Source organism: Thunnus maccoyii, chromosome 17 (assembly GCF_910596095.1).
Source record: "Thunnus maccoyii chromosome 17, fThuMac1.1, whole genome shotgun sequence".
NCBI lineage: Eukaryota > Metazoa > Chordata > Actinopteri > Scombriformes > Scombridae > Thunnus > Thunnus maccoyii.
The window spans coordinates 21,326,555-21,609,259 of NC_056549.1; the positions used below are offsets into that span (position 1 = coordinate 21,326,555).

General features: G+C 39.5%; 12 protein-coding genes across 37 annotated transcripts; 8 read left to right on the forward strand and 4 right to left on the reverse strand.

Annotated features, from left to right (window-relative positions):
* Positions 1-2,349: 2,349 nt before the first annotated feature.
* On the reverse strand, positions 2,350-11,676 carry cpsf2 (cleavage and polyadenylation specific factor 2). Of its 2 annotated transcripts, none has more exons than XM_042390666.1 (15): positions 11,593-11,676; positions 10,684-10,861; positions 10,429-10,588; positions 9,466-9,571; positions 9,256-9,385; positions 9,051-9,166; positions 8,455-8,642; positions 8,016-8,306; positions 7,732-7,832; positions 7,199-7,402; positions 6,925-7,077; positions 5,784-6,006; positions 5,168-5,482; positions 4,357-4,491; positions 2,350-2,853 (listed from the first exon to the last, which is right to left on the reverse strand). In XM_042390666.1, the coding sequence occupies exons 2-15, from the start codon at positions 10,830-10,832 to the stop codon at positions 2,761-2,763; spliced, it is 2,364 nt and encodes a 787-aa protein (XP_042246600.1). In that variant the 5' UTR covers positions 10,833-10,861; positions 11,593-11,676; the 3' UTR covers positions 2,350-2,760. The 2 variants fall into 2 exon arrangements, with proteins under 2 accessions (XP_042246600.1, XP_042246599.1); XM_042390665.1 differs by lacking the exon at positions 11,593-11,676 and adding an exon at positions 11,274-11,362 and having other exon boundaries at positions 10,684-10,849.
* Positions 11,596-14,176, forward strand: LOC121882414 (NADH dehydrogenase [ubiquinone] 1 beta subcomplex subunit 1-like). Of its 2 annotated transcripts, none has more exons than XM_042390669.1 (3): positions 11,596-11,683; positions 13,301-13,445; positions 13,999-14,176. In XM_042390669.1, the coding sequence occupies exons 2-3, from the start codon at positions 13,306-13,308 to the stop codon at positions 14,033-14,035; spliced, it is 177 nt and encodes a 58-aa protein (XP_042246603.1). In that variant the 5' UTR covers positions 11,596-11,683; positions 13,301-13,305; the 3' UTR covers positions 14,036-14,176. The 2 variants fall into 2 exon arrangements, with proteins under 2 accessions (XP_042246603.1, XP_042246604.1); XM_042390670.1 differs by lacking the exon at positions 11,596-11,683 and adding an exon at positions 11,802-11,889.
* Positions 14,177-14,221: 45 nt separating this feature from the next.
* riox1 (ribosomal oxygenase 1) lies at positions 14,222-19,360 on the reverse strand. The gene is made up of 15 exons (XM_042390667.1): positions 19,233-19,360; positions 18,894-19,046; positions 18,577-18,725; positions 17,998-18,097; positions 17,755-17,868; positions 17,227-17,333; positions 17,024-17,131; positions 16,736-16,770; positions 16,374-16,552; positions 15,569-15,673; positions 15,317-15,458; positions 15,048-15,168; positions 14,769-14,868; positions 14,598-14,684; positions 14,222-14,478 (listed from the first exon to the last, which is right to left on the reverse strand). The coding sequence occupies exons 1-15, from the start codon at positions 19,317-19,319 to the stop codon at positions 14,419-14,421; spliced, it is 1,647 nt and encodes a 548-aa protein (XP_042246601.1). The 5' UTR covers positions 19,320-19,360; the 3' UTR covers positions 14,222-14,418.
* A 2,224-nt stretch (positions 19,361-21,584) lies between these two features.
* extl3 (exostosin-like glycosyltransferase 3) lies at positions 21,585-51,717 on the forward strand. 2 transcript variants are annotated; one of them, XM_042390478.1, is made up of 7 exons: positions 21,585-21,799; positions 40,867-40,964; positions 43,042-45,684; positions 46,439-46,566; positions 47,837-47,981; positions 48,097-48,225; positions 48,938-51,717. In XM_042390478.1, the coding sequence occupies exons 3-7, from the start codon at positions 43,546-43,548 to the stop codon at positions 49,145-49,147; spliced, it is 2,751 nt and encodes a 916-aa protein (XP_042246412.1). In that variant the 5' UTR covers positions 21,585-21,799; positions 40,867-40,964; positions 43,042-43,545; the 3' UTR covers positions 49,148-51,717. The 2 variants fall into 2 exon arrangements, with proteins under 2 accessions (XP_042246412.1, XP_042246411.1); XM_042390477.1 differs by lacking the exon at positions 40,867-40,964.
* syt14b (synaptotagmin XIVb) lies at positions 50,793-69,891 on the reverse strand. 10 transcript variants are annotated; one of them, XM_042390480.1, is made up of 11 exons: positions 66,267-66,309; positions 65,435-65,482; positions 61,233-61,300; positions 58,792-59,799; positions 58,409-58,546; positions 57,178-57,440; positions 55,865-56,302; positions 54,873-55,053; positions 54,440-54,496; positions 53,486-53,769; positions 50,793-53,335 (listed from the first exon to the last, which is right to left on the reverse strand). In XM_042390480.1, the coding sequence occupies exons 4-11, from the start codon at positions 59,741-59,743 to the stop codon at positions 53,240-53,242; spliced, it is 2,409 nt and encodes an 802-aa protein (XP_042246414.1). In that variant the 5' UTR covers positions 59,744-59,799; positions 61,233-61,300; positions 65,435-65,482; positions 66,267-66,309; the 3' UTR covers positions 50,793-53,239. The 10 variants fall into 10 exon arrangements, with proteins under 10 accessions (XP_042246414.1, XP_042246416.1, XP_042246420.1 ...); XM_042390482.1 differs by lacking the exon at positions 66,267-66,309 and adding an exon at positions 66,083-66,113 and having other exon boundaries at positions 57,178-57,437; XM_042390486.1 differs by lacking the exon at positions 66,267-66,309 and adding an exon at positions 66,083-66,113 and having other exon boundaries at positions 50,793-52,527.
* Positions 69,892-72,388: 2,497 nt separating this feature from the next.
* LOC121882940 (cytosolic 5'-nucleotidase 1A-like) lies at positions 72,389-79,448 on the forward strand. 2 transcript variants are annotated; one of them, XM_042391478.1, is made up of 6 exons: positions 72,389-72,637; positions 72,760-72,927; positions 75,273-75,402; positions 75,593-75,715; positions 76,686-76,870; positions 77,956-79,448. In XM_042391478.1, the coding sequence occupies exons 1-6, from the start codon at positions 72,524-72,526 to the stop codon at positions 78,319-78,321; spliced, it is 1,086 nt and encodes a 361-aa protein (XP_042247412.1). In that variant the 5' UTR covers positions 72,389-72,523; the 3' UTR covers positions 78,322-79,448. The 2 variants fall into 2 exon arrangements, with proteins under 2 accessions (XP_042247412.1, XP_042247413.1); XM_042391479.1 differs by having other exon boundaries at positions 72,556-72,647.
* Positions 79,449-83,772: 4,324 nt separating this feature from the next.
* On the forward strand, positions 83,773-113,295 carry si:dkey-174m14.3 (uncharacterized protein LOC563117 homolog). 6 transcript variants are annotated; one of them, XM_042389623.1, is made up of 7 exons: positions 83,773-83,824; positions 90,719-90,756; positions 103,658-103,819; positions 105,638-105,704; positions 107,249-107,356; positions 108,043-108,123; positions 110,969-113,295. In XM_042389623.1, the coding sequence occupies exons 1-7, from the start codon at positions 83,801-83,803 to the stop codon at positions 112,379-112,381; spliced, it is 1,893 nt and encodes a 630-aa protein (XP_042245557.1). In that variant the 5' UTR covers positions 83,773-83,800; the 3' UTR covers positions 112,382-113,295. The 6 variants fall into 6 exon arrangements, with proteins under 6 accessions (XP_042245557.1, XP_042245556.1, XP_042245559.1 ...); XM_042389622.1 differs by lacking the exons at positions 83,773-83,824; positions 90,719-90,756 and adding exons at positions 91,179-91,243; positions 100,639-100,843; XM_042389620.1 differs by lacking the exons at positions 83,773-83,824; positions 90,719-90,756 and adding exons at positions 99,206-99,507; positions 100,639-100,649.
* A 1,483-nt stretch (positions 113,296-114,778) lies between these two features.
* rdh14b (retinol dehydrogenase 14b) lies at positions 114,779-117,474 on the reverse strand. The gene is given in 3 exon segments (XM_042390814.1): positions 114,779-115,662; positions 116,902-117,114; positions 117,116-117,474. Coding segments are annotated over 3 exon segments (972 nt in total). The 5' UTR covers positions 117,257-117,474; the 3' UTR covers positions 114,779-115,044.
* Positions 117,475-118,616: 1,142 nt separating this feature from the next.
* Positions 118,617-133,800, forward strand: LOC121882508 (interleukin-6 receptor subunit beta-like). Of its 3 annotated transcripts, XM_042390811.1 has the most exons (16): positions 118,657-118,734; positions 118,923-119,170; positions 122,108-122,377; positions 122,468-122,603; positions 122,705-122,868; positions 122,972-123,090; positions 127,666-127,825; positions 129,279-129,361; positions 129,515-129,731; positions 129,856-130,020; positions 130,484-130,585; positions 130,669-130,812; positions 130,892-131,032; positions 132,198-132,282; positions 132,443-132,524; positions 133,035-133,800. In XM_042390811.1, exons 2-16 carry the CDS (start codon positions 119,119-119,121, stop codon positions 133,452-133,454), a joined length of 2,340 nt encoding a protein of 779 aa, XP_042246745.1. In that variant the 5' UTR covers positions 118,657-118,734; positions 118,923-119,118; the 3' UTR covers positions 133,455-133,800. The 3 variants fall into 3 exon arrangements, with proteins under 3 accessions (XP_042246746.1, XP_042246745.1, XP_042246747.1); XM_042390812.1 differs by having other exon boundaries at positions 118,617-119,170; positions 122,279-122,377; XM_042390813.1 differs by lacking the exons at positions 118,657-118,734; positions 118,923-119,170 and adding an exon at positions 118,854-118,899.
* A 2,348-nt stretch (positions 133,801-136,148) lies between these two features.
* rngtt (RNA guanylyltransferase and 5'-phosphatase) lies at positions 136,149-227,677 on the forward strand. 2 transcript variants are annotated; one of them, XM_042390237.1, is made up of 16 exons: positions 136,149-136,264; positions 138,413-138,522; positions 138,620-138,723; positions 138,832-138,920; positions 143,105-143,180; positions 145,900-146,149; positions 149,135-149,244; positions 151,063-151,164; positions 163,508-163,643; positions 167,444-167,515; positions 179,206-179,370; positions 194,438-194,506; positions 208,260-208,360; positions 214,005-214,071; positions 223,652-223,775; positions 227,257-227,677. In XM_042390237.1, exons 1-16 carry the CDS (start codon positions 136,252-136,254, stop codon positions 227,421-227,423), a joined length of 1,755 nt encoding a protein of 584 aa, XP_042246171.1. In that variant the 5' UTR covers positions 136,149-136,251; the 3' UTR covers positions 227,424-227,677. The 2 variants fall into 2 exon arrangements, with proteins under 2 accessions (XP_042246171.1, XP_042246170.1); XM_042390236.1 differs by having other exon boundaries at positions 136,164-136,568.
* A 34,327-nt stretch (positions 227,678-262,004) lies between these two features.
* Positions 262,005-274,264, forward strand: cnr1 (cannabinoid receptor 1). Of its 5 annotated transcripts, none has more exons than XM_042391361.1 (4): positions 262,005-262,055; positions 265,088-265,182; positions 269,893-269,980; positions 270,856-274,264. In XM_042391361.1, exon 4 carries the CDS (start codon positions 270,901-270,903, stop codon positions 272,308-272,310), a length of 1,410 nt encoding a protein of 469 aa, XP_042247295.1. In that variant the 5' UTR covers positions 262,005-262,055; positions 265,088-265,182; positions 269,893-269,980; positions 270,856-270,900; the 3' UTR covers positions 272,311-274,264. The 5 variants fall into 5 exon arrangements, with proteins under 5 accessions (XP_042247295.1, XP_042247294.1, XP_042247297.1 ...); XM_042391360.1 differs by lacking the exon at positions 262,005-262,055 and adding an exon at positions 264,537-264,774; XM_042391363.1 differs by lacking the exons at positions 262,005-262,055; positions 265,088-265,182 and adding an exon at positions 266,776-266,867.
* A 2,290-nt stretch (positions 274,265-276,554) lies between these two features.
* Positions 276,555-282,445, forward strand: akirin2 (akirin 2). The gene is made up of 5 exons (XM_042391365.1): positions 276,555-277,084; positions 278,222-278,356; positions 279,435-279,584; positions 279,678-279,749; positions 281,468-282,445. The coding sequence occupies exons 1-5, from the start codon at positions 276,913-276,915 to the stop codon at positions 281,476-281,478; spliced, it is 540 nt and encodes a 179-aa protein (XP_042247299.1). The 5' UTR covers positions 276,555-276,912; the 3' UTR covers positions 281,479-282,445.
* The last annotated feature ends 260 nt before the right edge of the window (positions 282,446-282,705 follow it).

Here is a 282,705-nt window from a genome sequence, read left to right on the forward strand (position 1 = left end):
AGTACAGTGTGAAAAGCAGAGGGATGATCACCCTGGAGCCAGGTGATAGATCTGTGATTTGTCATCGTCTGACAGATCGGCGGGGCACTTGTTGAGTTGAGAGCAGGTCTCTCACTGGCCTCCAGAGGGCAGAGTGGCCTCGGTGCCCCAGGGCGACTCTGCCCTGTGCTCTGGGCTTAGCTGCTCGTTACATTAAAACAGGGGCTTCTGTGACAGAGTCAGCATTATGAAAGCTAAGAGGATTAGCTGATGGACATTTCTGGCGTTGCCGGTCAATTATCAAAATGAAAAGCAGTGACTGGCCAGGGCTGGCATGCTCTGTGGCACAGAAGAGCTTCTCCCTCTCCTCCCCATCATCTCCACTCTAGCTCTCTATCTCTCACTCAGCCTCAGTCTGTCACAGGTTACCGAGGTTCGGGGTGGAGGGGGGGCGGGAGGGGTGGAGGGGGGAAGAAATAAATAAAAGGCATCACTGGTGCGTTTCTGAAGTTTTTTTTTGTGTGTGTGTGTGTGTGTCTGTGTGAGCCATGGATTAAAAAAGAGCATTTAAATTTTAATGTTTCTAAAGTGCAAAACTGTATGTTATGCAACTGTATAAAAACAGGCCTGCACGACAGCCACCCATCCGTGCTCAAGTCTAACTCCTCCAACCATGTGCATGTTCACCCACACACACACACACTCCTTAACACTGCTCTCTTTCACTGTCCTACTTGTGTGTGTGTGTGTGTGTGTGTGTGTGCCCCCCTGTGATTGCTTAACAGGCTATCAGTGTAGGAGTCTCCACTGCCCTGGGCACATGTGAGATGGGAGAGTTGGGGGTGATGAAAAGGAGTGTGGAGGCAGGGGAGGGGGGAGCTGTTTTGTTTTGGTATCTCCATATAAGTGGCATTCCGCAGCTGCCTGTGTTAAGGATCTACCCCAGGGATTCACACAGTGGTGCAAATGTAATCAACCGAGTCAATGTGCCACCACGGCACACTGGAACACACTGCTCTGGCAATGACACCCTCCATCCTCACGCCAGCAACACTCCCTCCTCCCTCCTTATCGCCTAACTTTTCTAATACACTGGTTCCACCTCACTGGGGCACAGCAGAGGTGAGGCTGTATATCCATGTGCCTGAAAAAGATAAGAAAACAAACTGCTGGACCATTTCATTATTTTTTTTTCACCCCGTCACAAACAGCTGAGGAAGTAAACACAGTTTTTACTGCGAGAGACAGTTGCCTGAAATATAAAGAGAGCGTTAATCCTAGCTCACCACGTAGCAGGTTGAGTTATATTCAATCCCAGTTATCACTTCAGGGACAATGTCATCTCACCACTGCATTACAGATGGTCCTGCTGCATGGGCAGATTTGATATGGGTATTCAGAGGCTGGTTAGATACAGCTGAAAAATGTCTCCATCTGGTGTTACTGCAGTAACTAGTTGACCTAGTAGGCGGTAATGTGCTGTTATAGTACAGATAGCAAATGAAATACACCACATCCGCTGTGGAAAGACCTGGGTGTGGTTTGAAATGTTTCCATAATGATGCCAATATGATACCCAAATTTCATTACAGATACCAAAATTATATTTTTCAATATCTTAAATTGAGCAATATACTAATAACATTTTTTCACATAACAAATATGTCAAACTTCTCAATACATCATTGTTTAAAAGGGGAATTCAATTAATTTTACTGATGAAAATCTTTTTATTTGTCTTGAGTGCTACTACACGACCTCCTCTGCTGCTCTGAAGGAGGTTATTTAAGTTTGAGAAAATGACTCTGATGATGTAATCGGGTTATTTTCAGTTTGGGCTTGCCACTTCAAATCTATAACAGAATTTTTGCAATTACAAATGTTAGCTGGAAGTATTTACCAGGCAAAGTCTAATGAAAGTCTATAAAGTCTATCAATCTATCAAGTTGCATTTTGGGAAGTGTAGGATTCAGCTTCTGTGAAACTTTGTTTATACAAAGGAGTAAAGTTCAGGATATCTCAGCCTCCACAGATTCGATTTTGACCATTATTTCTTTTTTGTCTACCTCTTGCAAGTCTCCATCTTTATGGAAGTGCAATAATAAATTGCTTTAATGCTGTTTTAAGACAAGTGGCCACAAGAAATTGCCTGAATTAACTTTTGTCTAAAATTTGCAAATTTTTCTGATCAAACAATATTTGATCAAAGCATATGAAAACAAGACTAAGAATATGGGACAGCATTCAATGCCATCTATCAATACTTGACAGGCTTTGAGTGCTTGTCAGTATTCTAAAAGTATTGAGGTTGAACACCCAGTGCTAACTATCACATGAACATCTGAGATAAACCTTTCACAGCAACGCATATTTGAAAAAAATGACTGTTTTTAATGAATAAGAGGAGGGAAGCATCCTTTTGTCCATCCAGTGCATGGGGATGTTACTGTACAGAGGGAGGGGGGGGGGGGGGGGGGGGGTTTAGGAATATAAGAACCTCAGAGTTGTAGAGTCCATTCACATAGAAAGGTCAGTCCGGGTAAAGCATCTGCCTCTCACATTGCAGTGGTAAACTAACAATAAAAAAAAAAAAAAGTTATCTGGAAAAAAAATATAAAAGGGAAACTGTACAACGATGTTTACAGTCAAACAGCTGGAGCCGCCCATGGGGCAGAGGTAGTCTGAGCGTGTCACGCTCTTCTCCTCTGGGTAAAGTCCTCATAAAGGATTGTCTCTGTATTGCCATGGTGTGCTCTGTTGCAGCGTTTACTGCGGCTGCTGTTATACTACGGCGTACTGCTGATACAGAAGCTCCCGGATCTTATAGTAGTCGTCACACAGGCAGCCTTCCAGGCCAATGCGTCCGGCCTCCGTCTGGACAAAGAGAGCACAAAGACACACAGGTCATCAAGGTCCTGGTGTAATATTCGTTAACACTTTGTACAACACGGTCACGTTGCCTATTCGTTGCTTCTTACTTGGGATTAAAGTGTCTAATGAATCAAGTTTTCCCAGTTAAATAGCACACACACACACAGACACACACACACACACACAGACACACACAGACACACACACTCCTTTCACTGTCTCAGTTCTCTTTGATTTCATTTTCTGGGTTACATCTATTTTAAGTTCTTGTCAATTATGCATTTTGTTGTTGGTATCCTGGCTCACTCCTATTTTTCCCTTTAATTGAATTGTTAAATTCTACTTGTGACTTTTTTTTTTAAGCTTTTTTCTGAGGTGAGATCTTTTCAAATGCCTTTCATTTTTTTTCTCTCTTTAATGTTTATCCTACTTAGGCAGGCTGTATTTGTTTCTCTGTGTTTAATGTTCCATATTGTGTTAATTGCTGGTATTTTATTTAATAGTGTGTAAACCACAAACCACACTCAGACACTATTTAATGTTTTGTGAAATTCTGACCAATTGCGTTTCATCCCTAAAACAAAATCATATCTTTTCAGATTATATCATCTCTGATTTTGTTGATAAATACCTATCAAGGATAATTTTGCTGGTCAAAATAAAAGGTTTTAATATTTTTAACTACAACATATCTCTGCAGACACAACTGTCTGACTTTGGTTCACTGCCATCACCTGATAACACACACAGACTGACATTTATATATATATACACACACACAAACAGTATATACAGCCGACTGCTCTTGCCCGTGTTTCTCTAGACTCCAGGCTAAGCTGCTGTATTTCCTGCAGCATCGAAAACAACCTCCCCACTGCACTGAAAAGCACGCCTTGCTCGAGATGCGCAATCCATCATCAAACAAAGGGAGAAGCTGAACGTATCATACTCTTTTACAACGATATTAGTATGTCTTATGGGGACAATTTTCAGCTGTGCATTGCTACTTCTGATGGCTCACAGTCGACAGACTCTATGGCAATAAATACTGGTGTCAGTGGAAATGTGTTCACTCTTGTCTAGTTGTTGCAGTGATAAATTACTGTCCTAAAGAAATCTCTGCAAGTTGGTTTTAATGCCTTGAAGGGAACAATATAAGAGCCTTAAGTCTATAAACAGGAGATATGAAAGGATGTATTGTTTTTAACCCACTAGTGTGAATTTGTCTGGTTTGTATCTGATGTGTAGTTCTTATAATTCTTGATTGGCTAAACAGTGTATCAATACTCAGTAAATTATAAGCTATGCAACACTAAGCCAAAATATGAATCAATATGGAATAAAACCAAAAGCTCAACATTTTATCTGTGTGTTTCTGGCGAAAAAACAAGCCAGTGCCATATGTCTTCCGTGCTGGCCGCTTTCCTTGTCGAGGGCGAGTGTTGCCTTGCGTTGCGGGGAGCTGATGGATAGCGCGCTCACTGAGCCAGTGGGAAGGACACTCACCCTGCGGACGGCCACCATGTTGTTGCATACCAGCACTCCTCCCACAAACTCGGCCTGGATGCCCTCTCTCAGCAGGACCTGCTTGAAGTCAGACAGGCGAGGCTCGTTGATGAACACCGACTGATGCCCTGGAATCTGGAGGGAGCATGGAAGACAGTTTCTCAAAAAAAAAGGGCTGCCGGAGCTGCTCATACGCTGTTGTGGACACAGACTACCAGAATCGTATTACAACCATCCCGAGAAAGTTTGTACCACCTGCAGTTGTGAGTCCTGTGGTTATCTGCTCTAGGATAAACTCTTATCTGTAACTCACCTTGGGCAAATTGTCTCTGAGCCACTTTTTAGGGCATGAAAATAAGAGTTTTGGTTCACCGGCTCCAAAAAGCCCTCTGCTACTTCTGTTTATTCCACCAGCTGAAGTAATTTGCATGAATGCAAAAAGCCTTGAAATGAAGTTACCTTCCAATATGAGTGGAAAAGGCTGCAACGCTTCCACTGGAAATCTCTCATGGCTCAATTAAAGCAAAGCACCATCATTGGCTTTCTTCCAACTTTTTTTTTATGATCCCATCAGTCAGAGGTGGGACACTTCACTAATTCGATACTACTGATTTACAGTATGTCCCAGTTAATAGCATGAGTATTTAACAGCGCGATAACAGAGTGTTAAACTTGTTCTAAAGTGATTGTTTTAAGCTTAATGACTACAAATTTATTTTCCACACGTTTCCCCAAACTCATATCAAGAAATACTCGTATGTCGATGCGACATCTCTGCTGGACTGTGAATAGTCGGTATATGTTCCCTCACCTCATGTGGAGGCAGTGGCTCCAGCGTGGGGATGACATCACTCTCCTCAGACAGCTCCTTGTCATCCTCTCCAAACAGGTTCTTAATGGCCCGCTGGGCCGCCGCCGCCGTGGTGCTGTGGTCTATGCCAAGATCGGGGGCGATGTCCATGGCCAGCTCGCCGTCCTCCGCCTCCTCTTTCACACCCTCCTCCAGCATCACGCCCGTGTCCACCTTCACCACGCGCATGTCCAGCACGCCGTCGATCCACGCCAGCTCCGTGTCTTTGGCCTTGCAGAACTGCAGGGAGCTCACCAAGGAGTCTTTCAACCGTACCTTTACCGTGAGAAGACAATATAGGGTGAAGACGTTGGACTGTCATGGAAGGTTGCTTTTATGCTTCAGCGTGGGCGTTGCTAAAGAAATCAACCTTGTAGCAGTTCACCAGGGATTTTAAAACTCAAATAGCAAACGCAAAGACCTGACAATGACAGATTTATAAGGTTTTATCATTTCAAAGCAGAATACGTTGTATTTATGAATCTAATAAACACATTTACAAAATAAGACAATTCTGTACAGCCAATCACAAAAGAAGGTACTGAATTCAAATGGAAACCAAGCAGGGCTGGCTGACCTGGTAGATGTGTGTCTCACTGGTGGCGTCTATAGTTTCCTGCAGTTTGGGCGTGTAGACTTTGATGTCCTTGCTGAAAGCCTTGCAGGACTCAGCCAGGTCCAGGCTGGCTTCTGGCGGGCCATGAACGATCACCAGCTGTCTGGGCTTCATCTGATTAATAATCTTCTTTATGGAGTCGCCGTCAGAGCGACCTTCATAGTCTATATATGTTACTCTGGCTCTGTCGGGGGGGAATGAAGACAGAATAAAGACTTTGAATATTGCTGATTTGTTGAGCATTACTTAACACGGGCCGAGACAGGATTTCTTGACAGAGTTGTAATTCATCCGGGGGAAGTTTGCTGACTTGACATCATCCTTTCTCAGCAACACACTCAAACATTTACACTCATTCATACCTGGAGGCCATCCAGCACAGTGCAACACTGTGCTGTTGGCCACTGATCAGCACTAACAGGTATTTTATGAGGAAGAGGAGAGCATTTTATTAGAGATGCACCGATTGCAATTTTCTAGGCCGATTCCAATTTCCGATTTGCGTAAAAGTCTGACCTGCCGATTCTGATTTCTGCCAATAGCTTTCTTTCTAATTACTATAATTGACAGTATACACAAACATTTTTGAAACTTTTCTTTAATGGAATATTGTAATTTAATTGTATGTTCATGTACTATTTAAATAACTTACATTTTTCTTCTTGAAATTGGGCATGTTCACTGGGATGATGGTTTTTTTATTGTTCCAAATGCTTTCAAGGTTGTTCCTCTACAGCTTATTTTGGACTTAAAAAGGTATAACAAATTGTGAGCTTTGTGTCTTCTTCAGTTATGCTGAAGAACTTCCACACCAACGACGTGTGTGTGTGTTTGTGTCTGTACTGTTTAAGCTACAGCTGCCGTTGTGTATGTGACATGAGCCATAATGTGGCTATCTGTGGAAAATTTGACCGGCAAAAAAATCGGCTATATGAGACTGATTGGCCGGTCACCGGTAATGGATGATCAGTTGAAAACCGGCCATTTTCCATCGGTGGCCAACTGATCGGTGCATCCCTACATTTCATATTTGGTAATTTAAACCTGCAGAGTACTAGCCATGAGCTAAATTCTCTTGACTACGAGCCAGATGATCACTGACCTAATTTCAAGATTTTCTACACTGGAGATGCATTTGGTGGGGACGACAGAGAGGTCCTGGTCCATGGGCTCATCACCGTTGGTCAACCCAGACTCCAATTTGCTTTTCTCCTCCTCTGTGGCTTGCAGTTCGGGAACAAGAAAGTCTTCTAGCCTGTAAATAAACATCATGACAGTTTACTTACAATGGCTACTAATTCACATACGGTAGGTGTAGGTTTTCCATGTCTACATCCATCTCTCTTTGATCTTCACATGGATCAATATTGCAGTACCTGATGATTTCTCCGTACTCGTCCCATTTGATTCTCTCCTCATGTGTGGGGAACATTGGGTAAGACTTTTTGGCTTGTTTGAAGAAACTGCCTTTACGGCTCCCCTCGCCCTTCATCATCAAGTCGTGGTGTTTGGTTTTCACAGTAGCTGGTTGATCCAGGTCATCGTCCATATCGCTCTCGTCACTGGAGTCCACATCCACCCTGCAAGTGCATCAAAATAAACATTAACTGTGTACATATTTAAAGTTTTCCAAACACATTTTTGCTCAGTTTCAGACTGATGTTGCTGCAAGCAGACTTGGCGTGTCATGACTCTGGTTCCATTAACAGCTTTTCATTTAAATTAACTGTTTTAGATGTGCAATCTAGATCACAATTTGCATTTTTGTTGGCAAATCATGTTGTTAGCCACGATCATTTGCTTAAAATGATATAAATCAAGTGCATAAAGCAAACATAAGCATCAACAATAAGAGACATGGACCCCTTAAGCACCCAGTTGACCCGTGTGTATCTCTTTGTGGACTTACTCTTTTGCTTGTTCAAGTTTTTTAGCCGCTTCCTTCTTTATTTTATCATTTTCAAGGTATTCTTCCAGCTCCTTGCCTTCGAGCTTCACTCTCTTCCTCACCTGTCATAATGAGAAGAGTGAAAGATGGATATGGCGCAAATGACAGAATGACACATTTTGTTGTTTCCTCAGCTAGGTCTGAATGTGAGAGACAGAAGCTTCCCCCTCGGGCAAAACGCTGCATGAAGAGATTAATCTATCCCCTCTGTCATAGCAAATCAACATCATGACTGCTGGTGTCACCTCAAGATCCAGCATCTTCTCTCCGGGGTTGTCGATGAGGTAGCGGGCCAGGGTTCCAGGTGTAGTACGGTAGGTCAGGATGATGGAGTTTTTGGTGTCTTGGCACCACTGGATAAAGAGTTCTCTAGAAAAGCCAGATTCCAGGTCTGGCTGGCTGCACAGCACCACCTTGGGGCTGGGCACCCGGGCCAGGTCTGCCAGACTGTGACACAGGGTCAAGTGACGGAACTGGAAAGGGTTGTTTCTCTTGTCCTCAAAACACCTCATGAGCTTGTCACTCATCCACTCCACCTACACACAGCAGGCAAAAACCATGACTTGTAAAGATATTCTTTAAATGTACTATGAAATTATAATCTACTTTCACGTTTATCATGGAAAATTGACACATAAGCGACAATACAAACATTTCCGAAGCGTAAATCTCTGTGAATGATACCTGGGACTTGGAGAACTCCACCACATTGTAGCTGACGTTGTTAAGCAGGGCGAGTGGGTAAGCTCCCAGTCCAGCATCCTTTGTCCTCCAAATCTGGTCCAGGAGCTGAGCCAGCTCCAACACGCGCCCAGCCGTATCCACGGCAATAAGGACATTACCGTCACCACGAAGGGTCTCCATTACATTGGCTTTGAGGAGAGAAAAAGAAGAATATGAATATGATGTATTATTCATCCATTATATTACATTTCTCAGTTAACAGAAATAGGAGGAGGTCTGGGAGGAATTTTTAAAAAATATTAGGTGTCATAAACTATGAGTACAGTTCATTTCTTGACCAACAGAAGTAAAAAGAGTTTAAGTACCAGTTACAATTTTGCTTTTGTCACACAATATAAAACAAGACACAAAACGCTTTGTGACAGAGAAGACTTAAACTGAGAATATGGTCCTTTGACTCTCATTCAGAAACATCACAATTACAAGGCACACGTCTTAGACCATTGGTCTCTTCTGATGATTGTTTTTTATTTTAATGAATACTTTAATATGCAATTTAATTATTACTACTACAGAATCCTGTGAAGATTACTTACTAAGGAGCTGCTCATCCCTTTGTTTGCGACGTGGTTGTACATATGTAGCATTGAAGGAGTCTGTAATAAGTAAGGAAGGACGACTGATGCTCTCCAACGTGCAGCCGTTCAAGTGGCTAGAATTGTAAAAGTAAAACAGAGCATGAACCCACAGCCAAACTAAAACCAATATTCTACTTGATATGCAAGTTTTCTTTGTTCTCACATCTCTCTCTTGTGGTTGAAGTCCACAGCATAAACGATCTCCTCCTCCCCGTCCTTCACGATTTTCCAAATAGTCCCTCCAATCATGTGACCAGCGGGGAGCGGTGTGATTGAAAGACCATGCCCTTTCCCTGTGAGGTACAAAGCATGATATAAAAACACTGATGTGCCTGTGATACATGAACAAGGCAAACTTCTGACTGTAACTCACCTTTCAGATTGACAATCTGAGAGTATTTCAGTTGCTGGATTTTGTCAAATGCACAATCCACATCGTCAAGGGTGAAGAGTGTGAAATCTTCACTGTTGTTTCGAGACTATGCGGAAAAAAGAACATAAGAAAATAGTGTAATAGTGTAAGTGACTGTACATGCATACAGCAACATATTAGGGATGTGCCGGTTTCCTGAAATCTGACTATTAGTGCTAAAATATAGTTAAATTACATCTGGATTTTATTCACTGAACAGTTGTCTGCGTATTGTAGCTTTATTGAACTCTGCACGAGAAAAAACATCAAAAACAGTTTAAATTCTGTAAACAACAGCAAGTTTAAGACAGTTGACTGGAAATCACTTTAAATGCAGCTCAGTGTCTGTGTCTCTTAGATTCTACACACCCATTCATACTTTGAAAATTCATGAATTTTTCCCAGTGAAATTGATCGATTGATTTCTGGAGTGTACAGACTGTGTAATAAGTGTTATCTGCTGGGTGTTAACAGTTAACATCATTTTTAATATACCGTAATAACAGCTAAACTGGGCTCTTAAAGGCCACTAGTGCTGACTGTCGCTCTACACGCCTTCTCTACATCACTACTAACAAACGCCAGCAGAGGTGAAGCTAATCTGAGAGGAAAAATGTGATGTCTGCAATCTTTTGACGCACAGAGTGTCAGTCAGGTGAAATGCAGCTCTCTCTCACTGAACGTTATGACTAATACCCGTAAGCCAGCCACACTGCAGTAGGTTCATGGCTAATGTTAATAAAGACAGCCATGCCCAGAGAAGCTAGATCTGGAAAGACAGAAGCCTGATCCTCTGCTGTGTTTACGGTGTCCTTTGAAAACTACGATAATCACAGTAATGGAAATGGTTGGCAGTATTGATGTTTGACCACAGTATATAGTAAAAACAGTATACTGGCACATCTCCACACAGCACTTTCTTACCTGATATAGATCATACATGAACATTTGCCCCATCTTGTAGACAGGTATTGTGGCATATATAGTGCAGTTTAAGCCCATTTTCCCCACAGCATATGGCAGGGCTCCCAGGTGTATGGGGTCAGGATGGGAGAGAAGCACAGCATCAACCTGATGAACATATCTGAGGAAGGGGGGACAAATGAAACATCAAACATTCATTTTTTTCAATTCACAGAACAGAAGGGGGTGTAATCAGCAGATGGATACCATAATTACCGTTTCATAGCATCAATAATGTCCATTGAGAAGTTCTCATCCCAGCCACAGTCCAGGAGGAAGCGGAATTCATCCACCTGCAGCAGGTAACAGAGGGCAGACTCCTCCTGGACCCCCGACACGGCTGTCAGCTTGATAATGGACGTCATTGTCTTCAGTTGTCACGCTGCAAGTACAATTAAGAGTTTTAAAATAAAGTACTATTTAGTTAGCATTGGATTATGCTGACTATAACGTGAAACCATCCTAATAAACAAAACAATATAAGCGACGACCGAACACAAAAAATATCTCATTCAAACATGTTACGGGTAAAGAAACAAGGGAAAACTGTGGTCTTTTTGTTCATTTAAACTGGTACGATACAGCAATACAATTTAACAAGCGTCCAGCTTGTGAAATATGAGGCTGTCTAATCGAGCAGTGAGTAAATTAAATTAAAAGTAAACATAGTTCTTTGCCAAGTCGCACAATCGAATAACAAGAAAATCACCCGGCAAAGTCTGACCATTTAGCATGCTAGCTACATTTTAGCTTGTAGATTTAAACCGCTTGAATCGACAAAAGGACAAACAAACGCACAAACATACCAATAAATATGAGATAGCATAAATGTATGCTTGTTGGGAATAGAAACACAATTAACGTAGATATTCTATACTTCCAGCATTAAGACATTTTGGCTAGCGTTTATGAACACACACTTGACGAGCTGCATCATGGGCAAAGGAGCGTACCAAGTATGGCGGTGACAATACAAAATAATTTTATGTGCAATCACCGAATTCTAATTTTATCTCACCAGAAATTAATAATATTACTTAAATATTACAATTTAATACTTTCTAATTTAGGTTGTAACCTATTAAAGGGGCTGTTACACTAATAATAGTGTTTTTATTGTTTCAGTGACGACGTCATTTTTGCCCAGTTGGTAGAATCCAATGTCCTCTGCCTGCCGAGTGAAGAGCTGAAGGCCACGGCTTGGTGTAAACAAAAGGTAATATTTTACATATTCCAGTGTTGTATCTGCTTACTGGCTGTATTAAATACTATAAAGCGTTTACCATGGTAAACACACTGTTCGTTTTCATACGTAGAAACAGTTTCCAAAGGACAACTGATACTTATTGCTAACTCTAGCTTGCTAATTGATTAGCCAGCCAGGTGCTGCTGGCTCTGGTGATATTACTTGGTGCCTGAAAAGTAAGGAAGATAGCTATATTTTCAGGGTTTTAGCTCCACTTGTTTGGTAGTTAGAATATCAGGACATTGCAAATGATGAAATAACACCTAGTGCATTTATAGTTTTCAAGTGAGCGTTGTGACACAGTTGCTGTTGATTGACATAGATGTGTTATGAATGGACCTTGAGGTTTAGAAATGACTCTCATCTTGCACAAATTAGCTCAAAGCTCTGCATGACAAACGTTAGCAACATTGAAATGTCTAAGGTGTAACTCGTTACCACTGATTATTTTCTGGCATTATATAAGTTGGTCGAAAAGGTGCCCCGATGCTAGAAATAAGGGTATGAGGTGAGTCATCACTCATGATTTGTCAGGTGTGTAACGGTTAATGCTGTTAATTTCCAACGATAAATACAATGAACCAGCTCTGTTTGTGTAGCAGCCTCCAGGTTTGTTTAGGCTCTGTCTCACAATAGTAAATTTAGATGGACTGTCCTAAAATAATCGATAGCACAGTGTTTAAGTCCGCAGTGTTAATGAAAAGGAGGCTTTTTGTGGACATTTCAAGAAATTGTTTCATGCAGATCCAGTACAGTACACCTTTTTGATTTTTATTTGTTTACACATATGCAAAAGATACAAATTAATATACACATAAACAACAGAAAAATATGATGGAGAGATGCAAAAAAAATCCTCAAAGGGGCTTGATCAGGGCATTCTCCAGTGCATGCCTTACTCAATTAGAAAAGATTAAAAAATACAAGTACACAAAGTAGTTAAAATAAAATTATACCAACTAATTAATTGTGGGCAGTTTAATCCATAACAATAACATTGCAGAGATAAAAAACAAACCTTTTACAGCTTGGCATGGGGTTCCATATCATTGAACCTGTGTAAATTAAACCAAACTGTAGTTGAGATGTTGGGCAGATAGGAGGCCTGAGTTTAAAGTTATTTCGAGTGGAATAATTGTGGAATTGATTATTGTAGGAATACAATTCATAAAACTATGGGGGAAGGGTCCTGCACCTTTTGCTAAGGATTATAGTCACTTTAAACAGATTGATGTATCATCCAGACATTTAACCAGCTCTGGCTCACTTTTTCAGCAAATTAGCAGTAAAATAAATCTTTTCTTGGCCTCATGATATGCAAGCTCATGCATGTATTCAGTTATCTTAACCATGCAATAGTTGCACTGGTTTGTTATGGCTGTGATAACCAGATGTGCACTGCAGAAATGCCACTAGTTGGTGTGTTGACTATTGTAGATGAAACTGTAGTGATTCCATCCGTTCTAAGTGTGGGAACTAGATATGTGATAGCATCTGTCCCTTTTTAAATGTGACTGTTTTTGACCAGAGAATATAATCAACACCTCAGAATTAATGTTGCAATGTGTCTTCTGCTTACATTTGTAGGAACCATGGTCAACTTCGTATCATTTGCACGTGAGCATTGGGTGAACATTTTGGTGCCCATGGGTTTTGTGATTGGATGGTACCTTGACAAACAACAGGACCAGAAGCTGACAGCTTTCAGGAACAAAAGTGCTTTATACAGCAGGTAAGACTCAAAAATAAAAACAGGTCAGTCAATAAATGAAGGATCTAGTAAGTCATGTGAAGATGTCGTTTGCTATTGTATACCCACAGATTGCACTTGAAATTACCATGCATATAGTGTATGGGTGTTTCAGATAGTTTATTGACTCAGGGAATACATATAGTTGCAGATGCGGTCACCCTACTCTTCTGTCCCTAACCCAACCAAATATTCAAAACATGATTTAAGATTACACTAATTTCTCAGATTAATCCCAAAAAGTTGAATACAGCTTCTAGTCTGGTGTTTTTAACTTGTCCCTTTGATGTGTCTGAGACAGAACAGAACTCAGTGCAATTTAAATGTAAAACTGAATACATTATACACTTTTGTGTATTTGATTGTCAGTAAGCAGCATTCTGTTTACTAGACTAGGACATTTTCACATCAGAATCTTTTCACTACTAGATAAAGCAGAAGTTTTATTCCTGAACTGAACGACACAAAGGTCATCTAATTACAACTGAGGTCTGGAAACAATGTTATGAATCTTTGTGATTTCTCTTCTCTGTAGGGAGCTGAAGCCTGGTGAGGAGGTGACCTGGAAGTAGACAAACCAGCCCTGGAATTTGTCATCTGTGGTGTGAATGACTGATGGGTGCCCCTCAAATTAGAATATTTAAGAAGACTCCCTTTACTTGTTTTTGAGTTGTATAATTCAATAATTAAAATGCGCTTTCTCATCAAAATCACTTGGTACTTGTCGGTGATTTTGGTTGCATAACAAATAACATCAGTTTCATTTTTTAAAAAACAGGTTTATTTTGATGCTGAACGGGAAGAAAATTCATAAATGACTCATTCAGCATGATCACTTCAGTACAGCTAATGAAGACAACTTGGGACAAGAAGTGTTTAGCAGAAAGATCTTATTTTGTACAAAGACAGTTTGAATCCATTCATGCAGTCAGGACAACTGAAGAGTGCGTGGCCACTACAGAGGCGTTGCAGTGTGGATAATCCCCCTCTCAAAAAGCAGCTCAGCCAAAGAGATCTGAGGGGACAAAAAGGGCAGCATATGAGGAAACCACTAATTTCACACAGTCTTTAATGTAAATCATTTAGAATAAGAAAGTGTGGGTGTTAAGATATATATATATAAAAAAAACATACCCTGTCCTCTGAAAAATCACAGGGGAAGCTTCCTACACTCACAAATTTGGGATATGAATTGATAAGGAACTCTATGGCATCTGTATGCTGAAAGAAAAACAAATATTAGGTGGTGACATTATTAGGACACTGTACAGAACGCAAGATGTGTGCAGATCCTCCCATCTCTACCTCTGGCTTTATTTCGAAACTCTTGAGCTCCTCTTTGTGGAAAACTCTGGAGTTGTCTGTGGTGTAGTAAAGATGAACAGTGTCTCCATCACTGCATAACCTAAAAGAAAGAACAGCTTATGGAGTTAAAAAAAAACAAATGGATATCTTTTTACATTTCTGTTTTTATGGATCATTAAAGCCAGTGTTCTTCACCACACACAGTCAAATACATTGTGCTCTGCATGTTGAAAACCTGGTTGTGAATGTGCTGTGAAAAGCAGTAAAAAGCTGCGTTACCTGGCACAACCAGCGCGGAGGAGTCTGACTCGGGTCTGGCTTGTGATATGTGCACCTACATCCATAATCTTCCCACGCTCCCACCTAGCAGGTGCTCCTTGCACGCTGCTGGCTAATTCCTCTGTGGGGGATGGCATGAATAAGTTACACGCACAAGTGTTTTGTATCTCAGAGCTGGGATCAGTGCATACTCAGATTCTGCTTACCAGTCTCATTATAACATGAATTCAAAGTGTGGTAATTCCCAACCCTGATGTATCATCATATACCTGGAGTGAGCACTGGAGGCAGGCAGTCATGAAGGAAGTCTCTGGCTTTCTGATCCACAGCAGCGTCTATCGGGGCGTAATTTGTAAGCTTCTTCATCAGGTTCTCAATTTTTGAGAAGAACTTTGTCCTGCGTGGATCATCCTACACAATGGAGGGTTTGATCATTAAGTGAATTAAGTAAATTGTGAGAAGCCAAGGATGGTAATGGTGGCAGGAAGCGGCAAGAAAATACAAAATTATGGATGAATTACCTTGTCAGAATTCTGTACTCCCATGTATGTCAGGTAATCCAGAGGTAAACCCTGTCTGAACTCCACATTCTCCTCCATTGCTATTTCCAGTGCTGCTGGAACCACCTGAAAAGAGGAAATGAAAAGGTGAAGATGTCTTGAAAACATAACCTGGTTATTGATATGTTGAACTATTTTTTTTCTAGAATCCACACTTGCGTAATTTACACCAGTATTCATTTCAACTACCTACTATGTTCCTGCAATTGTACATATTCTTTCAACATAATGATTAGTAAACTGAAATTTAAGGTTCTTGTACTTGCAGACATCTCATTGCTGTGGTTGTTTACATTACACAACCTGCAGATTATTAATTAGTAACACAGTGGGAGTGGTACTCAATCATTTTCCCCTTAGATAATCTTAAAATTTTCATTGATTGTGAAACCATGTGTTCCCACTGCTCAACCAGTAAAAAAAACTTCAGTTCTTCTTCTGTATTCCTAAAAAACTGCAGTTGCAGCAGGTGCAAACATAAAAGTACATTATTTTATGTGCACCAAAGTATTTTACAAGGAAGAACTGAATGCATTTAGATCAGCAAATGTAAAAGCTGTCAAAAAGCAGCTGTTAATGAAATCACTGTTACTTCATATTAATCACAACTGATTGTGCAACTGGTTATTACTTGTAATGCTTATTCAGTACATTTCTGATATAAGAAATGACTAACGTACCCATGCCCTGATGCTGCCTTTTGTTAAACACAAAAGGTTTCTGATTAGAGCCTTTGCCTTCATGTGTAATGATCAGACTGTATTACCTTCTGTAGCAGATCTCCCCAGCTGTTCTTCTGGTAAGAGGAGATGGTGATGTGCAGGGAGTGACAGTCTGGGAGGCAGTCGCCCTGATGGATGAATCCTCTGGGAAAGTAGAGGAGATCACCTGCTTCCAGCACCACTTCCAGGATGGGCTTCCCGATCTCTGCCTGATCATAGTTCGCTGGAGGGGAAATGTAAAACAGTTAGCTACATCTGTGCAACGTGTTACCTTTCTCTGAGTATGTGTGTTTAAAGCCAAGAGCGTAAATAATTAACTATAAACCTGTTTCCAATAAAACGGAGACAAATTGCTCTCACTGTAAGAAGCAAACTATAAAATGAATGAATTATTTTTTTCACTTACGACTTGAAAACACGGGCAAGACTTCATCTTCTGTCCTGAAAAAAAGTTTCAAAACAATATCACAATGTGCTTCTTGAATCAATATATTCTTAAACTAAGACTGGTGTGCATTAGACATGAAATCAAACTATATGGAAAACAATGCTCGGTGAATTATGACCCACATATGATAAATACAGTACAGAAAAAGCTCACTAGTACATCGGCTACATGTACATGATTCATCCTGAATCTGTGGTTTTAACTTGGTGCTGCTCTTTTAAAAAAAGGTTCCTCACTGTATCTCACCTGGGGTTGTACACTCTCCAATGTTTCTTTCCCTCCAACTGAACCACAAATGCCTCAATGTCGTCATAATGTGGAGCAAATCCCTGTGTTCCAGGAGGTGTCAGGTATCTGATTGAATAAAACATTCATTTAATACCGAAACAATAACCGACACATTACACCACAAGGTTTTGTTAATTTTTTTTTGTGTCCCCAATACTTACACATTGGCCCCAGCCATGCTGCCAAACTGCTCTTGAAGGATGGACAGCACGTTCCACACGGTGGAGGAGAAAGCCTGAGGATTCAGCATGCGGAGGGAGCAGCCACTCTGGGATATGGAGATAACGATGAAAGTTACTAATCTAAAGTGAGAGTGCTGGGCAGGTGGTGCACTGATGCGGTTAATGCACCCAAGACAAAATGCCTACTAGCTTGCAGCGTAGAAAATATTAAAAGATAATATCCTGCTTGATAGATAAACATATACATCTAACTGCATTTTAATGAAGTTAGTAAGAAGAAACTTTAATGACTCCCATGCTGAAAGCTGGTGCAGCTAATTTGCGGCAAAGGGCCTAATTATTAAGAATATCATCAGGACCATAAAACGGTAATTTCGCATTAGAAATAATCACATATGGACCTCCCTGGTAGCGTGATGCTTACAGTGCATACTACACAACACACAGTCCTTGGTTTAATAAAAATAACAGGAAAAAATATACAAAACGGTTGTGTTTTGGTCATACCTCATAGAAGTCCCATACAGTGAAGGGCAGAGCTCTCCCTGGAGGATTGTGCGTCTCCCTCTTGCCGTTAGTGTAGCTTGTGACATCCAGGTTGACTCCATACTGAACATCCTCCTTAAATCAGCCCCACAAACATGTAGTTCAACATGACAGATCTTCTTCTTATTGGTGATGACATACCAAATAATTATCACACAGGTGGATAAGACGGGTGAGTGTATCGGTCATGTTTCAGATGATTACCTGTCTAAGAATGCGATCAAACTCCGCTGTGGAGAACAGTCCCTTGTAGTAATGTGGATTTTTACGTTGAACAAGAATGGGCTTCTTTTCCCAAGTTTCCCTTAAAAGGAAAAAAAAAATCAGCTGGTGAATGTTTCAAGAAAAAAAAAAGTGATGATGTTAAAATGTCATTTTGGATTAAAAATCTATAGAGATTCATTATAGGAAGCACTGTGCGGAGTGGATTTGAATTCCAGAGGCATCAAACAATGTGAACACACTCTTCCATCAACACCTTGACACTTGAGCCCCTTTAACCTTTTGGCACAATGTTGATTGCTGCACTACTTTCTTGTTGTTTATGTTATTTATTATGTACTCATCTACTTCCAGTTGTTCCTTACTTTAAGAAAAAAAAAAGTTAAAAGTGCTCTCTCTCGTTGCAATTATACCTTGTCAGCTACTTGAGAATTTTTAATCACGGCTCTTTCTGAGTCACTGTCCTCTAACGCTTTATTGTCTCTCCTCGCTTGTAAATCGCTTCTGATAAACCCTTCTGCCAAATGACTAAAATGTAAATGTGAACACACAGTTCAGTACCTGAAGAAGACCTTGGCAGGAACCGGAGCGATGAGCCACTGGAAAAGTTGGCTCGCTCTCTCCCTGCTGTTGTTGACTCCTGCCAATTGGACCAGTAAAGCGTCTAGTGCCTCACCGTCTCCATTTACACACTCTTCTTCCTCCTGTGGCTGAAACAAATAGACTCAGTGAACCTTAACTGCAACTGCACAATCATTTCAGGGTCTAAGACGATGGTGTCGCATGGTAATTTTCATGGATGTGATCAGAAACATTGCACCCTGTGGTGTTTAAATGACTGCGGACACACATTTTGTTTGCAGCAGGTACACACTTACTTCTGTAACTCTCTTAAGGCTCTCCTCTTTTTTTACACACTTTAGGGCCTTCTTTTTCATTTTCTTCCTGTCAGCCTTCATTTGAGATTTAACTGTGTTGACCTTAGTGGCTGCAACCCCATTCTCCTTTTTCTTTTTCTTCTTGGCTGCCACCTAGAAAAAATATACAAGTTAACATGTGGCTAAACACAGTGAACATACATGTTTAGACTTAAGAAATGAGAAGGATGTTTGAAGATAGCAGGAGGACTGTGCTGGTGTCAGTACTGTTCCTCCTGCAGCTGTTACAGAGCAGCGGGCACTGAGCCACTATCTACCACAGTATTTAACACCGTATACCTGCAGGGACGACTTCTCAACAGGAGGAGGCAAGTCTACTGACAACGTTTGATACAAAGCAAACGCAGACATGTGTTTTCTCTCCATTTTCCAGTCGGTACGTCATCACCCTGCGCCTGCTAGATCGTCTTCTTCTACAGCTATTTATGTAGAAACGCTCTCTAATCGACTCACTACTGCCGCCTATAGAGGTGCATCACCATGGCAGTGGTGCTCAAACTTTTTCACATCAAGGACCCCTGAAGTGACACAAATCATACCATGGACCCCCATTTGATAAGATTTTGTACCAGGATCCCCCATCTGATAAGATGTTTGCTTTTAGATGTTTTATTACAGAAAGTATATGAAACCCATGACCAAAATAGTCATACACTCTGTCATTGTGTTACGTATGGATGTAACTATAGTGAGAACAAATTATTCCCCTTGTTGCTGGGGACCACCTGGAACCCCCTCAAGGACCCCTGGAGGTCCCGAGCCTCACTTTGAGAATCACTATACTTCACAATGTGCACTACAAGAGTTCAAATACAGAATAAGATGAACACAAGAACACAGTCTACAATATTCAGTGTCTAGTGGGGCAGCCTATATATTGTTTTACATGAATACCGGTATTTTATTTTACCTTTTAATTATCTTAATCTATCAAAATTATTAATGGCTTTTTTATGAGTTAATTGTGGTATTGACTTTTCTCTGTTAGTATATTTCATTGTTGTTGTTGTTTTCCTTTTTCTTTGTTTTTGTAGTTGATTCGATATCATTCACTCAATGATCTCTCCAGTATACATAAAAGTGTAATGAATAAATATAAGATTTAAACAAAAAAAGAAGAAAGCAGACACAAAGCAAACCATAAAAAAATGTAGTATTTTACTTTAATCATAGATGTATGTGTTTTAAGAACAAGAGAGAGGTGTAGTTTGCTTGTAATAAGTTTTCTTATTTATGTATCTACACTATATATATGATGCTGTATTTCACTATTTTTATATTTATTTTGTGTCAGAATTATAAACATGGCTACCTTTTTAAATAAAATGTCCACTAGTTTCATGCTGACTGTGTTATGTACAGTTTAAGTGTATTACTTCAGTATTAGATTTAATAGGCTGTTTCTTCGAGTTCTTCTGATGTTATTTTCCACATCCTCTAATGATAAAATTAATTTGTTTTTCATGCTTTTCATCAAAGCATCTCTGCAAAAATATTTGGGTATGCATGTTTCCCATTTATAGCATCTTTGTTTATGGTCTTTGTTGTAGTGATTTGCTTTTTTTTAATTTCAGAAGAAGGCAAAGAAATATGTTTTGTAATTCAGTGATGAATACATAACAACAGCGAGCACAAATGAAACAAATAAAAACACAAAACATACAGAGTTACTGGAAATAATTTGTCCTTTGCCATCCATAAGCATTATTGAATTTTTCTTTTCACATGATGCAAAACTACAAAAAATAAATAAAAACAACAACAACAGCAACAACAACAGCAACATAATAATAATAATTATGACAATAATAACCAATTGTCACTGGAAGATTGTGAAGTTTGGAATTGGTCTTAAAAATGTTTTCAAAAAAAATTCCCCAGCAACAAAAAAACAACAACAAACAAACAACATTTTCATCATTGAGTACAGTATTTAAAAATAACTCATTAAATTAAGCTGAATCAAACATTTCAGTTTCTAACTAATCATGTAAAATCACCTTCAAAGGGAAGAAAACTTCTTCTATTTCTTCTTTCTTGCCATAATCATTCCTCCTGTTCTTTTAAAATGTAAGTGATGGAACCTCCTTCTGCACAAAAATGTATTTAAAGGTTTATCTGAAGCTAATATGAAGCTTCAGCCGTCCGAATGAGTCAAATCAAATAGATATCTTTCAACATTACAGTCTTTTTAGTGCCGAAGTCCCTCTTTTTGTTACTATACTTCCTCCGCAGCTCAACAGGGAAACACTGTCTGAGGAAACACAAAGAGGGAATTTGATGCTAAAGACTGTAAATGTGGCAGATATCCACTTAATATGACCAACTCAGACTGCTGAAGCCTCATATAAGTTTCACATCAACTTTTAAATGCATTTTTGCACAAAATGACTGTGTGGACACACTGTGGATTGAATTGGATCTTTTAATAGCCAGTATGAATAGGAGGAATGATTACAGCGAGGAAACCTATTTCAGTGTTCATATGGGCACCTGACTGTTATTTTAAGACAGATTTAAAAAATAGTGAACCTGTCCTTTAAATGTGTCACTTTGTAGTACCCACACTGACCACTAGGCGGAGCTTTTCACCAATCTTTCCCGTTGTCGAATAACTCCGTTAATCAACACTGTTTCCCACAATGCTTTGCAGCGTCCTGTCGCTCCAACAATGCAGCTTTTAATGGTACCGTGAGCGGTACGAAATGAAAACGCAGCGACACCGCAGGCTTGTCCGGAGTCTGTAGTCGTGAAATTTCTGCACAACGAGGTTTTTACGGTTTGACAAACCTGCTAGGCGGCTGTGACTCCGTTTTTTTCAGGACATCCTGGACTCTTTCCACTGGGTGAGTAGCTGCTGAAGCTAACATTGGTCCGCCAGTGGAGTAGATAGCAAATTCATTTTGTTGTGGCCACTGCTGGCTAAGCAGGCTAGCTAATTGGCCAGATGAGATATATGGCCCCTTGTGTCTTTCCCCCTGCTAGTCCATCTTTAATATAATAGCCACATGTCCTTTCTTTCGCATCGTGTCTATTCTGCGGGGTTTCTACCTGATCCAAATGTAAAAGGGTGGTAGTTTTTGTAAAGACTTTGACTCGTTTTCTGTAGCCGCTGCAAGTCGTGAGTCTGTTTTGCTTTGATGTCCGCTGAGGCACACGTCAACCAAGCCGGTGTAGTCTGCATATATTGCAAGAGCTTGTCCAAAACTGTTGTGGTTATCAATATATTTTAATATTCGGGCCCCCGTTTGATTATCAAACTCACAGCCCCCAAAACGTGCCGCTCTTTTTAGTGCGAGTGTAATGTCACGCCAAAGTCCATTTAAAAAACTGTCAATTTAGTGCTGACCTGTTTACTGGCCAGCATACATACAAGAATGATTCATGCTGATTAACAAATCCATTATAATCTTCTTGTTTATACACCGACGATTGTTTCTGCATCGCATTAGCCATCATATACACCTTAATGCATTTAAACTGTTATCGCTGATATTTCTATGGAGATCCGATAATAAAACTAAAGATTTGTAAAATGAAGCTCTGTTTGTTTTGTTCAGATAAGGTTCAGGGCTTAACTACCTCTCATAAATGAATAACACGTTTGCAATCTTGCTCTGTCAGTCATGCTGTGCATTTGCCATGGAGCATGACGGCATTAAAAGTAATATAAAATAATTTCTTTGCTATGAGATTCAGAGGAGATCAGCAGTTATTGTTGGTAAGAACCATTGATTTTACTCCTGAGACTGTTTCACTCCATCCTGCAGTATCCTTCCTGTATTGATTCCCTCTAATATTGTTTAAAATGTCATGCTAATAAGTTGCTACAGGTTTTATGTCTCTTTTGACTAAACTCACCATCGATTAAACTCTGTTGGCAATCCCAATAATACAGTTGGAGGGTAGATTAAATATTAGAAATGCCTCTCAGTACAAGGCAATGTAATTCAACTGCAGCACAAACAGCCTGCAGGATAATGGTAAGGTGAATCAACACCTTTCTAAAACAGTTTCAACAGTAACTAAACATTATAACCTTCACAGAGGCAGGACTGATTGCAGGGCCGTTATATTAGACTGCATTAGTTTTCAGTAGGTGTTCCTAATAAACTGGCAACTGAGTGCAGATGTTGTGTAATTTGCAATGTGGTAAACAGCCAATGACTGATGGGACAGAGGAGCTTAGCAGTCTCCTCTACACTGAGAATGTGAGGAGGAGGGGAGCTGCTCCCTTGTAGTTTTTAGAAATATACCCAAGTATCCACTAATAAAACTGGGCCTACGATGTTTGTGGGAACGCTGAGGTTACTGCCAGGGGCATTGCTCTTTAAAACATGTTTCAGTTACCAGTAAATCACTTTTCACTGTGATTTCTAAGCCCAGCGTTAATCACGTAATAGCTACCGTGCCAGAGTTGTTGGCTCAAAGCTGTGTGGTCAGTTCATTTGTGGCTGTAAGGGCTTGCATGCATCATTAGAGAATGCCTTTGAGACAATAATAAAACCCTTCTGTTAACATTTTTTACTCGACAGGAAGATGGTTTTACGAATCCTAGTGAACGAGTTGAAGATATGTCAAAGATCATTGAAACCACAGTTTGATGGGAAGACAATGTTGTGGAGCATGTGCTGTACAGTGTCCTGGTTGTATGAATGCAGAATATTCACATGATGTACAGTATGTAGGCAGCAAAAGTGCAAGTGTTAAAGTATTTAGATTTTTATACCGGGGTCTGGTTTGTATGTTTCTTCCAGTATTCATCAATTAATAGTTATATATGTCATAAAATGGTGAGTTATCTGAGCGTTTGCTGGAAACGTTGGGCTGATTTGACCTCAGACAGAGATGTAGATGGTAGTTTTTGTAGATCAGTTGCCTTTCACTGTGCCTGGTCAATCCCACAGTCTCTGAATGCATGTAAAAAATTCTACTAAACTAATAGCTGACTGTTTGTTTTGAAGCAATACTCCCAGCATGGCTTTAGGGGTGGCTGTGTTGGTCGGTCAGTCGGTCGGTTGGTCCATCGCTTTGATACAGACAGAAATATCTCAACATCTATTTTATGGATTAACCATGTAATGTATGACCTGTATTCAAGTTACTTAGGGGATACATTCAAAAAACGATGGTGAGCCTCTGACTTTTCCTCTAGCAGCACCATCAGGTTGACTTTTTAGCTCCTCATTGAAATATCTCAACAACTATTGGATGAATTGCTGTGAGATTTGGTACTCGTAGACATTCTCCAGAGGATGAAATGCAATAACTATCCTGACTTTTCATCTAGTCAAGATTAAAATTTGATTTGATTGTTCTGTTTGTAAAAAGCTTGTTATAATGAAACACAAACTCTGTTGGAACAAATATCAATAGAGGTCAATAAAACTAAGATGCTGATATAGATTTTATCTTCAGCCATCTAGTTAATATAAGAAGAAAACACCAAGTAGCTGTTTGTATGATTTGAACTCCCCCTCTGCTATGCTTGTGTTGGACCACAACATGCATTAATATGGACTGAGAGGGGCAGCGTGTATTCCTCTGTGGACGAGGATATTGATCTTTTTCTCATGAAGTCGTGATTGCCACACGGTCTTTGAATGATTTTTTTTCTCGTGGTCTCAAAGCAATCAACAGCTGTCACAATTCCGAATAACGACAACATCAGCATTTTTGATGATTTTGTAATTGCAAATGTGCCCTTATTAAACACTTGGACACCTGCCTGATGCCGCAATTTGCTGAATTTTTATGTGTAGAGGCTCTTGTAGTGGCATAATTAGTATGGTGAGAATATTTTAGCCAGACATAGATGTTGATAATTGGGAATTCAAATTTTTTGAAAGAGGTTCGATTTGAAATGAAAACATGTGATCTGCACATACCTATAAATTTAACAGTGTATGTCGTTAGTACAGTTGATAAACCATCGATGGGGTCTAGTTTTTCAGGAATCATAACACAAAAAAAACAAGGAGTGCACAGTTTGAAGATCTGGCAGCGAACAAAGTCATTGCACTGACAGAAGTTCATGTTACATCTTGTTACTTGCTCCCTTGTGATATGAATTTGTCTTAAAGTTTGTAGACTCTTCTGACTCAATGACAAAACCCTTTTCACATGACATTTTGACATATCATGGCAGGAAAAAGACAGACATAAGTAATGTCATTAATAACGGTTGTATTCCACAGACCTGGTATTGTGCACGCTGTCTCCGTGGCATGGCTTACTGAGCCACTTATATGAAGTGCAGCCATTATTAATGTTGTTAGTTTCACCTGTTCTCCGTCTAATATGTTCACGAGGTCTAAACTGTCATCTGACAAAATGCCACTAAATGTCTGCTTGGCCTATAACTCATGAAGAATACAATCTTACATTTTGAAGACATCTCAACTGTTTGTTGCAGGAAAGGCACAGGTTACGAATAAAATTAATGATGCTCTTCTCCATTCGATTATCTCAGTGACTCACGCCGGTGACATTGTCTGCTGTGAAAAAGGTCTATTGTGGGAATAGCCAGTGAAACTTTAAAGGTGGCCTCTGTGGAGTTTTGTTGTAAACAAACAAAAGTTATGTTTTCATTAAGTGTTATTCGCCTAGAGGTGTAACAGACCTGTTGAACGGATTTCCTTCCTCATAAAACATTTGCAAAGCTGATTTTCTTTTTAGTATTCTGAATCCTGCGTTGTTTACATCCATGTTTGTTTACTAGCTTGCAGTCTTCTTCTTCTTCTCTGCATGTATTGGTGCATCACAGCCACCTGTAGACCTTTGTTATAGTGTGAAAACGTTGGCGGAACTGTTTATCGCGTCATGTGTCCTCGTCTGCCTGCAAAAAAACTGTTCCATAGCATGACTGAAGGTCAGAAACTTTAAGTACTTTTAAGCTAAATATGATCAAAGTGCACACTCGTTCCATCTGTTGTCAAAGGTAACTGTTGGAGGTCGCCAGTATATGCCCACTTAATAGTAGTGTCAACCCAGTATGGTTAACAGTCGACCTGACTGTTTTTGTTGCTTGTTCAAAATAATGTAGTGCAAATTTGTTTTATTACATAAGTGTAAATATGTGTCAGAAAAAACAGCTGTATTGTGAAGGACAGTCAGGGCACCTTGGTCGGCCAATGGGGTGCTGTAAAGCAACTAGCTCCGCCCAAAAATTCCTTTCTCATGTAGGTCTCTGCTCTGCTGCAGAACAGACAGTTTGAAGAGCTTTATGCTGAACCTTCGGGCTGGGATGTTTTGTGGCCGGGATGTGGTTTGACAGCGCTCCATAATCACTACAGTGGAAAAGGGCTTATATCAGGAATGGAATACACTTCCTTATTGCAGCCATGATTTGTGATTGTAGTCTGATAAAGAAGTCACAGGCAGTGAGTGAGTGAGGGAGTTTAGCTGTGAACATGTTGAACAGTGAGGCTTGGCAGGATGAGCAAATCATAGTTCAAATCCCCTCACTATAAGCCTTGTCTTACTGATGTTATGTGGTGCTTATCGGTGCAATCACTCACAAAAATGTAAAGGATTACTTCAGGCCATAGCACTTAAACTAAATATTGTAATGATAATAGTCCAGAAATATGTGAAAATGCATAGTTTTCAGTCAAATTGCATCAAATTTTCTTGCGGGATGCGCTTTAGTTGTGTAAAACATGCCGGGTAACTGTGGACGAAGCAGATGGAAATATCATTTTCTACATGTTTCCGCTGTTTAAACAGGTGTTTTGATAGATTACTCTTATTAGCTTTTATCGCAGGCCGAGTTTTCGTCGCCTCAAGTAAAACTTTGTCTTTCACTTCACCTGGTTCACTATCTCCACCGCTGTGTGTGTGTGTGTGTTTGTTTGTGTGTGTGTGGAACAGCTGAGCCCCGCCCTCGGTGAAACTCGGACACAGAGCAGAGGACAGAAGCAGCGCCGCAAACGACACCGAAACGCGGCAGAGAGACTCTCAGCATAGTTATCTTTCTGTTCATTCAGCTGAGGCGCTGTGAATAAACGCGTAGGCGCTGCGTCTAAGTCTTTATAATGTTAGGGAATACCCTGCCATCTACTTGTAATGAGGGTCTGTGTGAATCACCAAATGGAGCCGCAGCCTCTCGACTTGCATTCTGTCAAACTGTCCCGCTCTCGTCTGAGTCAGCGCAGAGGTTTAGCTCTCCTTGAATAGCTGAGTGCTGGCTGGTATGCAGCGAGCTCCTCTACTGTAATGAACATCTGCTTTAAGAGGCAGGAGAAGTTAGGCTACATTAACCTAGGACAGCTTGTTCTGTATGTTTATTGAATAAGAGCAGAATGGTTTTTTTTTTTTGTAGTAGGCTACAGAGATAAATGGCATGAATAAAAATTCTGACAAGAACAGATGCAGCAGCTTGTAGCTGTGTGAGAGGAGAAACGCTGGGAAAAGAAAGTGATTGCAGGACTAGTTTTTCTTTTGGTAAAGTAAGCAAACAGCAGCTCTCTGAGCCATGACTGCTAGTCAAGCAGTATGATCTCTCAGCTAATTCATTTTCCAAGATGTAGAAGTATTTCCTCATCGAGAAGCACCGTTTGCTTCAACCAGCAGTGCACCTTAGTTCGTCAATGACACTGTCAAGCTCAAGGTAAGTGCCTTGTGTGACCAAAGTGGTTAAAAATAAACTCTTTGTTGCGAGGCAAGAGTGAATATTTCATCGTCAGGTCTTTCTGTTCAACAAATTGCAGAACAGAACATGGTGGCATATAAAAAAAGAGTGCGGCTCCTGATTTAATTTTCCCTCTAGATAGTGCAGAGATGGATCAATACCCTCGCACAATCCTGCCACTTGTAGTTATTGACATACCGAGTTAAAGGCCGGTACATTTGTAAAGTCCAATAGGCATTAACAACATGAGTTAAGGTAGTATGAATGCCTACATTGACACTCAGGTGCAATCTCTTTTGGGGTGGTATACAGCAATAATTCTCCCATGTCAAGGGGCTAATCACCCTGGCTCCCCTCCCACAATCCATCAGTGTCTGGAGGACGAGGCTTCAGGGTTCTGGCAGCTGTTGTCAGGCTGAGTCAATCTGTTATGGTCTACGCCAGCCTGCGCAGGAGGGGGAAGAGGAAGAGCTCTCTGGAGGCCACAGCAAGCGCCGCCGCTGCCACTGCCATGGCAAGATAACAAGAGGATTTATTTGTTAGGAGGGCAGGATTTCAGGGCTTGTGTGTTAATTTCACTGTGTTACCCACTAACTGTCTCCTCCCTCAGATATTTGCCGGAGAAAGCTAAAGGAGGAAGGATTTTATTAATACAACTAATGAAAGGAGACCTAAAGCAATAAATCAATTTGTTGATCAATAGAAAATTAGTTGCCAACAATTTAGCTGATTCCTAATTAGGGCTGCAACTAACGATTGTTTTCATAATGGATTAATCGGTCGATTATTTTCTCAGTTGATCAATTAGTTGGTCTTTAAAATGTCAAAAAATGATGAGAAATGTCAATCGATGTTCCCCAAAACCCAAGATAAAACCTAAAATGTCTTGTTTTGTCCCAACAAACAGTCCACAAGAAACCAGGAAATATTCACATTTAAGAAGCAGGAACGAGAGAATTTTAGCAATTAGTTACTCAAAACGATTAATCGATTATCAAAATAGTTAACAAGTTAATTTTCTGTTGATTGACCAATCATTGCAGCTCTGTCCTTAAGCTTTTTCATAACCGTTGAAATGATTTATCAAGTAAAAACAGCCGATATTCTCATGTGAGGTTCGGCTGCTGTTCTCTGTTTTAATCATTGAACATTAGACAGACAACACAAGACATTTGAAGATGTCAACTTCTGTCTCCGGGAACGTTTTCTTAAAACTATTTTCACACATTTCATAGACTAAACGATTAATAGACTCATTGAAAAACTAATCTGTAAATGAATAAGATAATGTCAATAATTTAGTAGCAGCCATTAATGATAGAAACAATACTGTTTAGTGCAATATGCCAAAAAAAGAACCAAAACTGACTTAACTGACATTATTGTCTTGACATGACAGCTGTGTTTACAGTCTCAGAGTGTTAACTACATGTTTATATAGAGCCAGTCATTTTTAGTTTGAAACTCACTGTCATAGTCAGTCTTTTCAAACAGCTTCATATCTAGAATGGAAATGCCTTTTAAGATATTTATGCAAACAGCATCAAAGGGTTATATGTTTAAATTAGTCTTTTTTTTTTTTTTTTTTAATGGAACGAGGACAGTACTCAGTGGATTTGAATCACTTTTGAGTTTTAGCCAGACATAGGCTATTTTTCTATGTGATTATCATGGCTTACAAACTAGTCCTATTTATGGATTTAGCCAAAATGTTGATATTGCAGGGCTGGCAGAGAGCGCTGTTGATGCTGGGAGAGGGAATTGGCAGAGACCTCACAATTAGATTCAGTCGTCAAAGCAAATATTTATTGCGTTTGTGGACTATTCTGAATGCACAGCTGTTTGCAGCTTTTTGAGGGCAGACAGAGGAGAAAGGCACACATAATTTATTATTTTTTGGGGGGGGGGGAGTATCCTTCCCGTGAGAGGTAGATGTCACACTGTACCGTGAAAATGTTCAAACTCGAGTAGTCGAGAGAGACGGGGAGCCGGACCTGCAGACCAGCCGGTGTGCTCGTGTGGGTTTCTGCACAAAATAAGCCTTTTTTTCACAGTAGATGTTTGAATAGGCATTCCAGCATAAGCACAGGTGTAACTTATAACGTTATTGATGATCCATGTGAGCCAGTATACACAATACCGGGGCCTTTACACATAAGTGGGACATCATTAATATTACCTCTTTACACCTGTGTTTGACAAGCAGGAATGTCTGCTGTGAGAAAGGCCTCCAAACATTTATTTAATTTGGCATTTTATTAATGAGAAATCACACAAAGCGCGAGTGTGTGTGTGTGTGATCACAGGTGACAGCAGCTGTTGTCATCAAAGACTTCAGCGTCACCAGCGTCGCCAGTGTCTTTCATACGGAGACGGTTGTTCACTACCGCATGGGGTTCCCCCGGAATAAAGTTATCTGTCCACGGTGGACTAATGTGTTCATAGTTGGGGGTCCATGACATGAAAGCATTTCAGAATCAGCGCTTTAAATAACTTCATGTCCCGGCGGTTATCGTAAAAGGATTGTTTTGGCCGTGGGACAACTCTGAAGATTTAATGCGTGTAGCGAAAGTGGTTTTCGAGTTCTGGCTGATGTTCAGTTGTGACATCCTTGATTTTTTTTCCACTTCACATGTACTCTCCATATACTACATACTACATATAGACAGTCAGGGTCTAGTGGACGCTTGTGCCTTCAGCTTTTGACGTTACTACAGTGAGAGAGAAAAAAAAAAAAGAGAGGTTTCTTTTGACACACGAGAGGCTCTGCCGCGGGGAACTTGACATGTATTAAATCACTGAAGCAAGCGTCCACTCTGTAATACAAAAAGACTCTTCATTCTTTTCCTGCCCCCGTTCCTCTTCCTGTCTCGGACAAACTGTTGGAAGTGCTCACAGTTTTGACTGCTCGATTCACTTTGCTCCAGATAAAGCATGATTACAGCCCGGGCCACTCATTAAGTTTGGCCTTACCCTTCAAAATCATGACATTTGGCGCAAATGTCCCAAGCTCTTGATTAATGGGAGGAATGGACTTAAATTTAACTCTGTGTAGCTGCAGCAAGACTTATCTGACATGCACCTGGTAGGAAAAATGAGGCTTATCATCGCAACATTTCTCACATTGTAAAGAAACAAGTGACCCAAGTGGGGGAATCATGGAAGAAAGTGGCTACAAAATGAGTAAAAGAATGTTTTCACTGCGGAGGAGAGCCTGGAAATATCAGATATAACAATGGAACATATGAAAGGATTATTTAAAAGGATTTACAAGGCATTTAAGTGAAGGGGGGAGGTAAAGTCGTGTATATACTGTATGGAAACAGTGAAATGAAGCTGCTTTTGTTTCCGTTTTGATTGCCTCAGAGTGGACGGTGCATGACAGGCATGTTTTGAGCTTTCTTGTAGCCTCAGACTCCTTTTTCCTGTTTCATCTCTGCCTAAAGTAATTATGCAGTCACAAACGGTTAAATGAATACCATGCGACTGCCTATAATTAGATTTTTGGTAATGAATGGGTCAAATACCAATTGCAGGCATTCAAGCACAAAAACTCCCTCTGAAAACAGGACAGGACAATATAGTTGGCGCGTCGCATGCGACACGTGTCACAGGACATGTTACTTAGTGGATGAGAAGCTTGTTTGAACTTCCAAACCCTTCACGTTTTGGTTTCCAGAAATGTGTTAGTTTTGCACATTGCTGCTCATCAGTGATATGATAGGATTGAGGATCAGATTTTATTAAAAAAAGCTGTGAATGCGTCAGTCTGAAAAAATGTATAAATTGAGCTTTCTTCACCCTGTGTAAAGCAGCTGTTAACCCAGTTGCTATTTCAAAGGTTTTTACACTCTGCAAAGAAACAAGACTGGACAAGTCTAGTTAAAACAGGCCGCAGTTTGAACCTTTGACTCAGTACTAAGTGACCATAAATGGTCCTGGAGCATTTTTCTGTAGGTTCCCAGGTGATTTTTTTCCTCCATCCCGAAACTAAATGTTGCTCAATATTTTCTTAACGGTGTTATAATCTGTGGCTACATGTTATTGTAGTTTCTTCTCAGATCCATCAACAGTGTCAGCTCCAGCACGGCTGATTAATTCAGGAAGCTCCTCAGCACCGACTTTGTAGACTAATCAAGGAAGCTGGCTCGGCTAATTTATTTGCAGTATCAGAAAGCAAACTGCGACACATCAACAACACGCGCAGACGCAAATATGATGGCAGCATAATGTTTGTGACCACAAATTAGATAAGTGCAAATTATAGTTTGACTCTTATTTCTCCAGATTTAATTTTCTCCCTTCTTTTCCTCCACTCTGCTCTTGAGAGTTATGTTTCATATTGCATGTCAGTGGACTAACAGACCTGCCAACCTGGATGCATTTTGCGTAGCGGGTACGCATTTTGACGTCACAGTACGCAGCTATGATATGTCACTCTAAACTACACAAAAAGCTGGCGACGCCTGTGTGTTCAATTCATACATCCATGGTTCAGTCGTGCATGTGCAGTACTCAAGTCTAACAGCAGGGGGGCAGCAGCTTGTAGCCTCAAGTTAGCCGGAGGGCTAAACCGGAAGTAAACTGAAAGTCATTAGTGTGCTTGCTCTATGGGCCCAATGATCCCGGAAGATCCGGGTAATTTTATACCCGGAAGTCGGAACTTTTTTGGCTTCATGCGCCACTGAGCGACTTTCATAGCAATGAACGGGGCCCCGCCTCCGACGCTGTATCCAGTTCTCTTTATACATCCATGGGATGATCATGATTGACAAATGCATAATGTCATTTCAAGAGACGACAAATAGACAGCAACATGACACCGATTTTATCCCTCTCGTTCCCCGTCTTCACTCTGGCTGGCTATTTCAAGTGAGGACGGTTCTTATAACTCCTTTGCAAACATCAACAGACTAGGGTGGATGTGGAAAGTTGAAATTGTGAATTGAGTTAAGTTAACGCAGACCTTCCAATCTTGGGAAAATATTTAACATTAATAACGTTAGCCTAATGTTATGAAATTTGCAAGCTAGCTTGCTTGTTCACCGGGCATTTAAGGTGGCAAAGTAACATTAGGATATTTTGTCCGTATGTCGCAGCTTGTAAAACGTGACTTTTCGTAGTGTGTATTCATAAATTTGTTGCAGCCAAACCCGTAACCGTAATGAGAGGAGCAGTGCCACAGAAATAACGTTACTTAGAGAGTTATCAGGGGGGGTGTGTGTGTGCACACGTGTGTGTAAAAGACAGAATGGGCCTGTGGCCTGCTAGGTGTGTCTATGTGTGTGTGTGTGTGTGTTGGCACTGTAGTCTATAACTTTGCCGACTCCAGGAAATTTCAAGAGAACACCATTTGCATCTGATATATCTAGGTCATGGGAGTGTTTCTCAAAAAATCCATCCAGGGTTGGCAGGTCTGGACTAAGGACCGTGTTAATATTTTCTTCTCTTTTAACTAAACATAGAAAGTCAGGACTCTCTCTGATGATGTCACAATCCTGTATGAATATATTATAACCACCAGTTTCAATCATTTCAACTTTGTTTCTGAGAAATTGCATTTTGCCCATGATTTTGGCATGGCGAACAACTGAGAATATCACAGTACCCATGAGCCTCTGCTGCCGTTGCCATGGAGAAGAGGCATGAATCAGAGCCGTAATGATAAAACGCTTCATCACTGAAGTTCCAAACAAAACACGACGCCATAACTGATAAAATCACTCAAAAGTGACTCACGCTGCAGATTATAAAATCACTTTTCTCAACACTGTAATCTTAACCTTCCACCAGCTGTTAGCGGCGCACATGACTGAATTTGAAACTTGGCTTTTTCTTGCCTGAAATGCACCATGGGAGTCTTAATTAACCCCCCCCCCCCCCCCCCCAAAAAAAATCTTCATGAACACAGTCTTGTACCTTCAACTTTTCTTCAGAGAACCAGATATTTTCACACGCAGTTGTTATCTTTTTGTTCTGATGATTTAAAAATAGCTTCTCCCACTTCACAACTCTATTAATAATCCACCTCATAAATAAGTCAAGTTAATGTATAACCAGGCCTGTTCAGGACTCAGCTCCAGAAGAAACGTACAAGAAAAATGGCGAAATGTTTCTTTTCTCACCACATCAAGAACAATTAGTCATTTATTTGGAGTCCACTCACTGAATGACTCATCTCATCTGTATTTCAACAACGCAGATTCAGTTGATAACCGAAACTATTTCAGTCCTATGATTCTGAGAGAAAGACTCGATTTATGTGATGTTTTTACATGAAGGAAGTTCAATTTTGACTGTGAAGTAAATCATTGCAAAAAGATTCAGTCCTAAATCAAAGATGTTGACCTTCGGAAACCGATGGCAGCGGAACCGTCATATAAAGAAAGATGCAAAACCTGCTGAGAGTTCTCATCTCGCTCTGTCCTTTTTGTTTTTACAGAGCAGCAAAGTAACAATGCTAACTCACCATTTTTTGGGGACACCGAAGGATATACACAGTAATTAATTTTTTTTTTTCCTCCCGCTGTGTGAGTTTCTGGCAAAGAAAAAGCCAAGTTAAAAAATTAAAAATGTCAAAGTGTCCCTTTAGAGGATTTTTGGAGGTTGAAGCTCATTATAAAAAATGTGCGAGCTGTTGTGTGCCGAAAAAAAAAAAAAAAAAATTGGGCAGTCCTGCGTGTCTGTTTGTCTGCTCCGACTCTAATTGGCTGTCACATTCTCAATTCTCACCGACACAGTGAAAGTCTCTCCTCGCCTCAGCCCTACGGGGAAGCTCGTGCCACAGCAGTTTTACAGCAGAGGCTTCACTGACAGATTAGCGCTAGCTGCTGCAAAGCCACACTGCGATGCATGTTGTTGTTGTTGTTGTTGTTGTTGTTTATCACTCTCCCAGCCTTCACAAACACATCTTCTCACCGCAGATGTTGACAGATTGGATGGACAGATGCGGTGAAGTTTTTTTTTTTTAGATACTCCCAAGTCTTATTTGAATACATTTGATTTGTTTTACACTTGATTGTCTTTTAAAGGACGTGAGCACCTTATTTTTGAATTACTCTCCTGTGTAATCTTTGTCACGTTGCGGGAGCTTTGGAAGTTGGAAGACACCCAGGCCCATCTGTCATTATGAACTCATTCCTTCCTCTCGCCCTCTCTCCCTCCCGCCACCCCGGTTATCTCTCTTTGTCTCTCCCTCTCTCTGTTTATCTGCATCTCGCTCTCTCTCTCTCTCTCTCTCTGCCTGTCCAAAACAGTATCCAGCAAATTTCAAAATGTGCATCACTAAGACGAGCCGCGTGTGACGTTTACTTGACAGACGACGAGACAGTCGAGGGTGGGTTTTCTGTCTGCTTCCGCTTGTTGTCGTCTCTCTCTCTCTCTCTCTCTCTCTCGTCTCTCCATTTTTTTTAATGCGCACACAGATATAAAGGTCATCACGCTCATATATTTTGTACTGAGTGGGAGGTGGTCCACATGGAGGGTGATCTTGATTGCTCATGCTGGGTCATCATCACACCGATACTCCTGATGTTCATAACGGCCTCGTTGTCATCTCGTCAGCGTTATAAGGTAATAAAAGGAGAGCAGCAGAGAGCATCGGTGGAAAGTTTTCAGTGCTGATACATGCTGGTGTTTAAATGATACGGCCATTAAAACCTGACTTAACAAAACCTCTTTAATTAGGCTTACATGGTTAAGTACTTGATTTTCAATAAACTACATTAGGGTTGGACAATATGATGACATAAACCGATGTGATTAAGTACCTTGATTTGTCAGCCAATTACAGTTATTTTAAAAAGTCATCTTTGAATATATTTATATGCACACTAGTATCCTGGTTTTGATCTTATTGGGGACATAATGTTTACATGGAACATTGGAAACATAGCTGTTAGTATGTTTATAAGATTTTAGTAGATTTCCAGTTTTCTGTATCATCGCAAACATGTCTTTCTTCTCTCTCTGTCATTTCTGTACCGACTGACTTACCTCAGCAGTCAAGGATGAACCCAGTTTGGTTTCTGTGTGGACTGTGTCGGATTTAATGCTCTGCTGGATTTGGCTTTTCCATCTGATCACCAGTAATGGAAGACGAAAGTCACAATACAGCTTATTTTCTGCATTACTGGTCATCCAAGTGTGTTGTTCATCATTACATCTTCATCTATCTTTTTTTTTTTTTATCAATTTTACTCACTAACTAGTACATAACTGGTTTGTTGACACACCTGTGCACATGATCAGAAACTTGGATAAGGAGTTTGCATGCCACACTATCCCGGTTTCAGTTTAAGTACTTAATAGCTTCTTAACTCTTCAGGTTTCTCAAAACTGGGACAAGGGCTTATCCAGGATTCTGAAACCATCGTCTTAACTCACTTTGGCTACAAAATAAGGAAATACTTAAAAATGCCTGTTAAACTTTACTGGAACCCAGGATGACCTCTTGAAAAGTGTTTATTTCCAACTCAATAACACATTTGTTGTGTCCACAAGCAAGAGGTTAAAAAAAACCCATAAAAGACACACAGATTCATGAAGGTATTAAATGTAAAAAGCCTTTATTATAGTGGCTCCATGATTTAAAAACAAGATCAACATTTATCAACTGCACATTGGTTTTTATCAGGGTCAAATATCACAAACAGACAAGTGATTTAAACACACGCTTTAATCACACTATATCTCAGCTGTATGCAGCTCCATGTGCTCAATACTTAATGACAGAAAATAGCAATGAAAATATGAAAACATGAAACTATATATAACCAATACCAGTAAATGAACCCCTACAAAAAAAACCCCAAAAGAAAATTACATTAAAAGAAAAAATTGAAGTAGAAATTCACATTTGATAACGTGAGTTTGATAATTGTTGTTGATTCATTTTCTGATTAAATCTTCTGCCAAATGACTGATCAAGTTATTGACTAATTGATTCCTCACTTAATTATATCACATGAGTTGTTTTGCTTCATGAAGCACTCAGCTTATTTCTTGAAGTACACATTTAGGAACTGTCCTTCTTCGGTCTTAAGATCTGCGGACAACTTTTAAAAGCAGCTCCAGACCCGTTTGTTTGGACTCGGCCTTTATGTAATTTATCTGTTTTCTATTTATTATGTTTTTATTGTGTTTTCTGTCCGTAGGCATGTTTGTGATTTATTTCCTTCTGCGATGCACTTTGTGTAACGTCTCCGTTCTGGAACGGTGCCATATAAATAAAGTTACTTACTTACATACTTACACAGCCCTACAGTCCACTCGGTAGTTTAGCCGTGAAAAAGGTCCTTGAGATGGCTCAGTCAGCCGTCTGCAGATGAGCTGTGATGCATGGCTTCAACAGCTGCTCCCCTCTCCCTGCAGCTGCCTCCATCTTTTTCTTTCTTTTTTTTTTTTTTTTTTTTTTTTTACCCCGCACCTCCACAGGGAATGCCCTACCTCGATCTCTTCCATGAAATCACAATTAATTATGGGAAGGGCAGTCTGCGAGCACAATGAGCCAAAGCCCCTTAAGGAGAGAAATGCATCAGAGGAACTTGGGAGTCCCAGCAGGCAGGCGAGGATGATTTTCTGAAGTGCAGAAGCAGCATCACCTCTAGAGGCCTTTGCTCTCTGCTGCAGTAAGCTGCTTTTACACCACTTACACAGCATACTTCAGTTTACGCTAAGGCTTTATTGCTTTTCTGACAGATTAAAAAAAAATTAGTTTCCTAGTTCACATCAACTGACCAGCTAAGAAAATCCATAAGAAAAGGTAAAAAAACACTCAATGCTCTCAGCACCTACTGTCATTTAATATGTATGCAGAACATTTATTTATGAGGAGAAAAAAAACCAGTAAGTTATTTATCTTTATTGATTTCAACGTGTTTATGATAAGTAGTCCCAGCCCTGCGGTACATGTAAACCCTCCCCGCTGCTGCAGTGGAAGCGCTAAGTGGCTGACAGTAGAGAAACACTCGAGTATTAATGTAACACCTCTTTTGTCCTTGGGCAGTTTTCTTGCAGACCTTTTGTGGTTTGAATATACAGTACATTGTGGCAGATAAAGGGCACAGCTATGTCTGTGTGTAACAGATACATGAAGAAAATAGTTATTTGCCTTTTAAGCAGAATGAAGACTGTGTGTTTTGCACTTGTGACCAGAACTACAAACCGGATAAATTGATCACGGAGTCTGACAAATTAGAGATTCCTTGATTATAGTGTTTGTTTATTATTTATTTTCAGATTGATTTTAGCTGTGAGTCATGCATAAAGCAGTGGAAGAGAGGGTGGAAAATCAATGTCATTCTTATCTTAAGAAGTTAGCTGTTTTTTTTTTTTGTGTTTTTTTTTCTTCTTGAGACATTAAAGGAAAAATCAAAGATCTGTCTTCTTGATATTTCAGACTTGCAGTCGCTACCTCTTGGAGCCTTGCTACCCGGGGCCTTATTAAAAATACAAGCTGTGTGATCTTTCTGTTGGCCCCTCAAATCCCTCAGTTCATCTTGATATCTGTCAAAAGCTCAGTCAGACGCCTCAGAGGCAGGCAGAAAAATGCCAAACACCCTCACAATCAAGTTTGTTGCAGGATATGTCATTCCTCCACAACGTTCACTCATTCACTCGCTGCTCCTGCTGCCTTTCCCCATCACCCCCCCCCCCCCCCCTTCCCCCATTAAACGGTAACCTTGAGTTAACATTATTATGGTCAAGTTAAAACCTGTTACATTTCAGTTGTGTTAATGCTTCCTGTTCTTTCATAAGAAGAATTTTCAGGATCGTCTCAGAAAGCAGCGCCAGTGTGCACAGAGACTGTTCAAACATTTATACAAGGAACTTGGAAGCAGCGCCCCCATTTCTGCATTCAGGCTCTGAGAGCTCAGCACCTGCTGCTGTTATTCTTTTCACTTCAGATGAAAACATTATGCCCAGACCTGTTTGGTTTTAATCACTTCAGGATGCATCTCTCGAGTACAAAACATTCTTTTGACACTTTTGACTTGGCCCAAACTACCAATTTGATCTTTATTGATAGTGAAGTCTGCGTTCTAAATCTTAATTCAACGCAGCTCGTCAGTTTATGTACCTCCTAAATCAAAAAACAGACTGCTAGACTAATGCAGCCTGCGTTATTCATAGGGCCTGACCAGTAATTTGCTGACTAAGTCATTGTTAGCTCAGTGCTCACCATGTGGAGCAAAAGGGTTTTTTATCTGGGTCATCAGCTAGGCGGCTGTGCTCCAGCTTCTCCTCTCCTCTGAGAAGACTACAGAGCACTTCATTTGAAAGTGTTGCAGGATTTTGCAGTCTGAAATAGGGCTGGATTCTATATCAAATTTGTATTGATTTTCAATGTGAGTAATGGAATATTTATTCTGTAATGCACACAGATTGCTCATAAGTAGGAATCATTCCCAGTACCATCAACTTGCATCAGAATATGAAGAAGAATTTCTGTTTCTGCTTGTTTTATAATAGCAAAATCTATCAAATTAATTATAATATGATGCTTGGTCCCTTCAGCCATGCAGTGACAAGTGCCCAGTGGCTTCATGTAATAGTGTATCATCAGGCTGCACTGTATAAGGTGAAGGCAAGGATGGGCATCTCTCTCTGAGTGCAAATAAATACCCTTACACCTGTGCCATGGCTGACTAATGCATATAAGCGCAAACGGCTACAGCATCAGTCTCATAGGTGCTTATTACCAAACCGCCGCGCAGCTCAGTGGTAGGTAATGACAGCATTATCATCGATCCCCACAAAGTAAGTCCAGAGCGATCAATGTTTCCCTTTGTGTTTTCCACGCAGACAGCATCCCGATGAAACCGGCTGTAGCGAAGAGAAGACCTTCTGCAGATTAGAGAGCTACAACTGAAGAGATTGAGATTTTGCTCCTATCTGTGCACGTTTTCCAGAAGAAGCCAAGAGCAGAGCTTTAAACCAGCATGTTTTTTGGCTCCAGATTAGGCTGACCGACAGCGTTTGCCAACATCTGTCTGCCATTACCCCTGTGACACTGCAGTCATGCAGCAATTAATCAGACTGTTGTGATAGTTGCCTCACGGTCACTCTGCACCTCAGGCACATCACTGAGCAGCAGGATGGGGGTCAGCAGTCACAGGGTCATATGTCCCGGGAGTTTTTACTGTGCATGTACCTTCCTCCATTCCAACAGAAACCACTGGCCTGAAGTTATCGTGTAGGATCAGAGCATCGTGTCTAAAGTTAACCTGAGTTGCTCTGTTTCCTTATTTAACTGTGGCTGCAGCTGAACTCAGGGAGGCAGTAGCCTTTTGTGGACAATAATACACATCCATTACTGTATAATGATGCATTCAAATCAGCCAGGTGGCTGTAGTATTTGTAAAGATGGAAGTATCAGGGTGGCAGGTGGCCTCGTGCTTACTGCTGCGGGATAATACAGTTCTATTAGACAAGGCTTATTGTGATCGAGGATGAAAACCAGAAGGCAATATGTTTAAAGATGAGATGTTGTGTAGCAACAAATCTTTTGAAATTCAGATCAATATTAATGTCAAATTCAGATCTATAATGTTGAAGACAATCTTATATTGTACACTAGAGTGGCAGTGATTAATCAGTGAGGTGATGGACAAGGAGTTGCTGTCCATCCAGCTGCTTTGAGAGTTGATTATTAATCATTTTAGGAGCAGAAATGTCAAGCCCTCGCTGTAGAGCTGCAACAATTAGTCAATTAATTAGTGAAGTAAATCGTCAGTTAATTAATCGCCAACTATTTTGACAATCGATTGATAGTTTTCTTTTCTTTTCAGCTTCTCAAATTTGAGGATGTGAAACTTTTCCGTGTCAAACATGACAGTAAACAGAATATCTTTGGATTTTTGACTGTTGATCGGACGAAACATGAGCTGTAAGAAATTATAACAGGCATTTTTCAGAACGATTAATCGAGAAAAGAATCAGCAGATTTATCGATAATGGAAGTAATTGTTAGTGGCAGCTCTAATTCGCTGATTTCTCCTCAAAATGTGAGAATTCTCTGCTTTTCTTTGTTTCATGTGATAGTAAAACGGACTACCTTTGGGTTTTGGAGGGTTGGTTGGACAAAACAAGAAATGTAGCGTCCCTTGTTTTGTCCTCAGGCTCGGGGGAAATTACATGTGTGCATTTTTCAAATTCTGTTGTTATTTTCTCGATTAATTGAAATTAACCAGCAGGATGTTGGTAGTTTTAGGCAAGATGAAATCATGTGCATGTCATGTGACTGCTGTTACAGCCTTTCCTCATTCTTCTCTCTGTCAGGCAGCACACAAACAAAGCAGCCGTATTGCAAGATGGTCTTCTAGGGACTGAGCAGTAATCTCTACATATCAGAAATGCCAGTCACATGGAGACAGCAGGTAGAAATGATTACTCGATATAGACAGAATGAAAAGCTGGCTTTTTTTTTCCCTCCTGTGTTTGTTTTTAAGATGATATCTTTCAAGGCTGGAGTCTAACTAGATAGTAATGAAAGCTACACACCTACAGAGGTTTGAATTCACCAGTAGCCTGGGGAATAACATCTTTATCAAGACAGAGGATTTCTAGCTTATCAAAAGGAGATGTTATGTTGGTAAAAGGTAAACACAATCCGCATTCCAGCTCGCCTCTGGTCTCACCGACTGTGTCAGTCTGAACTGAACAGCTTTATCAAGGCTCGCTCTTGCTGTTGTGAGTTCAGTAATGTATTTGATAAGAACTGTTTGGTACTTTGCCTATCTGTGAACATCCTCTGGCCTTGTGTTGTAGTGTGATGTAGCTAGAGCTCAGGAATCCAACTGTTGCTCGAGGAAAGAAAGCAATCTGTAGCGAAGTGACATTATACTCATGATGTAAGAATCTTTAGAGATGTTTACACCTGCTTAAGGGGAGGTAGTGTAACCTCCAGTTTTACAGTGGATTTTAGCTTAGAGCTATCTGCATACTGGAAATACAGCTCCTGAGGTTCTACATAATCACATTCTTAGTGTTTGCTGACACTACAGTTCCTGACAGGGTGAAAGTGAGCTGAAGAGTAAGATGTGTTTTAGGTTTTTCTTGCTTTTAGAGCTGCAACAATTAATCAGTCGATTGATAGAAAATTAATTGTTTTTTGATTATCGATAAATTGTGTTATCTTTTAAGAAAAAATGCCCAAATTCTCTGCCCCCAGCTTCTTAAATGTGAGTATATTCTGGTTTCTTTACTCTTCTATGATAGTAAACAAACCAAAACAACATTTTAGGTTACATCAACATTCATCAACATTTTATAGACCAAACAACTAATCGAATAATCAAGAAAATAATTGACAGATTAGTCGCTGATGAAAATCATTAGTTGCAGGCCTATCTGCATTGATCAAAGTAGGAATTTGTTTGGATTTGAAGTAGGAATGCACCAATCTGATCCACTGGAAAGGTATCTGTGCTGATGCAGATCATTTTAGCAGATCAGGTGTCTGCCAGACAGACAGGACAATCCCCAATATATACAGTTTCTTTGTTGATTTCTTTATAAAATTCAATGTTTCTGCTATTACTTACCTTCACTGAGTCATGATTTGCTGTCAGTTCTTTAGCACCACAGTAATGTGTGGCCTCATGTTCCTGCACCATACATAAAGATGATCCAAATGAAATCTACACCGCGTTGTATACAGCTTTGAAATTTGGGATAAGGAGAGCACTGGTATCAGATCACTTCAGATACCCTGAATTAAGGTATTGAATTTATACTGGGAGAAAAAACGTGGATTAAAGCTTATGAGAAGAAGAAACATGAGCCATTATATTCTCAAAGCGCACCACCACTGGAACATGTTGAAAACTGAAATAAGACTGATGAGTAGAGTTGGTTTCCATCGCCCTTTTTCTCTTCTGGACTAGTGGAGATAATTCCACATCATTTTCTGAGATGGACCATTATCAGGGATGCTCAGTAATTTGAGTCAGTGATGAGGTCGGGAAAAGGACTTTAATGATATTTGCTGGAGGGTGCTGTTGGCGTTAGCTTGCCTACTGTGTGTCGTTTACTAGTGATGGCTCTCCCCTGTTTTGTGCTCATCCAATGTGTCTTGGAAAGAGAGGAAATTGAAAGAAATAGAAACCCCCCCTGGTATTCTGAAGCACACCGAGGATTGTTTTTCCTGGAGAAGGCAGTCATGCACAGAATGCAGGCTTCTGAGTGAAAAATGAGCTGCAGAGTCTTGCTTTAAAAGAAACATTTGCAGTGACCGATAGTGGGAAGACAATTTATGAATATAAGTTAATGCGTTACTTACCTTGGGGCCCTGCAGCTCTTCACCTATTGTGTCTCTGTAATGACAAACAAGACCATCCCAAGACCAAAAACTATGTAACTCGTGTTTTCTTTTAAACAGTTCTCACTTAGATTTTTCTACAAATTAACCATTGTCACTCATCTATTCTTTTTTTCTGTTATCCTCTCTACCAGGTCACTGTATTGAGAAGGAGGAGGAGGTTTCGGAGGCCCCATCTTTAGAGGAATTCCCTATGAGGGGTCAGAAAATGGGTACATCCAACATAGAAGAAACTGGCCCACCCAGCTATCTCACTGATCTGTGAGCAGCCATGCCCTCCCTGCATCACCCGTCGAGGGGCACCCCTCCCCAGATGCGGGACTGTTTTCTGACATAGATTTGGAGAAGAAGAACCGCTGCACCTCACAATAGAAATGGCATTAGGTTGTGTTGGCTATGACGCATCAGATTACATATTAGAATACAGGTGAGGCTGAATCCCGAGCCAATACCCACAGGACCCTGAAGAGGAGATAAACAGCCTCAGATGACCTTTACAGAAGGACAGAGCTACACTCCAGCTTTGATGATTTAGTATCCACCCTTCTGCCTTGCTGACAAGGTCGTACCATGGCTGCTGCTGATCCCCATAGCAACGGTTCCTTGGTGGGGCGAGGAGCAGACTGAGAAAGTCAACAATGCAGCGTAACGGTGGTGGAGTGGGTGCCGGTGGACAGCCATGGGTGTTACGGCGTGTGCGTCTCACATGGCTCAGTTTCATGCTCTTCTTCATACTGGTCTTCTTCCCACTCATTGCCCACTACTACCTCACTACCATTGATGAAGCTGGGGGTCCTGATAAGCGCATCTTTGGGCCGCGGCCCGGCGGCGAATTGTGCGAGGCCAAACATGTGCAGGATCTGTGCCGCATCCGTGAGTCGGTCAGCGAGGAGCTGCTGCAGCTGGAGGCCAAGAGGCAGGAGCTCAACGGGGAGATCGCCCGACTCAACCTGCGCATCGAGGCCTGCAAGCGTAGCATTGACAGTGCCAAGCAGGATCTGCTTCAGCTGAAGAATGTTATCAGCCAGACAGAGCATTCCTATAAAGAACTGATGGCCCAGAACCAGCCCAAGCTGTCTTTGCCTGTCAGGTTGCTGCCAGACAAGGAGGACCCTGGCCTGCCACCACCCAAATCTGCGCGCTCCTGCCGCCTGCGCTCCTGCTTCGACTATGCTCGCTGTCCTCTTACTTCTGGGTTTCCTGTTTATGTCTACGACACAGGCTCCTATCCGTGGGGGGAATATCTTGACCCACTTGTAAAGCAGGCTTTTGCAGCATCAGTTAAGAGCAACATTTATATAACTGATAACCCCAGCATTGCCTGTCTGTATCTGGTGCTGGTAGGGGAGCTACAGGAGTCCCCCTCCTCCCCACCACCATCTCCTTCAGAGCTGGAGAAGCAACTAAAAGCTCTTCCTTACTGGAGATCTGATGGACACAACCATGCGCTCGTGCATCTCTCTAGAAAGTCTATGACACAGAACTTCCTGTATAATGTGAGCACAGGACGAGCAGCAGTCGCACAGTCCACCTTCTTGGAGCAGCAGTACCGCGAAGGCTTTGACTTGGTGGTGTCCCCACTGGTCCACGCCCTCTCTGAACCCAACTTTTTGGAAGTGCCCCCTCAGGTTCCTGTGAAGAGGAAATACCTCTTCACCTTCCAGGGGGAGAGGGTGGAGTCACTGAGGAGCAGCTTGCAGGAGACCCCCCCTCAATCATTTGAGGAGGAGATGGAAGGAGATCCACCAGCCGACTACGATGATCGCATTATTGGCACCTTAAAGGCAGTGCAGGACAGCCACTTGGATCAGGTGCTGGTGGAGTTCACCTGCAAGAACCCGCAGCCTAGTTTGCCGACTGAGTGGGCTCTTTGTGGAGAAAGGGAGGACAGGCTGGAGGTGCTCAAGGCTTCTACTTTTGCCTTGGTGATTGCTCCAGGGGATGGGCAGCTGGTGGCCTCAGCAGGCTGTGGAATGAGGCTCTTTGAGGCCCTAGAGGTAGGGGCCATCCCAGTCGTGCTAGGGGACCACTCCAGACTACCATACCACCAGTTTATTCGATGGAGTGAAGCTGCCATTATAGTCCCCAAGCCTCGTGTGACAGAGCTACACTTCTTGCTGCGCAGCCTATCAGACAATGACATGTTAGCTATGAGGCGGCAGGGCCGCTTTCTATGGGAGACGTACTTCTCCACGTCAGAGAACGTTCTTAATACTATCCTGGCCAGCATCCGGACCAGCATCCAGGTTCCTGCTGCACCCATCAAAGAAGAGCCCGCACAAGAGATTCCTCACAAAGCAGGGAAGCTAGCAGGAACTGACGCCAACCTGGCGGACAATGGCGATCTTGATTTGGGTCCTGTTGAGACAGAGCCCCCCTACGCCTCTCCACGCTTTCTCCGCAACTTCACATACACAGCTGCAGACACCTACAGAACATGGAACCGTGCTCCAGGACCTTTCCATCTGTTTCCACACACCCCTCTGGACCCTGTTCTGCCCTCTGAAGCCAAATTCCTTGGTTCAGGTACTGGTTTCAGGCCTATCGGTGGAGGTACGGGAGGCTCAGGGAAGGAGTTCCAGGCAGCTCTGGGAGGAAACGTGCCCAGAGAGCAGTTCACCGTGGTCATGCTGACATATGAGAGGGAAGAAGTGCTGATGAACTCGCTTGAGAGGTTAAATGGACTGCCGTACCTCAACAAGGTAGTGGTGGTGTGGAATTCACCCAAGCCACCTTCAGATGACCTGCTGTGGCCAGACATCGGTCTGCCCATTGTTGTGAGTGCTCCTGCAGAAAATTAATTTTACGAGAACCCAAGAGAATCAGAGTAGATTAATCCTCTAATTCAACAAATGTAGACATCCATTTAGTTAATGTGTTCAATAAGGAATAAGGAATACTTCATCATCTCATCCTGTCTCTCTCTCAAATGCAGTAAAGTAACTTTTCTAATGTATGAGAGGTGGCGCAAAGTTTGCTTAAGTACATTACATTGAGCTGTTTGGATCAGTGCTCTCTTTGAAACTCTGCAGGACTCCATACAAATTACCAGCAGCTCCACTAAAAGGATTTATAGAAGTCTGACGTCCATGAATAATAAAATTTGTGCTTCTGAATTAGGCTGGAAAAATAAAATATTCATTCACACCATTAGTTTGTGACAGAAACTTTGTGGACGAGTGGTGAGCTGTGAGAAGAACTGAAGAAATGGACTCTGTGTTTTTGTCATTGCTAGCTGAGTCATAGGTGTTATTAGATTGTAGGAGTTTGTATGTATGCCACTTTGGTAATGTATAACAATTAAACATACAGTATATGAAGTACAGTCATACAGTTTCAGGAGTAGCGATGGTTCCAAAATTCGTGAAGTAGAATTGCTGAGATCAAAGCATCACTCTAAATCACTCTAAAAATATAGTATTACAACCAGAATTGCCTTTACTAATTATACGCCTCTTCAAAAGTACTTCTATTCCCAAAATGCCAGTCAGAATTGCTGTTGCTAAGCAAAGTCTAATCTCATCCCTGCAGGTGGTCCGCACAGAGAAGAACAGCCTCAACAACCGCTTCCTCCCCTGGGATGCAGTTGAAACCGAGGCCATACTTTCGATCGATGATGACGCCCATCTCCGCCACGACGAGATCATGTTTGGGTTCAGGTCAGTAGCAGTGACAGGATGCATGAGGCTCAGGGGATTCATATTTACCAGAGAAACAAACTGTTAAATATAGTTGCAATTGTTTGTGTTCAGATGTTGTTTGATAGGAAATGCTTGTACCTACCTTGGAGGGTTTTATTGTCTTACAACATTAAATCAAAGTGGATTTAATGTGGCTTTTTTCACTGATCAACAGACAAAGACTAAATATTGTATCGTACTGGCTAGGCAATTTAATCATTAATTGAAAAGAATGCATAGATCATTGATAATGAAGATAAGTTGCAACCTATAATTGTTTTTTTCTCAGAAGAGCTGTGAAGAAAGTGAAGCTGAACACAAAAATGCAGGAAATTAAAGGAAAGCCTCGTCTCCCATGAGACATGAAATTGTCCCAAAAAAATGCAGAAGCATCACATTCCTGAAATCAGACAGAGAAACTGAACCAACCACCACATACTGATCTAGAGGAAATAAAAGGCAAACATGTGGTCAACATCCTGTATTTATGATTAATTTGCTCACACTATACTTAAATAAGTTCAAATTGAAGACCATGTTTAAACCAATTAAATGATAAGTGTTAAATTATTATTGTACACCCCCACCCCTTTTTTCCCCAGACACGTCTACAACCCAGTGCTGTAGCAGCTTGTCCAGACAGGCAAAAAATTGGCAGTGAGAGTGTGTGTACGGGGCAATTTGTCATGAATTATTTCAAACCCCCAGCCCCCCCCCCCCCCCCCCCCCCCCCGAATTACCTGGGAATGTTTCCTCACCTCCACTCTCGCCTAAGAGGGAAATTATGTAGCATCTGACTGTGAAGTGGTCTCGTCACATGTGCTCATTTGAGGCGGTTAGATTACTGGTTGAGATTTCTTGGCTCCTCTGTTTCTGTGGTAAGAATTCCAGGTATCTCACACCTTTTTTTTTTATTCCCCCCTCCAAGATGTTCTTGCAGTGCCAAGACAACTGTATGTGTAAATATCAGTATCCACCCTTCGCCTAATATCAGATTTTGTTTTTTAAATGTCTAAAAAAACAGTTAAGTATGACAGAATACTTGCCTAATTAGTCCCAAGAGAAAATTGGTCAGTGGATTGGACACAAATTGGTTGCGTGTGCACAGACAGACACTTGGAATCAAAACTAATTACCATAAAAAGTAACAAATAACCACAATTTTAAAAAAGCAATCTATAATCCACTTTTCAATTTGGTTTAGTCAGTCTGAATTAATTGACTTTCTCTGTTCGGTGTCATCTCACAGAGTGTGGCGGGAGGCCAGAGATCGCATCGTGGGTTTCCCTGGGAGGTATCATGCGTGGGACGTCAACCATCAGTCCTGGCTTTACAACTCCAACTACTCCTGTGAGCTCTCCATGGTCCTGACAGGAGCTGCTTTCTTCCACAAGGTCGGACCCTGAAATCCTCTTAGAAAAAAAAAAAAAAAAGAAAAAAACAACCACAACCAGCCATATGCATCTTTTTGCTGCCTCATTCTCACGCTCCCCTTGTGTGTTCTTGTAGTACTACGCCTACTTGTACTCCTACGTGATGCCCCAGGCCATCAGGGACATGGTGGACGAGTATATAAACTGCGAGGACATCGCCATGAACTTCCTGGTCTCTCACATCACCCGCAAACCACCCATCAAGGTCAGTGAGGGGAGCGCACAGTCCGGCTGTGCTCAGCATCAGTGAGCTTCGTATCTCCCACAGGCCCTGTGTATTTATATTTCTGCCCACTTAGCCCTGCCATTACTCAAAGTGACATATCCAATATTCCACACAAATGATAAATCAAAACACAAGATCGAATTGGTGCGTTATGCCCGATTTTTCTCCTGGATTTTTATTGGAAGGACATTTATTACCGGAGCGCATATTTATGGCTAGACGAATAATTATAGCAATCAAGCCGGGGAAGCAGTTAGAACAGAAATGTCATTGCAGCTCGCAGTTTAAGTTCTTTTTGATTTAGTGGGGTGTTAATATTCAGGGGTGTTTCAGAGGGGAATTAAGGACGGCTTTGATGGAGTGTGTTGCATGACAGCAATTCGCTGCTAGGAATAAACCTTGTGAATAATGAATTTGGGCCAAGTTTTTAATGTGGAGTCCTAAATGATGAAAGACTATATTTTTCTTTTTGTCCAAATAAGACAAATAAAACGGAAAATAAATTGCATTGCTTCATGCTTCACTGACGCTGAATTGACAGCTTTCAAACTCGGTTTTAAAACTTCCGTAAGTTGAATTTCTTCATTCTTGAAACAAACTTTTGGAGCATTGTGCTATTTTTATTTCAAAGTATATATCAGACTCTCTATCTCTCTCTCTCTCTGTCTCTCTCTCTCTATCTCTACCTTAGGTAACATCTCGTTGGACTTTCCGCTGTCCCGGCTGCCCTCAGGCACTTTCACACGATGACTCGCATTTCCACGAGCGCCACAAGTGCATCAACTTCTTCGTCAAGGTGTATGGTTACATGCCACTGCTCTACACACAGTTCCGTGTGGACTCGGTGCTGTTTAAGACTCGTTTGCCCCACGATAAGACCAAGTGCTTCAAGTTCATCTAGCATCGGGCTGAGTGACCCAGCAAAGACCCAGAGCCAAAAGCAGAGTAGATTTGAAGGACCGGCTGTATTTAAAGAAAACACTGCGAGCAGTGATGAAGATGGGTGGATGGATGGATGGACTGCCAGATAAACGCACAGAAGAAAAGTTTGGGGGTTAGGATTTTGCCCAGAGGGGAAAGACAAGTTACCCTTAAAAGCTGTTTGTGGCTGGTGGTCTGATCCACAACTCTACTGGAAGTTTGAAGAGCTAAAAAGGGACCACTGCCAACAAAATAAGCCTTTTTGGTGGATGTCACTTCCCCCTTTTTTCATGTTCTCTAATCATGCGCCATCATCAACCACTACAGATGTTATTTGCACCTCTTTAACGGCCTCCTGAGGAAAGAGGGTGGTTGTACACAGTGTACAGAAACTCTCCCAGGATAAACTCTACCTGACAACGGAGCGATCAGTTACTGATTCACTGACAGACTGATGTCAAGCTGCGAGAGCAGAAGTGGCACATGGTTGCTACTGCGCTTTTTTCCCCCCGTTTTACAGTTACAAACTGTACTTCTTGTACATGTATGTGAGAGAAGCACTGATGGTCAGAAATATTTTATTGAACAAACTTTTTTTTTTTTTAATTATGTCGTTTAAATGTGTAAATCTATGTTGGATGAACATTTTTCAGAACCTCTGCCTGTGGGAGATCAGACACAGACTACTTAGTCGGAGAACAAGACAGAACCTCGACTGAAGAGTAAAACAGGTTGGCCCAATCATGTTTAGTTACGTGGTCAAGAAGGAATTCACTTCAACAGTCACCATAATGCCTCAAATTTGTCATGAAAACCAGCCACCATTGTGTCATTTTGTTATGCTTACAGGCGCAGCACTCTTGGAGTGTTTAAAAAGGCCTGTTTTTTATGCTATAGGGTGTTTACTAATGTTTGTAAAATTGGTCAGAAGTCGAAGTAGTCATGTTTAAGTGTAATAATATCTACCAATCAATGGTTACAATGTCCCTTACTGAAGTGCAACAAGCTGCCAAAAATGACAAAAATTGGGTTTCGATGTCTCATTGAGGTTGTAATCATGCAGAAAGTCTCCAGTAAAGTTGAGCATACTATTAGGACTCTGGTTAAAAATGTAGGTTTAATATATGGCCACTTCTGGCTTTGGAGCATAAGTATTAAATAATGTCCCGCTACGTTCATGTGACCCTTCTGTACAGAACTTTGCCACCTCAAACAGAAACGTCACTTTACAGTGTCGCCATATTGGTTTCACTTTGTTTTTTTTTTTGTTTTTTTTACCATTGCTTGATGAATGTTTGCCAAATAGGTACGATGTCTGCTGCTTTGCAGCATCATTTGCAGGGTGAACAATGCAAAGGCTTGTTAAAGAGATGCAGTCTGTTACATCCATTCTGCATGGTACTTTACCAGGAGTCAATCCATTGGAGCCCAACCCATCATGTATTATAATTCCAAAGTCCTGTATTTGACCTTGTTAAACTTAATTCCTGTAATCTGAACAAAAGATCCACCTAAGAAACAAAAAAAGTTCCCCTTAAAAAAGATAGTAGGATAATGCTAGGACGTTTTTCCCAAATGATGTTTAACTATGATGATGCTTTTATGAAACAAAAACTCTCATTAAGTCCATGGTTCCTGTATATTTATTGAATATATTATTAAAAAAAGATTTTTTAAACTGATGACACATGCAATAAAATGACAGGACATTGTAGTTTATTATCTCTGATTGCAAAGAGGTCCCAACCTGATGGAGCCGACAGCTTATTTCCATGAAAACTAGCTTGTGCCACTGAATGCTTGAAGGGGGATTTTACTGACCCGAGAGCAGCACTGAGGCAGACATATGTGTTTTTATAGCGACCAAGATGACCTAGTTATTAGAAAGGTCAACCTGTAACTAGAATGTCATAAGTTGAGCTTCTGTAACATTTACCCCAACCTGCTCCAGGTGGCTGCTGCTGCTGCTGCGTTCTCACCTCTCCAGTGAAGTATAGAAATGTTTAAATCGACATGTGCATTCAAGAGGGAGCCAGATTTCTAATTACACTGGTGTGAAATAGCAACATGGGTTTTAAAAAAATCCCACATTTATACTTGGTGTTTCTGCACCAGTCTGGCTCCTCAGCCCTCACTTACATCTCAACACTTTTATTGGAGCTCCAGGGGCCTCATAATTACCTGTCTGACTCTAAGCCTGTCCTCAGGGCACAGATTGGGTAAGCTGGTATTTTGGAAGTTAAAAACCTCCCGTTCCTCCAGTCCCTGATCACACCCCCATCCCCTTCCCCCACCCCACCCCCCTCTAGGATCTGTGGCACAGCTGGTTTTCCGTGGCTCAGAACAGGAACATTTTTGGAAGGCTGCAGTCTTTTCTGTGAGGTGAAAGGAGTTGTGAAAGTATGCGCTCCCGGGTCAGATCCTCAACTGTGGGCGAGGCTCCAGCCACCTGCAACGCTGCTTGCGCTGTACTTGACTGATGACAGCATCAGACAATACCATTGAAGGCCAGATGAATGGAAATAAAAACTCTCAACATTGTTAAAAACATTATCTGACTCATGTCTTCATTACCTTTTTAAGAGCATTGTTTCAAAACTTTCAAATTAACAATGAAACATAACTTTGACGTACAGGTTGCGATTCATAGCACCACATATATAAATGCTGGTTATAACAAAGAACATGCCAAACTTGTAATGAAAGCACTCCTAGTGGCTGTTACTCCCTTTTCTGCAATCAAAAGCAAATTGCTTATCTGGCAGGAACACTAGACATCTGGTTTTCATTACATCCTGTGAAATAATCATTTTAATGAATACGTTTCTGCTTTAAAAGAAATTGGTTCCCAGGATCACATGCAGGAGAACTGAAGCTAACCCAGATGAGAGATTCAGCTCTGACGTCACTGGGACGAGGAGAAATACAAAATGTGTCCCACACCCCTTGTTGTCTCTCTTCAGCCAGAAAGAGAGAGGGGAGAGAGTTTCTTTCTGTTTACTGAAACATGGGTGTGGCTGTGAAGTCTTCAGTATTCATCGGGGATTTTTCTTGACTCTTAGATTTTCTGATTGGGGTTTAAAAATTGGCTTTGTTCCAGATGAAGACAGCGCAGGTGTAATCAGTTTTCTCAGAGGATGTCTTTTATTTATTTTAGTCTTTAATAATACACTTTCCATTCACTTGTAATGAGAAAATATGATTTGACCTTTATTTCCTGCAATTTCATTTCGCCACTCCAACTCCCCTCACAGCAAACGCAGCCGAGGCTGGCGTCGGCACTGCCTCAGAGAAACAGCCGGGGTTTATTGGACTGCGCAGGCTTTTGCATATTCCTCCTCAGCGGGAAGCACCGTGTTTCTACATGAATGAACATGGCTGAGTTGTCAGAAGGCTGAATGGTGAAACAGGCTCAGTCTGTATTACACAGGAAAGGAAGCTGCTCTTTGATACCAGTGGCATGCAGAGAGCGGTGTCCAATTCTGTAAGAGCACAAAACAGTTTCATTCCTCTCGTTTAAAGTGGCGTCAGATGCATAGTGTACTGAGTTATGTAACACCACAATAAAAAAAAAAAAAAAGATTCTCTTTGTGTAACAGAGACACCCAAAAAACTGGTAAACCATTTGACTGATAATCAAAAAAAAACAAACATTAAAGGGGGCACCGATGAATGGAACTTGCATAATGTTATGTGCATGTAAACAAACTGTACAAAGCATAGCTCGTAAGCATAGTTGCAGCATGTTGTAGGCCCTTTTTTTAACAGTCTTTTTCGTTGCATTCTCTTTTGTCAATGGCTATGACGCATAGAGAAATGTCTGGTATGCTGGTGGCAGCTGAAATCCAGGGAAGCCCAGAAGAAACAAGGAGGAGTCTGCTAGTCCTGGACCGAGCTCTTTGGTCCAAGATTCAGAGACAGAAAATCTTTCATAATATGCAACATGGAAGTCTCTTCACATTGTAAACAGTTACTGTACATGCATGTGTTGCTGTAGGCGTAATCACTGGAAAACAAATCTAACTGTTTCCTTCTGTTCTCGGTTGCTTCAGTTGTTGTAATTTCATTATTTTCAGCCTGCCGTTGCCTTTTTCTCTGTCAGTGACGGAGCTTTAGCACCTCCACCAAGTAAAGGGTATTCATGCAGTCTATGGCAGTGAACCCACACCTGCATCCAACACACACACACACACATCATCTCACAAGGGGGCCCTCCTGCTCCCTTAAAACTCTGAATGTCCGGGGAATGTAACTGTAGGTAGCTGAGTCTTTCTAAATCTTCCTCCTATGTGTCGGTGAGTGTGTGCCAGTGGCAGACCTGCTGTCCCTCCGCCTCTTTCATCTCCGTCCAGTGGGCCTGCTGCTCTTCGCTGGTGCTGTTGAGGCCCAGGGAGACCCAGCCCAGCTTCTCCCTGGGCCTCATGCTGCTCCGGCGGCAGAACACCGACACCACCAGTGACACCTCGGACAGCTGGAATAGCGCCACCTGGAACACGAAGGTCTCCTTGTAGGTGGGGTTGGGCTGGCCGCGGCACACGGCTGTCTTACACTTGGACATCTCCTTCCCCTTGGAGTCCAGCATGGTCAGCTTCACGTAGGTATCTGGAGGAGGGATGGGAGAGCGGTGAGAGAGTGCCATCAAGTGGAGGGATATGAGTATTGCGACCAATGTTACATACGGTGCATTAGAGGTTTTTAATAGGTGTACTCAAGGCCCATCACCTCAGACATTTTCATTTTTGTGCACTAATCAAAGAATAATTTAAACCGAGGAAGCCAAATCAAAGTATGAAGAAACTCTATCTCTCTATCTAACCATGACGTTTTTGTTTTATTTGCCCATGTTTTAAGATATCGGTCTCTCTGCATTCCCTGATTCATTTGTGATGCTTACAACATGAAAAATGACATTCAACAGAAATAGATCTTTCCAGAATTAGTGTCCTCGTTACTCAGGATAATGCAAAGCCCTCACTGTTTTCATTGGAAATACTTTCTACTGAAGATTTTACACTTTGATTTGTACAGATTAAATAACCAGATATTGCACTTTAACTAGAGGCACTGATTTTTTTTCTTACTTGAACAGGGCCAGGCTAGCTGTTTCCCTCTGTTTCCAGTCTTTATGTTAAGCTAAGCTAGCGTCTCCAATTATCAATATATGAGGTATTTTGGACTAAGACTTTCAAAAGTAGCACAAAACACATAATTCAAATATTTCTAACACAATTATACAAATAAAAACATTACAAGTAATATGCTGCTGTCTTACCTCTCATGATATAAAGCTGTCCCCCTACAAAGTGTTTTATACAACAAAACAGACCATCTGTGACACACACACACACCCCACAGCACACAAGGTTGGAAAGAAGAAAGAGAGGTAGCAGTCAGAAAATATTGAGAGACTGTGATACATACCAGGTCAGCTTTCATGGGAAACCTAACAAACAGCATTATACCTTTCATCACATCAGTGATTAAAAAGTTGGTCCTGTTGCCAGGAAACGTTTAAATGTAATGATGCACAATTTGTTTTTGTTACATGCCACTGGGAGTGTTGCCCATCTGCTTTGCCAAAACAAATTTTTGGTCTACCAGCACCTTTTTTTCACTGAACAGATAATTTATAGCGTCACTCAGCACCTCACCTCTGGCATGAAACCTCAAGAATGAAACATAACATGCCAGCTTTTTATACTTACTGACGGGTTTATCAGATGCTGTGGTTTTGAAGTGGCTTCCCTGGATAACCTCAGCAGATAATCGTCCCGTGGCAGAGTTGTATATGAGACCCAGGAGGATCTCTGGCGTTGACGAGTCTTCGGTAGACCGATAGGAGACAGCTCCTGCACTGCGAGACACACTTACCAGAGAGCCGCAACCCTGGAAAGATGAAACACACAAGGGGAAGTTACTCAAATGAGAGAGAATAAAGAAGCAACAGAAGGATTTTTACAGCATGTATGAAAATGTTGGATGAAAATCTTCTTTGGTTTAGAGTCATAACCTAAAAAGAAGGTGTTCCAAGGCATTTTTTGGCCACCAAATGACATAAAAATGTTTTTTGTTGGTCGATCCAGCACTTTGATCCAAACTGAGATATCTCAACAACTATTGAACAGATTGCCATGAAATTTTTGACAGACATTCATGGTCCTCAGAGGATCAATCCTAATGACTTTTGTGATCCCCTGACTTTCACTCTAGTGCTACCATGAGATTGGTATTTTTGTTTTTTAGTAAATATATCTACAACTATTGGATGAATTGTTATGAAATTGGGTTCAGATGTTCCTGTTCCCCACAGGAAAAAATGAAATAACTTAATCAGCAACAATTTTAATAATTTATTGATTGTTAACCTATTTCTCAAGTAAAAATGACAAATATTTGTTGGCTCCAGCTTCTCCAATATGAGAATTTGCTGCATTTTCTTGTCTTACATGATAGTAAATTGAATATTGTTGGGCTTTGGACTGTTGGTTGGACATCACTTTGGACTCTAGGACTCTTTCTCTGTTTTCTGATGTTTTATAGACCAACAATCAATCTATAGATCAACAAAATAATTAGTTAGTTACAACCCTTATTAATTTGCAATTCTACAGATGATATGTTCATTGCAATTCGACATCCCATTGCTTCAGACAAAATAGTGCACAGTGTGAGATAAAAATTCACAAAGTGTTCTCACTGTAAGTTCAGAGCCAGGCTCCAGGGTGACAGGTAGAGCGATCTTGCCCTGCAGGTTGAGCTTAGTCAGGTAGAACACCTTCTCTCCCAGGACCTTCTCTTTTTTCATCCGCCTGATGCTGTACAGGCGGAAACGAACAGCGTAGTCTCCAAGGGCGTCCTGTTCCACCCTGGAAAACTTGAATGTTTCCGTGAAGACAGGACATGGACCCCTCTGGACGCCGGTCTTGGCCCGTTGCTTCTTTGTGGGCAGCAGGACCAGGTGGACCTGCCACGAGATGTTCCCTGTCTGTTTGAGAGCGGGGATGTCTGTTGCCGCAGTGACCGTGACGGCCAACCACTGCTCACCGGAGTCGTACTCGAAGGCGACGTCCAACGTGCCGTATTTGGCAAGTGGCTCTGGCTCGTAGGCTGTGGGGAGGTGAGGACCAGAACCATCCTGAGTGAAAAAACAAGAAAATATCAAGATAATAATTCACATAATATCAGATAAGTATACAGTAAATAATGATGCTATCAGCCTTTGTATTAAGTTAAACTACACCACTTACTTTACTTACTTTCTAACACTTAACTGTCTTAGCTTGTCTTTTTTTTAATATTATTTAATATCCCAATGCATCCAAATGATCTTGTATTTCTGTAGGCTGTTCACTACAGTTTACAATAAAGAATGTCCTCAAGTGACACAGTCAGTCCAGAAAATGCTTGTGGTGGTAGAAAACAAAAAAAAACTGGGAAGAATCTAACTAAGTGGCTAAATATCCCTCAAATTAATTGTTTAAATAATAAATCATTAAGCTACAGAGCATCATACTGCAAATAGTATTTATACATGTTTTTTCCATCAGATTTTCTTCAGTTTTCTAATATTTCAAATAGTCACAAGTAAATTCTGAGGTTTGTTATTGAAAAATAAACACTATAATTTTATGTACTATATTTCTGGGAGCTGAGTCAGCCTAAGTATTAAGAAAATCTGCAGGACCAGTGGAAGATTTGTTTTCCTCTTAAATAAATTACAACCACCAGGTCACCCTGTCCTGTCTCCTTAAGGTGAGGTGACTGTAACTGACACTGTAACTGAAGTAACATTTTTACAGTTAACTAATTACAGTAGTGATCTCATATGAATGTCTGATTAAAAACACTGTAATATTAATACAAAGTTTGTGTTGTCATAATTATCCTGTCAAGAGTTTGACTTTTTTTATTATGTACAATGTGAACTAAAAAGTATAAAAATATTCTGCTGACTCTGTTATATACTGCTTGAAGACACAAAAGGGGAACATACAGTAACTTTCCTCTCACCTCTGGTCCCAGCACCGCAGTGCTATCACTGGGTATGTCCTCCTCACAGCCCTTGTTGAGGTAGCTCTCAGTGTCTTGGTCCACACTGGGCTCACTGGAGCAGTGGGGGCTGTCGCAGCGCTGTGGGGACGACCCCCTCCTAACCCCACGCTCCGAACGAGAGCGAGAGGATGCGCATGCAGCTGAGCCCTCGTCCTGGTACGGAGGAGGCTGGAGCTCATTGAGGGAAGACTCCTTCTTTATCCTCTGGATGCTGTTGGCTGCTTTCACGACAGGGACAGAGACAGATAAAGAACCAGTAATGTGATATGGAGGGAGTGTTAGTGGAGACATACTGTGCTTTGCAGAGATACTCATTTGGTATGCAACATACAGTCTACCATGGGGTCAAGCTGTCCTCAAACTGTGAAGGACCCACAAATCTCTCTAGTCCATCTTTTCACACCAATGTTTTTTTTAGCTTATCTTTTTTTTTTTTTTACTGTATTTCACGATAAAATATGTAGATTTTTCAAAGAAGTAAATTTTCACCCATATTTTTCATGCCAATACATCCAAATGATTGATTTTTCCAAGCAGATACTGTTCATTTCAGTTTACAGTAAACAAGGTTACTTGTACCAAGGTAACCCACTGTAAAACTACAATTAGTCATTCTTACAATTTGGTTTTTATACAAATTAAACAAACAAGATATAATTTGTTAATAAATGAGTTTTAGAGGTACTGGTGGATGAATGTTGTTACTTTTGGCCAGAGCCAAAGCTAACTGTTTTCCCTTGTTTCCAGTCTTAGTGCTAAGCTAAGCTAACCAGCTGCTGGTTGTAGCTTCATATTTAATTCATCTTAATATGTATTTTCAAAGAGGAGAAAGGTATGAATCTACTCATGTAACTATCGCCAAGAAATTGAATCATATTTCCCCAAACGTCAAACTATTACTTTAAAGGGAAATTTAGGGGGGGAATCAAGTGTTTTAGAGGTTGAAATAAAAGCAAACATACTAGAAACTCCCCACAGGAGACAAAATGACTATAAAGTGATATGAGGGCTCAATTGAGACAGTTAAAGGACCAGTGTGTAAGATTTAGTGACATCAAATTTTGTATGCAGAGCTTTTAGATATAACTAAGTATTATTACAGTTTGGTATTTCTACTTTTACTGAAGTAAATGATGTGAATACATGACTGAAAGCCAAACATGAGTACAGTATGCGTGGACACACTCACCCCGTTCACTGGAGGCCTCACTGCTGTATCCTCCCTGCTCCGTGGACTGTTTGCGTTTGCTGCTCCACGCTGAGGTTGTGTTCTGCTGTGCCGCTGCCTCGGGGCCTCTGTCCTCCTCGCTGTCTGATAAAACTCCCTCTGGACAGAACACATGAACACTCTAGTTCACACATTTATCTCATTAAACCATAATATGTGAAGTGTTTAAAAGAAAAGCGAGGATCCCAAGAGTCAAGAAGCAACTGAAACCCGCACACAACACTCCAGCAAGGTGAATTTAAGGGTAAGAATGTAAAGTTTCTGAGAAGCGAAGAGTTTGAAAACGAGACAAGCAGAAGAAATCTAAAGAGTTGTGGTGAAAAGGAAGCAGCACATCCTCTAACCTTGGTTGCCTTTCTTTTTCTTCTTGCTCTTCTTGCCTTTATCCTTCTTTTTCTCCCCATCCGAGGCTTTTTCGGATTTCTTTGAGCCTTCCTTTGCACCTTTCTCCTTCTTCTTGTCTGACTTTTTCTTTTTTCTTTTTGAGGTAGATCTAGAAAGCTCAATCTCTTCCTCATCATCTCCGTCTCTCTCGAGGCTGTTCTTCCTCTCTTCCTCTTCTCCTTCCTCATCCTTTTGCTTTTTCTGTTTTGATAATAATTCAGTTTCAGTACCAGGTGACTGAGGAGATTCGTCGCATTCGTTACTTTTCTGCTGACCAGTGGATGGGTCTCCACTGTCATTTACTTTTCTGTCTTTTGAGCTTGTGTCGTCAGTTTTCTCTAAAATATCAGCTTCTTCTTCTTTGGTCTCTTCTTTTCCCTCTTGGTGTTCCTCTTTGTTTTTCTTGGCTTCTTTCTCCAGCTGCTTCTCCCTCTTTTCTTTTCTCCTCAGCTCTCTCTTCTCCTGCATCTCTTTTTCCTCTTTCTTCCTCTTTTCTTCCTCTGCTATCTCAGCCTCTGTCTTTTTAACTCGCCAGCATCCGTCCCTCCACTCCCACTCCAGCTGACTTTGACTGTACTCTGCCTCTGTTGTATCACTGGTTTGGTTGTTTTTGGAGCCTGTATTGCCTGTTTCTGAGTCTCTAGTCATTTGCCACATGCTTTTATTGCTGGCCTTCCCTTCTTGCGCTGTGGCAGTCTGACCGGACTCCTGGCCGCTGGCGTTCTCCCCATCTTCCTCCTCTTGAACCTTATGGATGATAGTGGTGACCCCCTCAGTCAGCTGGTCACTGACAGCATAAGTGACATCACTGACAGCATTGGCCAGGTCATCCACGCGGCTGCTGACCGTGTCCAAGAGGGAGGAAATGTTGACAGATGGTAGGTTCTGCTGGAAGCTTTTGAAGAAGGCCATCTCTCAGCCGGGGATCCCGTTACCACGCCGACCACTAGATTAGCTCATCAGAGGCACTGTCACGGACATGTGGTTGTTAGTAGGGTGTGGTGCCAGCGTCACAGTGTGTGCTGAGACCAAAATTTACATACACACAAATATGGGTATGATAAGGATTATAATACACATCTTGTAACAAGGTTCCCCCCTCACGGGTTTAAATACAGGTTTAAAAAGTGACCACGATTATATGCATAATATTAATTTTATATAGCTTTAAAGGTGTTACATGGATCATATAAGTCTGATGATATTCTATATTTTCATGCTCAACTAATCCCAGAAGTTGAATTGACCCTATTAACAAGTATTGTCTGTGTAGCCAAAGCCTGACACAGTTTATTCCTTCTCTTCCTCTGTCAAAAACACATCAGTGAACCACGCTGTTGCACTGGGTGACATGTTCCTTCATTACTGTGAACATGGGCACTGAAGTCTATTTTGAGTGAAACCCATATACACAGTCCTGCTGCTGTAAATACTCACTAGAGCACCAAATGTGTATTAATTCACCAAATAACTATTTACTCCTGTTTATATAACATTCCCTAAGGACTACAGTGCTCAGATGTTTTAGGCAATGACTGAACCTTTTTTAAAGATTGTGACCCCTTTATAAAGATTTATGTCTTCAGTAGGAACAAATGAGCTCGAGTTGAGTGGCACAGACAGGCTGGGGAAGTCAGAGAGTCTGCTGGTTTTTTTTAAGTGATATTGACATTGAGAAAAAATGGAAGATAATGCCAGCCGTATCATTTAAAGCCTCAGTATGGTTCAAAGAAAGTGCTTCACAGTTTTACTGTTGTACAAAACAATCTTATAACCCCACTCACTTACCAGGTGTGCAGAGGTGTGAAAGTAGTCAGTGTTTGAACCTCTCTTTAAAATTCTCTTTATATATTCTTCATACAACTACTTATATTACTTTTTGTACATATAACTAATTGTGATTCACCAATTCATCCATTAACAGTTTTTGAGGGAGCAGTGGGGCACTAAACCGACAGACTTCTTTGAGTGCGGCCAATCAGAAAAGGTATAAACACATTTGCAATTAGACCTTCTGTTACTGGACCACATGTTGTTCGACCTAGTTTGTCAGAAGCATACTTATGCCTTTAGTCTTATGTCATTTTATGCTTATAAGATTTGGAATCTTGATACTGAAGTGGTATTATCAAATTTGTTAGTATGTCTCCAATAATCTGCTAATCTGTTTAAGTCTACAAGACCAGCATGTTTACAGAAGGTGCAACTGTAAGATGAGTTTTGTTTTGTTTTGTTTTTGTTTTTTTCTTTTTAGGATGGTTTCAATCAAGGCAGATGTCTGACCTTTTTATAGTTTCAGGGTGTTATTGTAAAACCACAACAGATCCAATGATCCAAATGTCTGTACTGTATGTAAATGCAGCTGCTGTGATAAAACTGTGAGTGTGTTGTTTTTTTTTACCTGGCTGGCTGTTCTTATAGCCACTGAGATGTGACAGATCGTCAGGACTCTCCACTGACAGTTTGTTGCTGAGGTAAAGAAAAAACAGAGCCATCAACGCCATGAAGGCTGCAATGGAAGACAGGACACCCAGAAGCTCAGGAGAGACTGGGGAGAAAAACAGAAATAAAGGAGGGAAAAGGGGATATGGGGAAGGAAAAGGAAAGAAAGACAACAGAGAAAGAGAAAACCAAAATTAAAACATAGAAGAACATGAGTAATACTCATAATGATGGTATGTAACAGCTTCATTTCAAAACCAAATTGCTTAATATTTGACAAAATGTCTGTCAGGCTATGAATATGAAACCCAGATGTGTCCACACTATTTTCAACTGAATGATTTTGAGTCTGTAAACAACCCTACTTTGATACCACAAATAATTTCATTTGATGATAGGCTTCTTATTTTGGGAATGAAACTCTTCAAATGTTGCTTTGTCAGTGGAGCATTAGCTATTGTACTTAAAAACAGTCAGTGGTTTTTCCACTTCAAAGGCACAACAGATACAATCTACAGCACTGTATGTAGGCCAACCGTACTGCATGTAACCATGCAGCCCAGTGCTGCAGATGTGCTATTTTTATGAGAGCCTCAAAGGGACTGTATCTAACTGAACGAAGACTCAGTAAACTCAGCAAAACCACACTGAGTCTGCACTTAATAGGTTATAACACACACACCACAATAACTGAAGAAAAGGGGAAGTCTGTGGACAACGAAGCATTAACTGTATTTTGCCCTGAGGCCTTTGCTTCAATGGAAAGGGCAGCTTGTAAAATGAAGCATACTGTAAGTGAGGTTTGGTGATATGACTGCATTTTCAGTTCAAGTACTCGAAGCACATAATGCACCCATAAAAGTTTTTGATCCCAGAACTGTGTGTGCGTTCAAAAATTAATCCCTTAGTATTTTTATGAGTGACACCAGTCTTATAGGCTTTTGTTGCGTTCACATCATATGGGATGGATGGGAAAGATTCCCATGTTTACAACTTGCGAGTGTTCACGCCATGTCAGCAGAATGGGAAGAATGAGAGTTGTTCCCATAGTAACTAGTCAGGACTGTTACATACACTCAACACACAATCAGTGTGTAAATTGTGTGGTTACAGATTTGTTTACGTTGCCCACACTGTGAGGTGTCATACCCAATAATCTTAAGTTATTAAATGACAAAGTAGCCTTATTTAGCCATTTTTCTGGCTGTGTTGAACTAAAAAAGCAGGTGTGAACACTGTCTAAACCATTTCAGTCTATTTTCAATTCTGTTTGTGTACTTGTGTATATATCAGGATTAATGAACTTGAACTGTTGATAATGGTCCTTTTGGAGACATTTTCCAAGTCAGAATTATAGGTCGGAGGTTGACGTGAACAGCTTTTCCCACTCGGCTGCTCGTAATTACGGTTTGGACGACATGACGTGAACACACCCTTAAGCGCACCACTCAGATGTTTTCACATACTCTTACTAATTAGACCTCTGCTCAGGTTGAAGCTGTGTGGAGCTATGATAGTAATTATGTGACGTCAGGAATGTCTGGGAGATACTGTACACGTCCACACAGTCTGGTGAGGAAGTTTAATAAGCCAAAATAATTAAAATCACCTCTGTGAATTTACCATGAGTGTGCACATTAGTGAGTGCTTCACTGATTTAGCATTGCACTCCTATAACACTGTCAGACTCACGATGGACAGAAATATCATCTTTTTATGACATAATAAAATTCTGGTGCTTATATTACCCACAATGCAACTCAACCACCAACAGTTCAGTCAGAGATTTGGGCGTGTTATGCTAATGTAACGGCTAACGTAGCCTCGAGTCGCTTGCCTTAAGCAGATATGAGGAGCAAGCTAAATAAGTCTGGTAACCTCACTTCATTCTAACTCCACAAACTAACTTTTTTCACTTTCAAACTTTTAGTCTTTAGCCCTGACCGACGCTCACTGAAGACCTTAAGTTGAAATTACATGCCGTAAAATCAAGACAATGAGCTGAAAGATGCTAAAATGCTCTGTAGAGCTGAAGGGAACACAGAGTCATTTGATAATTCTCTGACTATGTGTGACCCTCTCACTATACACATATTCATTTGATCCATTGTTAATATAAAAATATTGATTAGTGCAGCTTTAAAGTGCCACATTAGGCCCTTTTTAATGATGTGATATTTTATGATATAACCATGGCAATTACCATGGCAATTTATTCATGAATTTATAATTGCACTTTTGTCTAATTCTGTTGTTTTAGCTTTTGATCTTGACCAAAACAGTCTGGAAAAATATTTTTTAATCTCAGTGTAGCTTTTCCGGTTACATAAATGAAATAAATAAATTACATGGTGGTGCAGTACAGGCAAATGTGTCTGATGAAGCAGACACAGCCCAAATGTAGTAGCATGTGGTTTGTAGCAGGTGCTCATTTCAACCATCAGCAGCCGCTACTTAACAATGTGATATCTCCCTGAGAATATAAATGAGATAAGGAAGAGAGAAAGATGGATGCATACTTTCCCTAACCTCCTGACTACAGACTGAACTTTCTATAGACAGACTTGTTTCACCATAGCAACAGGCAGAGACCACTGCAGCTGACAACTAGTGCTGCTGCCTGCTGCAGACTGCCAAAATGATGAATGCTAAATTCCCAAGAATAGCAAGAGAAGCAGGAGAGAGATATGTAGCGGCAGAGGCTTACCTTCTCTACATAAATATCCTCTTTAAAGCCAGCTGTTCCCAAAAAGCACTAACAGTACTTCTGCTGCTATAGATAGTTAATGATCTAAGAAGAGGAAAAAACAAAGTTGTCCTGCTCTGAAGTAATCCGACATGTAATAAATCCTTTACTCTTAGTCCAGTCCAGCACCAGCCAGGGTTACGCATCAACTCCAACTGCTGACAGTTCTGTTTATTGAGCCAGAACGACCTCTGCAGCCACAGGCACATCAGCCGTCTGTCGAAATGAACAGCTTATGGCCCTGTGCCCCGGCCTGTGATGACACTTCATACATGGCCCTGCTCTGTAAATGTCAACAACAGCTGAATAATTTAGACACCTGAGGTAACCTGATCCCTCCGTCAATGTACACTGGAAAGTGGAGCGGTGGCAAGCCAGCATTCGAAACAGCTCACCTGGCTATCAGTTATTTTTTATATAATACCCATCATTCACAGGAGAGTCTGATATTTCTATTAACAGTAGAGCAGATTAAAGTAGATTTTTTTCCTTCTCTGTCTCTTCCTTCTCTCTCTCTCTGCCTTAATAACTCCCCTCCTTTTTCACCCTATCCCACCCTCTCTGAGTGTGCATGTACAATTTGTGTGTCTGAACAGAATAAACAAGAAAAAATTTCTGATTAAATCTGTTTTTTACTGCATGTGACTTGAGGCTGAACTCGGGACTCTGAACTGAGCCTAAGGACTCAATCTGCTTTTTTTCCCCCTAAGGTAATGACTCCAAAAAACATGAAAAAGCTTTCAACCATTCAATGTGAAAACCACAAATGAATAATAGCCTCAGAGAAACATGTGCTAATTTCAACTAAATTTTTTTGTCAAATAAAAACAAGGGAAACAAATGATTCTGTCATGTTTCCAACTAAACGGGGACACAGATGGAGATTAACTTCCTCATTGAGAATTATCATCTTCATTCATTTATTCATGCGGTGACTTATCACATTTTTAGGTTTTTAGGCCAGTGCATACTTAACTCTGCTGTCGTTTATAGGGCACGCTTGTTTAAAAAGTAGGTGGGCAATCTGGAAATGTTGCTTACACATGGACCTCTGATACGAAACAAAACCTCCACGATGAATAAATCATGAACACACAGCTGCCTTCTTTTGCTGAAGTGAACTAAAACTTGATATGCCATGCATAATTTAAACACAGACACTATGTTTTCTGTAGTCTATATAGAGACACTCTCTATACACCAAACTTCAGCAGACATGTCATGGTAAAAATGCAGGTGGAGTGCTTCTGCTAAATATTTGGAGATAGTAATCCTTGTACTTTTAAAATGATGTGGTGGAGAAAGTAGACATGCAGCCAAACAAGCTGAAAACAAACAAACACACACTCAAAAATGCACTCTTATGCTTATGCAGACAAGTGAAGAGACATGCATGGTTGTTAACATGGCCTTACTTCTTCTGGCACAGATGAGCTCATGAACACCACAGTTCCTCCCCCCTCCTGGGAAAAGACAGAGAGATGAAAAGATGGGAGTCAAGGGGTTAAAATATGATTCCATGTGCTGTAGAAACATATGCTCAGGCTTCAGGTTTGCAGAGCTGGCAGATGTTCATGCCAGCATGCATGAAACTGATGAACTAGATCAAACAAAAGAAAAATCAAATGGTTAATACTAAAAAACTGACATTAGTGGACCAGAGTGTGTAGAATATCTGTGAATACAAGGTCAAGGAGACTGGCTTGAAGGAATACTTTGATATTTCGAGAAATATGCTTATTCACTTTGTTGCTGTGAGTTACTGCAGATGAGAAGGTTAAGTTAATATTCATGTCTATAAGGTAAATATAAAGCTGGAGCCAAGAGATGGTTAGCATAGCATAAAGACTGGAAACAGCTAGCATGGATCCGTCTAAAGGTAACAAAATCAAGCTACCAGCACCTGTAGAGCTCATTAATTAACACGTTATATCTCATTTGTTTAATATGTAGAAAAACAAAGCATAAAAATCACAAGTTGTGGTTTTATTGGGGGTTACAGGCCAAAATATTTGGATGTTTTAATTAATTAGCTTTATTGTTGGTGCTAGGCAGATATTTACCTTTGGACAGAGCCAGGCTAGCTGGTTCCCCGTTACCAGTCTTTAAGCTAAACTCAGCTAAGCTAATCAGCTGCTGGCTCCAGCTTTAACAGACAGGGGCACATTTCATAAAAGAGATTTACGAGCACTGTTTACACACAGGTTGCAAATGATGCCAGTGCCCTGTTTAACAAATGATTGTTACCTGAAAATTGCAGATACATTTGTGAGTCCTACAGTCTTCTTGCATTAGTTAAACATGTCAATAACTGGTAGAAATTATCTCATGTTGCAAGTTGCAGCTTGCATGTTGCAAATTTGGTGAAACTGGCCCCAGATATGAGAGTGATATCAGTCTTCACATCTAACTGTTGGCAAAAAAGTGGATAAGTGTATTTCCCAAAATGTCCAACTATTGCTTAAAAGTACTGTGCACATTCAGACATTTAAGTATCCTTAAATAAAGACAAACTTTACTGTGTAGATCATCTTTAACCATATCTATAGCAGCAGTAACTGTCATTACAATGAAACTTTTTAAAAAATGTAAACATCTTTCTTTATACAGGTCAAAATAGTACTAAAGTACATTACTATAATAAATTATACATATTAAATGCAGTGATTAGGGTTAGGGTTAGAGTTACTTCAGTGTTAGGGTTAGAGTTATGGTTAACCTTAACCCTATTACTTCAGTGCATCTTTTATAAGTTTTGAAATAAGAGCTAAATTTGTTACAGTCAGTATTTTTGAAACACTGAGGTGATACAAGCTGATGAGAAAATACTGAATCCTTTATCTACTTATTATTTATTGGCCTAATAGTAGTCAAATGTATTGTAAAGAGTCTGAAAATGGTGAAATCAAACTTTAGAAACGCCCACCATGGTTAAGTATTAAATATATAAGAATATGAATTCTGTCCATGTGGCTAAAACCACCAAATTCTGTGTCCTCATTCATAGTCACAGCCCTGGTTACAGGTGTCTTATTAGTATCTGCGGCAACCTTGTTGACATGATTGTATCATCAGTTAAAGGCACATGTCACCCAATTATCATCAATAATGTGATCTTTTGTTTAAGGTCTTACTCTTTCCATTCATTTACTGTGACATTTTATTATATGACATTACATTACCTGGTGGTTATTACCATCAGTTTCTATAATCCCTCTGAGGCTTAAGGTAATTAGGTATAATGACACTTGTATCACTCTCACACAGATTCACACACTCACAGGCTTACGCACTTACACATTATCTCTCTTGGCTCAACACTTCGGTATTAATAATTCAGGTGTCTCCAGTTGAGAGCATGACAGGAGCAGATCTTGGCTGTGTGCCAGTCTAAGTAGGAGAATTTGGGGGAAAGATGGTGGCAGAATCTTTTAAACCTGTACCACTTATCCTGAATATTTCACTCCTGCAGAACTTTCCTGGTAAAATATGAACAGATTCTATATGGACTAGTATCGTATCACTGCCCTCGCATCAAGGATTGGACGCTGGAAGTGGTCTGAGGCGATGACTCAAAGCCAGAACAAAGAGAAAACACTGAGGCTGACTTTTCTTCTGTCAGACAGGCAGACAGGCAGACAGACGCTCTCTGGACCAATTCACTTAATACGGAAACTCTCTTCTGGCCATTCACGCAGAGACAAAAAGCTTGCCAAAATGTAACAATCGGCAATACACTAAACACTCCTTTTCTTATAATTGCAGGTAACCTTGGACAGTAGTCAAGTCAATTTTATATAGATATTTTCATGCGATACAAAAAACATAGCTATGTTGTTGTTACGGCAGTGGATTTGATAAACTCCAAATGGAAAATGTCTAATGTTATAAATAAAAGGTAAAATGATAATGATCAGATATGAAAATACTTCCCTTTTTCCTGTATGTTTGTTTTTCTTAATGTTTTTTTCTGTTTTGTTTTACTTTTTCTGTTTTTATTTTATACGTAAAAATGTGATAAAACATCCCATGTTCACAGCTCGAGGAAAACTGCAGCAATTTTGGCATATTGCATTAGGAAAAGCACAGGTGTTAATAATAAAAAGAACGATGGCTGAATAAATTCCATTTAGCTGCTTGAGTTTCAGGGTCTCGGTGTTCTGTATGCTGGCTCACTGTAATGACTCACTGGGGCAGTTGAACAGAACGGAGGCATTGTTAATGTTTTAGTACAACCTGTGCGTTTCCTACTATGAGAAGTCAGAATGTCTGCTGTGAAAAAGGTCAGTTATAAGAAGAAGCCATATAACAAATTGGTTTAGAGGAAAATGTATTCTGACATGACCTGATGTGAATCTTGTCATTTACTTTCTACTTATTCAATGATAAAAAAACAACAAATTTGATTATGTTCCATTACAAAGTGCAACACCATTACAGTATGTTAAGCCCTTTTGACATTTAATAGGTCACCAGGAGTCACATCTATCCACAAAGCACTTAGAATTAGTTAAAACTTTCATTGAAAAATTCTCTCATTACATTTTGACTGGTCGAAATACAAATTTAAAGGTGTAATCCAGTAATTTAAATATAAATAGAGACATTAAAAGATGAAAACAGAGTCAAAATCGGAGCAGAAGAGGCTAACATATCCTGACTTTTGATCCCTGTAGTTTTGGTCAAGTTCCAAAAATGCTGGATCCTACAATCCCCATTGTACAACTTAGAATCACCCTTCAGATAGCTCCTCTGCCTGTTATTAAATCGAGTTTTGCTCTCAAATATTTGAAGTCTCCAGATAACCCTTATGACATTATCAGAGTTACTTTCTCAGACTTTAGAAAGCTGGCATTATATGTAAAAAAATGGTGGAGTGCCCCTTTAATGAAAGATAACAATAATATCATATTTAGTCCCTCTTTATGAAGTGCAACATTGCTGTGGCAAGCCAATAGGTCGACAGCGTTCACATTTAAGATAGATTGTATGGAGACAATTCAGTTTTACGAACATGATATTTCCATTTTCATCCTCTGTACCACCGGTGCCTATCGCGAGGCACCGCTGCTGCTATGTCTTTATGAAACCGTGCTTCCTCTCAAGTGTCACCGTGTATCAGCCGTATGCACGCATGGCTGCACGTGACACAGTAAGGATTCTTGTCCATTACGGGACAGGGTGGCAATGCACGCGCCGACTCTTGCCAGCATGCCTCTCGGTGATGTGTTCCGGTCACTTTCACTAAAACCTTAAAGAGACACTCCTCCATCGGCATGTAGGCTGTTATATTCCTTATACGCAGCCACGGAGTAAACAATTGAACAGTTGATTGATAATATGACACTATATTCATCCGCCAACTAATGTAGTTCTTTAACTGTCGCAAAACAAAGTGGTTGCCATGTGATACGCGAGTAGAAGCGCGTGATTTTCGGTTAAAGTGAAAAAATATCCATCGCTACGGTACATATGGTCACAGGTGTGTCTCAGACAGTTATTTTACTAATGTCTTCAAAAGTGACTCGGCCGATTAAAAGCACCGGGACTGTCCACGTCGCTGTCCACTTCAGCACCACTTCAGCACGCACGCATCCCATGAAGGGATCACAACATTCCCGCATCAGTGCGGCTGTCCGCGCTCCAGCATCAGCCCCGGAGCACTGCGGTACTCACGGTGTGGTTTAAAAAAAAACACTGGATAAAACGATAACATGCTCGTTGAATATATACATGTGACTTTTAAACGGCGTTTCTTATTCTGTCCCGGGCAAAGTTTCACACGAGTCACCGCAGGACACCTGAGAGCGAGTACTTACCGTCTATCGCCATGATGCTCCGTCCCGGACTCTACCAACTCTGGGGGGGTGTGATGGAGGAGGGAGGTCATTCATGTGCCGGTGGACGGTGTGTGTGTGTGTGTGTGTGTGTGTGTGTGTGTGTGTGTGTGTGTGTGTGTGTGTGTGTGTGTGTGTGTGTGAGAGAGAGAGAGAGAGAGAGAAAGAGAGAGAGAGACAGACAGAAAAAGTGATTGTGTAAGCATTTGTTATGTGTACACTATAGGCCTATTAGATACTGACGATATTTAAAATCATGAAAGTTAACATTTATATAAAAATGCACAAGTGTACAGTTCATTCCCACGTGGTAGTTGAGGCAACATAACAATAAAGACACGTCTTTTTTTATCATGTCATTCATCTGTGAATGTATTATGCAATATCTTATATATAAATTTTCAATAAGTTCTATGCGATATTCGTATGGATGAGAAAGAGATAAAGGCACACAAACACTGTGAAAGGACTGTGACAGATTTGTGGATACTTTATGCTTTACATAAATCTAGTGGGGTGCACAGGTCTGACGGTTTAATGCTTTTTTCCAAAGATGCATCAAATATGATAAATTCTGCCTTTCTGAACATTTGAAAAAGATGTGGTGGCAATTCTGTTTGTTCTACAGAATGACAGTTCATGTCTAAATCAATTTTTATTCCCACTTTTATTCCCAAGATTTACTTGAATGGGGTTTTATGTCTATATAATCTTAAATGTGACCTCTCTGATCCAAAACTGGATTTGCAGACAAGGGTACCAGACCGTTAGGGGTCTCAAAGGTCCCAAATTCACTGTGTAGCAAGTCTGTGGTAGCCTATCAAGTTTAATGCTAAATGTTTTTTTGAAAATATGCACTTCTAAAGCACATTTTACACTGATGAAGGCCTAAGGGTTACCCTTTCTTTTTACCTAATCTGGAGGGCCTGTCTTGAAGAAGGACTTGGAGTCAAAATCTAGTTTTAAATACATTTATTATTTCTGTAAGTATTATGTTTACAGGGTGCATATTCCTACTGTAAATGTGGGTTTAATCAACAAGCTGATAAACAGCAAACCTGGAGCAGGATTACAGAGAAAGAGTACAGATTAATTCAAGTTCAAGCTTATTTAATTGTCATTCCAACCACATATATATAAATTTACTCAAAGGGCAGAATGAGATGTCGCTCCTCACAGGACCAGGTCACAAAAATAAATAAATAAATGAATAAAACATAGGACACAAAACATAAAACATCTAAAGTGTGTAGTATAAGTGCAGTAAAAGAGACTTGATCATAACAGAGTTGTGTTCACTACAAACATTGTTTTCTTGTGATCAGAAAACAGTTATCATTAAGTCTGGACATGAGACAAAATATTTTTGCATGATGTGAGATTCTGATACAGTAATCATCCTTAATCACCAGACTTGTGAAGGTAAAGCTATGCAATTTGTGTCACTGTCATTATAACATAGTTTCTGTATCTTTCAGCAGTTGCAGTTGAAAGTCCCTGTGTTGTATACCCAATGACAGTGTGTCTGTGGTTATCAACAGTCAGTCTACAATATTATGGCATAAATTCGATAAAAGCTGTTTCAAGCAGAAACTGCCTCATGTCAAATCCTCGATGGCCTTCCATATTTATCTGAAAAGTTGTTATACTACATTTTCCCAGCAGGTGTAATAAATAATGCTTTTCTGAAAACTGAACTCACCTTTCTATTGGATTGTTGGCAGTTTACACCAGTATGGTGACCGACTGGAGGTCATAGTGTTATTGAGCTGTACATCAGCGATTCAAAGCTCTTATAAACTACATAGCCGAAAGTATGTGGACACCTGAACAACTAGAAAAAAGTATGTGGATACCAGAATATGAAACCTTGCACAAAGTGACTGTTGATGAATATGTACTCTACTGTGAAGGCTTTTCATGAGATTTAGGAACCTCCCTGCTCCCTCTATTTGCTCCCATTCAACCACAAGATCAAGATTGACCACAGATGTTGGGCAATAAGACCTGGTTAGCTGTCGCCATTCCTGTTCATCCCAAAGGTGCTCTGTGCAGGCCAGTCAAGATCTTCCAAACCAAACTCAGAAACATTTTTTTTACCTGCCTGGCTTTGTGCATGGGGAGATGATCATATTACCAAAATGTTGCCACAAAGTTACAAACAAACAAACAAACAAACAAAAAAATACAAAAGTATGTAAACATGGGTGTCCAAATACTTCTGGTAACATGCTCTCTCTCTCTCTCTCTCTCTCTCTCTCTCTCTCTCTCTCTCTCTCTCTCTCTCTCTCTCTCTCTCAAATTCAAATTCAAATAAGCTTTATTGGCATGACAGATCAGAAACCTGTATTATATATAAACATTGACAGATGATTAATAATTATACAATATTATACAATAGTATGCAAATATCAACAATAATATTAAATACAGTGTAATATAAGGCATTCTCTCTCTCTCTCTCTCTCTCTCTTTCTCTCTCTCTCTCTCTTTCACCAAACAACCAGTTGCTTGTGGTGTCCGGGCCTGCTTACGTCACAGCTTGAAGATACGCCCACCAAGCTTTTCCTTAAACTACATACATTTCCGGAAAGTTTTTTTTGCTGCTACTGCTTCACCGTCTTCGTGCTGTGTTAAGGTTGTAAAGACAGATAAAAATTCACAATAATGAGCGAAATAAAGCCAAACGATTCTGCTGCCACTGCAGACACCGGGGAGGAAACAGACTGGGCCGCCGCCAAAGCTTTCTTTGACAACCTCAAAACAAACAAACCGAGACCTGTGAGTACCGGTATGTTTTTTAAAAATGTTTTTAACCTTAGACTTGTGTGTTAGCTGCACATAATTCTCTGCATAGCTTTTTGGGGTACATTTCCTTTCTACCTTTCCCGCCCCTCTCACAGCCCAAACCCAGGAATGCTGTCACCATCGCAGTTTCCTCTCGCACCCTCTTCAACATGGTGGCAGAGAGGAAGATCTATGAGGATGAGGGAATGGAGAAATACGTGGCTTATCAGGTGGAGCATGAAAATGAGCCTCTAAAGCCAGGAGCTGCTTATCCCTTCGTTAAGGTAGGCTGGAGACCTGGATTGCCAAACCGGTGCAAGTCTATATGGGGTGTGTGCAGGGTGTGGTCTCTGAAGTGCATTAATTACACACAAAGCAGGCTGTGTAAACAGGACATACCAGGGAAAAGTTCAATAGAGAAAGAACAGATAGGTGCATTAAATATATCTGATGATGGATTTCTGCTTTCATATCTACAGTCTTTCTGTACTGAGACTTTCAAAGCACACCTCAGTAGGTCATGTGAAAGCAGGTATTTTGGCTTTTGACACTGCCAGGGTCCTATAAAATAAAGATACCTTACTTCCTTTAAAGCGGTGATTCTCAAAACAGGGTCAAGGACCCCTAGGCGTCCTTGAAGGGGTTTCAGGGGGTCCGCAGCAAAAAGGGGGATAATTTATTTTCACTATAATTCCATCCATAAGTAACACAGTGACAATGTATGACTGTTTTGGTCATGGGTTTCATATACTTCCTGTAATAAATCATCTAAAAGCAAACATCTTATCAGATGAGGGACCCTGGGACAAAATCTAACCAAATGGGGGTCTGTGGTCTAATTTGTGTCAGTTTAAGGGTTTTGATGTGAAAAAGTTTGAGAAGGCAAGGCAAGTTTTTAAAGGACCAACTATTTATTCATTGAATAAAAATGTGCTATATCGGGATATGAAATGACCTATATCAGCATATGACATTTTGGTCATATCGCTCAGCCCTAGATGCAATTCATTACACATTTTTGTTTATGTGCTCTTCAAATATCAGATGTTAGCGAGGACATGATATCCACCGACAAAATGATTCTTCATACAACAATTACTTCCTCATATAAAGACAGTATATCTTTGAACTTCCCCTACAAATAAATAGCTACAGAGCCCGGACAAAATAAGGGAAACACATAACAATGTATTGATATCAATGACTTGATATTAAAGCCCCTCTTTGCCTTTAAAACTCCTTCAGTCCATCTTGGAATGATGTCATACATAATGAAATCACACCACATGTCAACAAGAAAAACTGACATTTCTTTAAACAGTTCTGATTCTGCATTTATACATAAATCGATGTTAACAGCTGTTATCGAGCAGGCCTGGTGTTGATCCGTTGTTTAGCAGAGTATTCATGGGTATTATCATCCTGGAATATGGGAGCATCATAGGCAGAGTGATTGCATTGTTACTGTAAAATAGCTGGCTGTTGTACAACTATTCAGGCTGTAATTGGATCTAATGAGTGTACACAGACCTGCCACCTCAGTTGGCAACAGACATTATGTGCACCCTGCGTCTGTCTCCATTTGTAAACATGTCTGAATAAATGTTTGCAATGTTTTTGTTGTATGAGTGACACAGGTGTCGATTCAGGTTCACTTTGATTAATATACGTTATTGTTTTCTATTTTATACATACTAATATGTGATTTTGACATAGGAAGATCATCCTTATGATTATCCTAAAGGGATGAAGATTGAGCATATCATCCTCTTTTATCATGACACGTTTTGTTTAATCATCATCTATAAATACACTGATGCTCACTTTTTCACCGTCACCTGATGAAAACCATTTTGGGTTCAAACATCATCAGTCAAGCTCCAAGTATGAAATAAGAAAGAATTAACTTTTGGGAATATAGCAGCTTTGGGTGGGCACTTTTTTTTTTTCTCTCTCTAATTTTGTTTGTTGCATACTTCAAATGATTTGAATGACGTTTAAGTAATTCAATTTGTCAGATTTTTGGAGTTTTTGTGTCACATTATGGTGAAATAGAGACTATTTCAGAAAGAACACAATTCTGGAAGAAACTTTAAGTCATTGCAATGATTTGGCATGAAAGTGATCAACCTAAATGATATTTAACATTTAACATCATGGTCTATACAGTATATTTTGCCAAATATGTTCGTTATCAACATGTGATTCTGCAACACCTCTTAGGAATGTACAGTATATTGATTTTCCATAATTGCACAATACTGTACTTTTTTAGGGAACTATGTATGTTTTCAAGCATTTCCAGATATTTGAGGCTATAATGTGTATTTAATAGGTCATAAAATCTGATAGACATATCTCCCAGTTGTTAATTGGCCAACATATACAGAGATAACAATATATCTGTGATAAGCTAACACACAGTTTATTGACTGTAGTCAGCAGTAAAACACCCTCACAAAGCACATTCATTAATTTCTGTGTAGTTTTAATAAAATCAGGAATCCATTTATTGTGTGAATTAACTTAGAAAAAAAAGGTGTGGTTAAAAAAATTGCAATATAGGTGTTGTAACATCCTGTTAAACGCTATGAGACAATATCCTGCCTTTTTGTGTCCTCTCACTCAGGCTCTGATGAACGTCAACTCTCGCCTGAGGGAGCTCTACCCAGACAGTGAGGAGTTGTTTGACATCGTCTTAATGACTAACAACCATGCCCAAGTTGGAGTGCGCCTCATAAACAGCATTAATCACTATGGTATGCTGAGTCCTAAACCGAACACTGTTGATTGTTTAGCGCGGTGGCAACTCGCCTGCTGCAGCATCAGACGTAATCAAGAACAGCACTCAGTCTAATAATTACACACTAGAAATGAAGAGCTGTTACAGTTTAATTAGAAAAAGGTTTATTTCCTCACACATCTCCAACTTTCCTTTTCTTCTTTCAGATTTGACCATAGAGAGATTCTGCATGACGGGAGGGAAAAGTCCTACAGGCTACCTGAAGGCCTATTTGACAAATCTTTACCTGTCCAAGGACTCAGAGAAAGTCACAGAAGCCATAGAAGAAGGTACGTGATGCTGCTGTTTACTTTCAGCAGCAGCAGCCTGATAATGTTTTTGTACTCCACTAATATTTCCACACTTGCATGTTAACTTGTGCGAGTGTGTGTGACTCATTCACACTGTTGAGAGATATCTCGACCCCACACTGTTCAGCAGGAAGCAGTTGGTTGAACACAGCTTGTGATTTATGGCTCCCCAAGTTGGATTAATGAATTTAAAAAGTTGTATATCAAGAAAAAAATGCTAAATATTTTGCATTTGCTTCTTCTCAGAGATGTTGTTTTCTATAATTGGTATATATATATACCATAAATGGTAATGGGATATTTTGGAGTTTTAGAGTGTAAACAGACAGGCAGAATGATGATGTCATCTTGATCACTGGGGAATTGTTATGGGAATGGGAAAGTCAGTTAATCCAAAAAAAAAAAATCTACACATAAATCAACTCTAAAAATAATCATTAATTGCTGTCATACTCAGATGTTTCATCTCAGAATTGGAGTTCCCCGTGTCCACATTTGTCCTTATACATGTGATACGTTGTCGTTAACGCTGCCTCAAGCACGCCAGGCTGATCTGAAACTGTTGGTGGACAAATGCAAAAATCTTCAGACCAGGCAATACTTCACCAGCAAATTTGTTTGTAACACATTTTGTTAACAGCCTGTCATCACAGGAGATGTGTGACATTCTGTTTTGCCACTTACAAATCTCTAAATTGTAATTGCACACATGTCCTTGCTTGTGAACGACCATATACATAGACTGTGCACTTATACAGTAGTTTATTATGCTCCCACTGGAGTCAGATTGTCTTCATGTTTAGGGGTTCTCTGATACCGCCAAGTATTTCTTGTCATATGGAGGTAACAAGGAGAATGTCTCTGATTTGATTTAGTTAACGTGACATAAAGTGATGCATGAATTTCTACAAGCATCATTTTTAACCATTGCTCATCTCCCCTCTTTCAGGCATTGCTGCTGCCACAATGTTTATGCCCGAAACGGAGACTGAGCTGAGCGAAACTCAGCTGAGAGTGGCGTTTGATGGAGACGCCGTCCTCTTCTCAGACGAGTCAGAGATCATTGTGAAGAAACACGGCCTGGACACTTTCTTTGAGCACGAGAAGGAGTTTGAGAACAAACCTCTCGCTCAGGTAACCAATGCTTGTTTCTATGTACTTAAAAGCCACAGACATCTCACAGAGAGAGACATAATGTGCAGTATATCCAGGATATACAGTATATCTTCATAATTCCCAGTAGATACAAGGATTAAGATTAATGTGTTATCCACTGCTGATGTGACTATGGTTCCTCTCTAACCACAGCTACGTAGAAAACTTCCGCAAAAACGCTGTAAACTTTCTGCATAGTTACATCCATCCATCCATTTTCTTTACGGCTTGTCCTCTAGAGGGTTGAGGGTGAGCTGGAGCCAGTCTCAACTGACACTGGGCAAGAGGTGGGGTACAACCTGGACAGGTCGCACGTCAACATAGAATATAGAGACAGACAACCATTCACACTCACATTCACACCTGCGAGCAATTTTTGAGTCACCAATTAACTGCATGTTTTTGGTCCGTGGGAAAGAACCCATGCAGTCACAGGGAAAACGTGCAAACTTCACATAGAAGGGTCCAGGCCGGCTGGTGGGTTTGTACCCAGAACCCTCTTGCTGTGAGGCGACAGTGCTGACCACTGCACCACCGTGCTGCCCAATTTTTAATTCAATACTTGAAATGTAATATTGCACCCTGCCATTTACCCCCCTCAAAAAATGCCTCAGTCTGGGTTTCTGTGGACTGTTTTTATGTGACCATAGAGCCCTTTTTTAGCCTTGAAAAGCATGAAGTTCTTTAGTGTTTGGTAAGAAAGAGGTGGTCACACAAAGATACTATTGACTTGCATCCAAATGTTTCTTCCTTCAGTTAAACCCTATTTGATTCGTCAGGGTTTAAGTCTTATCTATCAACAACGTTCTGCTGGCTCTAAAGAGGCTATGTGTTTTTACCAAGATGAGTTCAAGGCACTGTTGTTCGATTCACATTAGGATAGAAATTACAAAGTACTTTATGATGCAGAGATGCTGTCTTGATAATGATACCTTCCTTGACTTTCAAACACATGCGAGCCTTATGATTTGCCATCCCACATTGCATCTATCTGTCTGTGATTGTGTTTCTCATTGCTTGCGTTGAAAACCTTTTGAATGAACTTCATCCTTTGATGCTTTCAGGGTCCCTTAAAGTGTTTCCTGGAGGCTTTGGGGAAGCTCCAGAGAAAATTCTATGCCAAGAACGAGCGTATGAACTGTCCCATCCGAACCTTCCTGGTCACAGCCCGCAGCGCTGCCAGCTCAGGAGCCCGTGTCCTGAAGACCCTCCGCAGCTGGGGCCTGGAAATCGACGAGGCCCTCTTCCTGGCTGGAGCTCCTAAAGGACCCCTCCTGCAGAAAATCAAACCACACATCTTCTTCGACGACCAGATGTTCCACATTGAGGGGGCCAAGGAACTGGGAACCATATCTGCACACGTCCCCTATGGGATCGGACAGAAGTACCACAAGGGGAAACTCATCGAGCAGCCTGCAAAAAAGGAGTGATCTTATAACGAAGGGAGGGTTAAAATATTAAATATGCACTACGTTGTCATCTGCATATGGAAAGATTTTGCTCTAAAATGCTGTGTTCTGGCTAAATGATTGATAAAAAAACAAGAATTTTTAGAGTATTGTTAATAAATTGGAGTTTTGTAAAGCATTTTCTACTATTTCCTTTATGATCTGGTATAATTGCGTATTGAGAGAATATATTTCAAAGCAAGAGTTTAGTTTTACACTAGTAGTTGTTCACTCTTTCACTTAAATACTAGTTTGAAGAAAAATACCAGATTCTTTGCCCATCTGTGCCTTTTAGCCTTATCTGTGTGCATGTTTACCTTTCGGAAAGGTTTACTCTCATTTGCATAGTATTCATTTTTATACCATAGACATGTTTATTTTATTCATCAAGGTTTTTAGCTAATGGTCCTTGGTATATTAAGTATCATGAGGGCCAAAAAATGTTTCTGCTGCTTTTTTTAATGCACAAGATCGTTCATAAACTCACAAAACGGCAACAAAAATGTTCTAAACTTTTGGTGTTTCTGCAATAATCTCACTCAATAATGGGGCCCATAAATATTTGGGCTGTAAGTTTAAAAGGGATGTTTATCAGGGTAGGATCTCATGCTTATGCTGTCTGTCTCGGTTACTGTTTTTGCTGTTGATGCGCACAAACTATATAAATGTTACACACTATATTTTTCCTCAAACTTTCACTGTCATGTTCTGTGAGCTGTTTACGCTTTGAGACTGTATCTGCACATCAGGCAACACACTGTAACTACACTTTTCTGTCATGTTATCCTGTTTTTTATATGAGTACACATGTATGTTGTGTGATTGCATTTTTATGTATCTCAGTGTAAGAATATCATTGAAATGTGTGAAAGGCCATCTAGTTACACTTGTTTTTAAATACTCATACTCAATACAATATAATAACTGGTAACATTTCTCTGTATTTTGCATTGATTGTATTCATGTTGTAACAGTAACTTGATTTTTGCACCATTCCAATGCTCTGATTTCGTATTTCTGTCAAGCCTTTCACCTTATCATGCCTAGTACTGACTGTACTGAATACAGAGGATGTGTTTTGATGAATAAAGGAATGTGGAGGAACCCCAGTGGCTGGATTTTTTTGTATTTGTACATCTCAGCAGTAGATGGTGCTCTTGATGCTTTAACCACAGCTTGTTTGCACTTCAGCCTCTTGTTTGGGGAAGAGTCACTTCCCTGTGAAAGTAAAATGGTTGCGGTCAAAGGCCAGCAGTGTATCTCTGACTAGATCTGTCCTGTCATTAAATCTTTTGTTCCTCTTTGTCAAGTCTCAGCTGATGGAGAGTGACTCTCATCTTATGTGTACATACCAGGAGAAGCCACAAGGGGGCGCTCCTGCTTAACAGAGTGAGAATAACTTCAGAGGAGGAAAAATCTAAGTATATAAGAGCAATAAAAAGGGTAAAATATCACCAGAAAACAGCATACAGACTCTAATGTATAGATGGCAATTAAGTATTTAAATCTAAAATCTAAATCTAATCTAAATTTAGATCTAAAAAAAGAAGAAAGACAAAAAGAATAAATAAATAAATACATAAAACTGCAATCTTACACAGTGTACAAATGCTTTGAAGTACTTTCTTCTTTTGATATAACTGTGCTCCCACTCGGCCCACATTTCCAGGTACCAAAATATCACTGCCAAGCACAGCAAGAACAACAAAATGCAAATCACCCTTCTCTCAGTGAACCAACATTAGGCCTAATGGGTTGTTAATGAGATATTGCCTGCTGTTCCAGATATATTAAAAACATCTGAGGTTCACCCTTCTTGGACTAAAACAACATCTCACTAGAGCTACAACTAACAATTATTTTCGTTTTTGATTAATCTGTTGATTATTTTCTCGATTAACTGATGAGTTATTTGGTCTACAAAATGTCAGAAAACAGTGAAAAATGTCAATCACTGTTTCCCAAATGCAAACTAAAATGTCTTGTTTTGTCCCAACCAACAGTCTACAACCCAGAGATATTCAGTTTATTGTTGTAGAGGACCAAAGAAATCAGAAAATATTCACATTTAAGAAGCTGGAACAAGATCATTTTAGCATTTTTTTCCCTTAAAAAATTACTCAAATGATTAATTGATTATCAAAATAGCTGGCAATTAATTTACTAATTGATTAATTGACTAATAGTTGCAGCCCTACATGTCATACAAGGTATATGCAGCAGAAAAATTATAAAAGTATTAAGTATATCTATGTTTTATACTCACAAAGTATAAATTCAGTGTGGACTTTTAGTGATTGTCTTGATTTGTTCATCTTATTGCAGCTGGTGAAACTGTTCAATGATTTGCATAAATTTGTACTTTGTGAAAATACAAGTTAAGTCTCGTCTATGGTGTTTGAGTTTAGCAACAGGCATCTGCACCAATTTGGTCACCATGGTAATGTTATGAGTATTGTTCCCTTAAACTTAAAGCTCAACACTCAAAAAGGGGGCCGGATTTACTTTAATTTTATTATAAGATTTCTACAGTTGAGTTATTTGTCTTGTCAGAAGAGCATCTTTGCAGAGAGGCACGGTTTTGGCAGGCAGCAGAGTGTGTGCATCCCTGAGAGCTGGGACCAACCGGCTGTTGCCATGGATACTCGGTGCTGACACCACAAGAACTGTGTAGGCTTGTTGAAGATATAATTAATAACAAAGGATTAGAGGCAAAGGTAGCATGGGGCTCAGTATGAGAAACCTCATCACACAGTTACTATAATTGGCACCATTTCTCTGTGTGTGTTTGTGTGTGTGTTTGTGTGTGCGTGCGTGCGTGTGTATGTGTGTGTGCGGGCATGCCACAAGAAAAGTTAGCAAAGAATAACCGTGGAAACAGTCCTCTCACACTCTGCTGCTGCATTTATCTTCTTGACAAGCAATTTGCTCTAAATATGTTTTGGTTGGTGGCCAGAAACTTGTAGGTAGATGCTTTCTGAAAGTAATTTATTTGGACCAACATCACCTTGGTGGGTGCCTTTGATGCTTACATACTGGATATTCTGGAAACATTTATCAAACATAATGAGATAATTGATGTTTATTTAATAAAGTGTAGCTTCAACATGGACATACAATGGTTCTGTCTAGTGTTTACATGGAATAAATAGGAAGAAGGAAACTGCTTCTATAGACTACTACTATAGATTATGGGTTCATTTAAACAAGGCAAAGAGTCTACAGCCATGGCAGTGTCACTCAGAGACTGTACTTTAAGCTAAAATGCTAAAAGTAGTGCTAACATGCTCACAATGCTTGCTAATGTTACACAGGAAATGTTTGCCATGTTCAGTAACTTAGTTTAGCATGCTGGCATACCAACATTTATTAGCATGAACCACAAACTACGGCTGAGGCAAATGGAATTGTTATTAGCTGTCTGTAAACCAAAGTACTGGACAAATTCAGATTTTGACCTGATGATGTCATAGGAGAAAAAGTCAGGATATCACTAAAGTTATAATGGCACCATGAATATTTCTGCCAAACTGAATGGCAATCCTTTTTATTTATTTATTTATTTATTATTTTAGTCCAAAGTAGTGGACCAAATGCTTTAAACCTATGTATGTTTATTGCAAAAGAGCACTTTAATGTCTTATTTTTAATGTATTTTATGTTTTGTTGTCTTATTTTTTAATGTATTTTAATATTTTTTTTCTTATTTTTAATGTATATAAATGCTTTTCTAATGTGTGCAAAACCTTGAGTTACAACCACTGTATGAAAAGTGCTATACAAATAAATGAACTTAATAACTTAAAAAGAGAGCGGCATCTCCAACATGTATATCCTGGAATAATGGGTATGAATGGTAAATGGACTGCATTTATATAGCACTTTTCTAGTCTACCGACCACTCAAGGCGCTTTACAACACACCGATATTCACCCATCCATTCACACACACTGATGGCAGAGGCTGCCATGCATCAAGAGTGTTATAGAGCTTTTTTATCCTAAGCGCTTTACAAATGTTACTAATGCTCACTCACCCATATACTCACACACTCACAGGTTCAGTATCGTGCCCAAGGACACTAGGCTGGAGGAGCCGGGGATCAAACCACCGACCTTCTGATTAGTGGATGACCAGCTCTACCTCCTGAGCCACAGCCACCCCATTTCTTATGCAGGTAATAGAAATCTTACAGTTTACCTTAGCATTTTTTTAAATTGTATTTTTATTAAACTTTGTAAGGGAGACGTGGCAGCGTTCAATAGGTGTCTCAATGTTACATAAAAACACATTTACTTACAACAATCACATCCAACACAACAAAACAGGATCGGAGAAATATGAGTGAGATAAAACTTGACTATTTAAAACAATTACATTCCTCCTTCATGGAGCATTTTTAAATATGATACTTGAATGCATGATATGAGGGTAAGTGTTTCCAAATGAAGTTTATTTTGTACATTTTTCCAAACTGCATTATGTGAAAATGCAGTTTCAGCTAGTTCAGAGCAGACTCTAGGGATACTGTAGATTATCTATTCAGATGGCTTTAAATATGAAAAGCTACACCTTTCATTACATTTGAAAGCACAGTAATCCAAAAGTGAACACAAATTACCAGAATACACATTACTGATTCAAATTTAAGGTCTTGCACTGCACTTCCCAGAAACCACAGAGAAGCTACTACAACCATCCTCACCCATAATGAAGACTGTCAACACTCCTGACAACAGCTCGGTGAATCTGCTGCACGATGCCACAGTCACCATTTGCTGTGTGACTGAGTTGGTGGAGCACACACAGTGATATGACAGGCTCTGTTGACAGAAAACTGTGGTATGATAATGACATGTATTGAGGTCAGCTGGTCCCCCTCCCCAGCAGTGCATCCTTATAGAAATATCATCATAGGTACATCCAGTACAAGCCCACCAGATTTAAAGCTATACTGTAAATCTACAGTTTTCATATGAAGACAGTATATTTACTTTCTTTAAGCCTTTGATTTCGCGCAGAGCTGTCGGTGGATACTTTGTAAAGATTAAACTATAGACTGCCTTTGCCTGTGTTAACATACTTCCTGTTTGAAACAGATGCTCATCACCCTTGTGGTATGCATTATGCGCTTCTGTAATTGCTGTCTGACTGATGTTACTGCAGACCTAACTGTGTGTTCTGCAGGGATCCCAGGAAACCTATCTCTACACCTCCAGAATGAGCTGGCCCTTATTCAATTTAGCCCATTCTCATTTGATTGCACAGTGTGGTTCTCTGAAAGCGACCCCACAGGTCCGGAGGCATTGACAAGTGACTCTGCATGAGATGGATTACTGATGCCACATCGACATGCTGTTTCCTCATCTTGGCTTTTCACAAGTGCACCTGTTAGCCGTTATTGACAGCCTCGGATAAGATACAAGACACAGTTAGTAAGCTTCATACCCGGAGATCCAATATGCAGAAGAATAGATGGGAACAGGTTAAGTGATTCACTGAAAATGCTTCTAACAATCTGGAATCAATCGTTGCTTTGCCTGTTGCTTTTAAAAGACGAGCAGGAGAGGGAGGCAGTGATCTTGCTGATAGCACACTGCTTTAAGTTTTAGGTTGGGGCTCCTGGTGCTCTCACACAAGCTATTAATTCACTGACACATTTTTATCAGTTTATAGGGTAAAAAACATTAAATGGTGGAGTGGAAATAGCAGATTCCTTTTTCTTCCAGTTTTTTAGATTTATCTGCTCTGTGTGAAAGGGATCGGCCTGCTCTTTGTCACTGTCATCTCTAATATATGTTCCATGCTGGTTTTTGCTGTAATTTGGCAACAAATTAAACTGACTTTTGTCATTTTTAGAGAGCATGAGGCTGTGTGGACAGATGGGAGAGAGCAGCACACTGATCTGATGGGAAGGGCAGACTTAGCAGAGACAAGACACAGTGCCATAGTAACAGCTGAGAAGCACAAGACCATGTCTTCATGGCCAGAGCTGATCAGCTGTGGCATTTAGTCTGCTCTGCAGGCTTAGTAAGGGACACAGAGCGGGGCCCCTGCAGACGCTCATCCCAGCCAGGCAGCGACACAACTAGCCAGCTAGGGAAAGCAGAGTGCAACCACGGAGCAAGCAAGCATCACCAATTATCTCCACCTCTGCGCTTGTAGCAGGAATCCATTTCAGCACCATTACCTCTGGGCAGCCATGGCCTGACAGTCTCTCCCGTCAGGGTGATAGTTCTAAATTGGCTCCCACCCCTTTCCTCCTCCTGAGATTGAAAAGAGATTATTAAAGACATTCATCATAGAAGAGGCTTGAGCCTGTCTGGAAAGTCTGAAAATGGTGAGAAATGGCGGCACAATGGAGAGGCCCTGAAGAAAGAGCATAAAGGAGGACAAGGTGGAGAGAAAATGATAGAGAGATATGTCTGTGCACTAAAGGCTTTGGTGCTCCCTGATACCAGACAGGGTGGTCCCTCGGGTGTCCTGTGAGCTGGTGGGCTGTAGCAGCAGGCAGGGTGTGGGGCCCAAGTCTGGAAGAACGCATGCGCACAGTGGGACACCCAGTCATGGCTGAAACCCTACATATCGGATGCGCACTAATGACACCCCTGGAGACCAAAACAGTCTGGCTCCTGCATGACAAGATGCACCGTATAGTATTTTGTCACTGTCTGATCCAAGCTGATTTTTTGGGGGAAAGATTGTATAGGTAGGACAAGTTGAAGGTCTCGTCTGTGGTCTTGGGATGATAATGACTTCGGATATTAAAAGATTTATGGTTAAAAAGCTTTGCAGCCAGGTTTGAACATTGTTAAACACTGCACACCAGTGAGGAAGACCAGGAGTTGAAATGTGGGATGCAACACCGGGTGGTTTCTCCTGTTGCATATTCTACAGGACAAATGAGCCTATATTTTCAGTCCAGACTTTGTACATTTTTAACCCATGCTTTGGATTAAGGTCTCACCTTAAGGAGACTCAACCTAACCCTGCATGCTATATTGCATTTTATGTCTATGAAACTGCTTCCACTCACTTGCCAATCAAGATCTCTTACACTCCTCCCATGCACAGACCAACTGAGGTGGTATTGATGCAGTTATGTAACCACCTGAATATTGATGAACAGTACAGCTACAGTATGCTCATATGAATATGCGTTTTAGTATGTGAAAGCTGTCTTCATGATACAGATTGCATGCACATTGGTACAGTATAGCTTGCTTTAAATAGAGAGTTTGGAGAAGATGGCATCATGAAATGTGAAACTGTTACTGTACTTAACAGTAGTCATGTCCAATTACATTAAGTTAGAAAACTACAAATTTTGTAGCACCTGAAAAACATAAAGACAGACAGTGTGTGTAAGTGCACAGTATGTGTGTAGAAAATCTCTAAGTTACATAGGGAGTAAGAGAAAAAAGAAAAGAGATATATCACAGTAATACTGTACTAAAACAAATTAAGTGAACTTTGACTTTTTGCCTCTATATTCAATAGTACATACTTTAAAGGAACAGTTCTAAATTTTGGGAAATTACCTTATTCACCTTCTCACCTACAGTTAGTTGAGAACAATGGAAACAGGGAAAAACACCTACTGACAACTCTAAAACAAAAAAAAATTAACAAGTTGTATCTCTTTTGTTTAATCTATACAAAAAAAGACATTAAAAAACAACAACAACGGAGCACCCCGGTAGCCATTACTCAACAAGCCTGTCCATTAGTCTGTGTGTCTGTGTGTCAGCTGCTGTGTGCTCTGTTGGATCAATGCTCTTCTACTGCCACTGACCTGGAAAAAACTGAAAAAGCTTTGCCTGCTCTGCTATCAATAGACGGTATAATTAAGAACAGCACCCTCAGAGTAAGCTGTGCTCAACTAGCAAAGACACTTGCTGGGATTGTGCAAAAATGTCTCTCTCATTAAACTCAGAACCTGAAGGTTTTACAGATTAACAGCAGAGGAGCTGTGATATTCACTGTCTTTGACTTTGCCCTCAGAACGTCTGAGCGTAAGAAGATATTATGGTGTTTGTGGGCAAGCATGAAGTAATGAGCAAAAGCTTTGTTAGACTGACCTACTGTAATAGGACAGTCTTATTCTGTGCATTAAATTTTAAGTCATGGATGTCTTTGCGTGACATAGTAGGGGGTTATCCTGGCATTGAAGGAGACCATCTGTTCAGCCTAAAGTGAAAAGTATTGGATCTCTTCTAGGTCAGGCACATTGCACAATAATGAGACAGGATTGGGGTAGAACTCTTTAAAATCGGAGCTGTCCACTGGACCATGGATTAACAGCCAGTTCTAACAAGAGCGATGCAGACAAGACTCAAACCGATGGATGGGACAAGCAGCACAGCCTGCTTTCTCTCACAGAGAGACGCAGCCAAGCAGGGCCAACCGTCATGGGCCTCCTCTGCTGCCCTCTGCCCCATGATCAACGGTGACCAGGTCTGGCTGGAGGAGCTGATAGGCCCCTCATCTAACTGGTCTTCCCCCAGCCTCAGCTTCCCCAGCAGCAGCCCAGGAGGCAGCAGGAGCAGCAGCGAGGGCACCGGAAGCCTAAACAGCTGGAGCTCTGGAGTGACCTGCCTCCTGCACAGCTCTATCAGGAAGCAAAGTCAGGAAGCGTTTCAAACTCGACGGAGAGAAGAGAGAAGGCGGCCAGCCTGTCCAGCCAGAGGGCCTCATGGCAGAGCTCATCCACAGGCGGAGCAGGGAGGAGGCAGCGACCATAACAAACCCCATGCATGGCCAGAGAGGGGTGGAGAGTGTCAGGGGAGGAGCTCTGCACAGACCCGTGCCAGCACTAAAAGTGTGAAACTACAGTGGCTGCTGGAGGAAAAGATTGAAGCCAAAGTGAAGTTTTCACAGTTTCTGGATGAGGTAACATCCAACATATTTGACCCAAACAGCCTGCAGGCATTTGGGAAACCAGTCTCTCCCTCCAGCTTCACCACTACAACCCTTGCTCAGCCTGAAGACCAGATCCAAGTGGTGACCCAGTGGAGCCCCAGGCTGCCCTACTCAATGGCCCAGCAGCAGGGCCCTTTACTGAAGCAGAAGACCCAAGAAGAACAGCCTCCCACTGACCTGACACAAAAAACCTATCTGGAGACGGACATTGACACAGTGAGGAGGGATGACGAGCCAGAGGACCTGGAGATAAAAGCGGATACACCGCCACCACCACTGGAGATAGACGAGTCAAATGTGATTCCACCTCCTCCACAGTTCTGTCAAGGGTTTGAGATGAAGAGACCCTTTTTGGAGTTTCAGTACGACTTCCCTAAATACCCCCACAGATCTGCCTCTCTGCCCAAGGGCATCAACATGGTGAGTGATGAAAGTCAGCCCAGGCCTCTGAACATATGTTATGATTGGAGCGGAAGTTGTTTCTCTGAGAACTTGAAGTGATGTCTGAATAAATCAAGTTATTTGGATGATTTGAGTGAGCAGGGGTGCAGAAAAATGGGCCTATATAATCTATAAAGTTCTTTGACTATTGCAAAGGGCTTTTATCAACCCATAAAATGTCAATAACATAAAGGAAATAATCCAAGCAGCAGTAACCCATAAAATTAATACAAGAAAAATAAAAAAATAAAAATGAAACAAAAATAAATTAAGATTTATTGTTTAGATAAACATTTTTTTAAATGGCGTGGTCTGTAAACTGCTGTCTGATTGAACAATTTTTTGGCCACTTGGGGGCAGTGTGAACACAACATTGACATGTCATCACATACATCCAGCTGACATGTAGCACCTTTAATGTAGCATTAATCTGGAATCATGTTTCTATCCACCTGATGAATGTAAATCCTTTTAGCTCTGGTTTCTTCTCCACCGACTCCTGAGGGAAGTATCGGCTCTTTAGTGACTAAATGCTGCACATATGTTCACCAGCTTGTCGCTAACTGTGTCTGTTTGCCATTTGGTGCTTGGCAGGAATTGTCTCTCTAACAAGTGTGCTGGTGGTCATTTGGATTATTGCTCCGTTAATAAGATTTGAAGACTTATAGTAGCTTTGATGGGAGTTGATTGAAAGCTGTGATTGACAGTTCGCTCACCTGCTGCTCTCCCGGACTCCATGTGAGGTGAACCAAATCAGTAAAGTTGTGGGCCGTAAAACCAAAACAATGAGCTGAAAGACACTAAAACGCTCAGTAGATGGGATCTGAGGGGAACTGCGGAGTGACCTCTCTCACATTACATGAGCTGAAAGGTTTGGAGTAAACTTTAAAAATCAAAATATATATACAGTATATAGATTTTAGCTTATAATCACACTGCTGTTTCAAAACAATTCCAATTCTTTGTTCTGCATGAAAAAAAAAAAATTAGATCTGTGACTTGTGCCACTGATCCACACAGACATGCTACCACTCAGCTGATCCACAAGTTCAGATAGATGATGATGCGTCTCTGAGTCTACACAGGAGCGGTGCTTCACGCTGACCGCTGAACGGGCTTTTATGGTTGTGCTCATTAGCATTCTACCCATCACCAGCTCCTCCACACAAACAATCTGAACTGAACAATGCAGTCATTTACTGACTCAGCCCACTCACCAAGCATTTATTGTGTGACATCCATCATTTACTCAGTTTGAGACATAACCTAGCTAAAATGGCTGTGGATGCAGAGAACCTTTTTTTAACAGCTGTTTTCTTCAAGAATAGCAACTGGTAGTTTCCCCAGTCTTATAACAGCAGTGTGCATGTCACAGGGAGATAGGCCTGAAGGCTCCATTAACAATTACAGCATCAAAAGTGAATGTTTTTTGCAGTCTCAGCATTCAGCAGACAGTCACCTCAGTGGGAGAAGGAAATCCACCTGGATATGGCTATCTTATTTTAAATTGGACATTATTTCAGGTACTAAAAAGGATAAAAATGTATGATTTAACTCAAATATCTTCAAATGTAATTTAATTTCTGTGCTTCTTTGCATCCTCTGGACAATGTGAAGCATCTCTGAACAAGTGATGTTCACAAAGATTTGCAGTCTGTCAGTGTCCCCCCCCCACCCCGACTCCAAAACGTACTTGACGGATCTCAGAAATCAGCAGCACTGCCATTTAATAATAAAGGAGAAGATCACACTGTCTTAATTTATTGTCTGATTAAAATTCAGCCTTTGCCGTCACCTTAGCAACTGCTTGAGAAAAAGGTGGGCGGTGTGGGGGCTGAGAGGCAGGCATGTGAGCCTGTTGGTGTTCATCACAGTGTAGTGTAGTATAGTGTAGCGTGTGTGTGTGTGTCGCTTACAAAGTTTCATCTCCTCACACAAGTCCTTGTACTTGTGTGAGTGCGGTAACAAAACATTCTTCACAAGCACATGACCTTCTGCCATGTACCAACCCAATTCGTCAAGCATCCCCCAACTTAGAAGTGTTTTCTATTTTTTTTCATTAGTATTCTGACTCTTGCTATGTTTCCTACTGACCCTGGAGATCAAATAATCTGGAACAGTTACTTCCTTCATTAATTACACTCTGTGAACATGCACGATCCCAAATCATGAAGCATGATGACATAGCAGCAGCAGGATGCCACACTCGATCGGGCCTGCACGCTAAATCTGAATGAAGATGAGGATTCTGGGGGAATATTCTCAAGATGATGCATAATTCATTGCCTTCAAAAAAAAAAAGGGGCCAGCAAGACTTGTATAAAACGTATTCTCCCCCTAACAGTCTGGGACTTGAGATGTAAGATTCAACAGATTGAACCACCTGTTCCCCTTCACCTCCCCCTCTTCTCTCCCCCCTCGTCTCTATCTTTTTCCTCATCCCCCCCCCCCCCCCCCCCCCCCACCTCTCTCTCTCTATCTGTCTTTGCTCCTTCTCTCTGCTCTCTCCGATTCAGCACCTCGACAGGGATATTGAGTTGCTGCCAGTATCTCTCATGGGGGGGCTTGCCATGTATCTGCAGTCTGGCTGCAATTGAGGCTTCCGCTCCCCTCTCTCCTTCCCTCCCCTCTTCCCCTACTTTTCACACTCTCTCCTCTCCCACTATTGGTATGATATGATTGTTCTCTTCTCACCTTGAGTAAGCGCAGATGTAGACAGCCGGGGCGCAGTCTGATGAGCGTCGCGTTGGCTTGCTCACGAGCAGAGATGGTGGAGTGGGAAGGGAAGAGAAAGGAAGGGAAGCAGCAAATGAGGGAGCAGGGAGGAGAAGAGGGAGAGGAACATAAACAAAAACAGAGAAGGGAACAAAGAGCGTGCCTGCTGAATATGTATGTTTCATTTCTTTTTTTTTCCGGATGAGTGTGTGTGTGTGTGTGCTGTAGCGATGCTCTACTTGGCAGCTCCCAGGCCAGTTTGATGGGTCCCCTCCATTAACATGCTGTCATTTCCTTTTAGGTGCCTGACGAAGAGATGAACAACATAGACACTATCAGGTGAGATTCTCCCTCTCTCTCTCTCTCTCTCTCTCTCTCTCTCTCTGCACATATCTTTCAGTGCTCCATCATCACACCCACGCGTTCTCCCTGTCTTCTTCCTTTAAGCTCCTTCCCTCCCACTCTTCCTCTCTGTCTTTTTCTTTCACTCTTGCTCTCTCTCCCTCACTCCCTCTGTCTTCCCTCCTGACTGGGCTTCTGCTGCTGCTGCTGCTGCTGCTGCTGCTGTTGCTGCTGCTGTTGCTGTTGGAGTGGTGTGGTGGTGGTGGCGGTGGAGGAGGAGGCGGCGTCGGCGTCAGTGGTGGTGGGGTGTGCATGTGGTGGGGTTTCTCTGAGCTTAAGGGAGAGCTGGGTAAGCCAATCCAGATAGCACATATAGAGGTGGTGGTGAAGGGGGGGGCGGGGGGGTTTCTCCATTCCCCGGCGAGGCTCAGGCAGCAGGATTTTATCTCTCCGTCTCCAGGATGAAGCTCTGCGTGAGTGGAAGGTACTGCTTCACCGTTTGCATCTTTGATTTGGATTACAAAGCTTGGCTTGGTTGTGTCTGTGTTTGTGTGTTTGTGTGTGTGTGTGTGTGTGTGCGTGTGTGTGTGTGCTCATCTGTATGTGATGTGGCTGTGTCAGCTCGTGCTCTCTGTGTACTGATGCAGTGCTTTTCTGATACTTTGTCAAAGATAAAAAAGGGTGTTGATGGTTGTATGCAGGAAAATCTCTTGGCTGGAAATTTCACCGCAGCGTTTGTGGCGTTACTGTAAAAGCTTTTTCTCTCTGGGATCAATCAAGAGAGGCTTTTTTAAAAAATTAGTCTCGAATGCATTAAGGTAGCGAGGATGTTCATCCATGACTTGTTTATATCAGCTTCTGCATGATTTTGGGCAGTCACCTGTCGGAATGCACCTACAACACTGATTAATTACTCTGCATGATAGCGCTGCTCCACCAGTATGAAGAACTGTGCAATAGTAGTGCTGATGAATGACTTTTATGCATTGAAACAAGCCTGACAAGCTCAGATGCTCACATAAACCCTAGGTGATGACTGAACTGATGCTTTTACATGCCTGCATAAACAGACTTTAATGGGCTCATTAGAAAATTACAAGTGCTCACCCACTTTTCTGATTAAACTAACATTACACGGTCGGAAATTAAAGCAGTAGACCAAACATGACGAGATGCGGGAAAGGATCTCTCCCTCTTTCTTGGTTTTACCTCTTTGTCCTACAGTAGACACGTTTTTAATTAATACTATTACTAATGAACCATTATTAATCCGGCGCAGATGGAAATAGATCCCGAGCCTTTCCTTTTGTGTTCGATTACCGATGGTATTATTACGATTTCAGGCAGATTAGAGTTTAAAAGCCGTTTAACCAGCCAATGAGGGGTAATTAATCTGACGGGGTGTTCCTCCAATATGAGGCATCAATTGTCCTCACCTCTGTGTCACAGCTTTAATTGAATTATAGCAGCTCTGCCAAGATAAGAGGCGGGGGGTAGTCCTTCGCCTTTTCGCCTCGCTCGTTGCTGAATAGGAAACAAGGTCACACCTGAGAGTCTGACCTTACCTCTACATCACACCCTCCACCCCCACACCTCATCTCCAAGACGCCCTCCAGTCTATACATGATGAAATGTCCTGAAATCTCTCCCCTCTCTTGCTTTCCCCCCAACTCCCGTCTTTTGCAATTTCTGTCCCTCCCTTGGCTGGGCTCCTGTGTTGGGGCCCTGTGGCGGAGATGGAGATGTAAATTTTACATGGAGACACATTGGATCAGTTAGCTCCAGAGAAGAGCAGAGCAGAGCAGACCTCGGCTTGACAAAAAGATTTAGAAGTTTTAAAGAGTTTTTAAAGTGTTGTCAGAATAATCCAGCTCACATCAAAGATCAATCCCCTGCTGAAAACAATTTTAAGTGTTTTATTTTTTTTTTTAATGATATTTACACCACTTGGGGAAAAAAAAGTGAGAGCTGCTCCTGCAGGATCAGGATGAATTATTATGCTGCTTTCTGAAAGAGTGGTGATGAAATGACGTCCTTGTGTGGCAAGAGAATAAATATTTGACATAGTTTTAGGGTTTTAAGATGTTGGTTAAGTGTTTTTTCCCCATATTGCACTTTATTTATCATTTCTTCAAACATACTGTAGTTTCAGAATCATCTGCACTCAGTTTTCTTTATTAAAACTACCATCATCATGAGAAGATCGATACCACTCTCTAAGTGTGTTATCGATCTTCTCATCTAACTCTTGTCGAGGAAGCAGATATCATAGTTCCCAAAATATTGAACAATTAATATATGAAAACGTTCAAATTATTTAATATGGTTGTAGACACTGAGGAAGATTTGGATAAAAATTGACATTTTTAGCGAATGTGACATAACAATCACATGTAAAGGCTAATTTAGTGGCTTATATAATTAATTTAGTGTTCTGGATCATATCACATGATCTTTATCGCGTTATAAGTCCATGTTGGCTTAAAAGTTTAGTTTTTATTTCATTCATTTTTGACCATAGAAACAGTAGTTATAGTATTAAATGATTTGTGGTTTGAATTAACATAAAGGCCTATAGTGCATCTTTTTAGTTTGTACATATGCAGTTGGGTGGCAGGCTAAAGGGGAAAAAACAACATAAATAGTCTTAAAAAGGCCACCATGAAGCTTCAGAACAGCTTCAATGCACCTTGTAAGAGATTTAACAAACCTCTGGAACTCTACTGGTGGGATGGACACAATTTCTTAAAAAGATATTCCCTCATTTGGTGTTTTGAGGATGCGGGTGGAAAGTACTCATCTGTTCAAAATTTCCCATAGGTGTTCAACTGAGATCAGGTGACTGAAAATGCTAAAGCACGTGATTCACACCATTTTCGTTCTCATTGAACCGTTCAGTAACAACTTGTAACTTGTATAGAAGCATAAACATTTGTTATGTTTCTCCACTCGCAGGTGTTTCCTTCAATTTGTCGCTCGTCACTCGTTGTTAATGTTAATCAAGTGCAGCCAGTACAATAATGTGTCTGGTATTTTTTTGTCTTATCTTTGTGTCATGTTTTAATGAACTCTTTTCTCTACCTGCTCGTGCTAAATATGCACCCAATCGTTGAGCTTCAAGGTTCATTGCTGATCTCGAAAATAGTTGATTCATTTACATTCACATTCTTTGCGCAGTTTTCTGGAGCTTTCAGCTACATGTCACACCCTTCATCAGCACACAGAGTTTGATATCTTTGACAACTGAGCTCTAAGTGTTACGCTGATGAACTCTACAAGATGTAGCTGAAAGCTCTGAAAAATTTCTAGCTAGTGGACGTTGCACTCAAGATTTTTTTTGGCAAACTAAACAATTGTTAATTTATTTGTTCTATACAAATCTTGTGCTTTTTTCCCCCAAGGATGTACCTACACACAACCAGGTATCTAAAGCAGCCGCTGTATGAATTAGGTGTCTACTGAATCAGTTTTTATTTTAGATGAAGTGGTAATAGAGAACAGCAAAGCAGACATTTATTTCTGTGAAAGTGGTGTGGGGGAGGGATTGGTCTGAAGAGGCTATAGAGGTCACTTTTGATCTGTTTAAGTGGACAGTGTTGGTCTAACAGACTAATACGCTCCTCTATCCTCTGTGGTCTGAACAGTCAGCCTCCCTCTACCTCTCTCTCTCTCTCTCTCTCTCTCTCTCTCTCTCTCCATGTCTCTCGCTCGCAAAGCACTGACAGCTCCTTTGGGAGTCATTAAGTGTATCTTATCATCTCAACCCCATTATTCCTCCTCCCCTTTGGCCTCTTCAGCACCAGCGGTCAGATCACACAGGTCAGATTTATTCCTCGAGATGAAGCGGTCGGGTATTTAAATGGCTGAATGGCTTCACAGCTTATGACAGCTGCCATAACTAAATCTTTTGGCAATTTGACTTGAATTGAACATTTACATAGTAATCTATTGTGTGTTGAGTCAGTTCTTTTCTCACATAAAGGTCCATGACACTAATTTATTGAAATTTAAAGTACACGACTGTCAAATTTGAGATCGTATCTGACTAGAGCTGCAACAATAAGTCAATTTAGTTTTTTATTTTTGCCTTTATTGAGCAGATATTTGAGGAGAAGAAAAGGATGTGACAGGCTTCAAAGGTCTCTTGCTGAGATTGAACCTGAGACATTGTGCTTATGTGGTATGTGCTTTAACCATTAAGCTACCTGAGCACACTAATGTGTTAATCAAAAGACAAGTAATTGGCAACTATTTTAAAAATGGATGACAAATGGGGGACAGAATCCACAAGCCTCCTTCTGTACAAAAATGTTATAAAAGTTTATTTGAAACTAATAGGAAGCTTCAGCCGCCCAAATTAGTCAAATCAAGTCAATATCTTTCAAAGCTACTGTCTTTTTAGTGCCAAACACTGTCTGTCGAGACACAAAGAGGGAATTTTTCACTAAAAAGACTGTAACTGTGGAAGATATCCACTTTATTTGACTAAGTCATACTGTTGAAGCCTCATATTATCTTCAGACAAACTTTTTAACACATTTTTGCCCAAAATGAAGACTGTGGATTTTGTCCCCCCTCAGATTTGGAAGGGCTCTTTTAATGGTCAGCATGAACAGGAAGAATGATCACAGCAAGCAAAACCAGTTTCAATCTTCATATAGGTACCTGACTGTTGTTTTAAGACACACTTAAAAAATTGTGAACCTGTCCTTTAAAGCCTCATTTTAGCCAAACATAAACCTAAAAAATAAATGTTTTCTCTTTGAGTTCTGTTGCTTGTGTCATCATGAGGATCCCAAACTGAAAGTCACAAATTACACATCTTTTTAAAAATTTTTTATTATTTTATTTTTTCTGGAAAGCTGTTAGTGTTATATTGCTTTCTATATTTTTCAATATAGTCTTTCTGTAAAAGCACCATTCATGCATCCCTGAGTTGAGGCCTTTTAGTCTGCCTCTTGAGATTCATGGATGGACCATAAGTACATCTGAGCCGCCTGCTATATGTATATAAGTGCCCTAGGAAAATGCTTATGGACACACACACACACACACACACACACACACACACACGGAAACAGAGAAAACAGAACAGTACACTGCAGGCTAGCAGATTTGCAGAGGCGGTTCCTTTGTTGTGTCTAATCACTACCTGTCCATTCGAGCTCCACTCGTAAACAATATGTTGTGATGGTGGGCGGTGTGCATGTGTGTGTGTCTGTGCGCATATGTGTGTGTGTGTGCATGTATGTGTGCTTATGTCTGTTCTTCTTTTAATGAGCTGAACCCTTTTGAAAGCTGCTTGTGCTTCTCCGTCCCATTTCCTTTTGGTCGCGGCTGATGAGATGGCAAATGCTGTTCTTATTTTTGAGTGAAAAATGCCACAACATTTATTATATTAACCTATTTTATTTAGAAAAGTATTGTCCAACCGACGAGCCGGAAGCCAAAAAATGAGCAGACTGAATGAGAGAGAGAGAGTGGACAAACACCATCTTAGGGCAGATTTGGGGTTTCTTTTACTCTCAAGTTAATGGGAAAATATGAAATGCAAAAGCAATTCAGAATCACAGATTTGGAACACACAGTAATCACCAGGAAATGTCAAAGTTGTGATTTTCAAATCGAGTGAGAGGTTTCAGCCGGAGTTTCGGTGTAAGTGTGCAGATTCTGGGTCAGAAGAAGACGAGGTCTCAGTGGCTTTGCTAGGCCAGCTCTCAGTGGGATTCATTGGCACCGTACCATGATTTTCTTGTCTGGAGGCTGAGGCTGTTTTTTTTAGAACAGCGTGTGCTTTTGTGTGTGCGTTGTGTGTCTATGTGTGTTTGTACATGTGTGTATGTCAGTCCTCTTATAGCTTGGGGCTTTTCTTGCCTCTAGTCTACTCCAAACTTGTATTCATTTCAACTTGCATAATTTGGTCAAAAACGCTTTCAGTTATCAAGTGTATGTCACAACATTTTACATTATTTTGTGTTTATGCTATTTCTGCTGGTATAGGGAAGATGACGGCTGCGGTTACACCATTTCCTTCCAAAGAAAATCTATTCAGAGAAGCATAATCAGCAGTTCACAGGAATTTTCTAAACATTTTTCAAGTTTTACCACAAGATTGCAGGAGGACCACATCTTCTGTAAACTACGGTGGTCAGCGCTTTCTTCTGGCAGAGAACACAACAAGCTTTGAGTGTATTAGGACATGAAAAATATGAAAATCTTTTTTTTTTTTGCTAAAAAGCACTAGAAAAACAAAAACAATGGGTGTGTTCTGACTGACATTAACACTGGCAATGAATGCACCCTCCTCGCACATTTCAATGAGATGTGTGTTGGCAAAGCAGAGGTGCTTCGGCAAAAAAAGTTAACCTGGCTCAACCTTTGTTGGAATGCGCCATCATTTAGCAAGATGCTGCTTTGGCCAATCAGATACACACACATTCTTGCTTACGTGTAACATCAACGACAAAAGTGTACTGTTGTGCTGTGATAGTTTTCCGGAGTTGTAAAGTTTTTAAGTATTATAGTATTATTAACCGCTGTACAGTGTTTTGGCATCTGTTAAGCCTTAAAAAAACAGTCTGACATTTTGGAAAAATAACCTTTTTGCTTTCTTGCCGACACTAAGATGACAGCATTGATACCACTTTCGTATTTGTACCAGCAGCCAGTTAGCTTAGCGTAGTATTAAGACTGGAAACAGGGAAACAGCTAGCCTGGCTCTGTCCAAAGCTAAAACATCTGCCTACCAGCAACTCTAAAGCTCACTGATAAACACTTTACAGTAAATCTTGTTTGCTTTATGTTGAGGAAATTACTGTGTTGGGCCAAGAGATAATCTGACACATAACACTCTCTAAAACCACAATGTTTTTTTACACTCCTGTTTTTGTATAAACCATATACGATATAATGTGTTTATTTGTGAGCATTGGAGGTGCTGGTAGGTGGATTTTGTTACCCTTGGACAAAGCCAGGCTAGCTGTTTCCCACTGCTTCCAGTCTGTATGCTAAGCTAAGCTAACCAGCTGCTGGATGTAGCTTCATATTTACTCTACAGATATAAGAGTGGAATCAATCTCATCTAACTCACAGCAAGAAAGCAAATAAGAACATTTCTCTAGACGCTAAACTATTCATTTAAAACTCATGCATGTAATATTTCACTCTTCTCACCATTCCTTTAGCAAAACTATTTAGTATCTGTTTACAACTTGTTCTGATGCTTGTATTGGGCTAGATCTGTTCATTATGTTGACTTTTTGGATTTCAGCAGAACACATCTGTGTACAGTATATTTGTATTATGTATATAGTATACCAGTATTTGTGTTTGTGTTTGAAGCTCAGTTAGCCTCCATCACCTTTTCTGCTCATTCGAAAATCCTCTCAGGATGGTTGTCATGATTATACACTCCCTTGTGCTGAGTGCCATCAGCGGCACATGAAATCCGTTCAGCGGGTCATTATCCCCCGCTGCTGGTAATGATGTTGGTAGTTGGTGTGTAACTACTTAGGTGTCTGCTCCTGAGTTAATCAATGCTGGACAGAGACAGTCGTGTAAACCCCCACACACTCACAGAATAGTATTTGAAAGGGTGGTTGAGGTGGTTGAGTCATACTGTACATGTCACTGGGCTGAGTGACTGGTGCAGGTTAGCTATACCTTGTTAATCTGAAGGCATACGGGGCCTGAAGAGCTTCTTCTTCTTCGTCTTCGTTCTTTCTCTGCCGATGCTGCTTGATGAGTCAGCCTCTTGGGTTCCCCCGCTCTAATGCTGAGGTCTGGGCCTGTGATAAGGGCTTTTCCTGAGAGCCAATCTATCTGCAAGGTAGATGCAATCAGGAAGGAGGGAGAAACAAATAGAACAGGCAGGAAAAGGAAGAAGAGAGAAAGGAGAAAGAGAAATGATGATACACAGTAGAGGTTTCACTCCCACTCCCCTCTTCTTTCCCGCTCTCATTTGGCAACAACTTCTCCCTCTTGCCTGCCTTAATTGAGGAAGGCCAACTACTCTGGCTAGCACCCCCCCCCCCCCAAAAAAAATGCTTCCTGTTTCTCCCCTCTTCCCCATTCCCCAACTTTAATATCCTCCTCTTCCTCTACCGCCTCCCCTTCCTCTTCTTTTCAATGCTCTGAGTTCCTCTCAAATGTCAGCATGGCATGAGTGGGTGGCAGGCAGCGCCATCTGAACGAGCCCCGTCTACGGTTTGCTGCAGTGTGAGGATCGGCTAAAGGAAGAAGAAGCAAGCGAGTGAATGAGCGAGTGTGTGTTGGCAGTTTGACACCTGACGTAGCCTGGGATGTGTCGCTAACAGCTGTCCCTTTTGACTTTTATGTCGGACACTGTTGCTTTATTTCATTCTTGGGTGAAAGGGATTGAATTGCCGCAGCACACAAACACAATGACATACACAAAAACACACAAAGACATGCAGGTACACATTTACACACGTGCGTTGGACATACAGATGCATCCACATACATGTAGAAGTCACGCATTTCTACTCAGGCTCATATATACATAAAGACATGCTCACACCCACCAAATCTTACACACATATCCAGAGCCGGTGTGCTATGACTCAGAGGGGAGCAGCTGGAGTGAAGGCTCCAGTGGCAGTGGTGAGCTGTCACCATCTGGAGGAGTACATGTCTCCCTGCCTCCTCAGCCTGCAGCATAAATCACCTCCCAACAACTGGATGTCAGTGGATCAACATGTTTCTTTGCGTCACCTGGTCTTCACATATGTGTGTGCATGTATTACGTACAGTATCTAGCTCAAACGTGATGCTTTGCTTGTCTCTGCCACCTTGCTGCAGTCACATCCAGAATCCATCACTGGTTCCTTTCTGAGTGGACAGTCCAGCACTCGGATCAGAGGAGCTTTGATCAAGCTTTGACGCGCCGTCACATCTAATAACCTGCACCATTTGTCTGTGGGCTGACGGCTGCACCTGTGCTGCGAACGCCATCGAGATGCAGGGGATCAGGGGGATGGAAGAAATGTTTAGAAAAGTAGCTTCAGTCTGTTGGCCTTGTCAAACTCTTTTCATGCAGTCGGTAGTAGATGTGTCAGTTCTTGTCCTCTGTGTTTGGACATATAAGAGATGAAGACATTGGGTCAGCAAGAAGGGATAGAGGGATGTTTATACTGATAAGTCTGAAATCTGCCTGTCACAAAGGTCTTTCGTCCACCACCAATGAAATAAACCTAGAAACACATTTTACTTTCTTTTAATATATACCAGAAGTAGAAATACATGGCGAGAAAACCTTTCATTTAAGCAAACAATAGAAATATGTGTAAGGATAATTGTAATATTTTAATTTACTAACATAAATTCCATAAACTTAAAAGCTTTGCAATAGACTGCCTCTCTTTCAATGGGTTTCTCCTCACATGATAGTTGAACTTTGCTGCAAAACAGAGAGAGGCCCTTGCTCTTTAAGTCTGAAAGACTGAGACCAAAGCTTGACATTTACCACAGATGTCTTCAATAGTTGTACTTTCATTTCACTTCCACTGGATCTTTGCAGGAAACAACACAGTGTGACATCATGAAGGGAAAAAATATGCCATAAAACCTACATCAACAATTGTTTGAGAATTTTTAAAGAGTGGATTTGAACCTTTTAAGAGACGTTAAGCCTAAAAATAATCTGTTACTGTGAATTTAATAGAGAGTTTAATATTGTTTTAGCCTTTATTTGCCTGCCAAGGACAAAACTGTGGGGCATTTTGTCATTAAAGTGATTATCAGCGCAAAATACTAGCGGCATCAGTCCAGCATTTTTAATACTGACCTTTTCCTTCAAATAGCATCCCTGGTTTAACCGTACTAATAGTTGACAATCTGTCTGTTTGCTTTGTTTGGCAGGGTCAACACAGGTAGAGCACTCAGTAACTCTGCAGGCCAGACTTAGCTGGTCTCCTTTGGGAAACTAACACACATGCCGGCTCCCTGTGGACAATCCCTATAAACACATGAGAGGGAAGGAACACAGACAAACCATGAAAAAGATATACATTGGCAAAACCGCCTTAAAAGTTCCCCGAAATGGCGGTAAACATCCGAAAAAGAGGTAAGAGTGAATCTCTCAGACGCCATCTTTCCATCCGTCCTCGTTTTTATCTGTTTGTCCGCTCATCCGCCCACGAGGTGTCTCCTTTCGCCGTCCAGTGGTGCTAAAGCAACCTCATCCCGCCTCTCCAAGCCCAGGAGTCATGCTGCCTCGTCATCTCATCTTACCAGAATGAAAGCACTCATTACGTCTGACTCAGCTCCTGTTCACAGCAAAGGTCACTAATGGGGGATTTTTCATCCCTGGAGCTACTTCATGTAAACTCATCCTCTATCAAACAACAAACACCTGCATTCCCCTGCTAATGCCTGCCAATCAAAGAGAAGCAGAAGGTGAGGAGGTGGGGGCTGCTGGGTAATGCAGCACTGAAATGCCATGCAGTCAAGAGATGTTCATTGAATCACTCTGTTGTCAGGTATTTTTTACGCACTGACTTGGTTATAGATGCAGCAACTTTCCACTTAAATTGAGGCAACTGCTTGAAAAGATATTTCAGATGTGGAAAAATATCTTTTCAGTTTAAATTTGTACCAGGAAAGGCACATTCTTATTAAAGTAGTGTATGTTTAGGGGAGACTGAACTTTTAGTTGTACAAAAGTTCGGTGCAGAACTGTGCTTGAGCGGGAAATATTTTAATCGAGTAAAAACTTACTTAACTTGCAGATCCAAACTACCAAAGTTTTTCAGAGGCACAAGTTAGCCAGCTGAAAAGACCTGTGATCAAAATACTGAATAAAAGCCTTTCATTTTCCATGTCTGACTAAGCTATTTCTGGCGTTGAAACATACATTTTTAAATGGATGAACATTTAAAACTTTTGTTAGGTGGCTAACGACAGTCACGCTACCTCTAACTTAGAGGTAATGTAAGTAATGTTAGCTAGGTGCTAGAGATGAAAAATGCGGATCACTTTGCTGATTTTAAATTGTTTCATTCAGTTCCTTTCAAAGATTCGTCACCATTTCGTCACCGTCCGTCATTTCAGTAGTACGTTCAGTCTGCTGGTTCAAAATGTTGCATTCAGTTCCATACAAAAACAGACTTACACATGCAAATAATGACTTGCCCACTCTCGCTAGCAAAGGTAGACATGATGTTGTCATACTGCCACAAAATCTCAGAGTTGTAGTTCATATCCTGTCTCCAACCAACAGTCGACTTTGGTTTCTTTAACCTTGAAGGCCATCTTCCACTAACTGTAGCAAAGCAATATTAGTTGCCATTTTTTAAGCATACCTGAATCGTAGATGTGTCAGACCTGGCAAGTCCTCCAAATTAAAATAACAAAATAAGCTATTTGTCCAGCTTCAGAACAACACATACATTACAAGCGTTTTCTGCTCTGAGGCCTCAGCACTACATTATTTTCCCATGCCTTCAAAACTTTCACAAGTCACATCAGGATGCAACAACACTGTAAAACACTGTTAAAATAACTTCTCATCATCGTGATTACAATAACAACTGCTTGGTTAAGGTTAGGGTTGACAGCGGTTGTGGTTAAAAGAAACCAATGTTGACTCATCAATCCATTCCGAATTTCTTCCTTCATTCCTTCCTGGACAACATCGCCCGATTCCTCCTGACAAATAAGAGTCATGATTCCCACACACTCCTGTTAGTCAGTGTTCACAAGGAAAGGAATTCCCGAAAGATTTTAAGATTTTAAAAGCACAAACAACAAAAAGAAAGTCCTAATTTGACATTTCAATAGAGGGACTTATTGCAGATTGTCTTTGACCTCACTCACTGATGTTTAAATCAACCAGTGAGATTTCTGCACAATCAGGTATTTTGTGTGTTTGACATGTCTGTGAATCAATTCCAGTAATGCCTTATTTGTGTGACTGCCCAAAATTAATAATCCAACCAAAATGGTTTATAAGACTAAAATTTAGATGAAAAATTTAGATAAATTACAGAGAAATGGCTACTTTCCCACCCACTGATTGCATAAATATTATCATGCATATTCATGAGATGGAAACTGGATGATACCTCCACTTAGTGACCTGAAAGCATTGAAAGGGAACCTGCCCCTGTTTTTTCCTGTCTCTCAGCCCTCACCCTCTGCATCTATGATCTTGTTAAAAGAGAAAAAAACAGACAAAGAGAGGAAGTGAAAAGCGCGACGTGACCACATCTCCATCCACTCTGTGCTATCTGTTATCCGGCTGCAGATAGAGTCATTACCCTCCTTCCTCCATCTGTCCGTCAATACAGGGTCCATTAAGCCCAGCCGTGCACACTCAGATCCATCACGGCAACAGACATTTCCTCTTTTCCCACTCACACTTGCCCTTTTATTAGATTGAGGCCCAGGTAATGCACATACTCTAAAAATAGTCATCATTGTGCTGTCTTGCTGAATTACATGTGGGGGGTATCGCTGTTCCGTAAATCTGAGCCTTCACAGTCCATTCATGTGATGTATTAGAGTTCATTGGCTCATATTTCATCACAGATTACACCCTCCCCTTTTTTTCAGTGGGAACAATCTCACTGATGATTGGGTTTCTGCAGTGTGCTGTAGATCTAATGACTTAAAAAGCTCCATATCCCTGCTTGTCCCTGCCTGGATTCTTAATTCAGGATTTGTGTTTTGGTCCCACGTTTTCTTTATACAAAGCACTTTCGCACACAACTTTTCTGCTTCTATCACCCTCTCATGATGTTCTCATTACTGCTGCATGGCCGTTTAGGGGTACATTAAAATGATATGTATACCCTTATAAGTCCATTTAGATAAGCATATACCCAAGTTACAAGCTTGTTCCCTCTGCCATGTGCCCTGTGTGTTTGTGTGTGTGCAGCTCATTGCTGGAGCAGAAGGAGGACTTGCGGAAGCGGCTTTCCTACACAACACACAAGCTGGAGCTGCTGCAGAGCGAGTTTGACTCCACACGGCAGTACCTGGAGACAGAGCTGCGCCGTGCACAGGAGGAACTGGACAAGTTCACTGATAAACTGCGCAGGTAGGCCTACATACTGGAAAACACTGAGGATATGGTGTGCAATAGAGATATTGGGTTTTAATGGGATTTTACCCCAAACTTCTTCTTTATTTAATCAGATAATCTAATCTAATTTAGATTAGATTCATTTTTTGATTTGTTTTAAGACAGACCTGAGTACAGGAGCAGAAAAGTGGACAGAGAGAGGACATAATACACATTAGGGCTGCAACTAATGATTATTTTCATTGTTGATTAATCTGCCAATTATTTTCTCGATTCATCAATTCATCGTTTGGTCTATGAATTGTCAGAAAATAGTGAAAAATGACTGTTACAATTTCCCAGCATCAAAGGTGACGTCTTTAGATAAGATTATTAGGAAATAAAGTATGAATATAAATAAAGTTACTATAAGTGTATGAATAGCGAAAAGAGGAACTATTGGTTCATAGAATTATGGGTTCTTGTGAATGAAACACATTTTGTCTCATCAGCATTTGGAAAGTTTAGAGATTTCTTAAAAAGTCAAAAGCAGCTTGTAATCTTGACATGGCTTGAGTCAGAGCAAAGCCAGATGCATTTAAAACCATGTTGTCTTCATAAAAAATAGGTAAAGTCTGTGTTGGCACAATAATATTACTAATGTAAATTCTGAATAATTACGGACCAAGAATGGAGCCTTGTGGTACGCCTTTGGTTATTACAAGGGGGGATTGCTTAAGACTTTTAATGTAGTTAGCCTGTAATATACCAGGGCCCATATTTATCAAATTGAAATGAGAAAATGTTACACAGTGAAAAAGTTATATTAATTGTGCAGGAGAGGAAGGAAGCCCAGAGAGCTTATACAAAGTCCCCCTAGAACAGGGTAGTTATAGCTCACGATTTGCATTTGATTTGAACATTTGATGGAATGTAACTCCACTTTTTCTTTTTTTCACACTTTCATGCATTCTCATTGTCTGCACTTATGGTACTAAATTCTCCTTATAATTTGATTTCTCCCTGATCTCTCCCTGCTGCTGTTTAGTTTTTTGTTTCCATTTCAGCCAATTTCCTACTATTTTATGCCTTTTTGCAAAATGCTATATCACATAATCCTTGTCTTTGATTGACTACTCCTGCTTTAAGCATACATGTGATTAATCATGTGATCACTTGAGTTACTCTAAAATGTTACAACCACTTTTCTGTAAGTATTTGAGTTGCTTGATAAATGTGTCTTATTTTTACCACTCAGTAAAAACTTTTTTACTCTTTAAAACATCCTTAAGTGTAATTCTCAGATTTTTGATTACAAAAAAAAACGGGCTCAGACAAACAGTCCTGCGTATGATTCATGCAATGTGTTGGCTAAAATGTAATGGTCAATGGTAGAAAAAGCCTTAGAGAGATCAAGAAATAGAATAGTGCAGAGCAGTTTCTCATTTGTGGAATTATTAATATCATTTTGATGGCTGGGATTGCTGAATCTGGAAAAGGAGTTGTACCCACGACCCTAACCTACCACTGAATCTCTCTTTGCACAGCGAGTGAGTGACTCACATTATCTGGAACTGCTGTCCAAAATGTTGCCCTGTACAGTGTGTCTCTTTTCTCGACCGCAAGTACTAGAATGAAACATTCACTTAATCATCATATCAGTAGAGTGAGGTCAGTGAAATGTGAAAACAACTCTCACGAGTGCCATAAACTGAAACAGTTGAATGTGATTCAGCTCTGACTATACTGCTGGATGTGCCAATATGCATATTTTCAGTGTGGAGAGGTCTCTGCTGCTGTGTATCTACAAACTATTTTCTGCAAGTGAGCAATGTCGTTTATTGTGTGGTTTAGAATACAAAGCAGCTACTCAGCACTGCAGAGGATCAACCAAGATCTGGAGGAAAAGATTCACAGAAATGTAAGTGTTAAGCTGAGTAAGCCTATGTGTGGGTGTGTGTGTGTGTGTAAGTGTGTGTACACCCATTCACATGAATTCCCATGCTTGCGGTTAAGTACCTGTAGAAACAGAAGAAAGAGAATCACATAAGCAAGTCATGCGGTTTAGAGATGGTACAGAACGCATTGAGAGCCAATTTGAATATGAATGCCCTGCTGTTGGTACCACTGACGTTAATTATGGCTTATTACAATTGGCTGTCCTCCTTCCAATGGCAGACTGATAGCAAACCCATTGTTCCTCAGGGCACCGCACTTCACTTTATTTGTCAGACATTGCTTTTGCCGGTGGAAAGATACAATTAACTAGCCTGTCTGAGAACACTGTATGACCATCAGGTGCCTTTGCTGTTGAATAGACAGCTGAAAATGTTCGCCGAATGGGTTTGATACAGCACAAGATAATAATCATTATGGTTTCCGTCTTGATTACAATTCAACAGCAGTGAGATACCAGGTAAGGAGATGAAGGTCACCGGGCTTTTTGTGAAAAGAAAAAAGGTCATTTAAAAAAAAGATGAAAGCCAACCTGCAGCTTTTTTTTTCTTTTGAAGCATCCTCATCAGCTGTTATTGATTCATCTCACGTATTCCTTCCTCAAGGGTGAGAAAGGTGCTGAGTAAGTCTCTCTGTAATCGTAAAGCTTGTTTACTCCAGAGGTGCCACAAACCCATCTGACCCCTTGGCTCCTCACAACTATAGAGAATGTAATTACAAGACAGGTAAACACAGTGATACACTTGGAGTGTCTGTGCTTCTACTCGCCCAGACACACTGTTCCAAGTCTGAAGGAAAAGGCAAAATTTTTATTCTCTTAAACCTACACAAGGCAATGTATGTATGTATTGACTGAAGTTTTTGGTGCCACATATGGAAAATGTGCTTGAAATACAAGAAGTAATGAATTGAAATGTCAGTGTCTTTTAAACAGCAGCAACAGAAAACAAACCTGGGCTCACCAGTAATCAGCCTTCCTCAGCCAACAAAAAAGAAAAACATTTACTCTTGTGGAGGGCTCAGTTTACTGACGTCATGGTTTCTCAGTTACCCATAGTAACCGAAACACTAAGTTACAGTATCTCTTGCTGCCACTTGAACACTATCAGTGTGTGAACTCATACAGTATATCTTTAAATCCATCCAGTGTTTATATTTAGAGCCACCCTATCGCAGAGAGTAGATCCTGTTTATGTCACAGAGAACATAGATAATTAGTATATATGAAAGCTTTACACCTTCCTATCCATTAGATTTTGGAGTTATAATGTCAATTTATTATTACTTAGATGTTTTGCTTTATGTCTTCCTGTTTCATTTGGAGGAAAACTACCTTCAGTAACAAAATCATCAAAGTTCAACAAAGTTATTGCAAATGTGCTCAGTGCTGTCACTTATTGGAAAGTCATGGCACTGGATCAATTTCAAAAAGACTGTGAAAAACTGTGATGCATGCTTCGATGAATGTCACCATTCTGAGTATTATAACTCCTCTCTCGGTGTCGTCAGAGCCAGCACCACGACGATGAGAAGCGAGCTCTGAGCAGAGAGATCATCGTTCTAAACAACCATCTGATGGAGGCCAAGCTCACCATTGAGAAGCTACAAGAGGACAATGTAAGTGCTCAGTGAGCGTTAGACTACTCAGACCTCATATCCTGTCTGTGACAAAAACAATCTGCTTGATTTCTCAATAATTCAACATTTTCACATTACAATAACATTTGTCAAAACAAGTCATTTATCTTAATAGTAAGAAACTGAACAGGCTTTTGTTTTATTGTGTTGGCTACAATATGCTGCCATACCTGTCAAGTTATTTATAAAGCCCAATATCACAAATCAGAAATTTACCCCAAGGGCTTTACAACCTGTACAGCACATGACAACCTCTATCCTTCAACTTGCAATTCAGACAACAAAAAACCATTTAACAGGGAAAAAATGGAAAGAAAAAAAACCTTCAGACTTGTAGACAGACATACCTGTCTATTCCCTTACTAGATTGTACAGAGAAAATAGGAATTATCCTTCAGTTATTTTGGGAACTTTTTTGTCATGGTTGGGTAAGGTGTTCATAGCAAAACAGATCAAACACTGCTCTTATTCCTGTTCATAATGCTGCACAAAAGCCACAAAAAGGTGATGTTTGCAGCTGTAAACAGTGAGATTTTCAGTTTCAAAGAGAAGCAAGCAAAGTAAGGTTGGGGGAGGGGGGCAAAGTGAAATAAAATGAGGAAAATACTCACCAACACCAGTATTCAATATGCTGATATCTCTTGTTGTGATGTTGTGCTCCATAGGATCTGTACAGGAAGGACTGTAACCTGGCTGCTCAGCTTCTCCAGTGCAACAAGTCTCTTTACAGGGCCCAGCTCTCTGAGGTGAGCTATAAATTGTTTTTTTTGGACTGGACACACCTTCTCATTCAATGGGAATTGTATCCAAACTTTGACTCGTACTGTATTTTTTTTCTTCCAATTTTTATTTTAGCAGTTTAAGAAGAATACATTCAAATTCTTAATTAACGAAAGTCACACGCAACCAAGAATAAGAACTGTAAGAGCTTAAGGCTTTTTGCTCTGACATTTGATGTGAACCCAGAAAATTACATATACGGCAAAAAAAACAATTATTTTTCAATGCATTGGTAGCCCAGTAAAAGGGAAAGAAATTTGTATCTGTTTCTGTATTTGTTAACAGCTGATTTGTGAGGAGATTAGATGTGAATGAAAGTGTTGAACAGCACTAAGCTAAGTTTTCAGCCCGTGACATAAGATGGGCAAAAAATATGCTGTCTCGACAGGAAGGTCATCTTGTCTTTTGTGAGGCAGAAGAGATAAGAGACAAGACTTGGTGGAGCGATGACAACTGTAAGTCACTACAAGACAGGCAGAGACTGAAGACTAAGAAAATCACTAAATTATATTTTTTCTTCTTTTTTCTTTTTTTTGAATGAAAAATCATTGTGACATTTTATATTTATTTGTACAAGATATTATATGCCCCATCCAAGTGTAGTTACCAGTGTATTTTTAAAAAGTTGAATTAGTTTTGCTGATTGATATTTACCTGGACCACTTTATCACATTATTACATGCATACATTATGTTATATAACATTATTGTAGTATTATTATTGCAGTGTGTTTTATACAAAAATAGTACAGTCACAAAAATCACAATAGAGGCAAATTCAGCAGTCACTCTTACTTTTTAAGATTAAAGGTTACATCAAATTTAAATTATATTTACACAAGAACAAAATGTCAAATATACAAATGCACATAAAAAAAAGCAAAATAACAATACCACCAGCTGAAAACAACACCAACAAAAATAAAGAAAAAAGAATAATAACTAGAACTAAGTTGCTGTATCAAATATTTGTCCAGTTATTGTGTGGCAAAGAGGAAAATCATTTAGAATTTATATTTTTCCAATATAAACTGCCTTATGCTTTCATTCACATTAAACTGTGCTGACACTGAACTGACATCTCATGGGGGCTTGAACCTGCAAAGTAAAAGTAGCACAAATCTTGTCAATGAGACATGACTTAAGTAATCCAGGGCTCTCAAGTCTTTATCCTCCTGTCACTCAATATGCAGCTAAATTAAAGTGTAATTATACTGCACCAGATCTGGTAATCATGTAAGTGTTTAACAATGAGTAAGCATGAAGCAGCAAAGAAACTGCTTCATGACAGATTGTGAACAAACATGAGGAAAACTACAATATGTGGAAAAATATAAATGGAGAGCACACTGCAGCCTGATCACGCGATCCTGTGAGAAGAGATGCATGTGGATATTGATGAGTGTTTTAACACTAGGCCAGCTTGGCGCCACTTTCCGCTGCATCAGCCTTGGGCCTTGTGCCTGGCCATGTGACAAGAGCTGATTTAAAGCTGGCAAGTGTCCATGAGGTTAAAGAATGCCTCTCCACGTTTTTGTCCATATGGCTGAATGGAAATATCAATGCAAACTGCATTTGGTTGTGTAAGACTCATAAAATATCCCCCTACACATACACTAAACGCACAAACACAAACACGCACTTGCTGCACAAAGTATAGGATCTGATATGGAGTGAAAAACTGTTCTGCAGGCTCACTGCCAAACATAATGGGGGTCAGAGGCTATACATGCACTCACTGTATGTCGACCAGTACGCCAGTCCTGTGGGAGGGAGCTAATCGAAAGCATATTGATGAATGATGCGGCAGCATTTTGAGAAGTGCAGTGGCTCTTCATCGCCTACTGAAGTGCTTTAGTCGTTTGTTTTGCTGCAAAACAAGCGCAGAGAGGGTATAAAATGATGGGCTCAAATTTCTGAACGCCACATAAAAGCTAATTGTGATCTTGTTCAAAACGAGGCCGAATGAAAAATATGTGGACAATAATTTAGTGGTAGTTAGTTTGGTCGAAGTTGTAATAAAACTGTTATGATAAAATGTCTTTTCATGTTCTCTGTGGTGTTTGCCTTTTCTCTGTCTACAAAGTTATAATTAGCCTGCCTCTCATTGCCAATTAGGAACAACTGACTAGATTCCTGTTGATGATGTGCTGCGGTTGGCTTAATGCTTGTTGCTATGGAGAGGCACAGATAGTGGATGGAGGTTTTTTTTTTTTTATTGAGAAATGCTCGGAATAGAACAATGTCTTTCTTTTCTAAGAAAGGCGCCTTCATTTTCTCTTCCTCTTTTGTTAAGGCTCTTGTCACTGAAAATGACACTTGTATTTTTTTTAACTATAGTCACGAACACAATTATTCTAGTCACATCAGGTAAATACAGAGGTGTGTGTTGTGGTGTCATACTCAAAAGTCACCTGCTCAAGAAGTCACATACTGCAGTGCAAAGAGACAACAGAGCCTGCAAAAAGCAAATGGCAAAAAAACAACATATGATTTCGTTTGGTTAAGAAAGTATACTGTAGTATGAGCTCTCTACAAATAGGCGATCATTGAGTTCCCATGTTAATGTAGACTTTCTGGGTATAGAGGTTGAGACAAAATAGTCAGGGGAGTCTTGTAGTGCAATGGAATGTAGAGTGTTCAAGAAACTATTTACACTGAATAGAATAAAGTGCTTTGAATATTCTGTTTATTACAGAACCTGTAAGTTCCTGTAAGTTCAAAAACCTTCTCAGAAATAGCACACATACTGACGTCATGCTACTGTACAGCAGCACTTTAATCACATGTATCTTTTCTCTGACATCTTTAGCTGCCTGCTGATTTTCAGGAGCGACTGACCATGCACATGGAGGAGTCTCCTCTCTGTCACACCTACTCTGACTCTGTCCCGGCCTCTCTAATTGCCAAAGTGCTTGAGAAGCCAGATGAGGTCTGCAGCAGCAGCCAAGCCTCCCGCTCCCCTAGCCCCCAAGCCCAGGAACACGCGTTCATCTTGGAGAGCTTGGGCCCAGGAGAGCGCCTGGGGCTCCGGGCAGCGTACAAATCTGACCTGTACAGCAGTGACACGGCCCTGTACTGCCCTGACGACCGGCACCGTGAGCGGAGGCCCAGCATGGACCTCCACGGTCAGAGGAAGCTGCTGTATGGACCCCAGAACTCCACTGACAGCACCCCAGAGGAGGGCTCGGTGGGGTTAAGGCCCGGCTTCTCCCAGGAGCACTTTGCTAAGTTCCCTACCACACTGGGCGCAGGCTCCAGCTCCTACTCCAGCTTCAGTGGAGGGGGCTCTGAAGACAAAGGTAATGGCCCTCCAAGCAGTGCAGCTTCCTCCCCGCGCCATCACTCCCTCTATATGGACTGGAGAGATGCAGGGGACTATGAGAGAAAGAGTGACTCATCGTGGGAGAGGGACAGTCCAAGAGGCTTTGCCAATGCTCATCCCTTCCAGCAGACGGAGCTAAGCCACCACCAGAACGGCAGCTCTCCTGTCTACAGCCGCACCATGTCCTCCTGTTTCAGTGAGCCCTACGAGCCGCTCCCTCCATCCTCCTCCCCGAGTGTTGCCTACGGAGACAGTCGTCGAGGCAGCACACTAGCCCCAGAGGAGGAGGAGCTTATTGGCCGATGGAGACAACTTAGTGTGGAGGACTTAAGTGCCCACACCTACCGCAGTCCAGGCCGGGCCTCGCCCTACAGCTTCTCAGAGCAGCACTTCTCTGTCCGGCCAGCCAAGATCCGACTAGGGCCGCTCTACAGCAGCTTCCAGGAAGGGGCTGACTATTACCATCACGGAGTGGGTGTCATGGACCCAGTGTGGGTCGACGCCAGCCCCAGCCCCGAATGCAGCCCAGGGCTGCGGCAGGCCCACAGCCAAGCCCACCTGTATCGAGCTGAGGACAGCCAGGGGTCGGAGCACAGCCTCTACCACTCAGGGAGCTCCAAAGACAGGGAGGGCAACGTGGCAGCTGGAGGCCAAAGCACGGATTATGTAGACCCCAGCCCCAACAGTTCCACCGAGTCTCTCAACCAGAGGTCCCTGGAGATGGCCGCAGACCTGCAGCACTATCAAGTGGAGATGCACAGCCTGCCTGCACAGGTGAGCCAGTCACCACCACCGGCCCCACCCCCTCCTCCTCCGTACAACCAAAAATTTGGCTCCCTGGGACTTTCCAGGAAGGACAGTCTGACCAAGGCACAGCTATATGGAACGCTTCTGAACTGAGGGACTTTTCAATCAGGTAAATTATTTGATAGGATGCTAGATGCAAGGCCCTGGTATGTCCAGCTACATCTTCTAATAACACAATCATTTTGATAGAAAATGGTTTGAATAGAAGCCAGGAGCCACAGAATTCAAAGTATCACAAACATGTAACTGTATTGCTGATTATTCAAAAGCTTTGATTGTATGACAGTGGGTGGCTGCAGTGAAGTCCAGAGCAAGTAAGTCATGTAAAAGTTATAGAGGGGCAACAGGGGGAGAGGAGATCAAGGGGCCCCTAAAATTTGCAAGAATGTGTATGTATTTAAATTACAAATGTATAAATATATACTTATAACTGAAAATTGAGTGATATATTTTGTATGTAGCTGTTAACAGGAAATACATCTAAAACAATCACACAACTGCAAATCTCCTTGATGAACCTGGAACTTGTACATAAATTTTAAAAACTGCCAATCCTATATTCAGAAACTCTAAGAGGTACTGTATTTTAATTGAGACTTGATGCCCGTATAAACTGCACATAGATTCGTTTCAGTCACTATTTTCAATTGGCTGAAACAATGTTGGCCTTGTGAAGATTAAAAAATGAATGTGGGACATAGAAAGATGACAAAAAACTAACAAATCACTTACATGAACAATGACACATTTTGATTTTCCTCCGTTGATTGAACTTGACAGTATCGATGGGTGTGTTATATTGTTATTGATGGAACGTTTTGAGATGTAAACATCTGTCTTAGCAGTCAGTATTATTTCATTTTTTGCTCTTCTGTATCCCGCGGAGAGGTTTTCCTGCCCCCATTCTACCTCAGATTTGGATGCCCACACCCCATCAAGCCACTGTAACCCTGTTTCTTTAACAACAATGCATGTTTATATATTTCGGTTGTTTTGTTCGCCTAATAAAGCACAAATTATACATATAAGCTCCTAGCTTCCTTTAATGTTCAAATGTAACTATGTGAGGATTTGAAATTTGTTTGTCTGCTTTCAAACATAGTAGCATATGATCAGTTGTTATTTTTAAGATAATTACATGTCTGCTGTTTCACAGCAAGTTTCATTATTCAAATTTGCATCACTGCAGCCATGTGGTGTATGTCTGCTGAGTCACCACGAAGCCTTGCTTCATGACTGTTGTGGATTTAAAAATAGGTTAGTAGAGAAGGATTTTTGCCAAGATCAGGAAAACTCAGAAAAAAAGTTTGTGTGTTTGAAGAAAATACACCAACAAGAAAATACTATAAGGTAATGTATGCTATGCTCTGAGTGTTTGTGGTACATAAATTAACAGCTGATGTTCAACATCCATTAGCACATAGTTATGTGTCATGCTCGTACCATATACAAACAGGGTGGGCAAAATAACAGGACTGATTTACAATAAAAAAATATCTCAAAATATCCCTGCAGTGAATACGACTTTTGTGATAATATGGTTAAATGTTTTATGTCAGGAACCTGCTGATTCAAGTTTTTTGAGTCTCCAGATAGCGGGGCTGTTATATTGATGTAATATGTTGAATTCCCTTTATTTTGTCCTCCAGTATTATGTGCAGTATTCTTTAAAAAAAAAAAAAAGAAGTTCACAATCTCCGATGTAGATCACTGTTCTAGGAAACTCATTAAGTAATTTCAGAACCATTTTCTTAACATTCTTCACAATTTCATTTATTCTTCTGCATCAGAATTTCACATTGAAATTATTGCTTCATCTCCCTTCAATTCCTTCTGCCGAGCTGAGTTAAATCCATCCAGAGGAGGGAGCCACGGCGCAGCAGCAGCTCGCTGATCTTCACTGTCGACCTTATACGATTCCTGCTCCTCCAGACACAGCAGAGAGCATTTACACTTCAAACACATAAAGAGGGAGAACCAGATTAAACGTCTACCCCCCACCTCTCCCTTTTCAAACTGCAAAATACATGCTAAAGCATGCGCAAATTTAGCATTCAAATACAATAGCTGAACTAGAAATGGATATGATTTTCAAGGCACTCTGAGGATTTGCACGGCACAAGCACCTCACAGTGGAGGCAAATGTGACAACTCGGCTTGGCTTTGATGAATGTTATGATGAGATGATTTCTCTCTCTCTGATCTTGATGTGTGTGTGTGTGTGTGTGTGTGTGTGTATCATGGTCAGGTGACTGGTACAAAGAGATACGGAGCAGAGCTCTATCTAGGTGTTGTATTCATAAACACAGGCCAGCCAGGCTTGCTGGAAAACAGAAAACTAGCAAGTTTTAGTGATCATTTTAACATTAATGTTTGTACATTTTATCCACTGATAATTTCAAAGTAGTTTGACTGGAAAATCTACTATTAAGTATCATGATTGTCCTCATGTGTCTTTCTAGGAGGCCAAAAAGTCAGAAAGGTCCTCTGTTCATGTGGATGCTCATGGTACAATTTTTAATTCAAAGCACATTCTCTGATCAACTCACTGCAATGTACACTCAGCACTTTTCCTCACAGACTCTTAATTTACACACTTCATTGGCACAATATGTCAGTCATTTAATAATTATATCCCCAAGTTGGCAATTGTTCTTTTCACGAGCCATCTCTCACAGAATAATATCTGTGGGGCTGCTAGAGATTATGTATTTTGTCCAAGAACAAACAATACCGTCCACAACACAGGACTCGACTCAGTCAGTGAGTCCAACCATCCTCCTGCTTATGTCCCACAGCTTCTTGGCTGCCTGGTCATCTGTGGCTATGGGCATCAGCTCCTCCTCCTCACAGTTAGCGAAACACTTCCCCGACACTCCCTCCACCTCAGGTGAGCAGGTCAGATAGAGAGGGGTCTGGGCCCCCTCCAGTGGACTCTTGAAAAAGACCATTGAGGCGAGGTTGAACAGCGGCTTTGCCAGGAAAGGGATTTCAACATGCCTGCCGAGTCTGGTCCTCACGATACCCGGGGTGAGAGCATTGACTGTGACCCCAGTGCCTTCCAGCTGGCGAGCCAGTTCAAGCGTAAACAGCAGGTTGGCCAACTTGCTCTGACTGTAGCAGAAGGCCTTATCATAGTTATTTTCACTATTCAGGTCGTCAAAGTTGATGTGGCCATACTTGTAAAGCTTGGAGGAAACCACAACGATGCGGCTGGGAGCGGACGTCTTCAGGAGGTCCAGCAGGAGGTGAGTGAGGAGGAAGTGGCCCAGGTGATTCACACCGAGCTGCATCTCAAAACCATCCTCTGTCTTTGTGTAGGGACACTGGTAGATGCCTGCATTGTTGATGAGCACATCAATCTTGGATTCCTCCTAATGGATTACAGAGATTGACATGATTTAAGACTCCACAGTTTCCACTTAATAACATAATCACAGAAAAGATACTATACACCTTTACAATGCAAGGAAAAATACATGCAAAGGAATTCTAGATTTTTCTTCATTTAATCTAAAGGTTTTGTGTATTTATTAAATACTGTCATATAAATATAAGTAAATAAGTGAATTTAAAATTGCTTATGGCTTTATTTTATCAGAAACTGCCTACATGTTGATGGCTCAACAATTAGCCACCTGTGACTGACAATATACTGTAAATTTGTCTTCAAGGAGATGCTAGCATTGTCTATGTTAGCATCACTTGTAAGATAGACCTTTCCAATGTGCCTGCCTTTATTAAGCCTCAAATTAATCCCTTTAGGGCCTTGCTGCTGCCGATTAATTAGTCCTGGTAAACAAAAAAAACAACTTTGAGGGATCACCCTGAGACATCCAGTGGTGATGGGAGGCAATGTCACCTCACGAGAAAGAAAAAGGCAAGCTCATGTTACTATGAAGAAGGGAAAGTTTAAAAGAAATATACCTGGAGCAGTGGTATATACTCTGAGAGCACTGTGACTTAGTTATGCTATCAAAGGGCACCTACTGTGATGTAAGAATTATTACCAGTTAGACTTTAGCCTTTGCTACTACAGTATGAGTCTCATTACACTGCCTACAACTTTATCCACCATTTCTTTGTATCAATTTAGTTAGGTTTGTGGTTTGTGTATATAGTTATTTTATAACCACTTTTGTTTCATTTCCTTATATATCATTATTATTCATCTTTCGTGAATGTATTTCAATGTCATGCCCTATTCTGTAATTTTTCTATTATCCACAATAACAATTTGAAAAATAAGAAAGGCATCTAGGGTGCTCAATAACATTTGACTGGCCGTGTACGTTACAGTATGTGACAAAATAACTATTAGGTTTAATCTGAAAAACTATAAAAGTGAAAAATGTTCTGCAAAGAGCAGGACACTATCATTTGTCAAAACACATGCAATCAGCACCACGGAGAGCCCCCTTCAGTTAAAGTGACAGTCTCCTTTATACCGGACGTCACAATGACAGGAATGACCTAGACTCCAGTCACTTCAACAGTCACACTGTTGACAACACAGTAGCTTATAAACAAACAATCTCCATTCAGCTGGAAAATAACGTTATATAAAAATCAACTTCCCCACGCCTGCTTTCACATGTACCATGACACCTTACCTCCTTAATCTCTTCACAAAATTTGCGAACTGATCTAAGCGATGCAAGGTCCAGGTGTTTGATGACCACCTCCCCTTGCTCTGGTCCGGCCTGTGTCTTGATTTCCTGGGCTGCTTCTTCGGCGCTGCGCTGGTCCCGACAGGCCATGATGACCCGGGCCTGGAGCTTCAGCAGCTCCCCGGCCAGGGCCTTCCCTATCCCGCTGTTAACCCCCGGTCACGATGACCGTCTTTCCATGCATCGTGTCCGCTGGATACTGTAGCAGCTTCATGGCTTTCTGGCTGGGGAAGAGGCGGCGCAAAAGGAACAGAACCCCCCCACCAGCAATAACAGCAACCACTACGGCAGTAAACATGGAGGCGGGGACCGGTCACAGGTCAGCAGGGACAAAACCGCTCAGTGGCACGGTGTGTGGCGTTTCAGTGTTACAAAATCGCCCCGGAAGTACTTCATACGCAAATTTGTCAGCTTAACTAAGCGTTACACAAAACGGTATAGGTACTATATACCATAATATCTGTATTTTCTATTTTAAAGCAGCCGACGCTAGCAACAAGCTAACTAAGCTAGCAACGTTACCTAGGTTACTTGAGAAAAGAAGACGGAACTACTTCCGGGGTATTCTTCATTACGTCACTAGTTGTGTCACATTTGAAAATTCTCGGCGCAGTAGGCGCTAGGCGTGGTGGTGAATAGGCAGACCACTCCTTCATCTTTCCCCTTTCGGTTTCACAGGCTAACAATCTGGTGATGGTGTGTTGTTATTTAGCTAATGTTTCATGTGTTTTCAAGGCACATTTCGTTTGGTTTTTATGTTAATTCAATAATTTATTTGCATGCAGGTTACGTTGATGTTATGTTAGATTTATATGTGATTGAGCTTAGTAACAGACTACTGTTAATAAATTAACTAAACTGTGATAACACCCCAACTTAATGAACTCTGAGCCCGTTAACTAACGTTATGTAACGTAATCTACAGTTTTTGATATGTATATATGGTGACCAGGCGAACAGCAGGGCACCAGACAAATGGGTTTAGTTTACAGCCCAGGTGTTGATGTTATCATGGCAGAGATTGCTTCATTCATAATTACGATGCATTATTTTCTGATGATCAAGTTCATTATTAGAAGTTTTTTCTAGCCATGAAATGTATGCCTTTGTTGTTTTAGTGCTAAGAGTTAGTTTATAGCCTACCAATGCACAATTAATAATCAGAGTTGGAGTGTAAACGTTTCATTTGAATACGCGATATCCCCATAACACAACATTATTTATCCTAAACTCAGTATTTTCAAGGGACACTTGATTTGCAAGTTTTTTTGTTTGTTTGTTTTGTTTTCCATCGTGAGCATTTTAATTTGATTCGCCATGAGCCGTAAAGCTGTAAAGTATACCTATGATCATCTCTGGATACTATTTGGAGACCAAATAAACGACTGCATATATTTGGAAAATCACTCATCACACGGTGTGTTCTTTCATTTGGTAGAGACATTTCTTCATCTTCATCTTCATATGTTGGGTTTTAGTGTGCTTCTCCATGCATCTCCCATAGGCTTCAATAAGACTGGTATCAAGCAGAGCATTACAATGTTGGTACTATGAAATGACCCCTTGTTCTTTCATAAACTCTATGAACCACTAGGTGGAGCTATATAAACATAGAATTAGGGTAGTGGTCTAATAATGTTGTCTGTTGTTAGTCTGTCCTAAGGTAAAATGTACCATATAAACGATGCAAAAATCGTTCAAAGTCGTATTTCTTTGCACACAAGACAAGTCATAAACATTGTGTCGGAGGAGGAGGGGCTTGTTTGCCTGACTTAGGTCTGTGATTCATATCTTCGTCATGACAATACATTTTGATTTGGTTGGTTTATCCTAACATGCCGTTCTCATGTTACTGCAAGAATAAACGGAGAACAGAAAAAAGTGTACAGGCTGTCGACAAGTTTACTTAACTTCCTCTTGGGTCGCTGTGTCTCCAGTTGGGTAATATCTCCCGTTTATTTCAGGGTTTGCCTCAGTTCCTGTTAGTCAATGCCTCAGACAGACTTGATGGGGAAAATGTGATGCAGTGTGGTGTGCTACCTCAAAAGATGGACTAAAGACGATTTTCAGACTTCATGTGTGACCCAGCTGGATATCTAACTGCTCTAAATTTATTTTAAAAAGGGGATTTCTTTGATTTCTTGGTTATAGGATAAAATAATGTGTTCATTTCTAGTCCTGTTCATTCTGATTGCAACCTCAGTTTGTGAAGGTAAGTAAAAATTCATATATATGATATATCTTGTGGTGTTTGGTTGTCTAAATGTTAAAATTCAGAGGAGAGAGATGACTCAGTTGTGGGGAAATGCGCATTTTTTGTTTTTTGGTTTCAGCACAAAATGTTCACAGGGTTCAGGTTAGTAAGGAAGGAACCATGTTTAAACACAAACGGGTCTTTAAATCAACTAGAAATAATTACAATTTGCTAGAATCATAGTATTTTTTTAAACAAAGACAGATTTTTAAATTGTTACAGTTACAGATGAGTCTTTAAGACTGCAGTGTTCATTTACATCATCAACTGCTTCTATTTATGTATATATATATATATATATATATATATATATATATATATATATATCTTTTTTTTTTTTAGACCAAACAGAAATTTTCAAATTTTAAAGACGTCTTTGCCAGAATTTCAAATATTATAACATTTCTTGTTATTTTTTTCTGCTTGTATTGTTTCACTTTCACAAAACACATTAGTTTCCACAATACTGAAACCTCACCAAGCAGCACAACAACTCCATTGACTGCTGGACCCAACCCTTAAGTTTAGAGATTTTTACAAGTTACATTTTCATTTTCCCAAAAAGAGACCAAAGAGCTCACAGATGATCACACAATTTGAAGATCATCAAGTTGAAAGCTTTATTGATCATCTGCACACAAGAAAACAAAGAGCCTTCTTCAGTTAGAGACAAGGGTGAGGCTGTGTCGATGGTTTTGAAGTCTGAATGTTTGCATGGGCCCGAAACTCATTGATGATGACTGAAAGAAAAGATTATTCAAATATAGGTTATGGTTATGATTATAGTTATGGTAGCTGGTGGCCTCACATTCACTGGTAACAAACATTACACTCCCTTATCAATAATTTTGATTGTTCTGGACTTGAAGGAGGCTTTTGCAAACACTATTATCACTGGCCTACTATTGGTTGTGTGCTGTGCTTGGTGATGCTCAAGTAAAATATATATATATTTGATATATATTTGGGAGAAAAGTATTACGGCTCCTTTCCAAAATGCTGGCCAATACCCATCCACTGTGTGATAAACTTCCAGTACAAGCCAAGTGTAAACTGCACTGTTCGTGTAATGCCTTTTTAATTCTGTGCTCCTGTCCCATGCCGTGATTTAGCTCCGTATAATGAACACTTTGCTTGATGTCTGCTATCTGAACAATTTGGGAGCAGATAATTTAAGGTGGTTTGTGAGAATTGTGAATTTGCAATTCCAGCGAAGTTGTAGTCCTTTCCGGTGCATTCAGATCACAACTGGTGGATGTTCACAATACCTGAGTCAGAACTGAGTCAGTTGAAGCCTATCTTAGCTATACTGAGAGATATTGGATATGGATATACATGCAGGTCATTAGAGGGAATACTTTCAGTAGTTGTGTGTCTCCTGTGTAATCATCTGCAGCTGTTCGTTAAGCAGCAACAGGAAATGTTGACCCAAACAAATTAGTGGTTGAGCACTAGCCCTGTGTTTGATTAAGATTTATTGTTGAATATTTATCATTGAAAGTTTTTTGGCACTGTATGGTTGTTGAATCAAGGAGGGCTTGAAGAAAGGATGCAGTGACAATGAGGCACTTGAAGGATACTAGAGAGGGTACTGTTTCAATTTAGTCACTTACTGATTTGGATATTGGGAATGGTGATCAAGCACACTATTGAAGGAAAAAGCTTATTCATGTAGTTTAATTGATGTTCTTAAAAATGTATTCACAGTGTTAGAAGAGTTATTAGAGTTAACTATTATTATTTTTGTTAGTATCCTAACTTCTGATTATTTTCTTCAAACCTTTTATTTTCCTCAAAAGGTATCCACCTCCATCGAGGTTATTCCTTAAATTAAGACGGATACAACCACCATGTTGAGCCACTTGATTGATTATTGCATCTTATATTGTATTTATGTGGGGACAGGTACATGCCCTGAGCTTGGAAGCAAAACGAAACATGTGCAAGTCCAGATGTTGATGCAGCCAGATTATTCAAGAGCATCAATGTGCAGTATTGTAAACTGTAGGAGACAGCAGTGGTCTGATAAGTTTTTCCAGTTTAGACAATGTGCGTGAGAGTAGACAGTGAACAATGCATTGCTTTGGTAAGCTTTGTTATTCAAATGCCAAAACTAACCGTCAAAGAGTGCGCTGTATTTCATCCACAAAGATGCCATGGCTCTATTATGGTCTATTGAGATCACTGTCAGAGTAGAAAGCAATACACTATTTCATCCTCTTGAGAGATAAAGAAGAATGAGTTAATCCCTGGGTGACTGAAACATCAAAGCTAAATTGTGAGAGAAGCTAATTCTCCTTGGCTGACATTTGTTCATCTGGCTGACATTTGTTTGATAAAACTTCTTTGTGGTAGTGGTGGAAATAGCTTCACGTGATGTTACAATATTGTCTTTGTTCATACCGAGTGTTACAATACTAGGAAACATCCTTGAAGCTAGAATAACATACTTGTGCGGCATGTGATCACATGGGGAAAGAGTGAATACAGGTTTGGTTTATTCTCAGTCATTTGACTTGTGGCTTGTATGAGATGACAGATGACAAAGTGCGTTCTAAGGAAAGCAAGAGAGGAAAAATATTTGTGATCATAATCTTTGTCGCTGTTTTTTGAAAGCCTCGGAACACAACTTGTTGTGCTGTTTGAGCTTTTGTGCATGTAATGTAATATAAAAAATATATATTTCATCTGAAAGTAAAACCTTTTTTAAAATATTTCTTTGCTTCAGCAACAAGAGTTTGAAATATGTTAGTCTCCGCTGTAAACCATCACATCATCAGCTAATGTTGCTTTTTCTGAACTAAATACATGTGGCTTAATGTAATGGTCTGTTACATAAAAAAAAAAATATAATTTACATTCTGAGATGTTAACTGACATTATCATTCCCTGCAGGTCAACATGACAAAACCTGTAACGTTGTCCCCAAAGATCAGTACATTGAAGTGGGATCTGATGCTGAGATAGTGTGCCAGAGTTCTTGTGTCCGTGGCAAAATCTTTTGGACACTGAACAATGTACCCATGGATACAAGCTTGTCAAACACTATCAACTCTTCACATACAGTCCTGTCACTGAGGAACTTCACTCACCGCAGCGCCACGTTGCAATGCCACAGTGTTGATACTCAGCAAGTCCTCGGAGGCACCACCATCAGAACGTACTGTAAGAAGTGTTCTTAGTACTTATTTTCTAGAAGTTAATATGGCTATAGATGCCTGCAGGACATTGCTGACTTGCTTCTTTTTTTTACAGCAAAACCCAGCAAAATATCATGCATCTGGGAGTATATAAATCAGGATAGGGGAAAGGGTGTGCCAGAGATACTCACATGCAGCTGGGAGCATCAGATGAATTCTTCAATGAAAATAAACTATACTGTGCTGAGTGTGTGAGTTTCACACTCCCTTCCTTTTATGTGAATATTAATGCAGGAACATTTATTTGTCTTGTTTATGTTTGTATTTAATGTAAAACATATATTTCTTTCAGTCCTTCCCTGAGTGAAATCTGCAGCTCGCATGTGAAAACATGCATATTCACTGATACAGCTGGTAAAATACCTTTTGTGGTGAATACCACTGTCATTGTGAGAGCCAAAACTGCTGCTTGGGAAGTTAACTCCGACCCTCAAACATTTTACCCCTATCACATATGTAAGTAACATAAAGTCTATTTTGTAGAAAAATATGTACCTCTTATTGATCTCTTTCTACATTTCTGCGATTTTGATGTTCTGTCATCATTATATTCCCTCAGTGAAAATTACTCCTCCGAAGTTGAACATAACTGCCCTCTCTAATGCTCTGTTGGTTGAATGGACCCGGTCATCTATAAAAAAGTCTGAAAAATGTCATTGTGAAGTCAGATATAACAAGGTATGTCCCTCTTTAATCACCAGAAGACAGTAGTTAGCATTTGCCATTGTGAAACTGTTAAAACTGTACTAAATAAAACACAATGATGATGATTACAAGTCAGATCACCCTAACATAAACAAGACATCATGGTGAAGAGTTAGACCAAAGGTACTGTAAAAATTAACTGGTACAGAAATAATTGAAACCTGGACTCACAACTGTCAAAATTTGTTACATTGTCCGCCATGTCAGAAAGAAAACAAAATATCACACAATAACACAGTGATCAATCTAGGGAACCTTGAGTTCATAAGAATAAAACTAAAGAGTAAACTACATAACAGTTAGCCACACAGTGAATTGACAGTTACCTAGAATGTATTATGCTATGTTTATGGCATATGGGATGGATGGTAGAGATGAGACTTGTGAGTGTTTATGTTGTTGGACAGCTTATGAGTGCAGAATTTGTCATGCAAGGGTTAAAATATACTCTGAATTGACAACATAACAGTACCAAGGAAAACATATCATATGCAGACACAAGAACAACAGACATTGTCCATTGTTCGTGATCTCATGACTCAGCACTTTGAAGTCAGACTAGTTCTTCCTGCTGAACAGACCAAGTCTTCTACAAATTATCTTTAAAGTTCAGACACTAATTACTATCTGTTTGTTATGCGCTAAAATTGCAAGTATTTCCTTGTTACTGAAAGAAAGTCTGAAATAGATTTTGATTAAGTCATCCCAATCTGGCATTGTTGTGAGAAGCAAAACTGATGTAATCTATTTTAATTTTGGACACTTTTTTACTGATTGTTATTGCACAGGTACTATACAATACAGTCTGAAAAATTTGAGTTCTTGCATTAAACCCCCTTGTGGATCAACCAATTTGATAGTAGCAATGCCAAAGGGCTGTAACTGCTCAGTCATCCTTGTTCCACATTCTCATGTTCTCAGGTGTCCCGTTAGTCTTAATTCAATACCAGAAACTATTTCCTTGTTACAAAAAGCAAGTCTGGAGTATAGCTTTAGTATAGCTGTATGCACATCTTTTTAAGCATTAACACTACACCATGTTTATGGATGACTCTTGAGGTATTTTGTGATAGCACAGACGCTGGTTGAGTAGTCAATATTACCTGAAGTGTTCATGATCTTTTACATTAGGTCACTGATGTAGAAGATATGTTATGATAAAGGCTATATTAGACTATCTAAGGTTAAACATATTTTACTTTTTTCACCATCAAAATTAAGCTCATGAGCATCACTTGATGTTGAGATCTCTTGTAAAGCCTCTGACTGTAAAAATGTTAAATGTTACTTTTAGTGTTGATATGTTAGTTTAAAAAGTCGAGCCATTCTGGCTTTATGCTCTTTACAAATCAGCCTATCTGGTTATGAGATTTAACCATCTTATTATTGGTCTTAAGAAGAAAATATTTTTTATATAAACTTTTAATGTTAAACCTACAGTGCGGAACTTTTACATATAAATGAACATCTGTTACATTCAAGCCCTTGCCAGATGAGTTCACACAATGCTGATCAAGTCTATCACCACTGGATACATTTTTCTGTGTTCCACAGTATACAGAGTTTTTAAATACGATAAATACGATATGACAATAATGTTGTTGAGGGTCAAACATTTCTGAGGAATACATGGAATATCAAGGCCTACAATTTTTATTGATACATTTTTGACAAGATAAAATAACTTACAATACTATGGTGGGCTGTTTTTATAAGGGGTCTTGAGTTGTAGTTTTCTTCTTTCAAACTTTGCCTCAACTTTTCCTCATTCGCTTGGTTAGAACTAGACCAGATTTCTGAATCACAGGCAGTTCAGATATACTACCCCTACTGTCTGAAAATTGTTTAGTTATGATTTAATACTCATGAATAATCACAAACTATTGATAACACTACTGTCACAGCAGTGGACAGTTCTCTGAAGATTTATTTAGAGTTACTGGTCTAGATGTCCTTGATGTCCTTAGAAGTATCACAAGTATCCAACTGTTGAAAAAATACAACCAACTGACAGCAATGCTGAATTGTTATGAGGCCAGAACAGTGACAGTTAAATTTTGGCATCAAAATAAAGCTTGGCATTGAAAACAAAACCTGAACGGAAAAGGAAACATTGGCATATTGGAAAAAGTTTTATTGGCACTGAAACATGTTCCACTGAAGAATACAGCTCCTCTGGGTATTATCTGGAAAATTTCAGGCTTTCAGTGCATATGGGAAAGGGGCTTGATATTATTTATTTTACTCCATTCTAGACCCTTTCAAAGTAGGAAAAGCCTCTGTGTTAATCCAACTGAAACCTGTGGCTACTAGACCAGACCTGAGAGAATAGAGCTAAATGGCTAAATCATTTTAAATAAAACTTTAACCCACTCAAACACTGTTCTGTTTATGGTTCAAACAACAAATTGACAGGCTAATTGATCCTAAGGAGTGAAATTCCTGTGCGTATATTTAGATAAACATGAAATCATTTAATGTCACCTGTTAATTTCTACACTCCTTGTCTCACACATTTTATTGCTTAATTTAAGGTCTATTTGCGTTTATATACTTTTCCTTTCACTGAATCCTACTATTTTTCTGCTGCAACATCCTAATTTACCCATGGAGATGAATATAGTTTGATCTAGTATGCTCAATCTGAAGCGATGCTTCTCTACCAGCCACTGGTTACATGGAGTTCACTCAAACTAACTTTTAGGTTACAATTAGGCTTCCAAAGGAAGTCTGGTAACTTGGAGTGTATCTGTGATTTCAGTCACTGATCAACGTCAGTAACCTTGTTTTTGAGTCTGATATTATACTTTACACAGTAGCTCTATTCTGGACTCTGAAATGATACACACCTGGCATTTATAGGGTAAATAAAGGATACATGCTGTCCAGCTACTAAAATCACAATATACTAGTTTACATTACAAACATTGGCCTGCTGTCCTAATCCCCTTCAGACAGCTGAGCAGGACAATATTCCTGTGGTGATGAGGAAAAAATGACTATGGCCAGACCCTCTGCGGTAACACTAATACAGTCCTGAGAGGGGGAATACTGTGGACCACTGTCAGCTGGAGATACTGTCAGAACTATTAGCCAAGATTCTCCAGTCATTGAACTCTAACCACTAACTTCTACACTACTGCTACATGCACAATGTTGGTTTGCAGTAATGTTAGCTAATAGGGTTGGGCGATATGTTAACCTTCTCCAACCAGCCACTGTCAGCCCAACAACCAGCGATCGACGATATAGTTGCGCAGGTGGTGTGTGTGTATGTGTGCGGCGGTGCATGTAAACACTTTATCCTGGTTTCAGAAACCTAGATATGATACCTGGAGTACTCCAATAGAAACCAGTATACTGTTGCATGTAAACACCTGATCCAGGTTTCTGAACGCTCTTTGTTGGTACAGAACATAGTGGCTGAGATGGTGAGGAATCAAGACACAACTGGACAGAGATGATCAGAAACCTGGATACTGTTTGAATCATATATACAGGAATATAAACCAGGTCTCCTGTGTTTCATGTAAATACCATATCCTGAATATGATCAAAACCAGGATAAAACTCAGATATAAGCACACTCATTCATAAAAGCTGTGTCTGAAATCACTCCCTCGTTGTGCATAAGTGTTAGCAGCTTGATGTAGTTAAAGTATTGCAGTAAAAGTAGTGGTTTGGACCCTCTGACTGATATATTATTATATATGACATCATTAGATTATTAATACTGAAGCATCGGTGTTTGAACTACTTTATATACAGTTATTTAGTTTAGTCCAGTGGTTCCCAACCTAGGGGTCGGGCCCCTCCAAAGGGTCACCAGATAAATCTGAGGGTTCGTGAGATGATTAATGGGAGAGGAAAGAAGAAAAAAGTTCTGATACACAAATCTGTTTTCAGTTTTTTCTCTAATCTTTGATTTTTGGCGAAATATTGGATCATTTGAACATTTACTGAAATGAAACCATGTGAGAAGTTTAGAAGGAAAAATCACTATTTGGAGGAGCTGTTAACAACTCATAGACATCTGAACACTGCTTTTTGTAAGACATCAAAAGCCAAAAAGGTAGGAAACCACTGGTTTCATCTTTAACAATGTCTGTATTTTAAAAGCTTGTTATATTATCCATTGTGTCAAATCTTCATCTGAAAAGTAATTAAAGCTGTCAGATAAATGTACTGAAGTAGAAAGTACAATATTTCCCTCTGAAATGTAGTGGAGCAGAAGTATAAAGCAGCATCAAATGGAAATACAGTACAAGTACCTCAAAATTGTACTTAAGTAGAGTACTTGAGTAAATGTACTTAGTTACTTTCCGCCACTGTCACTACTTACTCACTAGTGAGTGTCATTTTGTGTCATCCCTGTCAATTGTAGAGTCACAAAATAATTCATCAATCAATCATTTTGGACACAGTCACAACAGCAATTACAAACTGACTCAGCCCTCCTACAGGTGTCAGGTGACAGTTACACAGCAACTGCTATGTCCCTAGAATTTGAGTGGATGTTTCTAACCAAAATCTTTCTGTTTTTCCTAGTGGGTGCTCAGGAAGACTCTAGACCCTGAACCTATAAGCACCATAATCATTGAAAAATTGGAACCCTGCACTAACTACAAAATATCAGTCCGCTGTGCTTTAGACCACGCCCCCTGGAGCGACTGGAGCCAGGAGAAGACCGTTCTGACCAAACTAAATAGTGAGAACACTGTTTACTGTGTTTATTCAGCATCTCTGTATACATTTGACTGAGAAAATACACTTTAGAGTATCCAACATGAAAGAATTATATCATATCAATATAACAAAGCTTCCTACACACAAGTTCTCAATGGAGAACAAATTACATTGTCATTTAAGAAGACTCAGGATAGTAAAATGAGGATAATAATAATACCTTGTCATTTTTCTCAGAAGTTACAGTGTGGATTTAACATATTCAATAGACTGACTGATTGATAAATTGTATTTAGAGTTGTGAAGAACCATAGATGGCATGAGAGTTTGCCTTGGCTATAATAATTAAGGCAATGCTTCTGCACCACTGTTGATCTGCTCTCACAGTCTTGGTGTACATGAAGAACACTCAACTTCCTCCATTATATTGTGCATTAATAACAACTTAGAAGTGATTATGCTGTGTTATCAGTTTACTTAAATGTGCAAAAGCCATGATAAGCCAACCATTCATGAAAGTGAGGAATACGTTTGTATATGCATCATACTGGAACACTGGACAGTTCTTCAGGTTTACAAATTAACATTGGTTTTGCGTCAGATAAACAAACCAAAAACATTTATTTGTAACATTTTGTATAGAAATTGTGAAAGACTGAAATTTAGAAAGATTATTTGCTGCCGCTGAGAGGGAGTGAAGATCAGATTGAGCTACTTAATTTGGACACATTTGAGTTACAGGTTAGGACTTGAATGTGAATATCTCGAAGTCAAAACACTTCATGCGTCACATTTCACTGATCTGATAACAAATCATTGAACCAAATCATAAGCTTTCACAGAGGTGTAGATTGACATTTACCAAGAGGGAATTTGTACCTCACAGTGTAAAAGACAGATGTGCAAGACTTAACGTGTTTTACCCTTTAAAACCAAAAACAAACTGTGACTAATGGAAAGATCACCCCTCACTAGTTGGCAGCGGTTGCGATGAGCTCAAGGCTATTTTGCCTTCAGTTCCAGCTGTCAGCACTAGTCCTGTTTTCTCCTGCTTTGACTTTAGTTTAAACCAGATTTTGCTATGCAAACTGTATAGTTAACTGTCAGCATACATTGTAGGGCTTCAACTAGAGCTTATTTTCATTATTGATTAATCTATTGAATTTCTTTTTATATTATAGTCCATAAAATGTCAGAAAATGATGAAAAACGTATATCATAATTTCCCATAGCCCAACATGACATCTTCAAATAGCTTGTTTTGTACTAACAGTAGTATAAACCCAAAGATATTCAATTTGCAATTATATAAAACCATAAAAAACAGCAAATCCTCACATTCGAGAAGCTGCGGAATCAGCAAAGGACTTTAATTAATTATCAAAACAGTTGCCACATTTTCTGTTGTCACTAATTATTTCATCTCTAATATATTGCTTTATGTGTATTCCTGAACATATTTTAACCCTTTACAGAGAGCGATGTCAAGTTGCGTCTGTGGAGACAGGTAGCCAAACCAGACAAAAATGGAGTTAGACAAGTTCGCACCATGTGGACGGTAAGGAACCCTCACACAGATCCTTTAAATTCACTTCCTTCATTTCTAAACTCAAAATTCAATTCTACAACTTCACAGCATACAGTACATTTCCTAAGAGACATGCTTCATACATCACTTATTGATATTTCGTGCTTCAAACTCTTTACACAGGAGATTCCTTCGACATGCCAAGGCACATTTACCCACATTGTCAAACAGACTTCCTACAAGGAACACATGCGTGGAGTAAATTATGCGGATATATTGTGTGGCAACTCAACATGTGTTGTTGATGTGAACCAAGATGCACACAGACTAAATCTCACAGTCTTCCATAATGAAGCCTTGCTTGCGGAGGACTCCGTTTATGTTCCAGCCATTGGAGAAAGTGAGTTTTAATGCAATGAGTTTGCTTTCATAGTGGTTGTCACAGTTTATGGGTCATATTGTTTTCATTTTCCCTGATTGTGTATCAAGCAATAAGCCTCTTTTCACTTGATTTCACTTGGCAGGCCTCCCTCAAGTGACAGACATGCAGACCTCAACTCTTGATGGTGTTATTCTGGTCAGCTGGAAGGCTCCTGTTCAGCCTGTCAGTGGTTACATGATCGACTGGACCCACAATGGGAATCAATACTACTGGAAGGAAAGCAAATACACCAACATAACACTATTTGGTAGGTTAGAGAACAGGCATAAAAATGGTTAATGGATTGCAGATGGAAATATGGCCATTGAAAAGATGCTTTATTGGCATTAACATCAATACATCAGTCATCATCAATCATCAGTCGTCATCAAACCAATCCCTAGTGGGCTATGACTAAATTTTTTTGACCGCTACATCAATTTGTGTCTTCTCTTTCATCATCTGAGAGTGGGAAATAATGGATTCACTAGTGAAAATACATTGTTGAACAGCTGTTCTGAAATGCATTAGCCAGAGATTTTATCATGTTACAAGTTTTCGGGAACTCTCTCACAGACAGGATCCATTACATGCTATGTTGCTTTCCTGTTTGATCCACTTTAATCAAACAAAGGAAAGCAGCAGCAGTAATGGAAAGGGGAGAAGAACAAGTTTCAATGAGTTTTCACAATCACAAATAGTTTTTGTGAACTGTCTGCCCTTCCTTACAGACCTCCTGTACAAGAAGCCGTACAATATTACAGTAACTCCACTCTTTGATGACAAGACAGGTCATGGCACAGAAGCCCTTCAGATCTGCTCCAGAATGGAAGGTACATTATTCTCCAGACAGATTATTCTATTCTGCACTCCTTTCTCTTACCAGTCTGATTTTCAAAAACATGGTCCCTTACAGATCCAGGAAATGTCACCATCATCGATGTTCAGACTAAAGACAAAAGCGCCTTGGTGAGATGGAACATGAAGTCACAGGAGGAATGCAGTGGTGTCGTTGTGAACTACACAATTTTCTACATGACACAGAATGGACCACAGCTCAGTAAGTCCACCACAGATAGAAATGGTTTATCATCTATAACATTGCATTTATGTTTTTTTCTCTGGTGCTTTTCTTCTAGATGTTACTGTAGATCACACAAAGCGGGAAATCTCTTTGAAAGATCTGAATCCAAAGACCCAATACAGTGTCTATGTTGAGGCCATAGCTCTTACTGGAACAACCAAAAGCAGTGAAAGGCACTTTAATACCAAGAAATTTGGTAAGTAGTCTGTAAGTGCTCCTAAGTGGAAATGTCTGGTTTTTAAATATCAAATCAAATATTAAGCATATTAAGCAACCATTTACATTTGCATACATGGCCGACTGACGAGCAGCAGGGGGACAAGTTTATGAAGCCTGTGCTCACAGAACTAAGGCTACAGTGTGTACAGTAACCACTCAATTTCACTCTGATGGCTCTATAGCTTTAGAGGTGGGCAGGCTAACACTTGCACCCCCTGCTGTGGCACCAATACAACATTGCTGGAAAATTCCACATTTTTCCAGTTGCCAAATATCTCTATGTTATGATTATTGTCATTTCCAGCATTATTGCATTGTCTGGGAGATGTGGGTGTTTCTCTGATGAGATCGACCACAAAAATGATCCCTGCATGAACTTATCTTCAGTGTTTACTGTTCAGTGATTGGAGAATATTTCTCCTATCTCTTTTTCTTTCCACCATTTTCTCTTCTGCTTAAGAAACTCTTAAGGGAGTCCTGCTCCCTACTCCTAACAGTTTTTCACCTTAGGAGGGCTCGCAAGGGCTAAGATGCTTTTTGAACAACTTTTATCTTTATCAGGATGTAGTCTTAACTGCGGGGAAATTCTTAGAAAATGACATTAGAGTTAATAATTTTCTAAGAATTTCGTCACTAGGAGTGACTCTTTGTACTATGAAGCTTTATGTAAGACGGGGCAGCATCAAATAGCTGAGAAGGGAGAGACGAAGCCTGTGTGAAATAGAATCACTGTTTTATATCTAAGTATCATCTATTATCATCTTTGAAATGGTGTTTTTTAGTCATTAAAAGAGTTAAATATAGTCTGCCATTGGTCAAGTTTGAGGTTTTCACATGTTAGTTTAAGAGTTGTTCATGACTGTTGCCATGATTTAAAAATAATGATGGTTTATTGTCATTACTTTGCTGTTGAATCATAAGTCACATGTGCCAAGATTAATTAAATTCCAGCCACAAACATTCTTAGTAATCATCTACTGATTACATTGTTTTTGTGGCCACCAGTTGCTCAAAACATCATTAATGTCTTTTCCATCAACAAGAAAAAAACGTTTTATGCAGAAGTACATTACATCATTTCACTGACTTCATTATTTGTGCTTAACAATCTACTGCAGCATAATTTATTCTTTTTTTGATAGATCCAATGCTGATCACAGCGCTTAGTGTCTGTGGAAGCATCGTCATAGTTCTTGTGTTATCTCTGGGATTATGCTGCGCTGTCCAGTAAGTTACAGTCTTTTATTGTCACTGATGATGTGATGTGGATTGATTTTGAATGAAAACTTTGACGAAATAAGAAAAGGCATATTATACAGGATTGTGAGGTCATAATTTGAACTTAAATTATGACTATTAAAAGATGTTTCCCTAATGATTTTTTTAGATGGAAGAAATTCAAGGAGAAGCCGGTGCCGAACCCTGGCCTCAGTTCTGTGGCATTGTGGCCATCGGCAAGTCATCAAAAGGTGAACTCAGTGCATCAGGGGGAATGTATCACACCCAAATTAAAGTGGCTGAGGTAGTGAAATGACACAAATTGAGGATATTTGTGGACAGGGAGTGACATAAGCAAGAATGTAGGCGGTAGTCCTGAAGAAGGATATTGCAGTGGTTTGGATCCATGTCCCACTGGACCGTAGCCAGTCACAACCTCACGCCCTGCATATTTTATGTATTCAGTTAAGTGATATTGTCTGCAAATTGTATTTTCCAACATAGAAACGTTTAGATTTAGATTTATTTCAAAGCCTTCTACACACTTCCAGGTATACACGTGTCAGTGAAGTCTAATGGTGAAGTCTGATTAGTGTGAAAACATGCACTGGTGGCTTTAGATGGAGACCACTACACCTCTGTCATGTTTGTTTAAGATGAAAACCACTGGATTATAAAAAATTTATTAAATCAACACCTTACATCTTTTTGTTAACCCTTTAAATGTGTGTGTGTGTGTGAATGTTCTGATGTGCCCACAGGGAACAAGCTCCTTCCAGCCATTCAGTAATCCATCCGAAAGCCTCTGTGAAAGGGTTTATATGGAGGATGATCAGAGAACTTCCACCCCTCCACTAGCTATAGGCTGTGATCCACACCTTAACCCAGCCAGTGACCAGAAGGAGGAATATGCTGACCCAGCCATAATTCCAGCGGCAGATGTACAGAATGAAAGGCCAGTTGAACCTGTAGAGACACTGTGTCCATCTCCTGGAGAATCCACAGCACTGCTGTCTTCAGACAACAGCCCTTTAACACCATACAGAAGCCAGAGTTCCGTGGAAGCTCCAGCCCCAAGGACCAGTAAACAGTGTAAGCCCCTGCTTCCAGAGAAACAGCAAGAGAAGACAGTCACTGTTTACGTCACTTTGGACATGTTTGAACAAGGCCAGGGTAGGTGAGAGAAAGAGAAGCGATAACAACATTCCAAGTATGGAGCTAAGTTGTTCAGGTTTGAATAAAGCAGGAGTGATTTAATCTTTCCCAAGACTTCCCCGGTCATGTGTAGCATTATTCTGCTTTGCACTGTGGCTTCTGTGGAATGAAAGTAAGGAAGAGTGATTGTAATCTTATGCTGTTTCAGACTATATCGCTCAAGTAATATAAAGTGATGTTTTTGTGTAAATAAGTACATTTTGTTACTGTATATTCTGGATTGATACAAATGTGTAATATTTATAGCAAGACAATGTGTTTAGTAGCTGCTATAATGTAAAGCCAATATTTTTTTTGCAGAAATATGATTAAAAAAAAAAAAAAAAAGATATATATATATATATATATATATAAAGATATAAAGATATATAAAGATATATATGCTGGAAAGATATACAGTTATCTAAATATTTAGATAACTGTATATCTTTCCAGCAACAGTTTCTGGTCTGGTTGATGCTAAGTCAATGAAAATGGATTTATTTTTTTCAGAACTGACAACATTTAGGCCATAATGTGGAACCAATGTTCCTAACATTCAGCACTCTACATGAAAACTGTTTACTTTGAGAGGTTTTTGCTTTTAACACACTAATGACTCTGGTGCCCTCATTATGCAGCAGAGGTTGAAATGATAAAACAAACATGTACATACAGTCGGCATTATAAAATCCCATGTTTGTCCAGTGATAGCATGCTAAGGATGAATGTAAATGGTGTGAATTACATTTTGTTGTTGAAATAATATTAGCTATATGCATTTTAGAGCTAATAGAGCTATGTATTTTATTGCAAAGTGATATCCTATGTTCCCTCTTTGTTGTCACTGATATCTACACTTGTAAAATAGTATTAAACTGCTTGCGTGTGACTGGAAATCTGTCACTCCTTGCAGTTTTTCTTGTATCACATGGCATCACATGTAAAAATTGCAGAAACCACTCAACAGGCTGTTCAAAGATATAAATTTATGCAGGATCACACATTTTATTTCAATATTTCAGAAGTATGAAATAGTCTTGAATTTGTTAAATGGTTCAGTTCTTGAATTTCCAAAAGACACTGCAACACTTAATAAATATTCATCAAGTGAAATACATTTGAAAACTGCCATGTATTTTGTATTTTTCCAACTGTATTAAAACAGTAACAACAAACAGCCAGGTGTTCCAGCACAGAAACAACATATTACAGTGACATCAGAATCTGCAAGAACATTAAAGAACAATATTAAATAAAGTACATACATTTTGTGTTTTACAAGCTTTCTTATTCTTAGAGTGCAAAATGGTTTAAACTGCTTTTAATCAATTTCATTTGTGATTGGAGTATTTAGATCTATGAATGTGTGATTTTGCTTGCAATGAGATCATACTGATTATATTGTACTCATTAGCTTTAGCATAAGAGTAATTAGTACAACAAAACAGTACATGTTCATAAGGAAGGGAAAATTCTGAGCCAAAGTGTTGATATGATGCACTGACATGCTGCCAAAACTTCTGAGACTGGGGTCCCAAATAAACATAAAATAGACATTGATCTTCAGGTCCCCGTTCACAAAAATTACAATATATATCCATGTCCTTTTGAAAATTTTGTAAAAAAAAAGAACTTTCTTCTTAAACTCATCAGTCTATTCTTGTTGATTTACTGAGTAACAAAGGCTATTCCATGTGAGCTATTGCTAAGAAACTGAAGATCTCATAAAACAATATTTACTACTTCCTGCGGACAACAGCGCAAACTGGCTCTAACCAGAATAGAAAGAGAAGTGGGAGGCCCCGGTGCACAACTGAGCAAGGGGAGAAGTACATCAGAGTCTCCAGTTTGAGAAATAGGCACCTCATATGTCCTCAACTGGCAGCTTCATTAAATGGTATCCACAAAACACCAATCTCAATGTCAACAGTGAAGAGGCGACTCCAGAAAGAAGAAAAAGCTATATCTGAGACAGGCCAATAAAAGGAAAATATTAAGATGGGCAAAAGAACACATACATTGGACAGAGGAACATTGTAAAAAAAGTGTATGGACAGACAAATCTAAATTTGAGGTGTTTTGATCACAAAGAAGAACATTTGTGAGAAACATAACAAATGAAAAGATACAGGAGGAGTGCTTGATGCCATCTGTCAAGCATGGTGGGGGAAATGTGATGGTCTGTGGGTGCTTTAGTGATGGTAAAGTGGGAGACATGTACAGGGTAAAAGGGATCTTGAATAAGGAAGGCTTTCACTCCATTTTGCAATGCCATGCCATACCCTGTGGACAGCGCAGCTTGACGGTATGGTATGTAAGAAGTGCCCATCAAGCCAATCCAATTTGTGGGAGGTGCTCCAGGAAGCATGGGGTGAAATTTCTTCAGATTACCTACACACACACACACACACACACACACACACACACACACACACACACACACACACACACACATATATATAGTTATATATAGTTATATATAAGTTATATGGCATTTTTAAAAGACAGTGTGTTTTAAAACCCATAAATAAATGTTCTGCGATCATGTGTCCAAACGGATTTTGTAGTTTGGTGTCCTTTCTCGTATGTACCTGCAGGTGACAGTATTACGCAGGATGCCGTCTAAACTACAGACATTAACAACCAGAAGAAGAAGGCTAGCTAGTTTAGCCCCAGCTAGCTAGCTCGTTTTGCGACTGCTACGTTAATGACGTTATGCTAGCTACTTGCTAACAATCTGGACGTACGGAAAGCTGACCAAAATATAACTTCATATCTGAGATGCTGTTCTGCTGTGAGTCATAACAACATATGTTTCGTGTAGATGTCTGCCGGCCCGTCAGGAGGTTGATCGGGCTCAAACTTAGTGGATGATTGTCCTGAATTAGTATCCAGAGGGCCTTGAGTCCGCGGTGCTCGAGTGAGCGACAGCCAGGGATTACCGCGACCTCACCGGGTGACCATCCAGCCACACGGGTAGCGAGGTTTTAACTATTACCAGTGATTCACTGCACCGAAACCTCTCCCCCTGAACATGTCACACACCGGACCCCCTCCTCGATGGCGGAATTGCCCCAGAAGAGGACAACCTGTGGCCGGTGAGAGAAAGAAAACACAACGATAGATTAACAAGCTTCATTCACGCTGCTAATGCTACTAGCTACGTAGTGGGAGTCTTGTGTTTATCGCACAGCATGCTGGCAGTAGTGGAAACGTTATGACCCGCTTTTTAATTTGCTAAACGTTCTGATATAACAAGCAGCACGTAGCTATTTTGGGTCATTTTCAGTCACACATAAATGCCAGGTTAGCATCACAACACTGTCAAGTTAACGAGCAGTGTAGTCCTAATTAATATTATTTTATTTAAAGAAGTGATGGTTGGTGTGAAATTGACTTCCGATTTGACTAGATGTTACTAACGAACTATAGGAGCTCAAACGTTTTAAAGAGTGTGTACGTTTTTTAGTTGTAGCGAGGCCAACTTAATTTGCCAGTTTTCTGAATGAAGTTTGTAATGGTTCGCGCTTGTTTAGCTAACGTGGCACCTGTGGCTAACGCTCTGTCAACATTCAACTCTCTGTAGACATGCGTGTTTTCCCCTCGCTAATAATTCTAATTTAATTATTTGTGGGCTGTGTTTCGTTCATTTATTTCCCATTTTTAGAAAATATATTTGAAAACAGTCACGGGGTTGGGCTGGCTCCGTTGTCGATCACGTGTCAAAACAAACCGAAGCGATAGCGTGGTTGTGCTTCACTTTAAGATGCTATGCAGTGTGGTGGTCGTTATCCATGAAAGGACAGGTTCATAATTTTTCAAGTCTGTCTTAAAACAACAGTCAGGAGCCCAAATGAACATTGAAATTGTTTTTTCTTGCTGTAATCATACCTCCTGCCCATACTGATCATTAGAATATCCTTCATAATGCACATACAATGTAAGTGATGGGGCCAAAATCCACAGTGCTCCTCCTGTGCAAAAACGCATTTAAAAGTTTATCTGAAGCTAATATGACGCTTCAGCATCCAATTTAGTCAAATCAAGTAGATATCTTTCAATGTTAGTCTTTTTTTGTGCCAAAGTCCCTCTTTCTGTTATTCCACCACAGCTCAACAGGGAAACACTGTCTGAGGAAACACAAAGAGGGAATTTGATGCTAAAAAGACTGTAAATGTGGCAGATATCCACTTGATATGACTAACTCAGACTTCACATCAACTTTTAAATGCATTTTTGCACGAAATGACTGATTTTGTCCCCCATCACTTTAGTTGAAAGCACATTTTAAGGTGATCTTTTAACAGACAGTATGAACAGGAGGAATGATTATAGCAAGGAAAACCTCTTTCAGTGTTCATATAGGCGCCTGACAGTTGTTTTAAGACACACTTGAAAAATTGTGAAACTCTACTTTAAAGCATTTTTTGCTTGCCAGGCCCATCTCCACACCAGGTTTGCTTTGTATCAGTGCACAAGTGTGGTCAGATATTGAATTTCAAATCACAGCTGGAGGTGGTGGCACTTTAAAATGTTACAGTGACATATAGCAGTAGTCAGCGCACATGGATGGGTCCAGATTAATTAACTGACTGATTTCTCTCTTTTACGCTTTATTTAACACCTCCACAGCATGTACTTTCTCCTTGGTTCTCACTTAGCTGATGCACTGTTTTTTAAAACCATGGACAAGCCTGATTTGATAAGGGATTCATCAAAATATTTAGATTTGATTTGGTATGACAAAGTGTGATTAATGGGATGATTTATGACACAGTTTCTCAGTGATATATCACACCATGTATTGCAGGAATAAAGTAATTAAACTAACAATCAGCAGGAAATGAACCCATTTATCAGTCGTCTTGCTTGGATCCTCCTTCAAGTGTAGATGTTTTGATACTTGAACACCATTGATTCATTATGTGTTATTGTCCTCTAGGTAAATTCTTGCCAATGAAAACAATGTTGGGTCCCAGATATGATGACCAAGTTGCAGAGGAGAACAGATTTCACCCGAGCATGCTGTCAAACTACTTAAAAAGTCTAAAAGTAAGTACCCTCATGAAGACTGAAATACTGTGCCGATTGAGTAATATATTGACATTGAAAAATCCATGACATGAAATATCATTTTGTCTTCCTCCAGGTGAAAATGGGTTTGCTTGTGGATTTGACGAACACGACTCGCTTTTATGACCGCAACGACATTGAAAAAGACGGCATAAAATATTTGAAGCTTCAGTGTAAAGGGTATGAGTAATTTTACTGTCCTGAGCTAAACAAATTGTCCTCATTCAGTTTTCTTGTAGTTCATTCAGTTGTAACATACCAAGACTAATGTCATTCTCTTTGTTTTAGACATGGAGAATGCCCATCAAAAGAGACGACTGGGATGTTTATCAGGTTCTGTGAACACTTTATAGAGAAGAATCCTACAGAATTAATAGGTAAGGAGCCCTTGGTTTAAAAGTTAGATTCAATCGATAACAGATTATGTGTTTGACTTATTGCAGATCATTTGTATTTTCATTTTGCTTCATTTCAGTTCCTCCTTTTTCACTGATTCAATAGTCAGAAATACTTATATGACTGTGAGCCTGTTTTAAAATCATGTATCATGTGGAATTTACAGAGATATGAGAAGCAGTAGGATCAAAACTATTGTTACTATTAATGTGTTCTACGATTTCGTATCTTAAGTACAGTACACTACAGGAAACAATCCCGCCATTGCACTATTTTATCAAAGAATTAGACCCGTCTATGAAAACGTATACTGGGCCAGATGATTAGTTTCAGAGAATTTTTCCCATAAAAGCGTGAGCAAGCTGTCGGATACTAAAGCCTAATATTTCTGACTTTAATCTTTCTTTAAAAAATAGATTTAGAAGCAGAGATCTAGTAATATTTAGTGAAGTAGTAGAGAATAATAGATTTTAAACATTTTTCCCTTGGATGGCCAAAGTTGTTCAGTGAAAGAAAATGATTGGATCAGTGTGTCATACAGTGTAATGTCAGTAGTTAAGCTTTTGGAACAATGGTACCCCGTCTGTCTGTCTGTCTGTGTGTGTTTTTAAGAAAGATGACATGACCTCTCCTCACAGAAGATCTATTAAAAGTAGAGTTTCAAGAAGTGTAAAAACAGATGTTGCTCAGACTGTTTGGAAAAGCTTTTCCCAAGCAGTATCTAATTTTGATTTTGTTAATGTCAGTGTTTTTCCAGCCTACAGTTTTGACTCCTTAAACACTGAAGCTTCTATTTATTCCTCTCAGTATGATGCATCTGCTTCATTTCTAAGTACATAAAACTGTCTCTCTCATTTTGCAATAGACTGATGTTAAACTGCCCTGAGGCGTGTTGAGCTTCTCTGAGGGTTTTCTTACTGTGTGACCCTCACATTCCTTTATGTGCTTGCTTACTCTGTAGTTGAGTACACAGTGAGCATATTATTTGAAGATATGTCCCAGGAGTAGTTTTGATGTGACGGTAATTGTGTAGTTGTGCAGTTTCTGGCAGCTATTTTTAAAATGTTGGTCAGCTTGTCCCTTGCAAAATATTTTACCGGAGGCTTAATAACTTCTGACACAGAACAGGCAGGCGGGACAGCAGAGGAGGGTCATCTATCAGGGCAGTATTATGCCTGTTGGCCATACTCATGTTTTTATATCATTTACTTGTTCAAAATAAGTGCTTTTATTGGTCATTTGTTGGCATTATTCCTGGGATAGTTTAAATGGGCTGTAAAGTCTTCTTAAAGTCTTCTTTAAAATAACTTAATTTCTCTTTTTTTTCTCCTTTGTTCCACACGTTGCACCCAGATTTAATTAAACCTTGAACTAATGTTGTTCTGTCTTCATAAATGTTGTGTATTTAATCAAAATATAAATTCATATAGCCTCTATCATTTTGTAGTTTGTGCGTAACATATTTTTAAACTTACTTGGGTATCGAGGTGTAATTTAAACTATATTTGAGTGTCAGAGTTCATTCTTGTCTTTGGGAAATCTCTGAAAAAAGCTTGTAAGTTGACCTTGAAGTAATATTTTTGTGTCAAAGCTACATTTACGTCTGGTCATAAAGTGCAGGACTAGACCAGCCTATTAGTAGCGTTACCCGACGTGTCCAACAGAGAGCAGACTTTCTCTAAAAATGGACAGGACCAAAAGCCAGTGAGGTTTCATGTTTTATTTGAAAACACACACACACACTCTTCTTTTCAGTAGGCATCTTTCATATTCACACAGTTACACTCTTCACAGCTTTTCAGAACAACCAATCACAGAATAGTTCCATATAGCAGCTGGAGGCTCGATGTCCTCCTCAAGGTTTGCAGGTTTGGTATCATAGTGAAAGACGGGGAGGGTATTTCCACATTTCCATATTTGCATGGCTCTCAACGTCCTTTTGAAAAAGCAGCATCTATAGTGTGCAGGTCGTTATTTTGTTGGTTTTATAAATGTGTAGGTTATATAAGTGTGTAGGCGTTTTACATGAGAAACAACACTCATCTCCCGGTGAACAAATTGATCTTTAGTTGAAAAGACATCTAGGCGTCAAGGCTAAAAGCTGACTAAATACGTTTGTTTTAAAAGTGAAAAGTGTGTAGATGTTGTCTCAACTGTGTTATATTAATCACATGGAAATACTGGCGTAATGGGTGCAGGTTACCTAACTTAATATATCAGTCTGTGTTTACTTTCATTCTGCATTGCTGACACATAAAATAAAAATAATTTGGGCCATAAACATTGTTAGGCTGATTGCTCAATGTTGACTCTCTACTGTGTGTGTGTGTGTGTAAATAGTTTCCATTCGAGCTGTAACTACCAATTATTTTCATTCCATATCAATTCATTATTATGTTAATTTTCTCTATTAATCAATTGGGCGTTTGGTCCAGAAATGTCAGAAAATGGTGAAAAATGACAAGCCTTAGATGCAACCTAAAATGTCTTGTTTTGTCCCATCCAACAGTCCACAACACAAACATATTCAGTTAACTATTATAGAGAACTAAAGAAATCAAATAATATTCACATTTGAGGAGCAGGAATAAGAGAATTTGTGATTTTTTTTTTTTTTTTTTTCTTGAACGATTAATCAACTAATTGTTGCAGCTCTAGTTTCCATCACAGCTGGGAGATGTATCTCAAAAGTGAACCATCCCACGTATTCAACTCTGACTGTGACTTTAATTGACAATGTTTATGGAATATTAATGATTTTGGGAAAACGTGATTATTTTTGTTTTTGAGATAATTGTGGCAGTGTCAGATATATATTGTGTATGCAAATTAGTTGTCTATACATGTAGTTTTTTGGATAATTGCTCTAATACGATCTCATTCAAGGTTTTGGGGTGTTTTTTTTTTCTACTTATTTTTTTAGCAGCTTCCCGTCATTTCCATTTCAGTTCAAAATAATGGTTAGGAATAATATTTTACTGCCTAAAGGCATCCTGGGAGACGTTACCAAACACACATTGATATTGAAGTTGCACTTTCACAGCAGTGACAGCAGGGTGCTCTCTTACACTTCACTCTAGCATCTTATAATCCTGCTCAGATCTGCTCTTACCTACTAACTGCTGCTTGTCTCTTAAATCAAATTTGCCCGAACATCAGAGCAGAATGTGTGAATGTCATCTCAGCAATGTCCTGTCTTCTGCCAGCTGGTGATTAGGCTTTGTTGTCTCTATGGTACTCATGTCCAAATTAGACAGTTGGACTGGTAAATGTGATCCCCCATCTTCTGACGTTCATTTCATCTTCATTAGTGCTTGACGTTGCCAGGCGAACTTTCAATACTGGGGAAATATGAGAGTCAGAAGGTTTTGTTTTGTGCAGTTTGAACCCTGCTGTGTACCTGCCGAAGAACGCTTGTTCGTGACAAGGTTGCTTGCTGTGTTACAGAATTAGTTAGACATTGTTGTATTTTTATAGATGAACATTTTTGCTCTTGATTGAAATGGTGAACAAATATGACTGAACTCATCAGGGGGCTACTTGTGCCTTCAAGAAAGCTTTTTTTTTCTCCCCTGAAATTCAATTTCAGCTTAACAGACAAGTCCAATTCACTTCAAAACAAAGCCTACAATTTCTCTCTGTTTTTTGTTTGTTCCTGTGCCCTTTTCATCCTCTTTTTTTTTCCCCCTCTCCCTGAATGTTTCATCTGTCTCTGATTCTCTTCTGTGTGTACTGGTGTCAGACTGATATTTGATGTGGGTGTTTAAAGGCAGGATCGCCCTCTGACGAGAGAGGGATCAGCCTGTGAGTCTTTTGAGTGTGTGTGTGATTTGATGCCCCTGCTCAAAACATGGACTCAGCCTCAGTACATCTCAAAGAACACTGATGTTACTGATATGAGATGGGAACACATTGGGATAAGATTGTGCCAAACCACAGGGCTATTGACATAATGACGCCTCTCACATTATGCTACATAAAATTGATTGCGTGAAGGCGTCGAGCAGATATAGGGCGGAAGATGGATTGGTGTGATGTGTTGGCTTTAAGCATATTCTCCTAGTGCGCTTCTAAAATTGGTAAATGCCTTTTAATATGAATGCAAATTTAAAGTGAGACTCTGAGTTTTTTGATTTCTGTGCTGCCTCTTTCTTTTCTCCCGAAGGTGTTCACTGCACGCATGGCTTCAATCGGACAGGCTTTCTGATATGTGCATACCTGGTGGAGAAGATGGACTGGAGGTAAGGTCTGACCCCCTTCGATCACTCAAACTGCTAGGGGTGCAGTTTCGTTCCACAGTGTTTGAGTAGACGTCTTGCATGACAACACCAACCATATGCGTCATTACTCTGGTTTAAAAAAAAACATCCCTGTCCTGTCGGTCTGTTTTTAGCTGATAATCTTTGTCTTCTCATGATAGTTTCTGTTTGTTTGATGGAGAAGTTGCGCTGTCAGTACTAATCAACACGGGCTAAACAAAGAAGCTGGCTAGTTAGCAGTGACTTAGCTCATCACCCCACGACAGAGATGTTTAAATAATTTACAACTGTTGAGCAGAGGGGGATGAGGATGTGTCTTTAGTCAGAGGTGGAGCAGCAGTCTGAGGGAGCAAAATCCCTGGAAGCCGCTGTAGACATGTAGGCTGGATAAAACCATCCCACCGCCCACCACTTCCTGTGTAATGAATATTCTTGGGGCATTAAATTCATCCTGTATCATGTGTTGCAAGATATTTCCATTCCCCCCTAGGAAACCTTTGTCTATGTCTCATTTCATAGTTCTGGCCAATCCGAGCTTTACTATAGTGCAGAATTTTAAAGACCTTGGTGTTTATCTTGACACTCACCTCACTTTTGAAGAGCATATCCAGAGACTAATAAAAGACTTGGAAAAGAAAATGTATGTTCACAATCAGATCAGACCATATCTCACGCTTTCTGTTTCTAGTGCATATTTTCATGCCGTCATACTTTGAAAAATGTCCTAATGTCTCCCAATTTGGTCTCGTACTACCTCAGAACTTACTGAACCAACAGCTAGATTCTACAATATAGCTTATAAAATCCATCTAAAACTTTATCCTTGGACACATCATTGTGTTGTACATTCGCAATCTAAATTATTAAATTTTCATATTTATACAGTACTTAGCAGTATTAATTTGTACTATCAACTATATTATCACCATCTCCCATCTTCGCTTTGTTCTGTTTTGCCAAGACATCACTCCGTAAGACTTGGAAGAATAACCAGAGCTATTACAAATGAACCCAATACCTGCTTTTAATAACAACTATGGTTTAAGATCATTTTTCTGTACATTTGGAACAAAATCTCACATCACATCAAAAATTCTCCCTCTTTTTTACAATTTAAACATTTACAGATATTTCCCTCTTCTGAATCAAAATTATAACTACCTATGTCTCAATAATCTACCTTATTGTTCCCTCGGAATTTATATTTTTACTGCTTTTGTCCTCACTGTGGGTGAACAGGAAACCTGCTGGAAAACCGATTCTAAACTGAGTCAGTCCCACAGCTGCTAATGGTTCTACATTGCTCTGCTGTTTTTTCCTGCTAAAAATAAAATAATGAAATGAAAAAGTATGACTATCAAATGGTTCACACGGGTATTTTTTTTGTTTGTGTGTATAGTATATGGCTAGTCATGACTCATGAGTTATGATTAGAGCTGCAGCTAGCGATTATTTTCATTATTGATTAATATGCTGGTTAGTTAATTAGTTGATTGTTTGATCCATAAAGTGTCAGAAAACACTGAAAAATGCCCATCCATTCCTAGAGTCCAAGGTAATGTCTTCAGATTACTTGTCTTGTTTGACCAACAGTCCAAAATCTTTAAGTCCAACTGAAATTGAATGGCTTTTTGTCTATTACAGCATACTGTACATATGTGCTCTGTAAATCACTTGTCCTGTGTTCTCAAAGACAAAATCATAAACCAAAATGGCGAAATTTATATTTTAAATTCTTTGATTTCATCATTGTGCCCCCTAGCTTTACATTATTTTTATTAACTGCAGTTCCATCATCCACTTACATAGCCGGAGTCTTTCTTTCGATACAGCAAATCAAATCATGCATAAAGCGATAACGAGGTGTTCTATCATAGGCAGAACAGACGGTCACACTGAGCCTGACAGCATCCTGCTACACAACACAAGAGCCACAGACTCTGAACAACAACCCACATGAGCTTTCCTGCCAAAGTCTCCTTCTTATCTAACTTACAAACATGAACATGTCTTACCCTGCATTTTAGCTTAGTTGAATGAGCCACAAAACAAACATTGGGGAAACGTCCACTGCTAACTGATGTTAGCGGTGCAGGCTAGATAGCTAATTATCTGCTCAGCTGCAGCACGTCACTTCAGGCCAGTTGGATGCTGGTTTGTTCATTCTCTTCAAAATCCCTGTTAACAACACACTGTCTGTCCATGACTCGTAGCTACAGCAGTTTGTTTATTCTGTTCAGTACGGTGTAGCACTGTTAGCCCGCCGGCTAATGTCAATCAAACCTCCAACACGCCCGACCAGCCGGCTGAGAGAGAAAGCTTCACTCTAAAAATACAAAACTATTAACAATACATTTAAGAGACATGTTGACATTATTTTTGACTGCAAAGAGAGATGATTAAATGTAATTTCAGTTGGACTCTTCAATTTCAATTCAATTTACCATAATGTAAGCCAATGAGTATCAATGTATTTGCTGGTTAATTTTGGTGACTGATACTTACAGCTCAAGTTATGACAGTGATAAACCAATTAAATGAGAAATTGAGTAAATCACAAATACACCTATATAATGCATAAATATGACCCCCTTATATGAAGTTTTAGTCAACATAAAAGTTAAAAGTTTGGTCATCATAACAGTATAAAAAATAACCCTTTTTAAAAGACGCCCTCTTTGTGTTTTCTGGCTCTTATCAGCGTTGAGGCAGCTGTGGCTGCTTTCGGCCAGGCCCGTGCCCCTGGGATCTACAAGGGAGACTACCTCAAAGAGCTTTTCCGTCGCTATGGTGATGAGGAGGACGCACCCGCTGCCCCCGCGCTGCCTGAGTGGTGCTTCGACGACGATGACGGGGACGTGGACGACGACGGTAACGCAGTTGGCCAGGAGTCCGGGCCCAGCTCCTCTGGGTCAGCGCCTGGCAAACGAAAGAAAGAGAAGCTAAAACTGGTAAGACTCGTGGAGAGCTCCAGGAAATGGACTGTTAAGTAGAAAATCTCTTGGTCCCTCTCTGCATGACATGGATCTCAAGCAGAGTGATGTAGAGTCTATAGCGAGGCCTCCCTTCCAAGCGATGAGAGTCTTCAATTATATGTACAAATTCAGAGAGATATGCCACTTTCCATCTTCTCAGCTGCTGGGAAAGGTATAATTCTTATTAAATAAAAGCTGTCTCCCGGTCTTCATGTAAAGCTTTAATCAGTGCAGTTTGGTGAAATTAGAAGCGTTGAATCATCTCAAGTTGCATGTAATTAGGTTTGCTCCTGCCTACATTAAGCCAGTGCTCTCATCCAGTAAAAGAAGCCTAAATTCAAATGGTCTCACCAACATTACAAGCAGTTAGTGTAGAGGCAACAGAAAGGCAAAAACAGCAGAGGTCAGACAGTAGAAAACAAATAAAGAAATGGATCTGATAGTGCGACACGTGTACTAATTACAGTCACATCCAAATACAAGCTCGTGATATTTATTTATTAGTGTCAGTGCACAGAGTTTACTGAAAACCTGAATCAAGGCAAATCTAATTGTTCATAATGTGATGCAGCAGACAGGTGGAGAGGGAAGAAGCCAGAGGAGAGAGCAGCAGCAGCAGACTGCATTACTTCACTGCCATTAAGGAGTACCGTCTCTTGGTTGAGTGGCCTGCTCCAGAGTCAGACTGGTAGGCGGTCAATTGGCTGTTATGAGAAGAAACGTCATAAAATGTGCTTAGATGAAACACTTTTTTTTGAGTTTTGACATGAAAAGTATAATCACTGCTTAGCCACTTTGGATAGCACACATACTGAGACTTAGTTTATGTTGTGATCCCTGGAACAAAGAGAAAAAGTTGACCCATCATTCATCCTCCATCCTCAGCGAGGGAGATGCAGTCAAAGGAATCAGATTCCTGTCTCTCATGGACTTGTGTGCACTCTGCTTTAATATGGTCAAACCATTAAAATATATAGCTCAATATGACCATCCATCAGCTGAGATTGCACAGTGCCCCTAGATAGGGTAATTTAATATTATTATGTATAAACATTCAGCAGAATCATATTGTAGTGATGTGATCTTATCGTGTTGTCATTCCACAAATGTATGTTATCAATTTGTTCATGAAATGTCAAAACATAGAGTAACAACCTAACAAGGGTTAGGATTATGGGGTTAGGAGTTAGAAAACATAGTGAGATGGTTTCTCAGAGCCCAAGATCTTCAAATGTTTCGTTTTGTTTGACCAACAGTCCGAAACACAATTATATTCAATTTTCTATCATACATGACAAAGAAAAATGGAAACCAGTAAATGTTGGTTAATTGAAAAAATTACTTAAACTTTACCAGTATATACTGTTGAGGTCAAATTTGAGCCATTCTTTGAACCGTTCTTTTAGCTTGAAATCTTATGACTTTTCCTAAAGTGACCCAGAATATACAAAATACTGGAAAAAGGGAAACACTTATTATTCATAGAAGATGTTCCGGGGTTGGATTTAAACCCGTAATAATTACAAAATTCAAGAATCACCATTCAAAAATGTTTTTTCACATTTTTCACGCTCAATAACATTAATTGAAATCATTATAGCTGTCATATCCTCCTGTTTTAGATAACATGGGACCATAATATAGTGTGAATGTTTTTTCTCCATAAATAGCGTAACCTGTAGAATAACAGTCTCTCTGCTCTCTGAAAGCTTAATTAATGATCAATCACTCATTTTTAATGACTGATTTTTGGTTCAGAAGTTTGGTATACAGACTAATTATGATGGGATCCTGTGAAGAGTAAAAACATGAAGAGTATGCAATGGCTGAATAAGATTTCATTAAATTGAGTAATTATTCAACCAGCTAATTGTTCCAGCTCTAATCAAAACTAATGATTTGGTGTAAGATGTAATCACAACTAACAAAACTAGTCATTGAAATCTGGTGTAATGCATAACAGTAGAAAACAGTCCATTGCTTTGTCTACATGTCTACATGTTCCACCATGATATGTATTGATTTTGGAAAATATTATAATTAATATCATAAGGATTTCAATCATATTTCCTCACCCTTGTTCTCAGTGCATTTTATTATCCTAGGCTTTCAAATTTAACCAGCTGTTGATTAATACAGTATGCACCTTGTGTTTTAAAGACGGAGACACACACTTTTAGATGGTATTAGTGTGGCTGTTTGGTGCTACCAAAGTTCAAATGACACTGTTCTCACCCCTTCAAGCAAACAAGGTAAACTGGTGTAAATGAGTCAATATGTGAACAAGCAGTAGCCCCACAGTCATTTACACCTAAACCCCCGCTAGACTGAAAGGTGGAGAATGAAATTCATAAGACCATTATTGGGCTTTCCTTCCCACCGCCACCATTCATACTCAAAACATATGCACTAATGGTTCTTGGGGTGACACATATTATCATACATTATCTGTTTCTGTTCTAATTGGCATATATTATCATATTATACTCATTCCTAAGACTCATCTGGTGATAATGAGAGGGAAAATGTCATGTCAGAAGATAAATAAGTACGATTAGGAAATGCAGGGAACGAGCAAGAATTCTCTTTTGAAAAAAGTGAGTGCTACAGATGTCGTCTCTGTGGCGCAAGATATGAGCTGATTCTTGTAGAAACAGGAGGACAGGAGGTTAAGATAGCGAGGAGGCAGTAAAGTCCAGTTTCTTGGTAGTTGAAGCAGAGGAGCAGGTTTTATGAAGTGGAAATGGCTTTTAAAGTGCAGAGGTCAAAAGGAAAGCTGGATTCATGATATTCCAACCCGTTGTCTATGCACACGGTGACCCAAAAAAAGCAAAGAAGCAGCTGTTTTGGAAAAGTTTCAACTGTATGGAGAAGTTTGGGGTTTTTTTGTATGTGTAGGAGGGTATGAGTGTTTGTTCATTTTCCAACCTTCTGTTTTCTTTCTGTATTTTTTCCTCCTAGGGTGCCGTATTCCTTGAAGGCATCTCGGTGAAAGGTGTCACACAGATCACCACACAACCCAAGCTAGGCGAGGTCCAGAGAATGTGTCAGCAGATGGCCGAGTGGGAAAAGTAAGAACCCCCCCTTTGCCCTCCTCGTACCCCTTTGGGAAACTGCGTGTGCACACATATGTGGGTGTACTGTGCCGTGTTGTGAGTGACTCATTTGTCTTAAATCACCTTTTTTTTTTTTTTTTTTTTTTTTTATAGATCTTGACACTTTCAGACAGGCGAGAGAGTCAGAAATAGATTTTTTTTTTTCATGAGAAATGCTGCTGCAGCTTTTTTAATGACGTTGCAGAGTCCACTTTACTGTCGTGTCCAGTGTCACAGCAGAAGAAACAGTCCACACTGCTTCTTCTACCACCTGCTGTTTCCACTGTTACTGTTCAGTTGTTATACCCGTGTGTGTGCTTGTATCTAATAATATAACATGGTCCAAATGTAGTTATGAGTGTAGTATTTGCTCTGGATGTCTGTATGTGTTTAGAACAGGAATTAGCTGTTGTGCCCCACTTTGTGGTACCTTGTGCATTCCTTTAAGGTCCATGCCATCCAATGTCTCCCACGCATGTTTACCTCCTACCACAAAACAAACATACTGTCGAAGAGGTGTTTTAATGAGCTCATCCTTCATTATGTGTACCTTTATGATTGCCAGTAAGGATGCCCACTGATGCAGAGGCGTTGATTTTATTTTTCGGGCCCATATGTATAAAACTTTTTTAATGGTCTTAAGAATGATCCTAAATTTTAACTTGAATAACGAAGTAACGTTTAGTAAAGTCCGAGCGTGATTCATAGGTACAGTGACTCCTAAGAGCCATAATTGTAATATCACGTATCAACATTCAAGGGACTTATATTATGATGCAGGGCAGGGCAATATGGGCCAAAAACAGTCTCTCTTTTTTCCAAGCTGGGGGTCAATTCACTTTTTTTTTCTCCTACAAAAAGGCTAGAAAATGAAAACAAAATAATAAAATAGTAAAATAATATTTTTAGGACTTAGCCTAAACTGTAAGACAGTTGAGCAAGAATAGTAAAAGACTTGCACAGCTGATTACCATGCTGATGAAAGCTATCACTGCCTGGTAAATCTGTGTTTAATTCAACATACTGCTCAACCTAATATGATCTTTTCATGTTATCATTCTGAATTTGTTTAATGAAAAGTAAAAAAAATTAAGAAATAATGCCCTTCACAATTTTCAGAGCCCAAGAGGACATCTTAAGATATCTTGTTTTGTCCAATCAACAGTCCTCAACCCAAAGATAATCAATTTGATATCTTATTGATATTTATCATAATAAATATAGAATAGCAATAAATCTTTACATATGCAAAGCTGTAATCAGCAATTTTTCGGCAGTTTTGCTTAAAAAATGATTGAAACAATTAATTAATTATCAAATATAACAAATACATTGTCAAAGCGGTGTTTTATGAGCTTATCCATTCAGTGTCTCATACATGGTACCAGCCAGTATTCTCCAGAGGTCATATATGAGGACTGCAGTCATTACAGCTTATTACACACCTTGTCATAATTACCCATCATTCATGCATGAAGACAGCTTATTTATTTCCCTCAACAGTTATACTGACAATGTCAATAAATTATATTTGGGATAGTGTTCATAAAAATCTGATATTAGTTTCAGAAGAATATCGTAACCATTTTATGTGATAGTCATCTTTTATGCATGGAATTTCTTTTAATTGTGATGCACTTCAGAGCAACATTTTACTCTGAACTGTTTACTACCTATTGGCCCTGGTGTGCATGCATTGATGAGGGTTGGGCATTTATTGGATTACCATTGGAGGTCATAGTTGTGGGGGTCACTGATCAAATGTCATTCATTGTCTGTTCATTTTTGTTGCAGATCTGGCTTTCCTGGTGCGCAGCCTGTATCCATGGATAGACAAAACCTTCGTTTCCTGGAGCAGAATCCATACAAAGTCAGCTGGAAAGCTGATGGCACACGGTGGGTCTATTGTTCATGGATCTTCTTTACAATAAGTGACTAGTTGTCCACGTATGTCAATACAGGTATCGCTCTTTGTGTCTCTGTCTGGAGTGATTGGCCTCTCTTCCCATTCACTAGGCTCCCGTGACAGTCAATACAAGGAGCTGTATGCGTCAGAGGTGTTAATTTACCTTCCTGGCTTGTTAGTGAAGATAAGGAGAAATACTAACATGACTTCTGTGTCTTGTTAGGGTTTAATTACTGTAACTTCATATAGCTAATCAACCTGAATGGTCATTGTACAGATTTGGAGATGTGGACATTATAATTGTAAATCGTCTTCACTGATGTAGCCACAGGCTGAACAGGCCGACTGCGTCCAATCTTCCCCATGTAGACTAAGATATGCAGCAAGGCTATTTTTCTTTCCTGCCACATATCTGAGTGAATTTGTTGTTTTCTCTCGTTTTAGGCCTCTGTTGCCAGAAGCTAGTGCAGAGGGGAAAGGGGGTTTCAGTATTCTAGTAGTCTGCTATAAAGCACTGTCTCTCCTGTTGGTGTGCTGGTGAATATTTAATGACTGCAGTCAATTTCAGAATTTTACATATCAGTGCTTTAATTTCCTGTAAGAGCGAGACCAGCAGAGTACAGATTTGGCACCTGACCAAGATTCTACTTACGTGTGTAATAGACTGCTGTCATCTGCAAATACTTGAAAGTGCTGTTAAAAAGTTTTGCTCTTAAATTGGTATAGAGAGTATAACTGAGCTCATCTTCCCCTGCCCCAAGCACCTTCCTTCCTCTTTCACCCTATTTTCCCTCTAGCTACTCTAAGAGTAGTGATTCCTAATATCTTAAATCATGGTAAACGGAGAGATGCAGAGAGAGACACAATGTGCTAGGTATGAGTCATCACTGAACCGTAGGATATATCCTACGCTGAGAATATGATGAACATGGGCACTGTAGTTCATTTTGAGTCAATGCACCGTTCATTCACTAGTGTATCAAATATGTACTAAAAATGGGCTCCATGAGATGCATTATTTACTCCTGTTTGTGTAGCGTTTGATAAAAAAGTACAGTTAGTTTAAAAAATGATGTATTCTTTTTTTCTTTTTTTTTTTAAATCAAGGACAATGGCTTGCTGTCTTTGTAGAGCTTAAATGAGCACTGGCTGTGTTTATAGGCCATCTGTGTCACAACTAGTCCCACCCATCAGAATAATTTAGAGTGCTGTCTCACTAGAACATATTGTGCTTGAGTCTAATTGAAGGAGACTAATTATCTGAAGTGTAACTCAATCAGTGTTGTGTGTGTGTGTGTGCTGTATTAAAAAAGTGAGGGACTTTTGCACCTGATACAGTCAGTGATTTCATACAGTACCTTCGCCTCCTTGGACCCTGACGCTCTCTCTTGAAAACTCCACAGTTGCCAGCGGATTTGAATTAAACATCAAAACATTTTTCATTATCATACACCATGTTAGTTCCACCCTAACACATGCAACCTTTTCCTGCCAGTCACTGTACCACTGAAATTACTTTTCGAACAACTGGGGAACCATATGAGAGTGGAAGCATTTGAGTTGTTGTAATTCAGTTGTTGATAGAACTGCAACAAATCACACAAACATCAAGTAAGGAGTAACCACTATAGAAATTTTTCTAGAAGTGTAATACAAGGCTGTGCCCTATCTTTTCATAAAGAAATATGTTCCCCAACTCCTGATAGAATATCTGCAAGTTCTTGCAAGTTTGCTGATGCTCCGCTACATAAAGTTTGTGTGTGTGTGCAACCTCAGAAACTCAACCTCTGCATATTTACTGTACATGGCAAAGGTTTGATTTCTCTCTTTTCTTTGATTCTCTTTGTTTCTCCTTTGTCAGTATGGTGCCAGTCCTCCTGTTGGTGTGTCTGCTGCTTCGTTGTATGTCTTAACTGACAGCAGTGTTTTTTTCATTATAATTCTTTCAATACTTTGGGAAATTGATATGCAAGCTATACAGTATTCAGGAATTTGCAGAAAAGATGGATGTAGTGTTGTGATGTGGATCTGTGGTCTGTATGAGGGAAAGCTTACATTTACAGGTACATGTGAAGGACAGCCTGTTTGGATGCTGTTGGTCTGATATTACTTATTTCTACTGAGCTGAGAAATTGATCACAGTTCTTATTTGTGCCTCGCCTGAACCACTATGCGGCTAAATTAATCCAGCGAACAGTCACACCTTTCATCCAAGTTTGGCTTTTCTGTGAAATTGAATTTGCACAAAAGAGAGAATGATGAGAGACAGTTTGGTGAAGTAAAACATCCAATCGATTGAAATTCCACAGGTGTGTGTGTCTGCATTACATGGGGGATAATACCTTGGATTGATGGACAACAAACCCCGGCATTAAAGCCAAAACAGGGAGGAAGTGTGCTCTCTTTGGTATCCACTGAACGTAAAATCTCTCCAATGATGAAAAAGCTGTAATATATGTGAAGGGCTTTCAATGAATCAGATAAAATTAATGTGTTTTGATGTTGTGTACATTTACTGATTCTGATTACTGATTGCAGATGTGCAGTGTGATCTTACTTGTTATTCCTGCCATGACTTGCGTGGACTGTGCAGAGAATTTCTAATTAAGTGTCCTACTCTCTAGCCAGTGGCATTTTAAGACCAGAAATGGATTTTTAATAGGAAATTTGTCTCTTCAAGGTGGTCCAGAAAGATGTTCTCTTTGCATGTTGCCAGAGGTCCTCGCTTGAGTATTACATATTCTAAATCCCTCCAGCTTTCTTTTGTTACTTAGGGAAACTTTCTTATCTTAACCATTCTAATGCAAGTCATTTTTACTTCCAAAGTGAGTAATTTCCTTTTTGATTTCATACAAATCTTTTTTTTTTACAAGTTAAATGAGCAAAAACGTTCATTTTCAACTATGTCTAACGCTCTGACAGAGTTCCTCACAGCCTCACCTGGATGATTCCCCGCACACCTGCCGTCTCTTCTAATGTCTAACGCATCAAGAATTATGACTTCCTTGCTCAGTAGAACAGTAACAGGCAATATGGTGACAGAGTGTTACAGAAAGCCCACTAACCTAAAAATATTATGCAGCCATCCCTGACGCACAGACAAGTCACACAGTGGAAAAAAAAACTGTCACCGCGTGTTATCTGCCAAGGAGGTGGCTTCTAATGGGCTCTGGAAAGGACAGCAAAATCAGTGGATTTGCCAAGAGGGGAAACATAGGCTGAGTTGGGATTTTAATCGTCTTGTTGTAGAGCCTTCTGTCATGGCTAGATTGGTTTGTGCCCCAGAGAGGAAGAGGAGGGAAAGGGACCAATTATGTCCTTGGGATTTTCAACAAACAATGCTGCTCAACTTGGGCTTGATTAGAAGAAATTGGACTGAAGAAAGACTTTGTTAAATTTCTCCTCAAAGTCATCTCCTATCCGTAAACTACAACTTCACTCGTTCATTTAAAATGAGTCATCGATAATCAAGTGTTCGACACGCCTGATCTTTTGAGTAAAAAGAGTTGAACATAGTAGCTGTCTGTCTATTGGCAGGTTATTTTAAAATAATTACTACATGTCTTTCACCGTTTCTGTTGGTTATTTTCTTGATTTATTATTACTGATATCTACATCCCTGCTTAGTAGACATCTCATACACCATATTGTAGTAAAATCCTTCCCCTCAGGTAAATATTCTTACTAAAACTTTGGGCTGTTTATTGCAGCTTTGTGCATTTGTGACTCCAAATTATAGCCTACAAACACGGAAATTGTGTACCAGGGAACTACATACACTTGTTAACAGGTGCACCTGCTCTGTAATGATTTATGCCAAAGATACCACTGGGAAGCTGTAATGTGGTTAAGCTGAGCCTTGTCTTGATGAGGAACAAACTCAGAGGCTGTTGAGTAGACAGTTTGTACATCTCCATATCCATTTTTTTTTGTATTTGTAATTCTTTATTAGCAGAGAACTGGCAGATAAATGGACTTAAAGCTTCTTTTTAGTGTTTTTTTTTATCTTTTTTTGTCTTGTTCAATGCTCTATCTCTCACAAGAATACTTGTCAGATGTTAACCTAAGGTTCTTCCATTTACACATGGAAGTCCACATGGGCTTAAGTCAGAGTTGCTTTTGGCAAATTGGGTGAATTAGCAGGCGTCTTCATTAGTAGGGATGGGACATGTTTCCTCTGCTGCAGTGATTTGTGATATGACCTGGCTGATAAGACAAATGTAGTTTTCTTGCCAACTCTTACAAAACTCCAGTGTGTTTTGGGATCCTTCTTTTATTGAACAAAGGTTTAAATGATTTAAAAACAGACTTTCAGGCAATGTACCCTCAAGTATGTCCATCATACCTCCCTGCTGCATTTTGTCTGGATGTAGCTTTTTCCAAACAAATGTCATAGCAGCACCGAGGAGAACAGAAGAATGTAGTAATGTAACGTGCCGTGTGTGGTTTGTTCTTTTCAACATTGGGTGTTGGTTCTTTTGGATTTAACTCTTAACTCTATTGTCTAAAGGAGAAGTCAACCTGGCTTCTTTGGACACAAGAGAGCAATCCTGCCCATTGACGCACCGCTAATGATGTGCAAAGCTGCTAGATTTGATCTAAGGCCTCCCCTGGAGCTCAGCTGCTTTCAGTCATGCTGCAGGAATAGTCTGGGAGAGCCGACACAATGGCCGTCTGTGCCTCATTAGGGTTAAAGTGCTCGAGGGACGGGGCCCGGGGATAAGGATAAAATCAGAGGCTCACAGCACCCATCAGAGGACAGGAGCGCAAAAGAGAGAGCAGGCGGGGAGGGACGCACACTTGTATGAATAAAGGGCCACATTAGAATATTTTCTGATGGTCATAAAAAAGGAATACAGTGGCTGCTGGTGCTATACCTTCAGAGTGGGAGAGAGAGAGATGAAGATGGCGAAACTGCGATGAAGAAGAGGATCGCTGGGAGTTATGCAGCACTAATGGTCTCCCCCTGGTCTCTTCTGAACATACTTGACAGTGTTAGCCATGGCTAACTGGCCAATTAGACAGCATAGTAACCGTTTCTGCTCAGCGCGGTCCTGTTGTGTCCTCGCTGGTTGACAGATCTTCTCTGTAGTGACACTTAAGTCTGTCTGTTTGATCTTCTCAGACATTGGTTCTTTTCAGGGATAAAAAGATAATATCCCTTTGCACAAGAGGACCTTCCTGTCTGTGGGAGTCATCATTTGCCTAAACTGAGCTATCCAGACATTTCCCATTCCCTTTCTTATCGAGCACAGTCTTCATCGCCTTTTAATGCTTTCATTGTGTGCCCACTCCCACCCTGAAAATGTAAACCTTCTGTAGCTATATCTGGCCATTCTTTCCTTTACCTCCCACATTTTTTTTTTGTTTTTCCTTTGCAGTTGCTAGAAGACTTTTGGATGACCCTGTTTTATGTCTTGGGGCTAGTGTTTTCTTGCTCTGTCCTGTTATGACTGGAGGAGGAGGAGGGTCAAGCTCATCCCTCTGAGCTCTCCACTCCTGTCTTTTAAATGAAGACAGTGTTGAGGGTTATGATTACCTCTTTCTTTGGCCAGCCTTCAACTATAATGGAAATAATGTTGGTAATGTCTAGCATCTCATTCAACCCCCCCGCCCCCCCAAACTAAAAGCCTGTGTAGAAATGATCACCAGCTAAGTATAAGTAGGGCATTTATCAAAGATGAAGCTTTTTGTCATGCTGATGGTTTTCTTCTCCTCTCATCCCTACCCAACTTCACTTGGTTTCACAACAATAGGTACATATTCTCCTCTATTGAAAATTGGAGCTGTTAAGTTGGACTGAAAGTAGTAATTCCTTCAAAACTGGATAGCAATTTTACACCATACTGTGCCTTAAGAATGATGGACATAGTAAAAAAGGACTGTATTCTCAACAAAATGCTCTCAATCTCAACAAATTATAAGGGGAATAAAAATCATTTATTTATTTATTTGTTATTTCTTATATATGGAGTTTTTTTTTGTCATTTATGGATTTGAAATTCTGTTCAGTATTAGAAGCCACCATCTTTCCATCTAAGAATTCAATTTGCAGCCTAATATTGAAATGTTACTGAAACAATCAATTAGCTAATCAACATATGATGCTTTTTTCTGTCATATGTGATAATAAACCAAATATTTCTGGTCAAATAAAGCAACAGTTTAGATTTTTATAGACCAAATTATTAATCGAGAAAATAACCAGATTAATCAATAATGAAAATAATCTTTAGTTGCAGCCGTAAGTTATACTATTTGCAAATATTCTTTATTGTTTTTCAACCATGATTTCTGTCAACCCTTTATTATCTGCTCACCCTGCTGTGGCTCAGTTTTTAAGCATGCTGCAATTTGGATTCATTAAGTAAAGTTGTTATTATTGTGATGCCACACTGGAGCTGAAACCATTTAATCAATTAGTCCATCGACCAAAAATTAACTGGCAACTATTTTCATATCAAATAATTGCTTAGGTTCGTTTTCAAGCTAAAATATGACACATTCTCTGGTTCCAGCTCATCCAGCGTGAGGATTGTCTGCTTTTCTAATCAGTGTAAAATGAATAATTTTGGGTTTTGGACAAAACGACCAATTTGAAAATGTCAGCTGGGGTTTCTGGGATATTGTGATGAGCATTTTTCACAGTTTTCTGACGTTTTATAGACTAAGGGATTAATTGCGTAATTGAGGAAAATTTTAGGCAAATAAATTGATAATGAAAACAATCATTAGTTGCAGTTTTATACAACGGAAAAGCTGTTTATCTTTTTATACAACAGGCACAATTCTGCTTTCAGTGCTGAGTTCTGTCAGCTTGTGTAGTATTCTACATACACACACACACACACACGTTCTTGGCAGCTTGTCAAATTTCCCACTTTGAACCAGCTGGTATTGATGGCATATTTATTACATCTAATCCCTTTGTGATAATGATGGAGAATCACAGCAGGTATGAGATATGCATAGCTTTGTCAGCAGGGAAGTCTTCTCAAATCCATCTGTGTCATCAGACTTTGTTTTACTGAAAGGTGTACTTCCCTTCAGCCTGACTTTGTACACCATTAATGCTTTTTGTCAATTTTCATGGCACAAATTCCCTAATATGTTAAAGTAGGAAGCTAATTAGCCTCCATGTTGAAGTGCATTGATTAGGATACTTAACCTTTTGAAACATAGAAGGACTGCGGTTGCTCATTAGTTCATCCTGCTTTATCCACCACTTGGTATTTTGTGTTAAAGAGCAGCAGGCAGACCGTAAAGTGTAATTGGGTTCGTAAGAGGTGTTTAATGAAGCTACCATAGTGTGTCCCCTAGGACTATTTTCATGGGGGTGGTAGACCCCCCAAAACTACTAGAGGATGGGTATCGTTAGGAGTTTTTCTTTCTTCTTTTTCATTATTATTTAATTTTTTGGGGGCAGGGTTGAAAAGGTGTTTTAATAAATTACTTTTATTGGCTTTTTACTCTCAAAGCTTTTTATTGCACTAAATTATCAAGCATGGAGTTGTCATCAGCTCGAGTAAAACTTTATGTTTCACTTCACTTGCTTCACTGTTTCCACCTCTCTGCTCTGCTCGGGCGCTGCACCTCTCTCGGGGTTTCACTGCGCTCCTCATGTGAATAGAAGTTCTCTCTGAGTAAAAAAACGCCAGCCGCTCTATGGGTATTTATCATGCAATAAGATGAGGAGTCTGCAGCTATGCTAGAAATTCTTAGCGAATGATGGCGCTAGATAGAGGAACACCAAGATTCTTTAACACCATGAATGTTTGTACCAAATTTTATGGCAATTCATCTATCAGTTGTTTGAAATGTTTTTCTAAAAATGTGAACTTCATGGTAGCATTACATAAAAAATCAAGGAAGCACCAAAATGCATAAATGTCTGTACAGAATTGCACAACAATTCTGCCAACAGTTGTTGAGATATTTCAATGTGGACAAAAGACCAGCAGACCGACATTGCCGTCTCTAGAGCTGTGCCTGAAAATGTCAAACATTTTTGACTTCCAGCTTCTCAAAAAATGAGGATGTGCTTGTTTTCTAGGTTTTATTGTACTATAAACCGACTATTTCTGTATTTCACACTGTTTTGGACAAATGAAGCGATTTGGGTTCTGGGAAATTGTGATAAGGACTTTCCACTATTTTTTGACATCTTTCAGACTAAACAACTAATTGACAAATTGAAAACATCAAAATTCACTGATATATGTGAAACCCAATAAATAACAATGTTAACAAAGGAGTTGGGTGCTAATGCTCAATGGTGAATGCTCACTGCTGTTACTGTTTGGAGCTTTATACTGTAAATCAACAGAAAGGAAACAATGGTGTCTTTGTTTCTGGGTGTGACCCATCTTCTCAGCTCATCTTTGGGAACCAACAGAAGGGAGGATAAAAGATTTTGTCTGTTTATTGTCCCTCGTTTGAAATTGCCTATAGTGTCTGCCAACACAGTGATCATCCCACGACGTTGCTCAAACAGTAAACATTTGGTATGAATGCTTTGCTTACACTCGTGCTTCTCTGGATATTATATTTTATCACCAAGTCTGTATATTTGGCTACTTGAAACTACACATATTTGGTTGACAGTGGCTGTGATTACATGCGTGCTTCATTTCAACTTGTTTGATTAGAAATTGTTTGGCCCTTATTAATTATGACATTTCTTCATGTACGAACAAATAAACAAATTGACCTCATACAAATAAGTCATCTCTGGTAGTTTAAATTCACCCCAATCAGACCAAAACATCCCATTACTCACCACATTTCAGGCACGTCTTTTCTCATTTGAATAGCTCATGCAGAGACGGATAATTGCTTGAAATTGTAATTGGGTTTAAAAATGATTTCATTGACTTTTTGTCCATATGGGGTGTTTATATTATAACAAATCAGCTCACGGAATGAGAGCTGGTAACAAGCTACTTTTACAGCTCCCGCATCTAGAGAAGATTATACCTCAAAGTAGAACATTTTGAGTTCACCCCTGAAGTGTGCACTCATGCTATTTAATGATATTCCCCTCCTCCACTGTATCATTTCTCAAGAGTGTAGATGGAGAAATACAAGTTTAAGATGTAATGCGTAAGGGTGCTTGATGCTTGTGCTTCATGCTCCAGCAAACTGGCACACCTGTGAGTATCATGTAGAGGAAGAGTGGAGTCAAATTAATACCAGCCAGACTCTCATATCGGGGCCCACGCTGGTAAACTGGCCTATTTTGACAGCTATTTTAACAGTCTAACAGTCTCTGCTCTCAGGTTTTCAAATCTCCCAGTCGCTCATGGATAAAAAAGTAATTTTCCAGCAATATCCTGTCTTTGGAGTTTCTCTATTCTATTTAATATTCAACTTAATTTTTACCAAACCCAAAATAGGGAAGTATACAGGATGTGATTGCCAAAAAACGGTAAAACTCCCAGTGTAATGCATTCTAATCCAATAATGACACAAGATACCACCCCAAGAATGACCATAAGAGTCTCAACAAAAAGTGAACATTCACATCTTAACAATAGTAGTGTAAAGTATATTGTAGAACTGTTGCATTGGATTGCATGTGTTTGGTCAAAGGGGTTTTAAAGTTTTCCCCCTGCAGGAACTGAATTTGTGGACGACTGCAAATTATTTTTTTCTGTTTCTTGTTAACTTCGAAGTCTTTATCGCACCTGCAAAGGCTGGCCATGGATTAGCTACCCGCTCATGCAGACAAATCACCTAACCACTGGTGATGTATGCTATTTGAAGATAGAGTTAAGAAGTTTGTGTTGGTGCAAGACAACCAAGGACAGCTGTAATAGAAAAGGGAATTCGTCGGCCCCAGATAGTTTAGTATTTCTGAAGCTCAGTCTTGAAGTGAGAAAGTGGTGGTATGTGGAATTAAGAGTGTGCGAACCAAAACTTTTTAGATTTTAAAACCTACCTGCTTCAGTTTTGTGAGGTGAAAAGTTGTGATGTTGATATTTTTTTGCCAAAGTGCTTTGTCTCTTCAATCATAGCTCCTATTATAAAGCACAGCTAGATATAAGGAGCAGTGGTTGTTTTAAGTAATATGTTGTAATTAGCAGGTATCTGTTTGCAAATCTCAGACATGATAAAAGCTCTTAACGCCTTTACCTTTTTGTTTATTTGAATTAAACACACCAATTTGCACATTAGAGATAAATACAGGTTCTTTGCTGGTTTTTGTAGCTCCGAGTGGAACCCAAATCTCAAGTGTTTTTTTGTTTTTTTTTCCTCTTTGCTCACAGCAGTTCAGTATGAATTAATTAAAGTATGATTACCATATTAAATCCTCCAAATAAACAAATTAAAGGAAATCATAGGCAGCTTTGCTTTTCTGGAGGATTGATATTTCAGCAGAGCAATGCCTATTTTATTAATAAAGTGTTACAAGTGTCGTAAGTAAGGGATAATCAACGCGTAGGTGTGTGATAATCGGTTTTAAGGCACAACGTGGAGGCCAAGAAGCATCCGACATGAAGCGGAGGGTGGATAATCCTGCTTAAACCATGGTCATGCGCCAACAATATATAAAAAAAAAGCATTTGCAAATTTTTTTGGTGAAAGTTTTGCACTCAAAATCAAAAGTGTTATTAAGCAAGAGTTGTCATGACAACTTGCCACACTGTTATCGCCGCCAGGCTGAACCTAGGCATGAAATTCACGTAAGATGTCATTAAGCATAAACGCAGAGTCTCCAAATCAGTGTTTTGTTTTTGGTAGAGAAAGTCTCTCAGTATATTTACTGCCCATTTTGTTGCCTTTTTAAAAAAAAAAAAAAAAATCTCATCCTTCTCTTCCTCTATCATTTAAGCTCTTCAGGTGTCAGTTCCTTGTGCCGTTTTCCGCTTGGTTTCTTTCTTTTCTTCTCCATTTCTTTTTCCTCTGCTGCGTCCCATTCTTCAAAACTTCACAACGAGTAAGCGTTGACAGCTGTGCTCTTTAATGTTGCTATGGTTACGGGTTGGGTGGTGGATGAATTTAGTATGGTGATTTAACTGGAGCCGAACTACGTGTGCATTAAACGGTTTTAATGCACACTTGCCAGCCAATCTGAAAAGAGTATTCACCCAGACCGTGGTATAATAATTGATGATAACTGTCCGTGAAAAAAATACAGTTCCATACAGCAGGGTAAAAACGCAGTAAAGCGTGTTAATCAACCTGCTGTTTTCATTTCTATTTACTTTTGACAAATTGCGATTTGAATGTAATCTATGAAAAAAAAATTCACATGTAAAAACATTAAGAGAGACAAAGTGAAGACTTGAAGCAAGCTAACCTCCCTCCAAAACATGACATTATACCTGTTAAGAATATTCATGAAAACATAACTTCTAGTTAATCAGACTTCAAAAATCACATTTAAGGATCCCTTGAATACAAATTAAAACCCAGTTTCTGTTTTACATTTGAATTATCACAGAACTTCCTTTAAATTTGTTAATCTGCTGTTTAGATTGTCTGTCTGGAGAAATATTAGTTGATGAAGAGGGCACAGCTTAATGTCTTTGTAAAAAAAACAAAAACAAAAGTCATTTTCAGTAATTAATTCCTACAGTACTTAAATGTATCTATTGTAGCATTGTAATAATAACCTATAAAACAACATCAAACACAGCTGCTGTGTAATTCAACATTAACAAAGGCTTGTACAGCCAATAGTGGTTAAGTAAACATGCTAACTAATTAAGTTAATTGATATATGGAAAACTGCAGTGACACATTACTGTATAAGTGTATGTTCATGTTTAATAGTATTAAAGACAAAAAGAAAAACACATGCTTAAGGGTGCAATTAGAATAAGTTAACTAAGAGTGAGGGTCCTATTCAAACAGCATAAACAAGTCCAATAAAGAAAAAAGTTTCAGGGCGTTTCTGTCCATTATACAATCAAGAAAATATGCACATAAACTGAGCTCCTTCTTCCATTTATTTTGGGATGTAGCCTTTAAATATTTACATCTATGAATAAAATCTAAAACCCAACAAAATCAAATTATTGACCACAAAATCCAAGTTTCTCTCCTTCAAGCACTCCAGCTTACATAGATACATACAGTCTCAGTATCCCTCTCACATAATCCACACGAGTTGTTATTCCAACTCAATCTTTTATGCAGCAAGCGATTGGATAGATAGATTCAAAAATGTGAACGGTCACTTCTTTGGCTTTAGGTAGAATCGACTGAGACAGATATGGTTTTCTCTATTTTGCTAGCGGTGATGCTAGTTTGTAGCGGTCCGAGTATAGTGAACAGCACACATACAACTCTCCAGCTACATAACGGTTCATCCTCTCCTCCCCACAGGTACATGATGCTGATCAACGGAAAAAACGAAGTGTTCATGATCGACAGAGACAACACTATCTTCCACATAGCGAACCTAGAGTTTCCTTTCCGGAAGGATCCACGTGTCCACTTAGCAAATACTCTGCTGGATGGGGTAAGTTATTGTTCCTCGTAATACTTCTTTTTAATATTTTATGAAGCGCCATCGTCTCTTGGTGCTTCCATAGTTGACCATGTTCCTCCTTTGACTGGAATTGCGTTCCCTTCTCCGTCTCCGACCTCATAACATTCCCATCCTACTCCTGCTGCTCAGTCTCATAGATTAATCGACATCAGTGGCCAAAGCTTAAGTAAAAGAAGAGCACATTTCAGTCTGACAGTAGAGCCTATCAAAGACGGCTGACAGGAAAATGATCATCCATATCCTGGAGAAAAGACTAATGAACTGTTTTACTGTTTTCTGCCACTGTTGCTGCCTTTCTGTTCCACACCGTGTTGTGATGTAAAGCTTGACAGCGAGCTACACGGGGTGGCGGGGGGGGGGGGGGGGGGGGGGTCGGTGACTTATCCTCACCCTAAAATACCAAGCTTAGACTTTTATTGGCATGTCTGTGCGGTCGAGGTCGCGCAGGTCCCAGCTCTCCCCAGCAGCAGGTGCACATGCATGAGTCATTATCACACTCGCTAACTGAAAAACCCAGGCAAGGAAACTGCTGCGTGTTTATGTAGTCAGCTGGGATTTGATTAGATGCGTCTGGCTTTTTGTTTGTGTTCGGTATTCCACTATTGGAGAGAACGGATAAGTTTCCTGTCATTCTTTTTGTTTTTCCTCCAGCTCTTGTTTTGCCAGAGTTTAGCAATTTAACGTAGAGTATGTATGTGCTTCCTCTCGGCCTAACAGTGGCTGATTGATGCAGTGAATTTAGTTTCCTCTCTCAGGCGGGACACATAATTGTGGCGTATTAGTGTTCCTTTTGAAGGAGCGGTACGGATATGTGTTAAGATTGCTACAAGGTTTGTTTTGACTGGTGTTTATTTATCTGTTGATGCTTCTAGCTCTCCGTTCAGAGAGGATGTGTTTGGCTGTTTACACTGAGCCCTGTTGAAGCCCAGCTGTGTTATCTGATGTTTCATCTTCAGTCCCAAAGGCACTGGTCTTTGTCTTTACATGCTCTTTTTGTTGTACGGTTTTAATAAGCTTTACATCATCTCAGGTCCCGATATCGGACGACTGCGCTATGTAAATTGAATTCCTGGCGGTTTCCTTTGGTCAAATTAATGGATTCATCCGTTTGCTGTCTGTCTGCGCAACGGTTCGATGCACCAGATGCATAGTGATGGCGGCCTCCTGGAATGACATCATTTCTTCCCTCCAACCCCTCCCACAGCACTATGCATGCCTGCCGTTCGCTCCCCTCTCTCCTCTCTACCCGTCTGGTATTGGCAAATGAATGTGGACGTGTGGTTCTTTTTGTCCTGTGAGGTGTGAAGTGAAATCACGTCTCCCTCAGTAGGGATGCACTTTTTACTTTTTACATTCTTTAGATTGATGTACACACTATCAGTAGTCGTTAAGGTGCAAATAGTCAAGCAGCTGGTTCTTATCCTGGAAATGTGGCACACACAACTACCAGTGAAGCCAAAACCCAGCTTCTATGGTGAAAAGATATAAAGTCAATCATTTTTTCAACAAGATGTTAGTGGTCTCATTAGATAATTTCTCTTCATGTCAGTCAGAGAGGCAACTTTGAGATTTGTTTCATCTAAGATATTAAAGGAATAGTTAGCTAACTGGCTGCTGGCAGTAGCTTCATTTTCACTGTGTGCAGACATCAGAGTGGCATCGATTGACTTATCTAACTCTCTGCAAGAAGGTGAGTAATTGGATTTCTCAAAATGTCGAATTATACTTTTAAGTCTAATTACTGACAGGCGTTACTGGCTACACAGTTCATTGTGGTGGTTGACTGTGACAGTTTTGCTCTTTATCTCCACCTTAGTCCCAGCTTGTGTCACCAGGTTTTCTCTTCAACGTGTCCCTTCTGACACCTGTGGGTGACATCACAATCACAAGCTTTCTCACAGAAGGACGAGGTCTTGATTCAAATTCAAAAACGTGTTTTCATATCTATATTCAAAACACGTTAATCTAAAAATATCTGCAAAGATATGGCAGCATAGAACAACATGTGTGGATGGCTAGCTGGCTGTGCTTTCCTTTCCGGCCATGCTGCAGCTAACCATCCGCTATCCTCCCAGCTAGCCCCAGCTCTCCGTGTGGATCCAACCGGAGCACCGACACCAGGTTTGTTATTCAGGTTAAAGTGGGAAGAAGCAGCGGGGTCTGTCAGGCAGCTGAGTGAAGTGGAGCCTGCGAACCATCAGGGTGAAACCGCAGCCTGCAGAGGAGCTGCTGTGTTCGGCCGCACGGATAGGAAACACCTCAGCTAACAGGATGTACCTCTCTGTTTGAAAAAACTTCTTTTTGGTTTATAACGGCAGTTGGCAACCAGTGTATTAGGTCCATTATCCCCACCTTCTGCTTCAGAGTGTGTGCCAGAGATTAAATCTGACCCATTAATCCTGTCTGGCTAATAAACTCAAAGAAAACTCTTTTGTTCGACCCACTTGGCAGGTTCATTAAAGTTTTAATGCTGAGCTCCTGAACTCCAGTCTTTTTAAGTTCTTCTTTCATTTATTGTCTTTCTTGATCATACTTAGTACAGTCTGTGATTGCATGCGTAATAGTCTGCTCAGCCAGGTGGGGAAAAAATATGGATATGTGCAGATATATGCATCCCCAGTAATATATTAATGATTCCAGATAGAAAATTTCAGTATAACATCAACTCACCAGGGCTCTGGAGCACAGGTGGAACAGCTGTAGAGAAATACTGATCTGAAATCACATTGTGAAGTAAATGAAATGATAACGGAGCATTAACCAGGAATGCAGGCAACTATGTTTCAAAAAATGTACAATGTGCTCATCTGGCCTGACTACTATGGCCTTGGTACTCAGATTTAGTCAATCAAAAAAAAAACAGGTTGATCTGGCTTTAAAAAACCTTTTTTCTGCTTGTTAATTGTCAAACGTTGTGACTGTGAATACCATCTATTTTGTATATTCCTGTCACGCAGTTTTGTCACTGTCACATTAATTCGTTTGGTACAAATGAATGTATAAAATACAGTTTTTGAGTAATAGCTGAGCCTTTTAAATGATTTTTTTTTACCTGCTGCCCCTTTACCTGTCAGTTACAGCAGTTAAGTCGCCTAAATATTTTATGAGGGAAAAGGGAATAAATAGAGTTCTCTAAATGTAGATCTTCACTCTCAAAACACAACAGGTAAAGCATCAGAGATGAGACCCCACCTTCGATTTCCGCACAGCTGCGGTGCGGTTTTCGTACTCATCTCTTCGGTCACCCCATTGCGTGATTGTGTAACAGTTCCTTGAAAACAAAGCATGTGTCTGCAGGGTGTCCTGCACCACCGCTGCACCTGACTCTCAACTCGAGAGCTTTGCATAATGAATGCACTGTGCTATTTCTGCTTCATCTCCTTCTCCAGACTCAACCCCACACACACACACACACACATGCATATACATATCCCCCACCCACCTCCCCAGTTCCTTCATATGTATTCCTCCCATGGCTGCAGGCGTCTGCCTCTCTGAACATGCATCCCCTCGAGATTGCTCACCCCCTAGTGTCCCGCTGGTAGTTTCCATCCTGCATAACTACTTTCAAAGAGAGACATTTCCTATATGCTTTGACATGAAGATCACCCATATTTAGAACTTTTAGTTGTATATAATTTGTCCATCTTTTCTGTTCAGGTCTTTATCTCAGTGAGTGTGTGGCTCATTGCACCAAATAAATGTACACCTCCTGTCTCTTTTTTCCCTCTCTACCTCTCTTGACCCAACTCTTGTCTTTATCCCTGCAGGAGATGATCATTGACAAGGTGAATGGCCAGCCCGTCCCCCGCTATTTGATATACGACATCATCAAATTCAATGTGAGTAGCTGGGTTATTTGAGAATGTATTGTCTTTTCTTTGACCCTATCGCTCCTGAAAATCTGCCAGATCATGAAAGAATAAACAAACAGCATGTCGGAGGCAAGTTATTAACACCGTGGGGCTTTTTTTTTTTAATCCTCTAAAAAGGGGTCTAGTTCAACAGAGGAAATCGTTATTAATATAATTTGTTGTAATAGTCTCCCAGCAGTTGGTATCAAAGATAATCCGAGCAAAACCTCAGGCTGTATGTCAGGAAACCGCATTGACGTGAATGGGATTTGCTTATCCTCAAACCTGAAAAATCCAAATTCCCCGTCGGGTTCCTTGAAGGCTGTAGCGAGCGGCAGAGCAGCGTGTTCATCCTGGCTCTGCAGTATTTGTACAGAGATGAGTGTTTTGTCAGCCCACATGCTGGAAGGAAGAGTGTTGCACTGCTTGACCCCACACCCTGTCACGCACCGGGGCTTTGCTAAAGCCTGACCTCAAGCACAACACGGAGGCTGAACTGTGTCTGACCCACGTTGCACATTTATGAGCTTCGTTTTTGTGCTCTTTACCACTAAAATAGCTTTTGATAAAAAAACAAAACATTGACCCAGTCTTTGATAATCCCTTAGAATAGCAGTTTTGATTTGCAATTTTGTTAAACATTAATACAAACTTTTAACATTGCTGAGTCATTCTATCGGGTTGAAGATCAGTCCATTAATGTGCATTTTAGTTGGTCAGCTGTAATTGCTCTGCTGCTTTTTTAAATTTTTTTTTTTTTTTAAGTGTAATAGCATGTTTCCCCATTCCATTATTTTGACTTGGCCGTTTTTCTTGAGAACAGCCTGAGGACAACATTACAAGGCTGTTAATTGCTAACACTCTTCCGAACTGTAAATTAATTCATCCCTTCAACCGATCCGTGTGCCGCTAATGGCATCCAGGCAGGCAGAGACAAATGAGACTACAGTTTGCCCTCAGCAATCCTCTGCTGTTTTCCCTTTATAAAATCTTGATATACACCGAGGGATGAAGGAGGGGGGGTTAGGAGGATACTTCGGCCATTATGTTTGTATGTCGCCTCCTTTCCTCCATCGATCGGAGGATCACACAAGCAAGCGGCTCGATAAAGCCACCAGTGGCGAGGGTAACGTCTTAGTAAGATGGTGCAGAGGTTAGCAACTCCACATGACTCCCTCAAGTCACCGGTAAAGCGCTGTTGTATTGATCCTAGCAAGCCATTATTAGCCTTCTCCATTATTTGTGGTGGGCTTCTCCTTGGCACAGAGACTCTATCCTGAGACTGAGGATGGAAGTGCAGCAGGAGGGAGAGCACACCACCTGCTAGGCTCATGGCCTAACGTGACACCTAACTTGTTTGGAAAGTCGGGTGAAGCACATTGCGGGGACACTTTTGATTAGAGCGGAACGAAAGGTGTGTGTCCTCTCACCATGATGGGTAATTTAGATGTCTGTGTCGGGTCAGACGGATTTTGATAGAATTAAATAAGTTTTGTCAGTGTATACCATATAGCCATTGATATTATCAGTCATCCTACAGAATGCTATTATGTGGCGTGTGCTGATGTGTATAGTGCCACTCCAACCATGTAACTGATTGACCCTGATTATCACCCTGAGACATGGACTGGTTCCACAGAGATATTTTAGTCTGTAGTGTTAGGCCAGTCTTCATTTTGCTCTAATTTTGACTAATTTTAAGCCAAAACAATTAGACACCCTACCCCCAGGCTAACTCAGACCTAAGACCCATGTTACCATGGCAACAATCAGTGACACCTGCTGACAAAGTGGCACCCAACAACAAAAAGGAGGAAAACACTGCTAATTTGTGGTTTGCTAACACTGTTATGGAGTGAGCAACGAGAAGGGAAAGAGTTTTTAGAGAACGCAGTAACCCGCTAGAAACATACAACCATGAGGACATCATCAATCATTTTTGTTTGCCCAAGGAAACTATTCTGAGCCTGACTGTGGTACTGAGTCCCGCCACATTAATAAGCCACAGCGTCCCAGCTCTGCTACAGGTTTGCACTGCGAGGAGATTTTATGCAACAGGAAGTTTTACTAAATCTCTGGTTCCTCAACTGTGTTACCTGTTGGCCCAGATCAATTCATGACTCACAAATATTAAAAATATCTGAACTTAACCTCACACTTTGAAGCAAGGAACCATTGATGAAACCATGGCTACAGTGCAGCTCATGGTTTGACACGTAACACAGTAGTGAAGGCATTTTCGCAGTCTTGGTGGAGAACTACAGATGGCACCTGACAGAGTCTGCAACATCATCTGTGTGACTGTTGCGCTGCATAACTTGGCACAGTATATGACAAAAACAGGCTATTTTAATTCCAAGCAATTTAAAATATTAAATGCTTCATCATCACTTTTTTCTTATTAACACTACAACTATAATCAAGATTGTTTACTTCATTAATCATAAGGGATCTTTGGCTTCCTGAACCCGGAAGAGAAGATAACAGAGATGAATATCCAGAAATCACAATGAAACTGAGCCACCATGTTTCCTGCCTTCCCATGACCATTCAGTTACATAAAGGAATTAAATAAGTAACCAATTGTTTGTCTTTTTTTTTGTCTTTTTTTAACTCAGATGTTACAAGAAAACATTTTGTCAATTTTCTCACAAGTCAATTAACATACATTCATTCAATAAATTATTTTGTGGACACAATAAATAATTACTCAATTAAAACCACAATAACAATTAGCAGTTGTGTACTAACAGAGGGAACTTTTGATATAACATGACAAAAAGAAATATAGCACTGCAGTCTCAGTAAAATTCATGTCAAAACAGGCGTGAATTACAGAAACTACTAGTATACACAACATATGTACGTCTCCATTAACTGCATCTCCAACTTCAGTGTATCTTACTGAGGCTCACTTTTTCCCGCTCCCTACAGATGTCACCATCGAAACAATCACTACTGCTAGAGACATTATTAGCCTAATGTTACCTGTGTTCTCCTCTTGGCTGTCATTTTTCTCTGTCTCTCCCTCTTGACACAGTGGGCTGTTGTCATGCCAGCACTGGGCGGTGTCTGTCAGGGACAGCATTGATAGATGTATGATAAATATTGTATTTTAGTACAATAATTTTGCCCTCTGTATGATGTATAATCATACAATGTTGGGACATTTCTATTTGAGCGAGTCCTGAAAGACTACTCCCGTCCACACAGGCAATAGCACCGTCATCCACTGTTTATCCCCCAAAACAGAGGCGACAGAGGCGTATATCTGCAGAACCATTTCCATTATGTCTTTAAGCTTTTCCTGTGGTCCTCCTGTTTTAGGATTTCTATTGAATATTTCTCTCTTTTTGTCTTGTACCATGTTTTTATATCTTTTTTTGAACGTCTTTGATGCTTCTGTCAACTGTGGGATTAACACTGTTTACTGTTGTTGCAATTTATTCCATATCAGGTTTTTTTTAAGTTGTTACTCTTTGCTGAATGTTCAGTTGAATTCTTTCAGAAGGCAAACATTTCCTGCTGGAGTAAATGGAGCTGAGTGGTTGGACATGGTTACTTGGTCAGCCATGTTTTTTACTTTGAAAAAAGTCTTAATTTACCCAGAATTCATTGTACTGTAGTCCTGCTTAACCGATTTGTGCAACGGATGAATTCAGACGTCTATTTGAAGTCTAACTATTTGTGATATCTAAACCATAGTCTAAGTCTGTCTTTGTGAAACTGGCCCATGGACTGAATATTCTATTCCTGCTCTTGCTGCAAATCATAAACAGGCTTTTTTATCTTTCCAGTAAGTTGTTGCTGCTTGTCAGTCACTGTCAGCTCCCCCACTGTGGGGGAACTGACAAGATGTGACGAAGGCACAACAACAATTACATATGTCTTTTAATTTTCAAGTTGTTGAAAGCTATTATCCTGAAATAAAGCTTGGGAGATTTGCATTTGACATCCACCGTCCTTGTCCTGACACTTTGATTGACCTTGTTATCTTTCAATTTGCCAAAATAATCGTTTAGATTCAGAATCAGACAAGATAATTGACTCAGTCGGATGAACCGCTGATCAGAAAGGAGTGCTTGTAACTTTCACTGCAGTGCTAACGGGGGCGAAACCTTATCTGTTGCTTTACTGACATCAGCTCCATTTACTTCTGCTTGAGAAGTTTGTCTGCAGGTACAGGCTGTAGCTATGCAGGACTTTCCATACTAATAATAGTCCCTGGGCTGCATCATTCCCCTCAGAACCACAGCAACATCTCTCTGATGTGCTTTAACTCCTCTGCAGTCACATCTCCCCACCAGTCTTTTAAATTTGTGCTCCTGCAGTACATCAACTATATGTCATAAGTATGCTGGTAATGATTTTCATTTAGAGCAGATAAGTAGTGGTTCCAGTCGATAGATTAAAAGTAGCGCTGGTGCTGAGGTTTTATTGCCGTCTAGCTAGTAATAACAGATTTACGGTTAACCTCAGTTGCTTTAATTTATTCATACATCAGAGTGCGTCTCTGCATCTCAGAGTTTACCCTGCTGGGACTTTCATCTGCATTTTGCCTGTGATTACGACATCAGTCTCCACCTTCATTTCCATGTTGAACATATGGTTGGACATGTGGACACTGATAAAAGAATTAAGTTGGTTGTTATGGGGATAAATCTACTAAAATGTTGATGAGGAGGCAGTAAGTCTCCCTATTCGACAATTAAATAGCCTGAAAATTGAACAACGGACAAGGACACAGACAGTGTCGTGCACTGAGTTTTCCATAGAATACTAATGTACCTTGTTCTCAATCAGTAATCCCTACCAATGTCTGCACATGTCCTAATTAAGCACCCAAAAAACGTTACCCCCTCTTCATGTTGTTATTGGATTAATTATCAGAGGAGACTAAAATATATTCAGAAACAGAAATAGTCATGACATTTCTATGGTAGGAGAATATTTTCTCCATCCATAAATTATCTTGCAATCCTTTAAACCGTGCTGCATCACACTGAACTGACATCTCTTTGCTATGTTTAAGATGCATTTTTTAACGTTGTTTTTGAACTCTATCCGAGAGGTATGATCAGTTCGGTGTTGAAGTGAGTCATAAAGGAGCAGGAACAGTAGGCTTCAGGGGCTCTTACAGAATAATCAGATAGACTATCGTCATAAATCTTGGCCTACGACCTGCCAGTTGATATTTGTATACACAAATAAGTTCTCATTAAAAGCCAGTAACCAGAGAAGTTCTCAGCTCATAATGTTAGACAAGGGGGGGAAGATGGTTAAACACAGTGGAAATTAATTTGGATTTGGATATAAAACAGAGCAAAAACCATCGTTCATTGTCTTTGGAACAGCTGAAAATTTTAGTAATGTCAAGATTTTCTGGTTTTAAAAGAAAGCTGCTGTGTTGAATGACATTTTCCATCCCAAAGATAATACAATCAAAATACTAGCGATAAAAAAATTGACTATTGGAGCAAAGTCCTCGCAAAATAAAATCATCTATTTTTAAAAAAAATCTGCTTTAATATTGCCTCAAAATAAAAATATTGCTTGTGTATTAATATTGTATTGTATAAAATATTGCTGTGTGATCCGAACAGATAAACAGAATGTGTGGTTATAAACAGTTTTAGGCGAAAACAGTCTGAAAGCCTTTTATGTATTTGTTAGGAATATCCCAAGGGAAGCTGCACATCACGCTTCTGTCGACTGGTTTGAGTGCTGATTTTGTCACCAGAGTATGATGCCATTTATCCCAAATCATCCCAGTCAGACAGCTTTTAACAGTATTCCCAGTACTGTCTTTGCAAGAATTGTGTTTTTGCTGTTTTCTTGAGTTCATACTTTAGTGACTGCAGCCTCACATTGAAGAAGGCTTTTATTTCTGGTCCTGCAGCTCTCTGGTGTTTAACATTTAATGTGTTTTTATATATAGATTCTTTATGCAGTTCAATTTAGCCATAAAGGTGGTTATGCAATAGACTGAACTGCACCTTGTTGAACGTGATACAGGATTTTATGGATAGCGTATTTTACTTGGTATCATTTTTAAGAACCTTCAGACTACTGTTCATAAAACATCATAACTGTATGTTGAATAGAAACAGTATCAGGCACTTACTGTTTACTGACTCCAGCTAGCTCTAAATCCATAAGAGAATCATATTGCATTTATGATCGAAGTGTGTATGTTTCTGTTTTAGGGCTACACGATCATTCAAAACGATCTTTATTCCCAGTAATATCTGATTAACAAGATTCTTATCTGCTGTGTTTTCCTGTTGAACAGGCGTGGACAGCACATGCCTTGAATCATCCACACTTACATCTTGTTCTGTCCATATGACACAGCTGACAGATGGTACCGAATGTGTGGGACATGATACCAGCTGTTGCTCCAGGAGAACGTTGTGCGTCACCCTAAAAGAAAAACAAAATAGTCTCCAAATGAGTTTCTTGAACTTTTATTTTTAGGTTGCCAATTTGTCCCTTTTAGAAGTTTGCATTAAGTGAGTCAGACAGACTCCAAAACAAAGACACAGAAGCACAGTCATGGCGTGCTGCTTGATTGTCAAGTGTTTATGGCTAATGTGTTAGCAAACAGTTGCCTACTTACACATCCTGCAGACAAGGGGCAACATTGTGGGATTAAAACAGTCGATGTGTGTCAGAACGACATTCTCACCTGCTGATACTGGTTTCTCTCACTGTGGCAGATGAAGGAATCTGTTCAGCACAGATGATCAAATGTGATCAGATGACAGCAGACAAACGCGCCATGGTTCCTTGTAGCTCACTCTAAACACAGCACAGAAGAAGCTTTAGTGATCAGTTCACTGAAGATTTCAGGTCCTAAATTCATATAGCCACCATAGCAAAAGTAACTGATGTAAGTTTTACCCATTAAAATACAAATATTACTTGGTATCATTCACCTGATGTGTTGGCTGACTGTGACTGATGCTGCATGCAGTCTGGTGCAGGTTATTAACTGGAAATATACTGTAGTTTAACATGCAGGATGCTGTTATTAATGTACAGATCTTTGCTGTCTGTTGATAATAACATGACATAAGCTACATCTGTTTACAGAAACAGGTTAGACGCTAACGCTAGCAAACCCCAGCAATAACACACAGATTAGATTGCGCACATCCACAAAGAGAATATCTTATACTTGACATTAGTGTTTACTTGCGGTTGAAGTTGTCTCAGAGGAAACACTGCTAGCCATGCCGCTGCCGCTAGCGATGTGTCGATCATGAACAAGTTGGTTCTGAGCTCCTGTCTGAGAGCTGATTTCTTTTTTCTTTCTTTTTTTTTTGTAAATTAATACAAGACAGAATAATAGAATGATCTTTTCACCACTGCTCAGCCATGCACACTCTATATACTGCCTGAATGTTGTGTTGATGTGTGTGTGCGTGCGACCAATCACATGTGATGACTGACAGAGATTACACCGTCAGGTTAAAAGCAGGTGGGGGCTTACCGCCTACAGTTCTGAGGGACTGCAGCTGCTCTGTGTTGTCTTCTCTTTGATTTACCCATTACATAAGGTTTTTATACTAAAAATAATGTAAAATTATGGTATTCTGGAAATTATAAGGTTAGTATAATTACATTGAATAATTTAATTGATATATGTGCATGCATACCAATCAGATCAAAACATTGCTAAATTTGGCTGAGTTATAAAAATTTATAAAAAATTTTATGTGAAAGCAACCAAAGCGCAGCTTCCTCCTGTCAGCTGTGACCTCTCTGCTCTGCGTGTGTGTAGCTCAGCCCCACCCCTGGTCAAACAGACACACAGACCTGTTGTCTTTATACATCCATGACACAGACAGAGAGCCGAGGAGAGAGACGGAGACAGCAATGTAACTACGCTATGAGTCCTGACCTCACACCCTGTGCAAGGTTATTGGCTGGGGGCTACACACCCACTGCCCAAAGGTTAACACCCAGAAGCGTCCCAAACACAGCAAAATAATAAGAAAATACAGGCAGACGGCAGAGTCTCTGCAGATAAATACACCACCACACACTTCTAGTGGGTCATAAGTGATGAAGGATTATTTTTGTATGAGTTTGTTTCAGGAAAATCCTGCGTAGTACACCTTTTTAAGGGATTTAATAAATAATGTTATGTTCAAATGGGTCAAGATGCAGAACAGTTTTAGCAGCCATGGCTTCACCCTTACTGGGTGTAATATTAATTCTGTAACAAGAACAATTGTTAGTTAATAGGAGTTAGTTTCCAAACTGTGCCATTTTTAGATTTTGATTGTTTTGAAGACTCATGACCTGTGTGAAATCTCTTCTTCTAATTACATCCTGATACTCCTGCAGGCTACATTTTCAAATTTGTTTGCATTTTAAAGACGTAATTGGTGTAATTAAAAATGAAATGAAATCTTCTTAGGAGGTAACAAAGCTCTCATCCTTCACACCATCTTACAAACAGTAATGGTTGTTTTTCTTTTTCTCACACATTCTAGTATCACTACGCACAGAAAGCACAGCTGTGTTTTCTAGGCTTTATATGTATGTATATATATATATATATATATATAAGTCACTGGTTGAGGATTATTTATGTTGTCCATAAGGCTTTGCATTGTACTGTACTTGCTTACATAAGACTGCATACTCAAAGGGATACTCTGATCTTTTTTTCTGTTTTTCTGAATAACTGTATGACTCATGAGACAATACAGTCAAGTAATTTCATCTAATCTTTAACGTATTAATGGCCATCCACCTCCTCATCCACCTCAAACAAAAATCTTTTTCCTCCTCCCATCTCCAATAATTCCATAGAAAGCTCTTGAGAAAAGAAGTAGCCTTTACACAACAGTAACCCAGCAGAATACAAATGCCCCCAAGTCCCCCAAGCAACCTTCCTGCACAGTGCATCTTGATATAGATCAGGGAATATTGATCCTAAGCCCACTAGTATAGGACCAATAAAGGTGTAAATGTTTCACCATATGTTTTAAGTCAAATACAAAAATGTCCTTAAAAAAGCTGAATGTTGGAATGTGTCAGAGAAACCAAAAATAAATGCTCCTCAGTTAGCCTTCACAATGTTGGAAACACAACTTATAGTGAACATTAGATGTAAAAGCATACAGACAGAGCTTAAAATATGGAGTGAAAACTCTGTTTTTTCTTATGTTTAACCTGGTGAGATTATCATCAATAAGGATACCAAGACATTCTGTAATTAATTTTGTAACGAGATAACATGGTTAAGAGTGTCTAGTGCCTTTGATACATCTACAGATACTCTCAGCACAATTCAGTTTTATTTAAAGGTTTTTATTTGTGTCATTGAGAAGTTGTACCAGGGTCGTTCAAGTTGAGCTTTTCTCTTTGAAACCCAACTGATAAGAGTAGACAATTGTCTATTATGCCAAAGTATCTAGTACCTTGGGACAATTTTTGAAGAATGGGAATTGTGTCATTTTATAAAGCGGCTAATTTTGCCTATTTCCACTGATCAAGAAAGTTTGCCTTTTGCGTCATAGGTTGGAAATGTGAGAAAGTATCTGTTGACATATGGAGGCATTTTTAGATGTTTTCTGATCATCATGGCCAGGTGATGTGTGAAAATGTTTGCCTCATTCTTTTTTTTCTGTCTCTTGGCAAAAAAAAAAAAAAAAATGTCAGCTTGGTTGCTAAGTTTGAGCTCCTTTTTTTTCCCCTCTGATAAATTGTGAGAAATATTAAATGTCAAATTGTTGTCATGCATTTAGTTTGTATCCATCTGGCAGATTTTCAGAACTCGTTTATCATGTTGCTTCTTTTTTCAGTGATTTTCTTTTTTTGCGATGATGAAAGTGGGATCTGCGAGTCTTTTTTTAAATCACTTTGTCAGTTGAGCAACGGAAATACATGGTGGTGACTGTAAATTAACCGTGCTTCATTATCATCACAAACGCCTCTGTCTCCATTTAAGACTTTAAACTGGTCGTATAGTCATGTTTCTTATGACATGGATGTTCTAATTTTACACCTAAGCGTCTTTATTAATAAACTGAAGACAGGCAACTTCAGCATTGTTGTATTTTTTTTCTTGTCACACTCACGGTGAACTGTCAGATGGGTTTGGTGACACCTTTTCTCTGCTTGCTTCCCTGTCTGTTTGAAAGACGGTGATGGCTCAGGTCGCTGGTGCTTTATCTGTTGAGAACAACTGTGTGTGGCTGGCCAATGATGGGAGGAATGTGTTGTCATAGTGACAAAGAAATTCTGATTCCACCGTACTTGTCGATAAACACATGTGCACTGATGTCACGGTCTCGATGTTCAGGGCTTACTGTGTGCACTTGGCACACTGCTCACCTATTGTATGGTGTAAGTGTGAATAAGACCTGTATGCTGAGACTTAAGGGGCCTCCGTCAGAACAGCTTCAGAAACCTTATTCTCCCACACATTTCCAACATTAGGGGTGGCTGTGAGGGGCCCTTTTTGTAACTTTCTGAAACCGACAATCTGACATTCACACCCAGTTCATGTAATGATTGGCCAGCTGTGCAGAGGTGAGAAATGATCCAGGGTTTGAATTTCTCCCTCTAGCTTTTTTTTTTTTTTTTTTTTTTTTTTTTTTTTTTTTTATTCTTGACCCCAATTATTTCTGTCACTTTCATGTGGACAACCCAGTGCTACACCATGAATACCTTCCAGACAAGACAGTCTGAAAAAATATGTTCCATTGTCCTGGTATTTAAACGATATCATGTCTCCTCCCTTTCAATGACAGCCGGCTTTTCACTCCACCTTCAGTCGACCATGAACCAATCCTTACTGTCATTTACATTGCTGCTGAGGACGATGGACAATGTTACTGTGTGTGCCAAGATTTAATAGTGCTAGTTAGGGCTGAAACTTAGAAATATTTTCATTAATGTGTTGATTATTTTCTTGAGTAATCGATTAATCGTTTGGTTCATAAAATGGTAGAAAATGCCCATAATTTCCCAAAGCCCAAATTGACTCATTCACATATCAAAACTTATCATATAAAACCCAAAAGATATTTGTTTTAATATCATAGAGGACAAAAAGAACCAGCAAATATTCACACTTGAGAAGCTGGATCCACATATTTTTTGTCAATAAAAAAGCAAAAAACTTCAGCACTTAACTATCAAAATAATTGCAGATTCTCATTTTCTGTTGATCAACTAATGTATTAATCGACTAATAATTTCAGCTCCAGAGTTAGTCGATGGTTCATCCTCATGTTCCTTTTCAGGCCCTAAAAAACGTTCCAACAAAGTACAAAGTATGCATCAGAGTTAATGTGACATTAATGTAAGGGTTAATTTGTCCAATTTTAAGAATGGCTGTCTTGTTTTGACATACAAATGTGTTGGCCTCTGCCTCACAACAGGTTAGTGTTGCCATGGCAGTGAATTTGCAGCTCATTCATTTTGAATATCTGTAAAATATTTTTCCAAAAGAGATTTATATTAGAATGTGTGGTCTTAATCTAATTCCAGAGAAATTGTACCACTCCGTCATAATTAACTGTATTTTAGTGTTATTTTGATTTGTGTTTCAGAAAGTGTAAAAATATTTTTCATACATGCATATACAGTATACATTTGTATCAGGGTACATTAAGAGATGGCTGAATTTGCTTTGTGTTTCTTGTGTGTTTCAGGGGCAGCCTGTTGGCCAATGTGATTTCAATATCCGGCTGTTATGCATAGAAAAGGAGATTATTTCTCCACGGATGGAAAAGATGAAGACCGGACAGATTGACAAAACCAAGGAGCCCTTCAGTGTCCGAAATAAGCCCTTCTTTGACATTCACGCATCACGCAAGGTAATGTGAGCAAAGGAGTTCTTTCCCCTTTTCCAATCTGCCGACCTAGTCAAAGCCCATTTCTGCTTTACAAACAAAGACAAACAAATACACATAAGCCCAAAAGTCTACTCACTGTCCCTACAAATGAAGGTTGTGACTCAGTAATGTCCTATTTACCTCCCTGGAAGAAGTGTTTTTCCAGGCTAACAGTTGGCAGGGTCTTTCCCAGCAAATTGGCCCCCAGGTGATGAACAAGAAGCAATTGGAAAAAAAAAACTCTATGGTCTTGCACAACCTCACTCACAATAGGGAAACAGACTCCCTGCATGAGTCAAGTCTGGGGGTAGGAGCCGTCTGGCAGGTGCCTGTTAGCTGGGCCTGTAACCATGAGGCCAGATCAGACTCAGCTTAAAGAAATAGTGAGGGATTGCTTCCATGTGCCAATTAGGTGGCAGGCGAAGGCAGGGGCCTCGGTGTCCTGACCCCTCCGTATAATAATTGGCACTCAGGACCTCGGGGTATTATTCTGTTCAACCTCCCTGGGAGAAGTTGAGCAGAAAGCGGGCTCCCTCCATTAGTTAAACGTCAGATTCAGAAGCGGACAATGACAAGTTTGTTATGTACGTTATGTAAAATTTCCCAACTAGTCTAAAAAGAGCAAGAGAAGGGTGCAAGCAATGAGCAAGAAAACCAGAAAAATAAAACAGCTTGGATGAAATTTAGCACCTCTAAGTCTGAAGCCATGGCACTCACTTTTGATTGGAAGTGAGTAGCTGTACTAAGTGAATGAGTATCTTAATGTCATGCCCACGACTGAGGGTAGTATTACGGGCCTGGAATAGAGTCAGACCAGACATCATTCGGTGTGGGTGCACTCTAATTTGCAGTAAAAGACTGAGGGAGTACAACTGTCTGGTCAGAGAACTGCAGCAATTGGTTTCCTCTTTGTGTTGTCACAGTGCATTTGCAGAAAGATACAACTTTTTTTCATCTACCACGTACTGTGCTGCTGGGTGCAAATTTGCCTCTATGACTGCCTGCACCTGCACTCGTATTAAACTTCAATTGGCAATGATTGCTTCTTCTTACCTCTTTTTCTTAATGTGAAAAGATAGCAGTGGAAGAAAGCATCACAATACACAGTTTGTTGATGTGTGAGCTGTTAAGCATAGGACAGGATTTAATAGATTTTGATGGATATTGCCAAGTTCCTGGCATTACTGTAATTTGCTTGATATCGCTAAAAATAAGCTTTAAATGCATTTTTTTATGTTAATTTAGTCACTTTTTCATGATTATTTTGGTTCAGATTTTCTTTAAACAAAAATTATACTCCTTTGTTGTACAATAAATAAATTATCACGGTCCAGGTTATTGGACTGTGCTTTTCATACATTAGGCTAAGGATAGGTTTATACATATATATGTGTGTATATATATTTTTTCTTTTTTTAATTTATTGGGACCATGTAGTGTTAAACATAAATGTTACAATTTGATGTACTCTACCAGAGTTGGCTTATATCTGATTTTCATCTGCAGTGCTTTTATCCTTTAAAACACTGTTAAGCTTTTCTCAAAGGCCTGCTCTTGTGCCCAAATATCAGGTCTGTAGGAGGTCAGAGAACAATCAATTTGATGTTTTGCTCGATCCAAGATCAGTCGGAAATCTTGGCCCTGCACATTCACAGATGATCAAAGTGTGGGGAGGGAGGGGGTGAAGTTTTAGACATTTCTTCTTTTCTTCTGCCAACACTGATATCTTGGTGTTCTTGTTTTTGTACTTCATAAAATTCTAAGTATGAGTGGTTGGGTTACCTCTACTCTAACCCTGTAATGTCCGTTTCCATGAGAACCATTATGAAGGATCACCCCCAGCCTTTGGGGTTCATGTTGATGAAGATATTCTAGAAATGAAGTCACTGGAACGACGTCTGGTTTCTGACTGCTGTATTGTGTTGTGCAGTGGCCATCTGCTCCCCATACAGTCATATCTCTGTTGTATGGGACATTAAAAGGAGGAACTGGAATCTGGCTCATTAATTCATAGCAGTACAACCGTCTACTTCATGGCATATTGACTACAGTTTCCTTTTAGCGATATTTCGGTCACGGGCTGGAGTTGTATGATGGCTTTTGTCTGTTGCTACGCTGCTGTTTTTCATCGCTGACACTTACACATTCAGGCCACCATTTCCCCACCAATTGGGGCCATTTATTCTTTTTGCTTCCTCCACTTGTCCAATTATCTTACAAAGGCCCATTTTTGTAAAACAGAATTTGTACATTGGCACAACCAGATAATATATTTTTGGAAATTCCCCTCTTTTTGTATGTTGAATGGACTTGGCTGACAAAAGTAGACAATAATTCAGAATGTAATGGCACTTCATCATATGTTGGTGGTAACTTTTCTACAGTAAATTGAATGCAAGTGTTTTGTAACTCATTTATATTAATATATGTTCTTCATAAGTATCATCAGTGGATTTGATGGTATGCATCTCCAAAGACTGAACAAGGTCCCTTATTTACAGTATGTTGCTCTTGCTTTTCCCAATGCCTGCACAAAGTATCTAAGGGCATTTTTAAACCTATAGTTTGTTTGCTCAAACTTGCAGAGTACGGTGGTTGGGTCGGATCAAGGTCAGATCATGTTCCCGCTACAAACAAACTGTTGCAGAATTCTTTTTGGACCAGACTGAGATCACTTCTCAATTGCTGCGTTCAGACAAAACCCAAATGAATCACATCAAGGGGGGGAAAACGAACCAGAGTCCAATTCAACCAGAATAAACATGGCAAAAGCCCTAAGATAGTATGAAAATCCAGTCATAGTCTGCTGCAATACCCAGCACCATTCAGTGTAGTGTTTGTATAATCTATTCACCCCTTTCATTTGCTTCTTCATTTTGTCATGCAAGCTTTCATTGGATTTCTTTGTCTACATTGTGCTTAAAGTTTTATCTGTCGAAAGTTCAGGCTGTAAAACCATTGAATGTGTAAAAGCTCAAGAGGCTTAAATGCTTTCTGATGACTCTACTGTATTTACAATTCCTACTGATTTCTACATTATGCACTGCTTTATATCCCTTTCCTGATTCAAATGCTGCACACGTTTCACATTTTCTTTGCAGCAAGCCTTTAGGCAACGAAACTGACTGTTGAATAAGCTCTTACAATAAACTCACCAATGTGTGCCAACAAGAAAATTAACTTGTTTTCTCGATGTTTTGCACTTGTATAATACTTTGAATATGATTCAGGGCTTGCTAATACTGCACATTCACAATACATACAAATGAAATTTCCCTTACTGGTAATGAATCCTGTTGGTGATGGAGGAGTGTATTTGGAGGAGATCTGTGTATTCCTTTCAAGGAATTAGAAATCCAAATCCAAGGCAAGAGAAAGATTTCTAGTCATTTTCTTGCCCACTGGAGGCAATAGTATTAGCAATTTACATAGACAATCCATTTACAAGGTTCATATTCCTCCTGGGATTATAGAAATTAGTGTTCCAGTTTTGGACTACCGAGACATGATGATGATATCTGCAATTTCCACAGAGAGTAGGCTTAACGAGTCAAAAAACGAATCCAACTGAAACCTATTATTATTACATTTTATGTTTTTGGCCCAGGATACGCAAAGCTCAACTATTTGTAACACAGCCTTTTCTTATGACATGTTCACTCATTGACCTTCGTGATGAATCCCAAAAGTTATATTTCCTCATACTCATTAAATGGTTTTAAATAAATTTAGTTCACCTGGACATTGTTCTCACATGCATACAGTTTGAAAAATAGCTGCTTTGCATGATGTTAGTGGTCCAGACAAATGCATACTAATAGTTTTTTAAACATCGGGTGGATAGGGTAAACAAAAAAATAATAATTTGAAAACTTTATTTAGCAGCTGTTAAACTCTCCTCATTCAGACAGTGTTGTCTAAGCAGATTCCATGTTTTTCCCCCTGAATACATTCCCTAATGTTGTATCTGCAAAGTATGGTTACATTTGTCCAACTAAATTAAATGTTCTTCAAAGCAGGCAACTTTTAAATATCAGTAATTACATTTTTTTCAGTTCTTGGAAATGCATCATTTGGCAAAGTATGCCCTCTATGAATAAGCCTAACATTTGCAGAGCATATAGTAATTAAATGTGACTCATGGTGTATCCAGATTTAATATAGTTGCAATTTGGTAATGTTAAAATTACAAAAGGAAATTAGATTGTGTTAAATTGTCTTTGCCCTTCACAGAATGTCTAATATCCCCTACTCATTTATCATATCTCTAAAGAAATTAGGCCCAAGCTGAATTAAGTTCCCCATCATGAGATTAGTATCTCCAATTGACCCAAGGACATCGCCCTTTCAGTACCAGCTCCTCCCTGGAGTCCAGATACCTGTAGAGCTTAAGGTGAAAAAATGAGTTTTCTTACCTGACAGTGGATCTCATCTTGAACTGAGATTGAATTAGGATAGGGAACTGAAAAGCAGTTATCGAGATACTTTTAAGACTGCAGTCTTTTCATGGAGCTTGAACCAAATCATGTTGGATGAGATTAAAGTTTATCTTATGTACTGAATACAAAACAGATAAAGAGAATCGATTTCCTTGCCAATGTAAATAGTGAAGTGAAATAGTTTTAGGGGCCAGTGCACTATGAAATCACAATCGCTGATGTGCATTAAGGCGCATTGTGCATTAATTATTTTGTTTGGTGGGCCGTGAATCAGATTTATTTATCTCACACTGCTGCAGTTTCCTCACAAGAAAATAACTTTTAAGAGTAGGAGACCAAGTGCTCAAATGTCCTGTTAGGAAAAATAATCTATTTAATTTTAACTGAACTGTGACTTATGGACTTGATAAAACAAAATTATAAAAACAAATAATTGAGATCTGCCTTTAGGTTCTTTTCTATTCCTTTCCAGACTATCATGTTGTCATTTTATCTCAAATAGCCATATTTTCTGACTTCAATTTGCTGACTATGTGTTCCCTGATAGGGTCATACTCAATTTCATACCGGGCCTATGGTTAGGTTCAAGCTTATTAAGGGACATCATGTATTTTAGATGAAGGTGTCTCAGGTATATTATTACCTGTAACTGTCTGATGGCCCTGAGGCTGCCTACACCTGATAAGCAGTCTGGTGGTTGCAGAATCAGAGCAGGGAGCTCAGCTTAACACCGATAAATCATCATGAGTTATTTGCTATAAATACAATTTTTTTTAAAGCTATAATATGTAACTATTCTGCATTAAAATGTCAAAAAACAACTAGACCTATGTTGATAATATGTCAGCATTGTGTTTGCCTGCCAGAAACTGTCATAAATTGACTTTTATTCAGTTTTAAGCCACATTTTCATGATAAACTTTTTAGATCTTGGTCGTATTTTAACTGTATCTTTTAACCAGATGAAGGATTTTAGTAATTGGACCTTTGGATCTTAAGTTATCAGAGAAACAAGCTGAGCAAACGTTAGCAGCAGCTCAGTTAGCAGCCCCTCCCAGGCATCCTCTTTCCCCCGAACAGCGTTGGAGAAAAAACGATTTTTAACATGAAACTGCTTTTACAGCTGAGCAAATGTTAACAACAGCTCAGCTCACAGCCCCTACTGGACAGCATTGGTGAAACACGGATTTTTAACGTGAAACTGCTTTATTCAGTGTTTTTACCTGTTTTAATCACTGGATCTGTTTGTTTTGGAGAGGAGGAGACCTCTGCGGATAATTCAGCTCCCGCTAAAAACATCCCGAACTGTGAACACTGAGGTAATCCTATCCTGGAGAAGCTGGATGTTTAACAATGAAGAGAACAACTCCCATAATCCCATGTTACTTCACACTGTCATCACACTCCATCTTTTGTTATTGTTGTATTGTGCATTTAAATTAATTCCAAAGAAAAACTAATGCATGTTTTTTAATTTTTTTTTAAATTAAACCAATATCTTATCTCTGAAAAACTAGAGATGCTCTCTTCATGTTCAAGTTTCTTGATAGTGTTTAAAGTAAGTAGATGCATTTTGAAAGGTCAGTTGCAAATAGCATACAGTTTCAAAATCATTAGAATTTTGAGTACAGCAGCAAGGTGAAAAATTTGAGCAGTTTACCATCATCACTCTGACCAAACAAAGGCAATTGCTGGTGTGTTGAAGACCTAAGTGTTGATCCCAGACAGTTTGTTGAGTAAGTGCAATGACAAGGCATTTTATCCTTTTCCTGACTCATCTTCCTCTCCAGTGGGCTTAGTCGTCATTAACAGACCTTGATTCTATGTAAATGCCCTCCTCTCACGCTCCTCCTCTTACCGCTATATCTTGACCCTTGAGTCAGAGTCTTGTTTTTCTGTCACAGCAGGTTTTTAGTGACCAGGCTAGAAGAAAGTAACTCCTCCTTAACAGCATGCCTCATTAGCTGAGTGCTGTCAGTCCTGCAGGTTCCTTGTAGCTCGCTGACCTCACACCTCAGTTGTCTTGTCTCTAGCTGTTGGAGATGGAAAGTAAGACCCCAGGTCTCCATTTTATTTGTCTCTTTTATCTTGTTTTTTTTTTGAACAAAGAAAGAACTGAGCTGTTGTGGTAAACCTCAGCTCTGTTTGAGGTAGTTTGTGGTGATTCCACACCTACTGTATCAGCTCAAATACAATTTTTATATATATATATATATATATATATATATAGAGAGAGAGAGAGAGAGAGAGAGAGAGAGAGAGAGAGTGTTTTGAATTTCTCCTGATAAACTACAATAGTAAATTCATCAGCCTGCACCTCTGGCTTGGTAATACACCCATCCTCCGTGGTTAAGTTCAAGAACAAAATGCTCTTCTTCACCTGCGTCCTCTCTCTTCTGCTGCACCCACTCACACAGGGAAACATGTTGACTGTTGTATAAGGGTTTATGCTGCTTGGAAGAACACACGACATGGACTTGATGACTAATGTTTGTTTACCTCGGTTACTTTGAGATTTTTTAGTTTTCTTCAAAGCTTCCAAGACATTACGCAACATCTGATGATGCACGGTGCATCTATATAGTAAAGGTCGGATTCACTGGAGAGAAAGCAGCTTGAATATGTGGCAATATCGAGTGTAGCGGCTCATTTTATTTTTCTGCTTGCCTGCTTTCTCTGTGCCTTCCAGGCTCTGAGTTGATGTACTCAAGGAAAGGAACATGCATCCTCTGGGCCGGGTCAACAGGTGTCTATCTTAAGATGTTGTGTGGACTTGGTGCCTGCAGTCTGCTGTCTGTCTTTTCTGACCCATGATGATGTCATGGCATCCTCGCCTTCGTCCCTTCCAGCTCTATATTTTTAATTCGAGACTCCACTAGAGTAGCTTTGCATGATTCATAGTTCAAAAAAACTCCTTATTTATCTTATACCGGCCCTTTATGTAGCCCCTCAGTTCAGTGTCTGTCTTTAACAGGCAGTCTTAGCTCCTGTCTCTTTAAGCCCCCCTATCGATGAGCCCACTCTGTTCTGGTTGGCCAGCTTTCCGGAAGCCTGCCAAGGGCCAGCCGTATCAGAGTCGTGTTAAGTTACCACCAATGCAAACCCAACATTTCCCGCTTTACTGCTTCATATTAAAAGCTTTTAAACAACTAAATAATAGGAGACTTTTATTGTGAAGAATTTACAGAAAATTAAACATGTTCCTCACCAAATCAGGAGAGCTTCATTAGTGATTGTAAAAACTGGTCGACACAACAACATATGGAGATATTTGGAGCTCTTTGTTCAGCGGATCAGTTAGAAATAATGCAGGGAGGAATAGTACAAGCAGAAACAGCCACAGTGATGATGATGTTTGATGAAGAGCTGCAGACGACCAACAGGTAAACGGCTTATTTTACTTTGCCCTGCTGTGTAATGGAAAAACACTCACAGCGTGCCAGCTCGACTTAAGTCATGGCTTGGTGTGACTACCCCAAAAACAATGGAAAAATGCCATAATGTCAGTGGAGCAGTGAACTGTGCGCTGTGCTTGGAGCAGATGACCATATCAAGAAATTCGTTACAAGCCGACATCTTCTTCATCTTCTACAAATGTTTACCTCATTATTTGACACTTTGGCCATGTTTAATATGAACATCCGACATTGTAACATTATATATAGGACTGAAAATAAGGAAAAGCATAATAGGTCCCCTTATTCATATTCATGTCTTAGATTTTTTTTGTCTTCCAGGCAGTTCATAAAATATTTGTGAAAAGTACACTCAGAGACCATTAATGCAATACAACAGTTCTGCCATAAATTCTACTTTTCTGTAACATTTTTAGATTTTGTTTATATTGTCAGAAAGGTGATAATTCTCCTTTGTGATTATTATTGAGGTGTAGTAAGTGGTAGGGGTGTACTGGAGTTCATTATATTGTTTTTAATATTTTGTCCACCCCATAAACATACATGACAATGAACAATTTTTAATTGAATGCACTCCGGTTTCACCGCCGTCTCCCACTGTGACCTCAATAATAACATAAAGTAAAATTATCACCTTTCTGAAAACTGAAAATGTATAAGATTCGTAAGGGCAGAATTTGTAGCAGAGCTGTTGTATTGGATAGCATTATATTGCACTTGTGTTCCTAAAAAAATGTTTGGTGAGTATATATAAAATTATCCTCACTCTTACATAGGATGATCAGCTGAAGGTGCACTGTTTTATTAAAGCTTGTGATCACCAGAGTTTTCAGCAACAGCAAAAACATCTTTAGTCCTTTGTAAAGGCAAACTGTAATTATATTTATCACCTCTATTAGAGTTAGACATTCACTTGGTATGTAAAGTTGATGTCACAGTTGAGACCAACCTCTACGTCAGTGCATAATACATACATATACCAAGAAGTAGCTCTGTGATTTTCCAGCTGCATGAAATAAACATTTTATGTGGTGAATTTCTGAGTTACCACAACAATATTACTGCACTAACTTGTACCAACGGGTAGAGTTATTAGAGACACTTAATTTGATTATGTATATTGAACACACCCACTCTATTCCTTGAAATTGTTTTTCCCTAGAGACAAGAGTAATCAAAGATGTTGATATGGCTTAGCAGGACAGTTGGGACAGACATTTGGAAATTTGATTGATATCATCTGGAAGCCTGGTTATTGTAATATTTTGATGTACTTAAATAGAGCTGAAGTGATTGGCAGAACATTAATCTGCAACTATTTTGATAACAAATTCATTGTTTAAGTTATTTATCAAACAAAAATGTGTAACACACCCAGCTTCCAGCTTTTCAATTGAAACGATTTACTCTTCTATCTTAGATAGCCAACTGAATATCTTTCAGTTTTAGACTATTAGTCGGACAAAACAAGCAAATTGAATATGTCACCTTGGGCTTAAGGAAATGGCAATGGGCATATTTAAGTAAGCTCAATATTTTTTTGTTGACCAAACAATGAATCAATTGATCGATAATGTAAATAACTGTTAGTTGCAGCCCTAAGCTTAAATGTAGCATTTTCTAGTCAATAAGGCTGTGCTATAGTTTTGTGATAAATACAGTGTCACCATTTTTCAATTTTTTTGACAGTTTAAGCTCAGCACAGTTACACCTCAACCACAGCTGAATCTTAGTTGGCTCCAGCTCCCTTCTACAATAAGGGAAGCAAATTCTTTCTCCACCGTCAAATAAAAAAATCAAAACCTCTTTTATCTTTGACATAGAGCCAAACTCAGCACTATGTACCTCAGGACAGACACAGTCTCCTCTCTTGCTGTAGCTTAGACAGCAGCATGCTGTTGGAGCAGAGTGAAGGGCTGCCTCCTGGTTGTTGCCTCTTCACACTGACTCTCTATCTGCTGTCTGTACGAGTGTGGCTGAATGTGTCTGAGTGTGTGGGCTGTGCTCTGCTTGCTGTGCGTTTGTGGTTGTCGGTTGTAATGTGTCTAACTGGCAGTGGTATAGCTTCAGCACATACTTGCATTGGCCATTCTCCACTATGATAACTTATCTTAAATGGTTTATTTGATCGTCATTTGCCATATTAATGTCCATTTCAATTTTATGTCCCACTAAATATTGCAGGTATATCTGATGGATTCCATTTTAACCAACGTAGCTGTGTGAAAGTCAATTACATTCAGCCATTCACGATTCACACATTCACGCATTATCTATTTATTTTTTCAAATTTATGTGTGTAAAAGCTTGATTTAAACCCCCATAGACCAAGGCATTAGATACTATAACATAAATACACAAAAGGGGTGCAGTCATTCTCTCTAAACGATCCACATATATATTTATTTTCCATATTTGCCATGGTTATTCTATGCAAACATCTATTCGGAAACATAGAATCAGACCTGACTCCAGACAATAGGGAGCCCTAGGCAAGATTTACATTGGAGTCCCTCCTCACTTTGCCTGAGGCCAACAACCATGAAATACAACTATAAACTATATGTATAGTTTGTAGGTTTATAGCTAGAAAATCTAAATTATAAAATAAGGGCTGCATTTAAAAATAAAATATATAACAGAGCTTTTTAAAAATGTGCATCTTAAAATAAAGTGGATCGATCATATTGGACTGTTGCGTATTCAGCACATAGTGCAGACCGGTGCTGCATAGACTGTTTCATGAATGAAATATTATTGTAATAGTAGAGTACAGAAACCTTTCATGTAACCCACCTACTGCTTGTCCAGGTCCATAACCCCACAACAGACTATCAATTCAGCACCTGCCCATCCCAAAGACAGGCTTTTTAGGCTTTTATCTTCGAGTACTTACTAAATTAAACACTTATAATAGTTTTGTTTTTGTGATGGTGTTTTGGGACAAAATATAGATATTTAGGACACAGTTTAGTTGCTCTTGGAAGCTTTGTACTCATACAAAACAAAAACACATGAAAATGTGCTGTTGTGTTAAAAATGTGGCCTGTGTTGACAATAACAGAAAAGTCACACACTTTCACATGAGATCCTTTTGTTGCTTACACAAAGCATCCTGCATAGAGACAGTGACCTGTAATAAAGGTTCGACTAGTTAGGCTTGTTGTGTCTCTGCTTCATGTTCACCTCTTGTGTTTTTGTTTTTTGTTGTTGTTTTGTTTTTGCAAACTATTATTTAGTTTTTATTGATTTTTGTACAGAAAAATATATAAATAGACATAAACCTGAAGCTGAACTTGGAATTAAAAATCTAAATTGACGTGTTGCATTCAGTCCCAGCGCCTCAGATTACAGATTTCAGTGCAATGATTTCTTAAGTCTTCAAGTCTTTATGATCTTGCAATAACTTGCAATAACTTTTTTTTTCATTTTATGTTTGGGAATGTTAGTTAATGCTAGTCACTCATCTCACCTGTCCAGTTTCCAGCAGCTTCCCATTTACCACAATTCAATTTCGCGCTGTGCCATTTTTCCTCATCACCTTTGGCTGTTCTAGTCTTATGCCATCCCTGATTGGTTTCATCTTTCAAATGTTAATGTCTCTGCTCATCTTTTCCCTGGCACCACAAATGAATGTGTACAATTTAATCTTGATCACAGTTCTTATTAAACTATCTGGATCCATCAAAAGACAATTTTTCTAAGACGTTTAACTTCTCCAGACGACGTAACCTTGTTTGACTCCTGGCCAGCCAGTAGTTCAGCAGCCCTCCCTGCACACTCTAATGTGGGCTTTTCGTTTAACAGGGAACTGCACAGTGGCTTCAGAGGTTCATTCACATTAGGCTTTAAAGGAGCCTCCAGCAAACAACCCTGTGGTCTGACTGGAATATAAAGCACAGGCACAGCTTTGTGTTTCCTTCCTAAAGAGGTTTACCATGAAAGCAGGGTCGCTGCCCCCTCTCTGCATCATCGCTCCAAGGAACTTCCTTACTGTAGGAGGATGTGTGAATGGAAGTCTTCTTTCTGCTCATCTCTTCATCCAAGGTTCACTGTGCTTGCCGAAGGTGGTGGGTGGGTGTGCTAAGATGGCAAGAGAACTGAAATGGAACTCCCAGATCTTACCGCCTACATGCCGTTCCCTCATAAAGGCACCAGTTCCTTGCAGTCTGGCTATCTGCCTTCTTCATGTCAGCATGATTGTCAAGCTCCGTGTGATCTGCTGTGACTCATTCATCATTCTGGAGAGCACTGATGTTGATGCTCCGCTTTCTTCGCAGATACCAATCAGTTTTCTGTTGCTTTAGATAAATGTATGCACCTCTTAGGGCTCATCACTTACTTCCCCGGAACACACCTTTTTGAAAAGTAGCGATGTTTAGCATCAAAGCATTTTCGGGAAATGTGAGATCTTCCAGGTATAAATGTAAGTGAAATTAGTTTCTCTGTGTTCAGGTCTCCGCTCTGCAGCTGGAGAGACGGCGCCCTCGAGGTTTTCACCTAACCTCAGTTTGTGCCTTGTCTTACTATTAGTGTACAGTCAAGTCACACAACTAAGAATTCATTTTCTGAAAAATACACCCAGAGGTTTCTTTACCGACACTGTCAGCAAGTATTTTTAGAATCCCTCGAACCATCTTGATGAAAAAATGTTCATATACAGACTAAAAAATATTTTTGTCGTCTGATGCATGATGAAAAACCAATTTCCCAAGTTGTGCCTCTTTTTCCTGATCCAAACAAAGACAGTAGCTGTAAATGACACATAAACCAAAATGAAAACCTTCAATTATATGGTATATATTAAGGTGTGTTTCTAATATTTCATTAGGGCTGCAACTAACTATTATTTTATTATTGATTAATCTGCCAGCTATTTTCACAATTAATTGATTATCATCATTTCATCATATCATTTGGTCAATAAAACATCAGCCAATGGTGAAAAACGCACATCACAACATCCTGGAGTCCAAGGTGACATCCTCAAATGTCCAATCAACTGTCCAAAACCCTAAAATATTGAATTTACAGTAATATAAGACCAAGAAAAGTAACAGATTCTCATTCTCATTCTTCATCATGCAACAGATCAGAACAGTGGTACAGTAGGCTAAAAGATCAATTGGTATTTATATTATAAAATCAGATGCTTAGCTCTTGGAAAGGTGATGGCAATACATGAGTGCCACAAACCTGAAGCTAGATTCACCAAACCTAGCTTGTATTCACTATAGATTTCACCTAATAAATGTGACATTTGTATCTTCTTTATATCTCCACTTATTTCAAAATTTCCTCCTTTTCAGCAAATTATCTGCTGTATTATGCAGTTGTTTCTGCTCACCTCAAAGGGATTTCTTGAGAAAGACTAAATATGTCATCTCAGACAGCTGTCCACTGAGCAGCTGAGGCAGACCAGTCTAATGGTGGACAAAATGCACGGGTCAGAGGCGTCTTTGAAGCCTACAGTGCTGCTGTGTGTGATATGATGTGCTGGTATTGCATTAGATACAACTCTAGTTACTTTATATTACCTGATTTCTTGTACTTTTGATTGATGAAATAATTTTGTCTGTCTCTGTGTAGCGTGAGGACAGACGACGACTATCAGTCATCTCCTGCGTAGTCAATGTGTCGTGGTTCATCAAGGCTCTGATGATTGTTGACGGCCTCCATATCTATTGAGCATTCTTCTATCTCCCAGTCGCAGGCTCCTGCAATGTTCACTCTCACTGATTGAATTGTCAGAGCCACACAATGAGGGAGTGGAGAAATGTGCGCATTGTTAATTACAATTGAATCATTTCATTTTATTGTCTCTCATTCAGTCAGATGAGATACTGTATGTAGTAAAAGGCCACTCTAAGTACGACATTGTTCTTCCACCATACATTGCCTTTGTGTAGAGTTTAAACGCTTTGTTTTCTGTTTTAGTTCGCCATGATAGGTTGGATATGATACCTGATATCCAGTGTAGTGCACTAATGCATTCGCTTTCTACTTTATTGACCAAGACTCATTTCCTGCTTGCCTAAATAAATATATTTACCCTTTGCATGAACCTACAAAAGCAAAGATCATCAAGTTTTCACAAGAAGAGGATATCAAAAAAAAGTATAGATTGTTGTTCAGTTTAGTTCATTTTATGCTTACATCAGATGCCGTGCTGTATAGTTATGTGCAACCATATATTAGTGCAGGCTTTTGGTATTACATTACAGCTGAGCATTTTCCAAGGCATATGATACATTTTTAGATTGATTTCCTACCTTCCAAGCAGCAGCAGGCTTCTCTTGGTGCCAGTGCAATATGAAAATAAACTTGCTTCAGATTTGTAATCCATCATAGACAAAACACATTAGTCACACAACATCACAATGAACTTCATGTCCAGTTTTATTTTCATGAAGGTGACATGGTTGAATTACCGTGCAGTTGCGGTTTCTTCTCGTGTTTAATGTTTTTAAAAGATTGATTTGAAGATCTTGCGTTTCACTTTTTTGTTTTTCAAATATCACTTGAAGATTGAGCACTAGGCTAACCTTGTTAGGTGTCGTCCCGTTATGTCTTCCTGTCAAATCACAAAAGCCTTAAAGTCTTCATACATTTATTTCTAATATTCAGCCTTATTTGGGTGCCTTTACTGTCCTCGCTGTGGCTGGTGATGTGCTTTGTGTTGCAGAAAATATGTTTTCATTGTAAAGTCGCTCCGCCATGTCCCCAAGGCATCCCTCATCTAATATGGTGCCATAGGTTCCTTTTCTCTGCAACAGCTGTGTTGCGGTTGGTGTTAGTGGAAGAGATGAAATCCACTCTTGGCCGTCATCAGAAACTTAATTTGTTGCTATTCTTGTCTTCAACCTGGTCTGTCAAGTTACAGATATTGATCTCTCAGTCATGCATTATCAATCAAAGAGATTAGTGCTAAGTTTCACTGCTAGATAGATGAAAACAAGGTATCTGACCTGCTTAAAACTCTGCAGGATTTGTAGGGGGTAAGCCCTCCAGTCATGTTGAAAGTCAATACTTCTATTACTTTTAGAGGATCAGGTATTGTTGGCAGTCTCTAAAGCTATAGTTGACTTTATAAATCAATGTCAGTTCATGTGTTTCCAGCTAAAGATTCAGCTACCTATTTTGTCATTTATCAATTTTGCTTGACTGAAACTGTGTCCTCTTTTTATTTTACAGCTACTTGAAGGCAGCTTCACGTCCCAGGTCAGCCACGAAGTCGACGGGCTTATCTTCCAGCCATGCGGGGTAAGCCTCCATCTATTTATGACAATCTGTCATTTTTTTTCAAAGCCGCAGCCTTGTTGCCACAGGTTGATTGTCGGGCATAGCTATTTCTTCCACTGAGCTGCTACATAAGAATCAGACAGCTTGTGGCACCACCCGCCATTAGTCACTCTCCATATCAGTCTTTCCCTGTTATTGTAAAGGAAACCACACTCCTACATGAATTCACATAAAAACAGGCTTCCCTGTAAGACGCTGCGCAGTAAAACACAGCAGATACATGGCAGTTTGTGTTACGACGGAAATGGCCTTGGTTGGAATAGTGATTTACTTGCTGTTAGCGTAGCAGAAAATCACTTTTATCTGTGACAGTAATGCTATTCCTATTTTTCTTCTCCTGTGATGGACTCAAGGGTCTTTATTCTACTGTGTAATATGTGAAATATCCTATCACACATAATATTTATGCAGCAATGGGACACGCAGGTATCTAGATGTGAGCACAGGTAATGTTAATAGAATTTTGAGATATAGGGAAAAATCTGCAGGTAGCTAAAACTATCTGGTTTTTGAATGTTATTCTCTGCTTTGGCAACTGCTTTATTTAATTTTACGTTTTTGCTTTAATGGTATAATATGCAGGATTTGAGAGAGATAGAGAGAGCAGCGATGTTCGAGCGAGCTAGAGAGTGAATGAAGAGAACGAGTGGCACTGGCGAGAAATAAGCCATGAATAAGATGAACATTATTTTCTGATTGTTTGACGGCGGTTATGTTCTAAAGCAAAAACGAACATGCAAACACCTCCATACAACCCTGCAGGAAGGTGCAGCATTGCTGGATTTTTGTTGCACAGTTAAATGTTTACAGTATATTATTCTATTTTTTATGTCAATAAACTGTGTTCTAAAATGTAACTAATGAACCCTCTAGTTTCTTCAGGCTTCAGTCATTATCAGGATACTCTTCAAATGGCAGCATTATCAAATCATATATATCGTGATAAATATTGATATTGATCAATATGGAAAAAATGATCGTGATCATATTTTTTGCCATATTGCTCAGCCCCGCTCTCGTTCAACCAGACATACAGACCTGCAGCTCTTCATACATCCACAACAACACAGATGGAGAGCAGAGAGAGAGACTGAGACAGTGATGTAACCTGTTAACTACGCTACTGGTCCCGACCTCACACCCCGTGTGCTGTTATTAGCCGGGGGTTTCAAATCCACTGCCCAAAGGTTGACACACAGAAGCGTCCTGAACACAGCATAATAATAAGAAAACAAGAAAATACAGTCAGAGGGCAGATAAATACACCACCACACACTTCCAGTGGGTCATAAGTGATGATTGAGAGGGATTATTTTTGGATGCGTGTAGACATTGTTTTTTAGAAAATCCTGCATAGTACACCTTTAAAATTTAATGTCAATATGTTCACTTGTGTCTGTTATAGATTGACATAAACAGATAACAAATGGCATTGTCAATTAAATCATCAAGTAAATATAATATATATAAAAATTGATTCAGCAGCATCCAATTACATTCTTAATGTGAAAGTTAATGTGAATATTTGCTGCCAGCAATTTTTCCTCAACGCTGATGGTTGTCAGTACTACCTCATGGGGGAATATTAATAACTGGAATAACTGGACAGCACTCAGCACTCGCTTATATGGATAACGGGTGTTGATATTTTGTTCCTGGACACCTGCTTCTCTTTTGTTTCGACCCTGGAAATGTTGAACATCTCTTTAATTAAAGGTGAACAATAAACAGGGGACACAGCTGCCTCACCGCTCAGGCATTGTGCACTGACAGCATATTACTCCTCTGGCCACAGCCCAGTCAGAGATGTATCAGGTATTTTGACACCTGCTTTGACTTTTCTGAGTCACAGTTCCTGGTAGTAACAGCAAGTGTGGTTTAAAATACAGTGAATACTTGTTGAGCTGCTGCTTTATCAGAAATACAACAGAGGAGGAACTGGTGTATCTGTTTATAGTGCAACCAAAATAACTGGTGTTGTTTTAATAAAGACAAAAATAATGACAACAATTCAGATTTCATGCTGCAAATAGCGCGAGTTTCCACACAACAGCAGGGCACAGTAAGAAGAGTCGTTGCTGAGAAGTTGAAGATGTGCAGTGTGTTGTCTGCAACTCTTCATTTAACAGCTCACTCCAAAAAATGCCAAAAATGAGTAGACAGATTTTCGATAAACAATCGTGGTCAACGCTGTGACAAGTACATGGCGTTTCCTGTGACTGCTTCACAATAAACATCACCCGGTGTTTCACCAGTTAACCACGTTCAACAAGCAGCAGCAGCAGCAGTTGGAAATGTTCTGTTTGTATAAGCAGCAACTCAGTACAGCTCTCATACAACTGCAAGAGATGAACAGTAAACATTGAGGCTGTTATCAATGAGATGAAACTGACAGTCAGTATTGCTGGATTACATGAACACATTATTTCCTGTGAATCCCATGGTTCGGAACATGCATTTTAATCTACAGATGATGCAGCAGAGATTTTCTTTGTTACGTGACAAGGAATATATTTCCTCGCTTGCTCGTTTTCCCCTGATATCAGTGGTGATTATCTAGATTTCTAAAACTCTTTTACTTCATAGCTAATCTCTAGGGGAGGGAATAAGTCATCTAAATTATAATTATGAAGATTTCCCTGTAACGAGCACCATATGGAGGCTACACTATTATGATCATAGCTGTCTGGAATTTATTGAATTGATATTGATTATGTCTAATTTACAGCAGTAAAAAGATATGCTTGATATGCCCTATCAACACATAAGAAATATGAGCATTTGTCTCAGATCAATATCGTGAGATAAAAATTTATGGGGCTTAAATAACGATTACACAGGACACCAACCAAACACAAACTGACTGGCTGTTTACCCATACTGTTGACACAGGTAGTTTGAATGTTAGATGAAAAAAGAAACAGGATTATTTTTTGGTTTCCTCTCTCGCAGTAAGCACACTAACAGAAATTAAATATTTGTTTCTAAACGTTTAAAAATCCAGGGAACCATGGTACACATGAATTAACAATATGGCGGTTAGTGAAATACTGGCATAAATGTCTCTGGTGGTGACAGATACATAAAAGAAAAGAAGAAATATTGCATCCACATTGATGTGTGCTGTAAATATGTGTAGATTAAATAGGAAATTACAGTACTGGATGTAAAATTAGCAATTAGTATAATTCATAGTTATTTCAAAGCAAAAGAAAACCTGTGATTCAGAGTTGATACCTGAACCAACTAAAGCTCATAGTCGGTGTGTTTCTCCCCCTTTCTGCTCTTCTCTGTGATTTGTAAAGTAATTATCATCAAGGGTAAAGCTGCGGCTGTGGCCATCAGGTAGCTGGCAATGAAATTTGGCAGAGGCAGGTAAACACAGCTGCACTTACTCTCTGATATGAGTGGAGACTATCTCTGCCTCTCCAAGCAGACGTCTCTCCGAGGCTGGTTAATTGATGTGTCACTGTCTTGATCAATATCGCAGCAGGAGTAGCTTATTTTTGCAGGTGTTTGTAATTCCTGACCCATTGTTTCATTTCTTCTTTTCCACCCTTTTTATACCCATGTTTAGTTTGTCAGAATTAGATTTTGCTGACAAAAAGGGGGTTGCATTCCTCTTTGAGGATGCTAATCAGATTTCATGTTTCTTATTTGTAATGTATAAAACCGTTGCGGGGAAAAGGAAAGAGAAATTATTTATGTAAAATAGGGTATGATCATTGGATTCATTTTTAGCTGAACATTATGCCATAGAGGCTTAGAGATGAAATAGAAAATATTTTTAGGAGACCATATTGATTTTCCAAATCATACCCAGTCCTAACCAGAAAACGGTTTTGGATTTAGAAGCCAGTTGTAGCTGCTTTTGATGCAGCCGGCCATTGATTTAGGTTCATATTGTCCTCTGTAGCCTCAGTGAATTTGATGGATCAAAATGTCTCATATAACTGGGCCAGAGAAAGGTGTTGAAAGCACTGTGGCCGTCTGGATGTTAGGATGTATGTGTTTGGAGGGCTGAGCATTTATCGAACTGGCTGAGGAAATTGGAGCAACATCATTCGCATCCTAGTCATGGATTAGGAATACACTGTCATGCAGGGATGGTGATTTGTTTTGGCAGGTGTTTTTACAGTTCTGCAATGATTGCTCCTCAACAAGCAGGGATAGAATCAGCCAGGGCAATGTGCAAATATCCTGTCAATAATAAAACTGATTGCATGGACAAGTCATCATTCAGACAAGTCAATTTTGTTGGCAGGTGCTTTTTTTTCATCCACTTATATAATTCTAGCCTTTTGAATTGGATGGAAGTCCCTTCACTGCACCGCAAGGCTGAGTAAGATAAACAGTTCATTCCAGAAATTACCACCATAGAGAGAGACTGCTCCATGTGTCCCATTTAGGGCTCTCTGTGTTCAGTCTGATTTGTCAATTTGCGATCGGATCACCATTCATTAGGATGTTTTTCAGCGGTTTCATAAGTCTGACGATAGGAAATCTCTCCATTTTCTTGAAGGTCAGCAGCTGGTGCTGTCTGCACAGCCAATAAACAAACGGGCTTGGTTGAAAAAGATGGCAAGTCTAATGTGACTAAATGATGATGCATATAATTGGCCATCTGACGTGAAATTGCAAAAGAAAATATTACGTAACAAGTCTGGCTTTACTTTTCTATCACATAAACAATTAAACAGCTTGTTTATTAAGGTTTAGTTGTATGAATCTGTCATAGACTTAGAGAAAGCCTCGAGCATTTTGGCAGCCAGCATCCAGTAACACCAACGATTCAAATAAAAAAATATGGATTTTTTTAAATGAACTCGCTGCACCGGCTTAGACTAGAACAGATTTATTTGCACACTCTACTGACGAGAGCAGCAGTGTGACTGTGGCCCGGGTATCATCGCAACAGGCCCCTCATCCACTTACATACAGCATTACAGACAAGTTTAAAGGGTATAACAACCATTAACAACTACAGGCCTGGTGATTGCAGGGTGACAGACACAAACACAAACAACATAACGCACATAATGCGAGTAGGAATGATTCTACTTGGTCTGGTCTACTTGAGAGTCTGTGCTGATATTTCTTAATGAAGTCGTCTGTCACTGCGTCGCAGGAAATCTTGTAAATCTGTAAAACCGCTGAGTGTGATTCGCGATATCCGGATTTCACCCACATGCTGTCATGATGGATTGCATTAAGTATGGAAATCAGAAAGCTTGCGCAACTACACAACCAGACTTAAACAAAACCCCAATCTAATGTAAAATGAAATAGTGTCATGTAATAGAGTTTATTACATATTTACAGGTAATGATTAAAAATGTGCGATTTCGTGCATGTATTTGCAGTCACCTTTGTCTCGGGTGTCTGAAGCATACAACGAAAACCAATCACCATTAATGAGCTGTGTACTGGTCACCCTGTACATGAAAAAATACGTGATTGTATGGTTCACTGAGTTAATTCACTTTTTAAAATGCATTTCCTTTTTTGACCTTTAGCGCGTATCATTGGATTATTGATTGACACGGTAGCTCTTGTTTGAAATCTCCCTGATACACCAACCTATTCAAATAAGCCATTATTTGCGAATAATACTGAGCAGTGAGTTGTGGAGGAGCTCTTAATGCCGTCCCCTAGAGTGAAGACTTAATGTTCACATTGAAACACTTTGTCCTTAGAGGCATCGTGCAGTTCCAGTGTGATTTTTTTTTCTTATAGAAATGTTGTTAAATTACTTCAATTTACCCAGATTCATTAAGTATTAAAAGAACCAAGACTCTGGCCTTGATGTTCTTTCTTTTTATTTTCACGTGAAGGGGTTGCCAACCAGGAGCTGATCACCTGCACATATGTCAGGTTCATGTTATTAATTCATATATGAGCCCCGATAATGACATTATCGTCCATATGTGACTGTTCCTCATTAAACACAGTTTTCTGTTCTGCTAATACTCATCACTTCCTGCATGTATTTCACAATGAATCCATTTTAATATGAGGGCAGTGGTACCTATAGTTTTTCCACTTTTTGTCTGGAAGCTGTTTTGAAACACTGAATGGACCAAACCGGTTTTGGTACATACTTAAGCTCAAAAAAGTGGAGCAGCTATGAAAACGAGGACTAACATTACATCTTATTAATTAAGAAACATTACAGAGGAGCTATTTAATATGTAACATTAGCTTAGCAGGTCAGTTATGGTTTGTGATATCCCAAATGTAGCAATCAGAATCGATTCTAGTTTATGGCTGCGGTGTGAAATTCCCTTTAATCCAAAACAGAAGTTACAGGATTTCGCTTCTGCACAACATGTCTGACCTTTTGTTAGCCTCAGCCTCAAGATAAATGTTTAATACGTTTTCAGCTGTCACTTATTAAAAGCCTATTCACGGAAGTTTACAGCAAATGCAACAGTAGGATGATCTTTACGTCTTTCATCACCAACTGTACTAGCAATCATTGATTGTAGAGCGAAATAACACAGCCACATATTGCAGTCTTTCTCCAAAGTCATTGATTTTTCTTGATCTCTACACCAGCCTGTGCAGTGTTAATCTTTTCTTGTGTGAATGGGATTAGGGTGGTCTCTGGGTTAATCTCAGCCAGGTCTCTCTGCTGTGAATATCCATTAATATTAGCACAAAGGTTGTCACTGCAGCAGCCTGCAGTCACTGAGTGTGTTATCTCACCCAGCACACAGTGTCCTTGGAATATGTTTTCTTTGTTTAGAGAACACTGGAAAGATTTTGAATTTATAACCGAGCCATTGCTACAAATGGCAGAATTGCTCATCGGAGAGCACTGTAGATGGTGATCTGTGTACAAAGAGTATAAAGCAGAAATTTTCTTTTTACAGTTTTAAATATATATATATATATATCTCACATTATTTCAACTCAATATCCAAGTCAGTACAGAAGTTGTGATTTGTATCGATTTTCATGAAGTTGAAGCTTTTAAATCATATTGTTAGAGATTATCCGCAACAGATCTGTGAGTTTTATGTCTTTTTTATGGGTGTCTTGAATCTGTATCATCATTTTCTGTTCTTCAGAGTATCTTTGTGTCATATCTGCAAACCATTTACCTCAAGATTTACTCCTTAATTTTACCCTCTATGCCTCTACTTTGTATATTCTTAGACAAATATATTTTTGCCAAATCACCATTTTTGCACATTCGCACTAAAAACACACAAACACACACACAACAACAACAGACACACACATTGTTGTCAATGTGATTCTCAAAGAAACGGGCCAATGTGTCTGAGCTGTAACAGAGGGAGCTTTTCTCTGGGGAACAGATTTATTGGACTTGTCCAGCCTTTTCTTTGTAATCCTCTGCACACTTAAGCAATAAGTCTGCCTTGCAGCAAAAAGCTGTTATTGAAATGAGACTCTTAACAAAAAAAAAAACCATCGTAATCAAATGACTTATCTTAAAGCATATCCTCCAACCAGCTTCTATTTTCTTCAATAGAATTACGCTTTCTGCATTTAGGAAGCTTTTTGTTTATTATGTAAGGCCATTCTCATATTCGCCTCATCTGTGATTATGATTGTATGTGTTCAATTTTAGACAATCAGCCTTTTGATATCAAGCATCCACTCAAATATTTATGAATAATCATTTCAAAGCTAAAAGAGTTTGTGTAATAGCCATGATATGTTTCTAATTAATTTCCCACAAAAGTCAGAACATTTCAGACAGTAGTGAGAGGGAGATGTAATATTTATATCCATGTAAAAGCAATCTAAGCCTCAAAAATTGTATTCATGGAAACTCCAGCTACACTGCTGTATATTTTGTTTGAAAATCAGGAGAAAAGATTAAAGATTATATGAAAGACAATCATCAAAGTTGAAGTTATTGATCTAATTATTAATTACAGTTTTAAATGACACTACACGTATTATATGTATGCAGTCTGCTTTTGTTTGAAATATGTTGTCGTTGAGGTCAGTAACTGGATTTAGGGCTGCAACTAACAATTATTTTCATCATCTATTAATCTGCCAATTAATTTTCTCAATTAATCAATCAACAGTGTAGTTTATAAAACATCAGAAAACAATGAAAAATGACCATCACAATATCTTCAAGTCATCCAGTGTTTAAATTCAAAATTTTAAGAACATGGATCCATCCAATGTTTTCCATTTTTGCTTGAAAAATGACTAATGATTAATCCATTATCAAAATAATTGCAGATCAATTTTCTAATCCATTAATCAACTAATCATTACAGCTCTGACTCAAAGCTTTTTGTTTTTGTTGCTTGGGAAATGAAAATATTGTATTAAAAGTAACACAAACAATGATTGCTAATCAATAATAATCTTTTAAAAGTATGTGTTAAACATAACAACATGAGAAACCAGTGGTTCCACATTTTACTCTGATCGTCTTTGTTTTCCTCCCTGTTTTTTGAGGCAAAGTGGAACTGATACGGCTCTATTTCTTCCTGTGGAAATATGGATTTTACCCAATCAAATACAACCTAGCTATTTCAGGACTTTAAAAGGGTAACAAATCTCTGATCTGAAGCCGTTCAATAGCTTATCACATTCTCTGTTTGCTCTTCTCTCCCTAGATTATAATATGCAGTCTCCTTTCCTCTCGGGATATTTATCTCTGTGTATTGACATCAGGGAAGGGCTATAGTTCACTCCTACCAATCACAACAAACTTGCAACGTTTAACTGATACCAGTTGTGGCTTCATCACAATAGCATCCTTAAAGCTGTCAAACAATGTAAAGAATGATGCCCGGTTGTTTTGATAAACCACAGCCTGTCTTTTCATTCGTGAACTCTGGGTTTTCTTGAGGAGTTGTAATGTGACATCTCTGTTCGGGTTTACAGTATTTGCCGTATTGCAGTTTTCTTGCCTATTTTTTTTTCTGGCTGTTTTTGAAAATGGTGGTGAAAGTTACAAAGTTTTAAGTGTCAGTTTTTTGTGGACTACTTTCAGTTTTTATCTTGGTCACCAAAAAGGTTTTGTTGAAGTAGAAATGGGGGAAAACTGCATAGTCAGCTGAGCAGTGCTCGCACACGCAATTATGGTGCTGGGTCTGCCTGCAGTCACATCACGCTGCTGTTTTTGAAAGCTGGCACAATTTATAAGAGTAAGAACCTTTGAACAAGAGATAAGGAGACAAAGTTCAGGAAACTGAAGACACATGAAAAGTGAGGAACGGCAAAAGATTCTCCGCAGTAAAAGAGAGGGACACAAAGAGAGCTAACGGTTAGATGCATTTAATAGGAAATGAAGAAAAGTTTTGTTTGTAATAGAATAGAGAATAGAGGCTGCTCTTGAAGTAGATAAAATCAAGGACAGGCTACTCATGATGTCTCTCTTTGTTAAAATATCCACAGTGGTTGTATGTTGCTAATGTAGAGCACGTGTCATTGTTTTATTCTACTTGCTTCCTCATTTTTTCTGCTCTTTTTTGTCAAGAATACATAATCTGGTAGCTGCTGTGTTTTTTTTCAAGGAGAGCAGAAGATGAAGTTATTGATGAGAGGGTACCACGAATCAATGGGCCAATCATCAACAAGGAGACATGCACAGTCGGCGTGGTCTCAGACCGCAATGTTTCACATTTCAGAGATGCACTCACTGGGTCCGTGCTCCAGCTGCAATTATGTGATTGCAAAGGTTTTACAGCTACACATGCAGGTTTCCAAAACCAGCAGGAGATCCGTGTAGTACACCTGAGCAGGCTTAATGTTAACGAGGAAGCATGCTGGTGATAAAATCCTTGGTCACAATTGTTTATAGAAGAAATGACGTTATTTCTTGTATGCTTTTCTCATCGTAAAAAATATGGAAAATACACGTAGGGCTGCAACTGACGATTATTTTCTCGATTAATGGTTTAGTCTATGAAAAAAAATGGCATTCACAAGTTCTCAAAGGCCACAGTGATGTCTTCATTTTGCTTGTTTTGTCTGACTAACAATCCAAAAATGTTGAGATATTCAATTAACTGTCATACATGACAAGGAAAAACAGCAAATCTTCATATTTGAGAAGCAGGAACCATCACGCTTCGGGCATTTTTGCTTGAAAATGACTAAAATGTTAAATCAATTATCAAAAGCTGTAATTACATGATTGCAAGAGGAGATTTGATCTAGAGTGGTTTCTGCATTTTGAGTGTATAGTAGAGACACAGTCATTATTTAAAATTGATAGATTTGTTTCCCTACATGTGAAATTATGAAGTCAGTTTGACAAGTTTTAAACTGACAATTTTGCTGTTTGGAGGGGCTATCTGCCCACCCATTACTAGAAAAACATGCTTGTAAAGAGATTAGAAACATACCAGAACATTATATAAAGTATACACTCTAAGTAATTGTTTGATATACTGTAATTACAGTAGTTTGTTCATTATCATACATTGGCTTTTTTTAAATTTTGTCTTTGCAGATTAACATTTAGTAGAGCATACAGCCTTTTGCTTTCATTTTGCATCTCCTTGAGTTTCTTCAGTCTGACTGTCGCAGTCTCTGAATTTCTAACTTGAAACAGCAGGAAATTTATATGCAGTAGAACATCATTATATGAAAATGAATTAGATAGATAAGAGATGTGTTCCTGAATGCAAGGTCGGGTTTGAAGGTTTGTTTTTCACTTCAATATAAAGCTCTTGTTTTGTATATACCTTCACTTATTGACAAGACTAACAATGGTAATGAAAGTGTGAGTGCAGCTGGCAGCACTTTTCCATTTAGGAATGAATTTGAAGGTTGCCTATTTATTTAATCTGAAGTCTGATTGGCTTTTCATGGGGTTGTTGCTATGGCTCTGCTGGCTTGGATTCATTTAAAGAAAATATCAATTTGGTTGAAAATGTAGCATACACGTTTTAGCATGCAGAGTGAGTAGCAGGCAACAGTGAAAACAACACATCCGCAGGGAAGTAGAGTTTCGAGGGCTGACTATTGATATACTAGTAGAGATATGCATGTACTGTGATCGTTTTACCACAGAGAAGACACATAGAAACATGCTGCCTTATATATTTTAGCTCCTCAGAAGTCGACACCTTTTTTCTTTCCCTTTTAATCAGCTCATTTCTAAAGTACTATTTTACAAAACTTAATCACTAGACACTTGTATATATTTAATTTTTATCAGCGATATATAAGCGGAATTTCACAAAAGATTATCTTGATGCCTGTGCTGCATAGCATAACTAACAACACTGGCAGAATTTTCTTTTCCACACCCACGTTTTCAGAAGAAAAGATGTGCTCAGTCGAGGTTCTTCAAAAGAGACATGCCCTCTTTTCTTGCTCTCTAGCTAACTGCGTTGAATAGCCTGTAGAGTTTGCTGCTTTGAAAAGCACATGAAGGCCACCTCCCACACTGAGAGCTGCACGGCGGACAAAGCAGACACTCATGTTACCTTCACTTTACACCCAAAACGTTAAAGTCAGTCTACCCTTTACTCAACCAATTTATTAACTTATAATTTATCACCTTTGCAATCATAATGCCCACACAGTACATTTAACGAAGTGATGGACAGACACTGGGCATGTGGTTATTACTGTTGTCAGTCTCACTTATGTTCTCAAAATCATGCCGTAAACACCAAGAGCTGGAACATCTGATACTCTTAGAGTGTCAGACAGTTCAAACAAAAGAATATTTTTGCCCATTTACTTTTAGTGGTTTCTCACCATGCAGATAGTTTTAGTTTTATTTGCCCAGTTTTGGAAGAAGCTGTCTGAGATTAGATTTTGTTTGTGATGCTTTCAGCATTGATTGAATTCTAAAGGAAAAAAAATAATTAAAAAAAATAAGCAGCAACATCTCAAAATCCCAATGTCAATAGTTTTCATAGAGATTATTTCTTCAGTAGAAACTAGAAAGACTGTTAGGGTTAGGCAAAGATTGTAGTCATGGCTTGTGTTAAATATTCATGTGTAGCAACAGTCAGTGAAAGTTTGGGTTAAGTAGTATGTATTTAAAGTTTAACACTCTAAAACTCAGCTAATATGTTTAATCAACACTGTGTGGGTGTGGTTTGATCAGTTTGATGGATTGTGGCCTTGAAACATAAGCAAACAACCCTACAGCTATTATCACATCTTGATTCAAATTAGAACTACGGACGATTAGTTCGACCAGTTTTTTGTTTCTTAAATTATAGTAAAGTGAATATCTGTGTATTTTAGACTGTTGGTCAAAAAAGACATTTAAAGATGTCACTGTGGACTCTAGGAAATTGTGATGGGTGTTTTTCACTGTTTTCTGAGGTTTTATTAATCAATTAATCAATAAAATAATTGTTAGTTGCAACCCCTAATTCGAATATTGCTAAATCCTGATTGGTGCACGAACGTACTGTACATGACATCCTTTTCCCCAATGAGCCCCGCCCACTTGAAGCCAGTTAGAAGAGCCCAAACAAACTAGCACAGACATGAATCTTACATGTGAAATAACCAAAACTGCTGTAACTTTAGATGGAAATTGTGTGTTTATATAGGTATCCTATTGATTATAGACTGAAAAAAAATAGGTTTTCAGCGTCTTTAACAACCTGATTTGTTGTCTTGCTTTATAAGAGGCACACTAGCCTCTGTATTGGCACTGGAGGTTTGCTGCAGAATGGTCCAATATGAATGTGACTCCTAGAGATACAGGGCTAGACTGTACATTGCCTCACAGCAATTGGAAGAACTGGGCTCCAAAAACATTTTCACCCTAACAGCTTGCCGAACTCAGACACCAGGCCTTGTGTTTGTGGAGGAGTAGGGTATATTTCTGACAAGCGATGGTATGTTTCTGTCTGCCCATGATGATTTAAACTTTTTTTTTTTTTTTTTTTCAAAGTCGTGCCATAGGGGCATGCGTGGGTGGAGCCAGGAATTTCTCATTTGGTCATGTGCTGTGACAGCACAGGTTCTCCTCAGGAATCCTGTCTGTTTTCCGCACTCTTGTTACCGAGCAACCTGACAGTGACAGAATCTGGTCATCTGTTCCCGCCTCCACCCTTCATGCCTTTACATTTCTCATGTTCCGCTGCATTTGTTTCATGTCCCCCTAAATGTCAAGCCACGCATAAATAATCAAAGTGATGGAGGAAGGCATGTTGTTTTGGTGTGTGTCACATGTGTGTCACTGCAAAGTAAAACACAGTAGTGATGTGGAAAAAAAAAAAAAATGTTATGTGGAATCATTGTGCATCATTTTTCAGCCTATAATTGTATTTACACGTCTATTCTTGTGCTCCTCCCGTGCAGTTTTCCACTTAGAATCATTTTATTTTAAATGTGGAGCACTTGAACAAATTCTTTAATCAGCTCTCTTTTTATGCCAGGAACTGATTTGCATTTTGTGACGGCATCGGAGCCAAAGAGACTAATTTTTAACCTAAGATCACTTCAGTTCCACATCTTGCTGCTGCAGATAGTTACAGTGTATCGCAACGGAGCATAATTTGTATGAGGGTTTTCACTTCATTAACTGCGACTGTTGCTTAAAAATTCCGTTCAGCTCGCAAATTACTGAGCCATTAAGTCTGCAGTTTTATTGGATGACAAAAAGACATAATGACACATGGAACCATTTGTTTCATGAAAGCAATTTAAATCTGTATTTATCCAAAACAAAATCTTCAATTATTGTAATTTTTTGTGGGGGGGGGGGGGTGATTGGGTGTCCCTGCAGAGATACAAGGCCGGGAGGTGTGACGACATCCTCAAGTGGAAGCCTCCCAATCTCAACTCTGTGGACTTTCGCCTCAAGATCACCAAAGTTGGAGGAGAAGGGTGAGTCACTGTTGCCAGGGAAACGTTCTGCCTGATGATTCTAATAGCACCTATCATTTTGTGACACACTGGAGTACTGGGTGTGTTGCTATGTGTGTCTGTATAGAAAGAATGCAGTAACGCATTGAATTCCTTTTTACATTAATCATTCTTTTCTTTTTCATCCCATCTTTTTCTTGCATTTCCTTTTTTTTTCTTTTTGCCTTGGGGTTGAGTACCTTCTTTACAGCAGCATTGCCACAGTGTGCAAAAGTTCTTCACTTTCACCATCATTGCTTACATGCACTTTCTCTCCAATCCAAGGAAATCCTTATTTGTTTTATGTGCAAAGAAAAACACTGCTGCCCTTCCCTTTTCCCTCTCATTTTAGTTTTTTTATCCTCTGCAACATAAATTATTCAGATCCACCGGTGCTCATCCTCGCCCCTTATCCTGGTAAACATAAGAACTCTGCAGAAAAACAATTCTATACTGGAAAAGAAAATATATTCCTTGCAGGTAATTAGGGGCTCTGGATGTGTATGTATTTATGAAATGCATTAATAAACAAGTTATAGAGTTGGTATTTGTCTAAAAGGCTGATGCAGTACATTTTTAAGTTCATGAAAAGAAAACCAATTTGCATCCACTGTAATAAGAATCCAATATACTTTTAGCCATGCTAGCGACGTGACTCCAGGGATGTCCGTCTGTCAGTCGGCCCACCACTTTGATCCAGACTGAAATAACTCAACAACTATTGGATGGATTGCAATTATATTTTCTACAGATATCCAGTGGTCCCCTGACTTAGTGCCACCAGCAGATTAAAGTTTTCACTTATACGGTGAAATATCTCATCATCCACACGATGGATAGGTGTTAAATTTGGCACAGGAATTCATGGTTCCCAGATGATGCATCCTGAGGACGTTGGTGATCTCCTTAGTTTTCTTTTAGCATCATCATGAGACCCACACTTTGGGTTTTTGTCTTGACAACTATTGGAGGGATTGCCATCAGTGCCACCATCAGGTCAATTTTTTAAATTTTTCCAATACTGTGATTCATGACTAAATGCCTGCAAAAGCTGTACTTTGTGATTTGTGGTAATTAGCAGATGTTAGCATGCTAACACGATAAACTAAAATAGTGATCATGGCAAACATTGTACCTGCTAAATATCAGCATGTCAGCATTGTAACTGTGAGCGTCTAGCTCAAAGCACCGCTGTGCTTTAGGCTGCATTCAGACTGAAACAATTCAAACCTGCATTAAAACAGTGCAAGGGGCTGCATGGGTGGGGGCATGTTGTTGAAGGTATTGGTGAGACAATGAAATAGGATCCAGGAAGTCCATTATAATGCGTTTAAGGCTTATTAGATGCTATAACACCACACACCAGTTTGTAATACTCACACACAGGACTTCACAACTCTAGAAGGTTATCACGGTTGCAACTATTTTGTCATTCTCGCAACAATCACAAGGTGAACAGCAGAAATACAGCATTTACTTTACAATGTAATCCACAAGGAATGTGGAGTTCAACCAGGTTCAAACCTTTTGCCGGGGCCCCCTGTGTCGGCACCCCCACTGTGTCAAAGCATTGCCTTCACTCAAATAAGAGGGCTCCGTTTTTTCACGCAGAGCTAATGTCGGTCTGAAAGCCGCGTGAGCACACCCTTACAGAGCTAGTGTGGCTGTAGAGTTTTTTTTTCCTGTCGGCACAATGCACATCTCTTCGCTGTACTGTGTACTTTTCTGCAGCACAGTATGTATTGTCTGAATACAAGCAAACAGACCCACAGCAGTGAGCTTTCTGGTCGTGCAGCCTTTTCCAGGTGACCTCAGTGACTGTCCCAGCTTTGTAGCCACGAGCCTGTCACCATTCAGCAACAACAGACTGAAAGGATAACAGTAGGGCATAATCACTCTTTCTACTCCTAAGCCAGCCAGCAGGAACGCTAGTCAGCTTCTTGACTCCTCCCTATGTGTGGGCGAACAGACCATTATTGTTATAATTTGAGAATGTTCTGATATTCCCCCAAAAGATGAATTTGCTGGCAGAAGAGTACTCATCAGACCTCACTCAGTCTTGGTGTAGGTTTTCATCTCTCCTTAGTTACTATCTGAGAGAGAGAGAGAGAGAGAGACACAGACGTATAAGGAGGTAACAACTGTTTGTTCGTCAGCCCACACAATCAATCCATGAGCACATCTTTGTGTACCACAGAGGCATACAGTCTTGCAAGTTTTATTGCCTTCTCTGAAAGCAAGCAGACTGTGTGATTATTGTGCGATGGTAAGAGTAGGGAGGTGGAAAAGAACAAAATGGAAAGATGAAGCAATTCCAGTAAGCCTGCCAAAGACCCTCCCAAACGCAGATTTGAACAGTTTTGAGTATTGTATAGATTGCTTGAATTATGGATAATTTGAGCCAGCATTCCGTCTGAAGAGGCGATGACTAATGCTTACATCATCATTAATTATGTGTGTAGTGAGTTTGAAGACCAAGAAATGGAGAACGGTTCTATCTGACCAGTGGGATTGCCTCTCTTGAGGCCGGCGTCCAGGCTTCTTGTTACTGGTCTTTGTCCTCTATAGACTCAAGTGTCATTACAGCATCCCGATCCATATTTTGTGTAAAGCATCCACAGTCAGACGTCCCAAGCATGCATCAAAGTGAGCTAAAGAACAACATATGGCCAATGCTTTTGAGTTTTTGTTCATGATTGGGTTGCTGTGAGAATAAATCTCAATTTGCAAAAAAAACCTCACAGTGTCCATTTCACCCACAGAGTGAAAAGACTCAAACCATTATGGAGATTCTGCATGGTTTCAGGGAGATGGATGTTTAGATACAACATTTCTACAGTTTCAGTTGTAAGATACAAACACATGACATCTACAAGCTCAGTGCAGCATTTTTTATAAGCTGCAGAGAAGGATTTGGGTGAGAAAGGCGTTCTCTGCACTTGTAGTGTAATTCAGACAGAGCAAGTGGGTCTGAGATGTGAGGAGGAGGCATTTCATCCGTCAGCACAAACATGAAGGATTCTGCAGAACAAACATGGAGCCTTTATTTGGACTCTGAACCCTTGTGAATGGATTTCTCTGTATGGACACAAAGATCTCTGGAGCTGGCACTGTGGTGACCTGGCTGTCTCCACTCGGCATGTTATCACAGGAATTGCCAGAACTCCAGTGTATATATTTAATGGATTTTATTTTTTTGGCCTGCGTGCACAGTATTAATTGGTGTTCATTACTATTAATATTAATCTGCAGGATAAAGATAAGGCTGGTGACATTCAGTATTTCTGTTGCTGTCAACAAATTGATTACAGTCAAAGACCAAAACCAACAGTGCATTAGTCCATCTCTCAATATTAATTTGTTTATTTATTCAATGCTTATTTTCGGAGGGAAATCCTAAGCTAGTTTGCATGAACATTTAAACAAATACACCCCAAACAGAAAAAGACCAGGAGGATATACCAAAGGGCACCTCACAGTTCCAAGAGGTGTACCACCACACTTTCTGAGCCCAAATTGTTGTCTTCAGATATCTTGATTTATACAACCAACTGTCCAAAACCCAAAGATATTCAGTTGACTATCACAGAAGACAAAGAAAGTGGCTGGGACCATCAAATGTTTGGCATTTTTGCTGTAAACAATTAGTTAAAAGATTATTACTAAAGTAGTTGGTGATTTATTTTCTGTTGATAGACTAATCGTTGCAGGTCAAACTGAGTCACAACCCAAATCCCACCTACTGAAGATGTAAATCTTTAAAAACAGCTCACAGATACATACTTTGATTTTTATAAAAGAGCAAATAATTTCCTAAAACAGCTGGGCACTGTAGTTTCTAGCAAACATTACCCAAACAGGAGTGAACAGTTTTCAGCTGCAAATTAATAAACATTTGGTGCAGTAATTAGTACAGTACTTACCATGATAGTGTATGTGGGATTGATTCAACATAAACTACAACGCCCATGTTCATCATAATAAAGGAACATGTCAAAAAAACAAGATTAGGCTTTGGCTACATGGACAATACTTGTTAGAGGGATAAACATAATATTGTTTTTGCTTTTTTCATGGGATTTGTTGACAATAATAAAAATACTGAATATCACTAAGCTTATCTTTTAACAGAAGGAGGAAAAAATGAATTGCTGCATGGCAGTGATAAATTGACGGATGTTGAGTTTGGAATACACATTTGTCATATTTACTATCTTGATCCAGTCGTTATCATAAAAGGTTTTTTATATTTTTTCACTCAGGACAAAGCACGTTGGCTACCTTATTTTTTTCTTTTTTGACATTAAAGAGGTATTTTTCTAAGGTGTTTACCCTCTGTGGATGTATAAATCATTTGACTGTCATGTCTGATTGCATGATGCTAGAAGACTATACTGATCAGCATCTTGGTTCAAACCAAAACACCTACCATGTGTTAGATGCTATTTTTATTGGTTTTCTGTGTTTTTAAGTTTTAACATAATTGATCTAACTGTAACTCAGAGGAAAATTGATGTTGCAGTGTAATTTAAGACACTAGGACTCTCTTAGCTGCACATGAACCTCAAACAGTCAGATTGCAGTAGAACATCAACGTTGTGAAACAGCTTGAGAATGGCATCAAAAGAGCCCGTTCTTCTGATACATACTCTCATCTGTTCCCTCATCTGTTCCATAGAAAACTGTGTGCTATTTTCTACCTTATGAGTCCTGCAGGTTCAGGAAAAATAGAACGTGAGACACAACATGTTAACAAGAAGTATTAATAGAGCCAATGACGGGAATGGACTAAGGTCTTGGCACTGGACTCAGTCCTCACTCAGTTGTGTCCATCACTGCTGCACGGCTATTTGGCTCTTTTAATGTCTAGTGCTGCTTCCTTCCTGCTTGTGCTAGCTATCATTACACAGGCGGGGGTTGGGGGGGGGGGGGGGGGGGGGGGTGGAAAGACGGTCTCCAATTTCAGCTGCAGTTGAAATCTCTGAATGAGGTGCATCAGACGACATAGCCGCACTGTAGTTTAGCCGTCAGTTTAGTTCCATAGCCCCCCCTTATTTCCGTTCTTAGAATGGTTAACTAATTTGAAAGCAGTGCTCAAAATCTCAGTCCTAACTGCATAAAAAAAAAAAGGCAGAGGCAGACTTAACAGCAGACAAAGTGTCTGGAAATAACAACAGGCACATGGGGGTGTTTTTAGTGGAGGGAGTGTGTGATTAAGACATCTGTTGGGCATGATTTCAGGGATGACACACAAATACTGCACAAACACATGTTCGTACTACTGAGAAACACACATAGAAGCACGTACACAAGACTGTGCTGTGCATATAAACCCCAAAACAGTGTGAATCAATTGTGCTCACAGTCACCATAATTTTCCACTGAATTACACAAAACATGCTCATACTTCAGTTTTCTCTGTAAAAACAGGAACATCAAGCTATGTAGAGAGACAGAAGGGCTTCAAGAGGTGTAATCTCACTTCTCTCCCGTTCTGTTACTAGCTGGAAAATTGAAGCGGTGCAGTGATTTCTTTGCACCGTGGTTACCACTCAGATACTCTCTTGTTGAGATTCCTGTGCTGAGGGTGTTGCGGGTGTTAACCATGATCTTTTTGTCTTTGTAGGCTGCTTCCACAGACTGTCGGCTTGCTGTACGTCGGCAACTATGACAGACCCTTTGCAAAGATGAAGGTGAGAAAATAAATGCGTTGCTTTGATGAATTCATCCTTGTGCCAAAAAGCCAAAGCTCCCTGTGCTCTTCAGCTTCCCTTTAGTGAGCTGTAAGATTTTTGACTTGTTAAAAGCACATAGCAAAGTTTACACTTTCAAGAATTTAAGACATACACACACCATTTGGCAAACTGAGTTTTTCATCATCTGTTGTGACATGAAGATACAGTGTGTTGCTTTGCAGTTTGCGTAAATTCTTAAACAGGGAACCAGGCCTTTATTTGAAACAGACTTTTTATTTGTTTGTTTATTATAGCAACACACTTTCACCATGTTTACCTGTTGTTTACCGTTGTTTTGACATGTTCCAGATAAAATACAATTCCACAGTGCAACACCATGTCATTCTCACCATGCCCACCATTGCTCTCCATTTAACAGACATACTGTCTATCACTAATTAATTCCAGTCAGTTCTACTTTTTTTTTTTTTGTTCCTTCAGTGTGAAAGGAATAGTTTTGGGAAATGCGCTTATTTGCTTGGTATCAATCTTATCTAACCCTTGGCTAGAAATTATTCCTATTAAACTATTCCTTTAAGCAGTGCAACTCAACACTTCCTTCAAAGATGTTTCTCAATAATGAATCGGTATATACTGTGCTTCTGAGATGATGCAAAGCTACCGTTTGCTTTTCACTGAACATGTGTAAAATGCAACAGTATGTACAAGTTTGTTCACACTTCCATGTGCCAGAGCTGAAACAATGAGACAATTAATTGATTAATCAAATGAGAGGAAATTAATCTGCAGTTATTTATATAATCAATGAATTGCTTTCCATTTTTCAAGCAGAAATGTGAAACATTCTCTGGATCTAGCCTCTCAAATGTAAAGATTTCTTGCTTTCCTCTGTTTTATATCAATGCGAATTGAATGTTTTTAAGTTTTAGACAGTTAGTTGGACTAAACAAGCTATTTTAAAGGAGATGTATCATGCACATTTCCAGGTCTATATTTATATCCTTGGGCTCTACTGGGATATCTTTGCATGATTTACGGTTCAAAAAACTCCTTATTTATCTTATACTGGTCCTTTATGCAGCCCCTCAGTTCAGCCTCTGATTGAAACAGGCCGTTTTAGCTCCTGTCTCTTTAAGGCCCCCCTCCTGATGAGCCCACTCTGTTCTGATTGGCCAGCTTCCAGAAGCTGCTCCACGGCAGACTCCGGAGGCTACGTAAACAAACAGTAGTAGAGGAATTTGTTTTTATCGTTCTTTACTCAAAATGCAAACTTCTCAAATACATCCGTACATGTTTGAGCCCGAATGCGATCCAAAATATGTGAGTGGACAATGCAAACATCACATGGAACAACCTTTGCAACAAAGGCTACGGTTTGTGGGCATTTACAAACGATCTGACGTCATCACAAGGAGGAGGTAGAGGTAACATTGCAAAAGAAGCGTTCTGGGCTGTTGGCTTTCAGGGAGCATTTATACATACAGTACATTCACCTCAAGTTTTGTAACTTTTGCCATGTTTAACATAGATATCTGACATCATAACAGTATGAAAATAACAAAATCACAAAAAGCATCATAAGTCCCCTTTAAGATGTCACCTCAGACTCTGAGGATTTGCAATAGATATTTTTCTCTATTTTCTGACCAAAAGATTAAAGAAGAAAATAATCAACAGTGAAAATAATTGTTGGTTGCCGTCCCAGTATACACTATAGAAGTATTACTCTGTGTAGTTGGAGGCACACAGATAACAAGTTTGTAAAAACACTAAATCTGCCAAAATACCATCAGTCTTCTTTTTTTTTCCCTTAAAGAAACAAATCACTTTGTCAGTAGAATAATTATGGCTTCATGGATTACTCATTACACATAATCTGATTATATTCAGTTTAAGTCCATTTTGTGTGTGATATACTGCAGTGTGGGAGGCACAGAGAGGGATTTGTTATCTGCACTTTACAGTGAGATTCAATGATTTCCTTGTTGGATATTGTTAATACGCAGAGTCATGCTATATGGGATCGCACCCACTACATCATCAGACCTTTGGCCCGCAGTAATACACACACAGTCAAGTGCACTCCACAGTAACTAGCATCTCATCTCCAGTCAGAGTATTATGGGCATTCAGTGGCCTGGGGTGGAGAGCAGGTTACAGGACAACATGGCAGTAATTTTATATTTGTTTGGCAGTTTGATGTAGATCTCTTTGATGAATATTACTCTATATGGAATTGTCCCACTTTGTCTAAATGAGTGTTAGTGTGTGTTGTACTTCCAATATTGATAGTCATGGTTTAGAAACACAGTAGATGAGTGGTTCCTCTCCCTCTTGTGTCATCACTGTGTGCCAGATTGCTATTGACAGCTCAGGGCTCTGCAACTGATCAAGGTAGAGTCTGTGTTTGCTGATCGGGCTCTAGGCTCCTCTCAGCGAGACAGAGCAAACTCTACAGCCCTGGGTCATCTTCTGCCATCTTTCATGTTGTTGTTATTGTTGTGAAATGTGTTTTACAATCAGTCCAAGTGCAAATGTGGTTAAAAAAATGGTAAGTACATGCCAGCACAGGACATAGCGTCTTCTGGTTTTGGCTGGCTGAATAATGTTCCTGATAAATCTGACATGTAGAGCCACTTCTGCACAGTCTATTTATGTGTGTGTTTGTGGCCTGCAGTGCACCAGCACAGAGTAGTTTTTATATTCATCGCCTTGCTCATGGGCATTTTAGTAATGTCTGTGTCGATTAGATGTAATATGAGGCACATTCGGTTGTCAGCTCTTTGAAATGCGACTGCCTGCTGGAGAAGGAAATTCACCCAACTTTTCTGTAATTAGAAAAATGTCAGCAACTTCATGAAATCCTGTTTTATGGACTTAATCTTTCCAATTTGGCTCCTTATTGTTGTAATTCCTTACACTGTAGGTACCTACAGGGAATCACTGAAATGAATTTTGTAAGCGAGCTCTCATGATGATTTATCAGCTCAGCCTTTATAAAAACATATTGTGAAAGAGCAGACCGACTCAAAACCTTTTGTCTTGCCAATGTTTTTACTTTTCTAAAACCCAAATAGACTTCATGAGCGTCCACTAAAACGGTTTATTTATGTAATGTATATCATATATACAATAGTAGCTATGTTACTATTATCATCATTATGTTGCAACTGAAGCTCACTCTACCACTGCAGTCCTTGTATATAGTCATTGATCTATAAATCTGGTAAATTCCTTTAAGTAGAACTATTTATCAGGTTTAACTTATATTTTATTTTTGTATCTCCAGTCACCGGCTTTATCGTTAATGACAACATAGTAATCACTGAAGTAATTGCTGAGATCTGGAAACTCTGTTACATCACTAAAAATAGGAAAAACAACTGATCAGATGATTGTAGACAAATACCACAGGTGAGTCAAATGTATCTGGAAGACAAATCAAAAACAGGCAGTAAAATTATTTACTGAACTGTCCATTGTAAACATCCATCGAAGTTTACAGACCGACTTGGTTCAACTTTGCCCAGGGAGGTAGTGCAGGTTGTCCATTAATTGCAGAGTTGGTGTCCATGTGTTGAAGTGTCCTTGACCAAAAGAACTGAACCCCCAAAACTGCTCTGGATGGCCGTGCCACTGCCAGAGGTGTGTGAGTGGGTGAATGAGAGGCAAATTGTAAAGCACCTGTCCACTAAGGTAGAAAAGCATGCTTGCTGTAGTTGTGCGCACTCAGTTTTCCTGTTTAATTAGGGGTGATAAGTGACAATTGTGACGAGTCCTGTTTCAATATTGCCTCCAAATAAAGCGGTAAATAATCTCGCTAAACTGTTAGCTGGTTTATAACCTGCTGCGTTGGATCTACTTTTAGTGATTAGATTGACTTTGGTGAGTACAATGCTATACAAAAAAAAGTAAAGTAAATTTAAAAAAAAAAAAGTTTCATCTGTTTGTTTGGATAATTTAGCCAGCCTTCATTCTTATCGATTCGGAGAGTTTTGTGAAATCACCTAATTCCCTGCAAAGCTCCCATGAGAGTAATTGTAAACACCAGTGTGGCTGTGCAGGGCATTTAAATGTAAATAGGATGGTTTTGTTACCAATAATTTGTACTCCTGTCCATAGTTCCTAATAGTATAAAAGCTGCATCAATCCAGGTGTGACTTGTAGAAATGGTAAAGTTTGCTAAAGCCTGCTAGAGGTAATGGCCATTGATTCCCCATTTAGCTTTAATTTCACTGCTTCATGGAGTCAACTCCCTGTGCAGAACTATATGTGGCCTGTGCGTACAGCTCATTAATCATAAATAATTTGAATGGAGCCTGACAGATCTAGTCACCAGAGACGGAGATAAGAGCATCTCTCTCTGTCAAAGACTGACTACTCTGATGAAACTATGAGAGTTTGGCAGTGTGCACTTCACCCGCTGAGTGCTGAAATGCCTTTGACTGTTTTTTGTTTTGTTTTTGTTTTTTTTACATCAGTGATGTCCCCAATTTGTCTGACTCCATCTGCATCATTAAGTGAGTGAAAAATGTTAATGAGAACAAGTATTTCTCCGTTTAATCAACAGCACTACTTAGTCAAGTGTTCTAACTAGGCTTCCATTATGTGTTGTTTTCAGGTTTTTGTTGGCAACAGCTTTTGTGTATTAAATGAGATGTGAGGTTTGTATTAAGAACCATGAATACTGTCAGTGTAATTGAAAGTGCTGCCCATAGAAAACTTCAGAAAAACACTCAATCATGCTGCACAACAAACAAACTAATCAATTAAAAGTTTGGGAGGTAAAAAACACAATTCTATGGTCTGTGTAGTTGTTTCTGTGCAGTTTTTTTCATGCTGCTTGTGCCATGTTTAACTGCCAGACCTGACAACATAAGTCTACTTTCCCCTCATTTACCTCAGTTACACATTATTACCTTCCCCTCAGAGATCTCCTCAGTTCTGTGACAGTCAATCTGAACGTGTGGGATAATGATCAGTATTATACATTTTCACCAGAAGCCCGGCGCTGACGTCATATAATGGGATCATGAGGAGTCGTTGGGCTCCCATTTGTTTGATCTGTGACTCAGCTATAGCCACATATAGCTGTAATTGTCCTTGTAATTACATTGATGATAGAAGAGATATATAATAGAACATGTGAGGCGGATATTTTAACTTCCGCTGTTTTCATTTCCTGCTGTTCGCTGAGTCATTCAGTTGAGTTGTATATGCATAAGTAGGAACTGATTATTAATGGACAGAATTGTTATGATGCCTCATAGCGTGACATTATTACCAGCACATATTAAAGATCCAGTGTTACTTTCAATTCTGTCCATCAGCTGTGACGTTGTTCCCTCTGGGGGAGCGTTTGTTAATGTTTGCATCTTATATCCTCTCCCCGCTTATATATTCTTTCATATATTTTCTCCTTATTAAAATGGACCCGAGTGCTGCCGTGTTGCAGACCTCCGGGCCGGTTCTGATTAAGTCTGGAAAGAAACAAAGGCAGGGTCAGTTGGAGAGCAGTGTTCGAGTAAAACAAAACCGCTATTCAAGGAAATTACAAACTTTCAATGTTTACTCATGCATGCCACTATCTCCACGAAGGTCCTGTAATATTCTGTAGCACCGAGTACCAGCACAACAGTCCCCATGGAATATAATATTTGATAAAGAAGCAGGTTGACTGTCTGTGTTATTTATGCACAGACTGGTGAAAGGTCAGATGTCATATTGTGTACTTCACCAGTCTACAATTGTCTGTTGTGCTTCCAGTTTAATTTCAGTGCGTGGGATAGAATTAATGACTGTTCTTCCTGTCTTTGGGTGACATTATAAATGGACACACTGGCACTTTACTGATAATGTGTTAATATTAATGTGGTGTGTGTCTGTAAGCAGATGTTGATGCCACAAAGTGACTTAATTATTTATGTGCATGAGCTTGTATCTCAAAGGAATAGTTGGACATTTTAGGAAATGCACTCAGTTAGATGAGAAGATTGATACCATTGTCATGTCTGTCAATAAGTACAGACAAGCTCACAAATTAACATGATGTGTCTTGTTTGTTTAATCTGTAGATGAACAGAAATGTAAAAATGACACTTTGCAGTTTAAGAAGTAAGGTGGTGTAACTATCAACAGTTTATCTGTCCAACCAGTACTTACGTGCAGCGTCGTTGCCAGTTGCCTGGCAACCGTCACGGTAATGATGAGACTACCAGACATCTGGATGTTGTTATAGCACGAAACTCCCCCTGAAACCACGAATTTTTGTTTTAATTTTTGTTTGTGTACATATTTTAAAAAACAAGATATATACTATATTAATAGGAAGATCGTTTAAACTTTGTACAGAGCCAGGCTAGCGGTTTCCCCTTGCCTCTAGTGTTTATGCTAAGCTAAGCTAATCACCTCCCGGTTCCAGCTCTGTCCCTCGCACACTGACATGAGCATGATATTGATCTTCTCATCTAACTCTGTAACTATGGAAAGAAAGCAAATAAACATACTGAATTTCCCAAAATGTTAAGCTGCTCCTGAAAAATCCAACACACCAAAAAATGAAGTCACTAATTGTAAACTGCAGCTTTTTATATTATATATGTATCCAAACAAGGCATTGTGACATGTGAAGCACACACAAGGGCTCTGTAGCAAGTAGATTTTAAAAACAGTTAATGTGAAATGTTCATTGGGCTTTCAGAAGAATTGTTTGCTCTCAGTTGTTGATAACAGTAGCAGACATTTCTTTCAAAGTTGTGGATTACTACTGAAGAAAACTCACTTTGTATTTCACAAAGAAAACCAAAAAAGTGTGAGAACTGGCAGGAGTTCTTCCTCCTTTCTTGTTAAGATTGATTATAGTTTCTAAATCTGAACATAGAAGGATTGCAATAGAAAGCAGAAACACAGAGCTCTCTGCAGCAGTGCACCGCCGGCTGAGAAAGAGTTTGACTGCCAAAGTCCCTGCTAACTGGTGGCACATGTGTGCTGCCATAATGAGACAGATTTGGACGGATTAAGCACCAAGTGGTGATGAAAAATGGCAGCCAACATGTCACCCCTCACCAGCAGGAAGAGATCCCAGCCTGTAGCAGCGCGTCCCGCCTGCCTGTACTGCCCTTCACAGTTCTCTGGCAGCTTGCTGTGCTGAGCTTTAGGAAAGCTTAGAGATGCTGTCGCTGCTGTCTGCCACTCTTCTCCAAATAAAAACATGCTGTTTGACTTATCAACGTGTGTCTTCAAACTGAGATAAAAAGGAAGATGTTTTTCGGAGGTAAATCTGAATTTTTAAATTATTGAAATTGTTTACAGGTTATGATTCGTGAAGGCAATTATCAAAAGTGCAGTTTGTAGAATCTCTCTCTTTGGCCTCTTTGGTTCTCTCCATGTTCCTTCCTCACACTTTCATGCTTCCTGTGTGATTTCGACCCCCACTGTGAGCCCAGATGCCCCGCTCTCAAGGATCGCACAAGCTCTTACATAGTCTTTTAGCATCTTGCCAAACACCGGTGCTTTCCTGGCAACGGTGGTCATCCTCTGACCTTGGCTGTAAGTCACGTGTTCACACTCGGACCCTGGAGGTCGTCCTCTTTGTCTCCAGAGTCATTACACAAACTTTTCAATGCAACGAATGCTTGAGCAGCCTTTATATGGGGGGGTCAAGGTGAGAAATCTTTGACTATTTTGGTTGTGCGTTTCGCCCTCCCAGCAGCACTACAAACTGCATTTTCCAAGTCTTGAGAATCCTCTCAGTGAGACTCAGTCCCTCGACAAATAAACAACAGATGCTCAAATGTCTTCTCTGACTCATACTTGATCTTCAGTATTGTGTGCCATTTTCATACACTTCGACTGTGTTCCAGTGCGCTCAGTGTGTAGAGTTGATTTTGTTTTCAAAGCAGAATGTGATGTAATAAGTCAGTGATCCTGCGCAGCTCAGTAGGCAGAGCAGGAACTGTTGCACTGCTTTGTTCAGGGCTGCATCACAGAGACACAGACGCTCACACTGTTCATTTGTCTGCTTGAGTCAATGTAGAAATACACCAGTTTTAGTGTAAAGCTTTTAAGTAGCGCTGCAACGATTAATCAATGACTTGATCAGCAGAAAATTAATCGACCACTATTGTGATATTCAAATAATCCATTCAGTCATTTTTTTGAGCAGAGGTATCCAACATTTTCTGGTTCCAGCTTCTCATATGTGCAGTTTTTCTTTGTCGTATACAACAGTGAATTGAATATCTTTAGGTTTTTGACTTAGTAAGACAAAACAAGAAATGAATGCAATTTTTTCACCATTTTTTAACATTTCACTGACATTACTTGAGAAAATAATCTGCAGATTATTTTGAAAGTTTAATAGAGATTATCCATTAAACTCAAAATTGAAAAACATTTTCGGCTTCCCAAATTTAAGCATTTACTGCTTCTCGCTGTTTTGTATCATTGTCAATTGAATGTCTTTGGGTTTTGAACTGGTAATTAGACGATGTCACCTTGGGTTTTGGGAAATTGGCATTTGTGTCAGTCGGTGTCAAATTGTCTCTTTTGTTTTTCTGACATTTCATTGACCAAATGAATCCATTAATTAAAAAACAGAGAAATAACTCAATAATGCAAATAATCCACAGCTGCAGCAGTAAAATACTGCTGTTCATCACAGACTGCTGAGGCTTTGTAAAGTTTAATGGGTTTTGAAACAGTGACTGCTGTTTCCAGAGTGTAATTTTTTATTACCCATTTAAAGGATGATATCAATGTAATGTTTTTGTTTTTCTTTCTCTTTCTCTCATCACCATTAACAGAGGTGAACATTTTAGAGCAGCAAATGTGTTTGCTGCAGTTTAATGTTCCTGCTGCCTGGACCATCAAATTTCAAACACGTTGCATAACTCTCCTCCACTACACCACGATCTGTTCAACTAATCAGAGGTCTTTGTGGCTATCTTGCCTTCATCATGTTGGGGAATTAGGATGATAAAGGCAAGAGAGTGGAAAACGTTTGATGAGGTGAATGAAGTTGTGCAACGTGTTTTATTTTGATGGGCTTTGAAGCTCACACTGGTCTGGTCTGCACCTCGCTGTGATTGTTCTCATACTTAAAAACGCTGCCACGACTAATATAATCATACAAACAATAGTCATTGTGGTTTTATTTCCATTTTGTGAATTCATTTATTGCTTTTAGACATCATACTCCATGCTGCTGAAGCTTTATTTTGTCTCTTTACTACAGTTTCCAATAAGTAGTAACTGCCAAAGTGAAAAATGTCCCATTAAGGAATAATTTGCTCCATATTCATCATGTTAGGAAAAGCTGCAGTTACACGTGCTGCTCATTATTAACTATTGCAATAGTCAATGCAGCAGCATCTCTCTGAGAGCTGTTATAATGATGAGTCCTGTGAGACGAAGCAAACTTGCATTACACCAGGCCATCGTAGCTTCTGACTGTGGCTAAATACGTTAGTGGGTTTATCATTTTCATGGGCAACAGAAGAAAATAAAATTACACGGATATTTTGTCCACTCTGTGTCCTTCAAGTACAACTGTGTCCTCTTATCTTTGTTCGCACAGGCCACTAAAGAGCTGAAACAGTACGACAACAAGATCATCGAGTGCACCTTTGCCAACAACACCTGGGTGTTCATGAGGCAGAGGGTCGACAAGAGCTTCCCAAACTCGTACGACACAGCCATGGGTGAGACTCCATTCTTCCCTGTGCAGCAGTTATTTATTAATATCTCACTGTCTCCTCTATCTCTGTCTGTATCTGAGTGAATAACAGCCAGTCAGCCTGCGATTAATGACTCATTTTATCTATATTTCACATCAGCCTCCTGTCGTACTTTGATTTCTGTGTTATGAGAGAGAGAGAGAGAGAGAGTGTTATGTGTGTGTACTCTACTGTGTGCTTGCCATTAAGAATGCACACAGACAGTCTGGACTCGTATCTGGTGCCCAGAATGCTCTTTACAGCAATTTAGGACAAATTGTTTTCTTCATCTCCTCACTTTGAATACAGGAGCTTACATTTGCTGTGAAATGTTTGCCAAAGACTCAGGAATTACAAGATACTTTTTTTTTTTTACATTATGTGTTGTTAGACATTCATAAATATTTCATGTTAAAGCTGCACTAATCAATATATTTGTATCAGCAATGGATCAAATGACTATGTGCAATGTGAGAGGGGTCTCTCATAGTGACCGGCTCAGCAGTTTCCTTCAGTTTTACAGAGCGTTTTAGTGTTTTCAGCTCATTATGTTTTTTAAATCCCACCACTTTACTGTTGTGTTACAGTCTCACTGCCCTCATTAACCTCGATTCCAGCAGTAGTAGCAGCTGTTTTCAGCAGAAAAAAAGCTCAGATGTATGTGGAGAGAAACACAACTTCTAATGCTTCTTTGTGTCTGCAACACGTTTGAAAAGTGTGCTGGACCAATGAAACAATGTAACAAAGAAAGATGAAGGTCCACACACTGTAGCTCCCTTAGATGCAGTTTATTGATATTGAGACATAAACCATGGATGGTTTATTGATTATTGATATTGGGACATCAATATTAATAAACTGCATCTAAGGGAGCTACAGTGTGCGGACCTTCATCTTTCCTTGTTAACATGTTCGCCAATCAACTTGGTGATATGTTGATGTCGTGTCACAGCTTGTTCCATTACCACCATAAAAATCTGCATTAATTCATAATCAATTATGCCTGAAACATACTGTAAAAAATATTGTTGAAACTATTAAGGTGTTAAATCAGAGCTGCAGTAACATAATCATCAGATCTTGCTTCAAAAACATGTAATATGTTCAAATGAGAGCATAATATTTAATCTTTACAAATATTTAAAAAATGATTGGCCCCAAATTATGTAGAGGCTGGCTGGTAGTTTGCCTTACAGTGTAAATATTGGTTTAGTTTATTTGTATGATCTTACATCCTGTAATAATTGCACAGCTGTAGCAGCTTATTGAAGCAACAAATAAAGAAAAACAGAGAGAAGAAGACAGAAATAATGCAAAAATACTAGTTAACCAGAGTAATAAACCTTATTTGTGTAGCACTTATCCAAATGCTGACTTTACAGTGCTATACAAGAAGGCACATAAAAATACAAATTGAAGCAATAAAAACAAGAAGCACAAGCGAGAAAGAATACTTTTAAAGAATGAATTGAATCGACAGAAGATAGAAAAGATAGTCCTGAATTATTGAGCTTTAGATCCTCAGGTAGGCTCTTGTGCAGCCTTGGAGCCCCGCTGGCAAAAGCAGCTTTCATCTAAAATCTAGACAGAGAGCACTGTATTTCTCCCCGAGCTGATAACACTGTGTTCCATTTAGAAACTAGTACACAAACATCTATGTGCTGTTGGATCATGGCATGGTCATGGACTGTGTGGGTCCTTAAATTTCAGACTGAAGTTGACAAAAAACAATTTCTCATTTCTATTCAGCAACTGTCAATTTTGCCAGCTGAAATATGACAACTGATGAGATTTTAGCAGCTATAACTAGCTCGCTAACTCACATAGACTCTGTTAGTTAGTTGGAATCTCAGTCTCTGTCTGACTTTTTAATGTCTCCAGCTGACAGGTATAAAAAAATGCTGCATATATGATGACTAGACCAGAACCATGTAAAAATGTAAAAAAAGACACATGATGTGTCTACACAGGAGGCGTTTCAGCTGCATATTTTTACACTTCAAGTCTATTGTCTTCTATTTTAAGCACGTAATTACAGTGATTGTGTGTTAAGCGCTGCCAAAACACGAGTGACCTATACTCAATACTGTGCCTGAACGCATCCTGTGTAGACACAGACAGAGCACTACAACTGCTGCTAACCTGCTGCTGTTGCTACACACCCTGTGTAGATGTTGTGTAACTTATAGGTCCCAGGTATTGCAGCTGGTTAGCCCTGGTATACAAGATCATAGTACAGTATGATAAGCAAAAAATGTGACAGCAGACTGTTATTTTGTTCTAATATTACCCTGTTTGGATGTGTACTATAGCTAAACAGTGTTTAGTCAGCTTTAGTGTTCATAGTTTAAAACAATATATACTATATATACTAAATATGTTTCACTTTAACTAGAGAAAAGGATCAAGAAAAAGACTAACTGATGTCTTTGGTAAACAAAAGTCTAAATCATGTAATGAGATTGTGTAGTTTGTGACTGTAAACTTCACTACACTCTAATGTAGTAGCATTAAGGACCCACACAGTGGATGTTCCACTCCTGAACAGGGCTTTTTCTAACTTTTAACCCCACATAATAACATAGCTGACTCATGATATGAACTCTTGACCTTGGAAGTGGTGACTACTGTATGTAATGAGCTAGTAGCCAGGCATGTGAACATTGGCAGCATACACTAGAGCAGACAAACACACTGTTTAATCCATTTCTTACATGTTTGCTCTTAGGTTTTTGGTTTTGGAAAGGCAAAAAAAATCTAAAAGCTCCAAACTCTTTGTATACCAAGTATCATTCTTACTACAATCCTATGCCACTGTTTCCTGTAGGCGGGCTGCCACTGCAAAATTTATGTAACTGAAACACTGTCAACACACTGCGTCAACATGTGGAGAAGTCAAAAGCTCGAAAGAACTGCTGTGACTATTGGCTGTTCGCTAAAAGCCTCCCCCAAATTTGGCAACCATATCTAAAGTCTTTGTTGTTTGTTATTTTAGAGCTGCAAATGATGCATCAATTAGTTAATTAACAGATGATTAATCACCGACTATTCTGATAACTGATTCATCATTTTGAGAAAAAATTCTCTGATTCCAGCTTCTTAAATGTAAATATTTTCTGGTTTCTTTTGTCTTCTTTGATAATAAACTGAATATATTTGGGTTGTGGACTGTTGGTCAGGACAAAACAAGACATTTGAGGATGTCACCTTGGGCTTGTGGGAAACAGAGATTGACATTTTTTACAATTTTCTATTCAATTTTTTCTGATTTATCCAGAAAAAACTCAACAGATTAATCAATAATGAAAATAATTATTAGTTGCAGCCCTGAAATATATTTGTGCTTCAATTAATAAACATAAATTCTGTGTTCCAAGCAGCTGGAAGTTCTGTCATCATCTCTGTAATAACTTCCTTCCTCCTGTGTGTCTATATGTTTGTGTGTGTTTATTCTTTCTCTCTCCAGCTGTGTGTAAAAGCATCCAGGAGCCCGTCACTAAGGAAATCCTTTTGGAGTATGTGGACCGCTGTTCGCAGGGAGTCCAAGCCCAGAACCGGAAACAACCGGCAGACCCAGACTCTGAGCTAATGCCCCCTCCCCCTCCAAAGAGACCCAACCGGGCCATCCCATAGCCCCCCCGGGGGCCAGGCCCCTCTGGACTGCTCTACAGTCGCAGTGTACATGCACATCACCAGCCGCATCAGCCCCACCTCCAGAAAACCCAACATTTCAAGGCTTTCTTATCCCCAGCACATTTGCTTTATCAGCGTGTACATGTAAGGACTTGAGAAACCTTTAATTGACTGCCTCAACGTCATTAATTTACCTTGTGTAGACTTCTTTGTAGCTTTAATTGCTGGTGTTCTTATTAAAATGAAAAACATCATGCTTAGTTTATTTTTTGTTTTTTCCTATTTATCTTTTTTAAAGTCTGAGCTAATTGGTAATTATGAACGGGGACATTGTTATGACTTCGAATAACACCTGGCTATGCAGACCTTGTTTATGTTTCGTCAACTAGTTCCTTATTTGTACTGAAGGATGAGTAAGCTTCATCAAAGCTCAATCTGCTGTTTTAATGCACCGCAATCAGGAAAAACATTAGAAAAATTATTTCCAGATCTCATTTAGATCCATGTAGCTACATGTGTTTTGGGTTTGGGTTCGAGTAATATCATTACAAGTCAACCCATAAAGTTCACTCAGGGGTTTCCAAATGTTTTCATATCAAGAAATAACAATCACGTTTAGATCGGAGCTCTCTGTTTCATAAGAGGTTGTCCAAATGAAGCCCACAGAAGCCCATCTGTGTTGACTTTTCCTTTAAAGGCCACACGGGTGGGTGGGTAGATGACAAAATGATTACACAGTCTTGACAAACTAATGACAGATGAGTTAAAACAATGAAATCAAGCTACAGATGGGCAACAATTTAAAGGAAAAACCAAGATGAAGTGTCTCAGTGGGGTGTTTTCCACTATGAGCTGCCAAAATGGCTTCAATTCTCCTTGATATTGATTCTACAACTCTGTAAATCTTCTGAAGGGATTGACACCATTCTTCTAAAAGAGATCTTATCAGTTGTTTTAATGATGGTGATGGAGAGCGCTGATTTTAACGTGTTGTCCCAGAATCTCACATAAGTGTTCATCTGGGTTGAGGTCTGACTGTGAAGATGGTGGAATTCACCTAATTTTCATAGTCATCAAAGCATTCAGTGAATATTATTTATGTATTCAAGTTTATTGTCTGTGTTTCTGGTCCAATGTTTAAAGTCATAAAAAGCTAAAGGACAAGCTAAAATTGATTACAAACATCTATAGTTGAGCTTGAGGCTCATTCTTGACTTCGGAAATAGTACTTGACAAAATGATCTCACATCAAGGTCCATTTAGTTGCGGTCGTGGAGCTTTTGATCCCATCACAATGCTCTTCATCAGCAGGAGTTTGCTCAGTTGTCATGGAATTATAGATGTTCAAATTTACATTCAAATTTACAAAGTTATAATTAGAGCTGAGATAACAAATCAATTAGATGATCACCAAGTATGTGGATAATCTATTAATCATTTGCCAAAAATGCAAAACAGTCATTGTTTCCAGCTTCTTAATGGTGAAGATTTGCTGCTTCTCGTTGTCATATGTGATACTAAACTGGGGTTTTTAGATTGTTAGTCTAACAAAACAACCAATTTGAAGACATCAACTTGGGCATTTTTCACTGTGTTCCGACATTTTATACACCAAACGAATAATCGATCAAGAGAAAATGTAGCAAGAAAATAATCTCTAGTTGCAGCCCTAATTATAATCCTTAAGATGTCAGTCACTTGTGGTTATTGGTGATAACAGCAAGTGTCAATGATACAGGTCCCTGTTGTTCCATTACTCCCTGCAACTGATCCGCTGTCAAAAATGCTGAAAATGAGAAGTGAAAATGTGAACTAGCAGCAGTAGGAAATGTTAGGTTTACATTAGCGGTAACTTAATACAGCTGTTGCACAGCTGTAGGAGAGTGAATAATAAACAGTGAGGCTGTCATCAATGAGATAAATGAGAAAATTATTGCTGGATTACATGCGTTCATCATTTCCTGTCCCTCTTGTGCAGGCAGGCAATTTGCATCCAGTGCAGGAATGGCGGACTCCACCACTTACAGTGAAGACTACCAATATAGCAAAGTAATCACAGAGTGTAAATACATTGAATGGCTATGAAAATCTTGAAACTTTGAAAATAGGAAAAACATGTACATCTCCAATCCAGTGACAGCAGCTGATGAAGATCATTTCATATGGTCAAAAGCTTCAGAACAGCTACTAAAAGGACCTTATGGTGAGACTCTTTTGTGAACTAAACATGTACTCTTCAGAACCTGTGAGCAGCGTACTTGTTTGTGTGCGTTTTACCCACTCTGTGTAAATGTAGATACTCTTAAGATGCTCTGATGAATCATGTTACAGTTTTTAATCAGTTTTCACACCTTCATCTGATTCTTTACAGTTTGGGGCCACACTGCTCTGAATGTCCCAGGCAGAGCGAGCATTGTCATAATAAGCATGTACCAGCTCTTAAATGTGTTGTGTTGCAGTTGACCTCTGATACATGAAGGGAATTCCACATCTTTTTTTTTTTTTTTAATACTCATCATTACTCCTTTATTTTAATCCCAAAGGAAAATCTTGTTGCCAGGGAACATTTAAATTTTTCCTCTTTCACTGTTGCCTACATTGTTGCTAGGAGTGTTGCCCATCTGCACTGTTTATCACCCACTGTACTGTTTGCAGAAACAATTTACTCTCCAGCGTTTCATGCTGCAGATTAGCAACAAGAGGTGACTGCTGCATTGAAATTCTTGGTTTGGTTTAGACTTCGTAAGCCGAGTGAAATCATGTCTTTTAGTTTTATTTATTTTTTATTTTATTGTGTTTTTATGAGGGACGATCCCTCTCTAAACCAAGATGCTACTAAATGCAACAGAAATGATTCAACATTCGGGAAATATTTCTATTTCTGTTTGACTAAAAGTGTGCATTTCAGAACAATTGTGTTGTGGAAATTTGTTTGAAATCTGTGTTTCTACACTCCCATGCAGTAATGCTTATTTTTAGGCTCCAGAGTCAGAATATGTGCTTATTTTAAGACTAGGGTGACGGCGGTGGTTAGTCATGCAGTGAGTAGAATTTAGATCAGGAGTTAGGGAACGAATGTAAGTCAGTGGAGTATAACACAGGAGGGTGTCACAAATCAAGCGTGTGTGTGTATATGAGTTCCTGTCTGTTGGTGCCTGAGGCGACTCTTCTCCTTATAGCAGAGATAGATGAGCTGTACTCCCAGGGCTCTCTTCCCCTCTGGCTGCACATGAAAGCTGGCTGATTCTCATCAAAGCCACGCTCACCTTTTTTGTCGTGAGGTTGTTGCCGCTGAGACATCGCCGTTCTCTTTCAGTAGGTGCAGGATCCACAACAGCAAAAAAACATCTATACCTGTTTTTCTTTTCTTCAGCCAAACTTAAATTCCATTCACTTAAATTCACCCTCCATCTTCAAACCCAGCAACTAGCTGTCTGATCTAATAGCAAACCAAACCTGTTTTATTCCAAACCCCCATGGCAAAATGTCCTCTCTTAGCAGGGGTTTCTGCATCACTCTCCTTGTGAAAACATTAGGGTCCTCACTAGGATGGAAGCTCAAGGAAGCACACACAAACACATGAATAGCAGTAATGTGTTTTCTCTGGGTAGGTTTGTGCCCCCGAGTGCAGGAGGCAAGAATGCGAGCGCTATGTGTGTGACTGTATGGATCTGGTAATGTAAACACACTCTGTGTCATTGCATGAGCACAGGTGCTGCAGCAAAGATTATGAGGCTCACTCTTTCTTGGCTCAGGTGTTGGAGCCAGGAAGCCACCATGCTCCACAGCAATATTAAATCAGCAGAGACGACTTGCAGGCCATTATCATCTCAATATCATCTTCATTCTGAATAATGCATTAGTGTATTTCTGTCTCTGCATTCAGAGGTGCAAAAGATGAGCTTTCTGTGGAAACGAGTTTGTCTACTGACATTATTTTATTTGTCCCTGCATTAACCATATAAGGACAATAAAGTAGTGATAATTTGCACTTCACTAATCTCAAAAAAGGAACCTGGCAAACCCCAAAGTCACGATCTAAGTCTTCATCATATTGATTTTAATAACAAGCTTTGCCCTGATAATGAAGTCAGACAGGTCTGACCTGATTATCCCGCTGAAATTAGAAATTTAATTGCGTACATTTTTTAGAGCTGGAGTCAAGGAGGCATGGCGCCACAAATCTATTATCACATATTCTCCTCCTCATAAGCTCTTCTCAGGCGTGATGCCATGTGGCAACAATGACTCCCATTTGGGGGGGGGTAATGGCGATAAAGCTGCCGCACTCCTCTATCTCCATCAGAGGTAGCAATCAGGAGGTGGTTGTTTGTGATGGCAAACAGTCACTCTGATGGCACAGTTTCTAACAGCACAGCCAGGCTGCTGTGGTCATGTTAATGTACACTCTGGTCACCCCACAGTTTTTCAATTAACATGACAGAAAGGTGAATCTGAGTAAGAAATAAACTGCAGTTAGTTTTGCTTGCTGTTGCAAGCTACTTTCAAGTCTTTCAAGCTACTATGGCTTTAAAGTCTGAATTATTTTTTGAGCGAAGCAGAACATGTGGTCATGAGTCATGAGAGGGATTTAAATAAAACATTTCAGGTTTAATTGGATCTCTCAAAGGTGAGTGAATACAGAGCAATATGAAATTCTTGCCAACTGAAATCCAAATATACTCACATAGACTGTGATTTTACAGCTGCTACAATCCAGGAGCTAATGGTGAGGGTCTTAATTATATGATGGGCGGGGTTAGCTAGTTGCCCAAAATCATACTTCATAAAGTTCGAGGTGCATCATCTAAATTAATGTAAGGTTTTACAGCAAAAGAGGGACTTTTATATAAAAACACCACAGACACATCAAGAGGTACTTGCAAGATTAGCAAAAAAGACAAGATTGTTGTTTATTTCACTTTGTCTTGTAAGGAAAACTAGTTAATTCCAACTTGCTTTTTATTTTTGTAGTTCCAGGCTTTGGATCTATTAGATATGATAACATTGTACTTGTCAAAATAAATGCTGATATTTAGGAGCGCGGCAACATCACTAAACATACTGTACAGTATCCAATAGTGCAACAAATGTGAGCTGTCAGAGGATCAGACAGGTTGTAAACAAACCCTGAGGTTAGTTATATTTATTTGGAAGAAAAAAAACAAAGAACAACAGTAAAATTATCACCCAAACTGTCCCTCAGACTGGCTGTTGTGGATCAACTTTAACCTTCTGTATTGTGCACAGTTTTCTCAGCATCATTACATTGCGCTCACATTAACTGGTAGCTAATATGGCAAAACTCTCGGTTTGTTTACAACCTGTACATCTGCCTACCTGCGTATGTTTATTGGCCCATTGGACTGATATTAAGCAATGTCACCGCATTAAAAGATCTCAGCAATGCCAGGCCCTGGAAGCCTATTGGTTAAGACGCATGCCGCATAAGTGCAACATACACCGTTTACTCTGGACTGCAGACCTTTGTTGCATGTCATACCCCTCTCTACCCCTGTTTCCTGTCTCTCCGCACTTTCATCTGTCAAATAAAATGCCGAAAGACAGAATCTTAAACAAGCAGTACAATGTTATTTTAACCAATAGAACAGATGGACAAAGCTAGGAGGGAAAAAAACAAGTTATGATAAACGGTAGTTTTCCTTTAATGCATTTTCATTAAATGTTCTGAAAACAGGCTTTGTTGGGTCAGAGCTCCAGCACTATTGGACTGTTCGGTAAAATGTAAAAGGACGCTCTGTAATGATGAAGGGCACTGCTAAAATACACTCTGCTTTGTGTTTTAAGCATCAACTTTAAAGCTCTGAGGCCAAACTGTAGGCACTCTTAATGACTCTAAAAGATTTTGAAAAGGTCAGACACAAAACAAAATGAAAATTACAGCTACTAGGTGAACGGGTCCCCCAGTGCTGACATTCTCACATGCACCGAAGTTAATGGAGTAAAGAAAAAGCATGAATCACATCTCATTCTTTAATTTTCTGGGTTTTTACTCTTCGGTTGCCAGCGGGGAGAAAAATAAATCATTGACTTTAAGCAAACCTGGTGCAACTGCAGAAAACGTATTGGTAAAGTGATTTGATGTTGATTGTAGCAAATGTTGGTGTGCTGAAGGAACAACACTGTCTGTTACAGTCGCTGGAGACATCCTTGGAGAAAAAAAATTAGGGAAATTCAATAAAAAATAGCCTGACCTTTTCAGTGTAAATGCAGCCATGTAGGCAATTTTTGCCTTTTACTTCCCCGCCACTCTGCTCCAGTCACTAGGGCTTTAATAGAGCAGCCGCTGAGTAAATTATACAAACAGAGCAATATGAAAGTGGCAAATAACTAAACTTAAAAGAAATGTTACACCTCAAAGTGAGTTTAGTAGACATGTTTAGTACTGCTCAGCCTGTGAAAACAGTTATGTAATGTCCACTGTGGCTCTGGAGAGAGCTTTGTGGTTGGTGATATAAAGTTCTCTGTATGTATTAGACCATTGTGGACATAGTCAGAGATAAATGAGCAGAACAGATTTATGGTAATATCAGAGTTTTGTATGAGTTTCACTACAATTAAGGAAGTACCTTGATTTTTTTTTTTAGGTATTTTATTCACTGGGTAACCCAAAACTCAAATCTGGTTATTTTGTCCATAAATCCAGATTTGAATTTTCCAGATAAACTAATTCTCACAGCTTCAAGAAATGGGGTCCTACCTATCACATGAGAGATCTCCACTAGCCAAGTTTTCATCCAAACAGAGAAGATGTCTTTTGAAACTGTTGGGAAAAGGGCAGGCACTTTCAAAAGATACTTGGCAGGTGATTGGATGAACCATCTGTCTATCACCGTCTTACCTTGCGAGGCAGCTGGTTTTGCAAGGTCATGAAATCATGCGAGAATCAGAAGATCAACTCAAATCAATAGAAAGAAACTGCTACTTACATTGAAAGTTATTTAATAGGCACATGGCAAACACCTACAAACACTCAGCCAAGGTGAAGGTGTTTGAATCAAAGAGAAGGAAGTCCTTATCCAGGCCTCTATTTATAAAGTGGGAGGTACTACCACAAGTACCCTGAACCTCTTCATTTCCATCGCAGTGATTTTGGACGTGTTTGTGGACTGCATAGGTGTCACAGCATGGGCTACAGGTTGTTCCGAATGGCAAGACTTGCCATTCATAACCACCTAGTCTAGCAGTATCCCTCTCCATATGAAATGCAGTAGAGTTTTATCCTCAATCAAAGGGCATTTGTTCAGGTTTTGTCCCATGTATTCAAAGGAGCAGTCATATACAACTCATTGTTGAAGACAATGAGTGCTCAACAACGTGATGTGGGAAATACCAGGTTTCCTGTGGTCGGTCTACCCGTTCACTGGGAATCCTTAGAACATAGCCAGACTGCACAAGCTTATTAAGTTCCTCTTGGTATTTATCAGACAGTCTGGGATCTTTGGACAGGCCTCTTTGTGTAGCACAGAGACAGGGCAGGACAGCTTCCTTTGGAGCTTGAAGGCCAGAGATGTTGGGAGCTCTTAGCAGTGGAGTGGCATAGCGTGTTACACCATCTATCTCTACGCTAACTGTCTTAGGATGGAGTAGAATGAGAGCTAGCTTGTCTTGCTTTGACCTTGTGGCTGTATTTTCATTCACATAGGGCAAAGTGTAAATCTGCCAGAGTCTATCCACATGTCTGAGTAATTCACTTTTTAAGCAGGTTAGAGTTAAGGAGAGAGTGTGCTGAGTTTGGATTAAGCTCGCTGGCCCTTGGAGAGCCCATCCTAGCCTAGTATGTACAGTTTTGCCAATGAGCCACCAGGGGTTCCCATGCCCAGACAGCATATAGAAGTGGGCCACTTCAGGCAATGATGCAGCACTGCTGGGCTTCTTCTGGCCTGGACAAAATGGATGTGAGCCTGAAATGGCCCACATGTAAAATAGCAAATATGGCCCAAATATCCCAAATGAAATGTGGGCCTTTTTTGGTAAAGATGCGGTGTGCTCACTGGATGTGGGCCAGTTCTGGTTTATCTGGCTTGTTCTTGGTTGACATACGGCATTGCTATGGCTTACTTGTGGCCCATATCTGTGAAACAGGAGTGGACCGCCCAAGTACCATCATTCCACGCGGCATGTGGGCCGGATGAAAGTGTTGAGTGTGGGCCGGATCTGGGCCACAGCAGTTTTGCTACCTGGGTGAGTATTGACTCTGTTGCTGTGATGAGATGGGCATAGTCTAAGCCAATGAGGACAAGAGGGCATGCATGATAAATAGACTGTATTGGGATACCTCCAGGGCTTGACATTAACTTTTTTGCTCACCAGCCACTGTGGCTAGTGGTTTTCCCAAGTTACTAGCCACTCAGCATTTTCACCAGCCACAATTTTGTTGTTGGGAAATTACATTTTATTTGATTAAAGTTGACTATGGTGTACCACAATTTAATTGAAGAACTAGATTTACAACACTTTAAATGTAAATGACTTCTGTAAACACCCAAATCAAGACTACATACAATGTATAACACTACAGTCATCAAATATTCAGCTCTGATGAGGTTGTGTGTAAAGCTCCTTACATATGAAAACATGCAACTGATAAAGGCAAAGACATAAAAAGAGAAGCTTGGCATTGCATATAATAAATAAATATATTTATATTTATAAATATTTATTAACAACAGTAAATAGTACAAAGCAGAAGAAATATCTGCAGTACCGAACAAACTCTTTTGTCTAATCAATTCAAATGTTTCCTGATTCAAAATGACAGAATTCTATACTCCTAATTTTTCCTCTTGCTAGCTGTGTGTGTGTGTGTGTGTGTGTGAGAGAGAGAGAGAGAGAGAGAGAGAGAGAGAAAGAAAGAAAGAGAGAGAGAGAGGAGAGATGTTTATATCCTCACAAGTGAATGTAAACTGTGTGTAGATGCAGCAGTAAAATCTGTGTGTGTGTGTGTGTGTGTTAGTGACCTGGCCATGCTCTCGTAGCTCCAGCAGACGGGCGGGCAGTAGCAAGGGGAAGCGGGGAGAGGTGGGGGGGCCATGAAATGCAATGCTCTCTGGGAGTCGGGCTGACAGCAGTTTTCCTCAGATCGATCTGGAGCGCTGACAAGAGTTCACGACACAGAATGCCACCCGCCAAAGTGACTAGTAAGAGTGACTGTCTTACACGCCACTGCTGAATTCTACCCATATTTGGCGGGTGGCGGGGTGCTAATGTCAAGCCCTGAATTCCTCTGAGATGATGATACTGCTCGTGTAGCTGCTTCACAGGGTATGTGTGCTCTGACAGTCCGAGATTCTCCACAGTGAATGCTCCATTGATGATGCCTTTCACTTGGCTGGTTGATAGGGGAAATTTCAAAGAATACAGATGCTCAGTAGTGCTATATCCTGTCTCACTGTGCATAGTGAGATGGCTTCAGGCTGAGTTTTGAGGCCCAAACACTGGAGGGCTTGGAGGAGCAGAATAGATCTACAGTATCTGCACCATAGTCAAGGACTGCATGAGTTGCAACAGTCCTTTCCCCACTGTGGAAACATACACTGACAACTTTCAGCATGACTTTGTGGGAGTGGCTGGGTCTGTCCATGTAAAGGAGCTCTGAGGGAGATGTACTTCTCTTGAAGTGCTAGGAGAGCAGAGGAATATGGTCTTGTATCATACATGCTGGATCTGGCCAATTTGTTAGCTCCTGGGTGTTGAAGATGTTCTAAGAGGATTTGATATTTATACTGCTCAGTAAGATGAGGGTGATTGTCAAGGAGGTTATCCAGAGCCATTTTCAGGAGGGCAAAATCACTCTCTTGACCACTCTTAAACACAAGAGGTGAGGGCCTTGGTATTCCACAAGCAGAGGCTATGAACAGATCGGTAACATTGGGAGTTGAACATGTGAGTAAACAGATTGTGGCTGCTGGGATGACATGGCTTGCATTGGTGGTAGACTACTTGTGAAAGTGGGCTGTCCAGGACCAGGCATGGTTGCAGTATAACTAGGGGCTTGGACAGTGACTGGAGGTGCAGGTACATGGTGAATAGAAAAGGAAGCGATGGCAGATGCATGGTGACTGGAAGAGGGTATAGCCTGGGCAGACACATTTGTGGGGAATTTGCAGCAGCTTCAGAGGGCAAAGAGGGAGTGAACAGGGGATAAGCTTTGCTGTACTGGTTGAGGCATGGAAAGGGTTTGGGAGGCCCTAGGTAGTTCTCTGGGAAAGCTAACTTCAGGAAGCTGGACGAATGCGTTGTTTCATGTCTCTCCCTGCGTGCATCTTCATGCCTAGGCTGAGCAGCTCTGGGTTTCTTATCAATTAATTTACATCGTTGATCAAGCTCCTTATCCTCCTGTTTTTGTCTTCTAAGCTCCTCCAGCTCATCTCTCCTTTTCTTTTCCTCAAGAATGCTGGTTTGTAGATCACTCAAGAGAGAAGCATGCCTGCTCCTGGAACGCTGACTAATTTTAGAGCTTATAGGGAGACTAGAAGCTGACTTGGTGCAATGAGTTCTCTCGCTGTGAGAACTATGTGAGCCATGAGATTGTGTAAATGCCTTCTGCTGTGATATATGAATCCCATAGTAGTCAGGGGGCTGCCTATCCCTTTTATGTCTAGGCCCTGGGTCATGGCTAATTGGCTTTGTGAAGGGTTTAGCTAATACTTCACAAGATACTGACGGCAAAGGGATATGGTACTCTGTGTGAGAGGTAGGCAGTAATGGTTCAGCTGAAAGGCTAGGCTCTGTTTGGTGAGGAGGTGTAGATGGTCCAAATGATGTTTGAGAAAATTCTGGGGTGGCCTCATCCATGTTAAGCTGGGTTGAGTCTATTAGACCTTGGGATCCATCCGTATACTCAGTAGAAGGAGCCTTACCTTTATTAGTGGGTTCATCAATAGGCTTAATGTCTCTGAATCAGCCGTTTTAGGTCACTTTGTGGAGTGTGGCTCAGTATCAATATTTGCATATTGAAGTACCATAAATATTTCAAATAATTATTAGCCAAACTACTTACTTACTTACTTCATCATATTATTTAACAAATTATATCAAAGATTATCCATTAACTTTCATGTCAATTCTTAAACACACCTTAATCCCAATCAATAGAAAGAAACTGCTACTTACATCGAAGGTTATTCAAAAGACACATGGCAAACACCTACAAACTGTCAATCAAGGTGAAGGTGTTTGGAGACAAAGAGGAATATTTAATGTTATGGTTAAATGTGACGGGGGTCATAACCCCCTTTATGACCCTTGTCAATTTTGAGAAACCTCTTTTATGACAGCTGAATCAGGGACTGTGTCTGACAATTTTTGTAACTTTACAAAACTGACAATTCAACAATAACATAATTTACTGCATCTCTCTGTCAATGAGGTTATGTTTTTGTGAGAAAAAAAACTGGAGCCTTGAGTTGAGATTATTTTTTCACAGTACAGTCAGGTAATTGTGTTGAAGCTGAGCTGCTACTGTCAGCAAATACACTGCTGTTCCAGTTGCAGAATGACCATACTGCGTCCTTCCAGGTTTGTACTAATGAGTCGAATTTGCCAAGTCCGAACTAGCAAGTACACAAGTCCAAACTTGGTGCAAGGCCCTGTATCAAATTGGCTTCAGTCAAAGCGAAGCACACTTCCTGGGGGCTATTGAGCTCTGTTCTTAATGCCTCACCATTCAGAACAGGTATAAACACTTTGCCTTTAGACGTCTGGTATGACAGTTTGAAGCTGAGCCCTTTTTGTAAAGGGTAGGAGCCAGCATGTTTAAACTCGACATGGGGAATAAAATTCATGGTATCTCAGCCTCAACCAATTTTGACTATTCTTTTTTCTCTCTGTAGAATTCATGGAAGTGCAGTATTAAACTTCTGGAGTGCTCTTTTAACATCAGGATTTGTCTAAAGTATGCATATTTTCCTGTTTGGTCCACACTTCACAGAGCATTACCTTTGTTCCAAGGACATGATGAGAGTACTTAACAATAGTAAGTTGGACATTCTTTACTTTAAGGGCATGCTCCATCCACAACAAAAGCGCCAAAAATGTTTCCCCTCAAAGCTGCAGTCCTCAGTGTGCCTTGTGCTCTTATTTTCAATCTGTAAAGTTCAACATTTCAAAGTGGAAAGCTGTTCAAATAAATAATTCAAACCCCTCCTAAGACAGCTCTGATGTTAAGCCTGAAGCTTTCCATCTATGATCAATAAGAGATTTCAGGTTCGGGGCTGCAGCTGGACAATCAAATGGCCCCTGACTCTTTCCATCCTTGCTTCAGTGGATCTGTTGCCTGTGGTAACCAACATTGCGCTGATGCTCCTGCACCAGGCGTCATTGCTATGGTGACCTTTTTGTAGACGATAACAGCTACCAGGTTGGTATTGTTCCCCTGCAGCAGAAATCTCTCCTGCGTGTTGTCAGTATGTATTTGTTTATAATGCCATTATAATACCTTTACACATATGACTAAAAAGACTCCTCTATAAATTAAGACTTTGGTTGAACCTTTCTATGTTCTTATTAGGGGTTTTCACAATATGGGTGTTGTGAAGCCGTTTGAGACTTTATCATTTGATCATTTTGAAATTTGAGGATGTTTTTTGAAAAGTCTGAATGTTAACATCCAGATTAACCCTCTTTTGTAGAAAATCTTTCTTGGTGTTGCCATCTTTCCACCTTTTTTATCCAGTTTACTGCAATACTTCAAAGTCTAAACTGTCCTGCTGCATGAACTGGAGAAACAGAATGACAACTACAAAAACAACACTGCAATGCAGCTGATTTGCTCTTTAAAGTTTAAAGCTGCATTTGGCAGAATTTTTCTTTTAATTTTGTCTTATCAACATAACTCATAAAGTTGGGCTAAAACAGAGAAGAACAGCAATTCCCCACTAATTGAAATGGTGTTTGTGTCCCACTTAAAATTCTAGTCATTGTTTGAAAATCCTCTTGGGAAGTGGGACATTTAAGCTAAACAAAATCAAATCTGTTACATAATTAGCACTGAGGGAACGCTCTGTCCCGAGAAAGCTGGATGGAACTGATCTTGTGCATCTCTTTTGCCTAAAGCATCAATGACCAGCCGCATTGCTAAATGTTTGCTGTGAGCAGTTTGCCGACACTTTATGTAATCTCTCTTGGTACTGAAGTCCTTACATTTCAAAGGCTGATTTTAAATGTCCATCTTCTAGACATGTGGACTGAGCCCTCACTGACTTAATTTATACATACTGTAACATGTCTGAAGTGCTCACAATCATCAAATCAAATTTGTGAGGGTGCTGGCCCACCACAAAATAAAAATGAGTCATGAGACAAAATGTCACACTTAACCTTTCATGGGTGTGAATGAAAGTTCTTGACCCATCTCAAAGTCGACTATTTCTCTGAAACCATTAAGGCAAGGTTAGGTTAAGGCAAAAACCACTTGGTTGGGGTTAGGGAAAGATCATGGTTTGGGTTAAAATGAATGTGGTAAAAATGTCCCATCATGATGGTAAAAATGTCTGGTTAGTGCTCTCCTGTCATCGACCCAATCCGCCTCATCCTAATAAGTCAAAATCACCTTATAAAAGAAAAGACAGTCACATCATGATGACATCATCTGAAATGCGTCACTTCCCCTGTCACTCAAACAAACCTATAGGTCATTTTTGATGACTGAATTTACGACCTAAATGGTGTGAAATGACATGCAAAAAGCAAAACATGCGTAGTCATTACATGGCTGCTGCTTATGGTTGTTTGCTTTATCATTATTGATGCATTCTTTTACATCTTCACATCCATATTCTTCTGGATTATTGGTAATAAAATCTGCACCCAAGCGGACTCTCTGACTTACCTATTAATATAAGGTTGCTTGTCTGCAGGTGCAGAGAAATTAGTTACCAACTGCTGCCATTTTGGGTTACCAATATCAAGTTGCACATAGTAGCTTTAATATCCAGTTAGAGGTGTTGGGAGGCTCCATGTCGTCAATCTCTTATTATACTGATGATGTATTTTATCACCTAAATATAAACAGTATGTGTTGTCCTCTTACAAACCAAATTGATGATGATATGATGAGATGATGTACTCATTTTCCTCCAGATAGAACTACATTTTTTCTGTAGGTTGGATGTTTCTTAAATATATTTGTACAATTATCATCCACAAAGTGGATCATCATCATCCCAAATTCTCAGTATAATTACATTCAAATAAGATCCTCAGATTCTCTCCTCTCAGATCTACACATTATCATACTCAAAGAGGCGGCAGCAGAGTGATTTGGAGACGAGTAAATTGGATTTGGGGGAAGCGAGGAAACGAGGGGGCAGCTTTTGTCACAGCAAAAGTCATTTTTCATGTGGTGTAGCTGCGGGAGCGTGTGCTGCTGCTGTTGCTGCTGCTGCTGCTGTAGTATATGAATATGATGGAGGGAAAATGCACAATTCCTTGCTTAATGGGAATAACCATAAACTTTACTTTTTACTTGAGGAAGTTTCATTGTAAAAATGCCAGAAGGTACAGTCTCATCTTGCCACACCACATTATGTTTGGGGAAGCAGCGACAGTGAGGTGTGGGGAGTGTTGCTGTGCGTCCAATGAGAAGCTGTAAAGGAAATTGACTCCACAAAGGTGTCCTGAACAGGGCTGAAGTCTTAATGACAAAGTCGACACCAGAGACTTTGTTGTCTTCGGAGAATCTGTCAAGTCATTTTAGACTGCAGTGCTCGCTGTAATGCACTCACCGCCACTGAGACAGAAGATGGATAAAATATGTTTACATTATTGATATGTCTCTACTTCTCTTGATACTCATTTCACCCTTCAAGCTCTCTATATGTTCCCTTTTATGAACAAACAATGCTGAATACAGCCCCATCTGAAACTGGAGTCCATTCACCAACTGGCTGATGCAGATCTGTCTGAATTATTACATTGATGCACAATTTAAAAAAGCAAAGTCATAATAAATCATATCGTTATTATAGCTCTGCAGGACTAATTGTCATATGAGGTCATTTCTGCTGCATAAGTGCTTTAGTGGTGAAAGACATTCAAACGAAAGGCCTCATCACCACACACCCAATAAATATTCAATATTCCAATAAAATGGCTATTTGCGGTCAAATTGAATGTAATGATTGAAATTGATGAGTAATTATTCTATTTCAGGATGTCCAGTCACAGTAAATAGTCCATCACTGCCTGTAAGTATTCCATTTACTATCATACAAAGTTTAGATTAAAATGTCCAAATTGCAATAGTGCAAAGAATGTCTTCTTTAACAGTAAAGGGTAATTCTGCTTTGTCTCCATCTTCAGTGTGCTACACTTACAGTTGTGATGTTCCGTGGAGCCTTTCACCCAAATTATATGTTAAAAATCAGATTTTGCTATGAAAGTTTGAGTCAAATTTCACTTACCCTTAAGGTGCAGATAGTTGAAAAACAGACACAGACAGGGGACAGGCCCGCAGCTCTGTTGATGCCACATTGGGTGACTGTGTAGGAGGACGTGTTCAAACATGTGGTCATATATTTTGGGCTGTAAGCAGACCCCCATGGACATTATAAAATTAATGTCTCATGGACCCTCACGCTCAGAAACTATAAATTGAGATTTACTTGTGTCTAGACCATAGTTTGGGTTTTAGGTGCTGAGGTTTTGTAGTATCCACCTCTGAAACTTCAGCAGCCACAACAACACAAGTATTAAAGTCCTCCTCCAATCAAAAATGTGTTTTGCTTGCTGTCACATCATGTTTGACACTAGAGGACTGTTTTTACATTCATCTGCTGAAGGGGGAAAGCTTCTCAGTGCTCAGTGCTAATCTGGAGCCAATTGTGCCAATTTCTTATGAGGGAGAAGAAGCAACTCCTTTATAGAAAAACCATGTCAGATAAAACTTTTCTGTAGGGGATATTTACTGTAAATATCGGTTTGAACTCTTGAAAAGTTACATTCAATAAACCCAACAAATTCTTTCCAGAACTAATGCATCAGTTACTCTAGATAACTACTAACCCTATTGGCAGACAGAACATTGATATTAGAAAACTGCAAAAACCCAGATTAATATTAGATTCTTTTCTACAATATCTGCACATGGCAACTATGGTACGGTTAAGATTCAGGAGAGGCTGCAGTTACGGATTAAAAAAACAACATTAATTGTTTTTAATGTGTTTCTTTGTTAGAAAGTAGCTCCAAGAAAACTGTTCATCACTTCCTGTGTGCCAAGAGCACATAAAATCTTTCCTGGAATGACCTCAGGTCTACCTATTATTGTGTGAAAGCCAATAACAGAAAAACAGTTTGGTCGTGTGTTTGTGTCTCATTGACTGCATATAAATATGGACAACACGTCTCCACTTCCTACTGCTATGCAAAAGTGAAGCCAAAATATCTCCTTTTGAGGAGCTGCCATCTTGATTGTGTTACGTCATTTGGAGCCAGAGTCTGCGCAGTAGAGTCGGGTGCTGGGATTACATCCTGCTGCCTGAAGGAGGTTTGAAAGCGTTTGTCACAGCTGTCAATCATGACGTCACACCACCTTTTTATATTGTCAAATAACTAATTAAAAACAAACTTATCAGAAAAATGAGCACTTTAAAGTACATCAGCATGATAAGAACTACCTAACTATTAGAAACCATCTTTGGGAAAAATGTATTTGACTTATACTTTGATATTTTAGTTTGTCTCATGTCCCATCTGCTGACATGGAGGGGGTGGGATTTATGACCTATACTGCCAGCCACCAGGGAGCAATCAAGATTTTTTGGCTTCACTTTTAGGGAGCTGTCATGATTCATCATTTTACGATATGCGTTACGACATAGCAAAAGGCATTTCTAGCAGGCAGCGAGGCTAAAAACAAGACTTACCTGGTCTGTTGCAGGCCACATTTTGGCCTTTGTCATGGCTCAAAAACTGTAATCCAAAAGTTTGGTCTCATCTTGAACCAGAGCATCTGCAAATTATTTCCATAACTGATATATTACTATCCATTAAAGTTAGGCATGATATGAGATGAATAAATCCCCGTTTTTGTTATCTTCACTGCCATCTTGACTGTGAGGGAGCCGGGAGAGATGATACGAGTGAGATTCAGCTCTTTGTTTGGGAGAGGAGGGGGAGGTAGGGAGAGTTTTCATTTTTTGTGGTGTGTTACAACAAAATGTTCTAAATAAATAAGACTGTTTGTCCCATTTATTGTTTCCTTATTAAGTTTATACAGTTAGGTGAACCCAGGACGATTGGTTACAATACTGTTACACTTTTCACTTTTACACTTTTAAAGAAAACTGAGACACTACTATATAAAAACACTTTAATAAAAACTTATCATACATCTATATAAGAAAACTTGCACACCTGGTGGAGATCTACACTCTACTGAGTGCACTCTCCTCACATGGAAGTGTTATTGGTAATTACTCAGAGTACAACATAGTGTAGCTTCAAATTGCTTCAGTTGAAGTGTTCAAACAAACACATTTTTTCATTTGAAATAGTGCTAATTTATTACTGCTTCCCTTTAAACCGGCCCTGCTTCCATCAAATTATCATATATGTGCCTAGAGCCAAAGCAAATGAACATGTAACAAAATGTATTGAAATGTGCAAAACTAATGACTCAATCTGGCTTTATGTCTTAAATGATATGAGTGTGAATCAAGGGGATCTGTGTGAGTGTTAAATCGTGACTTGTGTTATCAGATCATCAGATTTCCCAGATCAGGCTGTAATCTCAGATAGCTAAACATGCATCATTCACTCTGTGGAACATTTAGTTTGTTCTCTGGGACTGGTCAAGGTGAGAAGACTCATATCTTCTAACTCATCTATCTTCTGGAAGATGAAAGGGCTGAAAGGGAGTTTTTATTTTTTTCACTGCCTGAGATTTAAATTGACAATACTACAGGGTTTTATAGGTTTGTTCATCAATTCCAGTGGTTCTACAAGAGATTTATGGCTTTCAAAACTAACTTTCTGTCCTATACTATAGATGTACTATACACATGGATGTGGAATTTAAAGACACCTTTAATTTTCCAGTCTCCAGTTCAGTGATAAAAAGACATTAAAGACATGTTACAAAGCCTTAAACACCACACATTTAAAGGGGACATATCATGCTATTTGTGATTTTCTGTTATTGTTATACTGTTATGATGTTGGATGTCTATGTTAGACATAGTCAAAGGTCTAAAATTTTAGTTGAATGTATGTAAAAATGCTCCCCTGCAAGTCAAAAGCCAGGGCTTCAGCCTGCTCTGAACACTTTGTTCATAACATCACCTCTTCTTCCTCTTTGTGATTACATCAGATTGTTCACATTCTCACAAATGATGTAGCCTATGGAGCTGCTGGAGGTCTGACTAGGGGCAGCTCCTGGAAGTGCCCTGGGAGTTTTTCCTTGCCACTGTTGCCAAATGCTTGCTGGCTGGCCCCAAGCCCGTTGGTTCCTACGGAAGACATACTGTAAATGGTCACAAATATATAGTTTCATATTCGGCATGGCTCTAGATATTGCAATGTTGGTCTGTCAGTCATTTGGTTCAGACTGAAATTTCTTTCTGAAACTATTGGACTGATTGACATTCATGTCCTCTTTATAATTAATAATACTAATTGATAATAATGCTACCAAGGAGCATGGTACAGCTTATTGATGTGTTTTTAATCATATTTGGACAACAGAATAAGCAACATCAGGCTTTGAGTACAGACAATATTTGTAGGTGGGATCAATTCAATGTTGATTTATCAGGTTTTGTTGACCATAAGAACAATATAGAATACTAACAGATTTCTCCTTTAAGTCAAGAAAGTCAGTAACAAGCCTGATGTTTCTGTTGAACCTCTCCTTTAATTTGCTTGCCTTTAATTTGACAATATGACTTCTTTTAATTACTGACCCACATGGCCAATCCTGTTGCAATCCTGGCAGCTGCTTTGATAGAAACCCTTCATAATGTAGCAGCAGAAGTTTTGCAGGTTTGTGTTGCTCTGCTAAGCCTTTACAGCTGTCACCACAGGGATCCATTTGATTTCTCTGAACTCCGCCTCTCCTCGGCTCCCAGCTACACTAATGACATGACTCTGTGTCATTGGCTGAGTATTTAATACCCAAGGATGAAAAGGGAAACTCAAAGCTTCATTTAGCTATCAGTGTGCTCACGACAGTAGCTGGTGTGGTTTTCAGAGCCCTGCTTTTCAACTCTTGACAGTTTTCAAAAGGCCTGAAACAGAGTGACTGACAGGTGAATGAAAACATACAACAGTGTCTTTATTCTGCAATTTCCCCAGAAAGAGAAAACAGAATAAATGAAATCACTTTCATGCTCTTTGAGTATTGTAAAATATGATTCACACACATAAAACCCACACAATATCAATATACTACAAATTACTTTTCAAAATTCTATGCATCAAAAAGATATTTCTGCTTCAAATCAGACATGTAGCCTGTTGTTCTGGCTGAGAGGTTGGAAAGAAAATAGATGCTGGAAATTGCACCATTGATGCTATTTGTAATTATGCATTTTTGAAATCCAAGAGCAGAAAATCAAGTCTGTATTTTAGTGTGAGGGGGTGTTTGTAATTGATATAATGGAGCAAGGGGAAAAGCTTTGAAATGAGGGCTTTAGCGAGGAGAGCAAAGAAAAGCCTTTGTGCAACTGCTGCACAGGCTCTTTGTCTATCCGCGTAGAGGCAACACAAAGCGCTGCTGATCTGAGTTACAGCGTTATTTTATTTCTTAAGGATTTAAGCGTCTGGATTTCCCGACAATATTGGCCCCCGGCACATCAAAGAATGCCCTCTAACTCAGAATAAGCAGGCTCTGTGTTGTTCAGCATCCACGTTTTTTTAATAGTGGACAGAATTAATGAATGTTTCCTTGTATCAGGGCTTCTTGGGATTACAGCCTTTCTAAAACAGCAGCTAAATCCTTCAGATAAAAAAACATGTATTATAAAGTCCTCTGTGTTTGATGCTCTCAGATTTCAAAATGCTGTGTCATACTTTTAGATAGCAGCAGGTGCCTTCTGTACTGTTTGGAAATGGATCAACTATCTCATCCCATCTGATATGGGAGGAGCACAGGCTACATGTGGACTAGAGCAGTGGTTCCCAAACTTTGGGATCAGGACCCCCAAAGGGTGCCAAGGTAAATGTGAGGGGTCACATGATGATAAAAGTCAGGTCCACTCAATTTAACTTGTATGACCCAAAATCATAAAGCAATTTGGCCTCAAAGGGCTTTAAAATCTGAACAGCATGCTACATCCTCTATCTTTACCTCCTCAATGTCACAACGGTCATTTCTGATTAAGTTGTCATCATTCATTCTTGCCATTTTCTGTCGCTAACCTCTCATGTCGTCCCGGATCCTGCCACTCCCACTTGTCCTGCAGTAACCCCTTTCTTCCCATCATTCCCATGACCTTCCCTACCCACCTGCACACATGTTCCCCATTCCCTCATCAACACCCCAGTATTTAGACCAGCCCCTTTCCCTCAGTCATTTGTCAGATCGTCTCGTGTGTCTTAGAGCACCAGCACTCAGTTCAGTTTTTGTCGTTCAGAGTTGTGACACTCGATTTGGATAAGGTAAAACTCTCAAAAAACTTTGAACGCAACAATAAAGGAACAAACCTTAGAAAGAACAACAGAGGAAGGATTCCTCTTTCAGGATAGATTGACATGTAGCAGATATGTACAGAGTAGACAGATAAAAGGGATAAGAAAGAAATATACACTTTGTACTTCTGTTACACTGACCTTTCTTTCATTTGGCTTTTTTCTCGATAAAAAGTGGATACTTAAACCCAACGTCAGACAAGAACGCTGATAACGGATGATTCTGCAAAACTGTGGATTACGCTCAGTGATTCAACATTTCTGAAATTCTTGCTTTCTACAATATCTGCACACAGCGCCTATGTGATGGTTAAGGTCGGGAAAGATCATGGTTATGGCAAATAAGCTATGGTTAAAGTATGGTCAGGGTTAGGCAACTAAAACACTCAGTTAAGGTTAGAGAAGTTAGTTAAAAAGTGAATGTTATTTGTAGCTCTGATAATCTGACACCCTACACATCCACCCACCACCCTGATCACCACACACTCACTCTACACTCTTCTACAGAAAGGACACACTATCTTGCATTGGTACAATTCAAAGTGCTTCACAGATGACTGAAAAGCTGATGACAAGACAGGACAAATGTAAACAAACTAATGCACAAGAGAAATACAAATTCTGAAAATGTATATAATGTAATAACATATATATATATATATATATATATATATATATATATATATATATATATATATATATAAACAATAAATGGATAAAATAATATATAAGAAATACATAAAATATATTAGAAAAAACACAAAATACAATAAAATAAGTGATTATAATAAAATAAATAAAGTCTATAAAACATTGTAATCAAAAGCCTGGTTAAAGAAGTGGGTTTTAAGGTTGCATTTAAAAATATCAACACTTCCAGCTGCTCTCAGATCCTCAGGCAGACTGTTGCATGAGACATTAGATAGTGAGTCTGGATACTGTTTACTTGAAGTCTCCAAAAACGCCTCAAATGAAACAATCTGGTAAAAAGAAAATCACTCTTTGGTTGAGCTGCTCACGACTCCTGCCCACACTAAATCTATAATCTGCGATGAGGGGTCACAAACAGACTTGGCTTCATTCTAAAGGTTGGAAACAACAACAACCAACTGCACTACAGTAAAAATGAAGTTAAAGGGTAAGTTTGGCAATATTATATATTTTTCTTATTGTCAACAAAACACATTAAAAGCCCAAAACAAAAAATGTGTTAATTTCAAAGGCGTAGATTTGGTTTTAAATTTAGTAGGGAAATTTTTTTTTATCAGGCAGCCTTCTTGAAACAGGCAAGAATTGTTCTCTGATTTTAAAGGGATATTTAACTTTTTTTTTTAAATTGATGTAAATCTGAGACTAAAACTCATATTAACTAAACATGTCAGAAAAACAATCGTAAATTAGTAAACGACATGCCCTTAAATACAATGTTAGTTTTATCCCCTGTATGACATTTTGTCACTCTTTATCATTATAACACACCTTTTTGCAGCAAACACACAAACCTGGCAACTCTGCAGAGATCTTACCGGTAACATTATGTGGAGTTAAAATGTCAAGATCGTTTGAGATCAGTAAAAATATTGGTAAAGACACATCTCTACTATCCATGTCCAAATCTATGCCTATGGTTAATCTGTCTCTCAATACTTTCTGTCTGTAATTTCTTAAAACAGCTGGGCATTGTAGTTTTTCGCTAACTTATTTGTACAAGAGTAAGTGCAGTTGTTGGGCACTATTTTCAGTTTTAGATTGATGCACATTTGGTGCTCTAATGAGTATTTACAGGAGCAGGATGGTGTATATGGGATTGACTCAAAATAAACTGCAGTGCCCATGTTCATTATAATGACAGAATATGTCACTCGGTGTAACAGTGTGGCTCATTTATGTGTTTTAATAGTTTTTGGACAACAATGGAAGTCTGTGACACAGAGGAATACATTGCATCAGGCTTTGGCTACATGAGCAACACTTGTTAGTCGGATCAGTTCATTGTTTTTGGTCTTTTCATGGGATTTGTTGACAAGAAGAAAAACAGAATATAACGAGACTCACCCTTAAAGAGCTTAGCTTTTTGACTTATTTAGCAAACTAAGGGAGAAACAGTCTGCAAGCAGTGCCACACAAGGTACTACAAGAAAAATTAAGTCCAACAGTAATAATTTTCATTGTAATTTTCTCTCAGCAGCTAAGACTCAGAGCAAACCCCAGAATCCAGCCTCGAAGGATAATAAGGTATTGACAGTGCCATGCTTTATCTCCTCAGTTAGACGGTGCTTTAGATAACAAACACCTCAGAGCTGTCGTCTAGTCTAACTTAAAGCCCTAAATCTGTAATTGAAGTATGGTGCCACCTGTTAGGACACACAGTCACTCTTTGTTTTGTTTGTGCTTTAGTTTATCTGACTAAAGAAGAACATTTTTAAGGCTCAAATTGGTCACTTAAGCTTTGAGGTTTTCAAACATAGGCAGCATAAAACTGTGACAACAGCTTTCTTTGTTGACAAAATGACAAAATTCTGAGACTTAAAGGGGACATATTATACTTTTTGTGATTTTCTGTCATTTTAATACTGTTATAATGTTGGATGTCTATGTTAAAGGTCCAAAACTCGAGGTGAACATATATAAAATGCTCCCTGAAAGTCAAGAGCCCAGGCTTCAGCCTGCTCTGAATGCTTCATTTGTGATGTTACCTCTACTTCCTCCTTGTGATGACATCAGATTGTTCACACACATAAATGGCCATTTGTTCCGTAGCCTTTGATGCTAAGGTTGTTCCAGGTTGTTTCCATTTTGAGTAAAGAATGAGAAAAAGACGTGAAATTCCATTACTACTGTTTGTTTATGTACCCTGCCAAAGGGCAGCGTCCATAAGCTAACCAATCAGAACAGAGTGGGCTCATTGGAAGGGGGTCCTTAAAGAGACAGGAGATAAAACTGCCTGTTTCATACAGAGGCTGAACTGAGGGGCTGCATAAAGGACCAGTATAAGATAAGTATGGAGTTTTTTGAAGTGTAAATCATGCAGATATATTCCAGTCGAGCCTCATAAATATAGACCTGGAAATGTGCATGATACATTCCCTTTAAAAATGTATGCCTTATAATGCCTCTAATGTTTCCTGCTTCTTGCTTTTCTGTTCAGAAACCCGACAAACGAGCACCCTTCAACTTTTTCACTTCTTGTCAGCTCAGGCAGAGCTCTGCAAATTGTGTCAAAACCTCCTCCTCTTCTGTTTTGAAAAGTAAGAAAAAGTGTCTATACTGTGACATGGTGTGTGCGTGAATTCTCTAAAGGATGTAAATAGCATGAAGGGGAGATGACAGTTCCCACTCATCTCCCTCAGCTTGTCCTTCACATCCTCAACTTTCTTCCCACACGGGCCTCCACCAGCCTGTCTGCATCACTCAAACCTAAACTCCATCTTAGACAACACCTCCCACCCTATGAGTCTGCGTGATGTTTCCTACTGCACTGCCTGACTGTATAAACTGCACACACACGCACTGTTGTCACAGTCCAGTTCATATGCAAGCTAGGAGGGTGACCAATTTCAATATATATGAATATCTGGATGCATTATGGTGATGATAGAGACAACAAATATCTTTAAAAAACATATCTTCTAAACATGACATCTTTCTGTGCTATTTTTGCATGTGTAATCCTAATTAAATTTGTTAAATTAAATTTTTATTCCTATTTTATTTCAGTCTGACATATGCATTTTTTTGTTTTATGTCTGCGTATCACCTTGTACTTAAAAAGTGATATACAAATAAAATGATTATCCTGATAATTAACAGAAACTTGCACATGAGCATCGCAAAGTGTCATTTTTCTTTGGACATATTGTGCAAGTATTTCCCGCTGGGGTGTTGAAATGATGGACAGACACAGATCTGTACATTTTGTACAATCTAAATCTGTAACGGAAACAGCCTTGCGCATTCACACCTCTAAATATAGGTAGATAGTCCTGTTAGTTTCAAGACATGATTCATATCCTGTATGCTGTACATATTGTAATTTCCCATCACCTATTTACCTTAGTTTTCCTCTCATATGTTAAAGATTACATATATTATGTATTTGATAACTGCTCACTCACTCCTGCAGAATTTTTGAAACATATTTTCATATTTTCACCTTTTTAAAATGCTGCTGTGCATAATTATTCCTCCATTAATTAATTTTTGTCTTCCTAGTGCTCCCAAGCTGAATTTTGTTGCAATAGTTCAAAAACTCATTTGCACTATTCTTATTCAGATCCTTCTTTATTGTTTTTTATTACTGTGGTGATTATTGCTGCATCATCCCAGAGCTCCCCCTGAAGAGTAATTAAAATTTCTTCCTATCTTATCTTCATCTGCATTTCAGCAGAGAAAAATCTGACTTTCATGTGGATACAGTGTAGAGAAAATCTGCCTGCATAAATCATATCAGGACACTGTGCTGATATGATTTGATCAGAGGTTTAATTTTCAACATAAATCTAGATACTTTTCATCAACACCATCACAGAGATACATTTGGAGCAACAAATGTTTATGTTTTTAGTTGCAATGGTGATGTATCCTTACATTTAAGAAATTAAACACACTCTAAACTACAAAGTAAGGTTACATCTGAGAAAAGCATCTCATGCCGACTTACTGACATACAGTATTAAACATGCACTCTATTTGTCCCAAATGTAATTCTGAATCTGTCTCCAAACAGCAGTGACTGACCGAGAGCTCTGTCCACAGAAATATGGACAGAGAACATCAGCAGGCTGTGTGCATTTTTGAAACACCAGATGGTTTCTAGATTCTGTAAATTACGCACTCTGTGCCATTTGTGGGCTGCCAAAGATTACTGAGCTCAAATTTGAAGCAAAAATGTGCAGCGGTTTTGTTTGACAAAATTAGTGCCGGGGGCCTGGTGATCACTGTGTCCACCTGTGTGTTAAAACTGAAAACACGTGAGTTTATGAGAGTGAGGTAGAGGGAGAGGGAAAAGGTTGCAGTGGGACAGGGAATGAGTAAGTTAGTTTGCTAAATAACATTAGTCAGAAAAAGCAGCTCCATCTTTGTGAATGAGACACACATACCTGCCTTTTCTCATTAGACATTAAGACCTCATGGCTAATAAAGCAGCACATATTTATTGCATTTGTATTATATCTAACAGTATGTGTCCATGTCTTCTACTGTGGAGGAAATCAGCCCTCAGTATACTGAGGTGTAATAGTCTGAACGTCATGCGCATCAAGATAACTGTAGAGAGAGCTGTGTTCAATTGAAAAATATGTAAATAAACAAGTCAAAATAACCTTTATATATTCAAAATTAAAGCAAAAAAGCACCAAAGACATACTTATGCATAAACAAAAACGCCAATGAGCAAATGAATTTTAAATGAAATATCAAAGCTGACCAGAGTGATTGAGATCAGGCTTGTATCTACCATTGGAAACATGTCCTTGGTAATATTTCTGGGAATTTGGCAGGTTTGATTTTAAAGGCTGATTTTCATACTTGTAGACAAAATGTCTTTTAAATTAAGTTGAAATGATTAGTTGATGAAATGATCAGCAGAAAATTAATGCAACTATTTTTATGAGTGATTTTTTTTTATTTCACTTTTTAAGCAAAAAAAAATCACCTACAGCTTCTCTATTGTGTTAATTGTGTTACTTTTTCATGTTTTCTTGGTCTTCTATGATTTTAAATTGAGTATCTTTGAGATTTTGGAAAAACAAGCAATGTGAAGATATCTACTTGGACAATCTCCTATTAATCAAGAAAATATTTGACAAAGTAATTGATAGTAAAAAAAAATTATCAGTAGTGGCAGCCTTTAAAAAACACACACAGAAATATGTACAGAGTTTAGTGGATTGCGTGTCCAAAACATTTCTTTAGTGGGTGGTGTTCTGTTGGGGGAATCTGGATTTATGACCTCTTTTTTCCTTTAGGGGTTTGATAAATAAAAGAAATTTGTTCTGTAGTAAACAGATGCTTGATACACTCTACTCATATTTGGGCAACATGCAAGAACCTTTTCATGTCGTGTAAAATGTTAAATGTGTTATTCCAGCAGATGACTTTCATGTTCCAAAGAAAAACAAAATAATTGCTGCAAAGCTCAAACACCACATGGTTCCTAAACCAAAGAAAATAAACTAAAACATGTTTTATACAGAAACACAATAATAACACAATATTTAAGCTTCTTTGTGATCCTGCATTGTACTCAAATACAAAAGTGTTTGTTTCCTAGAATCTCTCTTTCTTAGATCACAATATAAAACAAGACAATATAAAACAAAATATAATTTTCTAACTCATTTCACTCATGTAATTTACAAAACCATCTTGTTCATTAATACAAAACATATCAACAAACAAACAACTGCTTTCACAATCTAAATCAGTCTTGATTCACCAAGTACATGTGAACAAGGAATTTGTTTTGCTGCAGGTGTCAGAACAGCAACATGAAGAAATAAGAACAGATAGAAGAAAGAAAGATACAACGAAAAGTACAGAAAACTATTGTAAATACTTTACAGTATACAAATACAAAAAAACAATATATACAACTAAGTTTCCAGGGGAAGTAAACTGTTCTGTGTTGATGGGTCACATGTACATAAAGGGCAAAGATACTGATAATGTTGCCATATAAAGTATGTCCAGTGCAAATATTCAAGGTGTGAAACAGTATAACAATATTCCACATACAGTGATAAGATAGATTTGTTTGGCTGGTTTTAATTGAGTCCACTATTGACTCTACTTGTACCTGCTATGGTCAGATCTGTGTGATCTAACAGCTTGGTTATTGTTACACTCAGATGTATTTTCTGGTTCACTCCTGTTCTTATCCTTTACCATTACATCCATATCTCTTATTTGCATTCTAAAATTTGATGGTTGTCTAATGTTTGTTGATACTTGTTACATTTTCATTTTTATATACAGTATATATACGGTATGTATAATGTATAATATACATTATATGTATAAATGAAGGTTGAATGAATGAATGAATGAATACCACACACTTCAGCTGGGCACATTCCTCCTTGCATACAATTTCATTCAATGTCATTCAATTAATTATAAATAGTTATCATTGTAATAGACAAAATAATGTTAAATGTTATCTTTTTATAGCTTCTAAATTCACTTATTCATCAAAGAATCAGGATTGTGACATAACTGACGAAACTATATATAATGTAGCACCTTTACTGACTGATGATGTACACCTGTTTTAGTGAAGGTTGTCACTTCTATTGTTGCTTAAGTCTTCGAGGACAGATGTTGGACAGCAGTGTGAATGACTGCAGCCCCTCAGCGCTCACACTCCAGCTGTGATCTGCTCTCCATGAACATATCTGTCCATAGGCCTGCTATCCAGCAACATGATGTAGCAACACCAACAACTCATTCAAAGAGATTTAGTTGCCATGACACCCAAGCTTAGCCTCGGTTCACAGAGTAGATGTTTACTGTTTTCTACTTTCATTTTTCTTTCAGTCTTTGTCTCCTCCACCTTTCCTCAAGGAGCTGTAATGCACCATTTGTGCACAGCTCGGTAACACTTGTCGGATCACGATGTGCTGGGCTGGAATATACACCCACTTCAGCTCTGTTGTGCAGCAGAGGAGGCATCCTTGCACCTACTGGATGTCCCTGGGATAATTGGCATAGAACATCTTGTTATTGGCCCTCTATTTCAGTGCAATGCTGTCTGTTGTGAAGTCTTTCCCTGTGGAAAAAACGATCATGTTCTCTTGCTTTGTCTGTGCTCGACCTTGGCTGTGTCATGTGACTAGTCATTTAAAACCTCACTGGTTGTCATGCCAACAGTATATCTAAGGCAGTCGTGCTTGTTCAGTGAAGAGATGGGATGTTTGCACTTCACAGATAGGCAGGTAGGTGCATACAGTCGGTCCGGGGCCATAACCAGGGCAGAGTCAATTTTAAGGTACATCTGCAGCCGTGAAGGTTGTGAAGAGAAGTGGAGAGAAAATGACCTAAACAGCAGCTTCCATCTCTTCTGATATACACACTTGATGGGTCTGATTCTCCACACTGCCTCCTACTTCTCTCAGTCTACGATGACTCCCTGACACTTAGTGTCTTTGGTGCAGAGAAGGTGATTTTTCTTCGGCTGTACTCCCTCCTTTGCTTCAATAAAACAGATAAAGTCAAACACTAGCAGTAACGTGTGATACTAATTGTGTTAAGTTCAGCATATATTAGATAGGATTAAAGATGTTTAGCACACTTGAATAATAATTTCACACTAATAATCAGAGTAGCAGTTAGGATTATTTATTGTGTGACATGAAGGTAACCACAAGATCACTTTATTTTTGTCTTCAATTGAACAAAAAAGTACCTGCACTTTAATATCTTGTTCCAAGTTCTTCTTTAATTCTACACGTACAATGTTTTGACCACTAATGGTCTTTGATGCCTCTACTGTGGCTGCAGACTCTTAATGGTCGGTTAGTCTTGTTCCAGTTTGTAATCCATCATGTGGTATAGCTTCCTTTAGATTAATTCTGCAATGATTTCTTTTGAGGAAGATACTTAGCTCTTAATATTGCACTTTGATGTTCATCAGAATTGCTTATGAACAGAGTTTAAAGTTGTTCATAAGCATAAGCATAAAGTTGTTTCAAAAGTCCTCTACAGAAAATGTCTGTCTGAGGTCTCAGAGACCTCAGCTGTAAAACATGGCTAAATGCTTTACGTCTGTGATTGACACTGACAGCACTGTTTACACAGAAGTCTGTTTGGGTTTCTGTTATTGGAGTTTTACAGCAGTTTGTTCATAAGGTTCTCAAGATCTAATTGACTCCAAATTTTAGCAACATCACTATGTAGGATATGGATATGTAGGATTTCTTTGCCTGTGAATGACTGGGAAACAAAAGGAATATACATTTGTTCATGCAAAACCCACATGACATATTAGACATTATATGCTTTATTTTTTGACACCTTGATCAAACAACAAGTATAACCACTTCCATACTTTTCTATATATTTGGTTTTAACAATGTCACAAGAAAAGAGAAAATGTATATTTAAAGGGAGAAGAAAGGTTGATTTTGCAATTATTATTTTTACACGTACAGCGGTCTGGTTTGTAGAACCACAAATCAGGAAGTAAAGCTAATATCAACAAAACATAAGGTTTAAGTTACATTACTGGATACCGACTACTAATGTTTCGATCCTACATCTATGGACTTAACATTACTTCTTAAATGTAGTACTGTTTTAAAATTCTGACTCACATGCAGCTATTGTTGTGAGAAGTTAGATTTAATGAGTTAGAGCCTCAGGCATCCCCAAGCCAGATGGGTTACAAAGACCTCCACTGTGTCCTGGGTCAGCCCTGAGGTCTCCTCCCTGTCAGTCTTCCCCAGAGCTCCTCCAAAAAGGAGGCGCCCAGTAGGCATCCTCACCAGCTGCCCTGCTCAGCTCTGTTCACTGCCATAGTCTGACACAAAGCCTGTATGACACGCAGTCAGTTTCATAATCTTTTGTGAATAAGACAATAAAATGGCTGCTGTTCCCCCCACATGGATGGGACAGGAGTCTTTGCTCTGGAAGGACTTTGATCTAAGACTCTGAGGGGCTGTTCCTCATTCAGACTGTGTTATGCAGAGATGCAAATTGCTTCATTGTACTTGTATGATCATGGTCCGATTAATCCAGGAGGACAAAGTTATCTGCAAGCAGCAGGCAAATATCCTTTATGTTGTCACACACATATACCAGTGGTATATGAATGTAATGAAATTAAGTCTAATTAACTTCCGGAAATTAAATTTTAATGTGTGAATTCCAACAGTTTAATTCCACAACTTTAGCCGATTTGACTATAACAGATTTTCTCTTCACAAAGACAAACAGATGACGGTCTAAGAGATTTTTTTAGATAACATAACAACATCTGAACTTTCAATCAACCATAAATTAATCAGGAGCAGGATATATTGGTGGATAATCATTAAAGTACATGTCTTGTCACAAAGTGCAACACTGATCATATATTTGTGCATGAGTCATTTTTAGCCAAATGAGTATTAAAATACACTAATCAGCCAAAACATTAAAACTACTGACAGGCAAAGTGAATAACATTGATTATCTCGATAAAATGGCACCTGTGAAGTGGTGGGATGTTATTGAAAGCAGGACAAATGGTCAAGCGTAAAGATCTGAGTGGCCAAATCGTGATGGCTGGACGACTTGGTCATAGCATCTCCAAAACAGCAGGTCTTGTGGGGTCTTTCTGGTATGCAGTGGTCAGTACCTACCTAAAAGTGGTCCAATGAAGGACAACTTGTGAACCTGCGACAGGGTGATGGGTGCCCAAGGCTCATTGATGCATGTGGGAAGCAAAGGCTAGCCCATCCAGTCTGATCCCTCAGAAGAGCTACAAATTAGCACAAATTGCTGAAAAAGTTCATGCTGGCTATAATAGACAGAACACAGTGCATCGCATCTTGCTGTGTGTGGGGCTACGTAGCTGCAGACCAGTCAGAGTGCCCAGGCTGACCTCTGTCCTAGCACCTACAATAGGCACATGAGCTTCAGAACTGAACCATGGAGCAACGGAAGGACGTGGCCTGGTCTGATGAATCACATTTTCTTTTACATTATGTGGACGGCCGGGTGTGCGTGTGTCGTTTATCTGGGGAAGAGATGGCACCAAGATGCACTGTGGAAAGAAGGCAAGCCGACAGAGACAGTGTGATGCTCTGAGCAATGTTCTGCTGGGAAACCTTGGGTCCTGCCATTCATTTGGATCTTACTTTGACATGCTCCACCTTCCTGAACATTGTTGCAGCATAAGTACATAGTACAATGGTATTCCCTGATAGCAGTGGCCTCTTTCAGCAGGATAATGCGCCCTGCCACACTGCAATTGTTCAGGAATGGTTTGAGAAACATGACAAAGAGTGTGTTAATTGGCCTCCAAATTCCCCAGATCTCAATCCGATCAAGAATCTGAGAGATGTGCAGGAAAAACCGGTCCAACCCATGGAGGCCCCACCTCTCAACTTACAGGTCTTAAAGGATCTGCTGCTAACGTCTTGGTGCCAGATACCTGAGGACATGTTCAGAGGTCTTTTGGAGTCGATGCATCGACAGGTCAGAGCTGTTAGGTGGCATAAGGGGGATCTACACAATATTAGGCAGGTGGTTTAAATGTTATGGCTGATCGGTGTAAACTTTTAGCCCTCACTTACCATGGGGAAAAATTACATCTGTTATCAATCAATATATTCCTTTATTGACTTTTTAAAAAATAAATGAACCGTATAGGCCTACATTTCTACTGCACTGGTTTGTCTCCTGAAAAAAACTGGCCCATGGTTGAACCTAATTGCTGACCCCTGACACACTATAGATTACTTGTCCGCTTATACTTAACTGTATACAGTTTTAAGCTCTGATTATATAACCCACCTGTGTACAGCTCAGTTACATCCATACCCTTCTATAGGAATACATCAATTTAACATTTTGGGAAATATGTTTAGTCACAGTTAGATAAGAAGAACAGTACCACATGCTAAATATGTATCTGGAGCCAGCAGCCAGTTAACCTGACACACCAGATGGTTTGTTACATAGAACCATCTGAAAAGTCGTCCATGGAAACTGTTTGGAAAAGGGCAGGCACTTTCAAAAAATACTTGGCAGGTGATTGGATGAACCATCTGTCTATCACCGTCTATCACCATCTTACCTTGCCAGGCAGTTGGATTTGCGACACTGATTGGTCACAAGCACATAACTTGAGGCCTGACAAGACGGATTCTCAGCTGCCTCGCAAGGTAAGCAGCCAGTTAACTTAGCACAAAAACTGGAAACAGGGGGAAACAACTTTCCTAGTTTTGTCTAAAGGTATCAGCACTTCTAAATCTCATCAATGAATATGTATTTATTGTTTGCTTAATCTGTACAAAAAAAACCCCAAAGTCTAAAGTTTTAGTTTTTTACGGGGGATTGTGTGGCGGACTATTTCTTGGCCGGCAGGAGTGACTTCCTGTAAGCCTGGCTAGCTGTTTCACACTGCTTCCAGTCTTTATGCCTAGCTAAGCTAAATCCCTGCTGCTTACATCTTCATATTTAATGGACAGATGAGAGTGGTATCAATCTTCTTATGTAACGCTTGGCAAGAAAGCAAATGAGTGTATTTCGCAAAATGTCAAACTATTCCTTTGAGATGTAGTACTGACAAATCAGGTCACAAGATAAATGGTTACCCTTAAACCTGAAACCTCAGACAAATTAAAAACAGTCCTGTAACATGTAGTAAATGTATTTCTATGCTTTTACAGTTCAGTTTGATGAATTGCACATATGCCTTATTCACTAGGATTATAGGATGTACATAATGTATATACAGGCCTGGATTTGATCTGGTGAAGTTGGTATGAACCTTTTTTTGTGACTTCAGATTTTCAGCTTAGAGTGCAGCATGTTCACCCACGGAAGTCGTTGTGACTTATGATTCATAAAACGTGTATTAAGATGTCTGCAAAGGCAGCATCATCAGTCTGCATGCAGCAGCCGAGTGCTACGGTGTTCAGCCATGTGAGACGTCCTGACTTTATTGCATTCCATATAAGTTTAGCAGGAACAGAGAGATAAACAAACGCTGATTTGGCTTATTTCTTCCTTGCTGTGTGTTATGTTTCCTATTTTACTAGAAAAAATGCCTCTCTTCCAGCATCCACTTTGACTCATTCAGGGTTTTCCTTAGGTTTCTGGAGGGCTTAGGTGCTGTGGTTGTGGTGGAGGGGTTATATGGTTGTGGGGTTTGGGGGTTCTCCCCCATGAAAATTTGATGTTATTTGACTAAAAACTCAATTTTCACACAATTTTAGACTATTATCATCACAATATTTATAAAAAGCAACAACAACAACACAGAGGTTGTAGTTTTTCACATTACATTCAGACATAAGCAAGAAAGAAGCAAAACAAATATGCTCACTGATGAAGTAAGCACAACGTCCTGAAGTAATCTTTCACATTTTTGTGAGTAATCGCACTGTGCACCATGAAAAATAATGAATCATAAAATAACATTGGTTATACAATGCTTATAGTGAAGAGATTTGAACTACGATTTGCTCATCCTCCCGAAGTCAGGGTGAAGCCACTAACCAGCTGTAGGGATACGTATCATCATATTACCTTATCCATACCCTTATAGGTCCGTTTTTTTATTAACAAGAATTGGGTTTTTTTAAATGATCAATTTTTATAAAAGAATAAATTCAGAACAGGATTAGAATTGATTTATATTTTAATACAACTAAATAGTGTTTTTAGAACAGCAAGTCACAGTATATACACTCAATAATATCTCGCTGGAAACAAATTTAAAATGTCAATAAAATAAAGAATATTCCCGACATCAAAATACTGAGTGAAGTTTAGAAAGAATAAAGAACACAGACATCAGTCAGTATCAGTCATTCACCTGTCCTAAGTTTACAAGAATTTGCGAAATTTTACGATTCGTGGCAAACTAAGACAAACAGTCAGACTACATACATACAGCTTGCATTTTAGCTTACTCTTAACAATATGCTATTAGTTTAACAATCACACTGTGGTTGTGTAAAACATACCGGGAGACTGCGGACAAAGCAGGTGGAAATATCACTTTTCTACATGTTCATCGTAGTTGTTGTTCAGGTGTTGTCGACTTGAGTAACTCAAGATGTTGAACTTTATCTTTCACTTCACCTGGTTCACTGTGTCCACCACTGTGTTTCTCCTCTGCTCCGTGTGTGTGTGTGTGTGTGTGTGTAGATGCGTGCGTGTGTGCTTGCATGTGCATATGTGTGTGTAGGAGCTCAGCCCTGCCCTCAGTGAAACACAGAGAGCAGAGGACAGAGAATCTAGTGCGACCATGAACGACAGCAAAACACGGTAAAGACTCTCAGCGTTTTTTTCTTTTCATTGGGCTAATTTGCTGTAAAAAAAAACACTTAGGCCCTGCCCCACTGTATGCAAACTGACTGGCGACAAAATCCGCAGTCATTCATTATCTATGGGAAGTGACTAATTTGCTGCACAAAGCATGTTTGGATACCTAGTGACATGGACCAAGCTGGTGGTGCAACGAGAGGGCCGGACAAATTCAAAAATTCAAACGGTGCTCACATCAAGAGAGCCAATCAAGCTGCAGCACCAGCGTTTCTGAACAGCTGTGTGTACCAGCTGTGTGACTGGTGGGGCAGCGTGGACGCAACTTTATATGAATTGGTCGCATATAGTGGGCTGTACCATCAGTCTTATGTTGGTATGGAAAACCCTGTTATTACTTTGTGGCAAATGAAACAACATATATACAGTATTTCCTGACATACTGTATACTGACGAATTGAAGATATTATACATATACAGAAATAAAAACATGCAGTATATTCCCTGACATGTACTGTATATTGACATGTTTAAATACTGCCAAATTGCTGGCTTCCTACTGATCAAACTGTTCCTTTAAGAAATCTATTAAAGTCTTTATTTGAGTTATTATATTGTTCTATTACCTGCACTGTCAACATTTCTATTAGTCTGTCTGTTTTGGAAGCAGACATTTGATTTGTATACGAAAAAGTGTCCTCAAACACAAATATCAAATCAATGAAAGAATAAACAAACCCAGTATTTATCCAACAGTATTTCAATATGGGGTGTCGTTCTGCAATTACACAGGCTTTTAAGGAGGAAAGGCTAATAGTGGAAACATCCATCTACCAGTAATTTGATACAGAATGTGGTGACGCATCTTCTCCAGCCACAATAGACACAGATGAGATTCATTGACAGATGACCCTTAACTACTGTTTTGAAACTAATCAAATCTATTCATCACAATTGCTAATGTTTCATTGGTTTAATTGAGCAAAAGTTCAGTATGGTCGTCGTAGAGCTAGAGTAAACTGTAATTTATCATGAACCAGCTCTGTAACATTAACACACAGACTATACAGCTGAATTGTGTCTATTTATGGAGGCACCAGACAACGGCTCATTCGTCTATAGTTTCCTCAGCTTCACGCAAAATTATGAACAAGTCCCACATGTGAAAAATGAGCTCTAAGTTTGTTTAACTGCTTACTGGCAAAAAATACAAAAGCATCTGCTTACAGTACATGTGGCCTATTTTCAAGTTGACTCATGCATAGGCCATGTGATAACTTAAATCACTGGTTTAGCCTATTTAGTAAAAGCATGAGCAACTGAACTCTCATGTTTCTCAAGGCAAGCCACAATTTCAAGATTCAGGTCAGGGGAATACCAGTGGGAATCAAGGCTTAGATCAATGTAGGAATCCAAGACAGATTTTGTTTGTTTAGCCTTGCTTGGCCTCTCATATTGATGAGGTGCATTATTACTGATGGATTAGGATCACTGCAAGGTATCTGGGAAGTTCTGGCAAGGATTCTGTCAGTCAGAGCTCCTTCCTACTTGTGACATACATCATCTTGTGATGCACCTGGACACATAATCAGTCATTTTCCGTTAGGTCAGATAGATGGTTCAGGTCTTTCAACAATCAGACACCCTTGCCCAGGCGACCTAGTCATGGTTGATCAAACCCAGGCTTGTGTCCAAGCAGTGCTACCCCACCCAGAGCTCTCCTCTTCTGATCCACAGCCACCTCGACGCAACTTCTGCTGTCTTGGTGGCCAACCTGATGGTCCTTCACCTACTGGCCCCTGTGATGCCCAGCATGTTGTAGGCCCTGCAGAAAGACTGGCCTGCAAACCCTCTGCATCCCACCTCAGTGGGCTTGCACCCATTGCTTCAGCATTCTTCCATTAGCTCAGCGTATTTTGTCCTCTTACTCTTGTTGGCCGACTCAATGTGGTCCTCCCAGGAAACGGTGAGCTCCAAGAGAATGACCTGCTTGGAGGCTTCTGAGAGCAGCACCATGTCTGGCCTTAATGTTATTGTGGTGACAGTTTCTGGGAACTTCCTGAAAAAGCCTTGAATGTGGAACAACCTGCAGAAAAGAGGCAGGATATTATGCTGATGCAAAATGCATTATGGATCCTGAGTGAAATCCTATCTGCTTTTCATCCATCATCGCTGTAATGTGAATCATGAGGCAAGGAAGCACTTAGCACTTCATAGATTTAATCTGTTGCACACCTGGATTGGGTTCCACTTCTTTGAAAATCCTTCACTAAGTTTGTGTGTCAAGTCCTTTCTAAAAGAACTTGTATCAGTTGCTAATAAAAAACGTAGTCACAGCAAGCAGTAAGGAGGCCAAACAAGTAACCTTAACTGCCAATCCTTTGTAAATGTGGGTATTACTTTGCTTTATTCATACATGAATATATGGAGAAATCTGTGTATTTCAGAGTAAGTTTGACTTTGCAGTATCATATTGGTCCGGATATAAGACAGGGTTTTTTAGCTGGAAATATGTCTGAAAAAAGTGAGGTCATCCTATATTAGGGATCTAGACTTTTAAATGTCAATATACATTCACAACAACAGATGATGCTAAAAATCTGTCAAACGAGCACTCCCCTATTGACTGAAATGAGCCACCATCTCATGCAACTAGTCTACAGTGCCAGGGGGCCTGAAAGATGGAGAGCCACAGTGATCATCCAAACAAAGTGGCTCAAAAGTAGGCAAACAACTGAGTAACACTAATGTAATGAGTGTTCTTGCCAACTCAACTAATTCACTGTCTCTCCCCTGCTCCGTGGAACTCCATGTTTGTGTGGAATGGCAGCCCCACCCGTGGTGAAACAGAGGAGAGGAGAGAAATTCAGTGCGACCAGAACTGACAGCAAAACGCAATAGAGAGCCTCACACTGTGCTGAAATGAAATGAGTGCACATATATTAGGCAAATAACATGAATGAACATTACCTCTACTGTGTTTTGCTATCATTTATGGTCGTGCTGAGTCTCTCTTCTCTTATGTTTAACTTTAGGCAGGGTTGAGCGCTCCACACACACGGAACTCAGCGTGACAGAGAGACGAAGCAGGTGAAGTGCTCAAGTTGACGATTACACTCTTTACATTGCTGTAAGTGCCAAAAAAGTTTTGCAAGTAAAAAGCAAATAAGAGTAATTTAATCCAAGTTGTCAGTTTTTTTTCCAAAGGGGGATGGGGGGGGGTCATCTTATATTCGGGCCAGTATGGCATTTTGTACAGTAGAGAAATATCTGATTAAGCTAACCTATCCCACCAACATTAATATAGACAGTATTATTAAGGGTTTGTTATTTGTCGGTGAGATATGTTCACCATATTCCATATGACCTCTTTTACCTTTCAAGCTAACGTTAATCCTGTGAGCTAGTTTAGCTAGCTAGTTACACCTAGCAGTTACAGGTGTAAACATTTAATAATAACTAAGCTCTACTTCAGAAATATAGCAAGCTAACATTAATTCTGTCAGTGAGCTATTTCAATTGGCTATGCAACAGTTACCTAGTAGGTACAGGAGTAAATATTTAGTAACAATAACCTATACTTAAGAATTATGGCAAGCTAACGTTAATTAAGGGAGCTAGTTCAGTTAGCTACGCAGCATTTACACCAACAGTTACAGGTGTAAACATTTAGTAATAACTAAGCTCTACTTAAGAAATATAACAAGCTAACATTAATTCTGTCAGTTAGCTAGTCAAATTAGCCACACAACTGTTACCTGGCTATGCAAACATTTAGTAACAGTAACATCTACATAAAAACTACAGAAAGCTAACTTTAATTCAGTGAGTTAGGCTAGCTAGTTCAGTTAGCGACGCAACTTATACACAGCAGTTACAGGTGTAAACATTTAGTAATAACTAAGCCCTACTTCAGAAATGTAGCAAGCTAACATTAATTTTGTCAGTTAGCTAGTTCAATTAGCTATGCAGTTACAGATCACATAACACTTACTCTAAGTTACTTTCTCTGACTATGGTGATTTTTTCCCCAAGCTCTTTTCTCTGATCCGTGTGGACTCAAAGTGAGTCACTGGAGGACAAAATGTTATGTACCATAACTGAAACGCAGATGGCCATGAGCTTTGCTTGAGCCATCACTCATTGCTCACCAACAGGTTAACATGCCAACCAAGTGGTGTACTGTGACAGAGAAAACTGTCACAGTACACCAGTCGGTACACCAGTCAGCAACCCATCCTGCTGCCTAAAGTCTAACTGCTCCATGTGGTGGATATTACAAAGTCTGGGTAACTGGGATCAGAATAATAAGCAGATGAAATTCAAATTCTATTAGACATTTTTGCTGGAACATTTAGTCATTTTATATGAGGTGTTTTATGTTTAGAGTAAGATTGCTGCTTCATCCTGCACCACACTCTCTGTAGACAGGGCTGTTTTATGGTAGATGTATATTATATTTATAGGTGTCGCATGTCTAAGCAGACATAAAGGATAATTCATTACATTGCACATGAGTGACAGGATGGATCGTACCCAGGCAGCAGAGGAATCACTCTCACAGACATATTTAGTTGTCCCTAGTTGTCAATCAAATGGCTGCGAATACTTAACCGTGCATTCTGCTGCAGTAACATGTAAATGTAAGAAACCACTGCTGTCAAACACTATGGATCAATCAAATGAAATCCACTATTAAAAAAATGTAAAGAAGAAGTGTTGTTGATGTACCTTCCATTTCTAGGTCCTGTTGAATTGTTAGATGGTGGGTATTTCTTTATTCACCACTGATAACTGGCCAAACACCATAGCAAGGTAATTTACTGTACATTTATGATAAACACAAAATTTTTGTGTCTGTCTTGCAGAATTTTATTAAAAATGTTTTTTTTTTTTCTCGATTTCATTGGCAAGGACAAACAAGTGATTACCAACCAGGGCTGACAGTTGTCAGGAGTACGTGGAAAGATTGTGGAGTAGCTTAGCTAATACGATATATAAAAACATATTTACATGTATATCAACATATTTGTGGAATTACAAATTGGTGTGAGGCTGATTTTTAGTATATTTTTAGGGCAAAGATACTATATGTGGCACTGAAAACTGAGTTAGAAGCCTGTCATGAAGGTAAGTAAATCACTGAATTTTATAATGACACTGATGAAGAAACTTGAATGTGTAAAGGTCAGTATCGGGTTGATACCACTCTGTTGTATCAGGATTGATGCATCCCTAGTTCTGACACACACATTGTGATTGAAAGTACTTGAAAACTAGTTAGCAAACAAGCAGAAAACACTAGATAGATAGCCAAAAGTATTAGAAAAATGGTTGAAATACCCAGCCTCTACCACTCTAAGAGGTAATAAATGCTAACTTGACAGAAACAAAGAAAAACAGACCAAGCCTAAACATAGACCATTTCAGGATCACTTTGTCTTGTATGAAAAAAATATTCCAACGATATCCACTTTTATGTAATGACTAGTATTAAATAATATCCATTTAATTAATTCAAATGAACATATTTGGAACATGATGGGTGGTGTTGAAGGGGAACTGACAGGCTCATCTGTGGGAGTATAAATGAAACAAAAAGGTTGTAAAGCACAGACAGAGGGAACAGAAATAAATATTTCATCATAATAAATGGTAACAAAATGTAGCGACAATGATAAACAATTATTTGATTTGCTAGACTTTACGTCAATGAAATAAATTATATGAAACAAGCAGTCCGTGACCCTTCTGTAGGTGTTCAGAAATGTAGGAAGCAAAAAACAGAAGTCGACACGCAATGTTGAAGGTACAAACAATGACAACGTGACCGACATGATCAAAACATAGCTCCAAGAATGAACCAAAACATCACAGATTGATGCGCTGTAACAGTGAAAGGGTATCTGAGGGTGACATTTTCTTCCCAGGGTTTAAGAGGCAAACTGGAGTTTGGAAGATCATTACTTCCAACTCCTGTACGATCCAAGAAACCCTGAGCAGAGGAAGTGAAGCAGTGTTATTCTCCTCTCATTCCTTTGATGTTTCCCAGAACAAGGCATTTATCTTCCAGTTACTCTGCTAGAGCTAATCAGTTATCAACAGTCGAGGAAGAGGGCTTTTATTTGAAGCAGTTCTCAGGTTTGAATCATGTGTGGAGCTCAGCTTTTATCTGTATCTAGTCCAGCAGTTCATGACTGTAAATAATGTGTTCTTTCTCAGTTTGCCTAAAGTTGCAGAAGATTTACAAGTAACTCAGCTGCTTGCACTGACAACCTGCCAGCAGTTAATTTGCCAAAAAAGAATAATAAACTCAGAGAAAAATTTGCTTCAAACTGCTCAAGATCTATGTTCACAAGACATTTCTACCATTACCTGACCGTAAATGTCTTTTCATTTTGGGAAGTAGAACATTCTGTTCATTTCAGACGCAGACGGCCGCCATGGCTGAGCAATATTAATAATTGCACCTGTGATGATGACAGAGCAATATAGCCTCATTTCAGCCCTGAAGTGGCACAAGGTTTCCGTGTTGTCTCTGCTGAGGCAAGCTGTGGCCATTTTAATGCATTTATACTGATTTTATCTACAACAATACAGCCACTCAAATCCTGCCTCCATTGCCTGCACCACTGATTCTGCCATTGTGAAGGGGAAAAAAAACATCACTAAAACATTTGCATGGATATTGCCAAATGAATATCATTTATAGTCAGTGAATTGAATCTGTTGTTATTAAGGCCAAGAAAAGGCCATATCTTTGTTATTGTGACCATTGGGTAATCTGATTGAACCTGTTGAGAACTAGCTGGTTTATCCTGAGGAGAAGGGACATCAGGGTAGATGAGGTGTAAAAACATAATAAAATGAGGATGGATCATCTTGTGTTGTCACATTACTGAACAACCCTTTCAGAGATTTATTTCTAGAGTGTGTAAAAGAAGTATTTTGCCCATAAAATGTATTTTTCTTTTCTACTATCATCCAAATACAAACACTGACTAAGTTTTAAGGACTTAAAATAGTTGGCTCGCATCAGTAAAAATGGAAAATGTGGACAGCTTGATGAGTATGAAGTAAAAACAGTTATTAAGAGAAAAAAAGACAATGATGAGAATTACTGGCTTGAGCTCTGCCAGCATCAAAAATTAAGTCTGCTCTTTGTTCTTTGAGATATTCAATTTTGGTTAATTATTCACACAACAAATAGACATGCATTGACTATCAATTAACTCTGCAACCTCTATCTGACTTTGAATGCGTTAAAACGAAGGGAAAGTCTACTCAGTGACATTTAAAAAGTAAAGATTTTATAGGATAAATGCAGCTTTTTGTTCCTGCAAAATGTAGAAATTGTGTTCACAATTACCTCATGAATGAGGAAGATTATTCTAAACTTGACCTAATCTGGGTTTTTGTGCTTCGTGCTGTTGATACTGCACGTCGTCTGTTATAAGAAGAGCTTTGGGAATTCAAATCAGATTCTTTTTATAAGCCACCACCCCAGTCGTCTCCCTTGTTCATGCACCGCACTTGATAGCTTCATGGGTTGGGCAGATAAAGATATATGGAAACACGTGACTGAGCTTGTAGGAGCGACGCTTCATAAGTGTGAGGACACAGAGAGAAAGACTGGAGAGACGCTGGAGCAGCAGCAGCAGCCTGTATCCACAAAGCAGGAGCGCACTCCAAGAGCGACAAGACACTTCTACAGACATTTAAAAAAAACAAAAAACAACTTATGTTACACGTAGAATTTGACAAAGAAACTCATTATGATAATAACAATGATGATTTCATTCTAACACATGCACACTGGTTGTTTCTCCTTTTATGTAAGATCAGTGTTGGTTGGATGATGCGCTTCTGACTTGGATTAACGCGCGGTGATTAAGGGCGATTCTGCGCACTTGGAAAAATTATGTAAGGTAAAGAAACACTTTTTCTCTTTTAAATGTTAAGTTAATGGTTTTAAAAATGTTTTTCATACTTGTATCAATACTTAAAATGCTTCGTGTTGTTTGGTCAGCGCCAGCACGAAAGTATAGCTGCGTTTCCCCCCCTTTTTTTAATGTGTGGATTTCTGCATGTATTAGTGCATCAGCAAATGTATACATTTGCACTTCTGCATAAACCTTTAGGTTCCATATATTTTATTAAAGATAATTGTTCAAATTGTGCATACAGCTAAATTGTGTAAAAGCAGTTATATTTCTATTAACTGTTTAAAAATTACACTACCCAAATTAGAACATGCATGTACTGTTAATCGTTTTAGATAAAGATTATTAGCGTTATTGCAATAGTCTATGTAGGTATAGATGAATTGCATTATTTTGTATGCTTAGCGTTTATAGTGTGGTTTTAAACCTCATAAAAATGTGCTCATGTTTCTTGTGTTTATATGTACGTGTCCTGTTCTTGAAAAGTAAACAGTAATGAATAATTGTGAAAAATGTGTGTTGAGAAGTGCAGGGTACATGATTAAGTATTTATAAGGGCATCGCTGCTTAGAGACCAGATGTGCTTTATGCCCAATCCAGGAACTCTATAAAATGTATTATTTAAAACAAAATCTAAAATTGTACAAAACTATCAAAGAATTGTGAATTTCTAAATACTTCTAAATAACCCTCACATATTCATGTGAAGGTTAATTCATGTTGATGGTATTTTTTATATCAGAGGTGTTGACTCAAATATTGTAGCTGTAAACATACCAGAAAATATATTCTCATTATATGCATAGGATTCTTTATTAGGTTTTTCAAACATGTCTAAAATGTTTGTCATCAATTTGTAGGTTGTCCAGGTGTCTTAGACTGCAGTATTACCCTCAGACACAGCCATGAAATCCGTGCTGGATGGTGTGGCGGACACCACCTTCCGGACTATTACATCTGGTTTACAGTATCTGGGCTCCAACGACGCCAACTATGACGACCCCATCAATGATGTAGACTTCAAGGGCAGCTTCGCCCTGCAGAAGCCCTTATCTGCTTTCCGCAGCAACTCCTTCCCAAACAAAGTACCTGCAGATGAGGAGCTGATCCTTAAAGGCATCCCTTTCTTCCCCACCAATGCCACAGACTTGTTTGGCAACAGGAGCACATTCAGAGATGAGACAAACAATATACAATGTGGGGAGAACTTTATGGACATGGAGTGCTTCATGATCCTGACTCCCAGCCAGCAGCTGGCTGTGGCTGTGATGTCACTGACTCTGGGTACCTTCACGGTGCTGGAGAACTTGGTGGTGCTCTGTGTCATCCTGCAGTCCCGCACCCTCCGCTGCCGGCCATCCTACCACTTCATAGGCAGTCTGGCTGTGGCTGACCTGCTGGGCAGTGTTATCTTTGTGTACAGCTTTCTGGACTTTCATGTTTTCCACAGGAAGGACAGTCCTAATGTTTTTCTCTTCAAGCTGGGTGGAGTCACGGCGTCTTTCACAGCTTCTGTGGGGAGCCTTTTCCTCACTGCTATTGACCGCTACATCTCCATACACCGGCCACTCGCCTATAGGCGCATCGTGACACGGACCAAGGCTGTCATTGCCTTTTGTATGATGTGGACCATCTCCATCGTCATCGCAGTGCTACCTCTGCTGGGCTGGAACTGTAAACGTCTCAACTCTGTTTGCTCAGACATTTTCCCTCTGATTGATGAGAACTACCTAATGTTCTGGATCGGGGTGACCAGTGTGCTGGTTCTTTTCATTATCTACGCCTACATATACATCCTGTGGAAAGCACACCACCATGCTGTGCGCATGCTGAGCCGCACTTCCCAGAAGAGCCTTGTTGTATATTCAGCAGATGGGACTAAAGTGCAGACCACACGCCCTGAGCAGGCACGCATGGACATCCGTCTGGCCAAGACCCTGGTGCTTATCCTGGCGGTGCTGGTCATCTGCTGGGGCCCACTGCTTGCCATCATGGTCTATGACCTCTTCTGGAGGATGGATGATGACATCAAGACAGTGTTTGCATTCTGCAGCATGCTCTGCCTGCTCAACTCCACTGTCAACCCAATCATCTACGCCTTGAGGAGCAAGGATCTGCGGCATGCCTTCCTCAGCTCCTGTCACTCCTGCAGGGGCAGTGCCCAACAGTTGGACAATAGCCTCGAGTCAGACTGCCAGAACAGAAATGCCAACATTTCTGCCAACAGGGCTGCAGAGAGCTGTGTGAAGACCACTGTGAAAATAGCCAAAGTAACAATGTCTGTTTCAACTGAAACTTCTGCAGAAGCTGTCTAATTGGCCGTCACGGGGGAAACTGTGTAAATGTCATCTTCCCCAAAACAATGCCATTCAACACAATAAAACAGAACTGAAATATTACAGAAGAAAAAAAAATCCTCTCTTGAAAGTACTGACTTACATCCTCACATAGACGCTTTAGTGGTTGCATCATTTTACGTTAGTGTGTGAGCACATAGTGTGCCAAAGTGCCAAATGGTATTGCAAGGTCATAGAAAGGACTATTAAAGACTATCATAAGTCTGCTGTTTATCATAGACTTCATGATATCCAATTAGTGAAGGCATATTATATTTTTGTACTGTGAATTCAGGTTTTGAAAACAATATATCTTCATTTATGGGATAAGGGGCTACTGACATTTTTAATTAGAGATGTTTTACTGTGTCATTTAGACTTTAACATGTGTCTTGCACCATAATTATAACAAATCCTCGCGCCTTGACTTTCTACAGGCTTCATGTACATGTTGCGTATAGACATTTCTATAAGCAAATGATTTTAAAAAATGATTGTTTATTTCCAAAATTGCCATTAAACATGTCATTTTTGTACTCCTTCTGACAACACTCAGTGAGTGGCAAATGTGTGAAGAGATTTTGAGAAATGAGAGGTGATTCATGCTCAAGAAAAAAAAAAATATCACCATCAAAAATAAACAATACAATTTCATCTCTGCATAGATGGAGGTAAATATATATATACAGCTTTTGAGTATATAGTAAATCCACCTGAATCTGAAACGGTATTTTCTGTGGCAGAGTGACGATCGTCCCTGTTGTCCATTTCTTTACTCGCTGTTAGACCTTTAGAGTAATGTGTCTTTGTTCAAATGTATACCTAACAACTGTACAGTGTTTTTTCTTGCAAAGTAAGGTGTTTAAATCGATTCAGCTATACAGCCGACAAGACAACAACAAAAGAAGCTTTTGGCCAAAGCTTGAACACATTCATGAAAGCTGAATTTGGATGCAGTGTGCTGGTCACTACTGTAAAAAAAACAAAAAACAAACTGAATGGTTTCTGACTATAGCTGCTCTCATCAAATGTATGATTTTACTGGATTCAGACTTGTATGTATGTGATACCTTGTGACTTGGTGATATATTTCCAACCCCAAGCCTTTGATCATTGCAGTGAGTTGTTTTAGTGCTACTGTTGCAGCGGGGCATCATTTCGGAAAATAAAAGAAACCCATGCACAGGCCTAGTGAAGTACTTTTGGCGTAACTCTAAATAAAATGTCTACTGTTAATTTTACTTATCTAAACAAAGAGACGAGGGTCTTTTCATTAGCTGGTAACTTGAGTGGGAGTTTGTGTGTATGCATTGTGTGGAGAATCGACATCTGGCCTTACAAAAGAATCTGAGAAGATGTGATTTTCTAATAGGTGATGTAGTACTTTTAATCTAAAAATCTCACAGCACAATTGTTCTGTAGACATCTTAACTTGGTGTAAAGTTATCCAGACTGTTTATCAGTATGCTTTGCTGCCTCTTGTATTATTGAGTATTGAAGATCAAAATGTCAACTGTCAAGTGGCTTCTGTACAGTGGTGGCATATTGAGGAATCGATGACTTAAAAAATCACGATCAGTCAAGTGTTTTTAGTATTGCTGTTTTCAAACTTTTGAAATAAAGTCACAGCTGGTTGTCATTTTGCCTGCAGTTATTTGATTGATTGCTTGATGATGAGAAACAGCAGCTCAACTCAACAATTTTGCTCAATTTATCCAACAATCACTGCTTCCACAGGAACAGATAAGATGAATCTAAGCCCTGAGCTGTTGGCAACCTGAAGGCCATCAGTGATGTTTTAGTGCCCCCTAGTGGAAGATCTGTTAACCTATTTGTGATGTGCAGCCTTTTTGAGAAAAGAAGCAATTTCTACACTATATTTTACCTTTGTTACTATTAACGTGGTTACTTCTTTTAACCTCGGAAAGTGACAAATTGCAAGGAATCGGGTGCCACAGCATCATATGACAGCAGCATCTGCTCTGTTCTTTTCATCTCTTGGCTTAGAGGGAGAGGAAAATTGAAACATCTGTTCATGCAGATGTCAACAGGATTTTGTTCATTTATCTAACAAATACTCCAATCTACAAATAGCCAAGAGGAGGGTTTACTCTACCATGTGTGAAGGCTGCAGTTTGGGTTGAAAACAACAACAACCGTAAAGGACAAATTCACGATTTTTCATATCTGATGAATCTTAAAACAGCAGTGAGGTGTCCATATGAACACTGAAAGAGGTTTTCCTCGCTGTAATCATTCCTCTTGTTCATACTGGCTATTAAAAGATCCCCTTCAAATGTGCTTTCAGTGTAAGTGATGGGGGCCAATATCCACAGTGTCTCCTACAGTCATTTTGTGCAAAAATGCATTTAAACGTTGATGTGAAGCTTATATGAGGCTTCAGCAGTCAGAGTCTGTCATATCAAGTGGATATCTGCCACATTTACAGTCTTTTTAGCATCAAATTCCCTCTTTGTGTTTCCTCAGACAGTGCTTCCCTGTTGAGCTGTGGTGGAAGTATAGTAACAAAAAGAGGGACTAATGTTGAAACATATCTACTTGATTTGACTCATTTGGACAAGTGAAGGTTCATATTAGCTTCAGATAAACTTTGAAATACATTTTTGCACAGAAAGAGGCTGATGGTCAGTATGAACAGGAGGAATGATTATAGCAAGAAAAACCAATGTTCAATGTTCATTTGGGCATCTGACTATTGTTTAAACCTGTCCTTTAAGTAATTACAACAGTGCCAAAAAGGATGCAGGATTGTTCTAGTGTGACACCATTAAACTTAACAATTCACATTGATTATAATTACCAACACATTAAGACAGCTTTCCAATGTGACACTGGAGGATTATGACACAAAAAGTACAGTCCAATGAAGCACTATGTTATCGTATATAATCAATATGAATAATGTTTTGCTTATTTGACTTTAGAAACAAATTTTGCAATACCAGAGACTTACACAGCCTCTTTCATTTCTCTACATTTCAAAATATATGTGTGTGTGTGTGTGTGTGTGTGTGTGTAGAGGTGGTTGAGGAAGTGGTAGTGATAGAAAGGAAATGTCTTAAACTTTTGTGTGTGTGTGTGCAAGGGATGGGTTCTCAGGGAGTTTTCCATGCTATGAATAAGCTTTGAAATGTCCAAGTACTTGTTTGTAAATCAATTGTTTTGGTCAGTAATCCTTAATACTGCCACCATCCCACGTACATAACTGTTTATCATCATAGCAGTGAAACTCATTTCCCTCTTTATGAGTTGGCTATCAATTTACAGACTTATAATTTCACTTTTTCTTCGAGATAACTTTATTCTGAGGCACTATTGTCTTGTCTGAACCAGAAAATGCCCCCAATTGACCACTGAAAACTGTACTTACAAATAACATAACTGCAAAGAAATCACATTAAATACCCAAACACTGGATTGGTTACATTTCAGACGAGCTGGCTTCCTTTTCCAATTGATTTTAGGGAATGTTAACAAAATCAAGTTAAAATGGCTAAGTGGAGCTAGGATTTTTTTTTTTTTTAACTTATAATGTAGTAGTTATGGGAGGTGAACACCCATTTTGTGCATAAATATGTTAGTGTAGTATAAATATAATATTGAATCTCTTGTAGCTCAGATTTGAGACTATGCTGACTACTTTCAAATCCAAACTAAAGACCTACCTTCTTTTAATTAAATTGTGTAATACACTGTATTTTATGTGGTCTGATCTACAATTTTACATACGTGCACAACTGATTACAAACCAGCTTGTACCTTTTATCATTGTCCTTGTGATTTGGCCTGCTCCTACAAATTGATCTATTTTTTGTCAGTTTTATTTGTTTGAATGTTTTTATTGTTTTTATTCTGTGTGCTTTTGCTTGTTTGCTTTTATTTTTTTATTGTGTGCTTTTGCTTGTTTTCTTTTATTGTTATTCTAATGATTTGTTTCTTGTGCTTTTGCCTGTGTACTCTGTAAAACTCGGGTTACTTCTAGGTATGAAACATGCCTTGCTTTGTATAAATACGTAAAAAAGTTTCAAAAGAAAGAGAAACTTTTCAGAGGCTTTGAGGCTTGGTTTTAACAAACAAAACAATTTTGAAAAAAAGCACAGAATGTGGGTTTTCGGGAAATGTAGTACTCGAGATAATAAACTAATGATTGTTATGGGGAATAAAAAACTACAAGTACCAGCATGAGACCGCTTTCACGCGCATGCCCATTAGCGACAAAATAGAACAGAATAGAAGGTAAGCTAGTGAGCCGTTAAAGGTACTCGGAACAAGTTAGGCGAAATCTGTAATCATCAGACTTTACGCCACATTTAACCTAAATTATTTTATCCAGTTTATCTCAAGATCTCTTTGGTAACTTTAACTTTTTGCGATTTACCAGCAGAAGATAACGAGAGACGAAAAAAGTGCGTATTTGTCTTCAGTCCGGAGTCGCCGACCCAACCTAGATAACGTTAGCTAGCAGTAGTAGCGCAGACCGGGGCCCAGGCCGGCGACTTCCCCCAGATAACACGGACTTTTATGTTTTATAGTTTAGCTTTATAGACACGTTTCAGCGCGATGGCTTGTGGAGCTACTCTGAAAAGGACTCTGGATTTTGACCCGTTAATGAGCTCGGCTTCCCCGAAAAGAAGGAGGTGCGCCCCGGTCATGTCTCCGGTCTCTTCACCGCAGAAATATCTGCGTATGGAGCCCTCACCTTTCGGGGAGGTGTCCTCCAGGCTCACCACAGGTAGGAATTTAAGGTCACAGATTAGGCCTGTATACAAATATATATGTCTTTAATCTGTAACGTTAGTTGATTGTATTAAAACCCAACACAAGTACAAACCGGGCTACGATTGGTAGCAGCGTAGTGCTGGTGTTAATAGTTGTATCCAGAGTGGAAGAAGTAGGCTACTTAGATCCTTTACTTGAGTAAAAGTACAAAAACAGCATTGTAAAAATATTTCATTACAAGTAAAGGTCCTGTATGAAAAATCCTACCCAAGTACAAGTACATATGTATAAATACCAGAATGGTTTGGTCCCTCTGACTGATATATTATTATTATATATGACATCATTAGATTATTAATACTGAAGCATCAGTGTTAGAGCAGCATGTTACTGTTGTAGCTGCTGGAGGTGGAGCTAGTTTCAACTACTTTATATACAGTTAGCTAGTTAACTCCAGTGGTTCCCAACCTAGGGGTCGGCCCCTTCAATGGGTCACCAGATAAATCTGAGGGGTTGTGAGATGATTAATGTTAGAGGAAAGAAGAAAAAACAAAGTTCTTATACACAAATCTGCTTTCAGTCCCTGACTACACACTGCTTTTAAGACATCAAAAGCCAAAAAGGTTGGAAACCACTGGTTTCATCTTGAACAATGTGTTGCATTTTAAAAGCTTGTTATATTATCCATTGTGACAAATCTTCATCTGAAAATCTGTGAGGTTGAATGAATGTTATTAATGTTAATCCTCTCTTACAGAAAACGCATGTAAAGGAACACATGTGACTTATTGTCCATTTGTAAATTCAGCATACCTTAATTCAATGTGTAGCAGTTTTTCTAAATGAAACTTTGTTAATAAGAATTAGTTTACCCTGGACTGGGGAAGTGCTGTACATTGGTATGATGGCAGGAAACATTCCTTCAAAGTTTGTGTTGCTGTGTTTAATTAAAGACTGGTTGTGCTGCTTGCTATATTGGATGCTCACTGAATTGGAAAATGATTCATAGTCTCATTAAATATCTGAAGTCATCTGAAGGGCCACTTGAAATGATCAAATCTGAATTGTGCAGCAGCTTTGTCTGCATACAAGTGAAGCATCTTTGTGTGAAGATGTCAGTTATATTGTGAAATGTTTTTCTTTGTTTCAGAGCAAATTCTACACAACATCAAACAGGAGTACAAGCGGCTGCAGAAACGACGACACCTGGACAGTGCTTTCCAGCAGGCTGACGGCTGCTGTCCTCTTGACCTGCCGAACATACACACTGGCTCTGCTTTACCAGGTAGCTACAAACGCTACATCTTAATGAGGATATTGATATTAATATATCAGTCTCCTGTTTGAGCTGAGAGGGTGAAAAGTAATGTAAACATTGTCTACCATTATTTAGAACAAAGGTGTGCAACCATGAGCCACAGAATTGTAGTTTATATAAGAATTATTTCACAGATCAGCTCACCCAACCACTACTTTATAGTGATTATTTGATGTAGTTTTATTTAGGATAAGATAGAGAGAGAGTGCTTTATTAATCCCAAAGGGAATTTAAAGGGTTAGGATTAGGGTTAAATCAGCCACTTGACAGAAATCAAAATACAAAAACAATGAAGTAGCCAAAAGAAACAAATGCAATTTAAGACTAAATTATATACAATAATTATATACAAATTATTTACTAATAACTAATACCCTGATATTCATACCTATTCAGTCTGACATTGCTTTCTAGTTCACAATTTTATTTTGCCCTAACTAGTCACTAGACACTGATAAATCAGTCCGCTCTGACATCTCTATCACACTAAGGCTGTGTTAGCTAGCATCCATTTAATAACTTGCTGGTTAAATAGGTCATAAAACATGATAAGTGTTGATGTATTTCAGTCTGAGTAGTAAGTGATTTAAAATAAGATGAAAATCTTTAGCAACGTTTAGCAAGTCAAGATGTCTTTTAAGGGTCATGGGAAATCCCAGAGCCGTAGCCAGCTCCCTTAGATCAAGGATAGTAACTCCACTCTGTGGGGAAAAATGGACTGACACACTTATAGGAAAGGAAGTGTTAAGACTTCCCGGGATTGCAGGGGATTCCCTCCTGTGTGGAATGAAGAGTGTAGGGCTCAAGTAGAGCAGAGTCCGGTTTTCCAGTATTTATCTGTGACGTGATCCTTGCTTTCACACTAAAGTTCCCCAGATGAAGATTGGCGATGGCACGTACACACGATACACATTTGTTGCCCATATATATCCATACCTGACATTAAAGTAGGGAGATATCAATGTAAAATCTTTTGTGATATGAGACTGACCAACTAGCAGTGCTGTTTCAGTATTCAAAGTCATATCCTTTGTATTCATGGCAGGTACGTCCTCGGGTGCCTCATCCCCCACCAGGAAAGAGCAGCCGTTATTTTCCCTCAGACAGGTCGGGATGATCTGTGAAAGACTACTGAAAGAGCGAGAGGACAAAATCCGTGAGGAGTACGATGAGATACTGACAACAAAGCTCGCAGGTATGACTTTTATTTTTAAATGCATAGAAAATAATTACCCCAAGTAGTGAGTAATCTATACTAAGTGCCGATAAATGTTTATTCTTCCAACAGAGCAGTACGATGCGTTTGTCAAGTTCACACATGATCAACTGATGCGACGGTTCGGGGAGCAGCCTGCAAGCTGTAAGTATATTTATTATTGTCAAGCATGTGGTCAAACGGTCTCCACAAACTTTATTGATCAACACTCTGTTAATAATGAATTATGAACTTCTGCTGTTAAAACTCAGACAAACAAAGCAAAACAAAAAGGTAGGAATAAGGTCTAATTCTGAGAACAATTTCTGATTTTAGAATCTGTTTCTAAATTTGTTTTTAATAAACCTGGACATTGGTTATGAAATGTTTTTTGATTTCTGAAAGCAAAGTTTGGTCTACTACTGCTGTTATGTCTACATTACCAGTTATGCACATGCATTGTGTATATATTTTGTACAGCTAAAAGTGTGGCTAAACTTTCTAAAAGACAGTAGTTGTTAAGAGAAATGTCATCATGCAAGAGAGGAGACTTTACTGTGGTGACAAAGTATTTGCTGCAGCATGCAGCAATGCCCAACTATCAGCTTATGCTTAGTTTTAATGAAAACCTCATTCTAGGGTTAACATTTCACTCAGTGTTTATAGTCACTTATAAAACCAGTATTTTTCCCTCTCTGCTGTGGTGAATCCAAGTGGTCCGGCTTTTACCTCATTCTTTACTTTTTATAAATCAGTGAAGATTGAGATGCACAAAATGTGATTTTGCTAACACATAATATAAAACAAACAGTAAAAATACTCTACCAGTATGAAAATAGTGGATATTGTGTCAGGCAGATATTCATGTGGACACTTGCTGAAAATGTTACTCTGGAGTAGAGCTGCAACAATTGGTTGATTAGTTGATTAATTGCCAACCATTAAATTAATTGCCAACTGTATTGATAATCACTTAATTGTCTGCAGTCATTATTTAAGAAAAAAATGTCCAAATTCTCTGGTTCCAGCTTCTCAAATGTGTATATTTTCTGATTTCTTACGTCCTCTATTATAGTAAACTGATTATCTTTCGGTTGTGGACTGTTTACCAGAAAAAAACAAGACATTTGAGGACGTCATCTCGGGCTTTGGGAAACAGTGATCGAAATTTTTTTTCACCATTTTCTGACATTTTATAGACCAAACAACTAATAAATGAATCAAGAAAGTTATCACCAGATTAATCAATAATGAAAATAATCATTTCACTCGGTTTTTATGGTCAGTAATAAAACCAGTATTTTCAGGAAACGTACAAACCACTCAAATGTTTGTTTTGCATAATACTATTACATTTAAATACTGTTCAAAGTTTAAGACGGTTCACTGTAAATCACTAAATGCAGCTCAGTGTCTCTTAGATTTTATGCACACATTCATATTTTTAGTCAAGTCATGAATTTTTCTCAATGAAATTGGCCGATTGATTTCTGGGGTGCAAGAACTTTGTAATAAATGTTATCTGCTGGGTGTTAACAGTTAAATTTTTAAAAGGCAGAGAAATGTAAATGCACACAGACCATAATAAAAGTTATATTGGGCTCTTACAGGCCACTTGTGGTTAAACAAAATCAAACTGCTGATGAAGGCAGGAGTGCTGCTCTGTGTTCATGGTTTCCTCTGAAAATGACGATAATCACAGTAATAACGGAAATGAATACGGTTGGTGGTATAGATGTCGTGAGCACGCTTAACCACAGTGTATATAGTAGAAAGGGTATGCCTGCATATCTTTACTCTAGAGGCTTGATGGTGAAATGAACCAGTTTCTAAAATGTGTGTTCATGCTCCTTTTACCATGTGTCCTCTTTTCCCCTCCACAGATGTTTCTTGAGTGTCTGCGTTTTGATCTGGGGGAAAACCGTTTGCTGCAAGCAACTCCAGGGACTCTGTGGGTCTAGTTGGACTTTCTCCTAGCTGTGCCATATCGCCTCTATGTGGACTCACTGCCTCAGGCTTCAGTCAGTGGCATCCACGTTTGCTGTTGCTACCAGAGTTAGGAGGGCTTCCTGCTGCCAACATGTTCGAGGACTCTCTGTGACTCTACCAGTGGCCTCTTAACTGCCGCGTCAATATTTATTTGGCTTTGTTCTGACGCCTTCGTAAAAGGCTGACTGCCACCATACTCTTGGCTTTTTGATTTTTATTTTATTTTTTTTGTCAAATTTAGTTATTTCACAGAGAAGATGTTAGTTGTGCAGCTCCTCCTATATGTACATTTTTTAAAAAGGGATTGAACATTGACGAGTTGGACAAACTAAGAAGTCTTCAGACTGGAGTCCAGAAACGGACGTCTTGGCTTTTTTCAGCAATGTTTTAAACCGTACTGGCAATTACTGCTATTACATTTGTATACACTGTATTTTTTATTTTTTGCGTTCATTGTACCAAAACTTCATAATTTTATTTGCTGTAGGTATAAAGGGGCTTTGAAGAAAAAAAAAAAGCTGATGAATAAAGTGTTTACACAAATGTTGTGGCTTTATATTTCTGTTTGAAATGTTTTTTCAGTTTGTGACGACTGTTTGAGTCAGATGGCAACATCTTTTAAAGAGTCAGTTACATTACAAAAAGTTTCAGTTTTATTTGTAGTGTTTTATGATGGATTACCACTAAGACTCGGGCTGCCACCACAATGTAATGGGGGTGACGGGGATTTACGTGGTTTGTGGTGTTCACAAGGAAAAAATGGTAATTGAATAACCCAGGAATGCTGTCCCCATTTTTATGGACTTTACTGTTAACAATTATTTTGATTGTCTTCCTAAGAAAATTGTTCCAATAAAAATGAACTTTTTCTAGCTCCAGTCTGCTGTTTTATACGTACAGTCATCTGACTTCACTGTGGAGCAAGCAGTTTAATTCAAAATAATCTGCATGAAGTATCATTTCATTCATTAAAAGGAAAATTTTATAATTTGGGAACAAAGGAATATTTAACAAAATAAGCATAAGGTGTGACACTGACAACATTTCAGGTCAGCTTTTGACTTAAAATCCAGGCCTCTTTGAAAAGTATAAAAAGCACCTGATTCTAAATTATGAAAATCTCTCTTCTTGC

Coding starts and splice junctions, on each gene's coding strand:
- cpsf2 (XM_042390666.1), bottom strand. CDS start 10,832: ATGACGTCCATTATCAAGCTGACAGCCGTGTCGGGGGTCCAGGAGGAG. Junction 7,833..8,015: donor AGAAGATGCTGGATCTTGAG/GTGACACCAGCA, acceptor TCATTATGACAG/GTGAGGAAGAGAGTGAAGCT. Junction 4,492..5,167: donor AGCCACTGCCTCCACATGAG/GTGAGGGAACAT, acceptor TGCTCCCTCCAG/ATTCCAGGGCATCAGTCGGT.
- LOC121882414 (XM_042390669.1), top strand. CDS start 13,306: ATGGTCAACTTCGTATCATTTGCACGTGAGCATTGGGTGAACATTTTG. Junction 13,446..13,998: donor AAAAGTGCTTTATACAGCAG/GTAAGACTCAAA, acceptor TCTTCTCTGTAG/GGAGCTGAAGCCTGGTGAGG.
- riox1 (XM_042390667.1), bottom strand. CDS start 19,319: ATGGAGAGAAAACACATGTCTGCGTTTGCTTTGTATCAAACGTTGTCA. Junction 18,726..18,893: donor GCCTTAAGAGAGTTACAGAA/GTAAGTGTGTAC, acceptor TATTTGTTTCAG/CCACAGGAGGAAGAAGAGTG. Junction 16,553..16,735: donor CTTGCCCGTGTTTTCAAGTC/GTAAGTGAAAAA, acceptor TTTCCCCTCCAG/CGAACTATGATCAGGCAGAG.
- extl3 (XM_042390478.1), top strand. CDS start 43,546: ATGCAGCGTAACGGTGGTGGAGTGGGTGCCGGTGGACAGCCATGGGTG. Junction 45,685..46,438: donor ACATCGGTCTGCCCATTGTT/GTGAGTGCTCCT, acceptor TCATCCCTGCAG/GTGGTCCGCACAGAGAAGAA. Junction 47,982..48,096: donor GAGCTGCTTTCTTCCACAAG/GTCGGACCCTGA, acceptor GTGTTCTTGTAG/TACTACGCCTACTTGTACTC.
- syt14b (XM_042390480.1), bottom strand. CDS start 59,743: ATGGCCTTCTTCAAAAGCTTCCAGCAGAACCTACCATCTGTCAACATT. Junction 58,547..58,791: donor GAAAAAGAAAGGCAACCAAG/GTTAGAGGATGT, acceptor TGTTCTGTCCAG/AGGGAGTTTTATCAGACAGC. Junction 57,441..58,408: donor TGAGGCCTCCAGTGAACGGG/GTGAGTGTGTCC, acceptor CTGTCGTGAAAG/CAGCCAACAGCATCCAGAGG.
- LOC121882940 (XM_042391478.1), top strand. CDS start 72,524: ATGAGCGAAATAAAGCCAAACGATTCTGCTGCCACTGCAGACACCGGG. Junction 72,638..72,759: donor AAACAAACAAACCGAGACCT/GTGAGTACCGGT, acceptor CCCCTCTCACAG/CCCAAACCCAGGAATGCTGT. Junction 72,928..75,272: donor CTGCTTATCCCTTCGTTAAG/GTAGGCTGGAGA, acceptor CCTCTCACTCAG/GCTCTGATGAACGTCAACTC.
- si:dkey-174m14.3 (XM_042389620.1), top strand. CDS start 99,289: ATGCTCACACCCACCAAATCTTACACACATATCCAGAGCCGGTGTGCT. Junction 103,820..105,637: donor TTCACTGATAAACTGCGCAG/GTAGGCCTACAT, acceptor TGTGTGGTTTAG/AATACAAAGCAGCTACTCAG. Junction 105,705..107,248: donor AGGAAAAGATTCACAGAAAT/GTAAGTGTTAAG, acceptor CGGTGTCGTCAG/AGCCAGCACCACGACGATGA.
- LOC121882508 (XM_042390811.1), top strand. CDS start 119,119: ATGTGTTCATTTCTAGTCCTGTTCATTCTGATTGCAACCTCAGTTTGT. Junction 129,732..129,855: donor TGTTCCAGCCATTGGAGAAA/GTGAGTTTTAAT, acceptor TTCACTTGGCAG/GCCTCCCTCAAGTGACAGAC. Junction 132,283..132,442: donor GGATTATGCTGCGCTGTCCA/GTAAGTTACAGT, acceptor TGATTTTTTTAG/ATGGAAGAAATTCAAGGAGA.
- rngtt (XM_042390236.1), top strand. CDS start 136,505: ATGTCACACACCGGACCCCCTCCTCGATGGCGGAATTGCCCCAGAAGA. Junction 167,516..179,205: donor ACGACATCATCAAATTCAAT/GTGAGTAGCTGG, acceptor TGTGTGTTTCAG/GGGCAGCCTGTTGGCCAATG. Junction 194,507..208,259: donor TTATCTTCCAGCCATGCGGG/GTAAGCCTCCAT, acceptor GTGTCCCTGCAG/AGATACAAGGCCGGGAGGTG.
- cnr1 (XM_042391361.1), top strand. CDS start 270,901: ATGAAATCCGTGCTGGATGGTGTGGCGGACACCACCTTCCGGACTATT.
- akirin2 (XM_042391365.1), top strand. CDS start 276,913: ATGGCTTGTGGAGCTACTCTGAAAAGGACTCTGGATTTTGACCCGTTA. Junction 277,085..278,221: donor GTCCTCCAGGCTCACCACAG/GTAGGAATTTAA, acceptor TCTTTGTTTCAG/AGCAAATTCTACACAACATC. Junction 279,585..279,677: donor ACTGACAACAAAGCTCGCAG/GTATGACTTTTA, acceptor TTCTTCCAACAG/AGCAGTACGATGCGTTTGTC.